Raw genomic sequence first — 288358 nt, 5'->3', positions numbered from 1 at the left:
ATGGATATATCTCAAAGTTTGCCTTGTAAGTTGCATTTGTAGAAGATACATTAACAATTAATAATCAAACTGCTTATTAAGTTTCCTCAATATTGAAAACAACCTTCCAAGTACAGATAGCAAACTCTATAGTGTAATGCCTGCTCTGGGAGTTTTCCATCTCTCTCTCTCTCTCTCTCTCTTTTTTTTTTTTTAAATAACATTACACTCAAAAGTTACCAAAATAGTCAGTCACTGGACATCTGGAAGACAAAACACATACAGGAAAGTACAGCCAATGGGAAAGATTAATGATAACAGGAAACATAAAATATGTCAAAACAAAGGTGGCAATAGACTCAACTACAGTGAGCCATTTTGACCATCAGTATAAGTTCCTGAAGAATCTTCCGAGACAAGTGAGGTGACGTCTGCTCTTCACTACCAGCAACCACACACACAAAGGGACTGGTGACCTTTTTAACCTTTCTTTGTTACTTTAACATAGCAATATTTTCTATATATTTAACCTAACTGTCCTCTAGTTTAAATAGTGTAGAGTTTAAAAGAATCAAGGGATTTAGTCATGTCAGTCACCCTGAAAACAGTTGGAGACCTTTATTGAGGGTCTTGTGTAATTGCCTTGTTGTGACTAGAAATTGAGATTTGCTTGAGGGGTGGGGCGGGGGAGAACTATAACTCTAGAATCACCCTGACAGCATTGTTGTAGTCCCCCAAAAAAGGAGAAACTTAACCATGGGGTCTATGAATAGAACAAAAACAAATGAGTAATTTTAAAAAAACACATTTTAATTTTTAAAATGTGTTTACAGACATTTACAGTCAAAACCAAACAAACTGAAGAATATAAAACAATTTAAAAATGCAAAATATATTATACCAAGCAATAGCTCCCAAAGGGTATAAAAGTAATGTCAGAGTTTATATCGGAATGATCCAAGACCTCTTCTAGGGGAAAAGTCACTAGGTAATTAAATAAATGAATTAGGCAACAATACAGTACTAACATATCATTGACAGTCAAAGTGGGGTGGTGGATTTAGGGTTGCCCTATGACTCAGGAACCCTGGAATGAAATCCATGCTAGGCCATGGAAACTCACTGGGGCTAGGAATGGTAAACCACTCCTTGAACATCTCGCATACCTTGAAAACTCTGTTTGGGTTGCCATAAGGCAGGAACAACTTGACAGCAAAGAACAACATGCAATTAAAAGGCTAGTTTTCAAGTCCTTCAAACCTATTCATCAGAATGGTTTTGCAAAATTGGGATGAGGCGAGGAGGAGAAACAGAGCTTGGTGATTCTGTTATCCTGTAGTCCCAGGCAGTCTGGGAAGCTAAAACTAAGTACAGACATAATGCAAAGCTCAATAATTAATAGAAAACTTTAAAAATGTGGTGCTTATGGACTTAGCAGTCATGAGACGTGAAAGTTATCGCACAAAGGAGGCTGCTATTTTGGTACAGTACAAGCTATGGACACATGAGGTAAAAGGGTAGGGGCTTGAGCTAGACTTTAGGCTTTCACCTACAAGTTTGTTTAAAATTGGCTTTCCTCAAGCCAGCTGCTAAAGGGCATTTTTCTGAGTGAGCCCTCTTTATGGATGTCTGAAACCCAATGTTCACCAAACTTTGAGGGATTGTAGAGGAAAGTCATGGGAAGCTTGTTTGTGATTTTTGGTGTCTCTAGCTGCCTGGAGGGCCATCCTTGTGGGCATTTTAATTCAGACATCCAAACCAAAAAATTCACCAAAACTTGTTGAGCTTGAAAAGAGAGTCAGGGGAAGCTTCCCTGCAAATTTGGTGCCTCTAGGTGCTTGGGGGACTGTTTTATACAATTTTGAAATAAAAAGCAAATTGATCAGGAAAAAAATCATAATTTGTGATTTGTCGAGAGCCCTGAGAATTCCCCTTTTCTCGCTGCCCATTGCTCCACCCCCTCCCAGTGATTCATTTCAACCCTTGATGAATCACGAGTTGAAATGAATCACTGGGAGGGGGTGGAGCAACGGGCAGCGAGAACAGGGGAATTCTCAGGGCTCTGAGAACCCCTGGGTTTTATTCCGAGTCAGCGGACCCCCTCAAAAAAGGGCGAGCAAGTTTCCACAGGAGAAGTGGGCTTGCAGCAGGGAAGCTGGAGACGCCGGAGAATTCAGACTGCAATCTGCTTTTTTCGGAGGAGTTTCCTTTCCTCAATTGCAATTGACTCGTGACGTCACCATGAGGAATTGGTGTGTAGCTGCCCGGAGAGGGGGAGAGAGGAAGATTTATGATCTGACTGCATGAACAGAAGTTGAACGGCTATTTTTATGGCAAGTAACAGACCAGATGTTTTGTTTCTCTCTGGGAATTTTGATTGTGGAGACAGATCTCTTAAGCGGCAGAGGATCTTGGCAAATGTTGGAGGTTTTTCTTACTACGACATAACTGCTCAGAACTGAGAAAGTGAAACTAACTGTCTTTTCCACCTTAACCCTTGGCTTTTTATAAATTAGAAGCTTGAGAATTTTGAATGGCTATGAACAGCACAAATCTATGGAACTTTACTTTGAGCCATAAAGGAGGATTATGAATCAGATAGTCACGTTTATGACCAAAGTGTTCTCTGTAAAACTCTGGATTTGTTCTGGCCAAGGAGTGAGGAGGGAAATCTGAGCAACTTTGTCTGTCTGACTCTTATGGGTTTTGGAAGAAAGTTTGAGGGCGAGAATCATCACTGGGATTTTAAAATGGAGGCTTATCTGATATGCTGTCTTTAGGAATTTCAATTTAATCTCATCAATCATCTCAAGGCTCAAGTTTCAGAACTGGAGACAGATATCAAAACAATACTTCTTGGCTTAGACACTAAGATAGAGATAGGAGAATCTTATGAACAACTACTATTGCCAGAGAGAGAGGGAGAGACCACTGTTCCTGAGAAGGAGATGGGAGATAAAACGATTGACTGCTTTGAACTAATCCGACGACTGCCTCCAGAGAGGGAGAGAGAGAAAATTTTTTTAAAAAAAAAAGCAGAATGAAATACTTAAAAATGAGGAAAGGAGGGGTGGGGACAAGGTGGGAAAGCACATGAATTTTATCCTGATGGAAAATAATGTTAAAGAGAAGGCATGGATGAATTTAGAGGCAGAAATTTATGATCGGAGATCAGATAGATCTGCGTTGCTCGAAAATCAAGATATTGATTATATTGAGAGGAAATTAGTAAATCGCATAGAAAATGCCTTAATGAAATTTCATAGATGGCATTTCAAAACTGGCAAAAGGGGAGCAAGAAATCAATCTTGGAAGTACGATACTGAAGTTGAGAAACAAAAATGAAAAGGGAGGAAGTAACCTGCAGATTAAATGATACAATTTCTTGGTTTTGAGAGATATATAGTCACACATAAAGCAATATGAATAATTACACTATGAGCAATTTTGGCTAGGTGGGAAGCTAAAGGGTAGATAAGAAAATGTAACTATGCATTTTACAAAGGTTAATGAAGAATAATAATATTAGATACTTTGGTTCTTATAGTACATATATAGAGATTAAATATGAGTGAATTACTATATTGATTATATAGACAAGATTAGATTTACAATGTCTTTTTACCTGTAAAAGTGGGGATCTTTGAGAAATGTATTGACCTGACCTAGAGCTTTTGTGTGAGGAGGTGTGTGTGGTTAAGCAATCTTTATGATGAAATTAGAATTGCTTATGATTATTGGATAGAGGGGTATGCAGGTGAAAGAATTTATAGACTCTATAGACGGCATGTTAAAAGCTAATAAAAAGAATATAAGAAATGAATTCCTAGATTCACAAGGCTATAAGCAATTAGAAATCCCTGATCTACACATGGAGCAAAGAAATATAACAAAAATGGGAAAGTTACTTGCTGAATGTCTTAAATGGTTGATAAATATAGGTAATGCTTAAGTTAGATTACATATTCTGATCACAATTGTTTAGAAGGTATTGATGATAAGTCAGAAACATGAAGATACTAAGTAACATATGAACTATAGTTGGTCTATGCAGTTAAGAGTGGCTTCAATTTAAGATCAATATAAGTTTAAGTTTATATACAGTGGTGCCTCGCATAGCGAGGTTAATCCGTTCCGGATTAACCTTCGCTATGCTGAAGCATCGTTAAACGGTACAGAAAAGCCCATTAGAACGCATTAAACATGGTTTAATGCGTTCCAAATGGGCCAAATACTCACAGTTCAACGAAGCTTCGTAATGGCCGGCAGCCATTTTCGCGCCCTCGCCTCGCTTAACGAGGGCGCGAAAACGCTGCGGGCGGCCATTTTAGGCCATTTCCCGGCTTCCGGCGGCCATTTTGGCCGCCGAACAGCTGATCGGCGGGGGTCGTTTTGCGAAGATCGGTAAGCGAAACGCTTACCGGTTTTCGCAAAGCGAATTTTTCCCTATGGGAACAACGTTGTGCGATCGCATTAGCGATCCGAAAAAATGGATCGCTATGCGATTTAATCGTTATACGGTGCGCTCGTTAAGCGAGGCACCACTGTATTAGACAATGTATGTATGTTAATCATTAGGGTTGATGTAGTCAGAATTATATATTAGACGGATATGGCCTAAATATGTTTAGTAGGGCAATATGGTTTATGTAGTCAGTTTTATATGTTAGATGGATATATGGAAAATATTCTCCCCGCATATGTTTCGTGTTTGCTTTGTATGTTTGTTTGTGTTTATTAATTTAAAAAAAGAGGGGGAAAAAGAAATGAATCACAATTTTTCTGATTCATGCCCATCTCTAGTCAGCACCGTTGGGTATCAGCTGAGGCTCACATTTCAGTCCAGGCTCACTGCTGACCGCTGGCAGGCCCTAGAGCAGTTGCTGCTCCTCTTGCTATTGCTAACTGTTCACTCCTCCTAGCCCAGGGTAGAAAACCAGCAAGCAATGCCACTGCCTGCTTACTCAACTAGCTTTTATCTCTGAGGAACAATGAAGATTAGGCATAGGTGGAAAGAGAGTAGGAAATTTAACTGAAGAAGAGAAGGATCCATCCACTTGGGACATCCTGCTGGAGGCAGTCTCCAAAACCTGAACCCACAGGTGCATTTGGTGGTGACATGGGAGAGGGCCTTCTCTGTTGTTGCTCCCAGACTCTGGAACTTTCTCCCACAGTAGGCCAAGCTGGCCCCATCTTTGCTGTCCTTCCACCAGTGGACGAAGATATTCCACTTCATTTCATTGAATGATTAGCTATCTACGTGGAGTTTTAAAATCAGGGTGATCAGTATTTTGTTTGATTTTAATCTGTTTTAATAATGTTTTTATTTAACCTTTTTAATGTAATGTATATTTCTTTTAATGAGGTGTCACCTTGGGACCTTTTATAGAGAAAGATGGGATAAAAATATTTTAAATATATAAAATATTCTAATGGGCTCGAGAGTTGGATTACTATCATTGAATATTATTTATCATAGTAAAGATTTCATTTGTTGCCCTAAATACTGAGTGTGCTTTTAATGGAACCCTCTCCATTCTTTAATATGGAGAAAGTATAGAGGGCTACCAGAGTTTTCTAACACTAGCAATAAAAAACCATTATATCCAGGGAGAGCCTAGGGTGTGTTTTCTCTATTTCTCTCTATCTTCTTGCCTGTGTGAGAAAGAGAGAGACAGAGAGATTAAGATCCTAAGACCACCCGCAAGCACAACTGTAACCTGAAAAGGAATTCTGAGAGAGAAAGGAAAGAACCAATTTTGCTTACTTAGGTGCAATATTTCATTTCAGTTCCCAATTTGGATTAGTTACTACTCCTATAATAGTAAAGAGCCCAATGAGGAGGCATCATCATAATCATCATAATGCCACCCAGAGTAGACATTTGGTCTAAATGGGCGGGGTAGAAGTACAATACAATCAATCAATCAATCAATATCAATCAATCATAATCATAATCATAATCATAGAAGAAGAAGAAGAAGAAGAAGAAGAACAACAACAACAACAACAACAGCAGCAGCAGCAGCAAAGGCATAAAACACTAAAAGCAAATGTGGCTGTACAAAGAAGTTGCAATAGTCACATTTTGCAGTGCTTTCTTTCGGTTGCTGCTGTGGCACAGGACAACAAGGGCTTTGTTCAACTTGATCATCAAATCAAAAAGACAAAAAAGAGAGTGAGAGAAAGAATGAAAGTTGGGAGGCAAGAGTAAACGGGTATGATCTGAATGCGTATTTGTGTTACATCTAATACAACCAGCATCAGAGAAGAACAAGATCAAATAAACGGTAAAACCTGACAAAGGGAAGAATAGATGGTATGTGGAGCCATCTGTTTTGGAGGACACCCAAGTCTGTCTGAATCTGCCGGGCCAAACTACCAGCTATTCTAAGATCTTCCATTCCAAGAGTGGCCTCATACACATCCACACAATCAGCTTCTCTCGCCATCACTTTGGCTGCAACTTTTTTGTGCAATTAAGTAATTTATTCCTTTCTTCATCCTCCTGATTCTAATGAATCCAAGCCACAAACAAGCCCCAGTTGCTCCTATTCAAGGAGTCTGATTGCATCTGGCAGTAATTGCTGAAAATCCTGAAGAGGAAACAGGGAAGGAAAGCATATTGTTTGTGGGGGTAATAGGTGAAGACCTGCCTCTCTTGACCTATAATACATTAGTGTCAGTGAACATTTGGCAGCCTTCAGATGATTAGCAATGAAGATGAATCAAGCAAAAAAAAGAGGGGGGGAGGTAGAAATCTGCCTCATCTGAATCGCCAGAACTGCATACATTTGCATGTTGATTAGCTGTTCCTTTGTCTGTGCTCCTAATTATTATGACACGTTATGTCTTCATCATGCAAGATTCTGATCTGTCTTGTTCAAAATGCATGTAGAAAAAAGTGCTGTTTATTGATTCAACATGTAACTTTAATTTTTATGTTTGCTTTAATTAAATACATATTTGATTCCCTTTGACTGGTGTCTCAGAAGGTTTTTTTTCCCCTTTACTATTCTTAATTTCATCCTGTTGACAAACAAACAGGTAACCTTTCTTTATTGTGTTCCCATCACTTGCTAAAGCAGATTCCCTCCCCATCGATGTTCTATCGTAATAGAATATGATTTTTTTAATTATTTAAGTAAAATCACAGATTCTCCTTATGGTTTACTGAAATAAATATCTGAGATATTAACATAATGGCAAGCAGAAAGAATTCTTAGTAACAAGACCAATCATTCTTAAAGTTTTCAGCTAAGATTGTAATACTGCTGCATGATTCATTGCTAGCAGGACTTCACAGACAACAATCTGCATGTCTTTAATTTCATGGGCAAAACATACAATTTGCTGTGGATTTTTTGTACTTCATTAGAATGTTCAGCATCTTTCATTCTCTGTTTCTGCTGAATGGGAGGAATAATTGTGCAGACTCTTAGCTGATCATATTGAGAAAGGAAACTTAATACCTAGATCCAGTGTCTAGAGTGATTTAAAACGGACCAGAAAAGTCCCTTTCCCAGTGATGTGGGGTTGGGAGGCACATCTGTTCCAGAGGTTCCAGCTGCACCAGAGAGAGTTCTGCAAGCATTGGTCTATCTACCTTAGCTTATGGTAAACTCCACAAATGTGATGTTCTGAAACAGCCCAGTGGTAGCCTTAGTGACATTGTAACCTTTACCTATTTGTCTTATTGATTTGCCTCTGATTCAGGCATCTCACCTATGGCACCCTGGGGCTTCACATTGTTAGCCCTTCCCAACATAGAAAGCAGTAAAGGCTAGAGATTTAATAAGAATAAAGAGCTGCTAAAGTGAGGTGAGGTTGTACTATCAGTCCTGCTCAAAAACCAGCTCATCAGACTCCAAGCCAGTGGGTGGGCACACATTCCCAATCCAACCCACTGAGATTTCATTAATTGTCAGTGAGGAGTCACACAAAGTTACATTGCTTGCCTGCTGCAGGCATAACAAGGCAACAAACTTTATCGACAATTGTGCTATTCATTCTTCCATTTTAAAAAAACCCTTAAAAATGCTCTCAGAATACTTTTAAAATGACCATGAGAGGTAAGTAGGAAAAGTTGATGTTATTCATGGTAACTACCATTTTCACTGATCATGTGCTGCTTCTAAAATGTAACTTAACTAGACTCATTTTCCAAATTCAATAAGTAACGTCTGGCCATAGCATCTATATGATTCTAGGAACTGAAGTTCAAAATAGGAATATTTCCAGGCCTTGCTCATTATATTCAAGCTCTGATGTTACTACAGAAAAAAATCAACTCACCAGTGGATTTTACTCAAAATCCGCTGGAGTGAATGGCAAAAGAAGCAAGCAGTAGAGAGCAAGGATGTCATAGGCACTCAAAAATGTTTTTGCCTAGGACAGATAGTATTCGATGGAGTTGAGACAATGTAAGTCAAACACTGTGAGATTTGTCACTCTGGTGCAAGAATGAAAAGATCAACACTTTCTGTTTTCCAAAAGCAACAGCAGCATGAGCAAAACATATTGGGGGTTTCTGTTAGAAAAAAATCTATTTTGTGCAAAGCACTCATATTTTGCATTTAAAAGCCTGCATTTGCACCCAATGCAAGCTTTTTGCACAGACTATATTTTTCACAAAAAGAAATGCAGAAGTGCAAAAAATGTGCAAAAGCTCTTGCAATCTCACTCGACAATACAATGAAAGAAATTAGTGAAAAGTTGACAGGGGGACAACTTGGGAACAGGAGAAGCTGAATTCTTCTTGGTGGCTAGTGGTGGTAGTGACTATCCACCACCCAGTGTCTCTCCTGAAACACAATTCATCCATACACATCTCCTTAGGATGATGGCACATTGAGTGCTAAGGTGAATTGTCGAAGGGATGGCGTGGGGCAAGGATTGTGGTGGCCAATAGAACTGCCTCTATTGTGAAATGGATAGCAGCAAAAAAAATTGCCTATCATTGCCCTTCTCAAATCTTCCAAATGTGTGTGGAAAATTCTTGATGAAGACCTATAGGTGCTGCCTCAGCCAAATGTGTCATATTCTGGACATGTGGTAAAGTTGCTATCTGTATCTGTCTATCTTCTTTTCTATCCTGCCAAGAGATTAGAAAAATGTGGATGTGCTCATGTACCTGATCAAGAATCCAGGGAAGGCTGTAAACATTAAGAATCCATCCTTCTCCTCTGTACATCCAAGATGGCTGCAGCCCTTCATATGTCATCGCAGTGCAACAGCCATCAGTTTGAGCCACAACAGCCTACAGTGAGAGACCAAGGGAGTTACAGTCCATAAATATCTGGAGGGCTATAAGCACGCATCTGGCCCCATACTAGGCAACGCAACATAAAGAGACCCACCTCATATTTTTCTCCAGTTTCTAACATCCACTATTAGACTGGAAAGCTTGCTCAAATTTGCCACCCAAGATCCAAATCTGATCCTCAGGTGTTTCTAGAGAGCCATTCTAGGTCTATTCCTGCGAAGTCTCTTCCCCTGGAGATTTAGCAAAGCAGCTTGAGGTGTGGCAATGGGGGAATTCACTGAGCGGCTGGCTTCCTTTTGTCTATAAAGATGGAGAAATCAATTAATCCTATCTCCTTTGAGGTGAAAACTGGTTCCGCTACTCTTCAACTGATGGTACTGTAATGGTTTGGTAGACGTAGTACCCAGCTCTCCTTCTAGATTTTGCACAGGAACTGTGCTGTCATTTTGCTTTTTCAATAAAGATATACAGCTGTTTCAATATAGATATATTTCCAGAACAGAAATGAAGTAGTAGGGGAGGCTTCACTTATCAGTTTCTGCCTCTCAGATAGCTAGCAAACTCGTTTAACAGCTGTTAATAAAAGAGAAGACAGCTAGTGCCCCTCCTGACCCAAACTCATCTTCCAGTTAAACAGTTATAAAAAGACACAATATTTCCCTTCATAACAGGGCTAGGCTCAAGGATGTGCTTCGCAGGAAAATACGTAGCAGCCCCCTAGGTGGCTTGCTAAGAAAGATCTTGTTGGATAGGAGTCTCCAAATAGTGGTAGGAGTAGAGCCAATACAAATATAACTGGGCCAAATGCCAAATTGGAGACCTATATTGTTGCTAGCAAGTCTCTAATTAAAAGGGATAGAGAATTGCCTATGGCTAATAACATATATTTTATTATGCATTCAGGATCTCCTAAGATAGAGGAAAATCCATTTTTGTTTTTTGTTTTTTAATCTATGTTTCCTAATCTTTTTAACATGAATATTATGTTGTCGCTTAAATGCTGGGTTTTTTACGTCATCCTCCATGAAGTAAATGACTCTTAAATGATAGTCACAAGCCATTTGGCCTTTGAAAATGCACAGACTTGTTTGGAGAGGGATCACTAATCCAACTAAGGCATTTTTAGAACAGAATCCTTCAAGCACTGACTTTATCTTTCTAAAGAAGCACTTAACTGCAAATCCTATATCCAAATACGGAGCCAAGCAGCACTCGGCTAAGCTTGTAGGCTGGGAGAGCAGAAGGTAGAATGCCTGCAGGCTGTATGACAGGGAAATTCAGTTGTAAAAACACCCTCACCTAATACTGAGCCACAATGCATGATGTCTGCATTGACATTATGTCTGAAAGACCTTTCCTCCACGGCACAGAATCTCAAGGCTTCAGGACTGTTCAGCAGGATACGTTCCGTTAATCACTGGTTCAAAATTGCCTTTATTTACATGTACATCACCAGTTTTTCTTGTCTGGCTTGTCTCTTCGTGTAGACTCTCCTTCTTGCTTCCCTGACATCTAAACTATTTGGGCAGAACCCAATCATTAGTTCTACCTTGAGTAGCCTTGTTGAATCAATGAGATTAACATAAGCATTGACTTAACAAATCTCAGTCATTCAGTGGGTGTGCCCCAGCTGGGATTGGCAACTGGATTTAGCCATAATTAACAAAAACAAAGCCTTGTGTTTTGAGACAATTTACACATACTAGTGAACTCCTACATCAGGACAAACAATTTGCTGCTCTCCAGATGTCATTAGACTGTGACTCCCAGCATCCTTTGCAATAATCTATGATGAATAGTCTGATCTTTGTTTGTTTGTCTGTTTGTTTCTTTATCAGACCAGTATTCCATCTTTCCTCCAGTGAGCTCAAAGCAGCTTATGTGGATCTCAATTCAAAGTGCTCATTTTAACCCATATACTGTAACCTGACACAATTCAAACCCCTAATACAGCAAGGTGTATATGAATCTACATAGTACCTGAAGTTATCATCAGAGAATTTTTCTTCTTCTTTATGTCCCTCTGAGAAATGGAGAGAGGGTGTTTCGGCATGGATTTTTTCTGTGGTACCCCCATACTTATGAAAGGCTTTCCCAAAGTAGGTTTCCCTGGCAACCACATAGCCATAATTTCAGTGCTAACTCTTCAACTCTGGACAGAAATATAGACATACTTTCCCAGCCATTTTGACATTCAAGTTTTGAATGGGAATGATTGTAAATAGTAGTAGCGATCATAGCAGTAACATGTAAGCCTTCAGCAGAAAGTTCTTCTCTTACCTTTTTTTTGTCCTTTGGCCAAGAGCGTAACAGTGAGAAAAATTAAAGAGCTAACACATTTTCCCATAAGTAAGTGGCAGACTAATTGTCCTGTCTCTAAAGTGGAAAGAATAAAATGCATAATGCTTTGTTATCTCTCTTGCGGAGACAGTGTCTTGGTTGGCAAGATAATTTATACATTGTAAAAGCAGGCACTAGTTATGTGTACCTTAAACAGATGCGTCATTTTCTTTTTCACTGGACCCCTCAAAGACGTCTGGAGAATGATTTAATATCTGCAAAGCAGGTGCTAACTCATGTTGATTAGCGATATCCATTTTTCTATGGTAGATATTCAAATGTACTTTTAAAATCTAGACATAGCATAGTCACGGTGGGTTGCTGTGACGAAGCACTGCATGACACGCATATTCCCTAGGTGATGTACCAGCGCTCACTGGGTGGTATCAGCATTGGCCCAAATCAGGAGGGAAAATCTTTGCACTTTGTTAGTCCTCTTGTCCGCATGCTATGTGATATATCTCTTTACGTACACTGAAATATCTGTTCTGCATTGGCTTTTGGAGCAATCAATCAAGGCAGATGCTTTTGGGGGGGGGAATTAAAATAACTCAAGAATGTTTAATGGAATCTTTCTTTGTTGGCAAGTTCTCTAATTCAAAAACACCTGGCAGCAGTTTGTAACATTTAAATCCCAAACTCCAGCCACAAATTGGGCTGTTTGAGGGGCACAGGCCCTACGATGAAGCAGAGTTAGGCAGTTGGCCCAAGAAGCAGAAGTTGGGCACAGTTACAGAAGAACAAACTAATAATAATCAGTTGTCCCAAGGTTGTTGTGTTTTTTTTAATTTATATGTTGGTGGAAGTACTGATGAGGTATTCTTCCTCATGTGTCACAAAACCCTCAAAAATACACACCTGGATTTGGGTGGGTGCAGTGGAGTCATTTGCTTTCCACCTCAGGTGAAAAAAAGCATCTTGGGATGGCTCCTGATTTGGACTGGAAATCTTATATCCAAATATGAAGCCAAGCAGCACAGCCTATAAAACACTCAAAAAAAAAAATCCTGGTGCTTTTTTTTCAGCATTCGGTGAAAACACCCTGAAAGCCCAATAGACTGGCAAATGTCTCTCAACTAGAGATGGGGACTAGAGATGGGGACCAATAAAAAAATGGCAATTCATTTTGATCCGTTATTCATCAAGGTTAACGAATCAACAAATATGAATATACAAACATTCTTCGACGAATCGACGGATCAATCTGTCGATTCATCTGCACTTTAAATGTCTATAACACTGGACCCCAATGACCTAGAGACACCAAGTTTGCAGAGAAGCATCCTCAGTCTACAACTCCTGAAATTTTGGTGAATATTGGATCATGGACCCCTGAGTTATATAGTCACAAAGAAGGCCCCCAGGACAGTTCCCCCCAGGTACTTAGAGAATTCAGAATCACAACAAAGCTTCCTATGTCTTTCCCCAACACGCCTGCCAACTTTGGTGAAGATTGGATATCGGGCATCCAGGTTATTCACCCACAAATTGTGTCCCCCCCAGGTGAGTTTGCGACACAGCACAGAAGCCCATTCTGCATACCGTCCGCCAATCAGCTGATCAGAAGCTGATAGGCAGTCACATACACACACACACACACACACACACACACAGAGCCACCCCAACAGCCTATGCGCACACCCCCTTCCTTTCCCTACCTTAGCCCCCACCCCACTCCCACCAACACCTCCTTACCTTAATAGCGGCTGCCAAGGTCTCTATTAGGCCTCTGCAGCCACCACATGTAAAAAAGGAGAATGGCTGCCCTTTGCAAAGATGGCAGCTGTGGCTTAATTTAGGGTAGGGAAGCTGCAGCTGCATCTTTGCAAAGGGCAGCCTGGATTCCCTTAAGGCAGGCTGAGGGAATCCAGGCTGCCCTTTGCAAAGATAGCAGCTGCAGCTTCATTACCCTAAATGAAGCTGCAGCCACCATCTTTGCAAAAGGCAGCCAGTCTCCATTTTTACATGCATGGCTGCAAGGCCAAAAGACCTTGGCAGCAGTTATTAAGGTAAGAGGCTGTCGGTGGGGATGGGGTGGGGTTTCATGGGGCCTAAGGTAGGGAAAGGAAGCGGTGGGGTAGGCTGTGGTATTGGGTGGCTGTGTGGGGTGGTGGCTGCCTTTCTGCCACCGATCAGATGATCGGCAGCCGGTAGGCAGAATGTGTTTGTTTTTGTTTTTTTTACTATGAAGGGCGAATAAAAACGGGTAAATATTCATCCCTTTGTATTTGTGGGGGTCTCTGGAAACCACAAATACGGATCGATAAATATTTAACAGATTGGCTATATTCGTCAGAAAAACAAATCCTTTTTTACATTCATCCCCATCTCTACTCTCAACCCTTCCCTGGCCATCTTTTCCAGACCTTTACATATCAAAACATCTTACTTTAAGGAAACAGAAAGGCATTGAGGGAACTCACTGATACACCAGATCTCTCCTTAGGTGAACTGTATACCAGATATTATGGTAGTCGAATAGACCAAATGGGTGGGATATAAATAAATAAATAAATAAATAAATAAATAAATAAATAAATAAATAAATAAATAAATAAATAAATAAATAAATAAATAAAATCTTTGGTAGGAAATACTACTCTCCATATCATTTCCAAGTCAGGAATAATAGGGAGGACACTCCTCTACAGGAGTGACAATCCCAACTCTTCTTGTTCCCATCCTTCTCCAGAACAGAGTGGACAAAAAACAAAGGAACCAGCAGGGAAGGCAACAGACCAATGGATACAGAATCTGAATTGTCCAAGCCAAGTAAGCTACGTGCGTATTCCATTTTGCAAAGGATAGTTCATTACTTTGAAATAATGTCCCTCTAAAACAGGTTTGGATTACTTTGAAGCTCTAGGAGTCATTTTCTATTACCACCTCAGACCCACAAAGACCACGCCAACCTCTTCCACTCATACAATGAAATTGACTTATTTTCCTCTCGTTTTTCTTTTCTCACCCACTGCCCCCCATTAGAATGAGGCCTTATTATAAATGAGAACCTTCTGGACACGTGATTCTCCCGCCTCTTTTAAAATAAAAGAATTGGGGAGTTTCGGGGGCTCTGGAGGCCGTGAAAAGTGGTGCTTGAATCCATTTTTTTAAAAATACGATATTCATATAGTGTTTTTAAATGTTACTTTACCTGCTGTAAGCTGCCTTGGGTTCTCTATGGGGAGAGAGGCAATAAATAAATAAATAAATAAATAAATAAATAAATAAATAAATAAATAAATAAATAAATAAATAAATAAATAAATAAATAAATAAGTAAGTAAGTAAGTAAGTAAGTAAGTAAGTAAGTAAGTAAATAAATAAATAAATAAATAAATAAATAAATAAATAAATAAATAAATAAATAAATAAATAAATAAATAAATAAATAAATAAATAAATAAATAAATGGCCCATAGGCTGTTGATTCCCACCTTTTTCCACTGAAGATATTCTGTTTTTGAGGCCCAGTTCAAGCCTGGAAAAGTTACTTTTAAAAAATATTTAGTTACAGTTATAGGAGCCTCGCCCGGTCATTTAGTATCTATTAATAGTTCCATTTTTAAAGTGGCCCTTTACTTTTTAGCCTTTCAAAAGTAACTAAAATAGCTACCTTTTTAAAAATACCAGAATGCAGGTGGCCTGTGGTATAAAATATGCTGTTCTCGATCTACCTTGCCATTGCCTCAGCATTCAAAACAGAGCAAGAGGTAGCAGCATAAGCCAGTACTAGAACCATATGATATTCCTCATCTGTCATTTACATAGGTAGTTGTGGTGGACGAGTAGAAGGAAGAATTGAGGCATTTCTTTATCCCTACCCCAACCCCCAAAGAAAAAATAGAAGTCATGATTCACTCACTGGACGATTTAAAACTGGACATTATTCTGGAAAACAGAAACAGAATGTACGGACAGGTTTGTCCAATTTTTGTGAAGAATTGGTGAGGGCTTATATATATTGCTTTCTCAGTGATCTTCTAGCTGCACAGTTTGAGATTTACACAGTTTTTCTAAGTGAGCATTCACAAACTCATTATAGTTATAAAATGCTAGCTGTAAAAGATTCAGTATTAGTAGAAGTTGCATAAAATCACAACTGTATCAGGTCAGTGGCTCTTCGTGGCTTTCTGAGGTGTTGCTTCTTCGCCATCTTCTCCTATCTCCCAGAAGAATAAGCTAATTCCATCTATGGAAAATTCAATCATTTTACCATAGCTGCAACTACCAAGGGAATCTAACAAGACTGGGCTGGAGGAAGATAAGTTAACTGGAGGTCTGGAAGCATATTTAGGGTATATGATCCCTTCCTCAAATATTGAAGAGGGGACACCATTTGTCTAATGTCATAGCTATAAGCCCACCACTATTTTATGTTCAACCTATATGTGTCTGTAAATAATCCTAATACCACAGAAATTCCATAAACTGACATCTAGTAGCAAACTGCAACTAGAAAAGGCCTAATGAATAAATTGAACTTAGATAGGTTTCGACTTACCAAATATCCATTTATTCAATGGATCTACACTAGTTGCAATTTACTAATGAATTTTGGGCACTGTTTACTATTTTTAATTTTATTTATCTTATTTATAGGCCACCTTTCTCCTGATAAGAGGACCCACTATGCCATTCCAAGGAAACCAAACCTTTGGTAAAATGCTTGCTCTTTTGCCATTCCTACTGCTTAAAGAAATGGAATATGGGAATATTAACATAATTATCTCTTTCTCTCTTTTTAAAAAAAGGCTATTTTAAACACATGCACCTCTATTTTTTTTTTTACTAGACTTGTGTAATATATCCTCACAGAACACTAATATTTAGCAGTATCACCAGTCCTACTGCTAGGAAATGTGTGGAAACTGCTTCAAGCAAAAGATTTGACATGGGATGAGCACTCTTCAGATCATAAAAATATTTTGCCTTTTACTAGAGATTTCTGTGGAGAAGTGTCAATATTTAGTGAAATAGTTATATTTTTACTGCCAAGGAAGGGGCGTGAGGGATTTTCTGCCCCATAAATTGAGTCATGGCTTGACTGGCCTGCAGCATTGTGCATCTTAGCTTGAGAGGGTTGTTGCTTTTCCTTGGGCAGCAAAATATTTCAGAATTTCCTGTCATCAAATGAAGTATTTTACCATCATTATGTCATCTTCCTTGAACAAATTCTACCTGTTGACATTCTGTTGCACATGCAGTTATAGGAGCTTTGCCAAGAAAACGAGGCAACCCTATAGGCTGCTGTAGGTTTTATCCCTTTTCTTTTTAACTGTAATCTCCACAGTCATTCTGGCTGATAAACAAATAGGGAGAAAGATGCAATGAGGTGTAAGAATAGATTTTCACAGGGCAGACAACTGAACATTTAATTTATTTACCTCTCCTAACAGATACCTAGGGTGACATTTATTAATAAACGACATTATCAGGTGTCGGATATGTAGCTCACAGAAATTAATTACCCAGCTCCTGGTAAAATCATAACAAGCCTGCAGTGCTGTATCGTTTGTGCTAATTGAAAATGAGATAAGTGCTGTGGGTGCAATTTGCATTCAATGCAGTGTATTAATTATCTTTGGTTCTCTTCATGACAAATATACCTGACTGAATCACTCTGCTAATTTGCCAGGTAATAGAGTTATAAGTGGATTCCCTCAGGTGACCAAGTAAAGACATCGGCCTTACTAGAACATCAAGACTTCAGTCTTTACTGGATAGTTCAGAGAAGTAAGCAAGAATCTCCATCATTCTTTCCGCTCATACTGAGTTCGAAGAGCACATTAGCAAATGGTTTCATTGCCCTGTTTTGTAGACTTTCGAATTTAAAGTTTAACATTTTTAAATAGAGCCTTAAAATGAAAGTCTGCTTAAAGGGTTGGGCTTGTAAATTCAAGAGGTCTGAATCTGTACAGCACATTTTTGGATGCAACGTATCCCTCATATTTAATGATAAAATAATAATAAAGGAAATTTTGTCATGTCATTCAAAATGCAGGGGAAGCTGCATTAGCCGCAAGACCAGTTCTGAAGCATATGTTGCGGTAGTACATAATTAATAATAATTATCTGCTATTTACTCAATTCTGACGCATGGTGACCCTTTCCAGGGTTTCCTAGGTAAAGACTACTAAGAAGTGGTTGCCCTCTGGGACTGTGCAGGTTGCCTATGACTACACGATGGCTCTTCTCCCTAGTGGAACAGTGGAGAATTGAATACTCAATCCCTACCTCCAATTCACTGAGCTATCCTGCTAGATAGTACCTTTCTTCAATTCTTTTTTAAAAAATCTCCAGCTTACATATGCGGGATATTGTGTTTCTGTATCCATGATTCAAAACACCAGGAAATGGTCCAATGTTGCTGTGATACATCATGCCTGATTTCACCAGCAGGAACAAGGATGACAAGCTTTACATAGCAAAGAGTAGCCTGAATGTTGACACCAGCAATGGTAGCAGCCAAGATGGTCTACAAGATACGTTCTTCTACTCACTACCATTCACAAAGTGACACTAAGCAAGGGACAATCCCAGAAACTGACTCCTTTTTTTCAGTTACATCTCACTCAAACTCAAAACAATGGTCAGGGCTGTTTTTCAACAAGTGTGAATGGTAATGAACACAAGAGGGTATCCTGTCCAGTGGTTCTCAACCTTGGGTCCCCAGATGTTCTTGAACTACAAGTCCTAGAAGTCTTTACCAGCAGCCGTGCTGGCCAGGATTTCTGGGAGTTGCAGTCCAAGAACATATGTTGACCCAAGGTTGGGAACCACTGCTGTAGACCATCTTGACTGCTGTCATCAGTGTTATCAACATGCAGGCTGTACTTTGCTATGTAAACTTGGCATTCGTTTTCCTCCTGACAACAGGGGCACAATATTGTGCAGTAATCAGGCCACTTCTTGCATTTTGAAGCACAATATCCCATATTCATAAACCAGAAGATTTTTTGAAAAAAATAATTTCCTGTCTTCTTAAAATGGAAGTTTAAGTATACATACACTACAAACAAATTCCAACAGAAACTTGCATCACATACAGTTACCCAATGCTAGAGGTTCACAGAAGATGAGCATATGATCTGTACTATGGTTCCTGGGAGAGGACAGAAGCAAGAACAGCTGGGATGTGACAGTAGTTCATCTGTGCCAAAATGGTGAAGCAAAGATTTGAGTGAGTGCAACACATACAATGGAGAAACATACCAATCAGGTAAACTTACGTTGCCATGCTTGTTCTGCAGAATGAAGATTAGAAAGCTATGTTTCAGTTTCTACATCCTTTCCTTGAGGTAGCAACCTGAGGAAGAAAAACTACAAGCACACTGATGCATGTTTTCCAAAACATGTCACCTTGCCATTTCAAATTTTTAAAAAGGACAGCTGGGAGTTAGCAAAGAGTGTCGTTGCAAACCAAGGTCAGAATCATCCATACTATGTGGAAGAAAGATGGTGAAGAAAGATAGGTGCAAAAATCAACTCATTTGAAATATGGTGTTGGGAGGAGATCCTTACCGATACCTCAAACATCCAGAAAGGCAGAAAAGTGGTTGTTCAATCAAGTCAAACCTGAACTCTCACTATAGCAAAAATGAGTAAACTGAGGCTATCCTACTGTGCACATATAATGAAAATACAGAAGTGATCAGAAAAGACAATGTTGCTGGGGAAAGAGGGGCAGTAAGAAGACAGGGAGACCTGGTGTGAGACAGATTGTCTCAGTAAAGAAAGCCACAGTGGTTAGTTTGTAAGAACTGGACAGAATTTACTGGGAAAAAACATTTTGCTAAGAACGGGCAGTAGGAAGAGAGACCACCCTAACAAGATATTTTGTTGGGTTTACAAGATATGAGCAGAGATGTTAATGATAGGACATTTTGGAGATCATAGAATCATAGAAAAGTGAAGTTGGAAGGGGCCTACAAGGCCTTCAAGTCCAACCCCCTGCTCAGTGCATGAATACAATCAAAGCATATCTGCCAGGTGATTATCTAAGTTTTTCGTGAATGCCTCCAGTGTCAGAGCACTCACCAACTCCCGAGATAACTGATTCCATCATCGTACTGCTCTAACAGTCAGGAAGTTGATTAATTGCTAGCCTGGGGTAGGTCATCCCCCTGATTCATGGTCTCGATCGGTCCCTGGAGACTGCTGCGGCACCAGGATCCTCCCACCTTCCATGGACCAGGGCTTTGGTGAAGAGGTTGCAGGCAGGCATGCAGGAGCAACTCCATCCTGCCTACAGTGACAGAGCTTACTGCATGGCCTGCCTGTGTGATCCTCGAATTAAGGGGGGCTTGGCAGCATGCACCTCAGACCTCGAGGAGTGGAGAACTGAGCTCTCCACTGAGGTCCACAGGGCGTTGGGGGCTCCACGCTTGCGTGGGGCAATGGGAACGTCAGGCCACAATGTACAGGGTGGTTTGCCCAAACCACAGGGAAGGACTTCACCTGGTGAAGGCTCCATTCACCACCAACATTACTGGAGCTCTGTGGTGACCTTGGCACTTGCCTCAGAGGAAAGACAGCTGGCTGAGGAGGATTCGGCAGAGATAATGGTGCGGGAGTATCTGGCTGAGCCCCCTCAGCCCCACCAGTCAGATCCCCTCCAATACTGGTCTAGGAAACTAGTCATATGGCCAGAGTTGTTCAATGTGGCCATGGACCTCCTTTCCATCCCCCCCACCAGCGTCCAGAGTGAGCGCATGTTTTCTCATCTCAGAGACATACTCCAACCATGCCATTCGTTACTGTAGAGAGCCTATTGTTCATAGGCTTGTTGGGCTTGCCCTCACTGAACCCAAAGAGGTAGGGTACCAATGACGGTCTCTCCCTTAACACACTGCCTGCTTGCACCCGCCTGCCTGACCACTTGCCCACCTACCCACCCTCCAGTCCTCCTGGGAAAAAAAGACCTGCCTATTGCCTGCCAGCCTGTAAACCTGCCCCTCAGTCAGAACTCCAGCTGCCAATTCCAGTCGCCTCCTCAGGACAGGTTCCAACCAATTCATGCCTGCCTGCCTGCTGGATCAAATCAGACCAGCAGGCTGAGAACTGTTGAACTCCTGCCCACCTACCTGCCTGCTGGATCAAGTCAGACCAACAGGCCAAGAAGTGTTGAACCCCTGCCTCCCTGCTTGCCTGCTGGGTGACGTAGCCCCGGTGGGCTGTTTGTTCCACCTTCTGCCTCCCTGACTGGGAGGAGAGAACTGCTGCCTGACATGGGTTAAACCACATCAGCCCTGCAATCTGAAGCTAGGTGATATGGTGATGGGGTGATGTGAAGACAGCCTTTGGTTGGGGCAGACCCAGGCCAGCCCTCTTGGCATCCAAGCCTAAACCCTCTCTTGGCACACCCAGAGCCTGTCCTGGCACCCCCAAACGTGACAAGAGTCCCAGCCAACACTCTCTTGGCACACGCAAAGCCTGTCCCCATCCCCAAATGTGGCAAGAGCGCCAGCTTCAGATTGCAGGGCTGATGTGGTTTAACCCATGTCAGGCAGCAGTTCTCTCCTCCCAGTCAGGGAGGCAGGCCTCTTGGCAGTTGGCACACCCAAAGCCGGTCTTGGCATCCCGAACATGCCAAGAGGGCCAGCCTGTCTCAGCCCCCCCAAAACCTCCGAGGGCTATCTTGATCATATCCGGGCAGTCTCAGCAGCCAAGTTGCAATCCCCCCCAGCTTTTTAGTTCTAAACAAGCATCTTTGTTTTGTCAGTAAGTCTAGTTAGACGTTGGTGGTGAGTGACAGGTGAGTATCTCAGACCCACCCAAAGCATGTCTTGGCGTTGCCCTATCACCCCATCACATGGTTTCAGATTGCAGAGCATCTGCTTCCGACAGCCCCGTGGCCCCGCGGATTAACTGCTGTTAGTAGCACCTTGGACCCTTTTATCCTGTTGGTGCTACTGGTTCCCCGAGAGCCAGTCTCTCCCCCCATGCCTGTTCAGGCATCCCCCATACCAAGATGGACAACAGCAACAACAAACAACAACACCTATAACATGCCCAGTGGCTCAGCAGCACTGTAGTTTAATCTGTCTACCTTGCTACCAACTTCCTCAGTGCCCAATGGGTCCACTCCAAAAGTCTACGTTGCTGACAACTTTCCAAGTCCTGCAGCTCCTTCCACTTCCAAAAGGCCTGCATGCTTATTCCAACTTCCTCAGGCTTGATTCTCAAATGCTGCTTGCTGACTTCAGCATCGTACCCTCCTTGGACATTCCTGTGCTGAGAGGGCCAGGTTCAGCCCCACCCAAACCTGACCAATGTGCTCCCTCCTCCTGAGATGTACTGTGTGTGACATGCCCCTCCCTATCTCCAAGATCAGTATCCACTGATTCATTTATTCTGAAAAAATCTCGGAAATGCATATTTATACGTATTTCAAGTTTAAAGTGCAGAGGAATTGATGGATCAATTCGTCAATTCATTGAAGAATAGTTGTATTCATTGATTCGTTAACCTTGATGAATATCAGATCAAAACGAATTGCTATTTTTTTATTCGTCCCCATCTCTAGAGACTACCTCTATAACATTTTGTAACGTCACCACACATAACAAAGAGCAGTTGTGCGAAGAATTGTGTCTTTGGGGGTTGGCCTAATTAACACATTAACTCAATATGGAATTCATCATATCAGATTCCCATGGGAAATATTATACTGTTTAAATGCCCCCTCCTGTGAGCAGAGCTGGAATTAAGCACATAACAATCAACCTTTGGTTTCCATGAGTTCTGCTGATTTTAAAAAGGAAAGGAAAGGAAGGGAACAGAATGGAATGGAACGAAACGGAATGGAATGGAATGGAAAGGAGGAATTTATACCAGAAATGTCATGCTGTCACTTGTTAAGAGTTATTTGATATTTAATCCTGTAATGTCTAGTGACATGATGTAGAGCTTGTGGCCATTAAAGAAAATATCACTGTAGACCCAAACAGCAGGACTAACACAGAGAGGGGGGGAGGAGAGAGAGAGGCCTGAGAGTAGTGATCTACATGTAGGTCTAAAAAAGGTAAAGAAAGGGAAAAGACACACAGACTATCTATTTATTGCCCCTCCGCCAACTTACCTCTGTGTATTTTACCCACTTACACTTAGACTAGATTAGGAACATGCTGTTCTACCTTCCGTTTTTTATTCTCACAATAAGCCTGTGTGACAAGTTGGGTTGGAAACTGATGTCTGGTCTAATGGCTGAACAGAAATTGCACTTGAAGACTTCATAGTTCTTATCAGCTGCTCTAACCACTACACTGCTCCACATATTTCTATTCATAACTGCACCCCATGTTCATCATTGCAATTGTATAAACAATCATTATTTTAAGTTTTTTTTAAAAAAATAAACACTAAAGTATTCTCAAGGACACATAGTGGTGGATATATCCCCAGATTTCCACCAAACAAAAGGGGGGGGGGGGAAGAACAGCTAATCTCATGCAAGAATTCTAAAGTATTTTATAGGCATAAAAGCTTTATTTTAAATGATTAAGTGTTTACAAAATGATCTTTAATTAATACTTGCATTATTTTATCCCCTTAACATGATTATTTGTAGAAGTTATCTCTGCTGTCTCTGTTCCCAAAAGAAGCCTGCTGTTGTTATAGCTTGGAATTTAATTATGTTTTGCATGAAATACCAATTAATTGACTATGTAGTACCAATAACAATTAAGAACACACAAAGATACTATATGGTCTCCGTATGTTAATTTTTCCTCTTTCCATGGTAGCATTTATTAGAAAGTCAGTCTACAAAACCAATACAGAATAAACGGTGACAATCCCCTGTGTTCACCAATGACACTCATGATGTTGAGGAGGATGACGATGATGGTGACAACAATAACAATGATGACAACAGTGTACACATAATTTCAAAGTGTTGCAAGTACTACATACATGGTATTAATTCTGGTCCTTGCAATGTGTTCAATTGCAGTCCTTACCAGGGGTGGGTGACCACGGTGGGGCCAAGGACCATTCTTCAGATGTGCTGGTAACCTGAATGCCACCTAACCTAATTTGCATTTTTTATTTTAAAAATTAGTGCTTTGATTACATACTGTAAAATGGTATTTTATCTTTAAAAAACATTGTCGCCTTCTAGTGGCCAAAGAAAACATTTTTTTCCTGAAATTTTGCAAAGTATGGAATCCTCAAAATATGGCAATCCCCCATAGAAAGGACTTTTTTTATATTGAGAGGACATGGAGGGTCGGGACCCAAGAGGGCTCAAGGGCCACAGTGGGGTTCATAGGCTGCTTGTAGGCTATATTTTGCCCACCTCTGTTGTAAAGTGAATATTCCTCATTGGCTAAGATATCTGAAAGGGACGTGGTGGCGCTGTGGGCTAAACCGCAGAAGCCTGTGCTGCAGGGTCAGAAGACCAGCAGTCGTAAGTTCGAATCCACACGACGGAATGAGCGCCCGTCGCCTGTCCCAGCTCCCGCCAACCTAGCGGTTCGAAAGCATGCAAATGCGAGTAGATAAATAGGTACCACCTCGGTGGGAAGGTAAACAGCATTCCGTGTCTAAATCACACTGGCCATGTGACCACGGAAAGATTGTCTTCGGACAAACGCTGGCTCTATGGCTTGAAGAGCGGGATGAGCGCCGCCCCCTAGAGTCGGACACGACTGGACAAAAATTGTCAAGGGGAACCTTTACCTTTACCTTTAAGATATCTGAGGACCACCTGAGTTAATACTAGGCTTGCTGAAGATATATGAAATTCAAAAACCCTCCCAGCCTTGGAATGCTGGGAATTATTGGAGCTACCTTTGCCTTGGCTTAACTTTCTTAACTGCGCCCTAGTCTGCAGGAAGTTTCAATATGCTCTAACTCATTTCCGTCTTCTCCTCATCCCACTTTTTGGATCTTTCGGCACAGCAAATTGTCCAGCAGATCCTTCTTGCAGTAGATCTCTGAAATGAGCCAGCACAAAGGGGGTTTGCTAACACAAGGGCAGTTGCAAAGACGGAGCTCCTATTAACTGTTCGGTTGATCTCAATAGGTAGGAAAATCTGATGAGCTATGCTTGCAAAGATCCCATTGAGAAAGCGAAAAGTGGAAGAGGATGGAACTCAAGGGAATATATTTACATTGCATCCAGGTTATACTATATTTGCCCTGTTGTTGCTGCTTTTGTTACCTGGCCTAACATTTCAAATCTTTGTAAGGTTAGCTGTGGTTGCAATACTTGTCTTAAAAGCTATCCCCAAAGAACTAAGGAAACAATACATTGACAAAAGGTCAGTTATATTGGTTCAAGAGGCTTTTGCGTTTGCCAAACCCACTACCACTGGTTTATCTGTGGAGTCTGGATTGTACTGCCTGACTGTACTAATATTTCTTTTATTGTAGATAGTTCGACTGAGACTCACAGGAAGTAGATTGCCTAAGATCATCCCATGAATTTGTGACTGATCTTTGTGGTTCATCCTAACTCAAAAAATTGCCCGTTGTAGTGGGTTTGGAATAAAGTCCTGCTGACAGAAGTGCCTTTGTGCTACCAGCTGATTTCAAAGATCTGCCAGCAGAAGGAGCTGCTGGCAAAATTGTTCTGGTGGCTAAAATCTGTTGGAGGAAAGAAAGATGGAAGGAAGGAACACGGCATGAGAGAGGAGGTGAGTTATGCCAAATCCAAACCTTCTCCAACCCAGGCATAGAGCTTATCTGTCAGCAGAAAATTAAACCAAGATGAGGATAATCATAAGTAATTTCTAACACTCCTAGTCTGGTAGGGATTTGGATTCGGCAGTTTTCCCTGTCCTAGTGTTGGCTCAAATGAGATTCAGCCATCTTGGTTAGTTATTGTTCTCTTAGTCTGTCTGTTTATCTGGGATGGGGACTTGCAAGTCGTGACTTGCTGTCAAGTAGGACTTAAGTCACACTGGCAACTGAACTCAGACTTGACACTGGCTTTTTTTAAAAAAAAAAGACTTGGACTCAACTTGCAACTTGGACCCATTTTTCCAAGTCATGTTTTCAACTCCCTATTACTTTAAAACATACTTATTATTTTAATGGAGACTGAACTTTCATCAGTCAGTCCGTTGGCCCACCTATTTTTTTCCTCAGGGTCTTGGCCCTTAAACAAAAGCAAAACCACTCCCCTTGTTTTCAGGTGGACCCTCCTGCATCATTCGTTCAACCCACTTCACTACCAGGCCTCCCTGACCCACATATCCCAGCATGCTTCCCAACATCCACTTCACCCCTTTTAGCATCCCCTTGCCAGAGCTTTCCGGATGAAGGGCCTACCTTCTTCCTCAACTCCTCATTGAGCCCCTTGGGGGTCAGGTAGGTCCTCTGAGCTGCTCTGGAGGGATAAAAAACTGGGGAATGAAAAAAGGGGGGACTGGTTGGGAGGAGGAGATGGAACTTAAAAGAATTAAATTTTAAAAAAACTTTTAAAAATTTAAAGCTTTTAAATAGGGACTTGGGACTCAGACTTGGTACCAGACTTGAGACTTGAGACTTAGACCCAAATACTTGCCAACCTCTATCTATCTATCTATCTATCTATCTATCTATCTATCTATCTATCTATCTATCTATCTATCTATCTATCTATCTATCTATCTATCTATCTATCTATCTATCTATCTATCTATCTATCTATCTATCTATCTATCTATCTATCTATCTATCTACCTGCCTGCCTGCCTGCCTGCCTGCCTGCCTACCTACCTACTTATCTATCTATCTATCTATCTATCTATCTATCTATCTATCTATCTATCTATCTATCTATCTATCTATCTATCTATCTATCTATCTATCTATCTGTCTGTCTGTCTGTCTGTCTGTCTGTCTGTCTGTCTGTCTGTCTGTCTGTCTGTCTGTCTGTCTGTCTGTCTGTCTACTACCACCTACTCAATGCAGGAATCAAAATAAAAAAGTATAACACATGGCCATTTGTGCCAGCAGAAGATACTTATGCCTAATCTTAACCCCTAATAGCCAACACATCCCTGAGTGAAGATGGGGAAATTACCTATTTTTGTATTCCATATTTTCCAAAATAATGCTACACCAATAGTTTTAGTACCTGGAGAACTGCTCTGTTTGTGCTGCTGTCAGTATGTTCACAATTGCATTTAGATGTTGGTCTTTAATATTCCAAAAAACCAAGAGCAAACCTGTAAAGTTCACTGGAACTGTATATCTTGTGATTTGATTCAAGACATTTACCCCAAATTTTGTATTTTTACAGATTTAGATAGCTATGGTTCATATAGATTAATTGTATCTTTGTAACCCACTTTCACTGCACTTATGTCAAGAAAAATGAAGTAGTAACAGTAATGATTTGGAGAAGGAGGCAGCAATGGGCTGGGATGAGTTCTAAGCAAGGTTGGGCAAAGATGTGTTGCAACCTGAATCAGAGCAGCTAGTGGTGCTCTTTCCCACTACCAGTTCAAGGCACATTAAATCCAAAGGCAGTCAAGTTATGTTCCCATCTCTCCTAGAGATGTAACATTTCTGAAAATTTCCATATTTTCCATGAAAAATAAGGGGAGAAAATTCTGGGGGGAAAAAAGGAAATTTTTGGAAATGTTATATCTCTAATCTCTTCAAATCCCTTCAAATTTGCTGCCTTTGCACAATAACCAAAATTTGCTGTCTAAGGCCATTGCTGTACTCTGCCTAATGGTACAGCCAACCCTGGTATTCCAAAGCAGTGTTAACACTGGCTGGGGAATTCCAAAAGCTGTAGTTCCAAAAAGTAGTTTTTCCCAGTTCTGATACAGTGGGGTCTCTACTTAAGAACTTAATCCATATTGGAAGGTAGTTCTCAAGTTGAAAAGTTCTTATGTTGAATCTGCATTTCCCATAGGAATGCATTGAAAACCATTTAATCCGTATCTGTTCTTTTCCGACCATAGAAACTACAGTGGAACCTCTACTTAAGAACTTAATCCGTTTTGGAATGGTGTTCTTAAGTTGAAACGTTCTTATGTTCAAGCAAAATTTCCCATAGGAATGGACTGAAAACCAATTAATCCGTTCTGGCTGTTTTTTTGTTATGTAGAGGTGCGTTCGTACATTGAAGCATTAGTTCCCATAGGAACTAATGCAAAGCTGGTTAATACGTACTCTACCACTAGGGGGAGAATTTTTTTTTAACCTAAGGTGACCTAAGGTTAAAAAAAGAGCAGGAAAGGTTTTTTTTTCCTGTTCTTATCTTGGATTTCTGTTCTCAAGTAGAAGCAAAATTTAGCAAATGGAGCTGTTCTTAAGTTGGATTGTTCTTAAGTAGGGACGTTCTTAAGTAGAGACCCTACTGTATCAGTTTGGGTGACGTTTAGGTCAAATTCACTAATGTTTAGCTTCTTTTTTTTTTTATTATCTTGCTAAAAGTGAATATAACTTGAAACTGTTGTAAGACACAGCTGAATATCTAAGCATGAGATGGTTATTTTCTTAGGCCAACTCATGGCTTATTGGTTAAACTTTGCAAGTGGAGGCCTTTGGAACTTGAACTGCTTCATGATTTGCTTATCCGTGACTCATTTTTTATCCCTCCATCAGTGTCTTCAGACTATCAGACACCTTAACTAGGCTGATTTAGATAAATCCAATTCAGCTCTTGGGATGGAGGATGTGGATTTATATTTCAGGGGACAAATAAAATAAAATAATATCTCTGATTCAAACTTGCAGACTTTGTTTGCATTTGGAAAGGAAAGCCCAACTGTCATGAAATGACATGATGGAACAGTGAGATGGGGGTGGGGTCTTGAAGAGAGGGAGCTGTTAACAAAAATCTTAACTTTGACTCCGAAACACATTTGTTAAATAGCCATCCTAATGGCATTATTGCAGCTAAAAACAGAGAGACTTGAAAATGCTGTACACATTATTACTCTCATTATCCACCAACTGTAAGAATGCTGCACTAAAACTAACTCAAAACACCTCGGGGAAGGTAATTGCTACTAATGGATCTGAAGTGTGTAAAATTGGGCATTATTACCCAGTCATCATATCCTTGAATCGCCAAAGCCGTAGGATATCACAGTTACTGGGCGCGCTCATCTCTCAATCATGGGAGAAATTTGAGGAAAGTGGCAAGCTCTCCTTCATTTTGCATTAGAAGGAAAATTCAACAACAACAGCGGAATATTAGACCAGCCTGTTTATGCCCTAGGGGTTTGCAGGGGGTCAGTGTTCAGCTTTTCAAAACTACCATTTCCCAAGCTTTGGGAAACATAAGAGTTGCATTTCCCCAACAAAGTATCTTATTTAAGAAAACTGCTTATCATACGTTTGTTTATAGGTACATGCCCACTGTCTGTGTGTGTGTATGTGTGTCTAACTAGGGACACAATGCACTAGAAAGTAGTCCGATGCAGCACAAGTCCTACAGAAATGAGGAACAGGTATAAAAGAGTGTGTCTCTTCTGTATCTCATTCATTTCAGTAGGTTGTCATTCAATCCAATGAAGTTTAGTCAGCTGCCATTCACTCAAACTACACTTCTACAGCCTCGGTTCATTCTAATGACACTTTTGCAAGACAACTTCCTAATGGATTGTTCTTTGGGTCCAATCGAACTGCAGAGGCTGTGTGCTGTGCTCTCATATGATGCAGTACTGCACCTATTAGGTTAATAATGACACTGTTGATTATGGAAGTGCATCTCAAAGACCGTGTCTCCCATGATAAGCCAGCTCAGGTATTAAGAACACCAAGAGAGGCCTTTCTTTTGGTCCCTCCACCTTCACAGGTGCACCTGATGGGGACACAGGAGAGGGCCTCCTCTGCAGCTGCTCCCGGACTTTAGAACTCCCATCTACAGGAGGCCAGACTGGCCTCATCCTTGCTGTCCTTCATAAAGCAGGCAAAGATCTTTCTTTTTGGGCAAGCTTTCCCTCAGTGACTACCTGAGTGTAATTTTAAGATGGATTGTTTTACATTACTGCTTTGACTGGGTTATTAGTCCTACTTGTGTTTACCATTCCTCGCAGTAGTATTTGTTTGTTCTTTTTAAAATATTTTTATACTTATTATTTTTAATTTTTATATTATCTTTTAATGATGTAAGCTGTCTTTTTATGCTACTTATTCTTAGCTTTAAATATTGTCTTTTAATGTTGTAAACCACCATTGTATACTCATTGTCTTCAGCTTTAAATATTGTCCTTCAAGAATGTAAGCTGCCTTGTGTCCTTTTTAAGGAGAAAGGTGTGGTAAAAATGTTTTAAATAAATAAATACAGTTAGCATCCACACACTGTCCTCCTTTCTCATCTCTAACATGTCTATCACTGTTTTTACTGTTTTGTGGCTGGTAGTACTGGACAAAATCCCTCTCCTTTCTTTCTTTTTAATATATATATTCCATTTTTTATACCATGACTTTATTGAGTAACCTTTCCAGAGCATCTGAATACCATGTGATCTATGTGTGGCACTGAGAATGCACATTGTGCAGGGCTATATATTGTCAGATGTACAATACATGTGGACTCATGAAGTTAAACACAGGCAACTGCACATAATACACAAGCACTTCAAATGTTTGTTTGTTTGTTTGTTTGTTTGTTTGTTTGTTTGTTTGTTTGTTTGTTTATTTATTTATTTATTTATTTATTTATTTATTTATTTATTTATTTATTTATTTATTTATTTATTTATTTATTTATTTATTTATTTATTTGGAAGAAGAAGAAGAATAAGAATTTTTGGGTTGAAGGACCTGGGAAGTTAGATGTGATTGTGTGTAATTGGAAGGATGCATTTTGAGCTATTGGTCAATGTTCTGATTGTGGAGCACAAACTAGTTGGACTTTAGGAAGCCAGCAAAAGCAAAGTTGGCTAGACTTATTTTTGTGCACATTGCAACTGTTGATAGACAGAGAGTCCACCAACTGCGAGATATTGAGGTAGATATTCTTAAACTTAAGAGATCATATCAAAGCAAAAATTAATATCCACAACACACACAAACAGATACTTTAGTGCAGTCATTCTCAATGGAAGCCATATGGTTCCCTGTGGTGGGACCCATGGTACGTTTGAAGGTGGTCAGAGACTGAAAACGATTGGTTGATTTTTGGGCTCTTTGGCATTGTTCTGAAGGTTGTTCTTCCTATCGTTTCACCAGTCTCTGTGGCTGGCATCTTCAGAGGACAGCACTCTGTGCTCTGGTGTAGTTGGCTAGGGAGTGCCAAAACAAGACTGGGAGTAGATTGTGATACTGTTCATAAACTCTTAATATTGAAAATAAGAGTAAAGCTGAAAAAGCACACTAAAAGAATTGTTAGTGTCAAAATATAATTTAATCAACACCTAATGAAATTAAATTCCACATAAAGTACAGATTTGTATTACTAAACACAATTTACTATGAACCAGAAGAACTGTGGATTGGAACCAAATTTATTAGGGAACAATGCGAAAACACAATTCTTGAAGTGAAAAGAAAAGAAAAACCAAGGTAGGTGAGGGAAACAAGACTTCAAATTGAAAAGGACAGGAAAGAAACAAAAGTAAAAGCTGACATAAATAGGGTCAGAACCCTGAATTCAATTTTTTAGTGGCTGTTACATAGAGACAAGGAAAACTATTACAATAAGCGGTGCAAAAAGAAAAGAGAACAACAAAAGATCAAATATTAAATGGACTGAATCTCTAAAGGAAGCCACAGGCTTGAGTTAACAAGAGCTGAGCAGGGCTCTTGAGGACAGGACACTATGAAGACCACTCATTCATGCGGTTGCCCTAAGTCAGACAATCTGGTGGCACGTAACAACAAAAACAAGTTTTGTGTTGTCTTCTGGAACCCAGTCACTCATCTGCTTTTATTGCATTCTCTCATTTGTCTGTGGCCCTTCATACCTACATGTGCTATCAGGAGGACAGGATTTGACCCCTTGTGTGTATTGGACTACATTGCTGGCCTTTTGCATCTCAAATTGACAACCGGTGTTGCTACAGATTTCACAGCTGGCTTGAGACGTTTTAACATCTGAGGCAAACTCGCCTGCAGAGTCTGCATACAGAAGAAGATTCAATTGGCAGCTGAAACTTGGTTGAACATTAGCAGTAGGATGACGTTCCTCTGTTACAGCTGAAGCAGCAGACAGAGAAAAAAGGGGCCTTAAAGTGTGCAGCACACTGAAGAGAAAGGGGAAAATGAGGGAAGACAACCAAGCCTCTCCTTCCGCCTGGCATCCGCTGCCTGAGCCAATTGCCTCCCTTTACCTCATGGCAGGGCAATCCCTGACAGACACGACACCTATTTTGAGATGAAACTGTAGGGCCCAAACTGGAGGTGGACACAAACTGAACTACAAACTGGGAAAAAAACATGAACTGGGCTGAGACGGTGGCAGCGAAGGACAAGGAGGACGTGGCAGGACCAGGTAGGGAGGCAACAGGGGCAGTGGGCCGCAAATGGGGTGGAGGTGTTAGGTCCCCATCCCCAAGGTATGAACCGGGGGAAAATGACCCACAGACTGGTTTATTTCTCTGATTCATGCCCATTTGTAGCCCAAACCAATGCTTTCAAATTTTAATAAATGAAGTCTCAATTAAAGATTAAAAAGAACTTTCTACCAAAAGTAAGACAGGATCTTTTATTAATTTTTGCTCCAAAAATGCTTTAGGGCTTATTTTCAGGGGATGTTTTATTTTACAGTCATGTCATCTTCTGGTTGCTACACAATGCTGCACAATGGTGGAGGGCAGAGTTTCACTTAAGTGGGGCTTATTTCGGGGGTAGGGCTTATATTACGAGCATCCCGAAAAATCATGCTAGGGCTTATTTTCAGGTTAGGTCTTATTTTTTGGAAAAACTGGGTAGCCTTAATTTGTTTGACAGTGGAACAGACTACCTTGAAAGATGGAGCATTCTGCTTCACTGGAGACTTTTTAAACTGAGGTTGAGGTCCATGTACCAGAGATGCTTTTGCTGTGGATTCTGCATTAGCAGGGGGTTGGACCTCATGACATTTGGCATTCTTTCCCTCTCTACAGTTTTTGGATTCTACGATGTAGTTTCCTAGAAGCCATCTATAAATGCAGATTTTCCTTTGCATCACATTAGGTACAGCATGTGCATTGTCTTGGCACATCCGGGGAGAAACAGGAATGCCTTGGGGGCAGAGCTAAGGATGGTGTGCATTGTAAGTTGGATGTCTCTGCTTTAAATGCTGCATCCAGATTCTTATTACTACTTGTTTGAGCATAGTAATGTGAGTGGCCCTAATCCAAGGTCCATGGTCAAGTGGGTTCCAGTGACGCTAAAATTACATTGCGCATAGGAAATTTTACAAGCCAGCTCAGTCCTTGTCCTCTATGGTGTCAGTCTGAGCTGATGACAAGATACAGACTGGTGGAAGACAAACAGGATAGTTTCAGGCAGGTCAAGGTGACAGTCGACTTAACGTATTCCATTATTAATGCAGACCTCAGTCATATGTAATAGATCCTGACATATTTTGGTGAGCAAGACCAGATGTGAATCAAGGTATGGATCTTGATTTATACCTAGTTACTTTCCTTAGCCAAGCACTTTGCTGAATTGCAGTGAATACACAGATTTATGTCTGTCACAATGGCAAAAGCAAACTCTTCCTGCGATGAGATACAGTCATGATTCTAACACCTGCGGCAACACAAAGCAGCTTGTGAGAAAACACTTGCAATGTGATACAAAAGACAAAGGACCAGGAATCATGGAAGTCAGAATGTCAACAGAGAAGCTGAGGACCATACAAAATATTTCATACATGGGAGGCTTTTTCATTTCCAGAATGGTGCTTCAATGAGGACTCCACCACTTCAGAAAGAAGAGGTCAAAATAAGGGTCAGAGAAGCATGTTTACCGGGGGGAAGTTGAAGGTAGCAGGAAACAAGGGACACTAGTATGAGATGGATTGGCTCCCTAAAGAAAATCACAGCCTTGGGTTTACAAGAGCTGAGCAGGGCTGTTGAGGACAGAACATTTTCAAAATCACTCATTCATGAGGTCGCCATAAGTCAGAGGTAACTTGACAGCATGTAACAACAACAGAAGTATGTTGGTTCTCTGGAAAACTAACAATAATGTTCTAGCTCCCTATAAAAACATGAGAAGCTACTTTCAGAAAGTAATTACCCCCTCCCTTACTTGGTGGAATCATCAAAATTCTGTACATTTACATGATCATATCTAGGTAGACATAACTTTTACTCTCCTTCTGGCAGGCTTCCCTTGACACTGGTTGTGAAATCAGATGCACACTGAGATGTGTAACCAAGCATGCCGAAGGAAGTCTGAGGAGAGGAATTCCTGCTCCATTCATTGGCCTTATAAATACAGATAACAGCAACATGATTTTAAGCAGTGTTTGGGAAAAGGGGGTTGACCATTGCCATTGATCAATAAAAGACTGAATAAGTAACCCATTATGCTACAATTTTGTTACTTTTGATGACAAAGTACTTTTCTCACTTTTTAATTACTTTTTTGATAATGCTCTTGAGACTAATAGCAAAATGATGTAAAGCTTGGAGACATCCTGTCAAATTGCTTCTAAAAATTCCCTTTAAAAGTAACTTTTAAAAATAACCAGAAGGCCTGGCACATTACACTTATAAAGTAACTTTAGTCTTACGCACTACTTTGTTTTTTAAAGGTACCAATGTAATGCATAAAAAATAAGTAGTGATAGCTCCATTACTAGTTAGATCTCATTACTTCTAAACTCTGGGAAAGACGCATGTAAAAAGTAATCACTCAAAGTAACCATTTCAAGGTTTAGAAATGTAGTCCACAATAGGAATTTTCCCCATCTCTCCATTTTGTTAGCCAAGTCGAAATTTCTGACTTGGTGTCTCTCACATGTGCCTGATAACTGCTTTGAAATGTAAGGTCTCTCTTCTGATTCTTGATGGAGCAGGTGTCAATGCATACAGAGGCAGGGTGTGAACTGTTCATGTCTCACTTTGCATTGAAGTCATGATCTCCATTCATTTTTCAAATGCCACCTGATTCTAACTAAGGCACGATGCGTCTTCTGCTTCTAAAGCCTTTTTTTTCTTCAAGTGATAGCACTATGGTGGGCAGGATGGCAGCGGGGAGGGCTGCAAGAGCATTTTTCAATGTTTGTCATTATTATAGGTTATATATACAGAAAGAGAAGTTAATTAAGCTTAAAAAAATCCATCACACATCAATGGATGCATTTTAATGAGTACAAAAAGTTGAGGTGTTTACTGCCAATTAAAGTTTTTTTACAAAAAAAAGCATTAATTAACACAGAAATTCAGAAGAAAGTTATGCCTTGTCAAAGAAAGGCCAGTATCGGCAGTGCCCACTTCGACTCCCATTCATATTCAGATAGCAATTACCACCAACCCTATATTTTCCATAATAATGAGGACAGGCTGTCATGCCTGTCAAACAAAAAATAAAACCTCAAACCCTGGTAGATTCAAAATACCTCAACCTGAAGCAGACATTTTTAAAAAAAATCCTTTAGGACACATCCTCTTTTAACCAGACCATTTACGCTTTGGGAAAGTTACACTGGGGACTACAACTCCCAATATCCCCAGCCTGCTGGAATATTCTAGAAGCTGTGGTCCAAGCAGTAACTCTTCCAAGCCCTGGAAAGGGTTGTTTTAAACACTGCATCAGCATAATGGTCCAGTTACATGGCACAGGTTATTCAAACTGGCCCAGAAGTGTGAGTGAGAGTATTACAAGATCTCAAGTAAAAAGCAAAGCAAAGCATGCTGTTTATATACCACCCATTAGCACTTAAAGCTGTCTGGGCAGTTTATAAATTAATTATGCAGAGTACACATTCCTTCCCCCCCCCCCGCAAGCTGGGTACTCAATTTGCCAACCTTGGAAGGATGGAGACTTGGTCAACCTTGAGCTAGCAACCTGAGCCTGTAGGGATCAAACTCAAGACCTGACCAGAGTCTTCACTGCAGTACTGCAGTTTAATCCCTGAACCACAAGGCTCCACATCACATCATTTCCAATTATCCTGGCTTTAATCCTTTCTAAATCACTTTTCCCCCAATGTGACACCTTCCAGATGTGTTGGCCTGCAACTCCCACCAACAGCTATGCTTGGGTGGGGATGATAGCGGTTGTAATCCAGAACATTTGGAAGGCAACAAGTTCAGGGAGACTGGTTTAGACAGAGACACCAAGAACTGAAAAGTGTGTTTGGTTGTTGGCTTCTTTGCTTAATAAAAGATTACTTGCATCTCATACAGTAGATCAGGAGAAGCTGTCACTATGGATCCCCACTGGAAGAGACTGGGACCCTACCCACATTTCTCCATAGTTCCAACAATCCACAGGGTTATTTGGCTTGGAGGCAAATGTGCCTTGATGTCCAAGATCACTATTTAGAGTGGCCATGGCTGAGATATGTGGGGCATAGGGAACAGATGTTGACAGATGTGGGAAGAAGCATGCCCATCTTTGTAAACATGCACCCTCCCATATTTTCCATAATAATGAGGACAGGCCGTCATGTCTGTCAAACAAAAACATCCCGGAGGCCCCAAAACATCCTGGAGGCCCCAAGAGGGCAACCAGACTGGGAAACCCATGGTCCTGCAGATGCTGTTGCCTTCCCATTTCCCATAAGTTTCAAGCAATGAGGGCCAAGAGGGAGGAATGAGGGTGCTTTGCTTCACCTGGAGCAGAAGGAGGAGAGAAAAGAATACATACATTCTTGGCTCTCATTTCCTCATCTGGACAGATGTGAATGTAATGTAGGCATGCTCTTTCCCCCACTTTACCAGTTAGCTTTTAAAACACCACTACATTTTTTGTTTTTTTATTTGGTTGGTGGTGTTGGTTTTGGTGTTCATTTTTGTCTCAGTATGCCTCCACAATAAGTATTGTATTTTTTTTTAAACTCAGTTACAGGAAGTCTTCATAAATTTACTGTCTAAGACTGCATGCCTCTCTCTCTCTCTCTCTCTCTCTCTGTGTGTGTGTGTGTGTGTGTGTGTGTGTGTGTTTTGCACATAGCCCCATGGCAACAATTTGCATATGAATGTGGGGGGAAGAGAATGAGGGTCAGGTGGATCAACCTTTAAATGCTGGAGTTACCTCGGGTGTTGCTTCTCCTCGGGGATATCATTACAGAAGCTCTATTGGAGTATTTTTACACATCAACATTTGCCACTAGTCCATATCATTTTCTAGTGTCTCCCCCCCACTCCCAAAAAACAACTGGTTTACCAGAGATAATAGTGGAACAATAGGAATGTCTATCGTACTTACACCTGGTAGAGAAACAGAGTCTTGTGGGAGAAGGATCTTCTGTCTCTGTCCCCCACCCGAGCCCAATTTGTTGTGTGACTTGTACAGAATTATGAAATGAAGCAAAGCAACACTGTGTGCCAGTGATTTTTTTTCTCTCTCTAGAACAAATAACACCAAACTGAATGCTAAAAAAAATACTTTTTTTTAAGCTAACAGGTCAATATTTATTTTCATCTTTAGTATCCAAGCAAGCTGTAGAACTTTCCATGGGAGGAAAAAAAAGGACACTGTAGCTGCAGCTATAGAAAGAAGCATACTTAACAACTACAAAGCTGCCAAGCTTAATTTCAACTCGGCACCTGGCTGGGGGAACCGCACCCAGCTCATCTACCTCTAAGGCTTGTCCTGCATTCAACTAGGTTTGCAGTGCCTCCATCATATCACTTCCAATTGCATAAAGAACATCTCACTTGTCTTTATGTAACACTAGCAGTCTATGAACTCCTTGGCTAGACCAGAGCTTGGAAATAATAGTTACAAGTACTGTACTATTGTCACCTGTAACTAGTGTCTTTTTGAATGATGACTAATGTAACTAGTAATTGCAACATTATTTTTAAGGTGTGATAGGCAACTTAGGTGTAATGAGTAACACATAGCTACTTTCAAAAGGAACTAAGGACAATGTGGGGGGAAGAGACATTTCAAGAGGCATTTTGATAAGAATTTTACTCCACTCCTCAGTGGAGTCCATTTTGGTTTTTGGTTTTTTTAAAATTCTCAGGTGCAGTATGAGAATTGAACACTAGAGGGAATGAGAGAGTATTATCCTTGCATTTTCAGGCTTGTTTTTGATGGTAATACAGTGTACTATTAATTGTGATATAACAATTGATTGTGCATGTCTAATAATAATAGCAACCTGGCTACTAATAATTTTTAAGATTTTAAAATGTTAAAAGTTTTTTAAATTGTTGTTAATCTTCATTTTAATATTGACTAACATTTAGTTGTCAATATTAAAACAAAGATTAACAACACGTTAAAAATATTTAAAACTCTTAGTGTGATGTAGTGGACAGAGTACTGGACTAGGACTCAGGCCTGGTTTTAAATTTCCTCTGAGCCATGGAAATTCACTGAGGGTGTGGAACTGGTAAAACCACTCCATAAATACTTACTGTAGCAGCCTCCTCATGCGTCACAAAGGAGCTATTACGTCACACTCACTCACACTTAATTCACGCTGCCACCAACCATTCCCTCAAATAATACTTCAGGCCAATGTATGATTTTAAAATAAAAGAACTTATGTTTATTGAGTACAACAAAAGGAATGGTAAATCACTTGAAGAAAAATAATAAGGCAATCACTATAATAAAGTAACACTCACACACACTCTCTCACAGACCCTCACTAGATAGCACAGTTCTTACTTTACAATATCTTCAAGCCCTAACCTCCCTAGCATAGCCCTATCTGGTCCCTAACCAGCCCTATCTCAAATCCCTATCTGAAGCACTCACACCATTCACTCCCCTTATATACACTAGCTCCACCCCTTATGTCCCACCTTCCGTCACGCTATTGGCAGATGACATACAGCTTCAGCAGTGACGGACAGGTGACGTCAATGTTACTGTAACACTTACCTTTGCAGCAGTTTGTTTAGAAACAGAAACAATTATTTGGGGACTGAGATGGAGGTGGGAAGATTGATAGCTACAGGTCAGGTATTTCCTGATCAATGGGAGAGGACTTTTACAGACTAAAATGATTGTCCTCTGCCACTGTTGGTACAGTTATTCCTACCTCTGGCATTCGAGGCAAGCCTCTGTCCCCTTCTCATAGAAAAGTGAAGTCGGAAGGGGCCTACAAGGCCATCAGGTCCAATCCCCTGCTCAGTGCAGGAATACGATCAAAGCATATCTGCCAGGTGATCATCTAAGTTTTTCTTGAATGCCTCCAGTGTTGGAGCGCTCACGAACTACCAAGATAACTGGTTCCACTGTCATACTGCTCTAACAGGATGTTTTTTTCCTGATATTCAACTGATATCTGGCTTCCTTTAACTTGAGCCCATTGTTGCATGTCCTGCACTCTGGGATGATCAAGAACAGATCCTGCCCCTCCTCTGTATGACAGCCTTTCAAATATTTGAAAAGTGCTATCATATTGCCCCCCCCCAGTCTTCTTTTCACATCAGACCATGTAAAGCGCTGCTCCAAACTGCATTTTTCCTGATTGCCCTATGTAGAGCCACGTCTTTCCTCATAACCACCATCTCCTCATTTGAGTGACAAAGGCCACTTCAGATTTTCCAAAACAGATACAAATCTTTAATTGTGTTTGCTTGTTTGCATTGTCTTTGTTGTTGTTGATACTTTTTCTTCTTTCCCTGACCTCCAAAGAAGCACAAAGTATTGGTATCTTTTTTGTGTGATTGAGACTCCTTTTCCCCCTCCTTCATCTTTTTTCCCTACTAACTGTAACTAGATAGTAACTGTAAGTAAAGATGTGTCTTTTCTACTTGAAATTATTCTAGAGTGATTTCATCTAGGCAGCTAGTTTGTGTAAGGAAACCAAAAGGGGGTTAATGAAACCGAGCTGATCTCTCCATGTTTTTAATTTGTCCTGCTGATGTTTTTTTTTTTTTAACCTCATCCTACTGGAAAGTAATAATCAATATTCCCCAACATTTCCAAGTACAGTGGCACCTTGCTTTACGATTGCCCTATTTAACAACAAAACCGCATTACGATGGGGGAATTTTGCTTTGTGATGATCGGTTCCCTGCTTCGGAAACCGATTCTTTGCAAAACGACGATTTTCCAACAGCTGATCATCGATTTCAAAATGGCCACTGGGTAAACAAAATGCCCCCCGCTGTTTTCTGGGACGGATTCCTCACTGCACAGGCAGCGAAAATTGCCATCCTATGGAGGATCTTCGCTGGACGGTGAGTTTACAGCCCTTTGGAACGCATTAAATCGGTTTTATACGTTTCAATGGGTTTTTTCTTTTCGCATTATGACATTTTCGTTCTACAGCGATTTCGCTGGAACGAATTAACATCGTAATGCGAGACACCACTGTATTGACATGAAAAAGAAACATGCACAAGAAAGATCTCTTCATTTATATCCTGCCTTTCCTCCAATTAGCTCTCCTCTCTATCACTGTCCAAGGTAGGACAGACAGAGAGAAAGTGACTGGCCCAAAATCAGATAGTTAGCTTCATCATGGCTTAATGCGGACTTGAGTCTGGATCTCCCAAGTCTTAGGTCCCAACTGTTATTAGAGATAGCCCGAAAGCAAATCAGTGTTGCAGAGATGTGCTTGAGGCAGTCTTTCTGTGTTTGTGAAACCACACTTCAAAGCAAATATTTCCACCAAGTTCTACCCGTGTCACTTGCGCGAGTCAGGAGGTGAGGCTGAGGAGCCTAACGCCGAGGGAGGCCCGGAAAGAAAATACAAGAAATTGGGCCTTCTCGGCGGTGGCTCCTCGCCTCTGGAATAACCTTCCCCCTGACATTCACGCGGCTCCCTCACTGGGTAGTTTTAAAAAACAACTAAAAACTTTGATGTACCGGCAGGCCTTCCCGTTTATCAACTCCTGATCCCCCTTCCTTCTTCTTCCTTAGTTCTGTCCCATCTTGTCATAACCTTTCCTTTGTATAATTATTTTAACTGTATTGTTGTTGTTTTATTGTTGTAAGCCGCCTAGAGTAATCTTAATTGATTAGATAGGCGGGATATAAATTAAATAAATAAAATAAATAAATAAATAAATAAAATAAATCCAGAACGCCAATCATCAGATAAAGCAGGCTCATTTGCATAACCCAAGGCGAAAGAAGCTCATGCTATGATGCTCAGATGCTTTCACTGGGTAAGGATTTCCCTCTTCCAGTCATCGGCTGTCTCTAAAACCTATTTCTGGCTTTATTCAAGCACTCCTACCACCATGCCACATTGACTCCTCTTCCACTAATAAGTGGAAAAACAGAATCCACTCGTCCTATTTAGGGGGATCTAAATTCAGCTTATATCAGTTGCTGTCTTTTCTTCAAGGCCTTTTTATCTTTTAACACAGAATGAAGGAGAACAGGTAGAGTGTTGAATGACTCCCTATTCTGAAGCCCTTTCAACCATAAAGTTCATGGCAAAGAAGCAGGTAATTCTGTGGAAGCAATGGGTGAACAATAGCTGACAACAAAACACACACGTACCTGCAGAAGAGTCCCAAAATGATTATTTACAATAGATTTCAAATGACTCAGACTCCCATTTAATAACTAGGAGCAGTGCTGGAGAGAGAACTAGACAGCTATCACTTCTTTTAATTGGAATATGTTGTTCCACACATTCCTGCACAGGGCTTTATGGGTGATCCCTTTTCTTTCCAAAACAATAATTCTGGTGTGTCCCTATCTTATTTCTGAAATGTTGGTGCAGCAACTGTAGCTGCTTGAACCTTACACCATCCAGAAATGTTGGTTCCTGGAAAGTTTTAAAGTGTTTCGGTAGCAACGTGACCAAGGGCACCAGAAGTGGGCAAGAGGCAGGAATTTCCTTCCTCCTCTTGCTGGTGACCCACCCAAAGCCCTTGCTTCTTTGTGGAACAAAGAGAACATAGAATCGTGCACAACACGCACCATAAATGGCAATTATTGATCTGCATGCTGGATGTTTGGGGGTTGCATTCTCTCTTCCGAACTTGCCTCTGAGGAACAGAAGTGTGCAAAATAATTTCTCAGAGATCATGGAAGAAACAAATTAAATTAATACAAATGAAGTGGTCACACGGGTTAAACTATTTCTGGGGTGAGAAGATCTGAGCCTCCAAATATTTGGGATTTCAGCTTCCAGAAACCACTAAATCCTGAGCCCAGTGATAAGCAGTTGTGAAAATTATAGTTCAAAACATCTGGAAGGCTAAAGGTTCCAAACCTCTGGATTACTGTTTACTGATATGAGGAGGTCTCAAGCTTCAGGCTGTCAGAAGGCCTTGACTCCATTCAGGATGTAAACATTATTAAGTGCTTAGATGAATTGATCTGTCATGTTGAGTTCTCCTCCCACACTGTTGTTGTTATTGTTTTTAATCTCAAGATCATTTTGTCTCCTCTTGATTCACTACTAAAAACAAGCTGATTTTGGCCTGCTGCAGTCCCTTGTCATTTCAAAATAATTGTGGTTGCAAGCCAGTGTGGTGAAATGGGCAGAGTTTTGGGTTTGAATCTCGTGTTCAATTACATGAATGCTAAGATGGCCTGAAGCAAAATTCACTGGAAACAAGGAATTCTGATTTAAAGTCCTCCTAGCTACCATCTTTAGAAGACTGACCCGGCCTAATTTGTCTAGAACTATGTGGCTGGAATCAGGGGGAGGACTTGCAAATTTCATTATGTGCCTTAATTTTCTCCCTCTGCCTCTAATTGAACCAGTCCTTGGGCCCAATCTGCTCAAGAGTCAGATCAGCAATCTCTAAGCCAAAACCTAGGACCAGGGAATTGGCCTTTGTGATGTCCTTCTGGATTCAAAAGCTTATCCATTTGCAATATTTTAGTGACCCCATAAAGATTTCATCCACCATTTTTCCTTCATTTTGCATGCATGCAGATGTGTGTATGTGAGAAAGTGAGATCAATTTTATCCCGAACAAACATTGTCTACATTATCTACATACCACACATACTTTCATAGTGTGTCACTGAGCCTTGGCATGAGTTGGGAATAGGTGGAGATGTGTGTCCAGGCTTCACATAAACAGAAATCATATCTTCTCTTCTTCCAAGGCTACTTGCCTTGAGATTTGTCTCCCACCTGGAGACTTAGAGAAGCATTACAACTATTCCTTGCAACTTCAGCCATGGAACCATAGTTCATATAGTACTCTTGGGTGCCTATCTTGGGTGGCTTAAAAAAAGTTAATGAAGGCTAATGATATCAATGGCTACTAGCCATGATGGCTGTGAACTAGTTGTAGGATCAGAAGTGTCATGTTTGTTAATAGCACTCTCTGGTAAGCAACAGGATATTACTGTTTTGATTACTACTCCTAGTTATGGTTATCCAGTGTATATTGGGTGGTCTAATATACATTGGATAACCATAACTAGGAGTAGTAAGGCCAGGTCTGTTTGCATGGATGCCATGCTGAGTTTTTTTTTTTCCTGGGCTTTCCTTTTGTCTCCTGACCACATGGCCTGGGGGTGGGGCCTAGGGGTGGGACTTCCTGCTGTAAAAGAGCATGTCCCAGGACCGCGCGCCTAATGGCGCGCGTAATTCTCAAATTTTGTATCTGGCCTTAATATGGTAAATAGAAAAGCCAATTAGATTTGCATAAGCCGGGGAGTTAGGAAGGTTTTAAGGATCAGATCATACTTTTGCAGTATTAAAGAGCAGGCCGGGTAGGTGGGGCTTGTCAGCCATGGAAGGCAGCCCATCTAGGAGAAGGAAAACTCCGATTTCAAACCTCCACTGCCTTGTGGCTATATCCACCAATGGAAAAGGCTTCAGGAGTTAACCTCGAGGCAAAATCCGGAGCTGGAGTCCCGAAGGCAGCTCGTGTCGTTCTGCCAACTCCTGCGATGCTGCTGGAACCAGTCGTATTGGCTCTTGCCTTTCCATTGGACCATTTCAGCAATGTGGAGAGGGGGGATCTGCTGCTTGGGTAACAGCCTATCCTCCATATTACCTTACCCGGGCTCCATGCTCTGGAGAGGACACTCCTCGATTCAGAGCATATTACCATAGTCTCTCGAGACTGAAGGATGCCTATGATGATTGGGTGGTCTCCATGGTAACAGGGTCCAGTACTTGCCAGGCCTTTGACCTAATCCATCAGGGCTCTCCTTAATTTTCTCACAACCTAATTTACCTCAGAAAGTTGCAATGGGGATGAAATGGAATTACTTCACATGTGCTGCCTTGAGCTCCCTGAAGAAAGACCCGGAAGATTCCGAAAGAAAGAAAGAAAGAAAGAAAGAAAGAAAGAAAGAAAGAAAGAAAGAAAGAAAGAAAGAAAGAAAGAAAGAAAGAAAGAAAGAAAGAAGGGGAATGAAATGGGATTAAATTGGAAGAAATAATAACATAAAGTATATAAAGCTTGATTGAAGATTTTAAATTTTAAACACATGCTCACAACAGGCCATGTAAGGAGCTGCTCCAAACTGTATTTTTCCTAATTGCCCTGTGTAGAGCCAAGTCTTTCCTCATAACCACCCTCTCCTCGTTTGAGTGACAAAGGTCACTTCAGATTTTCCAAAACGGATACAAATCTTTAATTTTAGATACTACATTTCCACAGAGTGTGCCAACAATGTGACACACAGAGAGATTGAGAGAGAGAGAATGAGAGAGAGCGCATGCTAGTATTGCAGTCAATACTGCTCTGAAATGGTGTGGAAGGTCACGAAGCCATCCCCAGAATGATGGCCACAAGACAGTCCAGAGGTTCCGTGTGCAGTGCCAGAAAAACTAAACCAAAACACACAAAAGGCTCACGTGAATACATGCAATGTGATGGGTGGAACTCCTAAAGGGGCCATTCACTGCTCCTGTTCGCTTATCTCAAACAGACAGCTCAGAGGCTGCCAAATATCAAAGCTTCGCTGTATTTCAAACCCATAAAATTTGCCCCAGAGCTTCAGAATAACCAGTTGCAAGTTACTTGTGATTAAATACTCTCTCTTTTTTCCATCAGCAAGAGTGTACATTATGATTTGATAAGAAGTAATTTCAGACCTTTTGTTGTATAACTGTAATTAATCTTTTACCTATTTGTATACTTTTTGGAGTTTGGTCTCATTAAGTGGTAGAGGAGAAATACCAAAAGATTCAAGTGCTAGCTCATGGTGTACCCCATACTGTTGCATATTTCTCTGTGTGTACTGAAGTTACTAAAAGCACAGATGGGAATAGTTACTTTTTAAAAAAATTACAACTTCCAGAATCATACAGCAAGCATGCCAAAAGTTAGTTTTTAAATACGTAACTATAGCAGTAACTCTTTAAGGGAAGCTTGGAACTATAACTGTAATGGATTATTTTTTTTTAAAAAAAAGTTAGTTTTCCAAGCTCTGCTAACGATTCAATTTGCAAAAACATGCACAATCTATAAAAGAGAACTCAAAATTCCACAAGAACTTCATATGTTATCTCAAAGGTTTATTCGTGGCTATGAAGAGATGCTTTATAGCAGTGGTTCTTAACCTTGGGTTACTTAGGTGTTTTTGAACTGCAACTCCCAGAAACCCCAGCCAGCACAACTGGTGGTGAAGGCTTCTGAGAGTTACAGTCCAAAAACACCTGGGTAACCACTGCTTTATAGCAACAGATACAAGCGTTATCTGCAGCAGAAGCAAATGAAGACACAGGGAATGCTTGACTGTGGCTAGATCAAACCAAGTCCAGTGCCACCTAATGATTCACCTTTATCATAACACCATCTTCATAAGAAGAGCCCTGCTGGATCAAGCCAAGGGCCCATCTAATCCAGCTTCCTGTATCTCACAGTGGCCCTATCAGATGGCTGTGGGAGCACATGAGACAACTAGATACCTGTCTCCTGATACCCCTCCCCTGCATTTGGCATTTTGAAGTACAGGTGTACCTCACTTTATGAAATTAATGCGCCTTCTGAGACATTACGTCATGCAGAAATTTCGTAAACTGACACGCGGATTGTGCTAGAAATGGAGACGGTGCTAGAAACCTCCAGGCACAATGCATCCTGGGGGAAACCCTTTCATACAGATGGGGGAGGGGAGAGAGAAAGAACGTAAACTGGGACATTATTTTCTATGGATTTCAGTTCGTAAACTGAAAATTACGTAAACTGAGGCTTACCTTCCTTTTAAACCTGGAGATTATATATCCCCATCATGGCTTATAACCTGTGATGGACTTTTCTTCCAGGAATCTGTCCAATCCCCTTTTAAAGGCATCTAGGCTAGATGCCATCATCACATCCTGTGGCAAGGAGTTCCACAGACTAGCAACACGCTGGGTAAAGAAATATTTTCTTTTGTCTGTTCTCACTCTCCCAGCACTCAATTGGAATGAGTGTCCCCTGGTTCTGGTATTGCGTGAGAGGGGGAAGAGCTTCCCTCTATCCACTTTATCCATTCCCTGCATAATTTTATATGTCCCAATCATGTCTCCCCTCAGGTGCCTTTTCTTTAGACTAAAGATCCTCAAACGCTGCAGCCTTTCCTCATAAGGGAGGTGCCGCAGCCCAGTCATCACTTTAGTCGCTCTCTTCTGCATCTTTTCCAGTTCCACTATGTCTTTTTTGAGGTGTTGTGACCAGAACTGTATGCAATATTCCAGGTGTGACCTTACCATCATTTTGTACAATGGCATTATAATGTTGGCTGTTTTATTTTCAATCCCCTTTTTAATGATACCTAGCATGGAATTGGCCTTCTTCACTGCACACAGCTCAGAACCCATCAGTAAAATTCTGTGATGGAGTCAGACCCGCCGTCCATCTCCATTCTACTGGATTCTACCTCTTCTTTGACATAGATGGCCATCCCACCTCGAACACGCTTCTCCCTGTTCCTCCTGTAGAGTTTATAGCCTTGGATTGTGATATCCCACTGGTTCTCCAAATTCCACCAGGTTTCTGTTATGGCCACTCTATCAATGTTATCCATAGCCACCAAATATTCCAGCTTCCCCATCTTTGCTCAGACGCTTTGGGCATTTGCATAAAAGCACACGCATATGGGGTTCCCCAAGAAGGGCTGCTTGATTGCTTCTTTTTTTCCACAGCTTGTCCTTCTAGTGAACAAACTATCACGTCCCATCCCAGTCCTGATTCCTACACTGTCATCACTTTGTGGTTCTCTACCCTCTCCACCCTCATTCCACAGGGATGAAGAGTCCCAAACCAGATGGTGCTCAGCTCCTGACAGCTTTCCCCTGGGATCCAGTTTAAAAGATGCTCTGCCACCTTTTTAATGTTACGCACCAGGATAGGTCATAATGACCTAGCAGAGGAATAATCCATCGCTACAGTCCATGGCCAGCTGGTACGGAAGGAAGAAGATGCAGTTTCCCAGTAAGAAAATGTAGAACTGCTTATGTTATGTACACACTACCAGAAGGTTCAGCAGAAAGGAGGTAGCCCCACTTTTGCTACTGAGATAAGATAAAGGTCCTTAGGGACTATCTTAAGATTTCCAGAGCTTGGAAGAGTACCTTTCTTTTTTTTTCTTTTTTTTTCAGCTGCAACTCCCAGCTTTGATGTTGTTATTTTCCCGTCAATCCCAGGCATTCTGTCAGTCCCAGGCACCTGCCATAGAAGTCAGGGTCCTCAGATGAGAATCTTACTCCTTATGATACAGATGCCTCAAGAATTTCGCTGCACAAAAATGACGGATGAGTCAAACAACGTATCCTTTTTACTTTCTGTATTATTGCAAAATTGCCCATGATAGTTTACTCATAACCCTGTCTTATCACTGGCCAGGGTGCCCTGGTTAAATCCTTTTAGGTCATGTCAATCCTAGACCTGGACATCTCATCAGCATCTTACAGCACTACAGCCAAGAATCCTCCATTTCTTCTAATTTTCCAGGCTCACAGTAGCATCCTATTGTAATTCCACAAAGCATATTTTCTCTGATCAACTCAACCCAGCTACCATATTGAACATCACTGGAAAAAGATCACCCTTATATAAATAGACATGCCTGCACCAAGATTGTGCTTCCTTGAGCCAACCCTACCATAAGTAGGGTTAACAGGTCTCAGGCCATCAAGTAAAGTCTTAAGCAACTGCTTTGCTTCTCTGGTTTTCTAGGCAGGGAAACAAATCTCAGGGCAAGTGACACTGGAGAAAGAGAAAGTGTGATTTTTGCCATGCACACCATCTCGTTCTTGGCTGGTGCCACAGCAAAGTGCCTCAGCATCAAGGTGTTTGCACGCGCCCTGTGCCTGAAGAACATCAGCATGCTAAAAAGTGAGAAGTGAAAGCAGGGAACTGGGGAGAAGAGAGTAGATACATGGAATTATGCCCCTTGGGCCTCTTAGAACAAACCATTGGATGAAGAGTCTTCTGACTGTTTCAGATCCAGATGACCCACTAAGCAATTCCATCACCCCAATCCTTGCCTGCCCTGCTTCTGTGACATCACAAGGACCCATTTTCCCATCTCCAATTTGGCACTGAAATAACAGAGAACCCAAATCATAAGAGGCAGTGAAGCAGCTGCCTCAGGCCACAGACGCTTGGTGTCAAGAAAAGGCAGCAAATAGTTATTTACCATGGAATAATTACGGTATATTTCTGTCACCAGGGATTTGAAAAGATGCTTGTGGGCTTTTCTGCCTCATTTGCCGAAATAATTTTGATTCACTGGGCTATTAATCACCTTGATTTGTGTAAGTGGAGAGGGGGAGGTACTGTTTGATGATCTGCCTCAGGTGGCAAAAGGTTTGTCTCTGTGCTTCCTTTCCCACACCAAGTCAAACTTTTGAGAGCCTTGTGAATGTGGTGGTCGCATGAGCCTGAATCAAGAAACATCAACGTATTGTCCAACTGAATGAACTCACAGGTTGTGGGCTGCATATTGGTTACGTTAAAGGAACATGTTATCCCTTCCCAATCTGCCTGTGAATAAGTATACAAATGCCCCACAGAAGTCCTTGCTACTTTTCTTTGGTGACAAAAAAAACATTAGGCAGACAGCATTAAAACAAAGGAACTCCCCCTCCTAACAAGAAACACACACGAGAAATGGCATTTCTGTCATTGTGCTGTGGAAACAGGTGACCTTTCCTCAGCACTTGTTCTTGAGTAACTTGTTCGGATCAAGCTGGGTCACAGTCATTTAAATACCGGTAGTTCAAGGGAAAAGTTGATTTCATCCAACAAAGAAGTTGCCTTCGTTACCACAGTCTCGTCCCTGTCTGAAGACACGGGTGTGCTGTGTTTATAGCCGGCTTCTTCTTCTTTTATTGTTATTATTATTATGCTTTTCAGGAGAAATGTCACCTTTCGAAAGCAAGCTGTTATCGTGTGCTTCCCAAGCCAAACACATGGCCTCTAAGGAGAGCATTTTATCTCTACATTTTAAGCTATTTGTGTTTCTCTTTCAAGGAGCTCCATGCCTTAAGGCATCTGAAAAAGAGTAGCTGCACAAGGAGGTACACTTATACCAGATGCATCAGGATAGGACATATTCAATGGAGCAAGAATAGGTAAAACATCAGACAATGCTCACCTCACCTTGTAACTTGCATCTTTAATGCATGCGGCTGCCCTCCCCATTTCCTTTGTTCCTTCGGTTGGGACCACACTCTCAAAGAATCAATGTGCCTAACAGCAAAATAAGCCACATGACAGGCTCAAGAGCAGCCAGCACAACTGTCTGTGATGCCTGCCAATGAACCAGATGCCGCCACATATTGGCATCTGGGGTCTGGAATGGCAACCACACTCTCTCCAGTTTGGCTGGGGATTCTGATCTCAACTGCAGAAGGAGACAAAAGAGAAAGACAGAAAGAGAAGAGGATAGGGGAAAGGAGAAAGCTCCTAAAGAGAATTTTATTGAAGGAAGACGTTGGGTAATAAGATATGCCATTTCCTTCTCATTCATTGATAAAAAATTGCAGTTGCACATGGAGAAAAGCACAAGGTTTTCTTTCAAGATGAGAAGCCCTTCTCCACCATATCTGATCTTGACAAGCTACATACATGGACTTAGTGGGTCAAATATATATGTTACAGAGAATGTATATTCCCTGCTATTATTTTATTTTCCTCCCCACAATGGGATTTCCTGAGATACAATGTATCTCAACTTTGAGTTTTGCAAGCTAAGCTCCTTTTTGACTTCCTATGACCAGTCACGGGACAGAGGATGCTAAATGGAAGACAATTAAGGGAGGAAGATCATATGTTGGGAGCAACAGGATCCTAAGTCCAGTGATTAGTCTGGGCTAAAAGTGACCCATTGAATTAATGGGAATTTGGTAAATCAGCACTCATGTGGCCACCATTGTTTCTACAGGTCTATAGTGGCTGGAACTCCCAACTGGGTAGCTTTCACCATTTGGGGCAGCACCTCTCCAAAGAATGTGATTCATGTCTCATCTAGCTGGACTCTAAAATAAGGTCATCTCCTGCTGATTTCCACAGAATGCAAGGAGAGGTGCTGAAATAGGGCTTCTTTGTGCAACCTTGTGTTTGCAATCCTAAATGCCTTCATTTACTTATGAGTAAGCATTCATGAGTTCCGGTGTGATGTAGTAGACAGAGTGATGGACTAGGAATCTGGAAAACTGGGTTGTAATCTCCACTCAGCCATGGAAGTTAACTGGGGGGGAATGGAACTAGTGAAGCCACTCCTTAAATATTTCACATTGAGATATTAAATATCTCACATTGAGATATTTAGGGTCGCTGTAAGCAGGTTCTGACTTGACACCACACAACACACAACCATGCATAGAACTGCACTGCTCTCCCTTATTTTTCAGGGAAATATACATATTTTTCCACAAATAACTACCTCTGAAATAGAAAAGAAATTTTATTTTGTCCTTAGCATGAAGTCCAAATACATGTAAAGAATGACTGGCTTTGCTTTCTCTTCATTTTCTTTTTCCGAGGCTCATTTTATTATTTATCTGATGATGACAGACTTTGCATTCATGGTATGGCTATTCTTCCATTTCAGGAAACATATAAAGAAAAATAGACAACATTGGAGGATGAAGGGTCTGTTTTCTACCACCTTCAGACTTAGCATGGGCTACAGACATACCCTTGTGGGCCACACATGGCCAACAGTTCATGTCATTCCCACCCCTAATATGAAGTAGTGTGACAAGTATGTTGGGGTCAGAGGCTCATATGCACAGCCAACCTTAGGTTGGGATTTCCCTGTCACACTTTATCTTCAGTGTATGGACTCCGCTCCTTCATTAATCAGTTAATTGGTGAGAAGTGAAGTACCTTGGTGTAGCCAATTTCTAGCCAATTCTAGCCAATTTCAAGAGACATGTAAATTTTAAATAATGAAGGAAGCATGAGAAAGAGCTATTTAAAAGTTACTACCTACAATTAGAAGCCAAATAAGAAGTTCTTCATTCACGGTTACCGTTAACACAGCAGTCAAGATACCCTTAGCTTAGACAACGAGCCACACTCCACTGAAGTCAGCTGTCTGAGGGTCAAACTAGACATATAGGGAAATGTGTGTTCTCTTTGATGTTAGGATTTCCTCAGAGTGTTTAAGTCTCTGTTTATTGCCAATGACCAATTACAAAATAAAGTACACTAAGTAAAAAGGTGTAAGTGGGCAAAAGCAAGTGACCGACAAGCAGACCCCTTTCATCACTCAAGGGAGCACTTTTTCTACATACAAGCTAAATAAATTCTCTAATTTGACCCACAGAAATTGCAATTAGAACTTCAAAATTTACTTTTTAAGATTACAGCTCTCAGAATCCCCCATTGTCAACTTTGATGAGTTCCCAAAAATCTCCCATTGTCTTTTCACTGAACCATCTCTTAACCTTCTTGAACTACCTTAGCTCCCATGAAGGTCCATTACCTGAAAATTATGGCCTGGTTTTGCCCAGTCCAGATAAAGGGTCATGCAGTTAGCACTAGTCATGGAAAGATCCTGGGAGATCTATCAAAGTTTGTCCAGTGCCATTTCATTTCCTATCCTCTCTTAGAATTTAACAACTTGACTATGTGGTGCCCTTTATTCAGATAATGAGAGGTATAGATAGTGGTGTTGTGAAGGCATCATACTCTCACACTATGTACCACAAAGTACTCTGCAAGACAATTTCAAAGTGCCTTATATATGATAAACAAAATAGCAAAGGGTTCAGAGTGGCTGCCTCTTGCCCTTGCTGTGCGAAACCTTGCCGAACAAAATGATCAACTAAACCTCTTCCTGTGTATTAGTGCCTATAATTCAATTAATTTGCCTTTCCATCATATTTGGGGGAAAGAGAATTGCTCAGAAGTTTGCACAGTGCCAAGGCAAGACTATCCAGGAAAGACGCTGCTTATTAACCCCCAGTCAAATTAGAAAGAGGTTGTGCATTGCCGTTTTTTTGAAAGAGACTCTGACCATCACGACATCTGTTGTTTTCTTGGCTGGCCCTTCTCTAATTCAGTTTTAGGCTTCCCTAGCCAGATCATTTGCCAGCTGGCCGGTGTGGTTTACTTCCCCCAGAAGGGCTTTTCCCAGATCAGCCAAACCTAGGATCTTGGGTTTACAGCTGCAGAAGAATCTGGGTGATTGTGCCCCCGCCTCCTCTCCATCTTTCTGCTGGTGCCCAGCAACAAGGCCAGATCCACCCTCCAGCATGAGAGTGTTAATCCTCATGGAGGACTTTGCTGGCCAAGAAGATGGAGGTCGAACTGTCTTTGGAGAACAATGGCCTGTGGTCCCCAACAGCTGGAGCACTGCCTTAAGCTGTCACCCATCCACAGAAGCTCAGGAGTATTATCTCTTCTGTTCTCATATTAGTTCTCACTGGCCCGGCAGCAAGGGCACGAGGAATGCAGTGCATCTGGAGCTAAATAATAAAACAGATTTACCACCGCTGCTGCCACCTCCAACCCTCCCCCCCATCCTCTCAGTTTATGTTTGTCCTTGGTTCTTGAAGAATGCAGCAGGTTTCTATGAGAACTGGTCTGCCATATTTATTAGAGTAAGGACGAGAAAAGTCTTTCAGTCCAAGAGCTGAATGGAATTTATGAGAGGTTTATGGTAGAGGCTTGTGTCAGGGATGGCAACTAACAAGAAAAGGATGGGACAAAGCATTCAGCCTATGTTGGCTTAGACCTCTTACTATGAGCAACTAAACCTCAGGAGAGGTCTCTTAGAAGGATAGAAAACATACCAAATTTGGCAAAGTACAAAATGGCAGTGTGATGGTGAAAGGGGCATGGACCTCTAAGGAGGCCCCAGGGACATGTTGGGAGCACCATATTATGCCCTAGAGTCTAAGGTTCCTCACGCCTGCATGAGGCAAAGTGAGGCATTGGCTTGAGGTGGGAGAAGCTGGGAGGGGCAGAGGTGTCAGTCCCCTGACTGTCACTCTTGGACTGCACTGTTGTTGCCATCTGCCACAAAACTTGTCCCGGGCTCTCTAAATTAGCTAGATGTATCAGGTGTACTGGAGGAGACATCCTGTCAAAACTGTTAAGATAAAATGGAACTACCCATCCCGTACATTTCTGTACATGGAAAGGGAGAGGACTCCACCTTCTCTTTTGCCTCGTACAGCAAAATAATGTGGGTCAGCTCTGGTATCTGTTTTGCCCTGTGAACAACTTTCCACTAGGTGCATCTCCCCAAATTGTGCTACAAGAGTCTTGTTGGTTGACCTCCAGATCAAATAATTTACCCAAAGGCAGACAGATCCTGGAGAAATTCCTCTTTCAGACTAGGGCTAGCAGCTGTGATGGCTGGAGGAGTCTGAGAATTGTAGGCCAAAAATGCAGCTTTCTCAATGTCAGTTGGCAGAGACATTCCCCTTAATCCATACTGCTGCAGAACTGGTTTGCTGATCGAGGCATTGAAATATCTTTGTCTCAGGTTCTAAGGCAGATTTTCACAGAGCTGTTTTCCAGAGTCATGGACAACAGGCATGCAGTTCTCTTTCACAGAGCAACACATGACCTCAGTGGAGGTTGGTGGCTTTGAGTAAATCCATCCCAGGTTTTAGGGTGAACATTAATGCTGCCCAAGCTGTTAAACCAATTATGGAGACAAGGTTCAGCCCCTTGAACAGCTCTTCTTAAGTTCATACTGCAATCCCAAAGGAGCCCACCACTCTTGTGAAATACGAGCCACCTAAACTGAGGACATGGCTTAAATCCTTAGCTTAGTTTCACCAAAGAGAAGGGTAATGCTTGCTCTGTTCAGCAGGCTTCACTATTCCTATGGCCTTACATGTATCAAACCAGAGGGTTGGAGGAGGCCTGGGTTGAAATCCTCACTTGGTAGTAATGAAGCAGTATGAGTAGTATGAGTAGAGGGACGTAGTGGCGCTGTGGGCTAAACCGCAGAAGCCTGTGCTGCAGGGTCAGAAGACCAGCAGTCGTAAGATCGAATCCACGCGACGGAGTGAGCTCCTGTCGCTTGTCCCAGCTCCCGCCAACCTAGCGGTTCGAAAGCATGCAAATGCAAGTAGATAAATAGGGACCACCTCGGTGGGAAGGTAACAGCGTTCCGTGTCTAAGTCGCACTGGCCATGTGACCACGGAAGATTGTCTTCGGACAAAACGCTGGCTCTATGGCTTGGAAACGGGGATGAGCACCGCCCCTAGAGTCGAACACGACTGGACAAAAATTGTCAAGGGAAACCTTTACCTAGGCATATGAGTAAAGACTGAGGGATCACAAACCAGCCAGAATGCAGAAGACCAGAATACATCCTTCACATAAAGAGAAATGAAAAATACAGATTGCTACAGGAAACTATTCAAGGTGCAGGAAGGAGCAAGAATCTGGGTGACTGTTGCAGATGCAGTGTAACATCACCGCTCAGAACTGCCAGATGCAAAGTCGAAATAGCCATAATGGCACCCAACCTCTAGTAGAAGAAGAAGGGAGGAGGAGAAGAGCAGAACATTTCAACACTATGCCAATTAGTGTCTCCTTTCCGATCTTGTCAAGCCCCATGTGTGAAATGCGGCAGAGTATAAAGTATTAAAATACTCAGAACTCTTAAGGAATGTATGACAGCTTCAGTTTTATCTTGGCACTCCCTTGCCTGCTTCATTTTGAACCCTATATACTGTACTTGGGAACTGTGAGAAAACAAGCATTAAACGCTTCTCATTTAGATTACAAGCATTTCCTGATTAAATACTCCTTGTCGTCTCCTTCTAAACAGCAGGGCTCAACTGATATTACAACTTCTTTTTATAAAGTATAAACGGCTACGAAAGTAAATAAGCGTTCACTTTATTACTTGAAATTGCTATCGTAAATCTCCCCCAAAAGAGGAAGCTGCTGTTTCTTCAGCTTCCCATTTGGTGTCCTTGAGAAAACAAATGACAGTACAATCACAAGAACTTGTAGTCATTAAATTTCCCATCCCTTTGCGTCTTATTTAGTCTAGGTCTCTTTTTTTCGGGAAGAACCTGTTGGCTGTTGTTATTTCAAAGTCTGTCACAGAGAATCTCTTCGTATGGGCATTTTAAAGATCTTACCATTTACAACTGGAGGGGTATCTGTGGGTGTGTTCTAGTATACTTTGATTCCACATTGTACTCTAATTACTCTGCATACACATCTGTAAGCTGGAAAGGAAATCGCACACTTACTTCCGATGCCTGGGTGGTGCAACAGTCAAGAGTCCTGGAGTGGGAATAGGAAGATCCAGACTCAAGCTCTGTCTAAATCATGGAGTTCTTCAGGCGATCCTGACCCTTTCACTGGCCTTCACCTATCCCTCAGTGCTGTTGTGACAATAAAGTGGGTTGGGTGAGCCATGTATTTATTTTATTTATTTATTCGATTTTTACCCCGCCCCTCTATGCCACCTCCACCTTACTAGAGCAGTGGTTCCCAACCTTGGGTAACCCAGGTATTCTTGAACTGCGTCTCCCATAAACCTTCACCACTAGCTGTGCTGGCTGGGGTTTCTGGGAGTTGCTGTCCAAGAATACCTGGGATATCCAAGGTTGGAAACCAAGGTACTACAGAAGCAAGGATAAGTTTAAGCTAGGTGGATTTTTTTTTCAGCCAGAACTCATGTGTGTTTAAAGAAATTGGAATCCCTGCTTAGGGTCCAGCAGTTTAGAAAGATCACCAGCTTGGGGGGGGGGTCTGAATCCTTTCACAAGACCTATCAAGATCTCTATATGTAACCACCTTTTGTTGAAAGCAGTTGCAGAATACCTCTGATTAGGACTGGGGGAGCTATGACTTCATGGTTGTAGGATCTAATCTTCTCTATTTATGTGTGATCCAAATGATTCTTCTCCAGGGCTATTATTAACTATAGCATGGAAAACATAAGGACAGCTGTTATATGTTATCCTTTCCATGTCTAACAGTTTGGGTGGATCAGGGTGGAGAAACTGCTACGGACAAGATATGATCCAGGAACTGGATTTTTTTGAGGTCATGAATGTGTAAGATCTGCATAAGCAGAAAGTGACTTAGCATTACATAACAAAAAGAAGTAGGGTTCGTTCTGTTTTGAAAATTACTTTCAGATCCATGGTTGCTGTGCAGAAATGGGGTGGCAAGCAGAGTTGTGTATACAATCCATTCACACCCAAAGAGTCAAATGAATTCTTCAAATCAAGAGGTTAGAGTCACCTTGGCATCCCATGTATTTGTTGCCTTCTTCATCCTCTTTGCATTTTCCAAGAAGCTCTTCTACCACCTCCACCAGCCCCCAGCTCATTTCATTCTGTCTTCTCAGAACCCTTCTGCTACTTCTCCTCCTATAGGCTCCTTTTTGCTGTCTTCTCTCTTAGACCAGAGTAGTTGAACCAATAGCATCCTCAAGCTCTTCTACATGATGCCTATGGTAGAGATGGGCAAATATCCCTTCAGATCTTTCTGCTCTATATAACTCCCATCAATCCTTATAAACACACCCAACGATGAAGGGTGATTAGAACTGTAATTAAAAAATGCTCAAAGGACCATCATTGCTCATTCCTGCCTTAGACCATTTCCTTCTATTTACAAACAATCTCATAGGAGTAAGTAAAACCTGTAGCAACATGGAATGTTCCTGATCCAGCCACCAACATTTTTCAAGACGCTCTGTAGATTCTTCCTTTTCCAACTTTTCCATCCTCAGTCCTTCAATAGTCTCAGCATTCCATGGCCACTGAGCATGCTTAATCCTTATTTGGAGGTTTTACTGTTCACCCTACCTTTAAGGAGGTTTTTTTTACTTTTACGTTTTTCTTACTTTTTTTAACTTTTGCAAGCTTGGAGATAGATAGATAGATAGATAGATAGATAGATAGATAGATAGATAGATAGATAGATAGATAGATAGATAGATAGATAGATAGATAGATAGATAGATAGATAGATAGACAGACAGACAGACAGACAGACAGACAGACAGACAGACAGACAGACAGACAGACAGACAGACAGACAGACAGACAGATACTAACTTTGGAGTGAATTGTACCTGTGTAGTAATAATGCACCAAGAGCATTTCCTGCAGGTGTTCTGTTCATGCTGAAGCAAAAGAGATCCCACCTCATGATTCAAGATTAGGTCTTTCCCAGTCTGGTATTCTCCAGACACATTGGGCTCAGAGCATGGAAAAGTTACACCTCACAGAATCCCCAACCACCATTTCTGGAGGATTCTGGGAGTTAGCTTCTTAAAAAGAGTAACTTTTCAGAGATGTGGTTGAACATTCAACTTCTATGCTGTAGAGATGATGAGAGAGGTAAGCCAATACAGCTGGTTCAGGAAGCCTGACTAAGGAGGCCTTGATGACAATGTCATTTGAGAGTGCATCTGTGTGTTTATAATTTTATAAAAGCTTCCTAAGGGCTATACTGCTCTTTCTCTGTCACCCTTGTAGAAGATTAAAATGTCTGTTTTCAAAAGTCCTTTTGGATATCACACTTGCCAGCATGCTTATTCTCTTCACTCTTCATTTGTTCTATTTGAGCCATATTTTCTTGTTCCTAATTGTTTCATATTATTTTATTACTATTTTATATCATGCATTTCTTTAGTAACTTTCGTTGTGTAAAAAATTTCAGACAAAATCCTAATAGTAATATAGGCCAGGATCCTATTGCTGATTTATCCTTGCATAAGGAAAATCTTGCAAGTCTTGATGTCAAATTGTTGCTCTCAAACAAGATGCTATTTGTGTTCATTGCCGAATGCCTGATTTCATAATGAGGTGCAGGGCCAGCAATATAGCCAGCACCTCGTTAACAAGCAGCAATTTGCTACAAAGACTGGTGTGATCTTTCTTATACGAGGATAACAGGATTTTGGCCAAAATAACAACAATATGAGGACAATGTCAAATTTTTAGAAAGCTAATGATCTTCTAGTAGCTTAAGGGATAAGACCAATGGTAACAGGCTGCTAACAGTAATGTCTACAATGTCACCCTAGGGGGATAGTCACCTTCAAAATGAGGGCACTGCTGGAAGGAAGCTCTTTATTTCTCTCAGCTTCAGAAATTTCCTCACCCCTCAGCACAGGAAGCTGTTTCTGCAGCTTACCTGAGGGGAGTTCCTGTTATGGAGCCATGGAATGATTTTGTTCAGATGAAGTTTTGGAGGATGATGTCATGTTGGACAGCCCACCATAGTAGTCATTCTACTGGTGACCTAGTTGTAGCCCACAGTGTTTTTACAGTCTTATGATTTGTGGGGTTTTTTTTCCATCACAAGAGAGAGAGACAGCAGGGGAAAACGGGAGCAGGACAATTTCAAAAGGAAAAAAGAACAGAGCCCCCAGATTTCCTTTGGTTAAATGAAGTCTTTTCCTTTTCCACTTTACATTAATGCCCAGTTCTGGTGTCTAGCAGATGTCGCCTGATCAGATGCACTTGGGGGAAAGACTCATAAAAATGTAAGGTTAACATATGAAGTCGGATGAGCAGCAACAGTTGTTGAAAAGCCCGAAAAGCCCTTTAGTACAGGAATTTGCCCTTTGCTCTCCGGATAAAGCTGAGGGAAAGAAAGAATAAGCAAGAGACAGATAATTGTGGATGAGCATCCCAGTGTACTGTATGAATGCTCAGATAGTTTGGGCAGCCAAACTGAATGGCTGTAGAAAGGACTGGCCGAATTCATGCAGGACAAGGCTGATGATGGCTACCAGACATGACTCAGGTACTTTTCCTCCAGTAGCGAAGACAGGATGACTTTTTATATAAGATGCTGCGGCTACAAGGGTTCAGCAAGCTTTTTTGCCTATATTCTAGCTGTGGATTTCCCACAAGTATCTGGTCTCTTGGTGGGATAATCTAATACAAGATCTCTCAAATCTAAGCACAATTATTCCAAAGTCTCTCTCCTCCTTAGGAGGGTTCACAAGAGTAAAAACACACATACAATCTGTCAGGCCATAGAACAAAAGAAAAATTTAAAAAGAGGACAAAATGTTGTGGCACTTTAAAGACTAACTGCTATATTTTAATATGAGGGTTTTTTTGAACAAGTGCACTTCCTCAGACAGCTCAAATTAAAATATAGTAATTAAGGTGCCATAATGTTTTTGTCTTTTTTATTCTTTATTTTCTTTCATATGCTAGCTCAGACTAACATGACTACCTCTTTTAAAACTTCTAAATGGTTTTTACAGAAAAAACAGGGAAGAAATGAATCTAGGAGCAGAAAAAATAACACCTTCATAACTTACAGCCTATGTACAGATGTAAATAAAATGTAATATTGAATTTTTGGGTCTATGTAGTTTCATTCTGTAGATATCAACCCACAAATGTTCCCAACGTAAACGAAAAAGGAGATAAAACAAATGAATGAAAATTGCCTTCATAAGAAGAAGCGTTTTAGTGAAAGGTTGGAATAGAATCTTTCTGTCTGACAGATTCTAGTCAGGCAGCATTTCACCCAGTAAAGCATCAAGCATCCGAAGCTCCACCAGTAACTGGAGAATTTACAAGCTCAGGAAAGCTGCACAGTTTGATTTACAGAGATTCTACAGGGGTAAGAGGATTGTAGAGCTTGATTTACCTGCCTGTACAGATCAAACCTAAAATGTTCTATACAAGTAATTGTGCAAGTGTGGCATTCTGAATCCTGTTCGACTATCATTCCCATCTTCCCTCACCATTGACTATGCCAGCTAGGATAGATGGAGTTTGTAGTCCAATAACATTGCAGACCAATGCATGTTCTCTCACACTGAAGAGTGGTAACTCAGCTTAAATAAAACAGCACCATTTATATTCATACATTTATTCAGCATCCTCTTTCCTTTGTCCATGTTAAATTACTAATGCCATCATTATCTGGCTGTGGGAAAAGACTTCCTGCCTTGGAGTGACTTTAAAGCATATAATTCACTTGAGGTTAAAGAGTGAGTGCACAAGGATGTTAAAGAGTGAGTGCACAACCAGTAAAGCATGGAGACAACAACAGTGGGACGACTCTCTAGCATCTTTCAACAGATGATGATAAACAACCATTTTGAAATTACGCTGCATGATACTGCAAAACAGTTTTTGTCCCCCCGCCAGGCTCACTTGAAGACACACATATTACATGTCAAGTCTTGCAGAAGCACCACAGTATTTTATTGAGCATATATGCCTTCAATAAGTTATTCGTTCCCCAAGTTCCCACCCACCTCAGCTATACTTCAGTTAGGGGGAAAGCATACTGACATTATAAAAAAGGAGGGGCGCTTTGCTGCTGGCATATACAATAAATGCTGGCATGTGCAATGGGCAGTTCATACTATTAACAATTTTTTTAAAAAAGTAAACACGAGGAGTGCTTTCTTGCTTACAGAAGTCCTCACAAAGGCCAGAGCTGATCACAAGCACAAGGTTTCTGTCGGACATGTCGATCCTGCATTGAATCTCTCCTCTTCATGCCTTCTCTATCTCGTGTGAAGTCGGAGTGTACAAATGTATGACATGATGATGCCACATTTCCAAAACATTATGACAAATGGGATGTTTCAGTGGCAGGCTTCTCATTCCAGCCTAAAAAGCAGTAAATTCAGTATAGACTATGATTTATTTTTCTAAGTGGAACAGCTGTCATTCGGGTGCAATTGTCCAAATCCATGCTTGAGAGATCCAAAGGTCTTTACAATAAGCCCCCAAAGGTCCTCTCAGGTGTCAAGAGGTCCCGACAGGCACGAGCAGAAGCCTTGCTGGATTGTTCACTTGGTCAGCTCAGCCCAATCGATTGGGGCAAAAAAAGGGTGAGATTTTATGTCTTCTACGCCAGCCATTCCAGCACCAAGACGTTCCACAGAATTGAACTGCAAAAGCTTAAGACAAAACAGAGTTCATAAGATGTACAGTTCAGGTAAATAAAACAGGGAGGGGCAGATACAACTGTTTTGATGTTGGATCTCCCATCAGCCTCAGCAAATACAGCCAATGTGTCAGGTTTGATAATAGTTCTAGTTCCAAGAAGGGGCAACTAATGGCCTTCTAGATGTTTCCACATTACAACTCCCATAATCCTCCACTGTTGGCTAAACTGGCTGGAGTGATAGGAGTCGTAGGCCAAATAATCTGGAGGGCCACCATCCACACTTGTTCATGGTGCTACAACATCTGGAAAGGTGACACGCTGTTCACTGCTAGAATGAAAATGCCAGATTGCATTTGATACAGCACACTGGCAAAGGATATTATGTCCTTCTTCAGCTAACAGCTACAGTTATAGCTTGCTCATATCTATATAGAATCATTTTCCATATGCTATGTCAACAGACTCAGGACTGGCATGAAGCATGGGTCTACGGAGATCCACAACCAATCTCAACTTCCTGGTAAGCATATACATTATGATCCCGGTATCAGCCAACATGTGCTTGTTGCATTCAGATTTAAATTGTTATACATATATATATCACCTAACTTAAATACATGCTTCAAAAGAAGCAGGGAACTGTCCAGCTAAGTCCTTAAAGAAAGTGTAGCAGATGACTGCCAACATTTATTAAAACTAAACAACTTGTTTACTTTACATTGGGGAAGAAGTCTACAGCATATTCAAAATATATATATATGAATATATATGTAGAAAAGAATGGCAGAATCTCTTCATATCTGCAGTGTCTGATGGAAAATGATTGCTTGAAAAGAAGTAACCAGCAAAGAGGCATGAAAATATTTACTAAGTATAAAGCACCCGAAGTTTACATTTTGCCATCTTATGAGACTTGTCGCATTCTAAATAAACAGTTCAAAAGAATAATTTCATTTCTGGGTTTCCTCTGAAGGACTGACTATAGTATAATGGAACTCCCCACCTCCAATTGTCATTTAGGAGTTCTCTGTATTTTTTTTTTTTAGGGTGCATGTCTTCAAATGCATACATCCAGTAATCAAAGTGAGAAATTTCCCGATAAAATGTATTCATTTGCACATCTTAAGTGGGCTCTGCCACTTAAAATCCCACTAACCTCCCTTGGCAAAGATAACTCAGACGGCAAAACAAGTCTCTTTTTGTGAATATACATGAGCCAGCATATAAGCAGACACTGTCACTCCTCCGTCCTCTGGAAAATTTAACAAGCGACAGCAGGTGGGGAAGTTAAGTGCAAAGAAATGTATGTTCTGAAGGTTTCCCCTCCTTTGCACGAAAAAGAACTTTAATCTCAGAAAGGAAATGCAGAATAAATTGTGCTCCATCTACAAGGTTCGAAAACACACGGGTTATTATGCTGGCTGGCACTCCCTTTGAAAAGTACCTTGTACACAGAGTGCCAGTTAAGACAGCCTTAAGAACGGCATGTAAATCTTTAGGCAATCAAAAATAAATAATACTGCGTTCTAAATTCTGGTGGATGTAATTGGGGGCATAGGGAGAAAGTCTATTTTTTTTCCAAAGAAAAATTGAGGTCACTGCTTTTGGAAACTGTGTCACGGGACACCTTTGGCATAGCTCTGCACACGGTTCCTCTCCTAGGCAGTCAGTGATGGGCTGACCCAAGTAACCTGTACGGGGGTGGAAGAGGAAAATCACAATGACAAATGGCTAGCCATGCCAAGACTCCCTTTTTCCTTTTCCTGACCAAGCTTCCTCACAAATGAATGGTAGTTTCCTTGGATAGACACACAACAGAAGGTTGATTTACTAGCCAGTGGGGCAGAACCTTTGACCGGTAAGTCAGCCACGTGCAGCAAGGCCTGGAACACTTCCTTTTTGACACCGGTGACTTTGAACTTCGGGTGGAGGGAAAGAGTAAATGGCCCAGCTTAAAATCTCAGAGGAGCCCAATGTTGCTATGTATTGCTTTCACAGTCATTTCTAAGATGCCAGTGGTAAAATTCCACTTCTCAGTCTCTTTGTTGTGGGGGAAGGAAAACTGCCAGTTTTTTATGAGGTTCTGTAAAACGGATGAAATTTTTGATCTTGATTGCACAGGAATACAAACTATTGCATTCCCTGTGCTAATGTTAATAGGTGTTTAGCCTCAGATAACCCATAGCAAAGGACCCACGATGGCAAATATTAGTATACTGGGCTATTTGTTGACTAGGTAATTCCTGGAGTTGTACTAATTCTTGTCCCCTACTTTAAAAAAAAGTTCTGCAAGGGCCTTCTTCAAGACCTAGCTGAGTGGTTATTATTCTTTGCATAGTTCTGCCTGCACAGTGGGAATGATCTCACTAGCAGTGGCAGATTGCTGCTAACTAAAATTTCAGAATGCATATGACTTATACGCAATAAGACAAAGTTGCATGGACCCTGAATTTGAAAAAAAGGAATCTTTAATGAGCAGCAATCTGGTGCTCTTGCTGGTGATATCATTCCCATTGCGCAGGCAAAATTTTGCAGAGATGGCCAACTCAAATTCCGTAGTAAACCTAGTTCTTTATTATATTTTCATGAGCACAGCTATAGACATCTGTTAGAATTCTCAGTAATTCCTTAATAACTTGCAAAGACAAATCACAATTTAAAACAAGAATCAGGAATTTCTGGCCCTCTGGCATTCTGACTACAAATCCCCGTGTTTTGTTTTGTTGGGGGTTTTTTATAACTGGCCGTGCTGGTTGGGGCTCCACTTTTGTCTGCTTAGACAAATAAAAGTGGCTAAATGTGACTTTAGGAATATCCAATGTGATGTAGTGGGTAGAGTGACAGACTAGGACTCTGAAAGCCTGCGTTGGAATCCCCACTCAGCCATGGAAGCTCACTGGGAGTGTGTAACTGTTAAAAATCACTCCTTAAATATTTCACCTACCTTCAAAGTCATATTAGGGTCGTTATGAGTCGATTCTGGCTTGACAGCACATAACATAACATTTGGGACTTGGGTGGTATTTATGGCTGTAGAACTTTGACAGACCACTCCATTAAGCATTAATTCCTCTAGATTATAGAGCACTGTCTGCTAGGTGTGTGAATTTCATATTTCTTGTACTACAAATCCCATCATTCTCCTATCTTGGAGTCCCACATGTAGAATCCAGACCTTACAGAAACTTAAATTGTGTTCCCCTGAAGAGAAGTCCTGTCTGATAGGTTTCATGCCTTGCATAGGCCTATCTTCCAGTTTGAAAAGGAAGCTTTCCATCAACCACTGAGCCATCTTCTTTTTCAAACAGGAAGTTAGGCCTATGCAAGGCATGAAGCCTGCCAGCTACACCTTCTCTCCAGGTCACACAATGTAGATGTCTGTAAGGCCTGGGTCCTGTAGGTGGGATCTCTAGAAATTATGGGATGTATAGTCCCAAATGCTACTGTTTGCTTCCATTTCATGGGATAAAGAACAAAAATTGAAGAATTTCTGTGCTGAGCAAATAGCGACACAAGGAATTTCACTAGGTTAATTCGTAGATCATTTGTTACAGTCTCAGATCTGCATCCAAACATACAGTGCTGGATTTATGCATAAGCTGAGTAATTTAAAGCTTAATGAAAGAGAGGGCCAAGTGCGATCTTCCAAATACAGTGGGGTCTCTACTTAAGAACTTAATCCGTATTGGAAGGTGGTTCTCAAGTGGAAAAGTTCTTATGTAGAATCTGCATTTCCCATAGGAATGCATTGAAAACCATTTAATCTGTATCTGCTCTTTTCCGTCCATAGAAACTAATGGGAAGCTGCTATTCCGCCTTCTACCACTAGACGGGGATATTTTTCTCCCCCCCCCCCTTAGGTCAGGGAACAGTGTTAAAAGCACTTCTGACGAAGCTAATTTTGAAGCAATGGACTGAAAACCAATTAATCTGTTCTGGCTGTTTTTTTGTTATGTAGAGGTGCGTTCGTACATTGAAGCATTAGTTCCCATAGGAACTAATGCAAAGCTGGTTAATACGTACTCTACCACTAGGGGGAGAACTTTTTTTTAACCTAAGATGACCTAAGGTTAAAAAAAGAACAGGATTTTTGTTCTCAAGTAGAAGCAAAATTTAGCAAATGGAGCTGTTCTTAAGTGGAATTGTTCTTAAGTAGGGACGTTCTTAAGTAGAGACCCCACTGTAGTATTGAGCTAGAACTCAGAGCTTCTTTTACCACTGGCTAAGAAAGTTACCATCTAATGAATCTGAGGAGCCTCTGGATACAAAACAGCAACAGCATCAGCAACATGAATATTAAAAATAACAAAAATATGTTTAAATAATATACATGTTAGGAAAGCTACAAGGCTTCTTAAACTGGATCAAGTGTAAAGCCTAAATTAGTGCAAAATCCAGCCCTATTTGTATTTGGATATATTTTAAACAGCATCTGAGAAAAGAAGGAGAAAGAGATGACATGTTAGGCAGAAGGTATAATGGCAAAAACCAATGTGACTGATTTGACACTATTCATGTAATTAATAAATATTGTTGTGGTTTTTTCTAAAGAAAGCAAACAGCAGCTGTAAGGTGGAGTGGGGTAAAGTGAAAAGAATGAAACATTAAACCTTTGCCCCAACTATGCTTGTGTGGTGGTTCAACCTCCCTTATTCGGCTTGGCTTCAAAGGGAATTTCCCTCTGACATCAATCTTGACTAATCTCAAAATATGGCTCCTGTTTTAAAAAGCGAGATAACATCCAGCCCTTCAAACAAGAATCTCTGTGAGCTTAGTACATAATCACATACATTCTTGAGGGACCTACCTGCTGCAAAAGTGATCTGGCCTCCTCTGAGATGTGATCTGGCAAGTTCAAACAGGTATGAGTATTTATTCCTGCTGGATGGCTCTCCACAAGAGTCTACAGCAAATCAGGAATAAATGGGATATATTGTTAAGGTATATAATGAAAGCAGATAAAGTTAACATACATTTCTGAACTCTCAATTACAGAGTTTTGTTCTGCTTTTTAAACCTATGGTCAGTATCGTATTGGATATTTATGCATATGAAGAAGGAATCATAGAAGGTGCTAGTTGTGTGAATTTGGTCTTCATTAGCCGAAATCTTCTTCCATGAATTACAACTACATAAGGGTGATGATATTATTGGCACACTCATGAACAATAGGACTGATTACACATGTCAGACAAGCCACAGGATGGAAGCAGGAACTCTTTAATTCTGGAAATCTCCTGCTGCTGACATCATCATCCTTACAGAGCTGTAAATAAGGGGACAGGATTTTGGCTGCAGACAGAGTATCCGTGCTTGTGTACGAAACTGATGGCTTAAGAATGCTAAAAGGTCACAGCATCTGTTGGTAATATCACCAATCATTGTAAATCTACAACACTAACATACTAAATAATAATATTTTTTTAAAAAAAACCTCTCAGGCTATTGGTGTGGATACTAAAGAAGGTGATTTGCCCTGTCCATAAAGTAACAAAACGTTTGGCAGTTACTGAAAGAGTTATGAGAAAAGGGATCTTGGGTGGCAGGAGCAGAGAGGACTGTGTAAAGAGAACTGAGGCACAATCCACCTCAAGTGGGATATCTCGCCTGATATTGTTCTCGCAGGCATACCCATCAAACCCAGGAGAACATGCCAGTGTCTAAGGATGATGAGAACTGTTGTTCATCCCCTGCCATCTCAAGGCGGAGACAGCACAGTATCAAAAAAGTATGTCCAGGGGAAAAGGCAAGGCTTCGAAAGCTTACTTTGTTGGACCAGAACTCGCCAGAACCTCTCCAGCCAACAAGGCTGGTGGGCAATGCTTGGATGGTAATCCTAAACAGTAGGTTTTTCAAGCTCTGGGATAATAGCAGGCATTATAAGAAGAAATGATTATATTTCCTTTTATCAGGGGGATGTATCCATCTTCGGCCAAACAAGCACTCAAAACGCAAAGCCTTCACATTGTTTCTATACACCTATGCCTTCTCTGCTTATCCAGGATTTTTGGAAGTCCCAAGACATACACAAGAGTTAAGACAAGAACTTTAAGAGTTCTGCTATGAATAACGAAGGGTTCCTTCACTTCAGCATATAACACCATGATCAGGCCCACAAGCCTATCCCCACTTTATCCCCAGCAATGTGAATTCATTGCTAAGCACATATTGCACCTAAATGCTTTATTTTCATAGGGGGTACACTGTTTTCATTTCTGGAAAATTTCTTGTGCTTCAGATGAAATCAGTATGACCTATATCTTCTTAATAGTGTCTGCATTAACCCAAATACTGCTCCTTTGTCACCTACAAAGCAAGATAAGGGAGCAGAATCAGTTACTCTTAATTTCCCTTCCCAGGTCGGGTTCTGTATGATGCAGCAAATTTTATCTTGCACCTTCATAAATAAAGGTACTGCTGCTTTTCTCTAGGTTTCTCACACATGCTGTCTGACTTTTGCTGAACAGTAATCAACGCTGCCTACCTTCCCAGTGAGGAGTTCAAAGAGAAGGGCACCCAGACTCCACCAGTCACAGGCCTCTGTTTCTTCAAAGACAACACCAACTTCTAAATCAGAGACATTTGCAATTAAAATTCAAGGACCAGGTAGACTCATATTTACAAGGAGACTGTAATGCTGATGGAGCAGATCTGGAGTTGTTATGCCCTTTATCCACCCTACTGTGGGCTGCCTTTCTTCCCCCCCCCCCCCACATCATGACAGACAAAATAATTTGCCTTTCAGTTTCAAGTAACAATTGGGACTGTTTCAAGGCTTAATATTTACTCTCCCTTAAACATACACATGCACACAATAACTGTCCTCTCCTTAATAATCATGGGGGCAAAGCTTCTCCTTCGCATTGGGTCAGTTCTCTTTGGAGCAACACAATTTGAACAGAGATGTATTCTTCCCATCATGCTGGAGGGCAGAACCTGGCCTTTGGAGCACATTTCAATGTGTCGTCTAGGTGCCTCTCTTAAGTGCACACATTGATGGTGAAAGGATAGGATTATGGAGCTCATTGAGTAGCCTTGAGAAAGTCATTATCTCTCCACAATGATGGGTGAAGTGGCTTTAGCAATATAGTGATGGGGTGTGTGTGTGTGTTTTGATGATCTCCTTCTGTTGTTGCCTACCCTGAGATTTCAGGATGGGGTATGCTACAAAACAAGGAGAAAGAAATGAAATCTCATGGGTGCTCAGTGGGGTTGCTGGCAGATCTTGTTCTGGGAATGATAAGAAATAGAATTTTTCTAGGGGCAGCTTGGAAACTGCTTGCGCTCTATGCAGTGAAAATGCTAGTGTGGGACAATGATTTCACAGTGGAAGCTTGCAGCTGCCAGGCTGTCTACATTATACCCACTCCCCTACTCCTGATGCCAACAGGTAAGACTCTGGACGCTGCTGTATGTCAGTAATATATTTAGAGTTCTGTAATTTTGCAGGAACTGCAAGAGTTCATGCATACTTTTACTGTGATTCTGTGAAGCTTAAATTGTATTACAGAGACACCGTACATTATTATTGTGTACTATTATTTCCAAAGGCGATAAATTTATCATTCCTTGGTTCATCTCTAAAGGGATTTTAATACATTTAAATCCTATTAGCAAGGCCTAACTACTTGTAATCTAATTAACTTATTAACTTAGTTAATGAACCAAAGATCCAGAGGAGCTCTGATCTTTGCTCATTCCTGCTCCACCATTTGTTCAACCGCCTAATACAGCTAACATTTGTACATGGAAAGCACTAAACATGGTTTGTTGCATTAACCATGACTGGAACTCTTTCTTCCACAAAACACTAGAACATGGTTAGTTTGCTGCCCTATGGCCTACCTCCAGAAACCACATAGAGGGGAACAAAAACGAGGGGAAAATTTACAGTAGACAAATTCAAAGTAACTAAGGCTGTAATGCAATGCACATTTACTTGTGAGAAAGACCTACTAGTTTGCGTGCAGAATAGGTGGATAGGCTAGAACATACCCAAGCCATAGCCTGTTCAATACAGATGCAATATTGAAAGTTTAACATGAGCCAAAACTTTCAAACTCATTTTAATTATGTTTTTAGTATGGATTGCTATTAGTCTTTAGGTAGTTAGGTCTAGTGCTCAATCATGGTTGACAATTATGTTTGTGTAGAACCTCTGGTAAATGGCTCTGAGCATGCAATGGAAGACGTAGCAGCATTCAGGCAAATGGGGGGAGCTGTTCTTTGACGCTGCCCTAGGAGTGTTCTGGACAAAAGGTAATTATGACTCACAACAAGCCACACTTCATTACTAAATGCCCCCAGACAAAGCCTTTCAAACTAGGAACATTTTGGAGTGGTGCCCTACTTAGAAGCCTCTTTTTATATATTCAGAAAAGAGAATGGCTTAAAAAATACGGTTCAAAGTTGTGTTGTTTGTGTTTGAGATGCATGAACACGAAAAAGCAAAATTCAAATATAAGGGCACAACTGAACAGTTGAATTAAATTGGAAGTCGGTTCGGGTTGTTTTAGAAATCAAAAGAACAGCAAATGGTTTTATGTTAGTGTGTGTGCATTCTTGTGGAAGCTGGCTTGTTCCAACCACCAGGAACAACATGGAGCCAGGGAGGGAGGGAGGGGGCACAGTCCCACGTTCTGGCAAGGGGGAGGTTCAAGGATGGGGCATCAACCCAGGGAGGAGAGGAAAGCGGAGTAGGTTCTCAGCAAGACACAAAGCCATCCTCACTCCATGGCAGACGAGGCAGCTTCGGGGCTCCTTCCACTGGTGCACCAGAGGAGGTCAAGGGAGCAAGAACAGGACTTTTTAGTACAACTGTAGGAGTGACAGCATCACAGCAGCAGCCTGTCCCCAGTCACCTCATGCTTTTTAATATTTAAAATTTCTATATAAGCTTTGAACTGGCATAGCACTAGAGTGAGGCAGCGATAAAATAAGATTGGATGTGGGGCGGGAGAGAGTGAAGACTGCAGTCCAAAACCCTTGTACTTGGCACCCATTTCAGCAAACCCCACACACTGTTTACTCTGGCACAGGCATTTACATGTGCCAAAAGAAGTTTTTAAAAAGTGTTATTTTTTTAAAAAAAACAACCCACTTTCCACCCCCCAAAATGCAGTTAGATGTAAATCATGTAGTTAGGTAATTTAAAATTGCTTTCAAACATGGTAAACCCAATGCAATAACAGAAGTATTACGACATGTAAGTTTCTTTATACAAACAAGATTTCAAAAAAGCCAAAATCAACACAAACCAGCAATAGAACAGTTAAGTGCACTAAGACAGTGTCTCAATGGGTAAAGGAGCAGCTGCACGGGACCAAGTCCCGTTGAATTTGGAGAGGCACAGGACTGCAGTGTAAACACCTAATCCTGTTTTTTATTCAGTAGAAAGCCTTGCTGAATTTAATAAGTCTGAGTTTCAAGTGACTCTGCACAGAACTGTAGCCTTCATCTGCTTTGGCTAAATGACCTTTCATTTCACTCTTCCAACTCTCAGTGTTTCTATGCTTGCTGGTTGACTGTTTCCACTTACAGAACTAAATGGAAGATATTTGCCTTAATCATGGAGAAAGCTGCCGGTAAACATTTGCTATATATTCTTTCCTTTACATTATTTCCTCTGCAACCCATTGATAGTAATAGGCTTGGTATATTGTCTGCACAGTCATCTTAACTCTTAAAGTGCATCACACGATAGATATTAGAAAACTATGAACTATGAAGTGCTTTCAAATGATGTACAACGCAACCAGCAAAATATAATCGTACATGGAGAAAAAGCTCTCTCTATTAGACACGGGCATGAACCATGGTTTGGTAGTTTGGCCCGCTTTGGTGCAGCTGCCACACAAATGTTCCATGCTTCCCTCCCCTACGCGACCACCCCCTCACTGACTGCAACACGCTTCCCTCCGCTGCCTTTTCTGCACGATCATTCACTCGGACAAGGAGGTAGAGCCAGGAGGCCTGCAGCGCTGCCGGTGAGTAGGCAACCATGTAGAGAAGGAGTGGGAGGGAAGCATTCTACAGCCAGTGAGTATGAGATCATGTGGAGGCGGTGGGGGGGGGGGAAGCACATGGTGCCCACAGAACACCTGGGTGGACACCACACCAAACCGAGCCAAACTGAAGTTCATGCCCATCTCTACTCCCTGTCCCAAAAAGAAGCTTTAATGTTGAGGTTAATCTAAACTTAAGTACGGGGTTCTTCCTCATGAAGCCATTTTATTCACATCAGCCGAATCATTTTACATAACAAACACACCCAGCCCATAAATTTAAGGGCTGCATCTAATCTGTGGTCCACAACTAGAGGAAACCCACTGAGTGAATGGGAATGATGTAACTGCCGTGGATATCCAATAATCCATGCTAATTAAGACTAGAACAGGAAGCCGCTTTATATTTAGTCAAATAGTTGGTACCACTATCTCAGCATTATCAGCTCTATCGAGTAGTTTTCAAAGAAGTAGCCATATTAACCTGTCTCAGCATGTTGGGAAACTATTTTTTAAAGATAATTTTTATTTATTTTATTTATTTATTTGATTTATACCCCGCCTATCTGGTCTACTCGATGATGAGAGAAAGACAACATATTGTGACACTTTAAAGACTAAGGGTTTTATTTCAGCGTGTGCAGTTTGATCTATGAAAGCTCACACTGAAACAAACTTGTCTTTGGTGCCACAATATTTTGCCCTCCTCTGGCTCTCACCTTTTTTTCTTTTTTAGTTCTGTGGCTCTGCAGGGTATCAGACAGGTTTCTTGCCTAACATTTCCTGGTGATTAAACCTAGAAGCTTTTTAACAAGAAGTGTGTTCTCTGTCAGCAAACAATGCAATACTCATTATTCCCTGATGAGTTTCTCCATCCCCAAACCCTGCTTAGGTCCTTTACTGGCCAATTCTGATACTACACCTTGGAAATATTTATAAAAATACAAAAGATAAAACTAAGGATGACTTCCCTTGCTAATTTAGGGTTGATTTTTAAAAATGGCTTCAAATCTGGGATGTTCCTGTCAAAACGCCTTTCAAAAAGACCTCTAAAAAGCTAATTTTGAAATTAACTTATTCCTGACAACTAAAATAATTAGTGATGAAATACTTATCACATCACTCTTAAGTCAGGCCATTTGTACATATTTCCCAGCTTTGTGCACTGAACATAGTGATCCTGCCACTGGGATTTGTGTGCTCATTTCTCCAAAACTAAAACATAACCTTTTCTTTTCCTGTTCCAGATTCTCTGCTTGCTATCCTTGATCCATGGAATGCCAAACTTAGAGCCATTCCTCCGCTTTGATTTTGGTTGAATGGCACCCTACACCAGCCTGACATCATAGCATTCTGAAATCCTAATAAGGCCATTGTGCTGGGACTTTTTCTGATTCCCAGTCATCTTTGGGCTTTGTCTCCAACTAGCTGTGCTTCTTCATGTCCTTCCATTATCCTGCACTGGAGAAACATGTTGGTACCTTATATTCCATTCACAATGCTAATCATTACAAGCTTTATAAGTAAAGCTTGTTCACAATATGGTCCTTCTATATGATTTTTTTTAAAAAGTTGAAGCCAGATATTTCTGATAATAATAAATGAAAACCTGAAACACAGGAAGAATTTCACTTACAACCACTCAGCATGCCTGCTTTGCTTTGCAAAGGAAAAGAAAAAAATTGTGCTCTAAAACAGAAATTTGTAGCAATGGTATGAGCCTCTTTCTTCCCACTTCCCATCAGCTACCTTCAAGATAGATTCGAAAACCCCCTCTGAAGGCATCTGATATATGGAAAGGACAAAGCTGCTTGATGCCCTGTTAAGAAATACAATGAAATATGGGCTCCCAATCTGCCCTTCACTCTGCCTCCTTATACATATATTTGCACACACCTCAGGTTGTCTGGCTTGACATAGAAGTGCATAATGGTTTCATTGGCTGAAATCCAGTAGTAAGTCTAAGCTAGAGAAAGCCCATTAAGTCATCAGAACTTATGGAGAAGCAGACTCACCTAATCCCACTGATTCAATGGGCCTACTCCAGTTGAGACTTACTGCTGGATTTCCACCACAAGTAAGATGTAGACTGAATTTTGCTTCTGATACCTTAACAAGCACTTATGAAGCAAGCTATTTTTTCTGTATTATGAGCCAGGGAGGACCAGTCTGTGAATAATTTTTAAAATAGGATGTGTTTTCATTTAATTGCTCACCCAACAAGAGAACAGTGTTGAACAGGGCACAGTGATGGTCAACATTCCAAACCAATGTGAAGGGGGTTGCAATGTTCACATGAAGCTCCTCTGCCTGTCAGAGCTTCCCCATTCGCATGGAGGGCAAATTTTATGCACACAGAACTCCTACCTTCATTGAAGCACTATACAGTATATAAAGACTGAAGTGCAGAATTTCCCCAACCTCTGCATATCTATATCTACTTTTCTACCTCTATTTTTATGTAAGTAAAATTCCTTTTTTACCTACAACATCTTTCTTCTATGCAATGTTAAAGACTGTGAGGCAGAATTCATATTAAAAATAAATACCTGGAGCAATGAAAGCTTGTTGCTAACCAGGAAGAAGCCTTGAAACAGTTTACGGCAACAGTGTTCTTCAAAAGCATTCAGTAGCTTTTGAAGGGGGGGGAGGCAAAGTCATAAAATGCTTAAAGCTCTGTGGGTGGTTTATCATTTTAATTATGCCAACTACAGATTGCACCCCCAGTGTGCTGGGTTTACTGACCACAGAAGGCTGGATGGATGAGCCATCTTTGAGCCAGATATCTGAGGCCACTGGGATCCAATTCACATCATAAGCAGAGTCTTGACTGCAGTACTACAGTTTAACCACTGTGCCACGAGGCTCCTAAGTTGACCTGATGGGTCAACTTATAAAGACTTGGGACATCAACGCCTGTTTTTTTAACTGCAGCTCCCTGAATGATCTAACCACAATGTCCACTGAGCCAGGAGTTACTGGGTAATGCAGTCCTTTAAAAAGTAACTTTCACAAGCTCTCATCAGAGCCTTTGAGTGGGCAATCACCTGGAGGAGGCAGAGAGCAGAAGAGCACTGCTGGTGGTGGTGAGTGGAAGATTGCCCAGAGGAGGCAGGGGGGAAAGCATGCAACACCCACAGGACATCTGTATGGGCACTGCACCAAACCAGGCCACTCCACACCGCCAAACCACAGTTCACGCCCATCTCTATATGCAACCTAGCAGCAAATATCGGGTATCTTGAAGTAAGTTAAGCCAAGTTGATCAGTCCTGGTTCCAGGTATTCTTTTTTTTATCCAGCTACCATCCTTGGATGGAAATGACTAGCCTCCTTACTTCTCTTATCCCATCACCTTAATACTGCAGCTTTATAAACTTGAGATTATTTGTGAGTTCGCACCAGCAGCAGCTTCTGCCGTTTGTCTTCTTTTACTGGCACGGACTCTTTTAATATCCAAGATCATAAAGTTGGCAAGGAAAAAAAAAAAGTAAGTCAATAACAGAAGGTGATCATTTGCATTTCAAAATTTATCTTTCTTGCTTTCCCCTCAATTAGACCAAAACATGTTGATTTAAAAGGTTTGTGTGTGTGTGTATGTGTGTGTTTGTTTCTTTTTTCAAACTTATTTATAGAGCAGAATAATGGCCCCCCTGCTAGCTTGGCATTTGCTAAAAATTTTCTGTCCCTGTAAATCAAATCTGTTACTGGAATTTTTCCCTCCGCTCTCCCTCCCTCCAAAGCCACCCTCCTCCCCTTTTCAAAATACCAAGGCACATTAACCAAGAGATAAAAAGATTGGTTGCTGATATTACAAAGCACAGGGCAGGTGGTTAATGTTTTTTTTAACACAAATATACGATAAAGATTCCCAGGGGACAAGGGGAGTAAAGGGATGTTTAAACAGAAGTGTGAAAAAAATCACATCATGAGATCAGAACAACTATGCCCTTTTAGCCAAACACTACCCACTTTGATACAAGTTTTTCTTCTCTTTTTTAAAGACAAAATTACTGTTTTGAAACAACAAAACCAAGTCAAGCAGAAAGGGCAACAAAGAGTCTTGTGGCACATAAAAAGTAGCATATTTATTTGAGTGCAAACTTTCATGAACTGCAGTGCCCTTCATCAGATGCATCCAGTTCTATTCTAAATTATACATATTGTGTACAAAAACCTAGGGCAGGAAACGACCCCAAGAGTTTATAATGCCATAAACTGTTTAATCTTGAAAGAGCTACATGATACGTCCGTTGTTATTCTGCAACAACTCACCACAGCTGTCTCTCTAGATGTGGAAGCAGTCTGGAGTTCTCCCTGGGCTGCGAATTCTCATAGCTTGCCATACATTACAAAACCTTATACAGAGTCAACTGGCTTAGTATGGTTGATATAAGGGCAAGGAAATGGATGGCCCTTCCAATTGTTAAGAAATGCCACTAAACCCTAACTAGCATAGCTGCCTGGAAGCAGCTCTCTAGGGTTTCATATGGGAACATCTTCAAGCAGCCTCATGGTACAGTGGTTAAAGTGCAGTACTGCAGTCAAAACTCTGCTGACAACCTGAGTTCAATACCAATAAGCTCAGGTAGCCAGCTCAGGTTTGACTTAGCTATCTATTCTTCCAAGGTCACTAAACTGACTACACAGCTCACTGGAGGTGGAGGTGGAGCAATGTGTAGTCTGCATAATTCAATTGTAAACCACTTAGAGAGTACCTTAAGTGCTGTGGGGCAATAAGTAGCACATTTTGCTTTAAGATCCTGTGGGATCTCCTGTGTGCAAAGGTAAGTAGAAATGCTACAACATCATCCCCATTACAACCATCATGGTCATCATCATATTTGATGGTGGTAAGCACAAACCGCAGTTTTAGCTTCATACTACGCAACACTTCCCTTCCCTTAATCTCTTTTTCCTTTATCTGCCCTTACCACCTCCGGGTATCTGATTACTTGCAATGGAACTACATCATTAGAAATAAGGAGCTGCCACTGAAAATGGTAGCGCTGCAAGGGCTGAAATCCTGTTGTTTACAATAGTTAAGTTGCACAGGAGTAGGCCCACTGAATCAGTGGGGATCTGGTGAGTCAACTCCTGAGTAAGTTCCATTGATTCAAATGAGTTTACCTGCAACTTACTCGAGTGCAGCAATTGGCAACTAAAGCAGGCCCATCGGAATCAATGGAACTTATGGAGTTGATTCACCAAATCCCCACTGATTCAATGGGTCTAATTTAGTGTAACTTACTATGGTAAGCAAAAGGGTTTTAGTTATTTAATTCTACCTTCCATGCTCTCTGCCCTTTCTCTTTGGCAGCACAACCAAATGGCATTGTTTGGAAAGGAAAAATTCAAAATGGAGCTCAATTTTTGACAGTAGCATTTCTTATAACAAATTGTTACACAGTCATGCCCCGCTTAACGATTACCCTGCATTATGACGAATCTGCTTCACGATGTTTTTGCAATTGCAATTGCGATCGCAAAACGATGTTTTAAATGGGGGAATTTCGCTGCACAATGATCGGTTCCCTGTTTCGGGAACCGATTCTTCGCATTATTACGGTCAAAACAGCTGATCATCGGGTTTTCAAAATGGCCACCGGGTGCTCAAAATGGCTCCCCACTATGCTTAGGGACGGATTCCTCACTGTACAGGCACCGAAAATGGCCGCCATATGGAGGATCTTCGCTGGACGGTGAGTTTTTAGCCCATTGGAATGCATTAACCAGGTTTTAATGTGTTTCAATGGGTTTTTTATTTTTGCTATACGACATTTTCATTCTACAGCGATTTCACTGGAACGAATTAACGTTGTTAAGCGAGGCACCACTGTATTATTAAGTGGATTAACCCCCCCCCCAAATATAATTATGGTATTTTGATTTTACTGTACAAATATTGTACAGACATTATAAAGGATGCTAGGATGAATTTGGGATTTGATTGCTTCCCTTCAAGTTTTATAAATTAAAAAAATCTGACGAATATGTGGGCAATAAGCATTTTCTTTGGACACGCACTGCATCAAGAGATCTCACTGATATCAGCTTAAACTTCACCAAGTAACCTCTCCTAGGAACTCAGCAATGCAACTTGTGTGTGATCATTTTAGCACACTCAACAACATGGGTTGCTGAAGGAACAGCTGAATGCAATTACAACAAAGCTCTTCTGCATCTAATGTTCACGCAACAGAGGGAAAAGCTAGGCCAAACTGACTAGAGAAATCAGTTAATAGTTGGTTGCCACCTACTGGCTAACTCTCAGAAATTACTTTTTAGACACAACCTGTTTTAGGGCCAAAATAGACCTTACAGGCAAATGCATGTTTTTGGTTTTGTTGTTGTTGTTGTTGTTGTTGTTGTTGTTTTGTTTTGCTTTGCTTTGCTTTGCTTTGCTTTGCTTTGCTTTGCTTTGCTTTGCTTTGCTTTGCTTTGTTTTGTTTCTTCCCAGCTAGACAGCAACTTGGTTTATGGAAAAGGAGCTTCAGGCATGAGTTTAACTCTTTCTCCATCTGGCATCCCAATTTACCTTTATCATCTTTTCCCCTGTAGTGTTACAAACCCTAAACCTAGAAAAGGCATTGAAGGAATCACCAGAGGTTGCAAGTTCGGTCTCTGGCATTTCCAAGAGGAACAGGAAAGACTTGTGCCTGAAACCCTGCAAAAAATGCTAATTCATTCTCAGCACCTGATTTCCCATTGGACAGGGTACTGCAACTGTAAACAGAGATTCTATTTAAATCAGCGCGTTTAACATCAACAAACCAAACTCTGTTTCAGTGTTTTCAAGTCAGCAGCCATCACAACACCCTGGCAGAGGCACCGATACCTGTTCTGCTGAAATGCTTGAAAATGTTCCAGTAACAATGGCCATACTGGCTGGGGGATATGAAGAATTGCAGTCAAAAAAAGTAAATTTTCCGGGCTCTCACTTATACTTTGGATAAATGTCACTAAAGGAAAACCTATCATATCTTCAATCTCACTCTGTGATCACTGCAAGAGAAGAGGATGGACCAGGCCCTCTTTTCCAGCATGTGAGTCAAGATGCAAAGTCATGTTTCCCTGAAAACACACTGACTGAAAATACCTCATTCCAGTGGAAAGCCCCTTTATGTGTTTAGAAAGCATGCGCTTGAGGATAAGGAGTTTCAGTTTTTCTAGAACTGACACCAAAGAAAGATGTTCTTCTCATTATAGGGGATTGGAATGCTAAAGTAGGGAGTCAAGAGATAAAAGGAACAACAAGTTTGGCCTTGGAGTTCAAAACAAAGCAGGGCAAAGGCTAATAGAGTTTTGTCAAGAGAACAAGCTGGTCATCTCAAAACACTCTTTTCCAACAACACAAGAGGTGACTGAACACACGGACATCATCAGATTATGTTCTCTGCAGCCAAAGATGGAGAAACTCTATACAGTCAGCAAAAACAAGACCTGGAGCTGACTGCGGCTCTGATCATCAGCTTCTCATAGCAAAATTCAAGCTTAGACTGAAGAAAGTAGGAAAAACCACTGAGCTAGTCAGGTATAATCTAAACCAAATCCCTTATGAATGCACAGTGGAAGTGAAGAACAGATTTAAAGAACTAGATTTGGTGGACAGAGTGCCTATGTGTACTCATAGAGGATTTGGTTTAGATTATACCTGAGTGGCCCAGTGGTTTTTCCTACTCTGTCCATTTTAGTTCACTGATGCCCAGGATGTCGATGTTTATTCTTGCCATCTCCTGTTTGACCACTTCCAGCTTCCCAATGTTCATAGATCTTACATTCCAGGTTCCTATGCAGTATTTTTCTTTGCAGCATTGGATTTTCCTTTCACTTCCAGGCACGTCCACAGCTGAGCGTCCTTTCGGCTTTGGCCCAACCACTTCATTAGCTCTGGAGCTACTTGTACTTGTCCTCCACTCTTCCTCAGTAGCATGTTGGACGCCTTCCGACCTGAGGGTCCCATCTTCCAGCGTCATATCTTTTAGCCTTTTGTTTCTGATCATGGGGCATTCTTGGCAAAGATACTGGAGTGGCATTGCCAGTCCCTACTCCAGGTGGATTGCGTTTAGTCGGAACTCTCCACTATGTCCTGTCTGTCTTGGGTGTCCCTGCACGGCATAGCCCATAGCTTTTCTGAGTTACTCAAGCCCCTTCGCCACAACAAGGCAGCAATCCATGAAGGGGGGCAAGAATACACAGAGGAATTATACCAGAAAGATCTGGATGTCCCGGACAACCCAGATAGTGTGGTTGCTGACCTTGAGCCAGAAATCCTGGAGAGTGAAATCAAGTGCACCTTAAAAAAAGCACAGCTACAACATGGCCAGTGGAGGTGATGGCATTCCAGTCGAACTATTTAAAAACTTAAAAGATGATGCTGTTAAAGTGCTACACTCAATATGCCAGCAAGTTTGGAGAAAGCAGTGGCTAGAGGTTTGGAAAAGATCAATCTACATCCCAATCCCAAAGAAGGGCAGTGCCAAAGAATGCTCCAACTATCATACAATTGCACTCATTTCACACACTAGCAAAGGTATGATCAAAATCCCACAAAGCAGGCTTCAGCAATATGTGGACCGAGAACTCCCAGAAGTACAAGCTGGATTTCAAAGGGGCAGAGGAACTAGAGACCAACTTGCTAACATGAGCTGGATTATGGAGAAAGCCAAAGAATTCCAGAAGAACATCTACTTCTGCTTCATTGACTATGCAAAACCCTTTGACTGTGTGGACCACAGCAAACTATGGCAAGTTCTTAAAGAAATGGGAGTGCCTGACCACCCTATCTATCTCCTGAGAAATCTATATGTGGGACAGGAAGCAACAGTTAAAACTGGATATGGAACAACTGATTGGTTGAAGATTGGTTGAAGATATATGCAGAATACATCATGCGAAAGGCCGGACTTGAGGAATCCCAAGCCGGAATTAAGACTGCCGGAAGAAATATCAACAACCTCCAATATGCAGATGATACCACTCTGATGGCAGAAAGTGGGGAAGAATTAAAGAATCCCTTAATGAGGATGAATGAGGAGAGCGCAAAAATGGTCTGAAGCTCAAAATAAAAAAATAAGATCATAGCCACTGGTCCCACTACCTCCTGGCAAATAGAAGGGGAAGATATGGAGGCAGTGATAGATTTTACCTTCTTGGGCTCCATGATCACTGCAGATGGAGACAGCAGCCACGAAATTCAAAGACGCCTGCTTCTTGGGAGGAAAGCAATGACAAACCTTAACAGCATCTTAAAAAGCAGACACATCACCTTGCCGACAAAGGTCTGCATAGTCAAAGCTATGGTTTTTCCAGTAGCGATGTATGGAAGTGACAGCTGGACCATAAGAGAGCTGACCGCCAAAGAATTGATGCTTTTGAGAGTCCCCTGAACTGCAAGGAGGATAAACCTATCAATTCTGAAGGAAATCAACCCTGAGTGCTCACTGGAAGGACAGATCCTGAAGCTGAAGCTCCAATACTTTGGCCACCTGATGAGAAGACTCCCTGGAAAAGCCCCTGATGTTGGGAAAGTGTGAAGGCAAGAGGAGAAGGGGACGACCGAGGGCGAGATGGTTGGACAGTGTCATCGAAGCTACCAACATGAATTTGACCCAACTCCGGGAGGCAGTGGAAGACAGGCAGGCCTGGGGGGCCCTGGTCCATGAGGTTACGAAGAGTCGGACACAACTTAACGACTAAACAACAACAGCAAACAGAAATGAACATCTGGTAAGGGTGAAGGGCACTGGACTGCAATGCCCATTACCCTTACCATACAATGTAGCCATGCAGTTTGAGATTTAGCCCGTGTCATTCAAATTTCTTCACAGTAAGGTGGGCAGAGATACATTTAAGCACTGAAAGTCTACAGATGAATCTGTGCTCTATGTTTGAATAACAGATCAAGAAAATAGGCTGCTTGCAGCAAGGTAAAGGTTCCCCTTGACATTTTAGTCAGTCGTGTTCGACTCTAGGGGGCGGTGCTCATCCCCGGTTGCCAGCGTTTGTCTGAAGACAGTTTCCATTGTCACGTGGCCAGCGCAGCTATACACGGAACGTTTACCTTCCCACCGAGATGGTACCTATTTATTTACTCGCATTCACATGCTTTCAAACTGCTAGGTTGGTGAAGAGCTGGGACAAAGCAATGGGAGCTCACTCCGTCGCGTGGATACAATCTTACGACTGCTGGTCTTCTGACCCTGCAGCACACAAAGGCTTCTGCGGTTTAGCCCGCAGCGCCACCGCGTCCTTTCCTTGCAGCAAAGGTGCATTTATATCTATATGGAACTATATCATGTTATGCTAGGCCCTGTCACTCCTTCACTTCAGGAAAAAAAAGTAAAGACCTGACTTTTTACTCAGGCTTTTCATATTCTTGCCCATTAAATTAACTTTTTGTTTTGTACCTGTAATTTTTGATGGTGCAAGATTTTATTAATTGTTTTGTTTGCCACCATCATGTATCTGAGTATAGAATTTATTAGATGTTCAAGTTGGGTGGGTTGTTGTTATTGTTTTTCCTTTTCTTGCTTAATATCTGATCTGTCGCTATTGAATTTGAGTTTATGTTTGTTGAGGCACTCATTGGACGCCACCCAGAGTAGCAGACTGGGCACTAGATGGGTGGTGTAAAAAGTGAATTAAAGAAATAACTAAACAAATTTCAGTAAAGAAGGGATGAACAGAAGGGCATTTCATTCTATGTATCAGGATTGCAGGAATCACTCCTATACACAAGGCACTGGCTTCTGGGTGAATTTGAAAGCATACGCTTTCATCTAGAAAGCTCTAAAGGCCCTGAAATCCTATTTGAAGGTACATTTTTACTCCTGTGAACCTGCCTGTTTGCTGAAGTTCCTCAAATATTAAATGGTCTTTTTTCTGTTGCCAGTGGAACACTCTGCCCAACGAAGAGTCTCCGATCATCTGGTGCTGCGGGCTAAACCGCAGAAGCCTGTTCTGCAGGGTCAGAAGACCAGCAGTCATAAGATCGAATCCACGTGACGGAGTGAGCGCCCGTCGCTTGTCCCAGCTCCCGCCAACCTAGCGGTTCAAAAGCATGCAAACGCAAGTAGATAAATAGGGACCACCTCGGTGGGAAGGTAACAGCATTCCGTGTCTAAGTCGCACTGGCCATGTGACCACGGAAGATTGTTTTCGGACAAATGCTGGCTCTATGGCTTGGAAACGGGGATGAGCACCGCCCCCTAGAGTCGAACATGACTGGACAAAAATTGTCAGGGGAACCTTTACCTTTTACTAGATCAGACATCGCAACTCTCCTGGGATGGAATGAGGAGCCACACCAGCCTCTACAACGAGGAACACATCTTTCCCCTGTTGCCAATAAACCTGGTGCTAATACTGCTGTCACTGCTGAAATTTGTGGCACTGGGAAAAAATGGCTAGGGAGGACCTACGGAGCCCATGAGTCACACAGCGCAGGGTGCTAGTCAACTCTGTAGAATTGTTAATGAGGAACATGAGACAGAGGGTGCTCTTGCACTCATCTCCTGCTAGAGGACTCCCATCAGTAACTGATTAGCTGCTGTGTGAACAGGATGTTAAGACTAGATAGGGTTTTGACCTCATCCAGTCTGGCTGTTCATGTTCTTAGGAGTAAGGTTAAAAACATTGCATTTATGAACATCTTTGCTCGTTGTATCTGCATGTGTGGGAATAATTACTGAGAGCTCGTCTCATGCAAATGACGGTGGGAGGTCATCTTGTGTTGTGATTACTTGATATGTGATCAATTTGATTTCAGTATCAGTTTTCTACTAAACTCTATTGATCCTATCTATCTATCAAGTTATATTCATTCTGTACCAGAGATTTTGTACACTGATGAAAATGGGAAAGGAAGACTATCCATTGGTTTAGAAAATGCTAATAGAGTGATGCAATTTTCTGCTAAAGGCTGGATATAAGAACATTAAAATAAATAGGATGCAGCGTGACACAAAAAATATCGAAGGCGATAAAGTTAAATCCTTAAAAAGTTACGGAGCTGAAGAAAAAGAAACAGCTGTACAAGGGATGGAGATGGGGATTTGTGTATTTTTGGTCTGTGTCAGATTTACATGTGTTAACTTGTAAGTCTGTTCAGTCTTGTTTCTGTATTTATCTTCAGGGGACCTTTTATAGCAACAAAATGTATATTTAAATATGTTTTTTTAAGGCATTTGGTCACAAAATACACATTTCAAAATACATTTTAACATAACACGCACATTTTAAAAAGCTTTTCAGCACTTTTGATGTTATTTGGAGCCAAATTCTGCACGGCGTTTTTTTTAATGTGGGTGTGGATTAGGTCAATTTATATACAAGAATTCATGAAGATGGATCTACTCAAGGAACACAAATTCATCCTCTTAGTTTAGCTGGACTTCCCAGCTGAGAGCAAAATGCCATTGCTGGATGCAGCCCATTACAAAAAACAAAACAAAACCTACCTCCAAAAAATGATAAGAGAAGAATAATTCATCTAAAAGAGAAAAGACCCAGATGCACCTCCCCAGTAGCAAAAGTTCTAGGTCCTATTCCACAGATCAATGAAATGAAGCTCAAATAATTGGAAAGGGGCACAGAGCTCCTCGAGAAGATCTCAGTGGAAGAGCAGAATCTATGATAAATTAGCAGAACCTCCCAATGATCAATCCTAATGAAGAAGCAATCAAGAAACTGGAAGAAGGCTGAAACTACAAAGGGAAACAAAAAAGGAACTAGAAAAGATAATCAAGTGTTAAAGACGCATCACGGGAGACCAAGACCATCCACACTCTTGTATCTCCAGTCACCATGTATGGGCGTGGGAAGTGGACAGTTCAGAAAGCTGACAGGAAAAAACATTTATTTGTTTGAAATGTGGTGCTGGGGGAGATCTTTGTGGGTACTGCCTGAAATCAAGTCAGAAATACCACTACAGGCCAAAAAAATGTTGAAATTGAGGCCGTTCTACTTTGAGTACATAATGAGAAGGCAGGATTTTCTGGAAAAGATAATAATGTTGGGAAAGGTAGAAGGCAGCAGGGAACAAGGAAGAACAAATATTAGGTGGGATGACTCCTTAAAGGAAGCCACGGGCTTGAACCTGCAGGAGCAGAGCAGGCCCGTTGAGGACAGGACATTTTAGAGATTGCTTATTCATAGGGTCGTCATGAGTTGGAAGTGACTTGATGGCACATAAGAACAATAACAACTGTACTGTTTCAGGTAGGAGTCTTTTCAGTCTCACATGGAGATGCTGAGAACATGACCTGTGGCCTTAGAACTGCACTCAGAAATTAATAAGGAGCCAGGGCAGAATGTTTGTATTACAGAAGCAACATCATGTGAGCAAAGACAGGCCATAAAGGCCTTTCCTCTGCTCCACCTTAGAAGGTATTAGAAAAGAACACAGAACAAAACTTTCTCTATGACTTTCAGCTCCAAGGAAGAAAGAACTGCTCGGCACCACTTCAAACTGCTGGCACCCAATTTACTGCTCATGTACTTCTAAGGGTGGCATGGGTTAGGGTGCTAGAGAAGAGGAAAACTGAAACCTCTCCAAGCTGATGTGTCTAAAAGAGTGGATTGCAATCCATGAACGCTCACATTGAAACAAATGAGTTAGTAGTGGGCACAATTGGTTGTTGTTGCTGGAACAGACTAACATAACTACTTCTTTGGAAACTCACCCAGCTAGGGGGACACAGAAACCCTCCTAACTGAGGGATCTAAATTGGATGAAAACTGGGCCACATTCTGGCCAGATGTGGTAAACTAGCACAAGTAGCCAACTCCGATGACTAAATACTATTATTCCCTGCATGAAATAAACCTGTATACTAGTAGGGATGTGACGACTATTCCAAAACCACAGACCTACACACTTCTAATTTGCAGTTTTTCTCTTCCTAACATTCCATGGCAAAAAAAAATAATCAACCACTGTGAGATTTTATGCTCCTGTATAGGAGTGAAAAAACAAGTGCATTTTTCACCAGCAGGACCATTAGCAAAACTTACTGTATTTTGCACAAAAAGAAAATTGCATTTTGCATCAAAAACTTTGTGATTTGTGTTTTAAAATATATTAAGTTTTATGCAAAATACAAGTCCTTGAAAACAATTTTCTTCTTTTTTCCAAATACAGTGTTTTGTGCAAGCATCTCCCCCAACTTTGGCAAATTTTAACATAGAAGTCCTCAACGCAAAATAATGCATAACAACTCACACAAAATTGCCCAACTGGGCTGGCTGGTCGGTGAGGGACTTATAAAACTTTTCACTCTCACCTGCAAGAATTAACTCAGAGAAGATTTACATCTCTGTATGACGCACTGGATGTTCAGTTTTCCATGACAAAAGGACTTTTTGTAGGAGGGCATGAGAGGCTTCCACCGGAAATGGTAAAATCTACCTTAGCGAGAGCTAGGGCCTTCATGTCACAAGAGCTAGAAGGGCAATGCACATCAACTCCCAGCTTGCCACAATGCCATCAATCCTAAAACAGTTGTTAAGAATCCACATGGTTCATTAAACTTCCCCTTGCTAAAATCCAACTGACCTGACATACCTATATAATTTAGTTTTTATTATATTGAGCTGGATCCAAGCTACGTCTGCTGATTTAACCTCTAATCCAGCAATCTTCAAGTAGGTACAAGGAACATACCAGAAGGGGATATGGTTTAGCTACACTCCATTCCCCACCTCCCATGTCACAGCTTCCACTTCTCTCCTTGCATGAAGAGTCATGATTTAACAGGAGAGCTTCCTCCATGCAGATCAGGAGCCCTATTGCAACGGAGGAGTCAGGGCTAGTACGCATCCTCACCTCGTGCATTCAGTTTACCTATGTTTCAAATGCCTGAATAGGGTTTTATTCCCTACAAATATCCCTTTGAGCTATGACTACCCTATCCCATTGAACTGAATGGGTCATAACTTCAGCCAATACAGCACGGACCCAATGTCCATCTTGAGAATGTTAAAAACCATGAAAATGCATTACCGGCACAATGTTTATTGGGACTACTTGCTTAAATACATCTGAATGCACTGTGAATGTACACCACTAAAACAGGGATATTTAAAGCCCCGAAACCTTTATGTCTTTTCATTGCCTTTCATTGCCATAGGCACAGGTGTTCCAATGCTATGGGATATTTCCTGTAACATTTTTTTTCATACATCTCAGATATACTACTGCATACATCTTAGATATACTGAGACTCTCTGCTAAGCAACATTCCCACATAAAGCATTAAAAATAATAATAATAAAATTAAATTAAAAGTGCCAGCAGATATTGAACAGCTTGTATTCCCAAGGAACAGAGGGTGAGATGGGATGAAAGCTCGAGGAGAAAATGAAAGCTGCTAATCTGTTTTCCAAGTGAAACATTTGAGGTGATTGCTCTAACCTGGGGCACAGTACATTTTCTCTATGGCATCGCTGTCACAGGAATCTTCAACCTCACTCCACCTGCTAAAATACGTTAGCTGAATGTGTCCTAAAAACAAAACGACAGGAGAAATCAAAACATTTTCCCCTTCCATTTTCTGCAGAAGTGAACTGTAATTACTCCTTTTGTAGCTAAAAACAGTATCATTAAGAATAATGGCATCATTAAGTACTAGAAGCTATTACTGGGGGTGAATTTGCTGCACTGATAATGAAGCTCTAGACAGGAAATGAAGATACTAATTACAAGATAAAACGCCTACTCAGTTAATTGGAAGCAACAGCGAATAAAAAGAAATGCATTTGCAGAAGTTCCTGACCTCGATCATTCAATAAGATGTTGTTTGGGTTCAAATCACGGCACACAATTCCTTCTCGATGCAAGGAATCCAGGGCTACCACCATTTCAGCTGCCCATTTTTGAACACAGCCCTCAGGGAGGTAAAACCTGGAGGTTAGCGCTAATCTCTCGTCGAGGTCCTGAAACATTTGGTGGATTTCATTCTCTCCTCTGACCCCCACATCTGATTCATTGTTTCCTGCTTTGTGCAATAAAGCCGGGATTGTTCCCTCTTTGCCAGAATCTTCAGCATGGTCAGAAAAGAGCAGCACAGCTTCATTGTCCACATCTAAACTATGTCCTTTAACACCAGGTTGCGTGTTAGATGTCAACTTTTCTTCCCTGCCAAATGCATCTAATGACGAAAACGCTGCTCCTCCAAACCCTTGGAACCCCATCCTATCCTTGCAACCCGTTGGGTCACTAGTCGTCATGTGGACTGCCCTAGTCCTTTCCCAGCTATCAGTGTGCTGCTCCTTTGGTTCTTTTCCACCTAAGGGGTGTCCCTTTTGCTCAAGCGTTCGGCATGGCTCTGCACTGTTATTCAACTGCAAGACATCCGGCGTTTCCAAAAGTTTGCTTTCCACAATGTCTCCGTGTGGCTCTGTCTGCTTTAGGGGCCTATCCACAGTAGGTTCTTTCACTGGCTCGGTTATGCCTGGAAGGTTCACCAAAAGGTCAGGCCTTCCATCATCAACGCTACTGACATCATCGAAGGCGACATCCTTAAAAGAGATCACTGGCACGGAATCGTTTGAGCCCCTGCTGATGGTATCCTGGGAAGCAGGGGTTATTTTGTTTTCTATGGCATCAAGCTCCTTATCCTGATCTGGCACAGACAAAAACTGCTTTAAAGATTCTGATTTTAAGCTGTAAAGTTTATCTCCAAAATCAAGCCCTTGAAGTTCACTGGTACTGTCTCTACTGTCAATTCTGAATAATTCCATGGGGCTTTTCTTAGATTTGCTGAGTGATTCTGATATCCTGGTAGGACTTGTTATTTCTGAATCAACATCATCAGCAAAAATATTTACTTCCTGAGAGGTGAACGCAGATTCCAAATTCCCACTGGCAACCATACTATGTCCCTGGAAACCTCCTTGGTCTTTGGTAAGGACAATGCCATTATCTGCTTTCAAGACAGGTTCTTCATTTAATGAACCAGGATCAACTTTTTCTTGACCATATTCATTGCATAATGTTAGATAACTTGTAGTGCATTCTTCCTCTGAACTGGTTCCAGAATCAATCCACCTAGGGGAACTTTCTTGACCATCTTCCTGGTTACTACTGCCATCTTGAGAACTTGGAGTAAGACTGCTCTGCAAGGGCAAAACCTTCAACATGTTGCCACTGTTGCTTCCTTTAGAGTCAATGCTACCACCAGCATCTTGAGGACTAGGAGTGGCCTGATGCAAATGTATTTTGGTAGAGCTTGGTCTTCGGGATTTTGGTGCTTCAAAGCTATCTTCAGGACTCCTGTTCAAGAACTTACTGATGTACGACCAAAGTTTGCCTCCTGCAACAGAGAAAAGAAAGTAACCAGGATTAGTTGTACTTCATATAATGCCTAACTATGATGAGAGAGAAAGGAGTGAATTTGCAAGTGAGGGCTATTACAGAAAGGGAAGTCAGTATCCCAGTTTTCTTCCAAACCTTTGATCCTACTTAATGATGAACTAGCACGATATCATCATGAGCCTTATGTTTCTCCATTTCCTGTTTCCAATACTGCACATTAAGAAGTTTATTGTTGTGTTAGTTTAGGCCTATCAAGTGCTTTGCTTTAAATAAACATAAATTAACTTTACATTGAGCAAAAAATAATAATTTAGGAAGCCTATTTATAACAAATTGATAGTAGTGAAAAATAAAAGGACCATTTGATCTTACAAAAGCAGTTACATGTATTTTTGAAAAGATTTTAAAAGTCCTATTTTATGCAGAGGTTAGTAATAAATCTATTCAGTTCACATTTTAATGGAAAGTTACCAGATTTGTAGTTTTTAATTCTACAGATGTACTAAAACACATATTACAATGATAACTGCACTTTTTCAGATGTTGTAATGAGAATCTGCAAATGTACTCCGAACTTTGTGTAATGGCAAAGTGAGCACAGAGGTTCATATTAGGCACTGGCAATAAGCTATCAGAAATTCAAAACTCAAAATACGAAGTGTGGTACTAGCTCCCACACTTTGTAATGGCCTCTTGCTAGAGATCTGATAAGCCTCCTCCCTCCAGAGTACTAAAAGGGAGCTGAAAACCACACTTTTTAGAGAAGCCTAAAAGATATTTAAGGGTATTGTCCCCCTCAGTTAGTGAATCCTTTGACCTTGGGCCACCTGAGGACTGTTGCCATCATTCTGTTTGATTTCGTGAAGTAACAAGAAGCTAAGCAAAATCAGCCTTGAGAGGCTTATTCTATTTGTTTGTGATTTTATTGTAATGTAATGGCCAGAGTAGTGATCCCACTGAGTCAGGTGGGATACAAATAAATAAAACAGAAATAAAAATGTGTACACAGAAATTTTGGGGTCCAACTAAAAAGCTCTAATATGAAAACAGGACAGAATGAACAGAATGCTAAAAAAAAACACAAGAAGCTAAGCAGAATCAGCCTTGACAGATTTGTCTCTCCTTGCTCTTAAAATTTTGTAAGGATTGGGATGGACAGGTTTTGTAAAAATGGCAAAAGAAGAAAGGGGATGTTAAAACACTGTGCACTGGGCGTGAGCAAAGTAAAGTGGACTGGAATACGACATTCTCAACCAGATAAGTACAACCTGTTTTATTCTGGAAATGGCAAGTGCACATTAAATGGTATTGCTCTAATAACTTGGTAACACATAATGCAAAGCGTGGGGAGCTATAATACAAAGTCTGACCAAATAATATCAATCAGACTTCACAGAGAGCCTATCAACATAATCACAATTCTAGTTTACCTTCCAACTACAGATGATAAAAAAGAAGTCAAAAGCTTTTTATTGAAGTGAGTTACTTGGAAGTCACTTAAACAGGCTATGAACTGGAGTTGGCAGAACCAAAGTGAACCGAAGAAAATGGGGTTTTCTCATCGACCCAGTCCTTTGAGAGTGTGGGGAAGAAGAGACAACCTCACACCTATGTCTGTACATATAAGTGGTGCCTCGCATAGCGATCGCTCCGTTGAGCGACGAAATCGCTTATTTATTTATTTATTTATTTATTTATTTATTTATTTATTTATTTATTTATTTATTTATTTAACTTATATGCCACTATCCGAAGGTCTCTGGGCGGCTTACAGCATTTAAAATACAATAAAAAGGCAAAATAAAAGGGCAAAATAATTAAAATGCAATTAAAATATATATTCTAAAAATTGCCATCAGACCTACAGCTGATATTATTTCAGTTAAAAGCCATTTGGAACAGGAAGGTTTTGACCTGGTGCCGAAACGTCATCAGCCTCGGCGCCAGACGAGTCTCAGTCGGGAGGGCATTCCATAGTCTGGGGGCAGCTGCCGAAAAGGCCCTTTCTCTACAAGCCCTCCCTCTTAGCGACTAACTTTTTGCGATCGCAAAAGCGATCGCTTTGCGATGGTCCCTATGGGTTTTTTTCGCTTTGCGATGATGGCAGGGAAGCAATCATAGTAAAGCAACCCTTTTTAAACAGCTGATCGGCGGTTTCAAAATGGCCGCCGGGAAAACAAAATGGCCACCCGCTGTTTTTCCTCGCTTTAGAGGAACCGAAAATGGCCGCCCCTTTGGATGATTTTTGCTTAAAGGTGAGTTTTTAAGCGCATAGGAACGCATTAATCGCGTTTTAATGTGTTTCTATGGGCTTTTTAATATCGCTTAGCGATGAAATCGCTTAGCAACGTTTTTCTGGAACGGATTAACGTCGCTAAGCGAGGCACCACTGTGCTCTATGCCCCTCGACTTCATGCTAGCTGCCCCAAATGCTCTTGATGTTGATCATTATTGAATAAAAATTATGTGATATATTTATTAATTGTACTGTGGTGCTTCTAATACAAAGCAAGAAAGATCCACCCTGTGCCATTCTCAATTACTATACAGTATAGGGATGGGAAGGTTGTACATCAAAGCAACCTGACAGGAAAAAAGTGACTTGTTTGAAATATGGCTTCAGAGGAGAGCTTTATGGATACCATGAACTGCCAGGAAGAAAATCTAATGGTCTCTTGATCAAATCACACCTGCATTCTCAATGCAAGCTAAAATAACTAAGTTGAACGTACCATGTGTTAAACTATCATACTTTGAGCATACTGTGAAAGTGCAACTCACAGGGAAAGACAACAGTGCTAAAAAAAGGAAGGAGGAAAAGAGGAATTTCTGGCATGAGATGGATTGACTCAATAAAGCAAACTGCAGTGTTGGGTATGCAAGATCTGAGCAGGGCTGTTAATGATAGCCCCTTTCGTAGGTTATAGACTAATAGGGTCACCATAATTCGGAAATAACCTAAGAGCCCATAGCAACAAACTTTTCATGTTTAATTTCTGAGGAATTTGAAAAAGTTCTTTTTGACTTCACTTCTAAGGGACGCTGGTAGTTATCATCCAGCAAAGTAACTATTCTAAGCTCTGAAATGGACAAGTGAACCACCTTGTCCCCATGTTGCTCTTTGCTCCTTTCAACTCAGCTCTTCCATACAGATCCTGGAATTGCTATAATCTAATTTTCTTTAGAAACACAGGAAGGTTTCTTATATCAGATCACACTACATCATCCATCCAGCTGGAATGGCCTAATCTTATTGTTGATGGCTGTCCAGCATCTCAGGAAGAGGCTTTCTCATCATCTGCTACCTCATCCTTTTAAATGGAGATACCAGGGATTGAACAAGGATCCTTCTGCACGTATGTAAAGCAATGACTCCACCAATGAGTTATGATGCCTCCTCCAGTACTCATACCTGACAGGAACAAGGCTCGTGTGTGTCCATTTGCTTCTGTCCAGTTATTTTTTACTCTTGCCTCTTAACACCCACCCGTTTCCTTTGATGGTGTCATCCCACCATTAAAATGAGTAGGGATTGTGTATTGTTGGGTTATTCTACCAGAGCATTTCCAAAGGTATAAAGTTTTTCGAAAAACTCTACACAATCACTTTTACAATAGTGAAAAGAAAGGAAATCCAATCTTCTCATTTGGTGTAATACACTGGTGCAAACAATGAAATATTGTGAATTATACCCTTACATGTAATATACCCTTATGTTGTTCTTTGAGGGTATAATAGAATGGCATTAAAGCTGAAATATGTAAAGACATGCTTTTTTTAAGAGTTGTGCATATTAAGAGAAGGAGAATAAACAACTCTATTCCCTTTTCCTCTCCTTTCCTTCCTTTTGAAATGCCCGATTTAGGTCACACAAGAGCAGTATTTCCATCTGGGTATATAATTATGTCTTTGCGAATGACACGTTAATAATCTTTTCCATCTTGCACCGCGATAGATAAGATCAAGTAAATGCATTAGCCAAAGCTAATAGAGTATTGGCCACCCATTACTATATAAAATTATTGGAGGGGGGGATGATTCAGTGCAAAGGAGTTTTCATAAGTTTGTAGCCTTGTCTCCTATTGGCCAAGTGTTAAAGCAGTGATGGAATGCTTCGACATGAATTACAATGACAATGGACTGCTTTATAAGGTTCATATCAAGAGCCTCCAGATGTTAACTGGAACACAATTCTCTTCAGCCCTAGAAAATATGGCCAGTGATTAGAATTATGGGAGTTGTAATCCACCAAGATATGGAGGGTCACAGATTTCCCACTACTCTGCTCACCATTCTGCACCAGGATTTACTGAAAACCGCATTTACTGAACACATTTGAAGTAAAGGCGTTAGCTAGTATTATCCTGCTGCCTCAAGGGTCAAACCAGATACTCAAGATCTTAAAATTGAAGAAATATATGACCTGATCAGGACAGCAGGGATAAAACTTTTTCTCTCTGTATTATTTTTTATCATTTGGATTTGTGATTGTATTTATTTTATTTTATTTTAATCCCATTGTTCTCTCCTAGTGGGGACCAAAAGCAAAATACAAAAACAATTAAATTCCACACTTAAAACCATACCAATTACAGTTTAAAACTCCACTATACAACTATTTTAAAACATTATTTAAAACTATAAATTAGCTCTTAAAAGACCTCCCCAACTCACTAAAAGGGTAAGATTTCAGGAGGAAAGGGGTCAGCTGCACCTCTCGAGAGAAGGAGTTCCATAATCTGGGAGCAATCACAGAAAAAGCTCTCTCTTGAGTCCTCTTCCAGACATACTCTTGAAAGTGGTAGAACCAAGAGAAGGCCGTATCCTGTGGATCTTAATGCTTGTGGGGGCTCGTACAGGGAGATACAGCCTTTCAGATAGCTTGGACCTGAGGGTGTAGTTGCCATTGGTCTGTAGGAAGAAATAACTAGATCGCTCATGTGGCATCCATTTCAGGGCAGAAGATAGTTTGGGCAGAAGGACTGGAAACATAAAAAATGCCATAGGTAAAAATGAGTTGTTTTCCAAGGCATTTCCTGTTCATTTCAGTGACCTGGACCCCAAGAAGACTGCTTAAACAATGTTTGTGGAGCATGTAACACAAATCCCAGTGCAGCCAAAGCTGAGGGGCCATTTTGGGACTTACCTCTGCCTATCCTTAGACTGGATATTTGACTAGATTTTACACACTGATCAACACACGTATCTGTGCACAGAGGCCAGAATCCTATGGATTATTACACCAGTGTGAGTACAATGGTATAAACTGTAGTGCTGATGGTTGTTAGTTAACAAATTGACACTTGTTACCTCAGGTTGTGTGTCAGCTGTTGGATCTGGTATGTGACAAGGGATACAAATCAGCGGCTAATTAACTAGTAGCAAATCCTAGCTGCAATTTACATCATTACACGTACTCTAGGATAACTAACCAACAAGATTCTGGACATTTAGTACTGTCAAAAGCAGTGGTGGAGGAACACGGTTATCTGTTTCATGCACTTGGAACAAAATCTATGCTTGGCAGCACATCTGACCCTTAAGACTTCAGTCCAGAAAGAAATAACATGACAAAAGCATTGTCCTGCGATAGCATTGCAGCCTGTTAACAGGAAACATCTTCGTTTTGAAGTTTCTTGAGCGCTTTCCAAATTGATATGAACTCCAGCTTGTTTACGCTTAAAAAGATTTGACACTTTCCAACAGCCACTTAAACTTTGATATCCATCAAAGCCACCTCCCCCTCCCCAACCTCCCTCAAGACTCTTTTTGAAGCATCTGTTTCCACCATTTCTGGCACTGATACCGCTAAGTAGTAGTGAGGCTTCAGACTCGCTTTTCCATCACATCATGTCTTGCCAAGTGCTTTCTGACAGAGCTAACAGATACTTTATGAATGTTCTCATCTCTAACAAGCCATTTAATATATCACGACCAAGAAAGCGGGGGATTTACTAGATTGATCTATGATGTTTAGATATGAAGGAGGAGATTCTCGCTGCTGATCCATATTCTGAACTAAAAAGGCCTGAAATCCAATTACAAGTTAAAATTTCTAAACATGATGTGCTGCAGTTAAGCACAGGGGAGAGACTGAGGAGAAAGGGTAGAAATGGGGGGGGGGGAATAGAGAATAACCTGCAGCTTTCATTCCAACTCTCCATCACACACATTGTCTCATTTTTCCAGATTATCATTCTGTTACTGAAGACTACACTGAAAGAATTTAAGACTGACCATGTCAAATACTTAAAAGACTCTCATACCGAGGAGGGGCAGGACCTGTTCTCGATCATCCAAGACTACAGGAGAAGTAATAATGGGGCTCAAGTTACAGGAAGCCAGTTTTTGGTAGAATATCAGGAAAAGCTTCCTAAGTGTCAGAGAATTATGAAAATGGAACCAATTACCTTGGGAGGTGGTGAGCACTCCAACACTGGAGGCATTCAAAAGAAAATTAGATGAACATCTGTCAGATATACTTTGATTCAGATTCCTGCTTTGAGCACAGGGTTGGACTCAATGGCCTGATAAGCCCTTTCCAACACCATTATTTTATGATTCTATTGGGAAGGCCTCAATCCAAACTGAAATAGCTGGAGAAACACTGTTGAACAATAAGCTAAAGAATTCGAAATAAAAAGAATCAAGGAAGCACAGAGGAAGAGAGAAGTGAAAAAAGGAAGGATGTAACAGTCCAACTGCCCAAAGAGTCCAAGACCAGCTAACAGGTCTCCACTGTTTCTGTATCTTTCAGGTTTGTATTGGGCCAGACAGCCACTTCCATGTCCATAAATTTTCTACTACTCCTCTCCCCATCTCACCATGGGGAATGGAAATGGTCATCTTCTAAAATGAAGGGCGAACTATATATCACTCCGAGTACCATAATAACCTGGCATTGTTACCTCAAGTAGTGGTTTTAGGTACAGCGGCACAAGTAGCAAGAGGCACCACTACACTAAACAACTGCTGTTCAGCAAGCTAGAACATTATATTCTGGAACTCCCTCCCACGGGAAGCTAGGCTGGCTCCACCTTTGCTGTTTATTAAATGGATTGTTGTGCTCTGTTGTTTTTAAATGTGTTTTTAGTATTGATTTTACATACCAGGTTTAATATAATTCTTTAGTTCTTTTTTTAAAAATATTGGTATACCTACTGTTTTACCTTTAAATATTGTCTTTGTAATGATGTAAGCTGCCTTGGGTCCATTTAAGGAGAAAGGCTGGTGTATGAACAAGCAAGCAAACAAAACAAAACAATAAATAAATAAATAAATAATCTATTGCTCATTTTTGTGGAGATAAAACTATGGCCTTTAGAGCAGGAAATGGGATTTTCTATCCCACACCCTAAATTTGGATACCTGAAAAAGGCCTCTTCACAACTGGAAATGCAAACACAGCAGGGAAGAAATTTCAAAGTTTTTTGCATTCTAGACTATGATGATACACTATTCACACAAGTTACCGAACCAGATGTGTAGTAATTTCTAATACCAGTGCCATAAAACAGAAGGTACAAACAATGAGCAATCCAAGCTTCAGAGCATACCCAATAACTACAGTGGCAGATAACAGTGTTTGCATCATCCGTTTTGCATGAATTCTGAGCTCCTTTTTTATTTTGTTTTATATATCTCTATATATTGAGAAACACAGACAGATCTGTCAGCAGCACTCTAATGTATATACAGCCTCTGTTCCATTCTTAACAAAAGGGGTAATTAATTGTAAGGAATATTTTAATGTTATTGAGGTGGGGGATAGCAAAAGGCAATTATTCTTTACCACCTGTTCCCCGAACATACCAGCAATTTCCTGGAGAGACTGAAGGTACAACTCTGGAGTGCTGCTTTGAACTCCAGTGCAAAGCCACTGGCTATTTTCTTTCTCTCTTTTTTAAAAACTCAATTAGCTACTGTGTAATTGTAGAAATGTAACAAAGGCTCTAGAATTGTAATTTTAAAGAGAAATGTTAAAGTGTTTTGAATTGATACAAGGTAAAGGTGTCACAAGTATTTGCAAAATGTCTCATTCTTTATTATACTGTATTCTGATTCTTGCCTTGCTAAGACTTCTACCCAAAGTTTCCTCCTACATTAGAGAAATTTCAGTTTCTTGTGGAAACAGGACACTAATCTTGTGTCCAGAGTTTCCTCTCCCATTTTTCACCTGTCGTTCTGTTCCAGGAAACTGGCAAATTTTGTGCAACTTGATAACCTTTCCAGAGAATCCTACACAGGAAAGATGCCATACTGTGCAGGAGTTTGTAACAGTCCTGTGCAGCTTACTGTTTCTTTAGCCCTTTTATGGTGAATCCTGTGCAAGAAAGTTTCCATTCTGGGCAAGAACTAATAAGTCTGCATGGCCATGAAATTTTCAAAAAATCCCATGAAATTCTCCTCAACATTTGGGGGTGGCATTGTGGGAACCTTACACAAAGAAATCTCTCTGCAGAGCTAACAATTTTTGCATGTTTGCATGTTTTTGTTCTCTGAGAGTATGAGGCTGAGAGATCACACCCCTTAATCACCAGAAGCCAGTCCATTCATCAAATATTCATTGGCTTTCCTTTCTTGCAAAACAGATCTTTAATTTCCAATTTTAGTCTAATTTAAATGGTCAAGACTCCTTCATGGATTGCTGCCTTGTCGTGGCGAAGGGGCTTGAGTAACTCAGAGAAGCTATGGGCTATGCCGTGCAGGGACACTCAAGACGGACAGGACATAGTGGAGAGTTCCGACTAAACGCAATCCACCTGGAGTAGGAAATGGCAAGCCACTCCAGTATCTTTGCCAAGAACGCCCCATGATCAGAAACAAAAGGCTAAAAGATATGACGCTGGAAGATGGGCCCCTCAGGTCGGAAGGCGTCCAACATGCTACTGAGGAAGAGTGGAGGGCAAGTACAAGTAGCTCCAGAGCTAATGAAGTGGTTGGGCCAAAGCCGAAAGGACGCTCAGCTGTGGACGTGCCTGGAAGTGAAAGGAAAGTCCGATGCTGCAAAGAAGAATACTGCATAGGAACCTGGAATGTAAGATCTATGAACGTTGGGAAGCTGGAGGTGGTCAAACAGGAGATGGCAAGAATAAACATCGACATCCTGGGCATCAGTGAACTAAAATGGACAGGAATGGGCGAATTCAGCTCAGATGATTATCATACCTACTATTGTGGGCAAGAATCCCGTAGAAGGAATGGAGTAGCCCTCATAGTCAACAAAAGAGTGGGAAAAGCTGTAATGGGATACAATCTCAAAAATGATAGAATGATGTCAATGCGAATCCAAGGCAGACCATTCAACATCACAATAATCCAAGTTTATGCACCAACCAGCATTGCTGAGGAGACTGAAATTGAACAATTCTATGAAGATTTACAACACCTTCTAGAACTGACACCAAAGAAAGATGTTCTTCTCATTCTAGGGGACTGGAATGCTAAAGTAGGGAGCCAAGAGATAAAAGGAACAACAGGGAAGTTTGGCCTTGGAGTTCAGAATGAAGCAGGACAAAGGCTAATAGAGTTTTGTCAAGAGAATAAGCTGGTCATCACAAACACTCTTTTCCAACAACACAAGAGGCGACTCTATACATGGAAATCACCAGATGGGCAACATCGAAATCAGATTGATTATATTCTCTGCAGCCAAAGATGGAGAAGCTCTATACAGTCAGCAAAAACAAGACCTGGAGCTGACTGCGGTTCTGATCATCAGCTTCTCATAGCAAAATTCAAGCTTAGACTGAAGAGATTAGGAAAAACCACTGGGCCACTCAGGTATAATCTAAACCAAATCCCTTATGAATACACAGTGGAAGTAAAGAACAGATTTAAGGAACTCGATTTGGTGGACAGAGTGCCTGAAGAACTCTGGATAGAGGCTCGTAACATTGTCCAGGAGGCAGCAACGAAAACCATCCCAAAGAAAAGGAAATGCAAGAAAGCAAAGTGGCTGTCCAACGAGGCCTTAGAAACAGCAGAGAGGAGAAGGGAAGCAAAATGCAAGGGAGATAGGGAAAGTTACAGAAACTTGAATGCAGACCTCCAAAGAATAGCAAGGAGAGACAAGAGGGCCTTCTTAAATGAACAATGCAAAGAAATAGAGGAAGATAACAGAAAAGGAAAGACCAGAGATCTGTTCAGGAAAATTGGACATATTAGAGGAACATTTTGCGCAAAGATGAACATGATAAAAGACAAAAATGGGAAGGACCTAACAGAAGCAGAAGACGTCAAGACGAGGTGGCAAGAATACACAGAGGAATTATATCAGAAAGATTTGGATATCCCGGACAACCCAGACAATGTAGTTGCTGACCTTGAGCCAGACATCCTGGAGAGTGAAGTCAAGTGGGCCTTAGAAAGCCTGGCTAACAACAAGGCCAGTGGAGGTGATGGCATTCCAGTTGAACTATTTAAAATCTTGAAAGATGATGCTGTTAAGGTGCTACATTCAATATGCCAGCAAGTTTGGAAAACTCAACAGTGGCCAGAGGATTGGAAAAGATCAGTCTACATCCCAATCCCAAAGAAAGGCAGTGCCAAAGAATGCTCCAACTACCGTACAATTGCACTCATTTCGCATGCTAGCAAGGTTATGCTCAAAATCCTCCAAGGTAGGCTTCAGCAGTATGTGGACCGAGAACTCCCAGAAGTACAAGCTGGATTCCGAAGAGGCAGAGGAACTCGAGACCAAATTGCTAACTTGCACTGGATTATGGAGAAAGCCAGAGAGTTCCAGAAAAATATCTACTTCTGCTTCATTGACTATGCGAAAGCCTTTGACTGTGTGGACCACAGCAAACTATGGCAAGTTCTTAAAGAAATGGGAGTGCCTGACCACTTTATCTGTCTCCTGAGAAACCTATATGTGGGACAGGAAGCAACAGTTAGAACTGGTCATGGAACAACTGAGTGGTTCAAAATTGGGAAAGGAGTACGACAAGGCTGTATATTGTCCCCCTGCTTATTTAACTTATATGCAGAATACATCATGCGGAAGGCTGGACTGGAAGAAACCCAAGCCGGAATTAAGATTGCCGGAAGAAATATCAACAACCTCCGATATGCAGATGATACCACTCTGATGGCAGAAAGTGAGGAGGAATTAAAGAACCTTGTAATGAGAGTGAAAGAGGAGAGTGCAAAAAACGGTCTGAAACTCAACATCAAAAAAACTAAGATCATGGCCACTGGTCCCATCACCTCCTGGGAAATAGAAGGGGAAGATATGGAGGCAGTGTCAAATTTTATCTTCCTGGGCTCCATGATCACTGCAGATGGAGACAGCAGCCCTGAAATTAAAAGGCGCCTTCTTCTTGGGAGGAAAGCGATGACAAATCTTGACAGCATCTTGAAAAGCAGAGACATCACCTTGCCAACAAAAGTCCGAATAGTCAAAGCTATGGTTTTTCCTGTCATGATGTATGGAAGTGAGAGCTGGACCATAAAGAAAGCAGACCGCCGAAGAACTGATGCCTTTGAATTGTGGTGCTGGAGGAGGCTCTTGAGAATCCCCTGGACTGCAAGGAGAACAAACCTATCAGTTCTAAAGGAAATCAACCCTGAATGCTCACTTGAAGGACAGATCCTGAAGCTGAGGCTCCAGTACTTTGGCCATCTCATGAGAAGAAAAGAGTCCTTGGAAAAAACCTTGATGTTAGGAAGGTGTGATGGCAAGAGGAGAAGGGGACGACCGAGGATGAGATGGCTGGACAGTGTCTGCGAAGCAACCAACATGAACCTGACACAACTCCGGGAGGCAGTAGAAGACAGGAGGGCCTGGCGTGCTCTGGTCCATGGGGTCACGAAGAGTCGGACACGACTAAACGACTAAACACACACACAAATGGTCAAGAAACCTCTGGCTAGGTTGTGCTACAACCGTGGGAGTCGTGATTCAAAAGTCACTCTTCTATATTGTAACTTCCAGAATCAACTAGTTAACACAGGCAATGTCATCTTAATGAATTCTGGGAACTGCAATGGTTGTTACTTGCCACTGTCCGTATTGTCCTGGAGTTCTGGACATTGCAGTCCAAAAAGCTAACTTTTCTAAGATCTGCCTGTACCCTCCCGAATGTCATTGAATTCTGACTGCTACCAGCCCAGGCAGCACAGTCAATGTTCACAGTGATTCTAACATCTGAAGGGCGCACAGGTTCCCCTACCCTTGGTCTTACTCATCCTGCCCTGTGTAGCGTTCAGCCCTGCCCTCACTTGTCCGTCACAGCTGAGCAGTGGAAAAGGAGCCAATGAGGGAACGGAAGGTGGTGCTAAAGGGGGAGGTGCTGGGATATAAAGGGGAGTGTATTGAGTACAAGGGAGATCTGTGAGTCTGTGAGAGGGTGAGCCAGAAAGTCAGTGAGAGTAGGGTTCTGTGTGTCAGTGAGTTCAGTGAGTGAGAGAAATTGATTAGCAACTTGTGATTTACCTATTATATATTACTGGTCAAATAAACAAGTTTAAGTTTCAAAGCAACACATGTCTCAGTAAATAATTGGTACTGAATTGATATTGGTGGCAGCAACTTGTGAAGAAGAGTGAGCACTTCCTGGAGGCCTGAGATAATAGAGGCTTCAGCGCGCTTGCTACACCCTGTCCTAACCCTTAGCAGTGACCCTTAGCAATGAACACAAAACATGAGTATCATTTTTATTTGATTAATGTTTAAATTCTGATAAACTATGGACCAACATGAAGAATGCTAGCTGCACTATAGGCAGAGCAGTCTTTCAGGTTGAATATTCAGAAAATGGCAGGAGAAGAAATAGAGACATGTTCTAAGGCATAGCTTCACAAAGCAGTTTTTTTGGACCACAATTCACAGAAACCTTTTGCTGTTTCAGTACCTCTGAATATGACACCCTGGGGCTAAAAGACGGCTGAAGTTTCCCCAAGTAGATTTCTAGAGGTAGCCAGATGCTTAGGCAGAGGATGCTGGACTACCTGGTTCCCTCTTCTGATCCGGCTTCTCTGAACAACTGATTTATTTAATTATAGCAAAAAGAATGTGACCCTTATTTCTTCCTTTGTCACAAGGAATCCATGGTGAAACTTCATTTTAATGCATGAGCAGGGCTTGTCCACATAGAGGTTAAATTTCTGTACAGGAAAGTGGTCAATAACTGTCCCCGAAAATCTTGTCCTGTACGCCAACATACATCTGGGTAGCACCTGGATATGGCCACCATTGTTGCAGTCAGATGGGTCTGGTGAAAAGAGTCCCAGTAACCACAGAAACGGCAGACAGCTGTTTCAGTGCTCACCCCCGTTCATGTTAGGTTTCTGTTATGTAAAAAAAGGCATGAGAGAGGCCACAGAAAAAGCAAAAATGTTCCCCGAAAGAAAAAACGGGACTTGTTACAAATCCAGCCTTAACCATTTACTCCAATTACTTCACTCTGCACCAAAACAGACATTATGCTATGAGAGAAGCTGTAACACTGCAGCAGAGCATATGTTTTGTGTGCAGACGTAATTTGTTAGTGTTTATTAGTAAACACTAATAAAATCAAAGCCCGATTCTTCCATGTAGGGCTAGGAAAGAATCCTCTCTGATCCTCTCTAGGAGAGGAGTTGCTAGTTGACAATACTGAGACAGAGGGATAAAAGTCTGACTCAGCACAAAGCAGCCCTCTTCTCTTCCTATGTTTTTATTCACTTAATTATGGGAACTAGAAATAAAGAAGCAAACAGTACTTTGGACAGCCCCTAATTCAGACAGGTTCCAAGGCGCAGGACAGCGAGAAGATTTGCCCCTCTGCGTGATACCCCTACTCCATAGCTGTTATCTGAATTAGGAGCAAATCTGCCCTTGTTGATAAGGGGACACAATCTGGATCAAAGTATGGAACAGGCAAAGATTTAAAGCCTCTCAATGCCATTTGAATTAAGGCTGTTATTTCCTTTTGAGAAAATATTTTGCACAATTACTAACTGCACAGAGGGTGAAGGATAATGTAGAAACATCAATCATTACCCCAATGAGAAATGAATTACAAGAACAACAACCTGAATATAACTCTGTGATGGCTGTCCAAAATCTCTTATTTTGTTGCCTTATGGAAACAGCCACTTTGTGGAAGAGTTCCCTTCTCGTGCTCAGTGTTTTGTTGCTAGAACAGGTTAGAGAAACTTCAACCACAGCAGAAAATGTGAAAAGCAGCAACCGCACAAAACGGTGAGTGCATGAGAGAAGAAGTCTGAAAACCAGGAGCTGAGTTGCGGCAGTCATGTTCTAAAATGCTCTGAAAACTCTGGCTCAAAAAGCAGTCTCCTCTAACATTTGGATGTCATTGAGTGAAAAGCCATTCCCCACATCCCCCACCCTGCCACTCCTGCGACGCTTCTGAATCGGCAGACCAACCTTCCGCGTGGTGCAGCACAAGGAAGACCGATTCCTCTGAGATGATGTACTTGTGCAGAGCCACCATGTTGGGCACACAGCGGGGAATGATGGTCTTTCTCTTCCTGCTGTACTCGCTACTTTTCCTCAGACCCTGACAGAGAACAAAAAGGTCAGTTGTACCCTCAGTTGCCTTTGGAGCATGCTGTGCTCTGTGCTTATCAACCAAACTAATCTATCCGAGTTACTCCAGGCTTCAGAGAAACCACTCATCTGCTGCTCTATGCCCCTCAGTCCCCCGAGGCCCTGCTGATGGCATCTGGCGCATATCCAGAGAACAGAAGATGGCACAAAGCTGCCATTAAAATCAATTACATGGGTCAATGTTTTCATTAGAATCTCTCGCAAACCAAGTCATCAGGATGACACTCAGTTATTTCCTGTGACCTTTTTTTTTTAAGAATTCTATAAGGGGGGTGGTGTTTTGCTTTAAATTTTAAAGTAAAATGTTAAATTCACCCACATTTCAGAGACAACATCACCTCCCCCTTTTAGGGGCTGGGATACGCAAATATTTCCATCTGACTGAGAGAGAAGCAGAGCAGTGACATGGTTTATTTCTTGTGATTATGATATCTGAAGGTGGCACACACAGAGAAGAGAGTTATGCGCAAAGCATCACGGCTGGCAGATATGCAAACAAATGTGTTTGGAAGTCGCTAGGGTCATAACCAGATCTTATGAAAGACACCAAGCTGCTGCTGAAAACAACAGCCCTACATCTTTTCCCTCCTGACAAAATCTAGCAGGACAAAAAATGCCAACAAGGTATTGCCACATCATGGATGTCTGTCCCTCCTGTTGCTTCACTAGGGACCTCAGACTACATGTTTTGAGGAAGGAGATTTTATCAAGAGAGACAGAGGCAGCCACCTATTCAGAAGAATATTTCATTAGAACATACAGTAATACTAGGCACAATAGGAAAAGTCCTTGTCATCACCTCATCTCTTCAATGAACTGTCCATTATATAGTGTAGTGGCTCTCGATCTAAGGTAACCCAGGAGTTCTTGGACTGCTAAATCCCAGAAACCCCAGCCAGCACAGGTGGTGGTGAAGGCTTCTGGGAACTGTAGTCTAAGAACACTTGGTTTACCCAACATTGAGAACCACTGATATAGAGGATAGTAACAGTATTCTGCCAAACAGGATTAGATTCCCTCTTCAAATCTCCAAGTCAAATATAAAAGGAGTTCATGGCAGAGAGAGCAGAGCTAGCAGACACACCAGTGTTCTCTTGCTACTTTAAATTTTGTTAGTTTTTCATAAAGTGCTGCATAAGCCCATTCTCACGACACTGAACACAGTTCTCTAGCTCCTGTGGCACTGTCTGGTGTTACTCTGGTAATGTCCCTGTACAGGAAATCATACTAGATAGGTATGAGGACTGGGCCACGGTCATTAGTCCAAGGTTCACAAGAGAGATGGCAACCAGATGCCATGTAGGCTATCAGGAGTGAAACAATGACCACATCCCAATAAGCTTATGTTATTTCATCAAGATTCAGTGGGATCAAGAAGCCCAGTTATAGGGCTTTTAGTCCTGAAGGATCCCATAGATAGCCTTGTTGGGTGCAATCAGCCCAAGGCTGAGAAGATTTCATTGACAAAACTGCCAGTATGTGTTAGTGATTGGGTGATTGGGTGGTTGGTGGAGGAAGAAAGTAGTGCCATATCAGTTCGCACAATATTTAGGAAAAATAGTAACTTACCTTCAATATAAACGTCTGTTGTGTTCTAGTATCCATCACAAGCAAAACCTAAATGGAACAACATCAGTTAAATGATTTGAAAGATAACAGAATTCTTTTTGCAAGTTTAGAAAAAAATGATTATTTTTTTTAAAAAGTGGAAACTGGGAACTTTAACAGAGACTATGTTTCCCTAAGCAAAGGCCTATTTGCTGCCATGAAAAAGGTTAAACTTTGTTTTTGTTGAGAGTTTATGAAGGTATTGTGATTTTAGGCCTACAGATAACATCTTGAAAGGCCACACAATAGGCCAGACGGACCCTAGCCATTATCAACTCAGTGGTCCAAGTAATTAAACAACTTTGAAACAATGAAACTTTCTACAAAGTCCTTCAAGAACTAAAAAATACCAGGAGTGCAAGAAACTCTACACAGAAGATGTCAGAAGACAAATTTAACTATAAAAGAGTATATTTTCATGGAAAAGATCAATGAAAACAAGTAAGATAAAAAGCAAATAAGTGTGGAAAGGACATATGTTGAAATCACTAATATTCTTTTTGAAAGGAACAAAGGAAATTGAAAAAGTGATGAAAAACTTCACTGCAGTTCTATTGAGGAATTGAATTTTGAGCAGGCAAATCCACTTAGCTCCTGAAGAATCACAGGGTCAACAAACTTCTTTAGAAAAAAAAAATAAACCAGAGCTACCCAAATGTGTTTCAAAAACTTTTCTCAGTAAAGAGTGATCTCTGCAGGTACACAGTAACGTACCTGCAGAGACCACTCCAAAGTCTTCTATCAGCAGCACAGCTATCTGTGAGTAAAACAAAAAAAATTAAGCTCTAACTTGCATCATAAATAACAGAAACCTTTAATGACTTCGAAACATTTTGAAATTCCGGGGAGGGGGGGGGAAATTGTATTTAAAAAAGAAAGACAAAAACAAGAGCCAACCTTAACTGCAGTTGTTATAAAGTATGATTTTTAGACACCATGCATTTTTGCTTCTCTCTGAAAAGCAGTATTCTTAATTTACCACCCAGAAAACTTTCACCTATATTTATCAAGCATTTTTAGAAGTTTGGGAAAGTAGGTCTACTATGTAGTAGATATTTTACCAAACTAGAAACTCTGTCTTACTCACTTCAACAGTAAAATAATGTATATTATTCGCAGTCACCCTATCTTCATATTTAATATAGTCGCACTGTTCTCTTACTCTGTGTTTAAACTGATACAGACATTCACACAGTTATAGGTGTGATACAAGAGTAAAACTAAATTTTTGAGAAAAAAGTGCCACATTAGTTTTTGACTTCATAGTTACAGGACAAACTTGTATTTTGTTTAGTTCGCACTTTTAGTATCTTCTTTTTCACAGTTTTGGTATCTTTTCACGGTGAACCTTTTTCACAGTGAGCATTTTCTGTTCTTATGAAACAAGTTCCTGAGTTCACACCAAATCTTCTGTTAGCTTGACCGTTACTTTAAATATATCTCTTGGCTGAGGAAGAGATAGAGAGACAATCAGTGCCTTTCCTTTCCTTTGGCCCCCATAAACATGGCCCTTGTAAATTGACTCCCTGGCCCTCACCAAACTCTTCCCCCAAGGAGTGGAGGGAGGAAATGACTTGCACTACATGCTCCTCACAAGATCACACTGAGAAATGTGGCTGCCCACCTAACAAGGAAGACTGGCTACCTCTATGAAGCATCATCGACATAAACCTATGGGCATTTCGCTATCTTCAAACAGCTCTACTGTGAAAATGCCCATGCATTAATTGCACGGATAGCAAAATAAAAAAATCTAGAAGTGCTTTTGCAAGTGTTGATTTTATGACATGAGGGTGGCAAATTTCCGATGAAGATATTACAAGGCTGAAAAATCAGGGCTGCTTAGAAACAGATGAGGAAGTAATGGAGTAAATCACAAAAAGAAAACTGAGCTGTGGTCTCCCTGTTTGGCCGCAAGGCACAAGGAAGAAAAGATGTGCTAAACTGAAACAGATAAAAATGGTTAGAAACTGATGCATCCATTTTCCCAGGGAGTTCATCTTATAGACCAAGTTTGTTTGCAGCTAGCAAGCGTTCACATTGAAACAGTAAATACAAGAACATATGTGATTTTTTTTTAAAATGTGCCCTTTGACTGTCAATTTCTCCCAAACAGGTGTTGGTTAAATGATTATAAATTGGCCCCTGGATACACCTCTTCAACTGAGCCGTACAGGACTGGAGATAATATAATTAGAGGGAAAACATCAGGCTGGTGAATGCTTTCCATCTGCTTGGCAATAATGTTTAGTTAACAATAGTCTTTAAAAAGAAGCACCTTCAACTTCCCTTCTTAAAGTTATTTATAGGGCCATTCTTAACACCCCAGCACTCCTGCTAACAAGAGCTTTAGCCACTTGGAAATTATTAGCCATACGGCTAATTCCAAAAAAGAAACGTCTGTACACAACATCTGCAGCTCTCCAAATTTACATGAAGCAACCTCATTTTAGAGTCATTTCTTAATGAATGGGCCTACGACTCTGGATTAATATTATCATTGCATACACAAAGATCATAAGGAGCCAAGCATTTTAAAAAAAATACCAACACTCGGCTAATCAGCAGCAAAGCTGTCAGCATAAAGGACAAAATAATCACTTCTTTAACCCTCAAGAGTACTCGATCATTTGCAGGCAAGAACACACCAATTTAGTAACACTGCTTATGGCTTTGCTCACCTTTCTAAAGACAAAAATCTAATTTGGACTAATTTGATATGATCGTCTTCCCAATCAAAAGCACCCAACACAGACTTTCATTTCAGGATAAAACAACTGCTGTAACCAAGCCGTCACGAAATAATTACCTTTGATAGCATATCATTATTGGGACGAATACAATTAAAACAATGCTCCCTTTAATTCTTCATATTTGCTAATCTACACCGAGCTAGTATGCAGTTCTTTCTTTTTGTACTACTTATTGTCTAAGCAGGAATCAGTCATGCGTTGACCACAAGCCAGACGTCAGGCCCATTTTCCACATCTTCTGTATTCCTATACATGACCTTGACTGCAGTTCATAGACCCTATTCTTATCAAAAAATGCAGGCACAAGTTTTCAGAAGTTTTGCCAACGTGCAGATGAAACACAATTCCTGTGATGTTGCAGTCTGATGTCATATTTTGTGACAAATGGGGAGACCACTAAAAACTCAGGGCATTAGTAGTGAGTGAACAACACTGTCACATCTTGTTAATTCCTCTAACAACTGTGGAAACACACAAAGAAGTTGTTGATGATGATTGATGATGATGTGCCACCAGGATTTTCCAGGTGGAGAATACTCAGAAGGGGTTTGTCATTCCCTTCTTCTGAGGGATTGTACAGCTTGCCCAAAGCTACACAGTCAGCTAGTTGTATGAGGCACAGTGGGGAATCAAACTCCCAACCTCTGGGTTCATAGCCAGATACCTAATCCACTGAGCTATCCAGTCAGTTAAGAAATATATAATGTCCCAAATCACATATATAATGTTCCAAAGCAGTATGAAAGCATTTTCTTATTACACATGCGTGTATTTGTAAGTTTAATCACAGATCCTAGGATTTTCATCAATTACAACAGAATGACAAAACACAGGAATGATGGAAATTAAAATGGTAGACCTAAAAAGCTATAGGTTTCACACTCCTGTCCAAGTGTGGAAACTTTAATCTCAAGTGCTTTCAGTTTCCTATTTATGAAGGAATTTTGGTACATTCATAAAGAAGGAGGAATCAAACCAGACTATCAGCCATGTGCACTGGCCAGATCCAGCTACTTCTAGCAGACAAAGGACAATAGTGTACCTGCCTGTCATCTACCTGGTAAAGATGAAGTACAATAAACAGGTCATCAAACACAAATTTGGAAGCACTCAAAGCTTTAGGCCTAGCTGAAAAAATCAGTCAATTTTTCATTTTCCCACAACCATTTTTCCCCAGGTTTTTCCTTCATGTTTATGAAACCTCTATAAATTTCGGAAAGCTCTTGCCCAAAACAATTCCATGTGATGATTTCTCACACATCCCTATAGTGAGATACAGCTCTTTCCCCAAACAGTCTCCACTTCAACTAGTCTCACCAGCTACCTGTTTTCCTCTCGCATCACACACTTGACAGAAGTGGCCCATGATGCCTTTGCAAAAGGTTTAAGAGAGAGAGAGAGAGAGAGAGAGAGAGAGAGAGAGAGAGAGAGAGAGAGAGAGAGAGAGATCTCAGTTTCTTTCCGCAGGAAAAAAAATCTTTAAGTCAGGCCGGGTAAGGATAATGGAAGTTGTTATCAAGGAGGTCATGAAGGTTGTCAAAGGCTGCTCCATTTAGCAGCTAGGATGGGTGCAGATGCAGTGGTAAACTTCTGTAGGAATGCCACTTTTGTATGGCCCATCATGAAATTTGGCTCATTTAAGATTTCATAGGTTGTCATGGACATATAGTCTTGTCAGTATCAGTGATCTGGTATAGCATTTAAATACAAGATGACAATTCCAAGAGATGGTGATTATCATAACTAATTGTGCAACCCTCTGCATGTTTACTAGGACTTAAGCTGACTATGCTCAGGGAAACCTACTCCCCACACTTAGGGTTGTAACCGAAATCTTCTCTACTTTTACTTAAAAACGTTACGATGAATCTTGAACAGTGACCCTTGCCGAATTTCCATTACTATTTGTGCCTTGCAGCTCATTATAGATTTGCATGTTTTCTGTGTATTTTCGGGACTAAAACAGCAACTCTAAACACACTTGCTTGATCAGAGTGGGATTTCCTTTTCATTAAATATGTATAAGATTCTGCTTGTAGAGCACAAAAACACTGATTTTATGTATATAATTTTGACCATTAATTTTACATGGTTTGCTGAAAAAGAGAGAAGGGACCACAGGAGAACAACAAAACAGCAGTCTTGAGTTACACTACAAGAAATAACCCCCACTCTTTGAAAGCGATAAACCAAAATGTAATACGCTCAGAATTTATGGCGAGATCTCTGCGAAATTTGCAGTGAATCAGCAGAGCTCATAATAGTTTAACAAAAGCAAATAAAACTAAGAATTAATGGCATCTAACCTGCAACCCTATATCCCGACTTGAGCTGGAAGATGACAAGTTGTTTGTGTGTTTAACAAAAACATCTGCAGACGCCTGTTAATTATTCCCATTATGAGGAAGTTGGTAAGGCAGGGGTCGCAGTCAATGGAGCACTCTCCCCATGTCACCACCACCAGTTAGCTCTCCCAAGATTTTGCATTCCTCACTTGCAAAATTAAGTAATTGGTTATATTTGGCAGACCCTTCTGCAGCTCCACTGACCATTTTAAGAGTTTTGCATCAGTTTCCCTGGCTCATGGTAATGCAGATGAACTTCAGCATTTGACTACATTATATGGTGTATATGGAGCAGTAGGTAGTTGTACTCATTCCACTACCAAATCAAACACTGGGCAGGAACAAGCTACCTAACCCCTCCCAAATCTACCACCTTCCATTTGCAAGTCTTCCATCAACTAAAAATGGAACAAATTAATCAAATTTTATTCTATTCAGCTCCTCATTCTTCTAACACTGACTTAGTTCCATCCGATTTCTGTAACCATGGGGGAGGAGGGAGGGAGTGTCTAAAGCAAAATAAATTTTTGTGTGTGATTTTCCTAAACAAGTGTTTCTGTTATGTTCTGTGCCATCAAGTTAGAACCAATGTACAGTGACCCTAATAGGGCTTTCAACATAAGTGAGATATTTAAGGAGAGCCTTTACCAGTTCTACTCCACCAGTGAGCTTCCACGACTGAGTGAAGGTTCATACCCAGGGTTTCTGAGTCCTAGTCCATGACTCTGTTCACTATACCACACTGGGTATTCCATAACTGTGTCCTGTCAAGTCAATTCTGCGTTATGGCAATCCTTTTCAGGACTTTCTAGGTGGAGCATATACTCAGAAGTGGTTTACCATTCTCCTCTTCTGAGGGGCAACCTGAGACTGTGCAGCTTGCCCAAGGCCACCCAGGCTGGCTCTTCTGGGATGCACTGGGAAGGTGAGACTGAACTTGTATCCTCTAGCTTCGCAGCCAGATACTCAACTCACTGAGCTATCCAGCCAGCGTATACATTCAAGTAGGGTTTTTTCCTACTGTACATAAATGTGCAATCTATTTCCCCTGGTATTGGGTGCCTTTGTGTGTGCTTTCTCCAATATGCACATTTTACTGCACACATACATATGTTTTTATCCTTTCATAAACACTTGTGTGCATTTTTACTTTTAAACTGCAGCATGATACACACTCAGAAAAGTGCAAATCCTGTGGTACAATCAGATTCCAACTCAGGCAAATATTAAGGAAGAACAGCTTTGATACGTTTGTATTACAGTGCCAGCCAAAGAAATCTCCCACAATTGCTCTTCTTCCAAGCTGAGATTCCAGAATCATAGCCACCCTGATTACCACTTCTGTTGTCTCTGGCAAACAGAAGTGACAATCCAGGTTTCAATTCATGATATGACTGGACAATATATAATTTCAATCTATCATTCAGGGGAGTGACATTAAAAGACCTCCAAAAAGTTATGTTAATGCAGCTGATTACTTACTGCTCTTTTAGCTGGATGATAAAAACAATGTAACATAATCTTTTTTTAAAAATATGCAGATATCCTCTGGTCTGTCTGATTTTTACCCTATCTTTCCCGGTAGCTCAAAGGACAGGCTCTCCATTTTTCCTCAGAACAATTTTGCAATACATTAGGCAGAGGGACAATAATCGACCTAAGATCATTTAGTGAATGTCACAGCTAAACAGGAAATTGCCTTAGCTTCTGAGTCGAGCTCTCTACTCACAAGTAGAGCATTCTAGCCAGAACTCCACACTTGTTCTCCATCTTCCAGAAGGACCAGATGTTCCTTCACCATACAGTGGCATTAAAACCTTTCTTCTAATACCAAGCTATCCATCTAGCTTGTCTTGAGTTAGCAGTTTCCATCAACACTATGATATATTTGTGATGGACGTACCCACAGTGAAGTACAACAGTGGAAACTAAGGATGACATCTGAAGACATTACCTGACAAGAAAACATTTCAGAACACTAAGGAGCACAATCACCTCAAGTGTTCAGCTACCCACCAGCCATTAGCTTCTGAGGCAACGAAGGAGGTGGGTCAGCACCTTCTCAATTGAGATATTCCTAGACTGCTAAATAGAGGACCAGGCTATATTCCTGAAGAGGCTGGATTTAGCCCAGTGGCCTCTGGTTGCCCCGGTTTGCTCTAATTGGTTCTGCACACACAAAAAAGAGAGTATCTTTCCACCAACTTCCCCACATTTTTAAACCTTCAGAAATGCTTTAAAGAGAAATATGCAGATCATGTTGAAAAAGCAGAACTAGAAAAACCCAGTCAGAGCCTTCAAAGGATTCTTTGTACTTTGACAGTAGTTTCAGTCTCCAAGTCAGCAGTATAAAAGCTCCAAAAATGCATGCAAATAAGGACAAATTATTATAAATTGAACAGCTAGTGAAGATTATGATATCTAAGATAGAAAGAACATACTAATTTCAGAGGAGGGCAGAGCTAATTTTTTAAAAAGAACAAGTCTTATTTTATATTTAAACCTCAAAAGTTAAGAATTAACACAAAAGTGATTCAAATATTACCACACAAAGAGATATTCTGGACAGAAATCAAAGAAATGCAGCAAATAGAATTTTACTCAGAAATCATTTCCACAGTAAAATGAATGGGGTTTACTCTCAGGTAAGTGTATATAGGATTTTAGCCTTAGTTCCATATAAAGGGTTTAAGATTATCCCTCTCCCCAAACGCTACCAAAATATTTAAAAAGAAATTTAAGACATTCTTTTGAATTGACGAAACAGTCTCATTTGCCAGAAAAAAATCTGCTTTTAAATATAAATAAAGTTCATTTTTAAAAAAAAACTAGAGAGAGAAAAAAGGAGCAGGAGAAGCTGGTAAATAACCATTATTTAGCCTAAAGAAAAGAGTTGATTTTAGAAACCTTTAAACACACAGAAATTAGCAACTGTTTCAGTATGCTAATTTTTTTAATTAAAAGATACTTCTGCAGCAAGAGCTCTTTCATATGCACTGCTGACTCTTCATCAAAAGCAAAGTTTCCAACTTAACACCAGCATAGCTGGTGGCAGCCTGAAGGGTTACCATCTGCCGCCCCCCCAAGTCACGGTGGCCACCTTCAGAACATATGCATCAAAGCGCCAAGATAAGAGAGGGAAGGAATACCGTAGAAGTCGGCAGAAGGGGAGTCAGAGGCCCAGAGGCAGGCAACAGGCAAGCCACCAGAAAGAGGGAATATGGCGAGCTATTAGTCACCTTATTCAACTCCCTGCCAAGGTCGCAAGGGACACGAGTAGGTGAACTCAGAGCCAGGAATAAATGCACCCGCCGCAGAGGGTTGTTCAACTAAACAGAGCCGTCCCACCAACGGCTTCGGGCCCCCTCCTCCACTACCAAACATCCCCAACCGGTGGTCTATTTTCAGAACACCTATTTTTAATTCTGACCCTCTCACTTCAAGTGAGAAATATTTCTTCTTGAGTTTGAAAGAATGTTGGACCCACCAGCAAAGGGAGGCTGCTTGTAGAAGCGAGCAAAAAGCGCCTTCCATGTAGGAGTAGACTGTGGACGGAAGCCAGAGCTTCGGAAAGTACCCTGCACTATTATGCTGGTTGAGGAGTTCTGGGAACCATAGAGCACAAAAAAAGTTACTTTTCCAAGCTCTTGGAGCAGCAGTTGCTTTGGCTCCTTTCCCCACATACAGCAAGTAGTACAACCATCCCACTGAAACCTTTTCTGCTGAGCTGCACGGGGACAGACGGAAGGACAGAGGCCCAAGTCTTACCAGCACCTCCTGACTTGTGTTTCAATTCACTTCAGTTTGTTTTGTTTTAAAATTTCACCAAGGAATTGGTGCAAATCGGGGGAGGGGGCATAGAAAAATTAGATGTATTTTCTCATGGACTTCTCATGACTGCATTTTCTCATTGGCTGAAGCAGTTTTGTATATGCTTTTCAGTTTTTTAAAAAGGTATACTTGGTTTTGCAATAGGTTTTTCCCTCCAAAATACAGTGGTGCCTCGCATAGCGATCGCTCCGTTTTACGGCGAAATCGCTTTGCGACGATGTTTTTGCGATTGCAAAAGCGATCGCTTTGCGATGTTCCCTATGGACTATTTTCACTTTGCGATGATCGCAGGGAAGCAATCATCACAAAGCCCCCATTTCGGCCAGCTGATTGGCGGTTTCAAAATGGCCGCCGGGTAAACAAAATGGCTGCCCGCTGTTTTCAGGCACGGATTCCTTGCTTTAGAGGCACCAAAAATGGCGGCGCTATGGAGGATCTTCGTTTAAAGGTGAGTTTTAAGCCCATAGGAACACATTAATGTGTTTTAATGCATTTCTATGGGCTTTTTATTTTCGCTTAGCGATGTTATCGCTTAGCAGTGATTTTTTCGGAATGAATTAACATCGCTAAGGGAGGCACCACTGTACACTGCAGGCCTCATAACTTCAGATTTCCAAAGCAGGATTGTCTTGCAGCATGACTTTTGGATCATGCAAAATTGAGAGCTGTCCATCATACCACATAATGGACCAGAATGGGGGACACGCTAAGGGTCAGGGGGTCATTTTCCAATTGTGGGGCCACACATACCATTCCATGCAAAACTCTTCTAAGCTGTTAGGCTATTGAAAATGTATATTCAGTTTTGCATATCTTTCTTCTCTGGGGGGGGGGGAAGCAGGAAAAAAGCTACTTCCATTTTTGGGAGAAAACATTTTTTTCTGCTAGAATAAGGTAGGCATCTGGAGGGACCCTATGGGAAGCATCACCAGTGAATACAACCAGGATGTCTGGTTTCCTGTGACTGGCCAAAGATGCCAGATTCTAATGAAGATCTTGAATGAAGAGATTAAAGGAAAGAAAAAAGAACGATATAGACTCCTTAAGTAATGCAATGTGTATGCTCCCTCAGAGAGTAAGCAGAAGGTTCCAACATCTGTACAGACAGAAAGTGGTAGAGGGAAGTCAAGTTTCCTATCTGGCATTAGGATTCCAAATGGATTATTTGGCATTACAGACTTACCACCTCACTCTAGATGCACTCTAGTTTCTGAGTGCCATTTTCCCACAATACTTATTGGCATCCTGCTGCATACCACAAAGTATGCAGGAAGCTGGGCAATTAAACATGCAATTTTAAAAGGTTAAATGCATACATTAAAAACAGCACACTAATAGTTGCATAACACACAAGGATATGACTGTAACTCTGTAATGAGGCAGAGAAGCATCTCCTGCTAAAAAGCAATGAGGTAAACACAGAGATTCAGCTCTTTCTCTCTTGATCTTTGATCTCTTCCTCTCTTTCTGTCCCCCCCCCCCCTTGTATGTGTGTGGGCATTTATGTGGAAAGCAAAAAATGAAGAAACGTAAGAGTTACTTTTACATCAGTTACTCAGTAACTTTTACATCAATGTAAAAATTACTGAAGGCGAAAGTATGTGCTATACGTGAGAAAATTTGAACCAGATCTTCCCATGTATTTTTTCTTTATTTTGTAACAGCCAATAGGGGCAGTGCTAATTTAGTTTGAGAAAGAGCTGGGCATGGCTGTTGCCACATCCCACATCTCGAATCTCATTGTCCTTTACACCACGAAGCTACTATTCAGTTTGGTGATCACAAGCAGCAAGTACAGGCACCATAAAGGAATCTTTTCCTGAAATTTATTCATCTGTTAGAAAATCTGGGAATCAGAAACAGACATAGTAATCAAATTATGAGCCCCAATATTATTTAAACAAAAATGGATGTGTTCCGTGAGAAGCACCAGCGTACATCAGAAATGGTCAGTTTATTCTTGCTGTTGCTTCCAAGACCACAGATTGAGAGTAGAAATGTACAGTATTCTTATCATACAACATAATACCTTTATACACTTTACTGCTGGATCATTGCTTTGAAATTAAACACATAAGAAATAATGCCCCCCCCCCAATTTACCAAGGGGCTAAATTTGTCATCCAGTGAGGGACTACAGACAGGTGAGGGGACCATGGTGACCACAATTTTGGAGGCTGCCAATCGTCTTCTACTCAGGAGGCGGTGCAGTTCAGTGTGATCTTACAATGGTGGCCCCAACCTATCAGGTAGGTCTGGGACAGGAGTCTCCTCCCACAAGCAGTCCGGATTGGTTGATTCAAATCCAATCTTCCTCTGCGAATTCATATGGGACGCTGGCCGAGAGCAGCCATTTGGTCCCCAAATCTTCTACTTGCCTCTGTGGCAGTTGGAAGCATATGAGGACTGATCAGGTCAGATGGGGATAGGGTCAGGCAGGTGCTTGACCCTCCATGGTGGATGCTCGTTAAGTGAGTGGGGTAGAGGGAGATTAAGTGAGCAGGGTTCAGCTCAGAAGATCATGAACTGGGTGCTGGAAGGGGTCACAAAGTGGCAGACACCCACATGGTTAACCCAATTTTCCAGTTACCTTGGTTATAACATCAGTCAGCAGATGGGTCAATTGATGTTGATCTGTCCTCCATGCTAGCACCAGTACTATTAGCAGCTGTTACCAATAAAGTTGTGGACTGTTGTACTTCCAGTGCTCATGTGTTGTGTTATTATTTCAAGTCTTGCCCAGGACTGTGGCCTGCCAGCCTGGGCAACAATAGTTATGCTAGATCAGACCAATATTACCTTCACACAATGGCTAACTAGTTCTGTACAGCAGCCCCCTAGCAAAATGTGTATTCTATCTGTCTCACATTCACCTGCAACTGTTGTTCAGAAACATGTGCTCTCTAATAGTAAAGGGGATGTACAGTCACTGATGTCCATATTCTCCATGAACCAGCACCCATTCTCCTTTTAAAGTTATCAGGGAATCAAGTTGAAACTCGAAGTTGTGCTGTCTGCAGTGGGGTTTGGAATGGGCAGAAGCCCCTTGTGTCGGCACAACTGCCCTTATACCAGCATTCACACAGATCTGCTGGCACAACTGAATCTGTTAACACAACTGCTGTACCAACTGAGGTCAGCTGGAAGAACAGCCAAAAAGGAGTAGAGAAGGGGAGGCTCTGTTATGCAAAGCCAAATCCCACTCTGCCTAGACTCACAGCCACTGGGCTAGCACAAACTTAGGCCAGGCTTAGGGCTGTCCTAAGTTCTTTCCAACATCCCTTTGCTAGGAGGGAGTTGGATTCAGCACAGTTTTACCTGGCTTAGTGTCAGCCAAGCCAGCCCTTAGCCATCTTGGCTAGCTAAGATTGAACCTCAACTTAGCAGTCTTCACTATATCCTGTGATACAGAATTCCTAGTTTGATGATGAGCCTATTCAACAAAGGCAGATTCAATTTAAAATGCAAATTTATTTTCTCTCATGCTGACAGTCACTCTCACACTTACAAACAAAACACACAGAGGTTTCAAACAGTGCTTGGAAAGTTCCTTGTTAAAATGAATGAATATAACAATGACATGCTGAAGCCATCTGTGAAAGGGACCCATGACCTTACTTGGTGAGGGATGTCTTCAACGTATCACTATATTTATTCTTCTTAAAAGGAACTTTCCAAGCTCTGATTTGGAACACTCTTGCCATATATAATAATATAGCAGAATTGTGATGATCAGAATAGAGCTGGTTTAGCCTAGGGTGGCCTCAGTGGGCCATTCCCGGCCAAACCCCGTTGCCTGATCTTCTGCAGCACAGATCACCTCTAGGCAGCAAAATGTACATTCATTGGCTGCAATTTAGCCCCCTCCCCGCTGCCAGCAAAACAGAGGAAGCGAGAAAGAGAATGCGCGCCTGGCAAGCCCTGTGTTTGCTGATCTTGGGTCCTTTCCTCTCTGTTTGCAAGGCTGGCCTCGAAGGCAGGGAGCATTGCCTTCACTTTGCTGACTGCCAGCGTTTCACCAACCAAGGAAGTCTAGTGTTGTCTTGTTATAACACAAATATTTCTGATCTGTGTTCCAACAATGGATGAATCCCACATATGGCCGCACCCCAAGACTTAACAGCTATCTGCAACATCCCTCCTGGTGAAGGATTAGAAGGTTAAGCAGTTCCTGGACGGTCCCATCGTCTTACAGATTTGCAAAGTATACACAGCTGAAAGCTATCATCAGCTGGTCAAATGGCTTGTGGAATCTAGGCTGTTTAATAAATATGCAATGAAAGAAACACCAAACTAGATCAGACCCTTATGAACAGATGTAAGCAGATGAAAAGGGGGGAAACATTGACTTACAAGCCTGCCCTCACGCCACTGAAGGAAATGGAACTAAATTGACTCAAATCTAAGTGCTCTGAAGTTCATAATTCAGGCAGCAGGATGCTACTGAAAGGTCTCTTAGTATTGCACGTTTAATGCATCACACATCACAAGAGAAAAAGAGAAATTACTAGTTATATTCAAGGCCACACACTGACTATATGACAGCAATTGACCATTCTTTTAAAACGTACATCCCACTCATACTGAAACATACACGCACTGCCTCTCAAGGAATCCCACCAAAGCTTGGTGAACTATGTGCCAAATGATGTTTGTCTTGATAACTCAAACAGCCTTTGCTTCATTAGTATACCACCCAAGTGTCATTAGATAAAGATACAAGTGACAGTATTAAAATAACAACCATTCTAACAGTAGCTATTCTTGTCTCAATTAGCTTAAAGAAACCCCATCTAGTTTGCTATTATTTGTTAGATTATATGGGGATTCACAGGAATTTCATCCAAGTTTCCAAACAAATATTTTTTTAAAAAAGGTCAGGCACAGTTTTCCTCCTAGTTTCCTCCATTAACATTTTAAATTCGAAAGAGGATGCAGTGGAGATGAATAGAAAAGAAACACCACTTCCAATTTCATTTTTATTCTCCTTGACTTACTTATAACATCCACACACTGATATCACAAGTAGAGATGGGCACGAACCACCGGTTCAGGTAACAGCCACACAGCTGATCCATGGTTCAGCGTCCGGCCCCTTCCAGCGGGTGCCCACTCAGAAGCAGTGCCCTGGCTTCCCTGCCTCCTCTGGGTGCTGCTTCTGAGTGGGTGACCACCTGAGGAGGCAGGGAACTGAACTGCGAATCAGCTATGCAGCTATTGGCCAAACCAGCACAATCTTCCAAACTGATAGTTCATGCCCATCTTTAGTCAAAAACCCCAGGTTTTCCTCAAGGTCCAGTCAGAAGGGTGAGAAGTTATTTTCTTCCTGCACTAGAATTGTGGCAGCTTTTTGCTATATGTATTTATTGAAAAATTCTACTTCTTACAGAAACGTTCAACAGATCTCACCACAACATGTTAAAAAAACCCACTAATGACAAATACGCACACTACAGATATAAACAGAAACATTTTTATAAGTGATAAGAGTAGCAGTTGAGACTTAATGGAGGTATCAGGAGTACAAAGACATCACCTCTTTGACAGGAACAGCAACAGGGTCTCCTCGAAAGGTGATATGAAACCAATACTGAGGAGACAAGCCAGGCCTCCCTAAGCTGTGAGTTGCACAAGATCCAAGTGTAGCCCTGAATTTGAGGTGTATAGGAAAGCCACTCCAACATATTTTAACGCAATGTTAAGGTGGCTTAAGATACTTTTGACCCAACTCCGGGAGGCAGTGGAAGACAGGATGGCCTGGCATGCTCTGATCCATGGGGTCATGAAGAGTCAGACACAACTAAATGACTAAACAACAAGATACTTAGGATACTTGCAATTCTGGATCCATAGATGGATGCTTTAAAGGTGGAATAAATTCTCCTGATGCTCAGTGATAAAAATTTTTGCAACAGGACATCAGTGCAAATTTAGGGACAACCCTATGTTCCAGAATCAAGGATCTCTTCTTCAGAACTATGTTAAAATCTCCAAGCAAATGAACAAATTCCAGCCTGATGCTTACCCGTATGCATGCTTATGCTAGACGCATTTTAAGAGCTCCAGTGGAAGCACTTATTACACTGGAAGACGCTGGCTCATGTCAGAAAATCACTTCCACATGAGCCAGTTTGACAAAGCAAACTCCACCCACTGAATTGCAGGCACAGGTTGCTTAACCACAGCTTGGAAAGTTGCTACTGCTGCTGTTTCATCATCATCTCAAGAAAAGAGATGGAAAAGCTAAAACCCTGTTGCTTATGTAGTGAGTTACAACTAGAGTAGGTTGAATGAATCAGTGGGAATTTAGTAAGTCAGTTCCTTTGTACGTTCCCTTGATTCAAATGGACCTACTCTAATTGCAACTTGCTATACTAAAGTAAATCACAACTGGAATATGCCCACATGGATCAATGGAACTTACAGAGGAACTGATTCGCCAAATCATCACTGATACAATGGGCCTACTCTAGTGAGACTTGCTATGCTAAGCAACAGGATTTCAGCCAAAATGTTGAAAAGACAAGCTTGAAATGGGTACGAATTTAATTTATTGCACGCTGCAGCCTTATCCAACACAGGGGCCAAAGAAAAGGCAATATTTAAAAGCTTGTTTGTCACCATTTGTGCTGACTTCTAACTAGAGGGTGCCATCTTACCTGTGCAACTGGCTACACTGTTTTTCATCCTGCATTCTTTCGAAGTTGTCATTCACCGGAGATGTCTGAAAACTTACTGTCACATATTTTATTTTATTTTAATTTTCAAGTACACAGTAATCAGAGCATTGATCTTATTTTATTTTATTTCATTTTATTTTATTTTAAACAGGGCCCTTCTCAGAGAATGGCACCAAACATGTGCCTTATTCTTTAGCTGAAATATATTTTGCATGACCTTACATGAATTGCTTAGATAAAAGCCTTTTCTTTCCCCCTTCTACTTTTGTTATTTTAAAGTGCAGATGCATTTGAGTCATTTTCCCCCTTTGTTTCATATCCTTAAGATCCGCAGCTTCAAAGACAGAATGTCAGCATGCAGTCGATTTATGACTGAACTCTTGAAGAGACACTGAAGAATTACCTTGTCAATCACCCCAAGGACTCTAAAGGCCTTCAGTTCCTCGGCAGGGCTCCTTAGGTTCCAAGAGGGCCTTGAACTTAGTGATCCTGGAGGCTAATGGAAGATATCAAAGATTACAACATCAATCAGGGTGGTACTTGAAGGAAGACTGCCTGCTGAAGCAAATGCCAGGCTGAAGGAAACTAAATTTACCATAAATCAGAGAGAGAGAGGAGATGAAAGAAGTTTGCTGTTTGTCCTTAATGCAAAAAAGAGAAGACGACGAAGAAGTTGAGAGTAAATAAATTGCATGGACACTGAAAATGGAAATACAGCAAAAAGGAATATTAATATTTTAAGAAATGTATTCACAAATGAGACAGTCTCCCATTTCTTTGTGCATGGAAGGCAGCTCAGGAATCGTACCACTCCCCACTTTGAGTCTAAAGGAGGAGAAGGAAAAATAGAGTCGTGAACATAGATGGCAGCTGTGCATAATATTCTGTGCAATTCAGTTGAAATATTCTATAAATCTGCTTTCCACAATACAACACCTCCTACATGTTGTTGGACTACAAATTCCGTAATATCTGACCACTCATTGACCTTGGACTGATGGTAGCTGCAAATCACCTAGCAGACACCAAGTTGGCAAAGGTTGCATTGAACTTTATTTTGAAAAGAAGCACAGCTAAGTGATTTCCAGAATGTTTGCAAATCAATGCCCCTCACCAACCACGCTTTCATGAACTGTCTGTATTATTCAAAAAAACTTGGCAACAAGACTGTTCCTCATAGCCTCACAATGTTCTCTTCACACAGTTCACACATGGCAACCAGGTGCGGTTTGGAAATTTGGGGTTACTTCTGCCATCAGCCTCAGCTAGCAAAGAGAAGGATCAGAAATTACGGGAGATGTAGTCCAAAACACCTGGAGGGCACAAAGTTGCCTATCTTTAGGCTGCTTGACAAGTGAAGGGTAGCAGTGAATAGCTGAAATCCTATTGGCATAAATTTCCACCACAGCATCGTCATCTGACAATGGGAATATTTACTTAAATTTAAAGCTTCCTATCCTCTACCTTTCCGGTTCCAGGGCTCCCTTCTGCCCTGGGAAAGCCTTTGGGAGCTGTAGGAGTACTCTTTAATCGCCAAAAATCGTCAAATTCCCACCAGCAGTTCCAATCCCGTCAGCAGAAATGAGGAGGCAAAGGATCTTTAGGTTAAATATTCCTGCTGTAGGGTGATGACATCATCCAGTTTATGCGGCATAAATTTACCCCACTAAGATTTCAGCCAATGTTCAGAACGAGGAGGGAAAAACTGAGATAATTCTCGCCTAGCTTTCCTATGAACTGGTTTGGCTATGATGGAGCAAGTGAAATAATTTCAGAAGTCTAGAGATTCAGAACATTGTTTTTAAGTCTGAAAATATACGAGGCATGTCACTAATGGCAAATAATCACAGTAATAAAGTCATAGCGAAAAATCCTTTTCACTCTGGAAATCAATTTACTTTTTTAAAATCGGGCTATCGCCGCCAACATACCTGATCTAACATTTCAAACTTTATATTAAAAATAAGGAGTGCGTTTTGTGAATAGAGCTAGACAAAACAATTTTCCATCGCTGAGGTCTGTGTTACTTTTTTTCCACCCACATGCATGTTTTACCTTCTGCCTCAGCCCACCAGAAGAGAAGAAAAAAAATATCAAAAGCCCTCCACAGCTTATATAAGACTCGTACTGCAGAAACGGCTTTTTCCCCCATGTCCACCCCCCATTCTTTTTAAAAAAGGTCTTGGCTCAAAAGTAAAAGGTAATTGCCATTCAGTTAGATTAATTTCCCCTTTTTTTTCTTATTCACAGCAAGTAGCTGCCTTGAACTTTTCTTAGGGTTCTTCAAAGTAAGATAAAAGACTCATTTGCCCTTTTTTGTCCTTCCATGATACAAATGTAGACAGACAGGAAGTGCGGAACTTTTAACATTGGTTTCAGAAGAGAAATCATCGGCAAGCACACACAGTTTTGTGTGACTGAAGCAAAAGACTTCCAAACTAAGAACAGGAAAGTCCTGGGGGTCTAATGTTTTTTTTTATTTTATTTGTTGTTGATTCTGGCCATTGCCAAGGAAGGTCAATGTCAAGATTCGTTAAAGATGTCTCAACGCCCACGTTCCAAGTAAAGTGGGAGGCGTGCCAGTCCCCCAAAAAATGTAAACAAGGGCTACCTTCAGAAAGACATGCCAAAGAGATGATCAGCTCAAAGATGGCATCATAATGAAAATGCAATTAATATTGTTAAAGTAACTGTGGTGGCTGCCTAGCAGTCACAGCATGGGATGGTTACTTTTTTCTATGTTTAGTTAGTTAGTTTTTCTATGTGGACTGCTACAAAAACAAGGACAAGTCTTAAACACCAATTAGTCTAAGTCGGCATAAGCTTTGGTGGACTGCAGCCCACTTATTTGGAAGCAGTTTTGGACTACAAGTACCAGAATCCCCTAATCAATATGGCTGACGTTTTGCAAAAAAAAAAAAGTCCAAGTTCTGCTACTGGCTGCTAAGCCAAATGTCAAGGTCTTGTTGTTGCTGCCATATGAAGTCCCCAATGAGTTGGGGCCTGGCTATCTGGAAGATTACTTTCCCTTATAAAGGCTTCTACAGTCTATAGGTCACTGGGCAAGGCCTTGCTGGTGATTCCTCGACTTCCCCATAACTGTCCTGGCACAACCCCAAAGCACCTTTCCCTTGGGCAGCCATCGCCCATTTGAATACCCTCTCCCTGCATTACTATTTAAGAGGCAGCAAGCAGGTAACACTTTAGTTGCCTGTTAGAACAAATCATCTTTTTACTAAGCCAGGCCAGGCTTTTAATGGCAGACTATGCTGGCAAGTTGGCAAATTACGTTTGAGAAACTGATTTTAAAGCGTTTTTAAAGTGCTTCTATTTTAATCATTTATACTGCAGTTATAAATATATCATTTTAGACAAAATGCGTGGTACATTGGGACTTCAGTTCCCCACTGTACATCCCAGAAAAGTCAGCCTGGATGACCTTTGGGCAAGGTGCGCAGCCTCAGGATGCCACCATAGCTGAGTGGGTTAGGTATCTTGCTGCAGAGCCAGAGATTAGGTGTTAGATTCTCCACTGTGCTTCCAGGGGAAAAAGCCAGCCTGAGTGGCTTTGGGCAAGCTGTACTCTTGCCAGGGAGAAGGGAATGGCAAACCACTTCTGAGCACTCTCTATCTAGAAAACACTGAAAAGGGTTGTCGTAAGTCAGAACTGAATTGATGGCACACAATTCTGATTATGTATATTGATTAAATACAGTGGGGTCTCGACTTACGAATGACCCTACTTGCGAACAATTCAACTTACGAACCCGTCCTATAAGGGAAATAAGGACTCGACATACGAACTTCCCTCGAGTTACGTACAGGAAAAAAAGTGCCCCCTCCCTCCCCTTAGAGGCTTCTGGAGGGGAAAAAAGGGTCAGAAACTTAAAAATAAATAAAAGAAAGTCACTTACCAGGCCTTGGTAGCCCCCAAACAGCAGGAAAAAGAGCAGGAAACAGCTAAAAGCCGACACCCAGAAGGGAGCCTGGCAGCCATTTTGTGATTTTCCCCTGCTCCTGCACCCTCCTCTCCCCGTCTATCAGCTGAAGAGGCTTGGGGAGGCTTGCTCAGCACCTAAAAAGCCTGCCTGTGTGTCTTTGTGCTGAAAAAATCAGCACAACATGCTTTAAAACATGATTTAAAATTGGCTTTGTTGAAAAAAAAAGATTTCTAAAGTGCTTTGCAAACTGTTCCCTGCCTTCCTCCTCGATTCCTGAACCTAAGGGGAAAAAAAGAAAAAATATCCCCCTCTAGTGGCAGAAGGAGGAATAGCAGCTTCCCATTAGTTTCTATGGACGGAAAAGAGCAGATACAGATTAAATGGTTTTCAATGCATTCCTATGGGAAATGCAGATTCGACCTAAGAACTTTTCGACCTAAGAACCACCTTCCAATACGGATTAAGTTCGTAAGTTGAGACCCCACTGTAAATAAAATAAACAAAGAGAAGATTATTATTATTCATAGATGACCACTTCGCCATCTTATGGAACAGGAGTTCTCAAACTTTCATAGTGCTCTGTCAAAGAACCTAGATGTCATGGAGATAAAAACCAATAAACTACTTTTCGTGGGAAGGACATTTACACTTTCACAGGTATTTTGTTATTATTGTTATCATTTACAGCAAGTCTTAAGGCTATTTAAAATTGCAGTAATTTTTGTAGTAAACTTGAATAAAGAAAAATAATATTAATCCTATGGAAATTCATGCCAAGGGAAATTTCTATTTAGCAACTTGTTTATGTACTTATTCTACCACTTCCACTGAAAAAGCATTCAAGGTAGACAAATACAACAATAATATTAAAATAATAATCTAGAACCGCAAGCTAGAAGGGACCCTATGGAGGTCAAGGAGGCAAGGAGGAATTGAACTCCCAACCCCTATCTAACCCACTGAGCTATGGGGGCATCCTGAGACTGTGCAGCTTGCTCAAGGCCACGCTAAGATAATGATGCAGCTACTGTAACTCTGATCTTTCTTTTCAAATCTTTTCGTTTTGGATTTATCATTGTTTAGTAATTTTTAATACTGCATTCCTTTTTCCAAAGCTAAAAATGAATTAATAAGTGGACCTCCATGAACCAAATAACGACAGGAAGAACACAATTGGCTTTTCCTGCTTGAAGTCTATGTTTTGTTCCATGTTTGTATACATTTCCATAGATGAAATAATTAATTCTCTTTCTGTTAATTTTAAGGAGATGAAAACAGCTGTAAAGGACACAAATATGGAGGCATTTATACTCACACAACCCAAGAGAATGTGAGCTATTTTTGGAAATATAGGACTACCTACCCCAGAAACAGCACCGTCTTCTGAAGAGGGTTTACAGTAGAGACTGGAAATTTTTTCTGCTCTCATCAGATATTCTGAAGTCTTCCTCTTTACTGCTTCACGACGGGTTGGACTTGACTCCCCTGTGTGTCATAAAAGAGTATTATTATTACAAGCCCAACAAAATTACCTAACTTCCTTTATTTCTTGGTCTCCCTGCATTTTCAGTTCAAGTCAGTGGTTTTTAAGCTATGTTTTTGAGCAAGCTGGAATCTACTGGAAGTTGATTGGGTACTCCCCAAGACAAGGATAAACAAAAGTAGCCAAAATGTCCTCAGCATGTCACCTATGCATTTGCAATTGTAGGGCAATAGAGTGTGTGTTTTAAGACAGTGGTGCTCAGCCAGTGATACACATATTGATGGAAGAACACAACTGCCATGTAGGCAGGATGCAGGATTTTCACAACAAAGAATTCACTCAGTCTCTATTCCTACACCCGTAAGAGTGATGTGGTGTCTTCAGATGACTTTATTTGCCATGTTTTTAACATTTGGTGATCTTTGGCCATGCCAACCGGTAACTCTGGAACGTCTGATGTTGCACCTAATTCTCTCTACTTTCTGCCCACCAACTCACCACAGATGATAAATACAATAAGAGGATTTCTGTAAACAAATACAGGTCCTTCTTGGGAAATGCCAGCTTTTTGTTCCTCACATAGTGGGACTCAGGGTCTTTGAATGAGTGACTTTCAAATGTAAGATGCAGATGGTTGAGAGTTACTGTTTCATGAGATATTCTTGGGTCACATGACGGCAATGCAAGGCTTGACCAAACAAAATTAGCATCTTCCTAGAACCGGGATCACACCCTAAAAGAGCAGCATATTCCTTTTAGATGGTACTACAGATATTAGCTGCTAATAACAATGTATCTTTTGCATATGAAATGGCTAACGTGCTACATAAGCCAAAGGAATGCTTCTGATTCTATTCCTACACAAACATCAAACACAAAATAAAGAAATTGTTAATAATTCTCCAGTGTTAAAATTCGTATTTCCAACACATATCACGAGATCTTCAATAGGCTGCATGGTCCTCCGTTACTTTTAAATACACCTTGGAACTGTTATGCTTTGAGGGCTCTTTTAGAGAAGAAAACACATTAGAAACACAAGTGTTAATGGCATTAAAGCTGTTAATTATTCTTTACAGCAAGACCATGCAAGGTCATCCCACTTCAAACAAAATGCTCATTTTCTATTTAGGTGTTTTGCCAGATACCAGCAGATATTTGTGTTTCGTTTGATAAAGATCAAAGTTTTCACCTAAATCAGTGAGATTTCTTAAAAAGCAGCAATGTCATTTTAAATGTTTAAAAAACTAACCTCCTCTGAAGAAAGATATAAAAAGTGTGGTAATGCTGATGACAGAGACCTTCAAATAAAAACCCTTCGAGATTCCCCATCCTTCTCCCCCCCTTTCTCTCTCCCTCTCTCTCTCTCTCCATTTGCTATACAGCAGCTGTGCCTCAGACAAATTCACATGAATGAAAATATTTAGGCGAGAAACCACCCCCTTAGCTTGTTTTCCATATGACTTTCCTGTAATTATTTTGTAAACTGTTCGCACAACAATATATAAAAACATCTGCAAAAACAGGTAATTAATGTGTCAAGCTAAACTAATGCATTTTTATGGTGGCCATGCTTCGTCAACTGTAATTATAACTCTTTTTAAGCAAATGATGATGTGTTTGTTGCAATGCGAAAGTGGTTATTTTGAGATGCTCTGTTCACCGTTACTGCAAACAGAATATTAAAAAAGAAAAGGGGGGAGCCAGACAGCCACTATGCAACATATTACAAGCTTCTAACCATTTCTAGCACTCATTTCCACCACGGAACCATCTTGCATGTTAAAGAATTTGTGTGTGTGTATGTGTGTGTGTGTGAAAGAGAGAAAGAGTTTTTTTTTAAATTATGTTGGCCCACAGGTTAAAATTCACTGTCTTTGAATAGAAAACAAAACACTAAGCAGAGAAAATACATTTCCTCTGCATCTACAAAGTATGCCTCATACAGAACTACTGCATTTGTTACATGACCATCAGGCTGCCTACAGCTGGTACATGCAATAACCTTATTCAAGTGTTCAGTACTTCTTCTACTTTAAACATATTAGGATAAGAGTGCCCAAGGCCCCTTCTCTCTGGCAGTGCTCTCCTCATGCAACAAGTTACAGTCTTAATAGAAGAGACTTCTTGACATAAAGGGCCTCTCTAAAAGTGTGGGAACCCTGGAAAATCAAGGTATGTAACCATATGAAGGGCCTTTGGGCATAGACGTCCACTCTTTCAGACAAGTCTCCATATGATGAGATGATAGAGGGTCTAAAATATTCCCCTCCTCACATGCCTACTCTCACTGAATTACCAAACCCCTGATGAGGGCTAGCGGACACTTTGGGTAAATAGAAAGGCAAGTGGACACTCTGAAACAAACCTGAAGAGATGCTACTTTGTCAGTAGGCATCTAAGGACATAGTTGATGGTGGCAATGTGCAACAGTGGCCTGAGGAGCTGGGTCTACGCTCCATTTTTATTTTTCCCAATACTCTCTCAGTGCTGCTCTGCCAGGGTATGATTACACTTAGCCACCTAGCACTACAATCATGTGTGTATATGTACAAATGACACTTACCATTTATAGTTATACAGCTATGAAAGATAAGATTTGCACCTAGGCTATTTACCTATTACTACATGTGCTTTCTGTGTAGGTTTTCATCAGATCTGAGGTCCTTCTTTATTATAGAGAAGATCAACATGCACTCATTTCGCTATATAATATAATAAATATTTAAACAGAGAATGTCATCAATACAATATGTTGATATGTTCAGTCCAGAATATTTCACCTATGGAAGAACTCTCGAAATTAAAACGATATGTAAATGATGTTTTGCTACAAAAATTTCAGTTATTTGTGGGTTTTAACATGCAAACTTTTTGCCCTTTAGCAGCTATTGTAAAATTAATGCTTTGCATCTTCATCCTGTCTATGGAAGTAAGGGATATTAATTTTTAAAACTACTTTTCAGCTAGCCAAAAAGCAATAAAGCACAATAATTGAAAACATGATGCAAACTGAATTTTACTTTATTTTTAATTTAATTTTTTTCTGCATGTGTCAACTCCTTTCCTTAGTAGGCTTCAACAGCAACTGAAACGATCAATTTGTTTTATCAATAAAGAACTCTGCTTGTTAATTTCAAAGCAGAAGCTTCAGGGCTCAACAATGGCAAGTGCGGGATGAGGCACCCTCCACATGGAAGTCATTTATTCAGGAGAGGCCATTTGAGGAAAGTAGAATTTGACCATCAATAAGTGTCAATAACATAATAAAGATTAGGAGCTTTGGTAGGCAGAAGTTGCTAGACCAAGAGAGAAAGAAATGGTCTGGTTACATGATCTAAAAAAATCACTTAGTCTCCCCACTGATATTCAGCATCATTCTGATGGTTTTTTAGAGAAAGCATTTGAATCACAGCATTGTTAATGGACCTTTGATGTTACAATTGCAGGTTCTCTCCCAAATGATGAGGTCAGAGTAGGTGCGCAGGTACTCCTCCATTGATTGGATTAAAGGAGTTGCTCCTGTGGTAACAGAAATATGCAAATGCTTGCCTGACTGCCCAGTAACCATGCAGCTAATTCAAGACTGGTCATCTTATTTTATCTATTTATTTGACTTAAATCCTGCCTTTCTCCCAGAATTGGCACTCAAGGCAACTAACAATTAAAAAAGAAAGAAAGACAAGACAAGTTTTCAAAAAATAAGAGATTAAAAGTGCAAAGTAAAACACACTGATAAAAGCAATCACAGCACCCAGCTAAATGACCCTTTCTACAACTTAATTATCAAATTATCTACATGAAAAGATCTTTGCCTGCTGGTGAAAAAAACAACATGGAGAAGGAAGACCCATCTCCATTGGCAAACAGTTCCAGAGCCTAGAAGAAGACATCTTCTGTTAAGACCCAAAAGGCAGGAAACATCTGTGGGTGTTTTGGACTCTCAATAACCCACTGGCTATGAGATTCTTCAAATTGCGGTCCAAAAAAAATGAATGGAGTCAAATCCTATCAAACAGGCTCCTGGGGTGAGCAGGACTAGAAGACAGTCTTCCATGAAAATCTCAAAGCCCAAGCAGGCTTGTATAGGAATGTGGCTTGTCTTGATGATTTCCAACCCATTAACAGAGCAAATGCTTTAGATACAACCTTGAACCCCTTATGTTTTGAACCATGATGCTTTATTATCTTGCACTGTGCAGCTCATGTCATGCATGGCCAGCAAACTCAAGTAATAACTTCAAGTAATGAGGCACTTCCCTGAGTTTCCTCTTCATTCTCACACGGCCAAAATATTGTTTCCTCTTTTATGACCCAGCCAAAGTCCAGACTCACATCTTTCTCACACAAAACAGAGTACCAATGAGTTCTTGCATCCCGGTATTAACTATTCTTTCTTTCTACTTCAACATCCCTCATGCTTGTGTTCAATGAGATTATTCCACAGAACCTGCCCAGATTTTTCCTTGTAATCCTTTCTGAGATCAATTTCTCTGCTCCACACAGGTACTTGTTTTATAATCCAGAATGCTCTATCCTTTTCTTTGGCTCCACTTTACAGGGATCTTTTCACCTTGTGTGTTCAGAGGGCAAGCTATAACCTTCAGTATCATGGCCATTCAGCTCCACACACAATGCAGCATAGCCTGAGAAAGCACTCTGCTTCCATTCTTTACATGATGTTTACAGTAGATGTAGCTTTAGACCTTCACATTGCTCTGAAGTGCTGTTTCAAAGACTACTTATGGTTCAGGCCAATGACGTGGGTGAAAAGGCTATCAATGGCTATTAGCCATGACAGCTATGTATTTTTTTAATCTACACACATGCTCCTTTTCTTCGAAAAAACTCAAGGTAGTGCATATGGTTCTTCTCCACCCTACTGCATTGTCACAATAACACCGTGACAGAGGTCAGGCTGAATAAGTGTGATTGGACCAAGGCCATCCAGTGTATTTCATGGCTGAATGGATATCTGAGCCCAGGTCTCCTAAAATGTTGTCCAACATCAGCAATGAGGAAGGTGTTATTCCACTACCTGTGGTCTTCCAAAAATCATCTGGTTGTCTACCATAGGAACAGAATATTGGTCTAGATCATAGGTTCCCAAACCTTTTTGCCCCATAGACCACTCGCCCACTTATTTGTTTTCCGTAGACCCCCTGCCTACCTATGTATGTGCTCAGTAATGAGAAATGACAAAACGTCATCAATCCCATTTACAACACACCAACATTTACCATAAAACTTTACCAATAATTTTACAAACTTACACATGAATGTAGCCCACCACAATACAGATAGTACATAGTACTTAATTAAATAATATTATGAAATATTATGTACACAGAATCTGTGTTCGGTGTAATTACGGATTGCCTAAATATTTATTATGATCCGCCTAATGGGATCTGCTCACGCAAATCCCCATTTACATCTCATGCACCCCCAGTTTTTTCTCTCTCTGACACTGACCCCCTGCAAGTCGAAATCGACCCCTGGGGGTCCATATAGACCACTCTGGGAACCTATGGTCTAGATAAAGCTTTAGTCTAACTCAGGAAGGCATGTTTTATGTTGAAGTGGGTCTTTTTCCAAATGACTCTAATTCTCACACATGCATGTTCCATAACAACACATAAGCCATACCACAGTTTCCACATCACTGGATAAAGGTTTGAGTAGAGTTCTTATCTTCCAGAGAGAAGCAGAATCTTTCCTTCATTTGTATGTTTCTCAAAACCCAACCTGGATTACTTTCCACAATCATCCTTCTTTAGGCTAGTATTTCAAGCCAGCTAAACTGGCAAGAGACTATTTTGTCTTCCTTTTGTAAGTTATGTGTTGTAAAAATCCGGGCTTTTGATTCATGGAGTGGAGCAGAGAGAGAGAAGCAACATTTTCCCAGTTCCAAGGGGGGAAATCCAAAATGATGCCAAAAGTACTCCATCTTTAAGCTTCAGCACTAGAAAAATAAGAGGAGGCTTTTTCCACAGCCATCTTCTCAGGCTGTTCCGATAAAACCCCAAAACAGCATGAAAGACAGAGTGAAGAGACTGAGAAGGATTCCAGTCCCTCTGCATTCTGTTCTGGAAGAGCTTTCAACTCCACTTTGAGACAAAGACAGAGAGATGGCCAAGAATCCAAGTGGCTTGAGAGGAAATTAATAGACAACAAAGAACTCAGCAGATGCATGATCCTGGAAAACCACCTGTAGCAGCTTGAATAATTAACATAGCTTAGATAGAGAGGCTGCAAGAAAAATATTTGCGTTTCACATTTTCCGAAAAGATGCTGAAGTGTCTGAACTCTTTTCTATTTTTGCGAATCAGCTTTTCATTACAAAAAGCAATGAGATAAAAATCAAAAACTCTTCTGCCTTTCTCTTCAGACAAAAGGGCCTTAACCTCTAAGAAATGGAAAGCAAACTGCTGCAAAGAAGGACAGGTGGTCTGCTAGGCACTCCCGCCAAACAGACCCAAATAGCAGACAGATATTAAATGTGTCGTGGGACATTCCCCAAAACACTCTGTAACAGGAGTAACAAACCTTCTAAATATTCTAGACCAGTAACTCCCAACCTTGGTTACCCAGATGTTCTTGAACTGCAACTCCCAGAAGCCTTCACCAATAGCTGTGCTAGCAAGGGCTTCTGTGAGCTGCAGTCCAAGAACATCTGGGGGCCCATAATTGGGAACCACTGCTCTAGACTATAACTCCTATGACCCAAGATCATTAGCCATCCTGGGTTGAGGCAGATGTAACCTATAGTCAAGAACATCTGGAGGGCACCAGGTTATCTATCTCTGCTGAATCCTTTCAAGATCTTGGGATTATGTGGCAGTTTTGATTTTTAACTTAAAACATTTCTCCCAACCTCTTCCATTCCAAGGCAGCTTACAAAATAAAAACAGACAACAACATTGATATGGACAAAGAAAGCCATCACTGTCATTAGAAAGAATTCTTTTAAGGTTCCTCTCTTGCCAGTGCACAGTGAAAGCAGGGAGGGTAACCTATTTGTGCAGCAGGCAGTTCATTTGAGGACTTTCCAGAAAGGGTCAATTAAGAAGGAGGCTGCTCACCAAAGCAGAGCACAATCAATGGGCCTGGAGGGGTGTGCCGACCTCAGACTGCTCTGCATGCTGATCAGAGACAGGACTGGCAGCATCCATTTTACAGAAGAGGCCAGGTCATGTCCTTCGCAGAAACTGGGGTCATAAAAATGCAGACAGGGTCAGTGTGGTTCTATGGCATCCAACGGAAGCCTAAAGTCAGCTGGAAGCTGCTTCTAGACCAGACAAGGGCATATCTATCTCTACAGATCCTACGTACCTGCAGCTCCCATGAGCCCAAAACATCTTAGTTAACAATAAAGAACTGCAGTCCAACATCTGGACACCCAACAACAGCTTGGGGGTACTCATTCCACCTTTGCTGAGACAATGGGCTGAACTAGATTCAGTGCAGAAAAACACCCTTGTTTCCATCTTTACAAAACTCTCCCTTGAAATATTCCAGAATCTGAACCAACTGTCTAGTGGCATTCGAGTTAGGAGGTAAGGTGTGGCATTATACCCAGAAGAGCCTCAAAAGAGGTCTAGAACAGAAGTGGAACAGAAGTGAGACGGTTCATTCTGCATATGGGAACCCAGGGTCACCAACTGGGTTGGGGTATAGGTTTCTCTGTTTGTGGCAGAAGTACCACAGCACAATTGATAACTATATCAGGTAAATTTCTCTCAACAGCAACATCAAGAGCACCTAGGACTCTGACAGCACTTGTCAGCTGATCCTTTCCTTCCAGAAACCCCACTGAATGAAGGCACAGGCAACCTGATGTTCCTGGCTAGTCTGCACTGGCACTGGTTACCAGTTGCATCCTGGTTTGAGTTCAAGGTGCTGGTGCTTCACTTATAAAGCCCTCCATGGTTTGGGACCATGTTATCATGATCCCAAACTGTTAGATCTTGCCGAGGTTATCTAACCACACCATCAGATCTCCCAGGCAATGCTCCCCTGGGTGGCCTCTCCAAAAGAGGCCAGAAAATCATCTACAAGAAGTCAGGCCTTCTGTGCCATGTCACCAACACTTTGGAACCAGCACCTGGATGAGCTGTGCCAGGGTCCCTTCCTCTCAACTTTAGGAGGCAGCTCTTCCAAGACGCCAATGCAACTCTACTTGGCCTTTTTGTTTGCCTTGCGCTCTGCCTTTTGTATGGAAATGATATGCCTTTTTGAAGGAATGATTTCATTTTTATATGGCATTATTCACATACATTTATGTTTGTTTTCATTTCACTTCATTGTATACCACCCAGAATAGTGTGTTGCACTAATGGGGCAGTATATAAATAAATAATTCTCTTGTAGACCCTCATCAGCATGGCCAATGTGAAGGCATTAGGGAACTGTCACCCAAAATATCAGAAGGACAGTAGGTTGTCTACCTAAACCAGTATTCCCAAGGCTATGAGACCTAGGCCTCAACCTCATCGCATTATGGGGTGCCATGGTTGTGTTGAGAACTGCTAGAGTTGACAAGAAAAAAACAATGACCCAAAAGGATCCTGATAGCATCCTGACGCCCCCTTGCTCAATTTCACTGGTTGCCACATACAAGAGGCAGCAGAAAATCCAGATCTTTAAATTAACCATTAGGAAGTATCAGAAAGGCCCTCACATCACCCCATAATCTTAGGGTTGGACCCATAATGCTTCTATGAATCCCTCAGGAGCAAGAATGCACATGTCAGTAGGAAATGAATCAACAATTGTAAATTGACACAGAGCTGGTTACCTAAGTCTGTAGCTACACTGACAAGCCGAATCAAAGTAATTTGGCTTTCTTGTGGTTTGATTAGCAGCCTGTTTCACGTCTCTCTTCAGATCAGGCGATCACATAGAGGCTGTGGATTGTTTTGGTGCCCATGTCCACATTGGCCCGTCAATGTGATGCAGTCTGATCTGTGCCATAGCTCGCAGTCCCCTTCCTTTGATTCTGCCCTCTGCCAATGCCTGGCTCTCCTTTTATGGTTTACTGTAAAGCAGGTGGCCTGCTTAGGGTGTTGCATGGGGTTAGAGAAAAGGAACAATTTTCCAAAATTCTCCATAATATACAAACACGTACACATACCGCAGTACCATTCGGCTGTACTGTAGTTTGTCAGAATTGTTCCTATTTCCTACTGTATTTCCCCGAAAATAAGACAGTGTCTTATATTAATTTTTACTCCAAAAAAACACATTAGGGCTTTATTTTCAGGGGATGTTTTTATTTTTTTCATGTATAACAATCTACATTTATTCAAATATAATCAAGTTATCTTCTGGTTGCTGCACAATGTTGGAGGCCAGGGTTTCACTTAACTAGGGTTTATTTTGAGGGTAGGGCTTATATTACAAGCATCCTGAAAAATCATACTAGGGCTTATTTTCAGGTTAGGTCTTATTTTTGGGAAAGCAGGGTACTGATGTTTATCTTTTATTTATCTGTTCAGAAGTTATTTGGAGTTAAACTAGTATATCAACGTAATGGGCGATCTACAGCTAAATTTGATAGTTTCTTTAAAAAAACACCTCAGGGGACTAGGGAGGAAGATTGCAGGGGTGAGTGCTCCTGCTGTTCAAAACATCAAGTCCAGTGTTGTAAGTCACCAGAATACCACCCACAGTCATACACCCCATCTTTTTGGAGATTAAAACAACTGATCTTTCCAGCTTTTTTTTAAAAAAAATAGAAAACCCCAGAGGCAGAGAGAAAAATCTCCGCATTGGAAGCAAATAAGGCTGGACTGATTCAAACTGGTCTTTGCATCATGTGATCAGTAAAAAGAAAAGAAAGGAAATTCATCCATTTTACAGATCTCTAAGAACATTTCCTGTTAAGCATGGTCAGGCTAGTAGAAAAGCTAGGAGGGACTAGTAAATCTTCAGATTTCTCTGCCCATCACAACCTCTTGTCACACAGGCACAAGAATTCTCTTTTAATCTAGCTCAGTATCCACTGAGAGTGGGAGAGACATGCACAGATTTATTCTCAGCCCCAGAATGTCTTTTGAGAACTGTGGAAGAGATAGGCCTAGGCAATGTATGGCAACTGAAGCAGAAAGTCCTAAGTTTTATTTCATATTTGCCTTGTTATCTAGAGCTTGTTTTTCAAAGACTATCCGCTCAGATGAGTAAGTCTAGAAGACTAGAAATGTTGCTGTAGCTGCAAAAGTGCATTGCCAATCCCCTGCAGTAAAGACAGATGTGTCATGTTTGAACCTGCAGTGGACACCTGCTTAGTAGAATGAAGGCAGATAGGAACCAGACTGGGCAAGAATCAGAGCTTGGAGATGTTATTTTTGGACTACAGTACTCAAAATCCCCACAGCCAGCATGGCCATTGGCCATGCCATTTGGTAGTCCGGAAAATGTTCTGTTTCGAAGCTCTGAGAGTGATGATACATGGCATACTGTAGCATGGATAACAAAAATTCCTCAGGTAACACTACTTCTTTCCTCTTCTCCAGAAAAACATATGTGGAGACAGTATATCTGTGAACACTAGATACTGGAGATAACCATCAAGTGAAGTCTGTAATGTAAAGCCCCTCCTTTTGAACATCCTATCTATCTACGTATCTATCTACGTATCTATCTATCTATCTACGTATCTATCTATCTATCTATCTATCTATCTATCTATCTATCTATCTATCTATCTATCTATCTATCTATCTATCTATCTATCTATCTATCTATCTATCTATCTATCTATCTGTCGGTCGGTCGGTCGGTCGGTCGGTCAGTCGGTCGGTCTAAAATATTTTTACCCCACCTTTCTCAAAAAGAACCCTAGAGTCACAAAGTGGATACAAAATACTGAAGAAAATGAAGCTGTACATATATCACCATATGTACGAACATGAATGGGGTTTTTCGAATTCCTGGATTTCCAGTCCTAGGAGTTGCCTAGAATGCCCAGGGCAGACTTCTGAGACTAGGAAATGAAAAGAAGATACAGTACTAAAAGAGTTGTCCATCTACAACCATTGCCTGCCTCATCACACATGCATCTGCTGAAGATGGAACACACACACCCTCAGTTTCACTATTTGCTGGGAATCCCGTTAGTGCACCATGGGAGGGTATGCTCGCAACCCACTGAAGGGGAGTCTCTGACTGGACTGCCCTCCCATAGGGTGCTAGGGTGATTCCCAGCATGCAGTGGAAGTGAGGAGATGTTTATCTCTTCTTTCCAGCCACTGCATGTAGAATGAAGCAGACATTGACAGTAAGAAAAGGTACCCTTTGCCTTTTCTTTTTCTGTTCTCCCAGTCCCATAAATCTGCCCGAGGAATTCTAGTCGACATCTGGGACTTAAAATCCTAGAATTCTGAAAAATCTACCTGTATGCTTGAAGATATTTCATATGGTTTCAGCAACAGCAAGGAGGTACTGTCTCACGCAAATACTTTAGCTGTCATGCTTTAGATTTCGTATCATTTCAGACAAATGAGGGGGACCATTATCCAGCCTTTCTTTACATGATGCCTTCAAAATGTGTTTGAATTGCAACAGACAACACCCCTCGCCAGAAGGACCAAAGGATGATGGTGGGCTGTCATCCAGCTCCATTTGGGGGGGGGGATGGGATGAGGAAGGGCATCACCACCATCCTGTGGCTTACGGCAAGGGTAGATTTTAAAGATGAAAAGAACGTGTTTGGTTTATTTCCAGGCCAAAACAGGGGTAGAGGAGGGAGAATTTAATCGGATAAGTCTTGATCTCTAGTCATTGCCACTGGATGCAGCTCTTTTACTTGGAGCCTCCTCAAGGAACAGAATTTGGGCCAAGAGGTTTCTTGTTCTGATGCCTTGGGAAGCCATCAGACAGCTGCTGCCCAGCCTCCAATAAGAGTGACTGGCATCAGTTCACTTTCACCCTGAAGTGACAGGCAGATCCATTTTCTCGGAAAGACTTGCAAGTGGGAAAAGCGACAAGAGAGAGCAAGCAAAAAAAAACACAACACTCAGCCCAACCAAGGATTTCAAATGCTCTGATAACTGTCCTTGGCCACGAGAGAGAAGTCCTGTACCTCAGAAGATCTGGCAGTCTTCATCAAGTTGGTCTCACGGCCAATAATTCTTGGTCAAAGTAAGCCCAGGATGAAGGCTGAAGCCAAATAGATAGGCCTGTTTCTTTTGAGTTTGGGTTTCTCTCAGTTGGGTTGTGCCAAGATTTTAGAAGCAGAAGGGACAATCCAGAAGAGTGATCCAAAGGGAAAAAGTGACACATGATTTCACTGATGGGCAATGCGTCCATGGGATGAATAAATTCTAACCAGAAGGGATCTTTACTAGTCAGGTTCTTGCATAGTTAGGCATTTTTGCCCAGGTATCTCTATCATTATGAAGACATTGTATTTTCCAATAAAATCTCAATATCCACACCTTAATCAGAAATCTAATGCATCTATTTCCCTAATTCTTAGTGAAATGTTATTCACAGATTAAATTTAAAATAAAGAAAACAACATGTCACATAATAACAGGACAAGACCACTAAATTAAAACTGCATGGAATAAATAAATGATAATAATAAAATGAAATTCTCTAATTACAGTAATTAAAATATTATAGATGAGCTTGAGGGACAAAGAGAATAAAATAGCCTAAGGAAAGAACAACTAGCTACTACAGATACATACATACATCAATCCAGAGACTGAGAAAAAGAGAAAAAATAAAGTTCATTAGTTCTGTATTTTATCAGATTGTGGTCAAAAGGCTGAAGGGTCTCCACACTTAAAAACGCAAACATCATGATATCATCATCATCATGTGCCATTAAGTCATTTCTGAGTCATCGTAACCCTTTTTGGGGTTTTCTAGATAGAGTGGTCTTCTGGGGGCACCCTGGGACTGTACAGCTTGCCCAAGGCCACACAGGCTGGCTCAACTCACAGGAGACACAATGGGGAATTGAACTCCCAACCTCTGGCTCCACAGCCAGATATCTAAACCACTGAGCTATGATGTCATAATATCATGACTTTAAAACTTCAGTTCCTAATTTGTACTTGCAAATTATCTGCATAATCCAGTCTCACAAACTGTAATCAATACACTACTGTTTGGTGCTCACTTAGGAGAGTTTAGAAAATGTGCTTCTACACAACTTTAGGACTTCAAGGCAGATTCAAAATGACAATGACACATGGCTTCAAGAGAGACTGTAAGAGTGCAAGATTCTTCTTGGATCAGACCAAAAAATCCAAAATTCTGCTCAGACAATGCATAACCATTTGCCTTAGAGGGGTCAGCATGAGTGCAGCAGCCCCCTTCCACGTGTATTTCTCAGATATACAGAAGCACGCTGCCTCCAATACTAGAGGTGATCTATATCCATCCTGACTAGTAGCTACTGACAGGCCCCATCAGTCATGACATTGTACAAGCCTCTTTTAAAGCCATCCAGGTTGGCAGCCAACACTACATTTTGGGATAGTAGATTCCAAAGTTCAGCTGAATGGATAGATCAGTGGACTAAAGCACCTGGTTAAAGACCCAAGGATTAGGTGTTCGATTCCTCACTGTGCCTCCTGGGAGAAAAGCCAGCCTGTGTAGCCTGGGGCACACTGCAAAGCCCCTGAGCACCCCCAGAATAAGGGAATGGGAAATCACTTCTGAGTACTTGTGCCTAGAAAACCCTCAGAAGAGCTGCGTGTCACAAGTACATCATTGTTTATAATTATGACTATGGATATCATTATTAAATTCCAGAGTTTTACTGTGTTCTGTATGAAGTAGACCTCTGTTGTGCTTTTTCTCTATTTTCTCCCTAATTGAGAGTCTCAAATAGTGTATTCCATAGGGGAATTGCCCCAGATTCTTGATCATTATGATTGCCGATTACTGCACATTGTCAAGCACTACGACATCATTTTTCAGATATATAGGCAAGAATTAACGTGGAAAAAAGTCCTTGCAATAATCAGCAACCCTATTCCCCAAATTCTTAGCATGTTCTTACAAGCAGCTCCAGACTGTATCTATCTAGTGTGGACAACAGATGTACATGCCTCTGGATATTTTCACACTAAAACTTGACCCATGTTCCATCCCTACTGGCTGTGCTGTCTAGGGAGTTACAATCCAAGAACCTCTGTAGGGCCACAATTACCTATTGCGGGTATACAGAGGTCTTGTGCAGACATTCGGAAGAGAGAAAAGAGAAGAGAAGATTAGCTTGAACCCATCTTGTCTTCATGTGGAAACAACATAATAGTTTGTGTGTATAACCCAAGGATGGGCAAATTATAGCTGGTCACTTCCAACTCTGGAGGGGAAGGCCCCTTCTGTTCTAACACAGGCCAGAAGGGACAGAAATTGCTTCTGGAAATTCAATTTGCCACCTCTGTGCTCAATGCTTTTTTTTTTTCTGGGGTGAGGGGGGACTATCATTCTCCACATGAAATGAGCAATGATGAAGGGACAGCTACAAGGCTCTTTCCTCACATGCTCAGTTTAAGTGTATTACAAACACCAGAATAAGGAGTTGTATAGTCTTCTCTATTACAATCCTCATTTCAGCAATAAAATGGTCAGAATAATGTATTCCTTGCTTTGTTCCATATGGTGTGGAATCTTTGTGGCTGCCTCACAGGACTAGTTGTAAGAAGAAGTGAGATAAGCACTGAGCTCCATTCACCCACATGTTAATGTGAGGCATGATTTTTTTAAAAAAAGCAAGGGCTCTGTGGCTTTTGTTTCATCCAATTGCACCACCTGCCGCTGCCTGCTGACCACCCATATAGCATAGCACATGCCACTGCTGTTGTCATCTCTGCTTTGCTGCCATCATTTTCTGCACTATTTTGTCCTGTCTTCTGATGCAAGTAAGCAGATAATGCTTCCAAGTTAGGGCATATCCAGATGGGGAAAGTTGGAGTTATCTGGCTTGCATTTAAAAGGTTCTAGAGCAATCAATTGTATTTATTTATTTATTGTATTTATATCCCGCCTATCTGGTCAAACGACCACTCGAGGCGGCTGCCAACATAAATAACCATATATAAAATATAGCAAAGTTTAAACTTCCCATTTAAGTGATCCTTCCATTTATACTGATCAGCATTTTTTCTCATGTGAGAATGGTCCAGAGCAGTCTTTGGATCACTCCAATTTGTCCCCATTTCGATTAATGATGGTCCCCTTCCTGACCCCTTCACCACCTTTTCTGTCATTCAGTGGGCCACAGCAACTTCCCTTGTTGCTGTTGAATAAAGTAAGTGACATAGTGAAACAGCAGTGCATCTGTCTAGCACAGTACACATAATACTACCAATGTATCTTCTTTATCAAGAAAAGTGCTGCATCAATAGGAAAATAGGAAAAAATTGAACAGTATATTACAATAAAATTTTAAAACAGTGTATTAAAACAGAATTTTATAATAAAATCGGGATGGTCCAGAGCATTTGCTTTCCAGGACTGCAATGCTGAGGGAGAAGTAGCCCAAGGGCCATGAAGCTGTCCACACACTCCTCCTCACCTCCACAACCAGCTCCAGTGGCACGCTCACCTCTTGACCTTCCACATACAGCTGCACCCTCCTGTCAGGTATTGTGCAATGGTGAGTGGGAGGGCCATCAATCATCATCGATCCTGATTCCCACAATAACATGTAAGCTTTTCTGCCTTGCCTTCTGTAGCTGATGAAGAGTGACAGGGAAGAAGTTCACAAATGCCAGAAAGTGTTGGAGCAAAGATGCTATAGACTGACTCCAGCACCATGGGCTGCAGCGGTGGAGAGAAGGTGTCTGCCGGTTTGACTAGTTGACCACTTCACAAGTTCTTACTGCTTCCAAAAACCATTACACTCTGCGTTCTGGCCTCTACCAAGGGCCAAACAGCACGTTACACACTCCTGTGTGCTGCCTTTAAAATCCCAGCAAGCCTCTCCAGTCAGAAAGAAGCCACTCTGCATGAGGGAAACCTGCAGTACAGAACTGAAGTGTCCTTCCCTTCTGTGGTTCCACCACCCTCCACAGCTTCTTCTGTAGTGAAGTTGTGGCAATATAGAGAATTACAGCAACTAACACACACACCTTTTACAGTTCTCACACATACTTGTGTATCACCTGCTGGTTGGGGCTCAAAGACACCCTTTCAACTACTATGCAGACTAGCTGCCTTTCAGGACCTCTAGAAAACAGGCGCCTTTCAATGCCACAACCCATCAAATACATCACTGGGTGGCCACCTCAGGTAACACTGTCCACAGCTCTATTTGGGTGCAAACTAATCATCTGCACAGGCTACAGAACAGAACAGTTAGGAGCACTTCAAATTGCACCCCAAAAAATGCAGCTTTAGTGCTTTGCCAAAAAGAAGTGGGACAGCTCTAGAAAGGGGCGAGATGGATCACTCTAAGTCAAAACACATGTGGTTTTGTGTGAAGGCGAAAAGGCTAGTGCGCCATGCTCGGTAGAACAGAAACCTGAAGAGAGCCAAAGTTGTGTGGAGGGAGTGTTGGTTGAGATAGAACCAAGTGACACGGCAATGAAAGGGTCTGTGGAGGTGTGTTTGGCAGAGGATAAGGGGGAGGAGCAGGACCTAATTGTGTGGGAGGAGGTTATAAGTATGGGGGGAAACGCGCAGGAATTCAGTATTGTGACTGGTGGGGAAGCGCCAGAGAAGAAGGAACGTGCGGTGCAAACTGAACTGAGTGGAGATTTTGGAGAGTGGCATGGACTGGCAAAGGACTTTCCTAATCTCCAGTTTGGAAGTGGGTTGCTGCCTGATTTGAAAGATTACTGCGCGAGAGGAGAAGGGCTTGAACCCTTAGAATGGACCGTGGTTGTGTACCCACGCAATCAGTGTGGGGGACAGAGGGTGATCCATCCCAGTCCCTCTTTTCCCCACCAGCCGTGCGAGGGGGACTGGGCGAGGCACCCCTGTTGTGGGACAGCTTGTGCCGTGAGGAGTACTCCACTGAGGCCGATAACGGACAGAGAGCAGTTTGGTCCGGTCCCTCTGTGAGGAGTGACTTAATAACTCCTGATGTTAAAGTTAAAAGTTACAGAATACTGCCTGAGTTAAGTTTGATGGATCCCTTTGAAACCGTTGAATTAAGTTTGTTGAATAATAAAAAGAAGAATGTTCAATCTTCAGAAATGCCTCTGACTATTTTTCCCGCCAAAACTCCGGGGCCGCCTGAGCACGAACAAGAACAGGATCACAATCTAAATAGCAATCCAAATAGCAAGATATATGCCCCTCTGGATGTGCCCTTAGGGCATGATTACACTAAGAAAAAAAAGTATTTAAATTCAGTATAGTATGTTTAAGTCAATGTTTTAAAAGGTGACTATATGCCACACATAAAAGCACTGATTATTTTGACAGGGAATCATTTTATTTTGATCGGAAGTGAGGTATTTAACTTTTCTGCCGGAGGTTCATTTGTTTCAACTCGGGTGTCAAATCTATTTATTTTGAATCATTTTGGCATGTGTGAACACCTCCGTTGGTGTAAATTGTTTCAGTGGTGTTCCTTCCATGCTCCCGCTGACCTAATGGGATGTCAGCATTTCAAAGAAAAAACCCTTTGACACAGCGATATCCCTCTCGCAAGCCTAGAAGTTGCTGGGCTTTGTCTCTGGTTAATTTCTCTTGCCTTCCCTCGTGTCAACACTGACTGCCTTTCTTGGACTACCAGGTGGGTGGCCGAGTGGGTGTCTCCTGAGAGGATCCATAGTAAGATCCCAGTTTGAAATAAGTTTTTTTTTTTTTAAGTCAAAAATATTTTTACAAATAACACCACCGGCAGCAGTGGCAAACCGCCATTGCAAGGGTAGGGCAGGCTAGTGCAAGACAAAGCCTCAATTGCAATGGTTTTAAAAGCCCATGTAGCCTCCTCAAATGATGAACACAACCTATAAATGGATTAAAAGTTTTCCTAAGAGGATGCACATACTAACCCAAATATCATGTGTCAACCATTTGACTTCATGCTGATTTCAAAATCCCCAATTCCAGCTACCAATTCATTTTCATAGTATAACCACACTCTTAGCATCAAGTAACAGGAAGCCCCCCCAACCTTGCCATTGATCCCAGCTGATATCAAATCCAACATGATATTAATTTCCCCCTTGTAATACAGGCATCATTGTCAACCTACAGACTAGAACATAACAGTTACGCAGGAAGTCAGGAGATGTAAAATGGAACAAGGAAGGGATGCTGAAATTTTTCCATTGCCATCACACCTCACTGTTTATATAACCTTGAGCTGGTCTTTATTTATCAGAATAATATATAATGTGCAACTTTTTCACCCCATGGAAAATTTTGAGTCTCTAAAAAAAAAGTTTCATAAAATTTATTAGTAATATATCGAACAATGAATGGATGCCCATTCACTTTAATCTGAAGTTTTAAAGAAGGGCTCCAAGTGATTATATTAGTAGCAGCAATAACATCAGAGATGCCCCAAATATCTTGGTAAAAGAAGGTTGAAGTCTATTTGCAAGTAACTGAGTTGACAAGCAGAACTAGCTCTTTTTTAACTGCAGAAATTTTTAAGATTCACAGAATGCTTTTCTTTAGGACTCTGCCACTGAATCTGCTGGCACTTAGTAAGTGATTAAAGTAATCAAAGGAAAGTGGGAGTGTGGGATTAGTTCAGTTACAAGGAGAGAATGAGGTGTCTGACAAATATAACAAACTGTTAAGAGCCAAGGCAAAAAAAATTGGACAACTTTCCTCCTGCTTCTTTGGGATTCTCAAAGTCTACTTACTTGGCGCCACCAAGTGGCAATAACCTGGATCTGCACTTTTATCTTCAGCTGAGATTGCTGACCCAGTTTTAACCACCACCTCAACACGTGCAATAATGCTGTCTGTTCCTAAAATCAGTTCAACGCCATAAAGTAGCTTCAAGAAACAGAAACAGGCTTTATATCTCTTTGGAGATTAGCGAAAGAGACTGAAATAACAAAGTAGGGTTGTGGAGGTGTCTAAAGATAGTTTTTCTCCCCAAAAGAAATCAACTAAAGAGGAGAGATTATGGACACTGGTAACACTGCAAGCTTTTAATTTAACTGTTAGGAATGCAACATTATTACTTGTAATTATATTAATACAAACTGTAATGGGATATTTTTCCAGCACCAACTTTACATCTCTTGCCCGGAATATTGTGCTCTTCTATTTTGCGTCAATTTGTTTAGGCTGCAAAACATTTTGGGACTTTTAAAATGAAAAGCAGTATAAAACCGTTCCTAAATAAGTAACTATTTGCTCTAAATTAAGATTCTGCATGAGTCCCACTTTTATTTATGAAACTACTAAAATTTCACTGATTTAATAATAATAAAAGAAATCAAGGTGTTTGGGTTTCAAGAAATGTTCAGGGAAAGAGGTTCTACTTACACCGAAGAAAAACAGACACTTTGTCTTGAAGCGCCCTCATGTGGACTTTAAACACCAAGAAGGCACTATTCACAGTCACATCATCATAAACCATGATTCTATAATCTCAGAGAACAAGTCGAGCATCCATTCTCCCAAGAGGTTGCATACCATGGGGTGTTTGAAATTTTCCCACCACTGTGGATCAATTAAAGCTTCATGGTGTTATCCCAAACAAACAAACTGTGTTTAATCTTAAGTGTGTTTCATTTGATGCAGTCAGCTTTGCATCCTAGCTTATAAAAATGGCTTACAGTCCTGGTCAAAAATATTGGCACCCTTGCAATTATGTCAGAAAATGCAACCCTTCTCTCAGAAAATTGTTGCAGTTGCAAATGTTGTGGTACTCACATGTTCATTTCTTTGGTTTTCAGTGAAACAACACAAAAAAAAACAGAGAAGAAGTCAAATCTGATACAATCCCACAGAGAAACCCCAAAATGCACTGGCCAAAATTACTGGCACCCTCAACTTAATATTTGGTAGCACCCCCTTTAGAAAAAATAACTGAAATCAATCGCTTCCTGTAACCATGAATGAGTTTCTTACACCTCTCTACTGGAATTTTGGACCACTCTTCTTCTGCAAACTGCTCCAGGGCCTTCAGATTTAAAGGATGCCTTCTCCCAACTGCTGTTCTGAGATCTCTCCACAGGTGTTCTGTGGTATTCAGATCTGGACTCACTGCTGGCCAATGCTTTGTAACCATTTCTGAGTGTGTTTTTGAAGTGTGTTTTGGGTCATTGTCCTGCTGGAAGACCCATAACCTCTGGTGGAGACATAGCTTTCTGACACTGGCCACTTCATTGCGCCCCAAAATTCTTTGGTAATATTCAAATTTCATGGTACCATTCACACAGTCAAGGCATCCAGTGCCAGAAGCAACAAAGCAACCCCAAAACCTCTTTGAACCTCCACCCTGTTGGACTGTAGGGACTGTGTTCTTTTCCTTGAATGCCTCATGTCTTTTTCTGTAAACAGTGCCATGATGTCCTTGACCAAAAAGCTCTCCTTTTGTCTCATCTGTCCACAGTACGTTCTCCCAGAAGAATTGTGGTTTTGTCACATATGTTTTGGCATACTCCAGTCTTGCTTTTTTATGCCTTTGTGTCAGCAGTGGTGTCCTCCTGGGTCTCCTACCATAGCGTCCCTTTTCATTCAGATGGCAACGGAGAGTGCGAGCTGACACTGTTGTACCCTGTGTCTGCAGATCAGCTTGAATTTGTTGGGAAGTTAATCTGGGTTCTGTACCACCATTCGAACAACCCTTTGTTGTAATTTTTCAGTAATTTTGCTCTTCCGTCCACATCCAGGGAGGTTAGCTACAGTGCCATGGGCTGTAAACCTCTTGATGATATTGCGCACAGTGGACACAGGAACATTAAGATCTCTGGAGATGGACTTGTAGCCTTGAGATCCTTAAAGGAGCATTACATGTTTAACAAGCAATTATTTCTTACAATCTAGACAGGGTGCCAATAATTTTGGCCAGTGCATTTTTATGTTTCTGTGTGGGATTGTATCAGATTTGACTTTTCCTCTCTTTTTTGTGTTGTTCCAATGCAAACCGAGTACCAAAAGATTTGCAACTGCAACAATTTTCTGAGAGAAGGGTTGTGTTTTCTGTTCAAATTGCAAGGGAGCTAATATTTTTGGCAATGACTGTATGTCAAACAAACTACTTTCTGCATCTCTTTGAAAACTGTTGAAAGTTTATTTGAACAAGAGCTGTAGGTGAGGTGAGAGAAAATAGCTCCTTATTACAATCATCATCTGAGGTCTGTGAAGATTCTCAGTCATCCAGGTGAGGTCCTGATATTTTGATAACCAAGATGTATTGATTTGATGATGTACACATTTTTGACTGAGAAGATAGCCAGTTTGAGAGAGGGGTTGTGTGCATCTACTTGTGCATACAGAAAATCCCTCACTCAACAGGGATGGAGGCCTTTGATATAATCTGTCTCCTATTTATCATGCTGGGACCACACTCACCAGAAAGGCCACTGTTAATGACTGTTAAGGACAATGGGTGGAGAAGGAATGCAGAAGTGGGATTTTCACTCACCCTCCCCCCTGTCCTTTGTCCAACGAGCCTATTCAGACCAAGGGAAAGTGAAAGCAACGTGGAGTCTCCTACCAACTCTCCTCAGACTGAAGAAGCTACTTGGATGAGTAGCAAAATGTTTCAACCTAATAAAAAAGAAGTCCAGTTTCCATGACTCAACTTCCAGATCATCTAAGATCCTGCTGAATTTCCCACAAGGAAAAGAGGTTTGATTAGCGGGACATTTCAATTATGGAATTCCCTCACAAGGAAAGCCAGACTGGCCCCAGAAATAAGCTTCACTTTTTTTTCCTGAGTGGGACTAAAATCTTTTTTTTAATTTTCCATGCTTTTTGTCAAGATTGGCAACATGAACCACTCTTCTTGGTTGTCAAAGTTTGGGTTTTCAGGCCTATTGTTTAACTTTGTTTCAGTTCTTTATGTGCCTTAGGGCTATCGTTAGCCGCCTCAGCCTTTTTTAAAAAAAAAAATTAATGAATTAATGCATGACTGTGAATGTCTCTATGGAGCCACTTAAGTTGCACTCAGAGATTTACAGCAGTTGCAAATGAACTAGTAGACCAAAATTTCAGCTAGAGTGGCTCCCAACCTCAGGTTCCCAGATGTTTTTGGACTACAGCTCTCAGAAATCCTTGCCAACCCAGCAAGTGATGAGGGCTTCTGAGAGTTTTAGTCCAGGAACATTTGTGGACCCAAGATTGGGAACCACTGAACTAGATGATGCATACATTTCAGATTTGTGAGATAACAATGATTGAATAAGCCCTACATTTGCTAACAGGAGCAAGACCAAGACTCTTAAGGTAACCTTTAAAAAAGCTTCGGCTCACAGCCTGAAACTGTTACTGTTGGGGTGATCACAACTCGCAGACATCCCATCCTATCCCAGCCAGTATGGCCACTGGTCACGGTGGCTAAGCGGTTCTGCGAATTTTGCAGTTTAAATAAATTTTCCAAACTCTGTTTCAGATGCTGAAAAAAAAATGGAGCAGCAGGATCATACCTTGAACCCCTTCCAGGAGGAGGTCAACTCCTTTCCTATAAAAGCCGTACGCCGCCTCATAATCTTCTTCCTCTTCCTTCTTCAAGGCTAGCTTGATCAGTTCCCCTGCTTTGTCTAAGTAATCTCGCCGTCCAAGCCTGGCCTTTAAGCTCCCTGTAAAGAGACCACGGCTTTCTCTCTCGCCATCAGGTTTGCTCCATTCATGGTCCGAAAGGGCAGAGGCCTGTGACGGAAGTTCAGCAGGAAAGCTGAGGCCAAGGGCTCTACTGGGAGAATTCTGGTTAGATGCCATTCCATCATCCAACTCGGCAGGAGAGTCCACATCCACAGTCAAAGAAATCAGGTCACTGTCACTGGAGAAACCTGAAAGGAAACAAGAGAAGGGAGTGAGGAAGAATTTAAGGGCTCACCTAGCCCAATCTTCTCCTTTGAGGTGGTGTCTTTTACCTCAGGATGAGCAACATGCAGACTCTCAGGGGCATTTTTGAAGCACTCTGTCCCTCATACCTCAAAAGAAATTTTGTTTTTTAAATTGCCCAGAAAGCTTCCTTGTCCATTCTGGGGGAGGAATTCTGCCACATTACAAATCCCCCCAGCTGCTACCTTCCAGCTCTGCAGTTTTACAATGATGATGATCCCTCACCTCACAAAAGAAATTTAAATTAAAAAAACTTTTGCCACCAGAGGGCACAAGAGGACTTTTTCAGTTTAAAGAACATTTTTTTCTTAGTGAACTCATTTTTAAGTTAACAAAAGCAATCTGTGTTTTTTTAAAAAAGCATTTAAAATTATATATGCCAATTTTGGCTGCCACCCCTCCCCCCAAATGCAACCTTTGAGTTCTCAAATAATGTTTAACAATTTTCCTCAGCCCTGCTGTGCTTGCCCATCCTCATCTTACACAATAGATGGTCAACATGTGGCCGATCCACCTGTCTTTACAGGCTTCCAGAGCTTCCTTCTAGAGGTGAAAAAATACACCTATCACACTGAAAAAGGAGAATTACTGTCCTGGAAGCCTCCAATGTGCTTCACTGTTCAACACAATTCACTGCTACAACAGGCAGCCTGAGAGCACCTTATTTTATTTTTTAAAAGTTTAATATTTATTTATTTATTTATTTATTTATTTATTTATTTATTTATTTATTTATTTATTTATTTATTTATTTATTTATTTATTTTATATCTCGCCTATCTAGTCCCTCAGGACCACTCTAGGCGGCTTACAACAGACATATAACAATATAATTAAAACAATTTTAAATAAGGGGAAAAACATTAAACAAGATGGGGCAAATGCTAGGAGAGAAGAAAAAGGGAAAATCAGGAATTAGCTGAGGGGAAGGCCTGCCAAAACATCAGTGTTTTTAGTCGATTTTTGAAAATACCCAGCAAGGGAGCCGCACGAATGTCAGGGGGAAGGTTATTCCAGAGGCAAGGAGCCACCGCCGAGAAGGCCCGATTTCCTGTCTTTTCTTTCCGGGCCTCCCTTGGCGTTAGGCTCCTCAGCCTCACCTCCTAGTTTTGGTTTCATTGAGGGGGGTGGCCCATAGTAGGGCCCAGGGGTAAAAAATTGACACACACACCCCAGACACACCAAAATTCTTCTCCCCTTTCTTATTCCTAAAGCAAACTAGCAGCTGTTATTCAGTATTGATTTAGTACTGTTGCTACCAATTCACTATGACAACCTTGTAATTTTTTAGAAGTAACCCATGACTTTATTTATTTATTATTATTTATACATCATGCCCTCTTTTATCATAATCTCCAATATAAGGATGATAATACTGAAATACATTCAGAATCTTTGTAAGGATGACTGAGACAGCATATATAAGATACCTTAAATTCTCTAAAAAACTAGTGCTTCCCAACTTTGGGTCCTCAGATGCTCTCGGACTACAACTCCCAAAAATCCTAAACAGCACAGCTAGTGGTGAAAGCATCTGGAATTTTTAGTCCAATAACATCTGGGGAGCCAAGGTTGGGAATCATTCTTCTAAACCAGTGGTCCCCAACCTTGGGCCTCCAGATGTTCTTAGACTACAACTCCCAGAAGCCTTCACCACCACCTCTGCTGGCCAGGATTTCTGGGAGTTGAAGTCCAAGAACATCTGGAGGCACAAGATTGGGGACCACTGTTCTAAACAACTTTATATTATTAAGATGTTTGGATAGTCAATACTGGGGATATTCCACAATCCACAGATCTTCAAACAAAGAAGATTTCAACAAGCAGCAAATCCAAGAGCAGCACTTTTATATACCTACCACGAAAAGAAATGCCCTCCCCATTATTTTTTTCATTACTGTTTGCATTTTCGCTCGTGATGGTTGCCTCAACCTCCCTCTCTACCGAAGCTTCTTCAGGTTCCCATGCCAGGACCACCATGCAACAGGAGAAGTCAAGGTTTCAGAATCTGAAGTACTTTGGCACCTAAATATAATTTCCACCTGAGTATTTGTCAGTCACAAAACAAGCTCCCAGCGATATGCTCACAGTCAAAAGAAACTCTGCTACATATAGTCCAGTTCAAGGCATCCACTCAACTCAAAAGCAGCAAGTTAAAACACTGAAAAATAAATATACAAGGTTCTCTCAGTTCAATCTTACCTCCATATTCTGACTGGCTAATCATCACATCCTCAAGGACAGCAACATCCTTGCGTGCTTTAAAAAAAGTAGAAGAGAATTTAATGAGTTTTATAAGTGAAAATAAGTAAAACCTGCTAAGAATACAGCAATTACGTGCAGGCCAGTATTTTAAGTATCTCCAGTATTACTAAAGAAAAGCAGGATTTGGGACTCTTATGTGCAACATGAACGAAGTCCTGGGTAAGCACGCAAGTATTTATGGATCTGACAGTTACAGCCGAAATGCTAATGCTGCCATCTAGAGGGCATAAAGATGAGGAGTTACATTTATGAAAAAAGGGGGGAAAGCCATGTTGTGTTTGCATACAATCCAAAAGCAAGGGTGGGCAATACCTTTATTAGGTATCCACTAAATATCCCACAAAAAGTCATTAGATGTTAAGTTCCTCAGAGTTCTGCAACACTCATTTTGGACCTTCTTATAAATAAGAATGACTAGCACCTATACTGTGTTTCCCTAAAAATAAGATAGGGCCTTATATTAATTTTTGCTCCAGAAAATGTAGTAGGGCTTATTTTCAGGGGATGTTTTCTTTTTTTCATGTACAACAATCTGCATTTCTTTAAATACAGTCATGTCATCTTCTTCTGGTTGCTGTACAGTGGTGGAGGGCAGGGATTCACTGAACTAGGGCTTATTTTGGGGGTAGGGCTTATATTACGAGCATCCTGAAAAATCATACTAGGGCTTATTTTCAGGTTAGGTCTTATTCTCGGGGAAACAGGGTATTTGGCCATGTTTATGTTTCTTCTGCACCATTCCCAGTTCTGTAATGCCCAGCTTGAGGAAGAGTCCTGCAAAACTCAAAATCTAGCTACTGTTTGTGAGATCTTAGTGGTCTAATAAAGGTATCACCCACCCTTATTTCCAGATGAGGTATATGTATGAATTTCTGGAGCCTCCCGGCTTTCTACTCTGTCACCTGGGCAGTGGACAAGCTCACAAAAGACAACAAGGCAGAAGCCAACCTTCAGAACTGGAGATGGATAAGCTGTCTGTCAAGGAATCCAGCAATGGTTCTGCAGGACCAATCAATTCAGACCCATCATGCACCTCTCCATCCTTAAGAAAGAGAAAGACATTAACACAACTTTAGCAGGTATTTGTTGTGAATCAGTGCATTTCCAGTTCCCCTGGGGAAAGCTAGAACAAAAGGGACCAAACCATAAAGACATAGCATGTGATCTCTGATTCTACACTCCAAGACTCTCTATTCTTCCAGAATACGACTAATATCATAATGCAAATACTGTCATCCTGCTAACTGCAGCTACACTGGTGAGGACTTGTGTCCAGCAAAGAGATGGAATGTATAATGAATATCTCAAGCCATGACACTCAACTGCAACCCAAAATGGAACATATTGCACTTCTCTATAAGCAATATTCTAAACTGATATTTATCTTTTGCAGAATTTTATTCTAGAAAAATTTACTTTAAAACAGTTGTATATTCTTAAACTCCACTTCCATAAAATGTGACATCTAGTCCACATGCATGAGACCTTTCTTTGCAAGCAACACTGGTGTATTACCACTGATATTGCTGCAGAAATAGTCTGTCAGAGGTCCCCAACCCCTGGTCCACAGCCCGGTGCCGGTCCATGGCCTGAGCTGGACTGGGCTGCAGACCTCCCAACCCCACAGCCCATTTGTGCCTGCACCGGCGCTCCAGCATGCTCCATGCAAGCACCGTGCCACTGTTTGTGCATGCGCATGAGCGTGAGCACACCCAGGCAAACACTGTGCCGTAGTTTGCACATGGGCACGGGTGTGCGCGTGCTAGTGCGCATGAGCACGGGGGGTGCCTCGCCTTCTCCAGCTGGTCCGTGGACCGAAAAAGGTTGGGGACCACTGGTCTATGTGATATGCATGTGCCAGCATCTCCTGCCCCAATAAAGAGCATGGAAGAAAACAATGTTTTATTAGTATCCAAATCAATTTCATGTGTCATTGTTCCGCTCCTGTTCTGCAGCAGCAGTAAAATGCAACATAAGGGAATAGAAGACCTTTTTAAGGATTCTTGCCTCCCACCAGCCAGGAAAAATTGGGAAGGAGATCAGAACAAAAGCCAGAAAAAGGAAGCAGAACTCTGGACACCAGAATCACAGACAGAGATACAGATAGTGACAGAGATGGAGGGGGTCATCTTATCAGTACCTCTATGCAAGCCTGCTTGGGTACCTCCCTGTATGTCACCTGGAGCTCAATATGGGGAAAAAGTAGACATGGAGAAGCATGCAATGCAACCCTAACAATGGGTTTGATGCAGAGGTTGAAAAACTTAACTTTCTTGTCTGCAGTTCCTATAATCCCCCAGGGAACTGTGAAAGCTGTGCTCTTAAGAAAAATAACTTTTCCAAGATCTAAATGGAACCCTTGGAGTCCCTTGAGAGCCAGCTCAATATGCACTCTTAAGATGGAAAATCGCAGGTTAGCTGTGATTTGTCTGCAGCTAGACTACCAGGCCCCCTCTCTCTTTAGGCTTGAAAGTGATACAGTACATTTGTAGTAGGATGGGCAGATGTACAAACAGAAACAATGCTTTCCTATGTAAAGTAAGCTGTTACTCTAAGGTGTAATATCCACACCCAGCTTTAATTATCCACGTACGGTCATGCTGCTCTTGGCACATTGTTCTCTTCTTGTAACTCCTTCCATTTACTTACATAGCAAGGAGAAGGACTTGTACTATTAATAGCATATATATCACCTCAATAATTTAACATAACATCACACTGTCCCAGGCAGCTGACACATCTCAGTGGACTGGGAGCATCCTGCTGCAGAACCAAGAGTGCATCCCAAGGAGATGGGTCAGATGTGACCCCCTGGAGCACTGGTAGCTGATGATGTTACATGCCCAGCCAGTTGTGGAGCCTTCAGCAACCTTGAGCATGGTTCCAGAGAGCCATCAGATGGACATGGCATTATTATTATTATTATTATTTAATTAATTAATTTATATCCCGCCTATCTAGTCACGGTGGACTACTCTAGGCGGCCAACAGCAGAGATAAAATACAATAAAATAAAACAACATAATTACCACAACAATTAAAAGTAGGGAAACAATAAAGGAGAGAAGAAAATCAAAAGCTATCTGGTGAGAAGGCCTGCCGAAACATCCAAGTCTTTAATAAGTTCTTAAAGGTGCCCAGCAAGGGAGCTCCGCGAATACCAGGAGGTAAGTTATTCCAAAGGCGAGGAGCCACCGCCGAGAAGGCCCTATTTCTTGTTTTCTCTTTTCGGGCCTCCCTCGGCGTTAGGCTCCTCAGCCTCACCTCCTGGCTCGCCCGTGTGACTCGGGTAGAACTTGGTGGGAGTAGGCGTTCCGCCAAGTATCGAGGCCCTAAACCGTTTAGGGCTTTATACGTAAGCGTTAGCACTTTAAAGTCGATGCGGAACCTGATGGGCAGCCAATGCAGTGCGGCCAGAGTGGGCGAAATATGTTGGAATTTTTTCACTCCACTGAGTAATCTGGCTGCCGCATTCTGCACCACCTGTAATTTCCACAGCAACCTCAAAGGAAGCCCCACGTAGAGCGCATTACAGTGGTCTAATCTTGAGATTACGAGCGCGTGTACTAAGATGGTGAGCGCCCCCACATCCAGGTAGGGCCGCAGCTGGGCTATCCGCCTAAGATGAAAAAAGGCGGTGCGGACCACCGACGCCACCTGTGACTCCATGGAGAGCACCGGGTCCAGATGGATCCCCAAGCTGTGGACACCATCCTTTGCAGGGATAGTCACCCCCCCAAAGGAGAGGGAGTTTCCCAAATCCCCAACTGTGGGAGGGCCCACCCTCAGTACTTCCGTCTTGTCCAGGTTCAGCCTCAGCCCGTTCTCCTGCATCCATTCCAGTACAGTCCCCAGGCAGCGCTGAAGACACAGGACGGCTTCTCCTGCAGTTGGCAAAAAGGAGATGTAGAGCTGCGTGTCGTCCGCGTACTGGTGACACGAAGCACCACACCCCCTGATGACCCCACCCAGCGGCCTCATATAGATGTTAAATAGCATTGGGGAGATAATCGACCCCTGTGGAACCCCGCAATTGAGGCTCCACGGGGCCGAGACTCTCTCCCCAAGCTGAACTCTCTGGGGGCGGTCCTCCAAGAAGGAACGGAGCCAGGACAGTGCCAGGCCACCTATTCCCAACTCGGAGAGCCTCCCCAGGAGGATACCGTGGTCAATGGTATCAAAGGCCGCTGAGATGTTGAGGAGGACCAACAGGGACACTTTGCCCCTATCGGCCTCCCTCAATAGGTCATCACACAGGGCGACCAAAGCCGTTTATGTGCCGTGGTGCGGCCTGAAGCCCGACTGGAATGGATCCAGGGCATCTGTTTCATCCAGGAGCGCCTGAAGCTGGTCGGCCACCACCCTCTCGACTACCTTGCTAAGGAAAGAAACATTGGCGACGGGCCTATAGTTGCCAATTTTGTCCGCCGCCAAACTAGGTTTCTTCCTGATGGGCCTAATGAGTGTGTCCTTCAGGGCAGATGGAAATCTGCCCTCAAGGAGAGACCCATTTATTATAGCTGTGGCCCACTCCATTGTTAGCGGCCTGTTTAGCGACAATTCCGGATAGCAACGTTAATCCTGGTACGGATTAATGTCGCTATGCGGGGCACCACTGTATTGCAAATCTAGATCTAGTGAGAGGAGTGCATGGCAGGCTTTTCTAATTCACCTCCCTGGGAGGCTAATCATCCGCAACTGCATCTGTGGATGGGGAATTCAAAGATGGCCTGGGTGGCTTAAGAGCCTTGAGTATTTCCTAATCATTCATAGTTAACAACGTAGCACTACTAAGAACAAGGACTTCACTCCTGTTGCCAAGTGGGATCATTTAAGGGAAATAGATTGGCTCAGAAGTATTAACCTTAAAGAAATCTTCAAGCTGTTTGCTGTTAAAGAGCGCCGGGATGTTGGCAGAAAACTGAAGCAAATCTTCTGCGCACTGTCTTCTCTCTTCAATCACACTCTCTTCAAATCGCCCTGAAACATGAAAAGATCAACAGTCTGAGAAATAATTATGCCTTTTTATCTCCATCTTCTTGTATTTAAAAAAAACTACCAAGAAGAAAAGACATCCGTCTACTAAGTAGATCGCTTCGGGAGACAGCGGCAAGCTTCCCATTCCCCGTTCTCAAATGTCCCCAGAATCTTGTGTTCTGCGGTCGCTCAAGTGATACAATCTGGCAGCCACTCATGGAATCCAAGGCTCTGTCCTTTTTTTTTTAAGGATGGGTGAAGCCATGCTCTTGTTTAGCCAAGAGACAGTAACATATGTCCATCAAATCCCAGAAATTAAATAAGGAAAGGCTTGTCATCGGCAAATATCTATGCTGAACACAGCTACAAGCTTGATCCTACATAGAACACAACATCAGCTATTCAGTTAATTCAAAACAGAGCCTTAGATCTGTGCTTTGCATGGCATAAACTGCAGCAATACCCACACATGTTGCTTTGTATCCTTCTTGGAGCCCTTCATCTTCTCTATTACTAAAATGTGGCCCACAAAGACTATTTCCAAATTGGAATTTGGCTCCTGGGCCAAGAAAGGGATCCCCCACCCCACCCCACCGCAGAGAAACTTCAGTTTCAGATCCATAAGTGTAAAACCTTCCAAGCAAAAGCATCTCAACTGGGAAGTAAGACAACAGGGCCCAGTTGTTGTAACTGTTCAATCCATTTCAACGAGGCTCAAATCCTCAAACCTATGGAGACGATTACACTAAATTAGGGGCAGGCAACTGCCCCTCACATGCTCCCCACATGCTCACCACTAGGTTTCAGATTCTGGGCCCAAAAAAGGCTAAATGTGCTCTATGGAGTCATGATTACTAGCCATTTTTTCCCATCCCTGATCTCATTTAGTGACCACTTTCAGTTCTGAACAAAAAAACCAGTTGTTGTTATGTGCTGTCGAGATGCATCTGACTTATGGTGTCCCTTATGGGGTTTTCAAGGTATGTGAGATATTTCAGGAGCGGTTTTACCGTTTTCCCCTCTCCCCACCACCCGTGAGTTTCCATGGCCAAACAGGGATTTCAATCCAGATCTCCTGACTCCTAATCTCCATTACACCACACTGGCTCTCAGCAAGATCTCCCTGGGCCTTAAAACAGACAAGGGAAGGGATGGTCAAAGGGTCAGCCAGGCCCCATCAAGTCTCACTACCAATTAGACTTTATAGGGGGACTCACAGAGAGAGAGAGAGAGAGAGAGAGAGAGAGAGAGAGAGAGAGATTCCTGAGCTTCCCAGCATGCCCCAGCACCCTCCCAACCACCACATGGAGCCACCAGGCTAGGAGAAGGGGGCCACTCAGACTGCCATCCTCGGACCCGCAGGCCACTGCACCAACAGTAACAGGGGCTTGGTAAGCCTGACTCACCTTTCTCAAGCCACTTCTTGGAGACGAATACCAACATAGTGTTTATTAAATATGTATTTATTTTATTTAAATATTTACTTATTTATTGGAAAAGAAATTGTGTTTAACCAAAACCGTGCTGCTCGGACTTGTGCAATTCAAAGAGGAAGTGTATTTTGGAGCATACGTTACTTCCCTCTAGCATTCTAGCCAGTCAGCCATGACTTCTTTCGAGACACAGGGTTCCCCTGCCACCCTCCTTTTCTTTTCTTATATTTGTCCCTATTCTGCCCTCCTACCCATACGGTCATTCATTTTTTCAAGCTCATACAGCATCCTCAATTCTTACTTGGCTGCTTTCTGCAAGTTTTCCCCAGTACTCCCCACCACTACCATGGACATTCATACTTCTGAAAAACTGCAGTTCCCTTGGGCCGGGTGATATCTCCTTTTTGGGTATGGGTGGTGCTACCTTGGCTTCATAAGCAACAGTACTTGGAGCTATAGTTTGGGCCCCTTGACCCACCAGATGGTTTGGGCTTCCATTTCCAGAAGTCCCAACTGGCACGCTGTTACAGTGATGCCTTGTAAGTCGAATGCTTCAAGCAACGAAAAACTCACAAGACGAAACGTTTTGCACTTTTTTTGGTGACTCGCAAGATGAATTTTTCTATAGCCGCGCTTCGCAAGATGAATTTTTTTTCCTTTTGGGGGGATTGGGTTTGTTTTAAATTGCACAACCGTTAGTACTGCGCATCACAAGATGAAAATTTTGCAATACGACACGACTCGTGGAACAAATTAATTTCGTCTTGCGAGGCATCACTGTATAGGCAGGGATTGTAAGAATGACAAAATGAATACATATGTTATTAGAGGTTGAGATAATCTGGACAAGAAGATTGCAGAAAGTTTGTATTGTGAAAATGTATGTTAAGGTTATAGCCTGTGTGTGTGAGAGAAAGACATGGTTAAGTCATTACTTTCTAAGCAATAATTTAAATTGTGATTCAGATCAAATACAGCCTGGTGCTGATCATAAGAAGAAAGCAGTTTGCATGTACATAAGTTTACAGCAGACTTTATAAGAAGCTATGGGATCAGGACCATACCTCACTCTTATTGTTGATTTTTCCTGTCAAACACAGCATACTATGACTTCTAATGGCTTAAGAAAATAATAATACCCAAGTACCATGTCTGAAACCATACAGATTCTTCCAATGAGGTTTTGAGTTAGAAATGTGGTTAAAAGACATAGTTATGGGGGAGGGGGAGTTTAGACTAAAGTACAGCCACAATCAGCCACAGACTTTTTCGTTGATACTTTCCCCTCCTCCCATCCCACATGTAAATTGTCCTCTCCCAACCATTTTCGGAATTAAACACCACTAGCATTACATCTATACTGCAGTTTCACTCACCACTGTTATTTGACCCATAGTTACTGTCATTTGCAAACAATCTTATAACCACAGCTGGAAATGGGAGTTTGGAGCTAACCATGGTTAGTGAAGACACACATGTAATGAAGGAACATACTCAAACTATGGGCCTGCAAGCAATCCTGCGATTTTCCTGACATCGTGGCCATACTGTGTTTCCCCGAAAATAAGATAGGGCCTTATATTAATTTTTGCTCCAAAAAACGCATTAGGGCTTATTTTCAGGGGATGTTTTATTTTGCAGTCATGTCATCATCTTCTGATTGCTGCACAATGCTGCACAATGGTGGAGGGCAGGGTTTCACTTAACTAGGGCTTGTTTTTTGGGTAGGGCTTATATTACGAGCATCCTGAAAAACCATACTAGGGCTTTTTTTCAGATTAGGTCTTATTTTCGGGGAAACAGGGTACATTTAGGAAATTAAAAAAGAAGACATCAAATTATTCCTATACTGAACGTCCAGGAGTGAGCGTAGATTTGTAGATCTTTTAATGTATGGTTTATGACTGTATGCATCTACAGTAATCATTAAATGTTAGTACATGTTTCAAACAGGGGGAGGCTTAATGGGGGGGTTCAACATCAATTATTCAATTTTATGCCTGAACATAATACTAAAAAAACACATACAGAAACGTGCATGCACACACACACACACACACACACAGAATCTTACTGCAGTTACTGAGGATTTTTTAAATCAAAGCCAAAGTTCTGTTAACATAGTACAGAACTCTGAATATTCATAGATTTGTTCATCCATCAGCTACACTCGCATATCTTTAACAATTAAAAAATGCTTACCAAATACTATTGCTTTAGCAAAAGGAGGAAACAATTCTGTATGTCTGAATAAGTGTTTATGAATCTGCCAGAGTTCTTTGTGCAATTTCTTAAAGTCACTGTATCTCTTCCAAACGACTATCTGAAGCAAAAACAAAACAGAAAACAAACACACCCATGAGGCAATTATGACCGCTGATTGAGCATTTACTAAGTGTGGCAGAAATCAACACAGTAGCTTAGTGGGAGAGACTTTGATGTTACATAAAAATCTTTAGCTAAAGCAATAAAATCTAGCCTGACTTTTGCAGTTGACAGCTTCCTTGTGCACCAAATGTTCCCTGAAAGGGAACAATTAACAATTAAGCTGGATAACAATTAAACTGGGCAAAACTTGCTTGGGAACCAGCCCTAGGAAAATTTTACTCTGAGGTGCAATGGAACAAAATACCGTCCTCCATTCCATTTGAATCAATTTCTGTTGAATTCACAGAACTAAGACTTAAACTAGCACCTTGGTGGAATCTAGGCCAAATGAAAATGTCAAAACACAACATTATCATATTCCTCCCCTGCAGGAGATATGGCAAATACAGGGAATCAGTTCATTGCATGTGGCTAGAATGTCTCAAGGTGAACAAATGCTAGCAAGACACTGTATACTTAATTTGATTTAATGTATAATAGGCCAAAAAAATTGAATATGACACTGACTTCACATTATTCTCTTTATTCATTGGCACAAATAAAAATTTATTGTATAAACATTTAATTTCATTGTTAGCAGTAGCTATAAAGGCCATTTCACAAGATGGGAAGATTTCAATGTACATCTGGATACAGATACTACGACAGTGATGGCGAACCTATGGCACACGTGCCACAGCTGGCACACAGAGCCCTCTCTGTGGGCACATGAGCCATAAGTCGCCATAGAGAAATACTTACCTGTCCTCCAAACCTGGATTTTGGCACTCCCCTCTGCTGGAGCAATGGTCCAGCAGAGGGGTGCAATGGTGACCATTCCCGGTCTAACCCAGTGGGGGATTGGAGGACCAGTAAGTATTTCTTTGTTAATACTGCTCATAGGAAAAAAAAAACAACAGCAAGCATTTAACCCTTGCAGTGTAGGAGTAGTTGTTTTTTCTAAACTGAAACCTCAGCATTCAGGTTTTAATTGCAATATTGGCACTTTGAAATAAATAAGTTGATTTTGTGTTGCAGTTTGGGTACTCGGGCTCAAAAAGGCTCACCATCACTGTACTACGGGTATCAGTGACTTTAGAGAAATTAGTAAAGAAAAATGAGAAAAAGATCTTTGTGTAGAGATGATTTCTATAAGACATGATGCCCTTTTATATATGTTATGACTTCTTTAGAACAGATGCCTGGATTACAAGGAAAATATCAAAAGTTTCGGAAATACGCTTTATAGAACAATGCTACAAAAATCTTGTTAGAGATAAAAGCAAAACATGAAACTGAACCCAGTTTAATAATATCTGTTCATTTCTTTTATTTTTGATTTTAAAATATTCTCTCTCATGCATTTCTCTCTATTTTGTATTTCATGCTATTTTCATGTGATGCTGTACAATTCATAAAATATAGAAACTGAAGAGAAATCCATTAAGCAGCAGTAAGTGGCTAGTACAGCACATCAACTTCTTAAAGCATTATTTTTGCTGATGGATGGATATGTAATGGAGGGGAAAGGCTGCTAACATTCAAGTGTACACAAACTTTAAAATGGTTTAGGTAAGACTGCAGAAAAATTAATCTGCCACAGCGGGTTTTATGCTAACTGCTAATTTTTTCCAGGTAAGCAGATTCTTGCTTACAAAATGATGGGAGTCATAGCCTGCTTTCAGCCCAACTGTTACCCAGTTCTATGGAAGATTTCTGGAATATCGTGTTTTTTGTCTCTGCTCTCTGGCAACTTGCGCGCAGATTTGTGTAAATCACACTGCCTGATTCAGGAGGTGCACTAGATCTAGACTGGGAAAGTCATCATCCTCTGAATATGAATGAACTACGACTTTCACCACTGATCTGTCCGGCTGGGGGAGATGAGAAGTGGAGGCGAACAGAGACAAAGGAAGGATATGCTTCTCTAGCCCAGCAGCAGATAACTGAGTCCTCACACTGTGAACTACCTTTTTGTGTAAAGGTTTAATTTTAGACCTTGGAAGTTTAATAATATCTGCTGAAGTCGACAAAAAGGATCTTTTGTAGAACACTATAAAAATGACTCTAACACTGCATAAAATAGATGCAGATTAATCATATCTCTGCTGGATAAATTCCAATGTGCATCACCACTTTCTCGAGAAGTTCCAAGCTTGGAAAAATTCCCTTTTTAGACAGCAAGTCCCAATATTTTCCAGCAAGCTTGACCCTTGGGAGTTGCTGTCCCTGAGAAATAACTTTTCTAAACTCTCTGTTTACCTCCTTTGGGTTTCCTTTTGGAGGAATGGTTGAGACCTGGCAAATCCTGCAATATTTGAATTTATACATAGATATTACAGCATAGCTGGAGGCAAATAACTTGAGCATTCCTAGCAAGGCAGCAGATCCATTCCTGTTATATCAATTCCCCAGAAAGAGAGCTGCAGTATCCTAAGATGCTTTGGCCATCACCTAATCCTCTCTTGTCCCCCTTCCCCAGACACCTTTGTAGCCATCTGAGAAAATGCAAAAGGATTTATAGGGGAGGAGAGGAAGTGGGCATGCACATTCCAGCTAACAGCTAGAAGCCCTCTTCAGATCTCCACATTAAATACAAAGCCCATACATAAAAGTATATTTTGGGTATGGTTCCCATGGGTCCACATATTCCCCCCAACTCACACACTTCAATCTCCTCCCATTAGCTGAGCAGGTAAAACGTTTTCATAGCCCCTCCGTACATTGCAGGGCTCCAACTGATGGTTTCCTACCAAGAAAACAAAAAAGATCCATGTTTTGCTATTTACCTGTAATTCCCCTAACAAAACATGTGGCTGACGGGGTTTGGTTACTAACCATTGTATTGATTGATAATACAATATTCAAAAGCAGAAAGATGCGCCCAGAGTAATTCCAGCTTTCTTGTTGAAAAGGAAATCAAAGCAAATACTATGATTTTAAAGCACTTCTAATTTTTTACATTTTTTTACCCTACTATACATAACTTCAGCCACAGTTTAACCAAAACTGCACCATTTGCTCTCTGGCTACCACCACCGATGCACACATGCATGTGCATCCTAATTTTCCTAGTTTTGAATAACAGATATTCCATACGGACAAACAGCAAATTATTTTCCAGCAGATGTCACAAACATTTCATTTGGCACCCTCCATCTGGGCCAAAGTGTGTTTTTATGTACAGACTCTGGTTTCCCAAAGTACAGTCATAGCCAAAAATATTGACTCCCTTGCAATTCTAACAGAAAATGCAACCCTTCTCTCAGAAAATTGTTGCAGTTGCAAATGTTTTGGTACTCACATGTTCGTTTCTTTGGTTGCATTGGAACAACACCAAAAAAAAAAAAATCAGAGAGGAAAAGTTAAATCTGAATAATTCCACACAGAAACATAAAAATGCACTGGCCAAAATTATTGGCACCCTGTATAGATTGTAAGAAATAATTGCTTGTTAAGCATGTGATGCTTCTTTAATTTGTATTTAGACTCACCTGTCGCAAGTAAGAGATGTTGGCAATATAGTAATCACACTTGCAACCAGTTAAGATGGAGAAAAGTTGACTCAACCTTTGTGTTATATGTGAAAATGAACATGGAGGAAAAAATGAAGTGTAAAGAATGGTCTTTGGATTTGAGAGAAAAATTGTGGAAAAACATTCATGGTTACAGGAAGCGATTGATTTCAGTTATTTTTTCCAAAGGGGGTGCTACCAAATATTAACTTGAGGGTGCCAATAATTTTGGCCAGTGCATTTTTCAGTTTCTGTGTGGAAATATATAAGATTTGAGTTTCCTCTGTTTTTTGTTTTCTTCCAACGCAAACCAAAGAAAGCAACATGTGAGTACCAAAACATGGTCATGATTTAAGTATGTTTTATGCCTAAAGTCAAGTATGTTTTATGCCTAAAATCTAATTTGAGCAACTACAGAAAACACTAATACAGTGGTGCCTAGCTTTACAATTGCCCTGCATTATGACAAATCTGCTTAACGATGATCTTTTGCAATCGCAATTGCGATCGCAAAACGATGGTCTAAATAGGGGGATTTCGCTTTGCGATGATCGGTTCCCCACTTCAGGAACCAATTCTTCGCAAAACGACGTTTTTAGAACAGCTGATTGGCGGTTTCAAAATGGCCACCGGGTAATTAAAATGGCTCCCCGCTGTGTTTAGGGACGGATTCCTAACTATACAGGCAGTGAAAATGGCCACCGTATGGAGGATCTTCTCTGGGCAGTGAGTTTTATCCCATTGGAACGCACTGAACGGGTTTCAATGCATTTCACTGAGGTTTTTTTCGCTTTACAATGTTTTCGCTTAACAGCGATTTTCCTGGAACGGATTATCGTCATTAAGCGAGGCACCACTGTATTACACAAGTAATAAAATGATGGCATGACTGCTGCTGTTGTTTTAAGAGCATAGACGGTCTTGTTACTATTTCTGATAGAATAGCACAGAGGGGGAATTCTGCTTGAAGCTGATCAGGCCTGTGCAATGTTCAATCCATCAAGCCAAATGCAATTTTATCCAACAGACATCACTACTCATCAAGTGCACAATGAACTATGGATTTTGCAACTGGACTTGATCACAATTTACTACAGTGCTTCATCCATAAATGGGAGAAAATTTTCCAATGCATTGGATTGTCAGGTCAGCTGCTTTCAATTCCCTCAATTTTCAGGGCAAAAGTCAGAGAACAGGGGAGCGGGACTGTGATGTCACTGGGCATGGATCTTTATAATATCACGCAGACCAGACTCTTCAGAAACAATTCCAAATTTGACTGTGTAACGGACAAGCCATGCAGAGACTCGATTTATTTAAAGACCAACATGTGAATTCCATCAGCAGAAGAGCATGCAAGATAATGAAAAAGACAAGAATACTTCTCAGCCCGGCTAAATGGCATCTCCAGTAGCCATGACAATGAACCCCCAAATACAGAGTTGCCAAGTGGGCAGCATCCCACTCCCAACACCTGAAACCTGGACCCCAAAACCCTAAAATCTGACAAACCTAAAAATGTGGGAGAAAACAATACTGATCAATTTGTCCAGCCAGGCAAAAGACTTAGTGTGCTTAGATTGGATTTCAATCCCCATGTGTTCATCTTTTATACTGGTAAAATCAGGTTGTCAAGACTCTTTTTCAGTCAGACTCAAACAACATGCCAGGTAGGCGCAACATGATTTTCTTTTGAAAAATCTGAGTCTGAATCCCTGCATATTCATGCATGTTTGTAGACCTCAACTACTACTGGTACCTCTTGTTTTCTTTACCGACTCCCCTTATTTAATGCTTGCAAAACGCAGAGTTACAATGTGGTCTTCTCCACAATGAATTTGGGAAGACCAACGAGATGAAACATTTTAGTTTTACTTGGTGTTTTCTAAGAATATGTCCAAATCAACAAATTTCTAAACAAAAGGGTAAGGATTTAGGATTTTTTAGGATTTTTAAAAACCTGGATCGAAGGGAAGCAAAAGTAACAGGTTTATTCATACTTGTAAGAGACTTATCTATCACCTAGCAGGCCACAATATACAGTAGATTTTTTTAGCCTTGAACAGCTTGTATAGATCACATTTGGGCAGATCAAGAGTCAAAATTATTTGGAAAGGTAAACAATAAAGAATGGAATCTATTATGCCACCTGTATCACCAACAAATCATTCACTGGCAATGGAACAGGAACAGGAAGAAGAGAGATGAGAAGAAATGAAGAGAAAGACACAGAAGCACAAAAATGGCAAAGAAAAGGGCACATCTAGACTTTCAGCCCATGAGATCAGAACATCTCATCTATACAGGAAGACAATGATTTCACACGCTTAACCTGGAAGCAAGAGCCACCAAAATCAGCAAGTTGAGCTTTGAAGTAACAAGCACAGAAGAGAGACAGACAACAAAATTTAGAAAACAAGACATACACACAGACATACAGAGACATCTCAGTCTACACGCAGCCCTCAAGGTCCTCAGTCACACCTCTGAATCCCATGACAATTCAGCTCCTCCACCCACTAATATCGTTTCATGAAAAGGGGCCCTTATGTTCTCTAAAGGAGCAACTTCACCATGCTTTCATTACTTGTTTTACGCTGGTGGAGGTTCAAGAGCAGAAGTGACATTTGATCACCTCTGATTTTGAAAAAGCTCCTCTGGGTCTAAAAAAAATCCAGGGAGATCAACAACGTGACACAATTGTCTCCTGAGCCCCCAAAGGACTTGAGGGGCCTTTTTAAGCAAAGGAAGGAAGGAAGGAAGGAAGGAAGGAAGGAAGGAAGGAAGGAAGGAAGGAAGGAAGGAAGGAAGGAAGGAAGGAAGGAAGGAAGGAAGGAAGGAAGGAAGGAAGGAAGGAAGGAAGGAAGGGTCAGAGCAGAAGAGGCCCCAAGCATCTATCCTACCACTCACCTGCTGTTACTAATCCTTTTGGCTGTTCCTACCAACTCTTCCTTCACCTTGACTTCTTATATCAGGTCCAGGCATTGACTTCATTTGCCAAAACAGCTCTCTGCGTAAAGAGAAACTGTTTTTTCCCTCACACAAACATCTCCAGCAAAAGGCTTGCGTGTGAGGAGTATGTCAAGATATATTCAGAGAATCTATTGGGCTGTTCCTCACACTTCACTGGGCACATCAGACATGTGAGAGGATGCGCACACACAAACAGAGAACAGCAAAAGCGGAATAGTTTATTCCATTCATTGCTCAGGGATCCCAATCTATTTCTTTATTTAAATAAATTTATTATTATTAATTTATTTGTGTGAGTGGTTGAGCACGCACGCACACATACAACAGAACAAGAATTGTTTATTCCATTTACTGCCTAGGGATCCAGATCTGTATGTATGTAGGTATGAAGTAGGTAGGTAGGTATTTGTTTGTTTGTTTGTTTGTTTGTTTGTTTGTTTGTTTGTTTGATCCATGCCTGGAACATCCTTCCTGTCTTCCCCATCTTCAACAGTACCTGATGGGACAATCACCCCATCAAAGCTCATTACTCCTATGAGGTTTTCCAGAGCTGCATATCTTAGCTTCAAGCATCCTATATCACTTGCTATCAGTTTTTCCTCCCTGACGTCTTCTTTAGGGAAGGACCCATATCCCATCAGTAAAAGTACATAATTTTCACAAAGCTGGTCCCAGATTCAGTCCTTGTCACATCTAGTTAATTTTGAAAATCAAGCAACAGGAAAGAACTTTGTTTGAAACCCTGGACAGTCACTGACAATCAGAGCAGACAACACTGGCCTGGATGTAAAAAATGACTGGTCTGGTAGTAACATAGCTTCACATATTCCTATCTTTGGTTCTCCTTTATCAAATCTTATTTCCCAGCCTTGTTTTCTACCCTGGCCATCTCAATAAATAACTTTTATGGTCTATATCATGGATGAGCATGGTGTGGGCCTCCAGATGTTGTTGGGCTATAAATTCCATCAGCCTCAAACAGTCAATGCTGAGGAATTCCAAAAGGTGCAGTCCACAATTGGGAAGAACTTATTTTTGCTCTTCCCTGGTCTATATAGTAGCTGAAGCCCGTGTGGTATGGTGTACAGTGTGACACAACGGGATTCAGGAGACCTGAGTTTAAATCTCCATTCAGTCACTGGAGTTTGTGTGGAATCCATGCAGGAAATGACTGTAATGGTGAGGAGGTTTAGTGTGGTACCCAGCAATATTCTTCTCTGTGCTTGCTGTTGAAGGTATCATTGGATGCTGACAGAGATCAGAGGATACTAATAGTTTTTTGTGTGAAGGCTTCATCTACTGGAAGGTGATAGAATCCAGTCTCATCTGGCCAGGTGACTGAAGGTCACCTGGGAAAGCCAAGAGTTATTTACTCATTATTCTGGGGTGAAAAGTTCAAAACAATAAGGAGAACCTTATTGTCTGCACAGTCCTAGCAGGTGCTATGCTTTGACATCCAATTCTGCTGTCCTTTGATGTCTTTGTTATCAGCTTTCTAATTAGAGAGATGCTCTGCTATCATTTTGCCAGTTAGTGAAATGTAAGCACCCAAAGAGTTGGCTATATAGAGATGTGCTTAATGAGGAGGTGCATGGCTTGAAATGGTGTATAAAGCCAGGTATTCTGGCTGTTTCTGAGACTCTGTGTAGACCAAATTTCCAGAAGATGTTGCTCAACTACTGATTCCAGGGTTCATGTGCCTGGCAAGCAGGAAAGGTGTGAGGTTTCTCTCTACTGCTTCACTCCTTATACTTCCCATTATTGTCTCTTTAATAAAGGTTGTGTCTTTCCTTCCACTGGTTGGTTCATTGTCATTGGATCCCAAAGAACACCTTGTCAACCTTGCCAAGACAGATGACAATGGCAAAACCACTTCTTAAATATCTTACATAAGTTGATTTCGAAACCTTTATTGGCATATAAACGGACAACAACAAAACATAGGTACAAGCCAAGCGATGATCAGAGTAAACATAAAATAGGTGATACACTCAACAAATAGTATCATAGGTAATGGGTTAAATTGGAAATTTCCAAAAGATATCTTGCAACGGCAGATGTAATCCGCGGGCAAGAATCATTCAGGAAAAAGGATAGGGAGTTGGGCAAAAGAGAAAGCCACGGTTCGAGAAACAGCTTTCTCAGAGATGAATGCGCCGGGCAATGAAATAAAATATGGTCCAGGGAATCTGGGAGGGTATGACAGAAAAAGCAGAGCCTATTTGCACGGGGGATCTTAGCGAATCGGCCTGCATGAACCGCCGAAGGGAAGATATTGAGGCGAGCTAACATAAATGCTCTTCTCTGACCAGGGTTGGTCAGTGAAGAGAAATAGTTAGAAGGGCGTCCTAGGGAAGGAGGAAGACTGAAAAAAAGGGGAGAACAAGTGGGGTTTAAGTCAGCTGAAAGTGACTCAAACTCAAGCTGTCAAAGTTTGTGTTTGATCAAGGAATGGGCCTGTTGTAATCCCAGGTCGAAAAGGGATTCTAAGTCCAGTCCTAGGGATAGAAGTTTGGAGTCAATCAGTTTAAACCAATTCGAAGTGTAGGAGTCACTAAGAAGGTCAAAGAGAAGAGAATTGGAATTAGAGTGGAGATGAATACGGAGCCAGTATTTGAAAGTGGAGACCCAGGCAAGAGTAGAAGGAAGGTGGGTTCCCAATTCAAGTACCATGGTGGAGAGGCGAATCATATTGGGAACACCTAAGATCTTTCTAAAGAAGACAGCGGCAATGGAGTCAATGCCTCTATCCAGATGGGGACGCCATAAAAAAGGTGGGATAGGAGTTTGCACTGGAAAATATGCAAGGCTGCTGGGACAAACTGGTTGCCCGAGAAGTAGTGGAATTTAGAAATTGCATTGAGTTGGGATGTTGATGTGGAAATGACCGATTTTTTGTGTGAGGCCCAGTTTAGTTTGAAATGGAAAGTGAGCCCGAGGTATTTAAAGGTTGGCACTTGTTGGTAGGATTGTGTACCAACTGTCCAAGTGGATAGAGGGCTAGATTTAGAAAAAAACAACTATTTTAGTTTTGGAAGAATTTATGCTAAGATCGTTGATGGAGCAGTAGTCTTGAAATTTGGCTAGAAGAAGACGCAGCCCGGCTTTGGAGAGGGACAGCAAGACTGCATCGTCAGCATAGAGGAGAACTGAGAGAGGGGCACCGTTAAGAGAGGGGGAAGAGTTAGTAGCTTTACATAAGAAAGGAGGGAGATCTGCAAGGAATAAGTTGAACAGTAACGGGGCTAATATACACCCTTGACGGACACCCCTGTTAACTTGAAATCTATCAGTTAGTGTATTGGAGTTTGGGAGGCGAATCTGACATGTGTTTGAAGAGTGGAGACGCCTAAGCAGAAAGAGTAGTCGAGGATCAATGCCCCATTGAGATAGTTTGTCCCATAAGAGGGATCTGTTAACAGAGTCGAAGGCACCTTGAAGGTCAACAAAAGCAGCAAACAAACTAGATTTGTGATGAATGGAATATTTTTCAACTAAATGGGATAAAAGTAAAACGAGATCAAGAGTAGAGGCTCCAGAGCGGAAGCCAATTTGCTCTTTCCCCGGAAGATTAATGGAAGAAGCCCAGGCAGAAAGTTTGGCTAGAAGAGATTTTGAATAAAGTTTGCCAATAAAAGATAGAAGGCTAATTGGGCGGTAGTTGCTAGGGAGAGAGGGATCACCTTTTTTGAATATTGGAATCAGAGTGGAGATTAACCAAGAGTTAGGAAGGATGCCAGAGTGGTTAACTAAGGTGAAAAAGTTAGCCAAGGAATGAGACCACCAGTGGGGGTTACTGGTCAGAATCTCAGTGAGGACTTGATCAGGGCCTGGGGCCTTACCAGACTTCAGTGAGCTGATTAAATCCAGTATTTCCTCAGAAGTAACAGGAGGCCAGTCGGGGAGGGCCTGGAACGAGGGATCGGAAGGGGGGTTGGGGTTTGGGGAGAAGAAAATTGTGGAGAAGTGGGCTATCCATTCCTCCGAGGGGATAGAAGAAGAAGGGTCCGAAGAAGAGAAAGTGGTGGAAGAAGATACCAAAGACCAGAAGGCTTTGTAGTTGTGTGATAGAATTGCCTGGAGCAGATCAGACCACTTGCGTTGAGCAAAGAAATGTTTTTTTGAGTCTAAAAGTAATGTGCAGGACTTTCTGACAGTAAGGTAGTGTTGTAGAGACGCTGGGGTAGGGTTAAGGCGGAAAGAGTGGAAAAGAGATCTAACATGTTTCTTGGCCTGCCAACAGTCGGAGTCGAACCATGAAGTGGCACGGTTATGGGATGGGGAATTAGTTGGACTACTAAGGGAAGTAATTAAGGAATCCACAAGAGTATTATAGGAGGTGATAGCTGTGGCGATAGAGTCAGTTGTAGCAATGGTAAGGTTAAGATTGGAGATCTCTGGCAGTAAAGTCCAGGAGAAGAATTCAGCTTCTGTTTGAGAAGTCCATATAAGGCGACAAGAGGGTTGTGAAGGGGGAATTTGGGGGGAGGAGGGGGAAGAAGGGAAGGTTAGGGACAAAAGAAGAGGCAGGTGGTCACTGTCAGCACGAACACCAACAGAGAAGTCCGAGAGAAAGGGGAAAAGAGCTGGGGAAGCGATGGCGTAATCGATTACGCTTGGACCTCTAATGGAGAGGTGGGTGTATTCACCAGGGATGTCCTTACCCCATGTGCCATTAAGAATGGCAATGTGAAGATTGAGACAGAGGTTAATTAAGAAGGTAGCATGAGGTGTGATAATCTTGTCTCTGGAAGACCTTGGGCGATTGAGCCAGGGGGGAGATGACTCATCAAACTCCAGATTTATGTGTTTGGCTAGGACAGAGTTATTGGGTCCTAACCGGGTATTAAGGTCCCCCAGGATCAAAATGTAGGCAGATGGATTAGCTTCCAGATTAAGGTTGACAAGGTTCTCTACCTCCACCCAGGTGCTATTCAAAGAGGAGGATGGAGGTGGGAAGTAAAGATTAAGTAGTAGGATTTTATGTTGACCGTACTGGAGGAGGAAGATTTGAATATAGAGTGAGGGGGAAGGGATGGAGGCGAGGGTGAATAAGGAGGAGGGTTTAAGGAAACAACAGAGACCCGCGGAGGGGCGCCCTCTTGTTTTAGATTTAACAGCCGGGATATGATAAGTAAGGAAACTCGGAATGGATGGAGGATTTAATAACCAGGTCTCCTGTAAGAGAATAATGTCGTAGCTAGAGAGAAACTTTAGCAGGTCTTTGTCCAAAGCTTTTTTTCCTCCAGCCACCTATATTCCATGAGATTAATTGGAGAGAGGGATGGGGAGAGGGGGGGGTCATCTTACATAAGTTAAAAATCCTACTAGGGTTGCCATACGTCAGATGTGATCTGGCACACAACAATAGTCTCTATATGGCACCAAACATTTTATTTCCCATTTCTTCAACAAGCAGGCAGACACATCTGACTACTCTATCTTTTCTCCTTCTTTCTCTGTCACTCAATCTAAGTATTAGCTGCCATATTTTATTGTTACCTATACAAATGCACACACAATGGGAAGGGGAAAGGAGTAGGCAAAGAAAGGCTGCCGTTCTTCTTACGTCCGACTTATGCTGACCCTATGAATGAGCAACATCCAAAATGTCCAGTCCTCAGCATCCCTTCTCAGTTCTTGTAAACTGTGGCTTCCTCTGCAGATCTTCTTCTTTCCCTGCTGCCTTCCACTTTTCCCAACATTATTGTCCTTTCCAGAGAATCCTGCCTTCTCATAATGTGCCCAAAGTAGGGCAACCTCAGTTTCATCATGTTTGTCTCCAGAGACAGTTCAGGCTTGATTTAATCTAGGACCTACATTCCAGGGTATCCACAAAGCACTCCTCCAGTACCATATTTCAATCAAACCATTGTTGTCCTATCAGCTTTCTTAGCTCTCCAGCTTTGACACCCATACATGATGACTGGATATACAAGAATGTGGATGGTCTTGCTTTCCAGTGACACATCCTTACACTTGATGATCTTTTCTAATTCCTTCATTGCTGCCCTTCCAAGTCTCAATCTCCTTCTGATTTCCTGGCTATAATCTCCACCTAGATTGATGATTCTACTGAGATACACAAAATCTTTAACAATTTCAATTTACTCATTATCAATATTAAAGTTGAGTAATTATTCTGTAGTCATGATTTTCATCTTCTTAATGTTCAACTGTAGTTCTGTTTAGCATTTCTTCTTTCTCTTTCACTAAATATTGTTTCAAACCATTGGTGCTTTCTGCCAGTAAGAGGGCATCATCTGCATACAGTATCTTAGATTATTGATGTTTCTTCTACCAATTTTCACTCCTCTTTTTTCTGAATCTAGTCCAGCTTTCTGTGTGATATGTTTTATGTACAGAATGAACAGGTAAGAGAATAAAATGCACCCTTTGTCTGACACTTTTGCCTATAGAACTGAATGTCTCCTTCTGATCAGATCTGCCCACCCTGTAAAATCTTCACAGGCCGGGTGGTTGAGAGTCTTGACCCCAAGAAAGACCCGAAAAATTATGACGGAAATCGGGCCTTCTCGGCAGTTGCCCCGCAACTGTGGAACACTCTCCCGCATGAAATTTGCTTGGCCCCTTCACTGTGAACCTTTAAAAAACTATTAAAAACATAGCTTTTTAGACAGGCCTTCCTAGAATTGAATATATCCCGATAGAAAAGTGTCTTTAACAATTAACATCCAACCTATCGCCATGTTTTTCATTCTATTTTATTATGTTCTATCATGTGGTTTTTAATATAATTTGTTTGCACTTTTTATATTGCATTTGGTTGTTGTCGATTATCCTTGTTGTCATGTTATTGTTTTATCCTATTTGTACCCCGCCCAAAGTGACCTTGCCAGCCAGATGGGCGATATAAAAATCAAATAAGCAAACAAATAAATAAATCATAGACTCATAGGGGACGTGGTGTCGCTGCGGGCTAAACCGCAGAAGCCTGTGCTGCAGGGTCAGAAGACCAAGCAGTCGTAAGATCGAATTCACGCGACGGAGTGAGCGCCCGTTGCTTGTCCTAGCTCCCGCCAACCTAGCAGTTCGAAAGCATGCAAATGCAAGTAGATAAATAGGGACCACCTCGGTGAGAAGGTAACAGCGTTCCATGTCTAAGTCGCACTGGCCATGTGACCACGGAAGATTGTCTTCGGACAAACGCTGGCTCTATGGCTTGGAAACGGGGATGAGCACCGCCCCCTAGAATCGAACACGACTGGACAAAAATTGTCAAGGGGAACCTTTACCTTTACCTTTTTAGACTCATAGAAAAGTGAAGTTGGAAGGGGCCTACAAGGCCATCAAGTCCAATCCCCTGCTCAGTGCAGGAATACAATCAAAGCATATCTTCCAGGTGGTTTTCTAAGTTTTTCTTGAATGCCTCCAGTGTTGAAGCACTCACCAACTCCAGAGGCAACTGGTTCCATGGTCATTAGGATATTTTTCCTGATATTCTACCAAAATCTGGCTTCTTTTAACTTGAGCCCATTGTTGCATGTCCTGCATTCTTGGATGATTGAGAACAGATCTTGTCCCTCCTCTGTATGACAGCCTTTCAAATATTTGGAAAGCGCTATCATATCACCCCTCAGTCTTCTTTTCTCAAGGCTAAACATGGCCAATTCTTTCAGCCTTTCCTCATAAGGCTTGGTTTCCAGATCCCTGAACATCCTTATCAGAAATCAAGAATTCTAGAAGGACATAGTCACTCTCGCCTAGAGTTCCCCATACTCCCCCACTAAGTCATCTCTGTTAGTCAGAATCAAGTCAAGGATAGTAAATCCTCTAGTTTCTTTCTCCACTTTTGTAGAAGAAAATTATTAGCCACACAAGCCAGGAATTTCTTGGAAGGGCCATACTTGGCAGAATTTGCCTCCCAACATATATCTGGATAATTGAAATCTCCCATCACTACTATGTCATGTCTTTTTGAAACCCCTGCACAGTGGTGCATTGCTTAACGATTGCCCCGCATTATGACAAATCCGCTTTACGACTATCTTTTTGCGATCACAATTGCGATCACAAAACAATGGTCTAAATGGGGGAATTTCGCTAAGCGCTAACCCTGCTTCGGGAACCAATTTTCACTTTACGACGATCAAAAACAGCTGATCGTCAGGTTTTCAAAATGGCCACCAGGTGCTTAAAATGGCTCCCCGCTATGCTTAGGGACGGATTCCTCACTATACAGGCAGTGAAAATGGCCGCCATATGGAAGATCTTCACTGCACTGTGAGTTTTTACCCCATTGGAACACATTGAACGGGTTTCAATGCGTTTCAATGGGGTTTTTAATTTCGATTTACGATGTTTTCGCTTAATGGCGATTTTCCTGGAATGGATTATCATCGTTAAGTGAGGCACCACTGCAATTTGTTTTTCAAAAGTTTCATCCGCTTCCTCTCTCTTATTGGGCAGTCAGTAGTAGAATTCAACTAGATTGATCCATATCCTCTCGATGGGACAGCCAATCTCTTCCTCCTGTATTTCTGTGCAGGAATGTGTATTTTTGACATACACTGCAACTCCACCTCCCTTTTTAGTCTCTCTCGGTTTATATCCCTCAATCATTGTATTCCAGTCATGGGAGTCATCCCACCAAGTTCCAGTAATTCCTACAAAGTCATATTTACCCTCCTGAATTAAAATTTCCAGTTCTTCTTGTTTTCCATACTCCTGGCATTCGTATACAGACACTGGATGTTGTATGAATATGTGGCCTGTTTGTCTTTGTACATTTTATGAATATTATGATGATGATGATTATTGTTATGATTATTATTGTGATTATTATTGTTAATGTTATTATTGTTGCCCTTTTGATCAGTTTGATCCATTCCTCTTATTGTGTATAAGGCTTCATCTACCCTTAATTCTATGCTTGCATCTTCCTCCCCCTTCGAATTCAGTTTAAAGCCCTCCTGATGAAGTTCTTCATGATGTGGGCAAACACACTCTTCCCAGTGCTTGTTAGATACAAGCCATAGGAAACCATTCTGTCTCTCCATATTTTTTCCTAATGTAGCTTCTTATCTGCAGTACAGGTTGTGCAGCAGGACAATCAATTGCTCATCCTTTTCGGAATGGTTTCTTGCTCCATGTAAGGTAAAAGCCTCTGTTGCAACACCTTGAGCATCACTTTGCTTGCATGAGAAATTAGACCAATGGTCCTATATTTACAGCGCTCCTTGGCATCTCATTTCTTGGGAACTGGAATGTATGCTGAACATTTCCAGTCTGTGGACCACTGTTCTGTTTTCCATATTTGTGGCTTGAAATAATTTTATCAGTATCCCATCTACCCCTAGCAATTTATTTCTTCCCAGCAGCTTTCACTTGATTTTCTAGAACTCTGTGCACTTCATCATAGGAAGAACCTATGATTCTTTAAAGGAGTCTTTTTAGACTTTTATCTCTTCTGAATAGGTCTTCAGTATATTATTCCCATCTTATCTTTATTTTCTTCTGGTCAAATAGTGTGCTTTCCTATTAGTCTTTCAGCATTCCTAATCTAGGAATTTCTAATTAAGAAATTTCCCTTTGATTTCTTGGATCTACTAGAAGAGGTATCTTGTTTTTCCTCTTTTGTTGTTCTCTGTTGCTTTGCACTAACTATTGCAATAATTCTCTTTGTTTCTATGTGGCAATTCATTGCAAAGCTGCATTGAACTTCTGTCACTTTTTCGCCTGTCCTCAACAATTTTAAATATGTCTTCTATCATCCATCTAGATTTCTCTCTTCTTTTTACAACAGGAATTGTCTTTTTGCATTCTTCCTTAATGATATTTGAGTAATTTGCAATTTAGTAATGCAAATTTGTTCTTTATGTGGACTTTAAATTCATCAGGAATATTGTTTACATTATTTTTAGCACTACAATTCTTTTAGTGTTCTTTTTCACCTTTACTCTACTGTTGGACATTAACAGTGCATGATCACTACCATTATCTGCTCCTGGTCTTATTCTGGCAGAGAATGTACAGCTTCTTTATCTCCTGCTTCCAATTACATAGTCTGTTTTGTTGCCATATTAACCATCTGGTGATGATCACATGTAAAGTTTTCTTTTTAGTTGCCTGAAGCATGTACAGTATTTGCAATAAACAGATTGTTGGCTTCGCAGAACCCTATCCCTCATTCTCCTGTGTTGTTTCTGTCCTTCAGACCAAATTTTCCAACATTTGGTTCTGCTTTGCGTCCTATTTTTACATTCCAGTCACTTATGATTATAAGTATGTCTTGTTTTGGTGTGTGATCAATTTCCTCCTAGATGCTTACCTAAAATTTCACATTCATCTTCTTCAACATCTGTAGTTGGAGTATAAACTTGAATGATAGTAATGTTGACACGTTTTCCAGAGAGTATGATTTATATTGTTTAGTCAGAACTTACATTGTAGCCCTTATGCCTGTGCTACATCTTCCCTTTGTATTAGAGCCGCTCCATTTCCTCTGATTTCATCATTTCCAGAGTAAGACATTTTCTAGTTGTCTGACTGAAAATATCCCAATCCAGTCCACTTTAGTTCACTAACATCAAGCAATGTTTATACATTCCATTTCTTGCTTTATTGCTTTCACTTTACCTTCATCTATACTTCTCATTTTCATGTTCCAACTGTATGTGTTCCCTTTCACTTCTATTCACATCAGTCACTAGATGTCCTTTCAGCTTTAATCTAGTTGCATCATTAATGACAATGCTATTCATACTTCTCCTTTGCTACTGCAGAAAAAGTCTACTGCAAATAATAAGCAGAGTCCACTAGCTATAGCAGATATATAACAATCATAAAATCATGGAGTCGGAAGTAGCCTCTCTCTTTCTTTCTCTCTGTCTCTGACCAGAATCCCTAGATATGGTTTGCTAACAAAAGACCTCCTGAGTCATAAGAGACAAGGCAGGATCAAGACATCCATCAATTTAATTTAAATGATATTAAGTAAGTACTATGCAGGGCTAATACTTTTTTACATCCTTCTGCTCTGCCAATCTGTTTGCTAAAACACAATGAACAGTAGCAGAAGTTCTGCAAGACAACAGCACTAAAGCAGCATATACATCCGATCCAAATGACAACTGTCAGTTATCACCATTTATCATTAGAGATGCCTGCCTGGCCTGTTTCATAATACAAAAAGCCAAACAAGACACATACATAGGGTTGTGCCATATTTATGAAGAGAATTACAATCCAAATATTTAAACACCTAGCAAAAGAGCAAATCACACAAGGACACGAACAAAAGCATCTTCATAAACACAAATGCATTACCTCTTGGACATCCTCTGGATTTTTTCGGGAAACAATCTGAAAAACAAAACAAACAGATACTTTGTCAGTAGCTGAATTCATTCCCTTTTTTAGAGGGAAGGAGCCAACAATTAATGGACAATCTATATTCTTAAGGCCACATGTGGCTTTCATACTCATTTCCATGCAGCCTCAGTCAACTTTTGAAAGCCCTCTGCTAGTTCAGGCTTTTGAGGATCATTGTGGCACAGCGTTTAAACTGCAGTACCGCAGCTAACACTCTGCTCATGACTTGGGTTCAATCTCAGGTAGCCAGCTCAAGGTTCACTCAGACTGCCATCCTTCTGAGGTCACTAAATTGAGTACCCAGCTTGTTGATGTGGGGCAATGTGTGGCTTGCATAATTAAATTGTTAACCACCCTGGGAGCACAGGACGTTGCCTTACACTGAGCCACACCATTGGTCCCATGAGCCCAGTTCTGCCAACTCTAAATAGCAGTGATTCTCCACAGGTTCAGTCAGCATGTTCCTAGCCCTGCTTGCAGATACCCTATACAGTGGTGCCTCGCAAGACGAATGCCTCACGGGATGAAAAACCCATAAGACGAATGGTTTTTGCGATCGCTGTGGTGCCTCGTAAGACGGCTTCTTCTATGGTCATGCTTCACAAGATGAGTTTTTCCCCGCAAGACCGATGCCACGCAAGATGAAAAAAATTCATTCGTCTTGCGAGGTTCCCATAGGAATGCATTGCAATGCATTCCTATGGGAAACCACTTTTCGCAAGACGTAAATTTCACAAGACAGCACTACTCGCTGAACGAATTACTTTCGTCTTGCAAGGCACCACTGTATTTTCAAGGGGGGGGTTTCATCCCAACATTAAGGAGGCTCCAACTGTGAATCATTTCAAGGTCTATGCTGGAATAAGCTCCCATTAAAACGTGAACCCAAGAAATGTCTTTGCTCCATCCAGATTTGCAACCATGGCATCATCCCCACTGCCATATTCATCAGGATAGTTCTCACATGCTGAAAGGCAGCAATGAATCTTGTAGCATGTTATGTGAATAACATGCATTCAAAAGGTGTGAGAAAACATATTCTGTAACATATGCAGGAGCCTGTTAGAACCTTCCGTAGCCTGAGAAACAGATGGCGGACACTTCCCACTAGCCATGTTTGTTTCACTTCAGTGTGCAAATTACATCTGGTCCTCTCCTGATTCTAAATAATCCAACCAGAAATAAATGGGAATATTGAAAAATATTTGTTTAATGTAGTAAAAAGAAATACAATAAATCAGGTGAGCAACCCTTTTTAAAGAAACATGTTAAATGTCTGGAGCAGATATAAAAAGAAATTATGTCCCTTTACTTCACCACTAAAATTAGTCACCAAAATAGAAAATTTCTGAGCAAACTTGAAGGGTTTAGCTGATTTGATTAAGGATAAAAGAGCTGCCAGACTGAAGGATTGGATGATTAAAATGAGATTGAAGGATCAGATTATAGTTAAACTTCAAACTAATAAACTATCACGGTATAATTATAACCAGTTAGATAGTTGGACAAATTAATGGATGAAGACTAATGGCAAATGTAGAGAATGTACTAAATATGAACAATTTCTATCATCACATGAAGACATACAGAAAGATGCTTTGAGGAAGGGAGTAGTAAGTAGAATTTATAACCTAATTTTGGAGCAAGAGGAAAAAGAGGCTAAAATAAAAGGTTTGAAATCAATTTGAGAACATGATTTAAAGACAGAAATTAAAACAGAGGATTGTACAAAAATTTGGAAATGTCTGTAAGAATAAAGGAATTTTTTAAAAAAAATTAGTTTAAGGTGGTACGTGACTCCAATGAAATTGAACATAATAAATTCAGACTATTGTAAGACCTGTTGGAAATGTGATGAAGAAACTGGCACGTACAGTGGTGCCTCACAAGACGGGTGCTCCGTTTAATGACAAATCCGCATTATGATGAGGTTTTTGCAATCGCAAAGGCGATCGCAAAACAACATTTTGAATGGGGGACTTTCACTGCGCGATGATCAGTTCCCTGTTTCGGGAACCGATTTTCACTTCCCGACGATCAAAACAGCTGATCGTCGGGTTTTCAAAATGGCCACCGGGTGCTCAAAATGGCTCCCCGCTATGTTTAGGAGCCATTTTTTGCTGCTCAGGCACCCGAAAATGGCTGCCCCTATGGAGGATCTTCGCTGGACGGTGAGTTCTTAGCTGATTGGAACGCATTAACCAGGTTTTAATGCGTTTCAATGGCTTTAGGACGTTTTCGTATTTAGGACGTTTTCGTTCTACAGTGATTTCACTGGAACGAATTAACATTGTAATGCAAGGCACCACTATATTATCATATGTGGTGGGAGTATAAATTGATTCAGAAATTTTGGAAATTGATTTTTAAGGAAATATGTGATATATTTGGAAAAGATATCGAACGTAATTCTAAAATTGCTTTGCTGTCAATTTTTAATGATAGAACTTGATTATTGCTCAAAAGAATTGATGTCTAATTTATGACAAGTGCTAGAATATTGATAGTAGATTATGGGAAGATAAAAATGATATTAAATTAGAAGATTGGTATAACGAAGCATGGAACATTGCATTAAATGATAAATTGACTACTGAACTTAAGATGAAAAGAGGGGAAATAAGTTTAAATATTTTTATGCTATTTTGGGTAGATTTCTTGTATTTGTATTGGTGAAAGGAAAGGGGAAAGCCTCTAAGTAATAATCAATACAATTTTGGAAAGGAGGTTCATAATAAAAGTATTGCTCCAAAGGGTCCCATGGGTATGGGGGAGCACTGTGTTTAGATTGTATTATTATGTATTTTTTATTCTTGTATTTGTTTTGAAAATTTTAAAAAATAATAATAAATAATCCAACCAAGTTACCCTTGTCTTAATTACAACATGTTTAGACACCTGTAATCTATTCTACATAAGGCTGTCCCTCAAGAGTATCTGGAAGTTTCAGTGGGTACAAAATGCAGCATCTAGGTAGTGAAGCATGACATGATACCATGATCATATCGTTCCAATAATAAAAGATCCATATTAACAGCCAATTGTTATCTGTATTAACAAGATGATTGTTTCAGCTTTAAAGTTCTACTTACGACCATTTTGAAAATATCTCTGCTTACACAAGCCAGACAAGTACAGACATGAGGAAAGGGCTTTTTCCCCAGTGTTGTTCCCACATTCTGCAAGGTATTTGTCCTGTAGCTATGACTGCTTCCTATTCACTTTGCATTCAGGTTCAAAGCAGATTTCTTTTCCTGGAAGATCTTTAAAAGCAAATGAACTTGGGTGTCATCAGCACCCCAGTGGCACCAGACCACAAAATTCTGGGCAGCCTCTTTCAGGTTTTTTATGTATATGTGAAATAGTATGGAGAATCATGGAGCCCTGAGACACTCCACAGGCTAATGGTCAAGATGTTGAACAGGAGTTGCCCGCCACCACTACCCTTCAGAAAGTGACACCACACAAGGGAAAATCCCAGAAACTGACTTCTTTTTTCATCAGCTAACCACTTCTCACTATGTAAAGCGCAGTGTCCTTTTTCCTGCTAGCAATGCAGGCACACTATTCTGCAGCAATATTGGGCCATTTCGTGACTTTTTGAATCATGGGTACAGAAGCACAATATCCCACATTCATAAACTGGAGGTTTTTTAGAAGAATTGAATAATGTATATATAGAGCTTTTTCCTCAAGTCTGTTTTCACTTTCCATATCTAATTCTCTTTACTCCTTCCCCGGTCACCACTTCAGGCTTATGATTAATTCACTGGACTGTCATAGGAATTCATAGCTATGGTCTTCTTATCTACCACCCTTCTAGGTAAGCCTCCTTTATTATCATTTGGGAGAAAGGTACTGTGGTTCATTTGTCTCCACACTGAAACAGCACAACTTTGATTATTTCAAGCCAACACATTCGCGCAACTGCTGAAATAGTAAGTGGGAAGGGGGAGGGGGGATTCTGGACTGTGGAGGTGTACCTCAGGCTGACCTCAGCTTGTAATGACCCTATTAATGAGTGATCTCCAAAATGGACTGTCTTCAACAGCCCTCCTCAACTCTTGTGGCAATCTATCTCATAATTGCTCTTCTTCTTCTCCTGCTGCCTTCTACCTTTCCCAGTACAGTACTGTATTATTGTCTTTTCCAGAAAATGTTATCTTCTCATGATTTGCTGAAAGTAGGAAAGCCTTCAGGTTTCATTCGTTCTAGGACCCTCTTGTTCATCTTTCTGGCAATCCAGGGTATCTCCTCCAGAAGAAGAGCTACAAAAGAAATATCTCCTTCTGTCAGATTCACCAGAAGCCAGTGCCCTTGAAGAAGTCTGAAAAGGCTAAGCAATAACATGTTGGGCTTTTAATTTGGAATAAATACTACAACTTTGGCATCCTGGGACTAACAGCTTTTCTGGATATACTAGTTCCTTTTCATTATTATTCATTTTTTTCATGGCAGCATAGTGATCTCGCAGTTTGGGTTTCCTTTGGTGTTTTATGAAAAGAATTACAAATGAATTCTCTACTGCACAACTTTAAAAACGCAAGGAGAATCAGAACATGGAATATATTGATGATTTTGTAATGATGTTCTAAGTCTTCTTTTGAAGTAAAGACTAAAAATGGACTGGAACCTCAGTTCGGAGGTTCATGTCGGTTTGTAAGCATGGAAATGCCCCAGCAGGAGGAAGGCTTTGCCTGTCCCTCCGCCTGGTCTGAGTGTTTGATCAGCCAAGGAAGCAGGGCAGGGAAGCCCATCCTCCTGCCAGGGACTGGCTCAACAGCCAAAGAGAAGGAAGAGAGGAGCGCACGCCAGCTGGTGACTGGGGGATCCAGGCAGGGAGATAAGGAAAGGGAACACATGATATTTATGGTGCCATGCTTAAGAAACGGAACAAATCTCTCAACTGAGATTTGTGCCCATCTCTGGTAAAGACTGCAAGAAGTCTCATAGCACCTCAAAAACTACCAGATTTATATTGGCATAAGCTTTTGTACACTGCGGTCTATTCCATCAGTTGTATAAAGCACGTTTCTATAAATGTGTCATTTATACATTTAAAATATTTTACCCCACCTTTCTCTTTATAAAGGACTTGGGGCAGCTTACATCTTTAAAAGGCAACGTTTAAAAGCTAAAAACATCCAAGTATAAAAATATTCAAAAGATCAAGCAAAGTTAATATGGTAAACAAAATCAATATAAAAATGGATTCAAAACAAAAGCCCATCTCAGATAGCCAATTCCTCAGGAAAAGTTAAGAGAAAGGTCTTTGCTTGCGAAGGAGAGCAAAGATGGGTCCGCCTAGTCTCCTGTTGGAAAGAGTTCCAGAATTGGGTGAAGGCCCTCTCCCGTGTCCCCACCAAATGCATCTGTGAAGGTAGCGGGAACAAGAGAAAGGCCTCTCCTGATTATCTTAACCTCTGAGCAGGCCCATAAAGGGAGAAGTAGTGCTTGAGATAGCTTGGACCCTTAAAATGCAATAAATATAGACATCTGTTTCCCTATAACTTCTCTACTTACATTCCTACCCCTTCAAAGATGGCATATATACCTATCATTCAGGATAACACATTTAATGTCTGATGAAGTAGCCTGTAGTCCATGAAAGCTCATGCCATAACAAATCTGTTATTGTATTCTCAAAGGCTTTTCACGGCCAGGATCCGATGGTTGCTGTAGGTTTTTCGGGATGTTTGGCCGTGTTCTGGAGGTTTTTCTTCCTCACATTTCACCAGTCTCTGGTGAATCTGATGGAAGGAGATGCCGGCCACAGAGACTGGCGAAACCTTAGGAAGAAAAACCTTAAGAACACGGCCAAATAGCCCGAAAAACCTACAACAACCAAATCTGTTATTCTTTAAAGTGTTAGAAAATGGTGTTGTTCCTGCTGCAACAAATCACTATGGCTACCCTTTCTGGAAACAGTTACATTTTGACTTTGTACCAAAAAAGCACACCCCTCTGCCGCATTTAATAGCAACTTTGAAAGAACAAAGTATTCTTACAAAATGGCCAAGGATAATCCATGCTTTGCACCTCCAACTTCCTTTTCCTCTTCTGAGCTGTAACTCCAGATAAAATATAACCTCTTGTTTCTCTTTGCCAGCTATAAACTGAGCACTAGTTCTTGAAAGCTCACCATCTCTCTGCCTACAATGATAAGGACTCTCCCTTTTCTTCTAACCTCCTGTAATGCATAAATAAATAAAATAAATAAATACTTAGATTGCTAATATATTCCTGCAAGCAGAACGACTGTACGTTATAAATCCCCAACCCTACTAACGAATACTCCTCATTACATTCAATTTTATTTACCCCAGATAAGTATACTAGAGTGGTAGAATATACCAGATGGGTGGGATATAAATCGAACAAATAAAATAAAATAAAATAAAATAAAATAAAATAAAATAAAATTAAATAAATAAATAAATAAATAAATAAATAAATAAATAAATAAATAAATAAATAATGGATTGCAGTGCCATTTCTATCAGTATTCCTTTCTCTCTCCTCTGAAGATAGTCCTATGAGCCCACACTGCTGTCTAAACACACACAAAGGGGAAATCTGAGATAAGGAGAAATACTTCCCCTCTCGCTATAACAGTGGTTCCCAATCTTTTTCAAGCCGTGACCCCCTTTATTAACCTGGGATGCACACCCCGCCATATTTGCATAAAAAAGCTTTTTTAATAGAGTAAAGTCATCCTTTATGTGAAAGCAGAGGCTTCTTTCTCCCTCCCTACCAGAGTTCACTTCTCATACAGACACATAAACGCTGACTTTAACACCCCACTCTGATATTCACTCTGATATTAACCAAGAGCTACAACACATAGAACATGACCCACAAACCCCCAGAAAACACTTCACTACCCCCTTGGAGGTCATGATCCCCAGACTGGGAAATGTTGCTCTATAGGATCAGATTTGAGATAGAGGAGATGCTGCACTTACTCACACCCTAATGGTATCAGAATTCAATTAATGCTCTCTCCTTCTTATATAGCAACATTCCTGAATCTAACACCCTCCAAATATATTCAACTTCAAGTCTAACACCCTTAGGAAACTTAGGAAAATAGATGGGGAGAAATGTTGTGGCACCTTTAAAGACTAATTGCTATATTTTAATGTAAGCTTTAAACTGAGATTTAAATAGATGAAGTTATTGTCAATCCAATATATCTGGCAAATTCTAAATTTGATATAGGTGCTACACCCTACAGAAAATAGTACAGGCTACAGAAAAACCTTTGACTGTGTAAATCATTAGAAACTATGGGTTGTTTTGAAATAAATGGGTGTGCCTCAACACTTAGTGGTCCTAATGTATTGCCGACAAGAAGTTACTCTTAGGACAGACTATGGAGAGGCAGGGTGGTTTCTTATAGGCAAAGGTGTTAGACAAGGATGCATTTTAGCCCCTTACCTGTTCAGTCTATATGCAGAACCTATAATATGGAAAGCCAAACTAGATTCAGATGAAGGAGAACTGAATATTGGTGGAAGAAACATCAAGAGATGATACCATTTTAGTAGCAGGAAACGGCAATGACCTGAAAGAGCTTTCAGGGAAAGTTAAAGAACGTGTCAAAGCAGGACTGCAGCTGAACATTAAGATAAAAATCATGACTGCAGAAGAACTACACAACCTTAGTGTTGACAATGAAGCACTGAAATAAAGAATTTGTACGCCTGGGTTCAATCATCAATCAAAATTAAAACTGCGGCCAAGAAATCTGAAGAAGACTAAGATGAGGAAGGGCAGCACTGAAGGAATCAGAAAAGGTCATCAAGTATAAGGATGTGTCATTGGAGACCAAGACCAGGATCATCCACACTCAAGTATTTCTGACCACCAAGTATGGTGTGAAAGCTGGACAGTTAAGAAAGCTGGCAGGAAAATAATTGATTCATTTGCAATATGGTGCTGAAGGAGAGCTTTGTAGATACCCTCAACCGCTACAATGAGTCCTAGATCAAATCTCTGGAGGTAAAACTGTTGAAAGTGAGGCTGTCCGAGCATATTATGAGAAAGCAGGATTCTCTGTGAAAGAGGATAATGCTGGGAAAGGGGAAAGGCAGCGGGAAAAGAAGACCAAATACACGAAATTGACTGACTCCCTAGGCTTTAGTGTACAAGACCTGAGCAGGGTAGCTGAGGACAGACATTTTGAAGATCACTCATTCATAGGATCACCATAAGTCGGAAACAACTTGACCACATGTACACATATCGATTTTTTGCAACAAAGAAACAGTCTTGATATTGTTATGTTTCAGTGTTTCCATAGCCCTTTGCCTTAAACATACAGCAACAAACAGATGCCTCAAAGACATGATTAAATATTATGGTTACATAATATAGCCATATCTCAGAGAACAAAATGTTCAAATGATCCAGGAGGACAAGATGTTCAAATCATTGGAGTAAGGTGAAATTAAAAACCAAACCTCTGATGAGAATGATGGGATCTGACCATGGATCTTAAGACCAGCATAAACCTTTAGCTCTGTGGCAAAAAAGCACATGCTCCTCATGTGAAAACAGGCCCAGAGGTCCAATCTCTGCCACTTTTGCCTTTGAAAAACGAGAAAAGGTAAGGATTGTCCTCTGAAAGCTGTCAACTACAACTCCCAGCAACCCTCGCTACTGGCTGTGCTGTGCCGGGGCTCATGGGAGTTGCAGTCCCAGTCCCGCAGCACCTGGAGGGCCACACGGTCCACTGTCCAGCCTCCTTTGAAGGATCGCAGGTAACCCCGATGCACCCACTACCAATCGAGGCAACTTCCGAGGAGCACAGATCAACGCCAGGAAGGGGAGGATCATCATCATCATCATCATCATCATCGCCTTCCTCTGAAGGGACTTGAGGGAGGATTAATCGCAGAAACCCAGCCAGAATGGGATCCTGTCCCCCAGGAGGGGGAGGGGGAGGGGGGATCCAGGGCCCTGATTTTGGCTCATGATCGCCCAGGGGACGAGAGCCCTCCTCGCTCTTTTCCAGCCCACACAACGCGATCACTTACCCTCGCGGTGACCTTATAGAGGGTATACCCTCGAGGATGGCGCTTGGGCTCGGTGACCGTGTAGAATCGGGCCACCTCGCCGCCTCGTTCCCGCGGGGAGATCATCCTGGCGGCGGCGGCGGCGGCGACTTGCAGCCTAGCCCTTGGCTGCCGGTTGGCGCTGCGGGGGCCGCCCGTTGCTTCCCCGGCGCCGCCTCTCTTCTAGAGCCGTCAGTCGATCCACGCCCGGGTCAGGCCCGAACCAGAAGCGGAAGCAACTCGGAAGGAAGGAGGAGAACAGCAATCCTACGGAGCGATCGGCCGCCGAGATCTTGGGGGGGGGGGGGTGACGCTGGTTTCAGGCGAGGATGATGGACGCACTCGCCTCCCCCCCCCCCCGCTCCGCATCCGGACAGCCTCTTCCCCTGCCCGATTCCTCCTCCAGCAAGCCTAGGCGGGTTCTTGGATGCTCCCAGCCGGCTGGAGTCCCCCTAGGAATGCCTTAGAAACAGCCAGAAGTGTACTACAATAAATGCGCGGGAAATATAAAACATCGTGGTGGCCTTCTTGGGCATAAGAAAACGTATTGTATGAATGCGTTTGCGTGAACCTCTTAAGAATATCGGCCGACATACCCTTGTTAGGACAGAGCTTAAATCCGGAAAAAGGGGACGCGTGAAGGTTTGTAATGTCTGAAGCCTGTGTTCTAAGCCAAAAGCCAACCTAAGGACGTTTCCTCCGGAATATATTCCACTGACTTCAATAGGGCTTACTCCCAAACAAGTCTACATGTATGCAGGGACCTTTATGCAGCACTTCCTACTGCTGCCAATATTTCCCCGTCCCCTTTTACAACAATCATCCTGCGAAAACCAGTATTTTCCTGGGGCCTGGGGGGGGGGGGGAGGAAAAGAGAATGATAGGTTTGTCTTCAGGCCGCCAAATTCACCGAGGAGGTATCATTTGAATCAGGGATTTGGTGGCTCAGATCTGTAACCATTAACCACAAACGTTCCAGATTTACTAGTTAATAAAATAGATTCTGCCTCCCCCTTAGAACATTTTTACAGTATTCCATTTTTATTTTCCACATGCCATTGTTAAGGCCTGCTGTTGAAAATTTAATGCCAAGATTAAGCTTGATGAACCTTAAATAGTTAACACAGACCAAATTCTGCTATATGTTCTTTTAATAAGATAACGTTATTCAAATGATTGTCTGCTTTGTAGTACCCTACTCTGCTATTGGAAAGTCTCAAAAATGGGTTATAATTGTGATGACAAAGCATCCCCTTCCCTGATGTTTTTGAGTTTCGAAAGATATGACACTATATTTGAAGGGTTGTGGAGCGTGGTTGTTTTTTGGGTTACAGAGGGTAGAAGCTGAAGTGATGATCTAAATGCATGTTTACCCTTGAGAAAAGAAGACTGAGGGGGCGATATGATAGCACTTTTCAAATACTGTATTTGAAAGGCTGTCATATGGAGGAGGGGCAGGATCTGTTCTCGATCATCCCAGAGTGCAGGACACGCAACAATGAGCTCAATTTAAAGGAAGCCAGATTTCGGTTGAATATCAGGAAAAACTTCCTAACTGTTAGAGCAGTACAACAGTGGAACCAGTTACCTCAGGAGTTGGTGAGTGCTCCAACACTGGAGACATTCAAGAAAAACTCAGATAATCACCTGGCAGATATGCTTTGATTGTATTCCTGCGCTGATCAGGGGGTTGGACTTGATGGCCTTGTAGGCCCCTTCCGACTTCAATTTTCAATGATTCTATGACAAGAGAGAAGATTCTGACTAAGCATGATGAGGAAATTACTGAATGAGGAAATTACTGAGCCCCTTGAAACTTGAATGGTAGACTCAGTAGGTGGTAGTCTCTCTTTCACTGGGACTTTGTAAACAGGTTGGATGCCCCCATCTCTTAGGGAAGCTTTTGCTGTCGATTTTCTGGATCTGCAGGGAGATAGACTAGATCTGAAAGGGATCCATTCAGACCTCTAGTAGGAATTCTTTGTCCACCCAGCAAAAGCAAGTGAAAAATGGGGAAGTGGCAGAGCTATCCAAAGCAAGGAGGCGCAGAAAAACAAAAGTTTGACTCTGGCCGCATCTTCTGCTGATTTCAGTCCCACCCATTGCCGCCATGTAGTTTCTGATAGTATAATCCCAAGCAAATGCAGCCCTTGACAGAAAAGAGTTGACCACCCATTTGAGGTCTTGGCTCCTAGCATCCCAAGAGAGTACTAGAGAATACTATACCAAAAAGGATACCCAGTGTGGGATAGTAGACAGAGTAACAGACTGGGATTCGGGAAACCTGGTGTTGAATCCATACTCAGCCATGGAAACTCAGGGGGGCAGGGAGGCTGGTACTAGTAAAATGACTCCTTGATCATCTTGCTTATCTTTAAAGCCCTAATTAGGTTGCTATAAGTTGGTTCCAACTTGATGGCACACAACACACAAGGACGAAGGCTGCTTTTTAAAAGCCTTCTTCAGATATTTCCTCCATATGTTCAGCCAACATTATGCATAAAACACTAGCAGGTACATGTCCTGTATCAACAAGAGAGTGTGAATGACAGCAGAAAGAAGCACAGATCACTATCAGTGAAGCCTTCCACGTAACTTTAAACCCTTCATGATCAAGGTCCCAGGAATTTTGAAAAGCTTCACACATACAATTATTTATATGCATGAAGGAATTCATGCCTTGTATTCAGATACATATACAACACCATCTTCTTATACAAAAGACTGACAAGTACCTTGTGGGGTATAGTGCCCCCTGCATTCAATTAACTAGTGTTTTGTGTGAACTGTATTATGTACCGCAACACAAGAATCCTGTAAAATGTGGAGTGCTTCTATAGCAGACTGTGAAAAATGAAAGTTCACAAATCAATCTGTTTTCCAAAGTTAGCAGTATTTATACACATGAGGAAGCCAAGGATTATAACCAGTAAGGTCAGAGAAAAATTAATGCCTGTTTCAGAGGCCATGCACAAAGTAGTGTTGGTGATAACACAAATCTTCTAGCTTTTGCAACTTAATTGACACCTGCAGTGAGATAAAACCCAGTATCTCAATTCAATCCACACAGTAAATTACATCATTTCTAGTCCATTTCTTCTTTGCACTTCCACTATTTTACCAATGTTTTTCATGTCCTTGCTCAGGAAGGAAGGCAAAATAGTCTCTCATGAATATCAATTATGTTTGCAAGGACAAAATGAGCCATTCCTCTTTTAATCAAAAAGTGATTTTGAATTGATGCTTTCCTGTGGATATTTTTAAACTGACAGACCATTTATTTATTTATTTATTTATTTTTATTTATTTATTGGACTTATGTACCGCCCCATAGCGCTACAAGCACTCTCCGGGCAGTTTACAGTTTTAATTATACAGGCTACACATTGCCCCCCCAGCAAGCTGGGTACTCATTTTACCGACCTCGGAAGGATGGAAGGCTGAGTCAACCTTGAGCCGGCTACCTGGGATTTGAACCCCAGGTCGTGAGCACAGTTTTTTAGCTGCAGTACAGCAATTTAACCACATTTAGGAGGATATTTCAGGCCAAACTGTTACAGATCAAATACAGAACCCACAGCCATACAGGCACTCTGAGCAGCTGTTGAATAATTAAATAGCCCATGCCAGAAAATGCAAGTATACTTCTATAGATTTGTGGTAACTATAGATATACATTATTAGATTGCTAGGGTACTGTGTATTTAAATCCATGCATTCATTTGTTTGTCAAAGCCTATGTGCTCATTTTTAAAGCAACATGCTTATTTAGTTCATTTTTTGCTAATACAGTATATAGTTAAAATTTACCTTGGAAGTTAACTAACCATAAGACAACTTCTTGATGATAGACTTGCATTAATGAATACAAACAAAAGTTGCCGTTTCATAGATACAACTGTGAAGCAAAATCCAACCATTTGCCACTTTTTAACCTTTCAATATGTGTATCTATGACTAAGAAAAACAGGCAAGAATCATTTGCTATGATTTGAACAGCTGTTTAATTTTGTAAGTCAGTGTATAAAGATGCAGCTGACTAATTTCCCACTACCAGTTGAAATACTGTTGTATAGTTATACAAACAGTGTACCCTTTATATTTATTTATTTATTGAATTTATATCCCACACCATCTGGCAGCCATGTCATTCTGGGCAGCTAACAGCAATATCAGCAACAATATTAAAACTCGATAAAAAAATAAACAAATACATAAGAGACCTTTGGGTAGTGTGGGCGGCATATAAAGAGACCTTTGGGTAGTGTGGGCAGCATATAAATTAAATAAATAAATTAAATAAATAATAATCAAATAAGGTTACTGTAATTAAAACAGGTGGCAATGAAGGTGGTAAAAAGGGTGATGGAGAGGATGGCAGAAAGGATGGTAAAAAGGGAGGCCGAGATCTTAATGGTCCCCAGGAAAGACCCAGGTTTTCAATGCTCTTTTGAACCCATCCAGTGAGGGTGCCGGGCAGATCTCAATAGGCAGGTTGTTCCATAGGTGGGTGGGGGGCTGCCGAGGTCAGATTTCTTGTTCTTTCCCTATGGGCTTCCTTCGGGGTCAAGGCCCTCAACCACCCTGCCTGTGAAGATCTGGCTGGGAGCAGGCATTCTGATAGGTACCGAGTTCCTAAATCATTTAGGGCTTTGAATGTTCTCATCATAATTTTGAAGTCAAAGCGGAAACGACCTGGCAGCCAATGAAGGGTGGCCAGAGTGGGGGAGATGTGCTGGAATTTCTTCACCCCAATTATATGTGAACTGCTGTAAGTTAAAAATAACTCTGCACACATTATCTGTAGCATGCCAAGTCATGTGACTCAGCATGCAAGAAATAATTTCTACAGAGATTTCTTAATTTATGCAATTTGTGTAAATTACTTTTAATTACATTTGTGCAAATTATTTGTGTAAATTATTGTTTATGTAACTGCACAACAGGATTTCAGTCACCGAGCAGTCAAGTATTGCAGAAGAATGCATATGCACAACTCTTTAAAATTCCCCTTATTTCAGATTGTGACATCATAACAGTGGAACAACAATGGTTCCAAAATTCTAGGCGCAGCAGCCTGTCCTGCCATGAATTTCACCACATTTCCCCACTGGTAATTCTGATACGGTTTTGAGAGTATTCCACTCTCTTTACTCACTGCTAAGTGGCACATTTTAAAGCTAGAAATATGTGTGGAGTGGTCATATGGTTATAAGGTTTGTTGTGTGTGATGTAGAATATATTTAGCTGTTACACTGCCACGTTTATGTTCACCTGGAAAAAAATCCCACTATGCATCAGTGCTACTCACGCTTAGGTATGTGTATATAGGATTCCAACATGAGTAACCTTATTCAAAAACTCTAATTCAATTGAACAAATGCCCAGGCCTACACAGAACTGTAGTCTTGATCTGTTTGTTATGGCTTAGAGTTTGTATCTTCATCAATCTACATTTTTACATTTACATTTAATGTGTTATATAGCAGCTTATTGCACAGATTGCATTGAACTTGTTTAAGCTGTAAGACAATGGTGGTATATTTGCCTATAATGAATCACAAATACTGCGATAGGCACAGGGTGAACACCTATGGTTTTTTATAGTAGAAACATATGTTTGTCACATAAGGCAGTAATTAATTGAAAACTAATTATTCATGTTATTATAACTGGTCTACTTCCTGTGCAAACCTCAATGAAATGGTGTGGAAATAAATTCCCACTATTTTCAGCAAAGTATTGCACTGGAAAACATCCCAGTGGCTTGTTTTCCCATACTACCCAGATGTAGAGAAATTACTATTTAGATTTCCACCCCATCCTACAAATGTATTATTACAGATATAATAACACAGTGCATTAAAATAAGCTGCAAGTAGTTAATTTAGAGATAATAATTGCCACCATGTGCTGTCCAGTAGATTTCGAATCATGGCAACCCTTTCTGGGTCTTCTGTGTAGGGAATACTCAGAAGTGGTTAACAGCCCCTTCTTCCAGAAGTACTCTGAGAATGTACAGCTTGCCAAGGCTACACAGGCTGGATTTTCTTCCAGGAACTACAATGAGGAACCATACTCTCAAATTCTGGCTCCACAGTCAGGTACCCTACTCACAGTGCTAAATTTATAAAAGCAAGCCAAAAATCATCATCCTAGCTGCCAAATGTTTTAGAAGAGCCCTAATGTTCATCCTGTTTCTAAATCTATTGGGGAAATAATCCTGGTATAGTATTTGTCTATTTATCAACAACGACAACACGTGATCCTGTGACGCCGCTACACATCTACCTTGTGGATGGATGTTTGTGGTGAATTTGTACCTGCAAATAATTCAAATGAACTCTTTGTCAAAGGCACAACAGGATCCGGTTTGACACGATTGTATCAGATAATAAGCATATACGCAGGACATGTTTGAATCGGTCCCAAACCATGATTTATTTATTGGTAGCTGCTCGCAAGCTGCAGAACTTCCTGCTGAGGCAGGCTTATTTGGCTGCTTCCCTGCTCTCTTTCAGGCACTTATTGATGGATATGCTGCACTCTTCTATTGTTGCATGTAATTACTATTTTTCATTGACATGTTTTTAAATGGTTTTCTAATTGTATCCTGTTTTTATGACAATCAATTTAATTCTATTTTAATATTTGTGCAGAGGACAGGGACACAGGTGCCCCTGTTGGTGCCCTGGGACCCACACAACTCACCCAGCCTTCCTATGAACTAATTTCAGAATCTCCTGTAAAAGATGCTAAAGTAGAACTTACCATGTATATAGTTCCCAGGAAAGTGTGTTCATGTCAGCCATGGAATTGGAGAGCACCCAGTAAGGGAGAGAGGGTAGTTACTTTACTTCTAGCGCATGGCAGATATATAGGCCGTCTTGCTGCCAAAAACATGAGAAAAAGGAGCCACCACAGAAGGGAAAAGCCCTGCTGGGTCCAGAGAAAAAGTAAGAATCAGAAACAGATCTTGGGCAAGAAAGGCGGGGTGGCTCAGGAGAGACAGGAAAACATAAAATTGAACTATTACAAACAGAAAAAAAAAGAGCAGAGGGCCCTTAGTGAACCCCAAGAGAAAGAAGACCTAGAGAAAGGAGAATGGGGTAATATTCAGGTGTAGTGTTCAGGGACTTACTGGGCTGAGGGTTCCTTCTGGTGAAAAACCAGACTCTCAGGGGAGTGAGATTCCATTTATAAAGAAGAACCCTGAACAGGAGTACTGGTCCAGCTGAGAGTCCCCAAAGGAAAAGCATTAACACCCCAAGACTCCCTACCAGCTTGTCATACTAGGGAAGCAGGAGAAATGGGAAATCCTAACCCCACACAGAGCTGACACTGGTGCAAGAAGAGACATCAGGAGCACCAGCACCTAGAGAAAAGAATACCAGGAACCAGGATTATTCTAATTCCCCACAGGGGAATCACCTCTGTGTTTGCCCTCATTGCAGGGATACCACCCCTCCCTCTCAGGGGTTGGCAGAAGACAATGAAGCCCTGAGCTCAGGACTCTTTATTACGCAAGAGTCTAGTGGTGAAAACTAAACTCCCAGGACTGACTTTGGAAAACAGAACCAGAGGTAAGAGATAATACTAAAGGGCCTTGATCCAGTGTCGGGAACTAGGCCCAAGGAAGGCAGATTGGTGGCCAAACTGGTTGGTGTTTACCCCCTTCCAAATTCAATAAACTTAAGTTTGAACCTGTTGGTCTGAAGTTTATGGATTTGAGGATGGAAGACGGATCACCCGATAGCCAAATCAGGGTTGGCCAGGCTCACGATAATGAGAATTCATTTTTATTCTTCTTGTTATTAAATATACTGTGAAGCACCTTGGAAGAAAGGCAGGTAGAAACCAAAAAGACAAAACTCAGTAGAATAAAAAAAGCATTTCCTGGACAAGGACTGCATGCCTTTTCTAAAAGATAGGCAACAAAGAACCCTGGGAGAATAAGGCGACTGCCCCAGGGAACAAATTGGGCATGTCAGGGAGGAGCAGCAAATAGCTTTATAAGGTAAATATAGATGAAGACAGGATTCCACAGTGTATCTTGGTAAGTGCTGCTTTTTCTATCAGTCTTGGAAATACTAATTTTAAAAAGCAGGAGTTAGGTAGACTTTTTAGGTGGCTAGTAAAGAGAGCAGGAATAATTTAACAGCAGTCACTTTCTTTTTAAGAGTTAAGCCCAGATTATCTGCAATCCATTTTGACTGTGGAGGTAAGAAAGCTAAGAACTTTAATTTCCAGCAATATCCAGAGATCTGAATGTGTGCATATACACTCTGAAAGACTATGATGCAATTTCACCTGTATGTGTTTATCCATAATTTCTGCCCAGCACTGAAACCATTGCACAGCTTCAGTTGCTAAATGTGCAACTGAGCACACAAATGTTTATTCAGCAAGCGGCTGCAGGAAAGCACCACCGCTGGCCAGGTAAAACTGCCTGTACAATTGGTCTTATATGTGAAGTAACAGGATTTTTGCCAAAGGTTGCATGTTCACCTTATACAGACAAAAACAGAGCTAACTGCAATATGACACTATTGTGTGGGTGTATCCCTTGCTATGCTCAATAGGCTCCTTCCTTTCAAACGTCCACAAGATGACACCCATTTTTTTTCATAACAGAAAGATATGGTTTCTGCATCAGACCTCCGTAGTCACTCAGCAACACTAAGTCAATCACTATTTCTCAGTCTAGCCTACCTCACGGAGATGCATATTACCTTTGAGGAAGGTAAAGTGCTGTTTTTAACCTATAATGCCCTAAATGATCTGGATCCAAGCTATATCAAAGACCATATTTCCCACTATGAGCCGGCTGGGGTGTTAAGATCATCAGGAGAGGCCTTTCTTTCAGTTCCACCACTTTCACAGGTGCGTCTGATGGGGACGCAGGAGATGGGGACTGCTGCTCCCAGACTTTGGAACTTCTTGCCACAGGAGGCCAGATTGGCCCCATCTTTGCTGTCCTCCCAGAAGCAGGCAAAGACTTTTCTCTTCAGGCAAGCCTTCCCTCAGTTAATCTAGTGTAATCTGTGTGTGATCTTTAAACAAATTGTTATACATTATTGCTTTGACTGGGTTTTTAGCACTCCTTGTATTTTCCATTTCTCATTGTAAGCTTCTTCTCGTATACTTATTGATCTTTGCCTTAATATTGCCTGTTAATGTTGCAAGATGCCTCCTTATTCATTGTTCTTGGCTTTAAATATTGTCTTTTAATGATACATTGACCATTGTGTACTCATCGTTTTCAACTTTAAATACTGTCTTTCATTGTTTGTAAGCCACCTTGGGTCCTTTTCAATGAGAAAGGCGGAGTAAAAATATCTTAAATAAATAAATAAAAACGAAGTGGCAAGTGAAGCAAACATAGACCTGTGATGTACCATGATGTTATAAATAAGTCTTTATTTAAAATATTTCTGTCCCATCCTTTACCAAAATCGGTCGGACAGCCGTTTATGCAGTTTGCCAGCGATGCTGGAGATGGTCTGCACTCCAAGATGTAGGCAGCAACAAGGTTCTGGTCATGCTCAGGTCCCAGGTCTGCCATCCAGATCCCAAAGCGGGGAGAAGGGGAGACACGGAGGCATGGATATTTGCCTCCCAATGGCTCCGCGCCCATAAAGCAGGCAGCTGGCCTAGAAAGGCTTCGCCATCCCTGGCCTTCCACACGGGGGGGGGGGGGGTCTTCTTCCAGCGCCTCACTGAAGATTGCGGCTCAGGTACTGCAGAAACATGTTGCCGAGCTGGGGCAGATCCTCCTCGCCTTCTCCCGGGTGCATTTTGGCATAGCTGAGGAACTGCCTTCGGAGGCGGCTGAGCTCGGCCAGGCTGACGGGCCTGTGGAGCCGCAAGCCCGGAGGCGCCTCTTGGCCGCTGCCGCCGCCGCCTCCGGCCGCCAGTCCTTCCACGGCCACGGGGACGAACTGCCCCGGCTGGACGCCCCCCCTCTGCGCCGCCATGAGGGCGGCCAGCACGTCCTGGGTGAGGCGGTCGAGCTGATGGAGGAAGCCGGCGGCCTGAAGGGGCTGGGAGCGCGTCGACCGGTTGGGAGGCGGCGGGCGGCGCTCGAAGAGGGCGGCGCGGATCTCCGCCAAGGGCAGCGCCGCGGCCGGGTCCTCGGGCGCCGCGAAGAGCGGCCAGTCCCAGCGGTTCCCGGCGTCCGGAGGCTCCAGAGGTGGCCGGTCCGGGCGGGCGGCGCCTCCCGGGCAAAAGAGCAGGCAGTGCGGCGTCCCCGCGTGCTTGCTGAGGCAGTAGAGCTCGTAGCGGAAGCTCTTGAGCTCGCCGCCCGCCTCCACGATCACCACGTCCCGCCGGTTCAGCAGCCGCTCCGTCTCCGCCCGCAGCGCCGACCGGCCACCCTCGAAGAAATCCGCCTCGGAGACAACGAAGACCCGCCGCCCAGCGCCGTCACCGCCTTCGTCGGCGCTCAGGGCCGCCCTCAGCTCCTCGGCGCGCCGGCTCTTGCCGCTGCCCGGCAGGCCGCACACCAGCACCAGCGGCATGGCGCGTTTCGCCTCACCGCGAAGGCGGGGAGAGGAGCAGGCCCGTCGCCACCGTCCCTCTCTTTGCTCTCGGCCAACTTCCTCCCTCCCCCAAGATGAAGAGGGAGGCGTTTCCTGTCCCTTAACAAACATGGCTTCCTAAAAAATAAAAAAGAATAAAAAGTGTTCTTCGGCCTCCCTATTTCGTTCTGACCCGGTCTTTCAGGCGGTGTTCTGCCCATAGAGGTTGGAAAAAAAAAAGAAGCAACACGCTTAGTTACCTAGACGTGGGACTTCCGACTTCGCGTTCTGAAAACGAAGTGGACGAGACGCCGAAGCCCCGCTCGATTCCTGGGCTTTCGCCCTTTAAGAGGAAGACGTTAGAGTTCGAGCCAAGCAGCGCTGGCTGAGGAGTAAGTAATTAACCGCTACGGAGAGAAATCCGTCCCAGATTTTCGCAGGTATCGCAATTTTGGCAGTCAAAGTTTGAGTGAGTCTATAGTACCCATATACCTCCCATAAACTACAAGTCCCGTGAGGCATCGCAGACGCTAGGGTGAGGACTACGGGAGCGAGGCGGAGGAGTTGTAATCATCCTCCAGTCCTCGGCTGGAGAGCGAGCGAGCGAGGTGAGCTTTTGTGGAGGGGAACCAGGGGGTCCTGCGCCCATGAGCGGCGGACCTGCCAGGAGCCCCGGCTGAGACCCAAGGCCGGTGTCCCGCCGGGAGGTAATACAGGCGAAGGCATTGGCTTTAGGATGGGGTGGGCAGCTGTGGCCCTCCAGATGTTGCCGGCCCAAAGAGCCAGCAATAGTGAGCCTTGGGGAGGGGGTGTGCGTGCGTTGCCCACCTCTGGCCTGTCATGGGCGGGAATGGCAGGACCACGTCCTCCGGCCGTTACAGGCGGGTGCCAGAGGAATTTTATTTATTCATTCATTTTAAAAAAGTATCCCGCCTTTCTTCTTAAAAAGAACCCAAGGCGGAACTCTTAACTGTAGCCTTCGCCCATCGCACCGGTAGGAGAACTTGGAAAGTTACTTTCTGTTGGCGATTGTCTTGTCTAAACAACCCTTCCTCGTTACTCTAAAAGAGAGCCTGGAAGAGCCGGTACAGTATTGTTTTGCTGTTTGGCTTCTTTTAGTTTCGGTTTCTTCAAGGAAAAAAAACACGCCTTCGGTTGGTAAGAGAATAGGAAAAACTTGAGGGAGAAATGTCAAGATGAGTTGGAAGCCGCTTACTCATTACAGCAAGAGTTGAAGGACAGCTCCTCATGTTCCTTGCCATTGGTTGTGTTGCTTAGCCATGGGAGTGACAGTCCAACACAACCAACAGCCAAAATTGGTCCGGCTTGCATTAAAAATTATTGAAAAGTTACACTGGTTATGCTGCTTTTGAAAGGACACATTGTCTTACTGTCGTTACAAAAGAAAGCAATTTGTTTGAGCTCACTGCGTTGTTTGTAATTCCTTGTTTCTAACCTCTGCTAAGCAGTACGAGTGCTTCTGAATTCAGTGACGTTTACTTTCCTGGAAAGTCTGGATAGCTCAGTAGTTTAGGTATCTGGCTGTGGAGCTAGATGTTTGTGGAGTTTAGTTCCCCACTGTGCCACCTGAGAGTAAAGCCGGCTGGTGGAACCTTGGACAAACTACACAATCCCAGAGCAGGCCCAGGAGGAGGAGATTGTAAACCACCTCTGAATGCTACAAATCTTAAAAGCCACGGAATGGGTTTGTAGTGAATCAGAATTGACTTGACAGCTTGTTGTTATTATTCTTATTAGTGTTTTATAACTGTGCACAGTTTTGTACTGCTGTCTGATTCATCCTCCAGGAACTCTGGAGGATGAGTCCATTAACAGCCAGCGGGTATAGCAATTAAATGCAGGAGGCCTATATTTGTAGCCTTTCCGATATTTGAGGACTGCAGCTTCCTTAATCCCTCACCGCTGCTCTCCTGGTTAGGACTGAAGGACCACAGTCCTCTGTACCTAGTTAAATGGGGTCGCCATGCTCATCAGAGCTGGACAAAGGGAGGACCTCCAGATGTTGATGGACTATATAAGCCCCATCAACTCTGGTCAACATTACCAAAGGTGAGGAATATTGGAAGTTGCAAGCCAGCAGCATCTGGAGACCTTCATTTTGCCCTCCCTGATATAGATATCATTTCTCAAAGTGCTCAGCTGCTGGGAAATAAGCTGATGGGGACATCTCCACTTCTCAGACTCAACTCCTTGATGATCAGAAGGATTTGTGTTTGTTTGCTTTTTGAAAAATAAAATTTCCCAAAAGTAAAAGTTGAGTAATAATAAGGTTTCCCCTTCATGGAGTGCTGCCTTGTCGTGGCGAAGGGGCTTGAGTAACTCAGAGAAGCTATGGGCTATGCCGTGCAGGGATACCCCAGACGGACAGGACATAGTGAAGAGTTCCGACTAAACGCAATCCATCTGGAGTAGGAACTGGCAATGCCACTCCAGTATCTTTGCCAAGAATGCCCCATGATCAGAAACAAAAGGCTAAAGGATATGACGCTGGAAGATGGGCCCCTCAGGTTGGAAGGCGTCCAACATGCTACTGAGGAAGAGCAGAGGACAAGTACAAGTAGCTCCAGAGCTAATGAAGTGGTTGGGCCAAAGCCGAAAGGATGCTCAGCTGTGTACGTGCCTGGAAGTGAAAGGAAAGTCCAATGCTGCAAAGAAAAATACTGCATAGGAACCTGGAATGTAAGATCTATGAACGTTGGGAAGCTGGATGTGGTCAAACAGGAGATGGCAAGAATAAACATCGACATCCTGGGCACCAGTGAACTAAAATGGACAGGAATGGGCGAATTCAGCTCAGATGATTATCATATCTACTATTGTGGGCAAGAATCCTGTAGAAGGAATGGAGTAGCCTTCATAGTCAACAAAAGAGTGGGAAAAGCTGTAATGGGATACAATCTCAAAAATGATAGAATGATGTCAATACGAATCCAAGGCAGACCATTCAACATCACAATAATCCAAGTTTATGCACCAACTACCATTGCTGAGGAGACTGAAATTGAACAATTTTATGAAAATTTACAACACCTTCTAGAACTGACACCAAAGAAATATGTTCTTCTCATTCTAGGGGACTGGAATGCTAAAGTAGGGAGCCAAGAGATAAAAGGTATAACAGGGAAGTTTGGCCTTGGAGTTCAGAACGAAGCAGGGCAAAGGCTAATAGAGTTTTGTCAAGAGAACAAGCTCACAAACACTCTTTTCCAACAACACAAGAGGCGACTCTATACATGGAAATCACCAGATGGGCAATATCGAAATCAGATTGATTATGTTCTCTGCATCCAAAGATGGAGAAGCTCTATACAGTCAGCAAAAACAAGACCTGGAGCTGATTGTGGCTCTGATCATCAGCTTCTCATAGCAAAATTCAAGCTTAAACTGAAGAGAGTAGGAAAAACCACTAGGCTCCTCAGGTATAATGTAAACCAAATCCCTTATGAATACACAGTGGAAGTAAAGAACAGATTTAAGGAACTCGATTTGGTGGACAGAGTGCCTGAAGAACTTTGGATAGAGGCTCGTAACATTGTAAAGGAGGCAGCAACAAAAACCATCCCAAAGAAAAGGAAATGCAAGAAAGCAAAGTGGCTGTCCAACAAGGCTTTACAAATAGCAGAGAAGAGAAGGGAAACAAAATCCAAGGGAGATAGGGAAAGTTACAGAAAATTGAATGCAGACTTCCAAAGAATAGCAAGGAGAGACAAGAGGGCCTTCTTAAATGAACAATGCAAAGAAATAGAGGAAAATAACAGAAAAGGAAAAACCAGAGATCTGTTCAGGAAAACTGGAGATATTAGAGGAACATTTCGTGCAAAGATGAACATGATAAAAGACAAAAATGGGAGGGACCTAACAGAAGCAGAAGACATCAAGAAGAGGTGGCAAGAATACACAGAGAAATTATATCAGAAAGAGTTGGACATCCTGGACAACCCAGACAATGTCGTTGCTGACCTTGAGCCAGACATCCTGGAGAGTGAAGTCAAGTGGGCCTTAGAAAGCCTGGCTAACAATAAGGCCAGTGGAGGTGATGACATTCCATTTGAACTATTTAAAATCTTAAAAGATGATGCTGTTAAGGTGCTACATTCAATATGCCAGCAAGTTTGGAAAACGCAACAGTGGCCAGAGGATTGGAAAAGATCAGTCTACATCCCAATCCCCAAGAAAGGCAGTGCCGAAGAATGCTCCAACTACCGTACAATTGCACTCATTTCACACGCTAACAAGGTTATGCTCAAAATCCTACAAGGAAGGCTTCAGCAGTATGTGGACCGAGAACTCCCAGAAGTACAAGCTAGATTCCGAAGGGGCAGAGGAACTCGAGACCAAATTGCTAACATGCGCTGGATTATGGAGAAAGCCAGAGAGTTCCAGAAAAACATCTACTTCTGCTTCATTGACTATGCAAAAGCCTTTGACTGTGTGGACCACAGCAAACTATAGCAAGTCCTTAAAGAAATGGGAGTGCCTGACCACCTTGTCTATCTCCTGAGAAACCTATATGTAGGACAGGAAGCAACAGTTAGAACAGGATATGGAACAACTGACTGGTTCAAAATTGGGAAAGGAGTACGACAAGGCTGTATATTGTCCCCCGGCTTATTTAACTTATATGCAGAAGACATCATGCGGAAGGCTGTACTGGAGGAATCCCAAGCCGGAATTAAGATTGCCGGAAGAAATATCAACAATCTCAGATATGCAGATGATACCACTCTGCTGGCAGAAAGTGAGGAGGAATTAAAGAACCTTGTAATGAGGGTGAAAGAGGAGAGTGCAAAAAATGGCCTGAAACTGAACATCAAAAAAACTAAGATAATGGCCACTGGTCCCATCATCTCCTGGCAAATAGAAGGGGAAGATATGGAGGCAGTGACAGATTTTACTTTCTTGGGCTCCATGGTCACTGCAGATGGAGACAGCAGCCCCGAAATTAAAAGACGGCTGCTTCTGGGGATGAAAGCAATGACAAACCTTGACAGCATCTTAAAAAGCAGAGACATCACCTTGCCAACAAAAGTCCGAATAGTCAAAGCTATGGTTTTCCCTGTTGTGATGTATGGATGTGAGAGCTGGACCATAAAGAAAGCAGACCACCAAAGAATTGATGCCTTTGAATTGTGGTGCTGGAGGAGGCTCTTGAGAGTCCCCTGGACTGCAAGGAGAACAAACCTATCCATTTTGAAGGAAATCAACCCTGAGTGCTCACTAGAAGGACAGATCCTGAAGCTGAGGCTCCAGTACTTTGGCCATCTGATGAGAAGAAAAGACTCCTTGGAAAAGACCTTGATGCTAGGAAAGTGTGACGGCAAGAGGAGAAGGGGACGACCGAGGATGAGATGGCTGGACAGTGTCTGCGAAGCAACCAACATGAAATTGACAGACCTCCAGGAGGCAGTGGAAGATAGGAGGGCCTGGCGTGCTCTGGTCCATGGGGTCACGAAGAGTCGGACACGACTAAACGACTAAACAACAACAAAGGTTTAATAGGATCAACTACAAAGAAATCAGCAAGTTTTCAATTGTGTTAAAGTTTATCACCAGACTGAATGATAAACTAACAAATGAAGATTGCTGGAAAGTTCACTGGTTTAGGTATCTGGCTGCAGAAGTAGAGGCTGGGAATTTGATTCCCCACTGTGCATCTCTGACAGGGGTTGAACTCAATGATCCATAGGGTCTCTTCTAGTTGTGCAGTTCTGTTGTTGTTGTTAAAAGGGCATGAGTGGAGAAGCATTTTTCTGAACAATGTGAGAAACCTTTAGTCTTGGCAATGTAGTCCACATTATGTTAAAGAAGCCACCAGAAGAGAACATACTCATTGGATCTCATAATGGCTGGAAGCCTGTTGGTTAGCATTGTAAGCTGCAACTAGAGTAGGCCCTATTTGAATCAATAGAGCTTATGAAGGAGTTGGCTCACCAAATTCCTGCTGATTCAGTTGGCCTTATTTAGTATGATTTACGTCATTGTTTAGTCATTTAGTCATATCCGACTCTTCATGACCCCATGGACCAGAGCACGCCAGGCCCTCCTATCTTCCACTGCCTCCCGGAGTTGTGTCAAATTCATGTTGGTTGCTTCAGTGACATTGTCCAACCATCTCATCCTCTGTCGTCCCCTTCTCCTCTTGCCTTCACACTTTCCCAACATCAAGGTCTTTTCCAAGGAGTCTTCTCTTCTCATGAGATGGCCAAAGTATTGGAGCCTCAGCTTCAGGATCTGTCCTTCCAGTGAGCACTCAGGGTTGATTTCCTTTAGAATTGATAGGTTTGTTCTCTTTGCAGTCCAGGGGACTCTCAAGAGTCTCCTCCAGCACCACAATTCAAAGGCATCAATTCTTCGGCAGTCAGTTTTCTTTATGGTCCAGCTCTACACTTCCATACATGATTTACAGTACTATGCTGGATCATCACCATCTTACTTGAAAATCCCCCTCCCCTTTTCTCACAGTGGCCAACTAGATGCCTGTTGGAAGCCCACAAGCAAAATATGAAGGTTACAGACTCCATACAAGTGATCCCAAAAACTCTGGGCCACCCAGAGTCGCCTGGTCTGGAGGGGATCTGGTGGGTCAAGCGGATGACGTTGGGGTCAGACAGTCCGACAAGTAACGTGGTCCCAAACCACGGAGCACTTTATACATTAGAGTTAAAACCTTGAACCTGATACAGGACACAATGGGTAACTAGTGCAGGCAAACCAGAACTGGAGTGATATCCTCAAATTTTCTCAGACCAGTCACCAGTGTCTCCACTGCATTTCTGGACCCGCTGTAATTTCTGGGTCAGGTTCAAGGGGAGTCCCACAAGCAGAGCATTGAAATAGTTGCTCCAGGTGTGTATCTAGAGTGGCTCTTCACCATTAGTTCCTGAGTCACAGAAGCCCAACAGAACATCTTCCTGCAGTTTACAGGGCTGCAGAGTTCTTGTTTTCTTTAACATGAACCGTACACATAAAACAAAAGTAAAGCTAGAACAATCTATGGGTTCTTTCACTGGCTTGTCATGTCCTGATGTGTTCAGAAGGTGTTTTGTTCAGCTGCTCCCATTTGCAGTAGAAATGATCAGTCAGCTAAGTGATTTTAGCTTGTGAAATCTGGAAGAATCTAGTGTGGCCTTGTGTTCTAACCCAGGAGCCCTCTTCCCCCCTTCAAAATATGGGCACCAAACAATGAAAGGCAACAGGATCAGTTTTTGCCTCCCTTTTTAACCTATACATGTTCAGGGGATGGTGCATATGTTATACATGCATGTTACCCAAATACCTTGATTACATGGAACTCCAGATACGTCGACTTGTACAACTGTATAGTTGTACTGTACAGCGGTATCCAAACTTTCTGAAAACATGGTAGTCCCTAAGTTGAACAGGTAAATATTATATCTTCCCACTCTTCCCATGTTAGGATAAGTATGTTTTGAAGGTGTAAATGAGAATATTGTAGTCTCTCTTTGTATTAATAAGCTACTGGTTTGGACCCTTGCCCATCTTGGCTAATTGGAAGATCTGCCAGGGGGGTTCACACCTGGGTCGAGGAGGCAGTGAACGCCTCTTTGAGAGAGGCTACCTACCACCTTGAATGAGGCGGTAATTTGGCCACTCCTAAAAAAGCCTAACCTGGACCCAAGGCTGGTGGTTAACTACCGACCAGATGCAAACCTCCCTTATTTGGGCAAAGTGTTGGAGCGGGCAGTGGCCGGGCAACTCCAGGCGCTGCTGGATGAAACGGATTTTCTGGATCCATTTCAATCGGGTTTCAGGCTGGGTTTTGGTACGGAGACTGCCTTGGTCACCATTTACGATGAGCTTTGCTGGGAGAGAGACAGGGGGAGTGTGACCCTGTTGATACTCCTGGACCTCTCAGCGGCTTTTGACACCATTGACCATGGTGTCTTTCTGGATAGGCTGGCTGGGTTGGGAGTTGGGGGCACTGCTTTATGGTGGTTCCGCTCCTTCCTGGCTGACTGTGTCCAGAGGGTGGTGCTGGGCGACAGTTGCTCTGCCCCATGGGGTTTATGTCATGGAGTTCCTCAGGGCTCGATACTGTCCCCCATGCTGTTTAGCATCTACATGGAACCACTGGGAGAGGTCATCAGCAGGTTTGGGCTGAGGAGTCAGCAAAATGCTGATGACACTCAGCTGTACCTCTTGTTTTCCACCAATCCAGGTGAGGCGGTTTCTGTGCTGAACTCATATCTGGACCTGATAATGTACTGGATGAGGGTTAATACATTGAAACTCAATCCAGACAAGACGGAAGTGCTATTAGAGAGTGCTTCGCTGGACAGGCTGGGGAGCCATTTCCCTCCGCTAATGGAGTTGCACTCCCCCCCAAGGGAGAGGGTCCACAGCCTGGACCCCAGTCTAACTCTGGAAGCCCAGGTGGACTTGGTGGCCAGGGGCGCCTTCCTTCAGCTGCGGAAATTATACCAGCCCTACCTGGACAAGCGGAGTCTCATGACTGTTACACATGCACTGGTAACATCTCACATAGATTATTACAACGCGGTCTACATGGGGCTGCCTTTGAAAATGGTCTGGCGACTGCAAGTGGTCCAGAATCGAACTGCGCAGCTGGTGAGCGGTGGGGCCACTAGGGGACATATCAAGCTAATTCTGTTTAAATTACATTTTAAATTACATTGGCTACTAGTTAAATTGTTGTAAGCCGCACAGAGACCTTTGGGTAGTGTGGGCGGCATACAAGTTTAATTAATTAATTTATAAAGGGTCCATTTACTTCCTATGTGCACAACAGAAGCTTCTGCTACTTTAACCTGAACATCACATAGGAACATTGTGCTTCATCTGTTCCAAACAGGATATTGGCCCCATTTATTAGTATGCTTCCTGCTTCAATTGTTAGTTATCTTTCCAACCCTTTGAGAAACAACTATTTTTAAGAAAATTCTTCTCAGACTATCTTTAGAAATTATTTAAAAAAACACAAAAACCCATGATTAAGAGGTGTTTGCAGAATGTTACCTGCAGTTTGCTGGCAAGTATTACATCAAGACCAGGCTAGATGAGATTTTACATGGCTGTCATGGAAATAAAACTGATGTGCATGTTTATGTTTGTAGAAAGCCATGAGGATGCACAGCCTGAGATGGGGAAGGGGACACCTATGTGATAGTCCTGGTGCAAACAGAATGTCTCCCCTACAGTTTTAAATGACAGCCAACAGATGTCTGACACCTTAAAGACCAACAGGTTTTATCTGGCACATATTTTTTAAAAAATCAAAAACAGAAATAGTAGTAGTAGTAGTAGGCATCCTTCAGTCTCAAGAGACTATGGTAGCATGCTCTGAATAGAGGACTTGGAACAGCGCCTAGTGTGGCTGAGAAGGCCAATTTATAATCTCTTCCACACTGAAGACAAATGCAACCTGTACCCTGTCCAGCTCCCTGATTTTGCTGGTTTCGGGACTGCCTCTGTGCCTCGGCCTGCTGGACAAGGGTCTCTTCAAATTGGGAGAGGTCATGATGCACCGCCTGCCTCCAGGCTGAAGGCTCCGATCTCAGGGTTTCCCATCTGTTGAGATGGTAATAGAGGGAGGTGAGTCCACGCCCTGGCCCATGACTTGTGCTTTCTTAAGGCTGATTGTTAATCCAAAATCTTGGCAGGTCTTACTAAAACGATTCATAAGTTGGAGCTCTTCAGCAGAATGGGCAACAATGGCTGCATCATCTGCGAAGAGGAAGTCCCACATGCAATTCAGCTGGACTTTGGTCTTCGCTGTCAATCTAGAGAAATTAAAGAGCTTTCCATCTGATCTAGTCCGGAGATAGACACCATTTGTTGCATTTCCAGTATGATGGCAAAAAAGATCCCAAACAGAGTCAGTGTGAGGACAGAGCTCTGTTTTACTCCGCTTCAGATGTCAAAGGGATCTGATGTTGAGCCATCAAAAACTACAGTGCCTTTCATTCCCTCATGAAAGGACCTGATGATGTTAAGGAGTCGAGGTGGACATCCAATCTTTGGAAGTATTTTAAAAATACCTGCTAACCAAATCAAAGGCCTTTGGACGATCTATGAAGGCCTCAAAGAGTGGCTGTTTTTGTTCCCTGCATTTCTCCTGCAACTGTCTGAGGGAAAATACCATGTCAATAGTGGATCTATTAGCTCGAAATCCACACTGCGCTTCTGGATAGACTGTGTTTTCAAGCATGTGGAGCCTCTTCAGCACGACACGGGCAAGCAGCTTCCCTACAATGCTGAGAAGAGAGATGCCACAGTAATTACTGCAATCATCCCTGTCACCTTTGTTCTTATACAATGTGACGATGTTTGCATCCTTCATGTCCTGTGGTACTGCACCTTCCCTCCAGCAAAGACTTCATACAGTTCGGTGGTGATGATCTCCTTACAGCATTTCAGCACTTTAACAGGGATGTAATCCCTTGCCAGAGGGAATCCAAGGCCGCTTTTATTTCTGCTAAAGTTGATTTACTGTCTCAACTCTTCCAAAACAGGCAGGCACTCAATGTTATTTAATGCCTCTTCAGTTACTACATTCCCTCTAGAATATAGCTCAGAATAGTGCTGCACCCAGCGTTTCATCTGCTGTGCTTGGTCCTGGATGATCACACCTGTAGCAGACTTCAAAGGAGCAGATTTCTTCTGTATTGGACCTAAAGCCTGCTTGATGCCGTCATACATTCCCTTGATGTTACCTGTGTCTGCTGCTATCTGTATCTGAGAACAGAGTTGAAGCCAATAATCATTAGAACATCTCCTGGCAGTCTGTTGGACTTTGCTACAAGTAACTCAAAGAACCTTCAAGTTGTACTCACTAGGACACACTTTGTATGCTGCTAGAGATCTTTTCTTCGATGGCTGGGATCAACTCCTCCGAATTGGCTTCAAACCGTAGGCCGCCTTTTTGGTCTTCTTGCCAAATGTGTACAAGGCGGTGTTATACACAGTGTTTTGAAATGTTCCCATCGTTCATGTGCATTAGCATCAGCCGAGCCTGGGAGGGTTTCCTCAAGCGCTTGGGCAAATTCCTCCACTTTTCTTTGATCACGCGTCTTGCTGATGTCAATACCTGGTCTTCCTTCCTTTTTCATGTGATACAATCTCTTTGTTTGCAGTTTTACTCTACTACACACCAGGGAGTGATCAGTATACAATCAGCACTCTGGTAACTGCATGTGATCGTAATACTAGGAAGGCTAGAACGTCTATTGAGGATCAAATTGAGCTGATGCCAATGCTTGGATCTTGGATGTCTCCAGGAAACTGTGTGTTGAAGCTTTGTATTAAAGAACGTGTTGCTGACACAAAGACTATAATAACAGCAAAACTCCAGCAAGCGTTGTCCATTTTCGTTCATCTTCCCAGTGCCAAAACAACCTAGACAAGTGGGCCAAGAATTGTGATCAGCGCCAATTCTAGCGTTAAAGTGTCCGAGATTGAACAACTCTCTCCAGGTTTTTTTTTTTTTATAGTAGCTGCCAAATCGTCATCGAATTTATCTTTGACTTCTATTGTAGACGACAGTGTTGGTGCATATGCACTAATGAGGGTAACTGGTCCCGCTTATAAGTGGAACTGCAGAGACAGGGATCTTTCACTGCCCACAGTAGGTGGAACAATGGATCTCAGCAGAGTACTTCTGACCGCAAAGCGGACACCATATTCCCTGGTCTCATTCAACGGTTTTCCCTGCCAGAAGAATGAGAATTTTTTTTTCTTTGACAGATCCCGAGTCTGGCAATTTCGCCTCTTGCAGGGCAACAATGTCCATCTGCAGCCTACTCAGCTCCATGTCAGTGACAGTTGTCTTGTGCGTGTCATCTATTTCCTGCAGGTTGTCAGAAAAGCCAGCTGTCATTGTCTGAACATTCCAGGTGCCCAGCTTTAGGGCAGAGGTTTTCTTATGATTATTGCATGGTGCAGGGTTATCTATCTGCTTGTCGGCTTTCATCCCAAACCCCACACACCCCGTGAGGTTAACAGACCGTGGTGAAGCAGCACCTTACTGGCTGGGGGCTGCCCAGCTTAAGATGAGCAGTAGCTACCTAGTGAGGTGCAGTGACCTCTCCCACTGTCAGAAGTATTGTGGCAGTTTTAAGACTAGCAGGTTTATTTCAGTGTGCATTTTCATGGATTATAGTGTACAGCCTCAGACGTATAGTGTAACAATACTGAGGCCGGAGATTTACATACACAGTGTCCAGCATCGTCAGAAGCAGCTACAGTTCCAAGGATTTGGTTGCAGTTCATGAAAGTTTAGGTTAAATAAAAGTTGTTCTTCTTTAAAATGCCAGGAGACTCTTAGGTGACTTTATAGCAACAGGCTACTTACATAGCTATTGTCTGTATAACATTTTTGTTGGGCTTTTAACTAACAAAAGCACACTGAATATACATTGATTGTGTTCTTGCAATTAACTTCACGTGTAATTTGACTCTGAAATGAGCTTAGATGCAAAATGTGTGTAGTGTGTAAATCAGTGAGAAATATTTGCCTTCTAGGTTTCCCCCACCTCTAAGTTTCCTGGCAACATCACTCTGTTGCAAATGAAAATACCACTTGTGCAATTTTCTAAGACAAATCCTCCTTGCAAATAGAGTGACAGAGTAGGACTCTGGAGAACAGGATTTGAATCCCCATTTAGCCACATAAGCTTACTGGGGGAGTGGAACTAGTAAAACCACTCCTTAAATATCTCACTTACCTTTAAAAGCTATATTACAGTCAATATAACTTGGTTCCAACATGAGAGCACAGAACACACATATGGTATCAGCTGGTGGAGCTTGTTCGCAATCTGGACCTTCTCTCTTATTGAATAATGTATTTAACCCATTGCAGATGCAGTCAGCTAAAGTTAGAGGTACATGTTTAGATGTCTTACTGCATCAAACAGAAACAAAGCTTTTTTCCTGTTGTTTTATTTTTAGATATCCCATGCTGTCCCGCCATGTACAGAGGCTGGGCAGAGATCAAATTTTTCGCTGGAATCTCACCCAAAGACTTCTTTGGAATAGACATGCTTTTCAATGTATGAAGAAAACTGAGTACTGTTCTTGGATTTTTTACCCTCACTTGAACCCTCTGGATTGTCCAGTGAATTGGAGTGGGTGTCCAAAGTTACTGCTTCCCCTGTTCTGGAACTGGCAGCTACCCAGCCTTGTGCAAAATTGTTCAATTCACCTCTGTTCTGCTAAAATGAAATCTGAGGACGATGAGCCATCTTTAAAACGGACACGACATAGTAGTGATCAGGACATTTGTTGCAGTCCTAAAGATACACCATGTACCTCTCCTTCAGATGAAACACCACCATCTCCTTCTCAGGATAAAGAAAAAAATACTCAAAAACCAAAAGGTACTTTATCATTTGTTCTTAATGTTAAGCTGTGTGTATATGTGCACCAGTGTTAGATAATGGATGGAGTGATTGACTTAGGAGACCTGGGTTCAAATCCCTGCTCAGCCATAGAAACTACAAAATGGAAATACTAAAGCTACTGTAACATATATCTTGGAAGCCCTAATTGGGGCTGTGTAAGGCAGACATGACTTGACATGACATAACAAGGACATGTTATTCAAAGAAGAAAGTGAGTGTGATTGATGCTGTTGTATCAACCAGGCCACGAGATAAGATGACTTACGACATCCTTTCAAACTCTAATCAGGGTTTGGAAGAAGTTACTTTTTTGGACTAAAGCTAGCATGACCACTGCATGGGAAATTCTGGAAGTCCAAAAAAATAACTTTTCCCACCTTTGATTCTGTGAAAATCTGTTTAGACTCAGACTGGGAAGATTTTGCATCATTGGCCATGAAACTTTCTGGATGATGATGGAGAGAACGAACATCTCTGAGCCTAAAATATATAATTCTCTCCTTAATTGTGAAAATAAAAGGAAATAACTTAGAAACAGCAACATGTGGTAAGGTGAAGAATAGCAGACTTTATCTTTGAGCCTTATTCTGAAAAGATGCGTCTGGTAACTATGATTATTACATTTGGTAATAAGAAACCTCAACTGATATTTAAACCATTGGTATGGGTTTCCAGCATGTGTATATATTTTATTTAGGTTTCTTAAGTCATTAGCAAATGTAATTATGCTGTCATCTTCTTCACAACTACCAGGCCCAAGAAGATACAAGCAGCAACTGGTTATCTAACAGCACTTTGCTGCTGCACTTTATATCAGTGCACTTGCATGATTAAAACTTAGCAATAAGTTTCTGAGCGAAGTTTCCAGATTGGCTTGTCATAAGATAAAAGAATAAGATAGTTCAAATAATAATGGAAGTTGGCATCTGCAAGAGATTTCTGAGAAGATGTAGGTACAGTACCATCATTAGGGTGGCTGTTTCTTTAGTCAATGAACACTCATCTGACACCTGAAGGAACAGTAACTGGAGAACAATCCCTGATGCAGTTCTTGAGACTAAATATTCAATTTTGCAGGTTGTCAGTAAAATAAATAAGTCCTTTAAGTAGAACTGAAACTGTCAGATGAAAAAGACTAAGGCATACTAACCCACATGTTTCGGCTTTTGTGTTTCATCAGGTTTAATCAAAAGGCACTGGGAATACTTTTGTCAGCAGAGCAAAAAAATGAAGGTCCTTGAAGAGGAGAAGCAGATCTTTCAGGATAGTAAGGACTCACAGGAAAAGTTTGATTTTACTGTGATGTCATACAATATCCTTTCCCAGGACTTGTTAGAAGACAACTCTCATCTGTACAAACACTGCCAACACCATATACTTGCTTGGAAGTATCGCTTTCCCAACATTCTTGCAGACATCAAACGGTTTGATGCAGATGTAAGTCAAAAGCTACTGGCTAGCTATCAGTAGAAAAGCAATAAGATACAGAACAACACAAAGTCAAAGTGCATCTAGGGCAGTACTTCCTAACCTTGGGGCCCCAAATGTTCTTGGACTACAATTCCGAGAAATCCTGGTCAGCATAGTTAGTGGTGAGGGCTTCTTAGAATTTTAGTCCAAGAACAAGTGGGGATTGGGAACTTCTGATCTAGGATAATCTCACATATTACATTTGTGTGTATTGAATATATACCTCTCTCTGTTTCTTCAAATCCTCAAAATCAACTTTTCTACCTAGTGTTCAGCTTTTAATTGTAAAATGTAGTCGCTGTTTACTTTTCAGTAAATATGCATAGAATTTTACTGTTAAGCATCCTATAGAGAATGCTAAGTTGGCATTTTATGCTGTTTTACTGAAAATCAGTGAAACTTGGAAATGCTTCAGTTGGCAAGTTCTGCCACATCTATGTAATTAGTGAATACAGTGGTGCCCCGCATTACGACGACCATGCACTATAGCGATCGCAAAACAATGGTTCCTATGGGGTTTTTTCGCTTTACATCAATTAGGTCCTTGCTTCACAAACCGTTTGTTCGCAAAATGATGTTTCCAGCTCCGCAGAATGGCTTCCCTCCCTTCGCAAAATGGGTGTTTTCCGGACAGAAGCTTCACAACACAGGGATTTTAAACAGCTGATCGGCAGTTCTCTATGGGCGATCTTCGCTGGATGACAAGGTATTTCCCCATTGGAACGCATTAACCGGTTTTCAATGCATTCCAATGGGGATTTTTTTTTCCACATGATGATGATTTCGCTGTACAGCGATTTTGACAGAATGGATTATCGTCGTCATGTGGGGCACCACTGTATGTAATTTTGGCATCAAAAGTATACACACAAAAAATTGTAGGGTCACAGATCAGTTTTAAAGTATTAGCAAAATGATGTTTGGCAATACTATGGATACTGTGGTTGTTCATCGGCTCTTTCTCCCCCTACCTCACCCCTACAGATACTTTGTTTGCAAGAGGTGCAAGAAGACCAGTATGGAATAGAGATCAAGCCAAGTTTGGAAGCCTTAGGTATAACACATCCATTATAAGTTTTTGTTTGCATCACTTACTGTGAATAAAGGCAGAAGGCCAAACCAGACAGCCATGTGTTTGACAAATGTACTGTGTATATTGGCTCATTCGGGTATAAAACAAGCCAAGGTTCTTTTTATGTCAGAAAGAATGTGTAGAGTACTCTTGTCATGCTTACTTCCTTGTGCCCCAAAGTGAGGCGGGTTGGGGGGGGGGAATGCAGCAGCCGTAGGTAAGGACCTCTCCCACCTACTACTCTGTTTCTGTTGGTGTTACAAATAGACACTTCCTCTGCTCCGTGGTAGTGTCCCTCTAAAACTGCAGATGGAAGGCAGTTAAATCTAGCTGTAGCTTTCCAGGTTGTTAGCTCTTTGGTGGAATGCGAAATTTAGACCAAAGTTCATAGGTGAGCAGATTTTGTGGAATACTGAAAATCAGTATCCTTGATCTGCTTTTCTAGGGTACACTTGAACTGTCTTGAGTTCATGAGTGTGTAGGAAATCCATGGAGAGACCTAAGAGATGCAGTTTAGTGGGAAAGATTTTTAGCCAGGAACTAGTGTAGATGTCTGTCTTTCTGGAGAAAATGTAAATATCCTGCTGAAGTGTCAGCGTGTAACACTTTGATCCAGTATCTAAAGGTACGCAGCCAGGCAGTACATTCCATTGAAGAGATATCAGCCTCAAGTCGTAAACCTGCTGCGGAGACACATCTTGGCATTCCAAAGATATACCTTAAAAGTTGCAATGACACTCTCAATGTTTCAATGAAAGCCTAGGATCCAGATTGGATTTCCATATAATAGTTGAGACAAGATCTTGGCCTTGAATACCAGAATGGCAGCAGATGTAAATTGCCCCCCAACTTGGTAAAGAAGAAACAGGAAATGGCCTTGATAGTATTCTGAGCTGCCTGTATAGCAAACTGTCTATGGGGTGCCCAGGAGAAGTTATGGGGACACCAGATGCCCAAGTATTTAAACTGTTTAACTTGATCAATGTGGTGACCATTGATTATCCACTTTTTTAGTGCTACTTGCCTGTTAAAGACCGTGATTTTTTTATTGATATTTAAGGTCAGCTGATTGTTCTTGCAGTAGTCCATGAATAGTTGCATTAAACATTTGAGGCCAATTTCCAATAATGACAGCAGGATAGCGTCATCTGCATACAAAAGTAGGGGGCATTTGGTCTCTGCCAAACTCAGAGGATGAAAATCTGGTGCAAAGCAACTCTGAATCATGACATTTAAATAAAGATTAGATAACGTGGGAGCCACTGTACAGCCTTGACGGTCCTCTCTGGAGGCAGAGACGGGTTTTGTTAGGTTTCTTTCTATCCCACATCTTACACAGAGAGTGGTACATTGGTAGAGGCTTTTGATAAGATAGAGTAGTCTCTTATCAATGGAAGTATGAGACAGCTTTATCCATAAATTGTCTCTTGGTACAGAATCAAAGGCAGATTTTAGATCTAGAAATGCGATAATCCATTGCCATGAGAGATCATGTATTTCTCAGATAGATGGTTGAAGAGAATGCAATGATCTGTTGTGGATCTGCCTATCATCAGAGAAGAAAAATGCTGTTCCCAGATATCTGCTGGGATATTACAACACAGTAAGTTTGAAGAGGGACCTAGGGCATCGGTCGCAAGAGCCCAGAAGAGTTTGAAATTTCTATTTAGTGCGGATTCTATCAGTGCATTCCGTCTCTCCTGGGCTGCTTGGCCAAGTTTCTTTGTTCTGCACAGAGAACACGAAAGGACATTCTTGCCTGTGCTTTATAATATTTAATGTTTTACAGCTGAATCTACTTAATTTTAAATTGTTTTAAATCATTCTTGAAATTTTAAATGTATTTTATTGGGTCAGTGACCGCAAAATAAATACTGTACTACTACCCGAAAATAAGCTCTAACCTGAAAATAAGCCCAAGTAGGATTTTTCAGGATACTCGTAATTTAAGCCCTACACCAAAAATAAGCCCCTAGTTAAGTGAAACCCCACCCTCCACCATTGTGCAGCAACCAGAACATGACAAGACTGTATTTGAATAAATGTAGATTGTTGTACATTAAAAAAAAACATTGCCTGAAAATAAGCCCTAACACTTTTTTTGGACCAAAATTAATATAAGACCCTGTCTTATTTTGGGGGGAAACAGGGTACTACTAATGCTGTTGCTTCCTCTGCTCCATAAGGCATATAAACCAGCAACTGTCTGTTAGGCAGAGGATCATTCATTTTACTTAGAATATGAAGAAGAAAGTTGCCAAAATGAGCTGAAACTCAGAAGGAAGAGGGGCATCATTATGGTAGCAAAGAAAACCAGAGCCCTGAAGGTACAATAGGGATGTGTACATTGTCAGAGCTCGGGTCATCAGACGGAACAAATAACCCCCAAGTATTTTGGTTCTATATTGCTCAATTCTTTTGATAGCTGAACTGTATATGTGTTATGGTACCTGAGCTGGCCAAAACAAAAGTTCTGAGGACATTACTGGAGAAGAGGTGGGTCTTCTCAATGAGCATCTGCAAAGAAATGGGTTCAGTAAGGAGTCCCGTGGTGCAGTGGTAAACAGCAGTACTGCGGCCGAAACTGCTCACAACCCGGGTTCAATCCCACGTAGCCAGCTTGAGGTTCATACAGCTTTCCATCCTTCTGAGGTCAGTATTTTCTGTGGTTTGATGAGCTCTGCTCCAGAGAATCAGGGCAGTCTTACAGAACTAAAATCCCTTACTTAACTTGTTTATTTGCTTTGTTCCTCCAGGCTATCATTGTGAGTACAAGATGAGGACTGGCAGAAAACCAGATGGCTGTGCTACCTGCTTCAAGACGTCCAAGTTTAATCTTCTCTCCTCAAACCCTGTGGAATTCTTCCGTCGCAACATCCCACTCTTGGACAGAGATAATGTGGGCCTGGTCTTGCTTCTCCAGCCTCGATTTTCCTGCAAGGCTACCACAGCCATCTGTGTGGCCAATACGCACCTGCTGTATAATCCAAGGCGGGGGGACATAAAACTCACACAGCTGGCTATGCTGCTGGCAGAAGTTACCAATGTGTCTGTTCGGAAAGATGGGCGTTTCTGTCCCTTGGTCATATGTGGTGACTTCAATTCTGTTCCCCACTCTCCGCTGTACAATTTCTTAAGGGAAGGAAAGCTCAATTACGAAGGACTAGCAATTGGGAAAGTAGGTACCCATTTGTAAAACTGGTGGGGTTTTTTGAAAAAAAATATTGGTAGACAACATGAAAGTGACGAATTTGCAATTATGCTCATGCAGAGATATTCTGCATGGCCCAAAACCTTTGGTGTGTATGGCAGTGCCTTTCAAAACTGCATTCTGGTGAAATTGTGGAGTGCTAAATATTTCCTAATGTGATGATTGGTAAGGACAGGCCAGCATCCCCATAAAATAGTTCCAATTATTAATCTTCTGCAGGGTGCTGTTATAAGGGAGGGTACATTCTGAGGCCCACTTGCAGTAACTATGAATTGAGGGTGTAGCCAATGGACCTTCCTAAACTGAAGCACTCTAGAACATGCCTCAGTCCACTGTGATGTGTGAAGCTTCCATATCAAATATTCAGGAGTTTCAAAGCAAATGAGATGATGCTAGAAAACCGTTCTCTGGAAGCGAAAAAGTATGAAAACCCTTGATGTAGTGGACAGAGTGTTGGAGCTCAAACACAACCCTTTGTGCTCTGTCTGGAAGAATGAATAGAATAGTATACAGAGAAATAATTAGATTTATGAGGTAGACCAATGCCAGAAAATTAGCTGTAGCAAAGAGAGACAGAGAGAGCAAAAACTGGTGGCACCCTTACAGTTTATCTGATTTTTATTGTGACAAGAGGAGAAGGGAGTCACACTCTCCGTTCTTTGTGTATGAACACACGTGAGGGGCTACACAGTCTGCTCAACCCCCAGCGTGCCCATCTATGTGTTTATCCACAGTGCAAAGGGACTCTACATGCAGACAGTTGTATGTACATGGACCTTCTCCATGCGAGGGGAGCTATCAGGTTTTCCTGTAGTGGAAAAAGAAATTCTGAACAGATGGTACTTATTCTGAGGCTTCTGTTTTCTGTAGTGTGAGAAGGACATTCTGAACAGACAGATCATCCCTCCTTGCTTCCAACAGTCAGGAACTTTAATCAATCAGATGATGCCAGAGTTCAGTCAAGAGGAGGGGGAAGAAGCCTACATTATTCAGATTTTATAGGCAGCTTCCAGAAAAATAAAAAGAGAAAGGGAACATTTCCAGAAAGAAAAGGATCCAGGAGTCTCCCTGACATGACTTACACCTTCCAGCAAAGATAGGCTGGATGTCCTTCTTTCACTACAGAAAAAGAATATATCATGGTATGTACCAATCTTCCTTTTTTTTCTGTAGTGGAGCAGGACATCCTGAACAGATGGACTTATTAAAGCCTCAAGTCATTAAAATGTCTAGCTATATCTGATAGGATCACAACCTAAGCTGCTACATGTTGCAGCAATCATGGTGGAAAGGTGAGATGACACAAGCTGAAGATGGCCTGAGAACTAAGTCTCTGCAGAGTGAAGGCATAAACTGAAAACTGCAAACCGGCAAAACCGATTCAGTCTGGATTGTCTTCCTCCTCTTTGGGGAGCTCTGGCATGATCTGGTTAACCAGTTCCTACCTATCAAAGCAAATAGGAAGGACAACCTGTCCAGGCTGCTGCTCTCTCACGATAACAAACAGATATCTCAGGGTAATTATCAGTGTTACTTTCCACCCTGGTGTGGAGCAGCTCTACACAAAAACACAAACAGCAGGACGGATGGACACACAGCCCTTTCATGTGGCAGCGTCTAGCCATTGTGTATCGGTCAGGCAAGGGCTACCCTGTAACCTCCATCACATGTTCTTTCACTATTCAGGGGAATTGGATGGAACTGCTCACCACTGTGGGCTTTTGAAATGGCAGTCTGTTTCTTTAGTAGCCCAGAATAAACAGGGAATGTGGTTAGAAGAATTATATTGTCAAGAGAGTTAGCATTAACATGAAGCCTAAAGATGGCATAACACTGTGCTCACTATAGTCATGGTCCTGAATGATATTAGAGTGAACTCAATACTGAACCCATTACAGAAATGTGTGTACGTATTCTTTTTGCTTAAGGTATCTGGCCAGGAACAGTCTCCAAGGGGCAACAGAACCCTTACTATTCCTATTTGGCCTCAAAGCCTTGGCATTTCTCAGGACTGTATGTATGAGGAACAACAGAAGCAACTGGAAAAAGAAAGAGGTAAATTATTGTACTGAAACTTGGATTGGCTTCCTGAAAATGTGACTTGGTTTCAGACATGTTGACAATGAAACATGAGAGGCTGACAACTAAAAACATAAATTAACTAAGAATGCATCAGCACTTGAAAGATTTTTAGGTTTTTGCAGAAGTATTGAAAGTGAGTTCAAGTCGCATCAACGGAGAATAAAGATCATAGTTTTTATGGCCAAGCAACTGCCAATCAGTTCATGTGCAGGTTTTGGTAGACAAGGAACAGCCATAGTACAGCGGGGGTTCTCCTGTGCAAGAGAGGATTTGTACATATGTGGTACACATCCTGGTTCTCCTTTGCAAGTAGAACAGGGGAGAGAATCCTCTGGCACTGGGGCCAAATCCTGGTGCTCCAATGTTGCCCTTTAGGTTTCTCTAGATGATTCAGCCATTCCTGATGACTGTTATTCTGTAGTTTCCCTGATTTCACATGAGGTTTTTTTTTTATCCCCATATTAAATCATCGAATTGCTTCTGCTAAAGTTTAATTAACAGCTTTAGCAGAGGCTAAAGAGAGGCTGATGACTAAACATAGCTTTACAGTTATGGTTTTGATCCTAATTTAATTTCTTCTGAGTTTGAATTTGATCTTTGAGCTGAAAAAGGTCCCCCATCCTTGGGGAAGATGTTTCCAGGCTATTATCTCTCATAATCAGGGCTGTATCACATCTGGATCCAGCAAAAACAAACAATGTCTGCCTGGACCCTGAACAGTGGCTGTGAGCTAAGAGTGGATGATGTTGGGACAGATGAACAAAGAGTTTGATGTAGTTTAAGGCAGATTCTTCTATTCCTGTCTTTTGAGTAAACTGTTCTGGGTCTCCCTTATTCCAGAGAAAGAGGAAATTAAAGAAGAAGGTTTGAAAAATTCAGAGGAGATCTTAATAGTAGAAAAAAGGTAAATTCTTACAATTATGTGTTTTTGTTAACTTGCTATACTAAGGAAGCAGAACTCTTAACTGTACCTAAAAATTGTGGCAGTTTTATTTTTTCTAATGTAATGTGATACATGTATTCTAAGCTGAATTGTAGTTCAGTTTTAACATGCTCAGGCTGTTGTACTCCCCTCTCCTCCTTCATTTATTTATTTATTTTATTTTATTTATATCCCGCCTATCTAGTCAGCTCAGGACCACTCTAGGACCATTTTAGCCAGTAAGGAGTTCCATATTTGCTACTATTTCTAATGAATTGCAGGTTCTATCCCATGGAAGGACAACTGTGGCTTTCTAGACATTTTGGTCAATTGTCCCAGCCAATAATCACTGGATCGCTGGAATTTTAGGCCACTACTGCTGTACTACGGTCTATCCAAACAAGTCTTTGAATGGGAGTTCTAAGTTGACTTACTCAGATAGGCCGTTATTGAAACTAACCACTGTTAATCCAGGTTCAGTTGTAATGACATACTTAGAGCCACCCTAGAAGAAGAGAAGGCAGGGGTGAGCACACAAGCCTTCCACATTATACAAAACTGTGGCTTAACATTAGATATGTTATAATCACTCTGAGTGAACATTTGAAACAGTATAGATTTGTAAATATGATCTCATCTGTCATCTTGTATGAGTTATGCCATTCTTTCTCAACCACTGTGTCCCTTTTTAGGTTGCCCACAGATTTACACCACAGTTTTCGATTATCTTCAGTTTATTCACATTATTTGCCTGAGAGTGGAGTTCCAGAAATAACAACTTGCCACTCAAGAAGTGCGGTGACTGTGGATTACATCTTCTATTCTGCAACAGAGGACAGTGAGAACAAGGAACCAGGTGATGAAATGAATAGCAAATATTTGACTGAATTTGGCTTATTCTTTCTCAGCCTGCAGGAGGGTTACCAGTAATCCAGCAAATTAGATATCCTTGAAAGTAGATGTGTGTGATGTCTATGACCACGTGTAGCTTCCACATTTTTAATTACTGCAGAATAGAGAAGGATGGGAATTGATTTGGATGCTCGCTCTTCCTTGATTTTCAGTGCTGACTGAGAAAACAAGTGATGCCCCAGTATTAGCTTTCATGCTGACTTCCTGAATCTTACCAGTAGGTTATTACCACTCATTTGGTAACCAGAATCACTAATTAATGAGCTGCTGTTGCCATGTGGCTCTTGCATTATCAGTTGCAGAGCTGGCACCTCATTCATTAGCTGCAGTTTGCTGCTGTGACTTATGGGATTTCATTTATGCACGTGAAAATTGCCAGTAAGATTCTGACAAATGATTTGCAAATCACTGACATGTACCCCTACCAGAAATACCAAAGTTTCAAGGAAGGCATATTTAGTTGGAGGATGGTGGACATATTTAGAATAAAAATAATTATTTATTAATATGGGGTGACATATTTAGAATAACATTTTTTCTTATTTTGTTTCTTTGAAAACAAAAAAATAATGTATTGTATTCTCGAAGGCTTTCACGGCCAGGATCCGATGGTTGTTGTGGGTTTTCCGGGCCGTTTGGCTGTGTTCTTAAGGTTTTTCTTCCTAACATTTCGCCAGTCTCTGTGGCCGGCATCTTCAGAGGACAGGAATCAGAACTCTGTCTGTGTGTGGGCAGCCCCTTCAGCCCAGTTATAGCAAATTTCTACATGGAACATTTTGAAAAACAGGCCCTGGCTTCAGCACCCCTTGAACCCACAGTCTGGCTCCAATATGTGGATGACACCTTCACAATTTGGAACCATGGTGAAGAAAAACTGGAAGAATTTCTAAACCATCTCAACAGCATCCACCCAAATATACAATTCACCATGGAAAAAGAAATAGAGGGCCAACCCCCTTTCTTAGATGTCATGGTCATACGCAAAACTGACCTATTGGGACACAAGGTCTACAGAAAACCCACACACAGTGACCGGTACCTACACAAAACTTCAACCACCGCCCATAGCAAAAAAAAGAAAGACAATCAAAACACTGGTAGACTGTGCAAATCAAAACTGTGAAGCTCACTTTCTCAGCACTGAACTCAACCATCTGAATTGGGCCTTACAGGCAAATGGCTACTCCAAAAATGAAATCAAAAGAGCCATCAAACCAAGAAATCAACACCAAACTGAAGAGGAAAAACAGCCACCCACAAATAAAATATTTCTGCCATACATCAAAGGGGTCACGGACTGCATGGGGAAACTTTTGAAAAAACACAACCTACAAACAGTATTCAGACCCATCACAAAAATACAACAAATGTTACGGTCAGCAAAGGACAAAAGAGACCCCCTCACCACTGCAGGAGTATACTGGATACCTTGCAGTTGTGGACAGGTTTATACTGAAACCACAAAACACAGCATTCACACCAGAATCAAAGAAGAGAGGGACACTGCAGACTAAAACAACCAGAAAAATTGGCAGTAGCTGAACATTGCCCTAAAACAAGTTAGACATGAAATTCTGTTTCAAAATACTGAACTACTGGACAACACCAGCAATCATTATGTTAGACTGCACAAGGAAGCCATTGAAATAGGCAAATACCAGCAGAGATTCAACAAAAAAGAACAAGGTTTAAAACTCAACAAAGCCTGACTCCCAGCACTGAAAAATACAGCCTGCAAAAGGTCAATGAACTCTACCCAGCCACAAGGACCGGGGATCACTACACTCAAAAGACCGGCTAACAACACCCATCAATCACAGTGACAGATCATCTCTCCCACTTAGCACAACAATACACCCACAACAAAAACATGCTGATCACCATAATCACCCAATCTCCTGAAAAGGAGAAAAGCTGATCTCACAGCTATAAATACTCAACTATCCAACAAACTGCAACAGAGCACAGAGAGAGAGTTCTGACTCATGTCCTCTGAAGATGCTGGCCACAGAGACTGGTGAAACGTTAGGAAGAAAAACCTTAAGAACACTGCCAAACAGCCTGGAAAACCCACAACAACAATAATGTATTTCTTGAGATTTTTATATTTCTTGAAAGAGGACAAGGATTTTAAAGGTTTTAAGAAATCAGTAACTGTTTTCAGGCAGCACCCAGGAAACGCCATGTTTGTTTCATGATCTTTCTTAAGCTCTGCTCCTTGCACTCTTCTGTTCTAGTGTTGCCAACTCATTAAAATTAAATTAACCTGGCTTGCTTATATGTATGTGCCATAAGCTTGAACCTTTTCAGTGTATGGAGAGAACCCATGTAAAATTTTGTAATCTAAGCTGCTATTGCAACCAGTGAAATAGGGATCCAAAGAGGTAAGGAGAGGCAGTTTCCAGTTCTTTTGTGTTTTATTTTGATGCAGTTTTAAGTGTTAGACTTGAATGCACCATTGTTATTTTAACTTTCAATGATTTGTTCCAGATAAAGGGTGACATGGTTGAACTCTAATGATGATGACAGTGCTACCTTTCTGTCTAGTACTAGTAGTTCCTTCAGTAAGTCACCAGATGGCATCAGAATGTTATAATACGCCTTCAAACAGATTTTCTTTAAGGATATAGGAGTAATTAGACTACATTAAGGAAAACTTAAGATTAAACTACACCAGGAAAATTGGTGATAAATAGGTGAAAAGTATAAGAAGCAAGGAGAGCACAACTTTTACCCATGCTGTTGTGATGAAACTCTCTCAGTGGCCAAAGACCAGCCATGTTCCTCCAACACGAGAGAAAGCTGTCTCTTTCTCTCATGCTTTCTCTCTCATATTAAGGAAGCTTACAATAACTGAGCTATAAATTAGGAAAGCCCAGTCTTCATCTCATTTTTTCTTTGAACTCACACATAAGCCTGAGCAACCCGGAGAATCTGATAGCCCAATCTCTCCACCCTCTTCTGCAGTGTGAAGGGATAACAACACTGACGTCCTGCAATGCTCCATATGTTCTGTGACTGTGATTTTCATTATCCCTAGCTATTAACCATGTTTGCTGTGACAGATGGATACTGGGATTTCACTGGCATGGGAAGGATCTGTTCTGCCTTACATTGCAGCAAGGAGTATTACAGCTAGAGTGTGTAAATGAACCTTTTGTGTACACTGAAAAGTACAATATACAGTAAGCTTGTTATGTTGGGTCAAAGTTTCTTCCACTAGAGAGAGGTGCCTGACCATCAAACCTGCCTATGAGTGCACTGCAATAAATCCAGATCCTCACACCTTCACCATTCTGCTGTAGTTGCACTAGCTTATACAGAGCAAAAGCTGGATCTACAATTACAGTACTTGCATATTGTCTCCAAGCACTTCTGAAAGCCACTTTTTTCTCTTACAGGAACCAAGCCTGTTTTTGATGGAGGCCTCAGTCTTCTTGGCAGATTATCGCTGGTGACTGAGCAAGATCTGTGGGCAGTCAATGGGCTTCCCAATGAAACCAGCTCTTCTGACCATCTCCCTCTCCTGGCTAAGTTTAGGCTGGAAGAATAACACCCTGATCATTAAAATGGGTCATGTCTGCCCTCCCCTCCCCGGGCTCCTTTCACTTCTACAACAGGAAAGGACTGGCAAAGGCATGCCTCCTTGGAGGATTTTAAAAACTATTTTGTAAATTATTAGCAGCACTTGGATGAAGAAGTGAACTAGTTTTACATTGGGATTTTTTTTTAATAATGAAAAGTATTTGTGCTGTATTTTTTTACGAAGTTTATTTGCTTTTTACAAAGATGCCATAAAGTGTTTTTAAACATATAAACAGTGATCCAATTTGTATTCATTCTTTAGTCTGATAGACTTTCTTTCAATCGTTATTGTGGGTTTTCTGGGCTGTTTGGCTGTGTTCTTAAGGTTTTTCTTCCTAACATTTCGCCAGTCTCTGTGTTGAAGCTCTGCTGGTGTTTGTGGATTTCAGTGGCTTCCCTGTGCAGTCTAACATAATGATTGCTGGTGTTGTCCAGTATTTCAGTATTTAGAATTTCATGTCCAGCTTGTTTTAGGGCATGTCCAGCTACTGCCGATCCTTTCTTTCATTCCTTTGTGGAAATTTTTTTATTTTTTTTTTTTTTCAGTACTGTATTGGGTCCAAATGGCTATTTGGACATTCTTTTGAAAGAGATGAGTGTCAGTATATTTTACTTCCTTTTTTCCCAGTAGCTCAATGAGATGGACAACAGAATCTGGCCTTTCATTTTCAGCCCTCTGTTTGGATTTGAACATGAATTTCTGATACCCCAATCTAGTACTGCTTTCCCCATGTTCCCCAAATATCTGATTATCTTGCCACCAGACAGCCCTGTATTTAAGCACTAGCACGATTGCCATGGATGGCCAGAGATTTAATGTTATCAAAATCATGGAATTTTGTGTAGGCAAAACAAAGAGAGAAATGAACATTTCTTTCTTTTATTCATTGCATTTATATCCTGCCTTTCTTCTAGTGAGCTCAAGGTGGCATAAATGGCTCTCTTCCTCCCCAGGAAGGGTCAGAACTGGGAAACAGAGCAACCAGACCACAATCAGTCTTACAATATGAGACACATAATATTTGCAAGACACCTACGACTATGTTGCTTACCCTTTGTAATGAACAGACATGCTTCTATTCTGTTTGATAGGCAGAATTTTACAAGGCCGGCTTCCAGTTTCACATTTTGCACTTGCAGGTTTGAAATGACCCTGTGAGCATCTCTACAGAGGAGGGCCATTGTTTAATGGCAGGCAGCTATATATACGGAAGACCCCAGGATCAGTCCTTGGCATCCTCATTAAAATTCACATCTGAAACTGCATTATAATGGATGATACCATTGATCTATTTCACTCTGGCGGCAGTAGCTTTCCAGGGAGGTTTCTGAAAACTTTTAGATCACGGGTGGGTCATTTGCAGCCTTTTAGATGTTAATAGGTTGTAACTCCCATAATTCTACACCACAACTTTTCTGTCTAGAGCTGATGGAAATTGTAACCCATCATCTATAGCAGTGGTTTCCAACCTTGGAGACTGCAGGTATTGGACGACAATTCCCAGAAAACCTGACCAGCACAAGTAGTGATGAAGGCTTCTGGGAATTGCGGTCCAAGAACCACCTGGGTTACCTGAAGTTGGGAACCACTGATCTAGAGGGCTACTAGTTTTCCACCACTGTTTTGAGACAAATAACGTGATGGAGTTAATCCGAGGGCTTTTCCGATCCCTTTAACAAAAATTATGTTTCTAATGGGCTTTGGCTATCAGCTTAAAAAGAGGCTAATTAAATATCAAGAGACAGGAACCCCTGGGAAGTAGGCAGAGACCCACAGTCCTTTCTAACTTTTTGGCTGCCATAATAGCTAAGAGAAACAGAATAAAGTGTACTAATCAACATATACTGTAAAGTATATGCAAGTTGCAAAATTCTCTTTTCTGTGTGAGTGCTGCAGTACCGGGATTTCTCTGAAAATACAAAACCTTATACAAAAGCCAAGACACAACATGATTTTTAGTTCTGTTCTTAGCAAGCAGGACTTTAAAGGGCACAAGAATGGGAGGGCGCACAGGCTCACCACTTCACCACTTCCTTTGGAATGAACCTCCTGAATTCCCTGTTCGTCTGCTGCTGCTGCTGCTGCTCCTCTTATTCATCTAAACTTCATGAACTAATAAAACAATTTTGGAGCAGAGCTTTGTAAATACCCTGGACTGCCAGAAAAACAAACAAGTGGGTCCTAGATCAAGTCTGAACTATATCTGGAGGGAAAATGATGAAACTGAGGCTGTTCTACTTTGTGCACATCATGAGAAGTCAGGAATCTCTGGAAAAAGATGAAAATGCTAGTAAAGGTGGAAGGCAGGAGAAAAACAGGAAGACCAAATATGAGATGGAATGACTCCCTAAAGCAGGGGTCCCCAATCCCCGGACCGTGGACTGGTCCCAGTCTGTGACCTTGCCAGGACCAAGCCGTGGAGACAAATCTCCCTCCCGCACACGCAGGTGCATGCATGCCCTCCCACACACACACAGCCCCTCCCATGGCCCCTCCCATGCACACACAGCCCCTCCCATGGCCCTTCCCATGCACACACAGCCCCTCCCAGGGCCCCTCCCCTGCACACACAGACTCACACACAGCTTCTCCCATGTACACATGCTAAACCGGTCCATGGAGGCAAAAAGGTTGGGGACCACTGCCCTAAAGGAACAACAGGCTTAAGTTTGCAAGAGCTGAGCAGGGGTGCTGAGGACTGGACATTTTGGAGGTCACTCCTGGACATTTTGGAGGAGTCTCTAGGGCAGCCCCCCAAGATATACTTCAATTATTATTATTTTAAATGACCCATATCGTCTTCTAGTGTCTTGAGAGTTTGGGAAGCAATTTTGCTTTGTTTTAGGCCCCCATTGTACCTGCCCCCTATCCCCAAACTATAATTTTTAAAAATGGCCACTGGGCAGCATGAAGAGGTGTTTCAGGTTTTTTTAAAGCCTGTTTAATTGTAGATTTTGCAAGCGGGTAGAGTGCAGAGTTCCTGCAGCCTTCTATGATCCAAAGGGTGTGTGGGACCGTTCAGTCTCTGTAAGGTGCTCATCTTCGTTGTAAAAATATATTTAGCAGTAAGGAACAGTAGAGGCATTGCAAACGCCACCGGTTGAACTCAAAGAAGCCAGAATTATTCTGGGTTAAGTTTCCTTGTGTAGCCCCTACAGTTCTTAGCTCCTGCCTATATGACTGATTTATGCCAAATAGAATAACCATGTAAAAAAAGAAAAGTGATTATAAATTAATGTGTCTAGTTTATGCAGATCACAGAATCTGGAACAGGAGGGTTGGTGCAACATCAGAGACAGAAAACAAATATATCTGTTGTTTTGCATCACGAGAGACTGTTGTTTGTGTGTTTGTGCATACGAGTAAACACATACAGAGCATGTCACTCCTTTGCAAAAACTGTTCTGCATTTATCCTGAACCTGTAAATGGAGTGACTGTAAATCTGCTTAGTGTCAGTTGTCTGCAAAAGAGAAATGAAATACAGATGAACTGTTTTGACCTGAGCTTGAAAGATTGAGGTGCCTGTTTAAATCCTATACTTCAGAGGAACTGCTGATGCCTTTTGGAACAGCTTCCTCTGATTAATGCCTATTTGAGCACTATTTGAGTACTGGCAGAAGTGGATTGATAATAATAGGCAGAGACAAGGCAGTCGAAGGAAGGTATGGTAGCATGCACACCGTCTCTGCCTAGTGACCTATTCCATGTGGCAGCTTAGAAACAGAAAAACACTGGCCTGAAATCCATCAGAAGCTACCTTATTCTAACAACTGTTCTCTCATCTGGCCTCACATAGATGGTCCAGAGCTGGAAAATTACTAGATGCACTAATGGGTAATCAAGTCCAGTCCTCTGCCAAAGTAAGAAATCCACAGCAGCCCTGACAAATGACCCTCCGTTTCTATTGGAAATTGCTGGCTTAAAACCTCCAGCTTTGCAGTGGATAAAAAAATCCAGACAGGGGCCTATAGAGAAGACTATTATAATTACAAGTCTCCCTCAAATATACCACCCCTTATTGTACAGTTAGTTCACTTAAATTTACCTCATCTGACAATATAGTCTCAATGGATTCAGCCAGAGACTCTGGTGTTGAGAAAGAATAAAAAATGTTTCTATTTTACTCACAACTCTTTATAGATATCAAATTGACAAACACATTCACTTGTTATATAGTGTGAGATCTTAACTCATTAGCATCAATATTTGACGGCAAGAGGAGAAGGGGACGACAGAGGATGAGATGGCTGGACAGTGTCTGCGAAGCAACCAACATGAATTTGACACAACTCCGGGAGGCAGTGGAGGATAGGAGGGCCTGACGTGCTCTGGTCCATGGGGTCACGAAGAGTCGGACACGACTAAACGACTAAAATGAACGAATCATTATTTGACTAACTGGCTGGTTACATAAACATTTCACTCAGAGTCTAATTGCTGACTTCATAACTGTAACACTTCATAATGCATACAGAACACTGCAATTGCTAACTAATACAGAATCCTGACTGAGTAAAAGGCAGGAAAAGGAATCTGAGGTAGAGAGGGAACAATTGGCTATTAGTGTGTGATGGGCATTCAAACAAATGACCCTCCCATTTAAACCTTTCAAAGACATCATGTGAAAGTATAATGCCAACAGTTTCAAAAACCACCAATGAAACCTCACAAACCCTCAAATTCCATGGCTCCCAAGCAGCACGAGCAGGCAGTAGTGTAAGCGAGCCTCTGTGAGCTGCTGGCCAAGCCACTGCACTCTGCAGCTTCCTCAGGTCAGGGAAATAGTCACACAATGGAAGGCAAGCAGGGAGAGAGAAAACTTAGCACACACAGGTGGCTTCTGGATCAGGATTGGGGCAAACTCATTCCAAAATATCAGGGAACCCTCCACCCCACCAGCTGGTCACAAGTTACCTTGATTGCCCTTATCTCATAAGAGTTCTTGGTAGGATTCTGGCCCATATCGATTTTTTTAAAAAATCACAGAAGGCTATATTTTTTAAAAAAAAAAAGTCTTCCAAGACATTTTATTAAAGGTCCATGCGCCACTAAACATACAAATAATGAGAAAAGCAAAAAAAGCATGCATGTTTCTTATCCAGAACAGAACAGCATTTGATAAAGTGATGGCAATAGACACCTAGTCATCGAAATCACAGTTTTTCAGATTTAAAAAAATTGTAGGTCTGTGTTGCAATAGGATTTGGGTTCACCTATACATAAGGGAAACAACACAACACCTGGATACAAAATAATTCACCCATAGTAGAAAAGCGTTCAGCTATGGAAGGGATCTGGAATGAAGGGCAAAACACAAGGATAGCTTTTTCCTGCATCGCTCCCCTTAGTCTCAAGAGAAATAAGGAAAAGAGGAGTACAGACGGATTGTGCCCCAAGTGCTTCCAACGAGCCAGAGCAGTAGTTCCCTACTTTGATTTCCCAGATGTTCTAGGACTACGACTCCTAGCAATCCTGGCCAGCACAGCTAGTGGCAAAGGCTTCTGAGAGTTGTAGTCCAAGAACATCTGGGGACAACTTGACTGGAGACAGACAGTGAAATACTTTAGAAACAGAAGAAACTCAAGCGATTTCTGAACAGCTCTTGGGGTTTTGTGATACAGTCCATTTACAAAAGGAAAGAAATCCAAATTTTAAGCGGGAGGATGACTTAAAATCACTGCAATCAGAAAAAGGTCACATTCATTGGCATTCAATAGGTGCTGAACACTCACCTTGAAACAAAACAAAAAACTCTCCTTGTTTAAATTTTCAAAATGACTTTGAATTATCCAAAGCTTGAAAATGTTGCTTTTTTTGGACTACAGGTCCCAGAATCCACAGGAAGCAGCCAGCTATATTGTGTGGAAAAGGACAGAGGCAGGTCTGTGTTGCAATAGGATTGGAACACCATTAGTTCCAATTCTCATTGCTAGCCTTGGTTTCAGGTTGCATATGTCCTGGCACAAATCATGGTTCACTTGTTAACCAGACACTATAATGATGCTTTGAACTTGGCCAGTGGACTCTACCATGATTCTGGCATTCAATGCAAGGGTTGAATCGAAACCTGTGGGCAGAGGGTGCAGGCAAGCACCGCCCCTTCTGTCCTGACTGTTACATGTGGAGAGCTAAATCTGAAGAGCAGTCTATCCATGGGTAACTCCACATGATCAGGAGCCCTGGTTTTTCAGGGCTTCCGATGGTACGGAGAGCACCCACAGATACAGAATGCTCTTTTCAGGTTTAGCTCTCCGCATGGGAAGAGCTCAGACAGAGGGTGCCGCATTAGCCTGCTTCTGCTCTTGTGTGTGTGTGTGTGTGTGTGTGTGTGTGTGTGTGTGTGTGTGTGTGTGAGAGAGAGAGAGAGAGAGAGAGAGAGAGAGAGAGAGAGGGAGAGAGAGTGAGAGAGAGAGAGTGATGTACTGTCATGTCAGTTCTGACTTATGGCCACCCCAGTAGGGTTTCTGAGGTATGAGAGATATTGAAGGAATAGTTTTACCAGTTTCATCCTGAGGTGAATTTCCTGGAATGAGCAGGGATTTGAACCCAGGTCTCCTGAGTCCTTGTCCCACTACGCTGGCACACCGGTGACTATTTTGTCTAAACACACTGGTCTTAATATCAGGCTGGACATCTGATCTAATACAAGATGACACCATTGATGGGGAGTGTCAATCCTTTTGAAAATGATAATGATGATAATGATGATCAAGGAGAAGAAGAGTACATTCTTAAGGGAAGCCCATAAATTCTGACACTGTTTTTTAAAAGGTTCAGCACATAATTTTACTGTTACTACAATACATGAGTACAAAACAATGCTGTCTAGTTCTTCAGCATGATCCAACGTTCACTTGGGCTCTACGAAAACATGAGGGGTCAGTGGCCGGTTCTTCTCTACTCTAGGGAACACTCTCCAAGCATAATGGGGGATCCCCGTTATGTATGTGGAGCATTTCCATGATGCACAGAAAAGACATGGCTTGTACCTCCCCACTCAGAGCTCCACATAAACCTCAAGGCCCAAGGAATCCACACTAGAACCCATGGATCATTCCACTTGTGCTTCAAGACCATAGCCTGTGAAGGTTAAAAGCCTTTGATGAATATTTTTAATGGTTTTTCATTTTTTTAAAGTTTTTCATTGTTTTTTAAATAATTGTCAGTCATTTTACAGACAAGCCGTTAACCTCAACAGCATTCCTGGCGTTAAGATTTCAGTGCTTTGAAGAAGACACTTGCATATCATGATACTTGTAATCTTTCATCCTACACATGAACAGATGGGAAATAAGGCGTTAAGGGTTAGGGTAGGATGAATCAATGCTCTGCTACCAGAAAGGCTGGGATCACAGTACAAATCCATTACAAAATTAAAACACTGTCAGTTTTGCATATCTGTTTGTAAAGATTTTTGAGGTAATATTGATATTCTGAAGGGGGGGGGAAACAAGCCCTCTTGCGTTAACTTCTGGGTTGCTGTTTTTATTGCTGAATGTCCCACTAAGCACTGGAGGAGACCCAGCCTGCCAGTCAAAAATCTCTTAGGCTGAGCTCCATTAAAACCAACACCATTTTAATAAATCCCCTTTTTTTTCAATGGGGCTTGTACAAGGCAGGTTCCAGATGAATTCTGCCTTTCTTGGACTTGACATAGCACACCCCAGATATTTCAAAATCCACGAAGAAATATACTTTCATTGTTGCCACTCCTAAATCCTACAGACTTTACACAATGTTCCAAAGCTAATGCAAAATAGCCACTACAAAAACCATGATATCAATCCGAATGAAAACCAAGCCACACAATCAGTTCCCATCTTAGACACAATAGAGAATAAAAAACCATTATTATAGGCAAAGACTTTTTATATATATAACTTCTGTTTTCCTTGATTCCACTTCATGAATTGAAAAAAAATTAAAAATCAAAAATTTCACCACAATCACAGCCGGGATTCCTAATTTCTAGATGAAAACATAATGTTAAATCCTTAACGTTCATAATAAATATTTGCAGTTCCCTTTTCCCCTCCATCTTTGTCCACAGATCACAGGGTAAAGTGCAGTAAGAAGCACCTTGGAAGCCAACTGGTTCGGCTTCGAATCTTCTCAGATACGTAGCTGGTAACCGACTTCATTCAGTGTAGAGAGTTCGCTCACTTTCTTGTCCAGCGCAGCCGGCCTGGAGTCAAAATGGGGTGAGGGAAACAAAGGTTAAAGGTCAAGATCAATCCATAGGAATCCTCAAAAGCAAAACCACATGCTAAAAATATGTCTGTATGATTAATTCTCCTCTAGCTGGTAAATGCTGAATCAGTGCTATTAATATTCTAGACGATTCTGAAATAGCCAAACTATATGATCAAAACACCAAGGTTGCAAGCCAAGCCACATGATCTAAACCCCTCAGGAGGTCTAAACTCCTAAGGCCAGATGTGTAGGAGCTGGGAAAGGGAGAGACAGATATACAAAGCATTAGATTAAACCCACAATAAACCACTTGACCACAAGCTGAGGGGTTTAGTTCAGTTTGGGGTATCATTGTTGCAACCTAGGGGTATCATTGTTGCAACCTCCTCTCTTTTCACACACATTGCTACCGGTATTTGCGGATTTTCCCAAAAGTAATATTTTCTGGGGAGACAAAAGACTGCAAATGGCTTTTCACCTGCATTTATATGACAGGCCTACCAAAAAAATCCTTATTCCCCAACAGACCCAGCAAACACTTGGAAGATATACCTCGGCTAGTAGATGACTGCCATATGGCCGAAAACCAAGCACAGAATTCTAGCTCCAGTCCTCTGAAGATGCCGGCCACAGAGACTGGTGAAACGTTAGGAAGAACATGGCCAAAGAGCCAAAAAAACCCACAACAACCATTTTTATGAAATTTGACAGCAGCATGGGGGCCACATGGCCAAGGGGTTAGAGCTAAACAGGGTAATTTGCATTATTACTGTTATGATTGCTGCTGTTGTCTGTTATTTTTATTATTATCAAAGCAACGGACATGTGCAATAAAGGTTGCTATACAAGAGTTTGTTGTTAACAAAAATTGAGTTTAACTGTAAAGAAATGCATCTTCAATGACAAAAGCCCCCTTGCACCCTCTAGTGGCCAGAAATATATTTTTAAATTAACACTTCTTCTTCGTGGCCTCTGTGAATACACACATATGGGTTTAGTCTGCGCCTGCGCTGACATTCTCGGAGCATTCTAGAGCTAAAAGTAACAATTTTATGGTGTGATCCCCCATGAGGCACAAGCTCCTCCCACCCAAGATTCCCCTCAGTTCCTTTTTTCCGCCGTGCTGTAAAGTTCTACAGAGCATAGAGCTATTTCCACAGGGGTTTCCCCCCTTATCTTATTGATCAATTCCCTCTAAATTGGATTCTTTCCCTTCTCAATTATCTAATCTACGATCCCCCCGTGAGTTGTTTTCTTTTCACTTGCCAGCTATTTGGCTTACCCCTCCCCCCCCCCGCACACACACACGCTTCAACTGTTTGCTTCTTTCTCCTTTCCCGCCTTTTTCGGCCTACTCATTTTGACTCTCAGGCACATTAATGATTTTCTGCCTGAGTAAGCTACATCTTACCCAGATAGGTGCAGGCCGCAGTAGGGGACCCGACAATGCCAAGGAGTCCTTAAAATCTAAGTCTACATCAACAGAGGAATCCTCGCCGGAGGCTAGCAAATTTGCCTCTGAGGAGACGACGTGCCAGCTCTACCTGCACAGACTCTGGGATCGCCTGATAGCCTCTGCTCCAACTGGCCATTCAGTGACTGCGCTACCGTCCAGTCCGGCCATGGCCCTTTTAGCCCTACATGAGGGCGGGCATTTGACGTTCCTGAGTTGGAGCTTAAGTCTCTCTATCTCATGAGGAGAAGAGAGTGAAAAGGAGGCATGTCTCACCACACCCTCTCTATGAGCAACCATGAGAGAGACTGGTGATGGATGATTGTTTCAAGGGGCTTGTTCAAGGGACCCTGCAGGAGTTAGGGCTCTGTTGCCCTGTCCCTAGGAGAAGAAGGGCCTCCTGTTGCCCCGGTCACCTTCCCTGACTGTCAGTGATTCCTCCTGACATGGGAAGCGCCTCTGTGTGTGAGTGCCGCACACCAACCCTCCTTCGCGCGCCTGCTCATGTAGCTGCGACTTCTGGAGGGAGCTGCACACCGAGGCTGTAGATGTGCCAGCAACATATGGTAAGGCTTGGGTTTTCCCTTTGGGGATGCAATGGGCCCCTTCAGCTCCTGCGGCTAGCCCTGCATGTCAGTGCTTTGCCTGTCTGGGGTAACGCCCTTGGGTGTTTGGTGTATTGGGCCTGATTTATCAGAGGCCTTGTTCACGTGGCTGCTATTTCCAAAACCAGGTGCTGAGGCGAAAGCTTTCTGGCAGCACTTGACAGCCCTAGTTTGCCTCTGAAAGGGGGGGCTGCAACAACTCCCACCACTACCCCTGCTAGTCGGTGATATTCCTGCCTGGGGCAGCACCTGCAGGTGGCTGTTAATTTGGCACAAAACAGCCCTCTGTATCAATGGGCTCGCTCACAAAGTAGCCTGCGGCCCTGTCTCAGCTGCCAGTGCCCGCATAGGCTCATAAGGAAAGGACTCACAAGAGTCCACCCGAGAACCCTGCCGCTGTCAGGTAAGTCTGGATAATTTTCCTCAGGTAGGTCCTGTCACACTGACAAGGTTGCGTAGGACCAGTCCCTTTTGTTTGGGATAGGAGCTATGAGCTCTCGGCCACCATCACCATCCCGCTCTACCTGGCATCATTCTGAGCCATGGGCTATGGAGTGCTTTATGCCTCCACATGCACTTTACAGATGTAGTGCTCCCTCGAACTCGCCTCCGTCATCATAATGTTTGGAGCCTTGATAAAACCTGCTGTTAACCCATTCAGGTTTGAGACTCACATGAGTCGCTGGGGGGTGGAAGAGTTTCCAACCAATCTTCCTACACCCCTCTCAGTTGTCACAGATGGTCACACTCCTTTACTGTCAACAGATGAGTTCTTTGGTCAGCGTTGTTATTTGTTTTTGGTCGCCGTGTAGCCACGTACTCCTCTGCCATGAGGGCTTATCACCACTTATGGAGTTTGGTTCTGCCCACCCTGCAGGTAGCTCATGTGCACGCTTACACTTCAGGCCTTCCGCATCACTGGGAGGCACTGTTGCAGGTGCATCACAAACACACTGCTGCTCGATACGCCTGAAAACCAGTGTCTAAGCAACTGACAGGTTAGGGCCTGCCATTTGTTGGTGTATGGCTTTTTAGCCAGAAAAAGATTGTTATTCTTGATAACCTGTTCAGGATCTAGAAGGTGACACATTCATTGTGCTGTAACATCTGCAAGAGCCTGAAGATGTTCCCATCAGCCTATGGCGTTCCGGGAACGTTAAACGCCTCAACCCCAAAGTTACCAGCCGCCACCCCTAGACATGTGGGGAGGCAGTGCCTTGACCGGCAGAACTGCTGGTAGGACTGCAAACTGAGCAGGCTCTTTACTTCTCTGTTGTTAACCAGTCAGTCCGTTTGACTTCTTTCTATCGTAGCTACCAGCTTTGCCACTATCTTCGATGTACATTGAACCCATTAGGATCGACCTCAACATGGAAAAGATTTTTGTTCTTTTTCTCTACCATATAACACTTTGGCAGGAAAAGATGCTTTCCAAATTCCAATCCATCTCGTGTCAAGGCCCATTATGATCGAGCACGACCGGTCCTGGCTTCAAATCTGCCAATTCTGGACATAAGCTCGGATCTCACTCCTTGAACTAATCTCCCTCCAATATGATGCGATCCATTATCATCCTCTGTCACCTTCAGTGTGCTTCTTTTCATTCGCGCAGCTCACTTCTCAGTTCACCGCATCCCGTCTATTGGGAATGGAGGAACCGCCTTTTCCAGACCCAGCCATCACTTAGCTGAGCACTTACACTAACTATGCTGAAGCTAATAAAGGATGCTTGCACCAAGCCACTTCCTATTAAAGATCTAGGAAGAATGTATTACAGGTACAAGGTACGAGGAAATGACATAGAAATTTTGGGATGACTCCAGTCCCATTTCTATCATCGTAGAACAAATTTATCCAAAACGAGAAATGATTTCCCTGAACCCTACTAATAAGAATACGGAAACATTGATGTCTTTGGCAGGGAGACTTATTCCCTTCATTCACTTCTGCTCCATGTGGCCAACTATCAATCACAATAGGCGCCTACCTGGAGCAATTTTGGTCTCAAATTCTACCTCTCTTGAAATCCATTAAAACAGAGCTTAGAAATTCTTGCTCTGAGACCACGACTCTAGCAAAGCAACACAGGATTGCTGCTTGACATGCAAAGGGCTTCAACTACTGTCACATCCTTAGTATCTATAGAAGGCTCACCTAGTCACGAACCACTGGCTCATCAAGGACACATAGGACAGAATTGAATGTCTTCCATTACATGGTACCAGTCTCTTCAGTCTTAGACCGGTGACACTAGAAATATTATTATTATTTACACAGAATAGGAAAACAGCTAAATTATATATGGGCCGACAGCCCTTTCATCCCTCTTTCAGTTCTACCCATAGTCCTTTCAACCATATCTGGAGTTTCAGCCTCCCAGACATTTCGGTTCATACAAGAATGTCACCACATCTCTCAAGGTTACGTTATATAATTGTCTTTGTTCCCCTTTGAGTAACGTTAGACTCACTCTTTTTGTCTATATCCTCCAGGAAGAGACCTCTGCCTCCTGGGCAAACATGTCATAATCCAAGTTCCTACATCTGGCTTATGCATGGCTTCTACTTCTATGCTATTATATACATAGAAAGGACGGAGGCATCCGTCCCATCCTTGGTCTCAGAAATCTTTTCATGTGTATTCTACCGCAAGTTTCAGATTCCAGCCTCAACACTATTATCTAATCAGTAATTCCTAAGGTTTCACTGCCATTCAATTTTTCAACATTTGCAAGGTCTTTCAGATGGTACAGGATATCAGTTTGATAATAACCTTCCCCTGCGAGATATGGACATCTACCTGTACTGGTACTATAGCGTATGTTTTTCTTTAAAAAAATAATAATAATAATAATAATTATTACTAGCAATCATCTCCCCAAATTCATGGCCTCCACGGCTTCAGTGCTAAAGCAATCCAGACTCAGCCTCCAACCACTCCAATAGTGGTATCTTTTCCTTTTGACCAACTGCAGGATCCCTAATCCAAGTAACTGCAAGTTCGGTTCTATCACCATTGGAAAGTATCGACCTTCAATGGATTCACTGGGGTCCGTACGCCGACTACAGGTTTTATTGCTCCTGTGCAGGTGCGGACGGAAACACTGTTGGGGACATATTCATATGGCAGTGGACAGGGAATTTGCCATAACTCTTCCCTCCGATACATTTCATTCTACGGAGAATCTTCCATCACCATCATTCCTAATCAAATGCGATCCAAATACCTCCTTGAGGTACTTGGTCCTAGTTCGCCTGTCTCAGATCGATATAGACAGACACATGTCAGTTCCCTCTGGTTCCTCACCTCCTAACTTCCATGAACTAGGCAACCTGGGAAATACTCCCACTTTGGCATCAGTGCTCGATCGAGCTCAAAAACCATGAACTCGATGTCGATGTGTAAATAAATAAATCTTTATTAAATATACTGAAACAAAGAACTACCTTACCAACTTTCTTAGAAACTGTTGCCTACTTGGCTTTCTGTTTATGCTTTAAAATGTTATAATCTGCTATTGTTGCACATTAACCAGATTATTCTGGTAGGTAGGACTTTTGTCTCACTCTAGGGTGAAACATCTTTTCACAGGACTCAGTACCATCCATCCTCCATGTAAACACATTGTTCCTCAATGGTCTATAGATTTCTAAATTCACTCATGTGCCCGCCATTCGAGCCCATTTTCTCTTCAAATGCCAAATTACTTACTTTGAACAGCCTTCCTAGTGGCTGTCATATCTGCCAAGGGAACGCGCGAAATAGCTGGATTGTGATTTGATCCACCTGTTATTCAATTTTCCTGATAAAGTGACTTCCTACTTTAATGTCTCATTCCTGACGTATTCGACTAATTTTCATGTTTATCTATGCTTCATCTTACCATCATTCTTCAGATCACCATCATCTCCTTTAAAGCACATGCTCCACAATATTTATGTAAGATGCTCACCAGCATTTTCTCTGGACACTACCAGAGCTTCTAAACAGATGACAAGCTCTTTTGATGCTTTCATTCTTTTCATTTCAAAAGTCTAGTTTCTTCCTATCCATCTCTAGATCGATGGTCCAGGCTGTATCTATGGCTTGCCAGCAGTCAGACGAGTCACCGTCTAATTAGCTTTAGCCTCGCTCCACGGAGTGCTGTCTACCTCGGCTGCATTCAGAGTACAATCGAGACTCTCGACATCTACCGTGCACCAATATGATCCATGCCATCTACCTTTGCAGAGCAATACTGGCTACACGTAGGTACATGCAATACCACTAGATTTGGCAGAAATGTGATGCCATCCTTCCTACCGTGACGTCCCACCTGCCAATAAGTAAGCTTGCCAGTCACCCATATGTGTGTATTCACAGAGGCCACGAAGAAGAAAGAAAGGTTACTTACCTGTAACCATGGTTCTTCGAGTGGACCTCTGTGAATTCACACTACCCACCCATCCTCCCCTCTGTCGTCACGGGTATCTTATTGTTGTATAACTCTCATGCCCGGCAGACAAATTGCAGGAACTGAGGGGAATCTTGGGTGGGAGGAGCTTGTGCCTCATGGGGGATCACACCATAAAATTGTTACTTTTAGCTCTAGAATGCTCCGAGAATGTCAGCGCAGGCGCAGACTAAACCCATATGTGTGAATTCACAGAGGTCCACTCGAAGAACCATGGTTACAGGTAAGTAACCTTTCTTTTTTAAATGGAGTATAGGAAGCTCAAGGATTGTTTGGGTCCTTCAGAACAGAGTTAATTGCCCCTGTGCCACCTTGAGGGTGTGAAAGAGCTTTCTCAGCATATAGGGCAAACATATTTTATATATGAATTGCACATATATATCCATGCATGGACTCACACACATGTATTGCTCCTCCCGTCCTAAAGATGCTTTATTTAAAAGTAGCATCTGATTTAACAAGTGCCCTGTGCTGGATTGAGGGGGGCGGAACTCAGAAATTAGCTTCACAATTATATGCATGTCTCAATTAAAAAAAAAAAGTACAATTGAGTTCAATGAGACTTGCTTCCAAGAAAATGCTTTTATATATAGTGATACTTTTTAAATAGGTACTGATCAGATTAATGTTGGCAATTTTTCAAGTTAATGTGAGCTGTTGCCCAATGCTTAAGTAAACAAACCATGACCAGTTCCCCTGGCCACTTGGGATCTCCTGTACTACTAAAACCTGATAAAAATGTGTTGATGCTTTCCCAGCCAGATTGCAATTAGAGAAAACAACCACCATATATTCCATATTGCCTCTGCACAAACCCAATCAAAACAGGAACACTCTTTGCTCTTAAACTAAAAAAAAAAACCAAGGATTTTCAAAACTTCACTTGGTATCAAATGTGAAGATAATCGATTTTGTTAAGTGACATTTTCCAAACAGCTACAGCTGCAGGCTGCTGTTACTTCCAGTTCTTGAGACTGAAAATAGAAGACGATTGCCTTGTTTCATAACCATGAAATCAGGGAGTCAAACTAGTACATGAACTAAAAGCCAAACAATCGCAGCCGACCTGTGCACAAGAAGCTTTCTGTATGCTCTCCATCAACTTTCCCAGCTTCTAACGTAATTGGTGTTGCAGGCACTGAAACGCAGACAATTTTGGTTGCCATACTGAAAAGCCTCCCTCTGGCTTTGGCAATGAATGAAATATTATTAATGAAATAACATGGAATAACAATACAATAATAAACAAAAACTGCCTTGCTCATATGTCACTAGCTCTATGCAGATGGTTGCATTCAGGGTGCCCTGAACATAACCTGCAGGATCCCATACTTCAGAGACAATCTCTACATTGTGAAGTGTTCAGATGATCTTGCCCGATGCAATGAAAGAGCACGAGGGAACAATCAAGCTGTATTTATCCCCTGCCTCCAACACACTTAGCAGCCAAGCACCCTACTGTTCACGTTTTCAGAATCTGTCAGAAGGGTCTCTGTGTGCACTCTAATACATATCCATGGAGGGCAGGACCTTCAACCAGTTGGGCTCCCACCACCCCTACCCCGTTGGGGAAAAACTCACTATGGATGTATATGAGAATACCCAGACATATCAGAGTTTGGCTCGTGGGCTAGAAAGGGCTGGGTTAACATTTGCAGCACCGCAACAACCTAATGACCGAAATCCTGTCCGGTAGATTCTTCTTGCGCAACAAAAATGTGTGCTCATTGTCAGTGACAGCTTGCTACTGATTAAAGACTTCCTTTTTCAACTTCATATTCACATGACTTCATCTCACTCTGTGCCAGCCATGCACACCATGAAACTGAAAAAGGGAGTTTTTAATCTGCAGCAATCTGCTGCTAACCACAGAGCTCTTCCCACTGTGTAGGCAGTACTGTGCAAGAAGATTTTGGCTAACATATTCCCCAAACATATGGAGTATCATCCAAAACTGTTCATCTTCAGTGATGTCACACCTACTTGGTGTGACTATGTGTCACACCCAAGGAGAAGGTATACAAGCACTGGATCAAGTAGAAAGGCTAAACTGATTAAACTGCCCACCTGCCTTTTCTTCAACATGCTGACAAAAGAGAGCTGATGTCCCCACCTTGATTAGTGCCCCCAAAGTATTTTAGAAGGACCCAAGGAATCAATCATCCAGCAGAGAAGTGAAGTTCCATGTTTCAGCCCCTACTTGGCAACTAAAGTATTCCAGATTCTGCACCTCACGTCTCCTGTTAAAGCAGGGGTGGTAAATTACAGGCTTGGGATCACACAGCCCCCATTGATTTTTCCATACATTCCTGGCACCACCAAAGCACCTCCTTCATACGTCCAGAATGAATTTTCTGCTCTTGATTTCAGAAGCAGCAGTTCTGCACTCAAAGGCCCAGCCTCTCCAGCTCCAAAACAAACAAACATAAACCCAAAGTGGGTATCCCCTCATTTTCTGACTCCATAGTGGTCCAGCCAGAATATGGCCTGGGGACAGAACATTCTGGATCATCAGAACTTGCCCACCTTTGAGTTAAGACTAGGAAAGACCTCTGCCAGGAGTCTTTGAGACTGCTGCCACCGCCAGGGAAGATCATTCTGGAAACAATGACCCAACTGGTAGACTTGACACAATGCTGCCCTTGCATTTGTTATACATACACACACTCCTACAAACCTAAACATTTGAAAGGAGTTCCAGAGAGAAGTAAAAGATAAAATGAATTTGGGCCCTGAGAGGGGTTTACATAACCTGCTGACAAAAAAAGCAGCGACTTAGAACAGCTTGTCACTAAGAAGCTGAAGCTTCCCTCAGAGCAAACGACAAACTGCTTATTCAGCCTTCACCTGCCAAATTATGCAGCTTGGGGAAGAGGGCAGGGAAAATGCTGAGTGAGGGCCTGCCACTTGATCTGCATTAATTAGCTTGCCAAAATAAAAAATTCATGAATGATGAGGGGAAGCAATCTTTGCAGATTTGAGTTTGGTGTGTATGTGTGTGTGTGGGGGTGAAACAAAGAAGTCAAAGCCACAACTTTCCAAGGAATTTTGCTAAACTGATCCCACAGAATTTAAAGGATATGGAAAACAAATTAGTCTTCAGAAATTCAAGGGTTATAAAACCATGTTGCCTCCCCCCCCGCATGAAAATGGCCAGCAGTCTTGATAAGACAACTTTTAAATTTATTTGTTTCTTCATTCATTAATCACAGTTTAAGACTACCAAACATTTTTGGGTGATATAAAATAAATCAACAATATAAAAAAGGAACAATGAAACAAGCAACTGACAACTGCACCTAATAAAATATAGATAAAACCAGGAGCAAATTAAATTGGGTTAAATTGAATTGACCTCCTCTACTAGAGCAGATGCATTGGCCAGAATCCTCTTCGCTGGTTACATCAGCGTAAGCACAACGGTGTAACCGGCAAAGGTGAATTGCTAAAGCCATTGTTTGTATCCCTTGTCACACAGCAGGGGCATGAGTTGATGCACAACAAGGGATACATACATCCACTTGTTACCTAGCAGCACTTCATCACTGCTAACTTAAAAAGGGACCTGTTCTACACCCAAATATAGCTGGACGTCTCAGTGGTTTAGGAGCCAGTGGTTGAGAATTAGATTCCCCACTGCGTCTCCTGTGAGTACATCCAGCCCGTGTGGCCTTAGGCAAGCTGCTCAGTCGCAGGGTGTCCCCAGAAAAAGAAAATGATAAATCACTTCTGAATACTCTATAGCAGGGAAATCCTGAAAATGGACACCATACATCAGAACTGATCTGATTCTGCTCATGATTATTCAGCTGGCTGGATAACTTAGTGGTTTAGGTATCTGGCTGCAGAGCCAAATTGTTTGGAGTTTAATTCCCCACTGTATATCCCTGGAGAAGAGCCACCCTATGTAGCCTTGGGCAAGCTGCAGTGTTTCAGGACACACCTACAGGAAGGGAACAGTCAAACTTTTCTAAGTATCCCCTACCTAGGGGACCACTCCCAAAAACAGAGCAGTGGATGTTTGATCAATTGCAATACAGCAATTCTTTTGCTCCTAAGACTTATTCTACTTCCTGAAAATGACTTAAATCTTTAAACAGAATTCATATTAATGCTGAAAAGATAAAACTAAGCATTCTCTTCTAGAGAGTCAGCCATCAAAACCATTCAGTGAACATCCTACAAAAATGCTATGGATTTAAACGGCATTTAAGCATTTGCAGCTCATAAAAATAGGACTGGCTGGATAGCTCCATAAACTGGAGCACCAGAAGTCAGGAATTTAATTCTCCAGTGTGCCTTGTAGGAGGAACAGCCAGCCTGTGTAACGTTGAGTAAACTACAAAGTCTCAAAGAGCTCTCAAAGGAAGGGACTGGTAAACCATTTCTGAGTACTTTCTACCTAGAAAACCCTGGAAAGGGCTGTTCAATCAGAATTGACTTGATGGCATGGAATTACAGTGGTACCTCGGTTTACGAATGCCTCGGTTAACATAATTTTCATTTTACAAAGGAACTCCATTGAAAATAATGCCTCAGTATATGTTTTTTTTCCACAGGACGAAGGAAGTTTCCCCAGGATGCATTGTGCCTGGTGGTTTGTAGCACCGCCCCCATTCCTATGGCAATCCACATTTTGGTTTATGAATTTTTCAAATTACGTAACGTCCCGGAGAGTGCATTAAATTCATAAACCAAGGTACTACTGTATTATTATCATGAAGGACAGAGGGCAAAAGAGTTATCTTCGTCAAATGGATTCCTCCCACCACCCAGACATTTGTGTCATCCTAGCAACTGTGGAAACGGCCACCAAAACACAAAGATTAAAATATCCTCTAAGGAAGGTGTGATGAGGCAGGGAGGGGTTTGCATGGAAATGTGCAACCTGCTACCAACTATAATTATCCAAACACTACATAAGGGCAGGAACCCCGACCAAGAGACCATCCCAAGAAAGTGGTGATGCAGCTATAGTATGAATACATCGCACAGAAAATAGAAACTTGTAGTTAATTCAGCAGCTGCTATGAATACTTTAGTAAGTATATTTAGTAACGGAAGGCAGTGAAATCTTTAGCTCTTGAGAGAAAACACTGAGAGCCCCTTTTAAGAGAGCTCCCTGTGAAAATATCCCTCTTCAAATATAATTATTTTGTCTTGTAGATAACGTTATATTTCATCATGGTTGTTTTCTTGCTATAATTCAGGGCTGGGGATTCAAGTCACAGGACTCGCTATCAAATCAGACAAGGCACACCAATGACTTGACTCAGATCTGACTTTTTTTTCAGTGACACAGACTCAACTCCTGACTCAGAACCAGCACATCCACCCCTCCCTTTTTTTTCTGGGGGAAAAATATGTTCAAGTAGAGACTCGAACTTGGGACCTGAGGCTCAGGATTTGGTACCAAAGACTTGGTCTTGGACTTGGGGCTCAGGCCCAAAAACCTGCCAACAACCCTGCTATAGTTTAAGTATTTTCACACAAAGCTGTGGGTGGTAAAAGTCTGGTGAATCTTAGACGGAAAAGCCAAGTATTTGAATTGGGTTTCACATGTTTTAAAACCATTTTTAAAGGTGAGTGTACAATGTCACATGGAAATGCAGATTGCGTTGACAGGGAATTATGTTATTTTGATTTTAAAAATCAGGTATTTTATTCTTCCACCAGAGGGATGTTTACTTTTAACCCAGATGTCAAATTGATTCATCTTGAATCATTTTGGCATGTGTGAATGCTTCTCTCAGTGTAAATTGCGTCTGTGGCATTTGCCACTCACTGGTGTGCCTTTCATGCTCCCTCTCCTCTATGCCTCCTCTTTGTGTGTGTGTGTGTGTGTGTGTGTCTGTGTGTCTGTGTCCCTCCTTCACAAGTCCTTCACAGAATGACAGCCATGACAAAAAGTAAGGAAAGGGAAAGGGGTGGGGGTATAATTCATCAAAACGAGAAGACACTGAAGTGATCTGAAGTGCTGTATGAGGAGAAGCAATGTCTCCCATGTGAATGAATGGATCATTCATGTGCAAGATAGGATAGATTGCACCAAAGACAAGAGCCTTTTAAAATACGATCCAGTTCAAATTCCCCTGTCTATTCACGCCCCGAGAAAGAGACTGACTCCAAATCAGCCAGTGTGTTTTGTGGCTCAGTGGGGAACTGAACATAGACCTCCCAAGACTCAGACTAGCACCATACTAACAGTCTCCGTAAGTAGCATTTTTGATACCTCGAGCAAGGAGCACCATCTATCACCTACTCTACCCTGGGGCATGGCTGTGCCCCTCTACTCCATGCCAAGAAAAAGGAGAAGCAGGATGTGCTGCTTTCCCAATGTTAAAGAGAAAAATGTATACTTTCAAAACAAGGAAAATTAAACAGAGCTAGGAGGCATTACCATTTATCTTCCTAACACGATGAAGTAGGCTGACTTCTAGATTTTAGTGCCCTTTAAATTTTGGCGTTCTTAACAAAACCCCACTGTGCTGCCCTTCCTAAATACAGCCCTGATCTGGAGGACAGGAAGATACACATGAATTGCAAGCAGCAGATCTGTTGATCCCAGGTCACATCTGAAGGAATATAACAACAACAATCTTGTTCATGCTAAGGTGTTCAGTGCCTAGATGGAAAGTCAACCTACACACCAAGATGAGGTACACCATGGTAAAAAAAAAAAAAGGTCAGGAAATCAAAGCAATCAGCAAAATCAATCAATAGCAACACGTGGGATGTGGTGGCGCTGTGGGCTAAACCGCAGAAGCCTGTGCTGCAGGGTCAGAAGACCAAGCAGTCGTAAGATCGAATCCACGTGACGGAGTGAGCGCCCGTCGCTTGTCCCAGCTCCTCGCCAACCTAGCAGTTCGAAAGCATGTAAATGCAAGTAGATAAATAGGGACCACCTCGGTGGGAAGGTAACAGCGTTCTGTGTCTAAGTCGCACTGGCCATGTGACCACGGAAGATTGTCTTCGAACAAAACGCTGGCTCTATGGCTTGGAAACAGGGATGAGCACCGCCCCCTAGAGTCGAACACGACTGGACAAAAATTGTCAAGGGGAACCTTTACCTTTACCTTTAAGCTAGCTTCAATTGAAGCTCATTCCACTCTTGTTGATGTTTACCTCAACTGCCAATACATGACCTAATTAACAGTGCAGGGCTCAGGCTAACGATACTTACGATTTGTCTCTTCGGCAGGCCCGCCTCTGAGGGCTGGTTTGTCTTCTTCGTGGGGACAAAGACTTCCCTCGTGATCTCTGCTTGACTGGGGAATGGGCACTTGCAGGCTTCAAAATCTGCAAGAGAGACATGGACTAGTTAAGAAACGTCTCCCTTGGCATTGATTGCTTTTCAGGTAAGGGATAAAAATGTATGAAAAGTTTAAATTTTATAAAACTCCCCTGTGATTCAGTGTCTTTGCAGGGCTTCCTCTCCATTTTTGTGCAGAGAGGAACAGAGGAAACTTTTATAAACCAAGTCAGGCTATTGGCCCGCCTGCCTCAGTATTTTGTACAACAGGGCTGGGAAACGTGACTGCAGCTCCCACAGTAACTCACTATTAGCTGTGCTGGCTAAGGCTAGAGAGAGTTGTAGTCAAATAATATCCAGGTGGCTCTACGTTCTCCACTGCAGCAGCCAACCAGAAATTATGGTGAGGGTGTTTCTCACACCACATAGAAACACCTAGGATTAAACTCAGGTCCTTCTGAGTACAAAGCATATGATTTGGCAGTAATGGATCATATTATATTATTTAATATCTATATTATATTATATTATATTATATTATATTATATTATATTATATTATATTATATTATATTATATTATATTATATTATATTATAAATTAGCATTATTTGTTTTTAATTTATATCAGTGGTTCTTAACGTGGGCGATAATGCCCCCCAGGGGGCGATTTCATTTTTCAGGGGGGCGATAGAATTAAAAGGGGCGGTGTGGGGGCGCTGGAGCAGAAGGGGGCGGTAAGGGAGCTCTGGAGCAAGCCAAACCTGTTAAGATGGCTGCAGCCTTTTTACAGTGTGCATGAATATATATTTTCCTCCAATCTTAATTTAGTTTCAGAGTTTTCATCTTGAAATTTTTAGTTCCTGCATTGTGGTTTGTTTTTGTGCCCTTTTTATATTTCTTTTTGCGTCTTAAAATTCGCTTGCAACTAAATCATTAAATGTTTTGGGGGCATTTCATTTTCTTAGAATTGAATTTTGTTTTCAGGGGTCATTGGATTTAAGTGTCATAAATAAATAAATAAATAAATAAATAAATAAATAAATAAATAAATAAATAAATAAATAAATAAATAAATAAATAAATAAATAAATAAATAAATAAATAAATAAGAAAGATACCATCACCGCGGGGAGGGGGGGCGGTGATAACTTCCTCAATGGCTCAAGGGGGCGTTTCTTTCAAAAAGGTTAAAAACCACTGATTTATATTGTTAGCTACCTTGGATCCTGTACTAGAAAAAAATTAAGAAAACATCAGAATCCAAAGTCAGAATAGCCAGCATGACATTCAATATCCGGTAGGAGAGGAAGAAGAAGAAAATAAATTAAATTAAAATAAATTAGGTGCCATCTGTGGGGGTACTTGAAATATATCTGCTTCTTTCTCTTTCTTTCTTTCTTTCTTTCTTTCTTTCTTTCTTTCTTTCTTTCTTTCTTTCTTTCTTTCTTTCTTTCTTTCTTTCTTTCTTTCTTTCTTTCTTTCTTTCCTTCCTTCTTTCTTTCTTTCTTTCCTTCTTTCCTTCCTTCCTTCCTTCCTTCCTTCCTTCCTTCCTTCCCTCCCTCCCTCCTTCCTTCCTTCCTTTCTCTCTTGCCTGTGAATAAGGGCATTTTGTATCCTTCTGTGGACTGGGTTTGTTTCTCTCCCATGCACATCTGTAGGTGTGTATGCAGGTGTGAATGTTTAGTTGTGTTCCTTTTGACTGACCATATTCATGTCCAAAGGACTAAAGGCTAAGGTGCAGAGAATTGAGATAAAGAGTGTGATTCTAAGGCACTTTTGCTAATGTCATTTCACCAGGATTGCCCACACCGTAATTGCCAAGGCCAAAGAAGTTTAAGAGTGTGATCCCTGACCCTCTTTATTTGAAAGTAAATTTTGCTCTAAAGCTGGAAGCTGGAAAGAACCCTTCATGAAGCAAAGGGGAAGTGAAACCGCCTGGGGCAGCTCTAGAAGGAAAAGAGTGGCAAGCAGGGTGAAGGATACCCACTTCGCCCTAATTGCTGGCAGATGGTCAGAAACCTTTGAAATCCTATTTGTCACGTATTACGTCAATGCTGCCACTGGGCAGGCTGTCCCAGGTGACTGATTCTGTTTATTATTTCGTTTATTTAGTTTATAATTCTTCTCCACAACCAATTACAATTAATGGAAATGGTGTCAAAGTGTTCTGTCAGTTCTGGCAATGGCTCAAATGTTTTGCACTAAACTGCCAGTTTTGCTCAGAAATGGCTATTTCTCAATCAACCTGAACAATTTGTGCAAATTGACACAAACAAGGATGACTATAGCTTTCATTTAAAATATTAAGCAATAGAAGCACGGGTTGCGTCTTTCATAACTACCTGCTAGACCATCCTTCTATGCTTGCTCAAGGGAAAAGATACTAGAGATATTTTACACTAACGAGATAGCACTTGGAAATGGCTCTTTGTTTCACACCTGGCTAGAGGCAAAAAATCTTGTGTGGCTTTAATCATCATCACCATCTTAGCACTGCATTGCTGGAAGAGACCTTATGGATCACTGAGTCCCGCCCCTGTCAAGGAGGCTGAGTGGGGAATCAGACGCTCAATTTATATACCTAAACCACTGAGCTATCTAGCAGTTAAAATTCCTGAGCTCTCTCATCATGTCAGGTCAAGCTAGATCAATGAGAACAAGGATTTGAGCAAATGTTCTTTCCATCTCTACAAATTATTCATGAATCCAAGACAGCTTTAACTGCTACAGTTAGGTCAAAACAAGCAATCTATTCTGAAAAATGTCTAAGGATTTTTATTTCATTTCTTCTTCCTATTATTATTATTATTATTATTATTATTATTATTATTATTATTATTATTATTATTATTATTATTATTATTATTATTATTATTATTAGCATTAGCATTAGCATTAGCATTAGCATTAGCATTAGCATTAGCATTAGCATTAGCATTAGCATTAGCATTATTAGCATTATTAGCATTATTAGCATTCATCTTTAAAAGTCTTAAGTTCTAATGAAAATATACAGTTAATAGCTAATAGAAACAATAACATAGCATCAAAAAATACCTACCCATAAGAACAAAATGCTGGCTGGATAGCTCAGTCGTTTAGATATCCGGCTGCGGAACCACATGTTGGAAGTTCAATTATCTACTGTGCCTCCCGTGAGAAGAGCCAGCCTGTGTGGCCTTGGACAAGTTGCACAGTCCCAGGATGCCCCCAGTAGAAGGGGATGGTAAACCACTCCTGAGTATGCTCTACCTAGAAAACCCTGTCATCCTCTGTTTCCAGCTTCCAGTGCGGGCAGGATCCCTGGATTCCTTTATCTGCCTCCTCCAGCAGCCAATCACTCAGACAAGGAGGTGGGACAGAGCTTCTCCCTGCATAGCCAGTGAGTGGCCAGCTGCCAGAGGAGGTGGGGAAGGGAAGCCTGGGCTCCTGGACTGGAAGCCGGCGACAGAGAATGACTTGGATGGCGCACCGAGGCTTGTGAGTGGGGCAGATGGCTAGGGGAGAGAGGGGAAACGTGGCACCTGTGGTGTCGCACGTATGAATTATGAATTGAGATGACGCTCTTTGTGCTCATCTCCAATATTGACTTAACATTTAGCAATTAATTGAATGGGGTTCCATAATGGATCTACTAGAAGGAATCAGGAGTTGGATTTCGGACATAGTAATCTTGTTGTGTTATTAATGATCTTGCATGAAACCAGCTGAAACACATGAAAATGTGCTTTCCTCAAAACTTTCTCAAGCAACCAAACTTCTTGAGTTCACCCAAGCAGATTATACTACACGTAGGGAGAGGGCTCTTGCTTTCCTGCTTTGTATGCATACATTCTGCCTCCAGGTGGCACTTACCTTCATCCTCATATCCCTGGCATATTTTTCCAACTCCTTCCTTATCTCCGACCGCATCATCTTTGACACATTGAGCACCAACTGCTTCCACTCAATGGGCTGAAAGCTGTGCGGCTCATGGGGGACATACAATCCGATTTTCACTTTCTTTACAGAGTGTAAGTACTTTTTATAAGACTCTTCAAATTCAAAGATGAGGTCACTCAGATTCCGGTAGATCAATGGTTTGTCCATCAGCTCCGATCTTCGGCTCATGCCCAGTGACCCATATCGGCCATTGAAATAAATTCCAAGCACCACATGATGAAAATTGTTCCCTGAGAAATGGGATTTAAAGCTGATTGGGAATCGTTCCACAGAAGGCTGCCCATTGGTTAAGTATCTGACAAGGCTCGCGTTAAGGCACCAAAGACTCTCAATGAAGGGAAATGCTTCCCGCATCCCATACAACTTTCATACATTTTGTCTTACACTGAATGATACTCGTTTTTGTGACCCACCTTTTATTTTCTAGTCTAAGTGGGCGTGTTTTTCTAACCTCTCAGGCAGAGATGGGATGGCCATGTGTCCTTCTTTACAGAGGGCAGTTCTCTCTTTGAAAGACTCTCCAGTCCAAGTCAAATTTAAAGATAAAGAACCATAAGGTCTTGAGATTGTCCATCAACACCTGGATGGCAGACTGAGCAGGAACACAGGTCAGTAGGTCATAGTCTTTTCCATTATGGTCATTGGTATTGAAAGCCAATGGGGTGGTAAGGCTGTTGGACTAAGACATGAGAGATCCAAGTTCTAGCAACTAGCTTCCAATTTGGACTTAGCTTGTTGTGTGCCACTGAGTGGAGGGAGCAATGAGGCCTAGCGTGGGAGTGGCATCCACTCTTCTTTTTCAAGGGAGCGGATGTCATTATTCCTTTAATGTTGATAATGACCTGATGAAAGGCAAGGTGTTAATTTTGAGGGCAACTGCAGACCTACACAAAAATTAAACACAGATAGCCTTAGGTACTGAAAGTATCATCTGCCACATCCAGTCTGGATGGGGAGCAGGGACCCACAGAGTCTTGATCAAGCACACCAAAGAGTAAACAAAGAACTTAGAACAGCTTTGTCCAAATATTTGGGTGTGGTTTTGCCTCATTGAGATACTATTTTTAAATTGTTGAGAAGTGATGGGGCGCTTTGTTAGAACAAGAGAATTACATTTATATTTCAGCCCGGGGGCAAGACTCAGGACCATATTTTTCAGTTTTGGTGAGGTCAGGGAGCTAAGTTCTATATGTGTTCCTTTGCTGTACTGTAGAAGAAATATGGATAGGCCAGGCTCGGATGGTGAGCTTCCATGAGTACCCTTTGGTAAGTAAATATAAATAAATATCAATGTTAAAATAAATAGACATAATTAATAATAAATATATAAGAGCAGGTCACCAGACTACCACCGTGGGTAAGAAGGTTCAGGGTCTCATTTATACCAGTAACTTTAAGGCCTACTTGATCACAACTGCCTGTAAAGCATACGGTTTCAGAAGGAAACTTCCCGCAAAGGCTTCATGGGTAAGGAAACCTGGGTAGCATTGGGATGGGTTCATAGCAAGGCTGCAGGCAGGGAGCACACTCTGAAGACAGAAAGAACAGCTTCTGTCAGAGTTTCCATAGAATAGGATGCCCCACCATAGAGGATGGTTTGGTTAAATAACCATATAATAAAGTTGTGGCCATTAGTTCATATCATCCCTGTGCCTTGCCTAGACAGAAATAAACACTTTTTCAAGGAGACAAACGGATGAAAAAGTGAGATAAATGAAACAAAGTTCAGAAAAACTGAAAAAGTAACCAATGAAACAGACTGATTAGTTCACGCTACTTATAAATTAATAATAAAATCATCATGTGCCATCAAGTCAATTCTGACTTACACGACCCTTTTCAGGGCTTTTTAAGTAGAGAATACTCAGAGGTGATTTACCATTCCCCTCTTCTAGGGGTGCCCTGGGACTGCATGGCTTGCCCAAGGCCACACAGGCTAGCTCTACTTGTAGGAGGCAGAGTGGGGAATCAAACTCCCAGTCTCTAGCTCTGCCTAAATGATTGATCTATCAAGCCAGTTACTTATTAAATTAGGCATTTGCAAAGAGCAGATCAGCCATCAGAGCAAAGATCCATAGCTCTACACCTTTTTCATACTATCTTTCAATTCAAACTTCCCAGGGCAATATACCAGGACCAGTGAAGTCTAACTAGAATGAATATGATGATCTTGAAACAAAAATGACCTTTTGTCATTTAGCTCTTAAGTAGCTACTGCTGCAGTTTGGGTTTGCACTGAGATGAGTAAATGTACAACCAAAATCACAAGAACTCTTTCTTCTTCCATATAATTAATTCTAAAATCTGCCTCACCTTCTGTTCGTATCTATCAAAATTTTCATGCAATGAACAGCTCTGTTGCAATTGTTCCTTGCAGAACAAAAGAGATTAAGACCATCTGACTCCAAGCAGTTCCTTGAAAAGCCTACACGCATGTGCCCTGCGGCCATCTGGCCCCTATGTCACGTTTGTCAAGCCATCAGGTCTCCAAGACATTGCAATTTGATCTCATTAACTTCTAACTAGGAGAAAAAGATCCTCTGGAGGCAGGTTGTGCATACTATCACATACCCAGAAACAATAACCAGAGATGGTGAGTTTCTGGCATCTGAAGCTTTGACACCAGATGAAGACACCCCCTTTTTTCTGGTGGTACTTCTGTACATATATTCAGCAGGCCAATTTACTGTGACTATTATTTATTGCATAAGTATTTGGCTTCTGCCTACCAGGGCTTCCAAAGCAATTTACAATAGAATACAATTATTAAAAACAGATTAAAATTTTACTTAAAAAGCAGATCCCAAACTTTCTCTAAAAGCCAGTTTTAAAAATCTGTCCTAAATTTCAAAGGCCCTACAGAATAAAATAGTTTTAGTTGCTAGTCAGAAGCTCAGCAGAGATGAAAAGCCAACCTAACTTCCCTTGGGAGGGGGTTCCATTTTGAGGGTGCTGCCACAGAGAAAGATCTGTCTCCAGTAGCCGCCAACCTAGAGCATGGTTACACTACGGAAATATCAGCTGAGGGGGCTACGTGGACGTTTAGAATTGTTTCATTTGAGGCTTTGTCCTGTGTCTACCTGCCTTCATACTGGCTACCTCTCACAGCCACTAGCCACTGTTGCTGTGGTGTTAATTCTTTTTTTAATTTCTTGGAATCTGAAACAGCCAGAAAAAGAACAACAGAAAAAATGAAATAAAATGAGGCTGAAACTGACTAGGCTTGTGAAGGAGGGAGAAACACCGAGGGGAGAGGAAGGAGGGAGAAACACACACACCAGGCTGGGGCTGAAACTGACCAGACATTTTGACTAGATCTGCACTTCTAGGCTTGTGAAGGAGGGGGCACCCAGAGGGATGGAGAAAGAGAAGGAGCGCCGAAAGCACAGCAGCGAGTGGCAAACACCACAGACACAATGTACACCGAGAGAGGCATTCACGCATGCCAACCAATTCAAAATAAATCAATCTGACATCCAAGTTAAAATAAGCAACTCCCTGGTGGAAGAGTAAAGAATCTTGCTTCCAATCGAAATAACACATTTCCCTTTCAAAACAATATACATTTCCAATTACTGTATATTGTCCAATCACCTTTTTAAAAAATGATTTAAAACACACTAAATCCAATTCAAAGCCTTTTAGGATAGTTGGATGCAAAGCAGAGCCTATGCTGAGGTACTGCAGATTTTTTTAAAATTCAGTCATCCCACCTCTTTTTTTCTGCTTTGAGTCATAAGTTATTTTTGCTTTTAAGTGCTGCAAATGCTACAAAAACGTTTTTTTAATATTTCAAGCCTTTATGTAAATTACTCAGGGGAGACTGAAAATTGTTGTTCTCATGGAGGGGAAGCCTGTGTGGAAGAACTGACCACTGTGTCCTGCGCCAGCCATGCAGAGAAGAAATTGCAATTTTTGAAAGTACTAGTTCACTCTATTTTCCTCAATTGTTTCTCAAGAGCTACCAATGATTGGTTTTTAAAAACCCAGCCCTAATATTAATGTATGAAGAGTTCATGTGGTTGATAGAATGATGGTGGGGTTGATAGTGTGTTGATAGAATAGTTCATAGAATGATGGAATAGGACTCAAGAGATCCAACTTCAAATTTCTACTGGGCCATTGAAACTCAGTTTGGGATGTCAACGATAAAACCACTCCTTAAATATCCCACTTCCCTTGATAACCCTATGAGAATTGCTGAAAGCCAGGTGTGACTTGACAGCATATAACAATAGTAGTGCATAGGGTTTTCCCCCCTCTTATGATTAAAGGTAGCTGGATAGCTCAGTGGTTTAGATTTCTGGCTTCAGAGTCAGAGGCTGGGAATTCAATTCCACACTGTAGCTCCTAAGAGAAGCGCCAGCCTATGTGCCCTTGGGCAAACTGCACAGTCCCAGGGTGGCCCCTTAAGAAGGGGATGGTAAACCACTTCTGAATATTCTCCACCTAAAAAATCCTGGAAAGGGTCACCATAGGTTTGAGTGGACTTGATAGCACACAATTATTTTTATGAGTAAGTAAACAAGGTCCTGTGTTCTAGGAGAAACCGTTGTTATTGAGATTACACAATATACTTACCATTTGTGCATTACCATACCTTGATCTTCAGGATTTTAGGTCACATCCTCTTTCTCTAACTTGAGTCCCGATATGAGCCCATTTATAGTTATCAGTACATTCAAGACATCATTAAGCATTTTATCTTTTCGGAATCCTCTTGAGTTTCATAAATCAAAATGCCTTTACCATCTCCTTCCACTTTTTGTTTTCTGTTACTCTTCTCTGCTCCTGGTGTATAACAAACGGTTTATGTCTCCAAAATATGTTGAGATGTTGAGATGTTTATGTCTCCAAAATATGTTGAGATGTTTATGTCTCCAAAATATGTTGAGATGCTCCCAAACCTAAACAGAATGCCTGTCCTGTTCTCTTTGTACACATCACTTGTAATTTCTGGCAGTAAAACTGAGTACAGTGGTGTACTCGCTAGACGATAACAATCTGTTCCCCTGAAATCGCTGTTTAGCGAAATTATTGTTTAATGCATTCCAATGGGGAAGAATCGTCGTTGTCTAGCGAAGATCGGCCATAGGAAAGCCTCTTTGCGAACTGCCGATCGGCTGTTTAAATTGCTGTCTTGCGAAGCTTGAGTCCCGAAAACATCTGTTTGCGAGTGCGGAGGGAGCTATCAAAATCGTCGTCTAGCAAAAATCGGTTTGCGAAGCAGGGACCAAACATTTTCCAGCGAAATTCCCCCATAGGAATCACTGTTTTGCTAATCGCTAGAATGATCGCAAAAAGCCAATGTCTACCGAAAAAACTGTCATGCGGGGTAACTGTCTAGCGAGGCACCACTGTATACATATCTCTTTCCACTTGGGTTTTTGGTTTGTTTCTGATTTGGGGCAGTCCTTTGTCCTTTTCCCATGGATAGCTACCACCACATAGAAGGTACTGACTGTTTTTGTTTGTTTGTTTGTTTTTCATTTAACACTTATTCTTGCTGTCGAGCTGTTTTGTATTGTCTCTCCTTTACAGGTCAATTTGCTGTCCCTTAGCAGCCAGGATTGACAAAAAGCTGAACTTGTATCTGGATACTGACTACCAATTTCTGCCTGTCTCTTTAAAAGTTCTACTTTTTCAGCTGTCATGATTTGGCTAAACGTTTGTGATTCTTTCTGGATCTCTAGGATGGAAACAAATGTTCAAGGAATTTTGGAAGTGACCCAAAGAAAGCTGCTATTTTCTGTTTCTCTCTTCAAAATTCTCCTGCTGTTCTCAAGCGCTGCTCAGATTCCATGAACCAAGTCAAGTGGGCCTAGAACAATTTTCCCTCTGTCACATTTATTTAAAGAAAATATCTACAACGATAGGATGAGACCACCTCCTTTTCTTGCAGGGGCCAGTTTTAATCCTGCTACATTTCTTTAGAAGTATTTACACATCAGAGTATCTGGTTATCACTCATAAGAGAAATTCGATGTCTTCAGTCTTTTTCTTTAAATTCAGTTCATTCTTCAGTTTGTAACTGGAGGGTCTCTTGTTACAATACCAAGTGGTTTTTCTCGTCTGCATCTAAATAGCCCCTATTGTGCCATTTCTGCTTCCAGCTGGATCAGTGGCATCTTTAGGTGCTCTGCCACAGTTCCTAACCTCTTTCTTTCCCAAATGTGCTAAGACCCTTCCCTTTTAGGAAGTGTTCTGAACACTTAGGGTATCCAGTGCAGTGTGGTGGATAGAGTGATGGACTAAGATTCTGGAGACCAGGATTCGAATCCTCACTTGGCCATGGAAACTCACTAGGGAGACAGAACTGGAAAAGGTACTCCTTAACTATCTCACTTACCACAAAAGCCTTGTTAGGGTTGCTATAAGTCAGTTGCAACTTGATGGCACACACATAGACACTCAGCCCCAATCTAATCCCATTGTTATGGGCTGCTCAAACACCAATTATCTGCTAACTTCTGCTGCTCATGAATTTGTTCATTTTTGGAATCCGTTCAGAATCTATTAGCAGAGGAAGCCACAGCCAAGGTGACTGGTGGATTCAGCCCTGAATTATTAGCAAAGCAGGTTTCCCTTTATGGAAAAGCAAAGCAAAATGTTGCCTCTGTCTTCTCCTAGCAAGAAGGAAATGTGAGAAAGAAGGAAATGACATCAGAAACCCTGAGACTATGAGTCTAGAAGGAAGGAAGGTCAGCATTGGTCAAAGCAGCTAAAGAAGAATCTAGGAAACTTGAGAAGGTCCTTTGTCTATTCCTCTCCATGCAAAGATATGCATCCTGTCCAGAGGAAGCTGAACTGCAATCAGTCCCCTCCAACACAACACACAGGAAGCTGGCTAGATCCATTGGAAAAGCTCAGATCAGGTAACTTGCATAACCTCTTCTGTTTGCTGAGAGTTTAATATCCACAGGGCTCCATCAACTAACATTGTCCTAGCCTTGCAATGTACTGCCTGCAGGAAAGGAGTGCTATAAGTCCTAATTCAGTAGACATACTAAGAGAGATTAGAGAGTGGTTTTAAAAAAAACTTGCAAAAATTAGCACTGCAATCTGTCAAGCAGTCTGATCAAAATGACATCTCCCTAATCTGCTCCACACTGTGGAAAGTTCCCTGATTTGAAAGACAGGCACAGTCTACAGCGGCTTCAATTCAAACCCATCCTGAACACAGGGAACTGCTTGCGACTTCACCAGTGGCTGCCTTATTTCTACAGATGGAAAGAGATTTATCAGAAAGTTTAACTGTGGTCTTGACATTCAGAAAGGGAGAAGCTGTCAATACTTTGCTGGCTCCAAATCACTATTGTAAGTAGCTAGTGGCCTGGCCACTCATGATAAAATTTCCCTTTAGGCAGTAAAATAAAGGTGTATTTATGTTTAAAAAGGAAGAAAATGTTCAAGCCACCTTTTAGGCAGGTAATACGCATCATATGACTAGTATAAGTAAATGGGGATAGAAACATTGTAATGATAGTAGTAAAAGTTGTAGTTCTGATTATGATTACTTCTTAATCTCATCCTTCCTCCATGGTGTTCACTTTATGGCACATACTGGAGATACCATGGTGTTACCTCTCTGCTAATTCTCAAGGCTAAGCGGGAAATTCAATGTGTTTTATGGATCATATAATGAAAGAGATGCAGAAGAAATATTTGTATGATGAGTTAGAACTCTCTGCAGTGAACATTGCTTTATGCTCGCTTCCACTCGGTGACATTTTCCATTTTATTGCCCATTCATCTAGTCTACATAGATTCTTTTGGAAGTGCTTCAAAGTCATGCATGTTTTCACAACCCTAAATCATATGAAATAATTTGCAGTAATATTTGTGACAAAGCAATTTATATTAAAGATGTTACATTTATTGAAACAATTGATATTAAAGATATAAAATATCTCATTTCGTTATCTGTTTTGCTTTTACAAAGAGTCCTTTTAAAAACACCACTGACTTATAGAGAACCTTTATTTCAACACGCGTATAGAAAAGGAATCTACCTTGCAACAATCCAATGAACTCACCTGAAATTCTTGGGCGGGGGGTATAAGAAGTCTACGTAATCTGATTTACCCTTTCTTCCATTGTCAAAGCTGTGATGGCAGAACGTATAGACAAAAGGATACATCCCAAGGATAACTGCTTCAAGGCATTTGATAGGTAAAGATTCCCTGGTCATTTCTCTTGCAGATTCCATTAGCCTAGGAGGGCAAGACAAGATAAAATAGAATATCTTATTTATAAAACATTTGGGCCAGGAATGATTTTGCCTCAAAGTTCTTATGACATCGGTCACAGAGCAAATCTGCGTTGCCCACAAAGACACTTATTTATAGGCAGTTTTTAAGGAGGGAAACAAAGAGAATAAACTTTTTTGTTGCTGCTGCTCTTCCCTCAATCGAGCACTGAATGCCTTCAAATCTGCACAAATTACAAAAGAGTTTTTGGTGTGTGGAGCAACTATTCACAAGTTCCTACAAGATACATATTGTAGCTTGTAGTTCTAAGGCTCTTCCAGGCACACCATTTGTTCTGCCTGACTTCACCTCCCTTTTTGTCATTTGGTTATGGAAGAGCATAGGATTCACTGGAATTTAGGTCCTATTAGCTATCTTGCACTGAGATGCTTCGCCATGACCACTGGGGGCTTATTGCTCTGTGCAGATTGTGCCTCCCTCCTTGAACATCATAAGGAGCCAGATCTGTACTGGAACTTGTCAGTCTATGGCACACTTCCTCAGCGTGCTTTCTTGCCTGCTGCTTCCCCTCCCCCCCAATGGTGCAATAGCACTAACATGCCTAGGAAACATTGCACTAAAATCCATCCTCCAGTACAAAATGGTTCGAATGCAACCCAAGGGTTTGGGGAGTGAGAAGCAGGTGCAGAAACAGCGGAGATGGGGGGCAAAGCTAGTACAAAGCATGAGAAAAGGATGGTCATTGGAAAAAAATCTAGGAGCCAGAATCCTATTAGTATTGCACAGTATCAATCCAACTTCATGCAAATAGAGTGCATAATCTTGTGAGCTGCCTATTTCATTCTTGGGCATTCTCAGGTTGCACAATTGGTTGTGCACCCACCTGCACACCTAGGCACATGGCAGATGGCTTGCAGAATGCAAAAACCACTTGTGTTAATGTCTTCACATATATATCGTGTTCTTCCAGAAATAAGACAGGGTCTTATATTAATTTTTTCTTTTAAAAAATGCATTCGGGCTTATTTTCAGAGGAGGTTCCCCCCATGTACAACAATCTAAAGGTAAAGGTAAAGGTTCCCCTTGACAATTTTTGTCCAGTTGTGTTCGACTCTAGGGGGCGGTGCTCATCCCCATTTCCAAGCCATAGAGCCAGCTTTTGTCTGAAGACAATCTTCCATGGTCACATGGCCAGTGCGACTTAGACACGGAATGCTGTTACCTTCCCACCGTGGTGGTACCTATTTGTCTACTTGCATTTTTACATGCTTTCAAACTGCTAGGTTGGCGGGAGCTGGGACAAGCGACGGGAGCTCACTCTGTCACGTGGATTCGATCTTACAGCTGAAGATCTACAGACCTTACAGCACAGAGGCTTCTGCGGTTTAACCTGCAGCGCCACCACAATAATCTACATTTATTCAAATGCAGCCATGTCATCTTCTTCTGGTTGCTGCACATGGTAGAGGGCGGGGTTTCACTTAACTGGGGCTTATTCTTGGAGTAGGGCTTATATTACGAGCATCCTGAAAAATCATGCTAGGGTTATTTTCAGGTTAGGTCCTATTTTTGGGAAAATGCTAGTATGCTGAAATCCTGTTCATTAGCATACTAAGTTGTACCAGAGCAGGCCTATTGCACCAGTGGGGATTTGGTGAGTCAACGCCTTCATAAGTCCCATTGAGTCAAATGGGCCTACTCTAGTTACAACTTACTATGCTAAAGTAAGTCACAATCAAGGTAGGCCCAAACAAATCAACAGAACTTACAGAGGAGTTGACTCACCAAATCTACATTGATTCCATGGACCTAATCTGATGCAATTTAGTACACTAAGCAGTAGAATTTCAGCTCAAATTTTGAAATGTTAGCATAATTTATCTTGTAAGTATATGATTAGCAGAATACACCTTCCCCTTTTGGAAATAAATCACATCCACACTTCTAATTCCAACAAAATTAAAGAGCAAATATTTCTTAGAGAAATACTTTGATATGCTACTGCTGCTGCTGCTGCTGCTGCTGCTGCTACTACTACTACTATAAATAAATAAATAAATAAATAAATAAATAAATAAATAAATAAATAAATAAATAAATAAATAATAGGAATCCTTGGGCTAACTAACTACGGTAGAGATGCATGGCTACCACCTCACCTCTTAAAAATTTAGTCAGGATGTTTCCTGTGTCTTCTCTCAGAAAGAATCAAGAAAGAAATGTAAAAAGGATGGAAGGAACATCAGCACCCCTAAAAGTATCAGTCTAGGTTGAAGGAAGATCAGTATAGGTCAGAGCAGATAAAATACAATCACCTTTTTCTAATGACCTTTCACACGTTTGCAAAACTCCAGAGCTTAGGAAAGCTCCTCCCTTTCCCTCCCCACTGTCTCTTTCCCTCTCCTTTTTATTACAACTCATAGAATTCCTAGACAGCACGATCACTGGAAATGCTTCTTGGGAAATGCTGGGAATTCTGGGAGTTAAAGAAACCTGAATGGCACATCCCCGCTCTTCATGCGCTTCTCCACAACATCCGAAAAAGGCCCGGCTGCATCCTCTCTTGCTCCTCTCCTCCCACCCAACTGCTTACAGTCACAACTCCAAGTCTACCAAGGATCTCATTCTGAGCACAGCTGCTGCAGGCCCTGCTTAACGCGTTCACAACCATTCCTATTCATAGATCAGAGTTCTCGCTTAGGAAAGGCACCAGCGAAGGCACAGAGACACCCAGCCTGCTGTCCGTGCGAAGAGGAGCTGGCACAGACACCCTCAGCAAACAGCACTGAATGTGCTTCCTACAGAAGTCTCCCAGCTTTCCGCCTGCAACTGCTTCGTCAAGGGTTCAAAAGCAGGCTGGGGGGGGGGGAGAGGATGGACACTTACTTCAGAGCTGTGACATCTTGTACTGTTAAATGTTACTGAGTATTCTAAAATATGGCTGCGCTGGAGGGCACTAACTTTTGAACTTTAAGAAGAACCCTCAGTTCTCCCATTATGTTCTGAAATAGAAATAACCAGTCTGTAACAAAAAGGGATAGCAGAGTGTTGGGACCACCTCAAACTGGAGCAGCAGCATTATGTCTGTAATGATTCCTTAAATAATCACTTTTCTCTAAGTAGAAAATAAGCATGGCAAAGATAAAGCTGGGCAAAAACATCACACTCCAAAGTACATGTAACTGGAAAGGGGGGACCCTCATAATCTTCCCCATCTCTATCTCCATTTCTTCCACATTTTAATTTTAAAGTGGAAGATACTTGGGGCAGGGACCTATCGGATGATAATCTTATAATTGATAAAGTCTGACGCACACTGTTAATGGCACATATGGTCTGGGTGAAGGATGTGTTTCCATTTTTGCAGCAGCACCTACAAATTACAGGCACATGTTTCCTCTACACTGTGAACAGCTATGACTCTGCCCGGGCCATACATGTGCTTGCAACTGCATGGGGAAACATTAGTGTAAACCAGTCTGGAAAGGGATTCAGCTAGCTCCTTTTTTCCCTCCCACGCTGAGCTACAAGAACCACAGAGCTATCTATATGTCCCTTTGTGAGGATATACAGACAACATCTGTGGCATCTCTGGCCTAATCAGCTTTGGAGATTAGCAACAGATATAATGCCTGCCTCTCCACTGCATGTTATTGTTTACCTGAGAGGTGGAAGATCAAGCCTCTTGTATTATCCCAGTTGAAGGAAACAGAGGCAAGCTGTCAATCAGCTTTCTGAGCTGATCCAGGCATACCCTGGGAAGGCAGGATAAGTAGCGAGTGACCTTTTAACTCTCCACAGGGAGGACCTGAACCTCATGGCTCGAGAACTCCTGACACCATCTCCAAAGCAGGAAGCGATGGCTGCGCAAAGCTGTGAGTGACAATTCATGAGCTACCCTGGAAAAGGAACATCAGCTTCTCTTTACAGAACGTTTCAAGGTAATTATCCCAGATGGCCTCCCAGCCGCCCAAGAAAACAACCCTTACGGTGGGTAGCATATTAACAACTCCATTGCCTGATGCTCCTCGTAAGATGCGCTGTGCAAAAGGGCAGCAACTCATCCTGGTTTTGGTAGAATATCCATTCCAGTTTAATGCAGTTTCCATTTTCAGTGCATGAACTCCCTCGTCTTGACCCTTCAGCACATTGAGGGGTTATTAAATTCAATACACGAAGCACTTCCTAGCTCAACAAAAGCAGATGCATCCTGGTGAGTCATAAGTTGCCACGCCAGAAGCTGCCTAAAGGGCTTATTTTACTGAAGTCAGATACCAACCCAGGCCTTAAACTCTTGGAGAAACATGGAAGTGCAACAGATTAGAAGTAACACAACCACCTGCAGTGAGTTATCCTTTTTTGGAGGGTGAAAAAAAAATGTTACATTCCAAAAGAATGTTTACAATTTAGGTTTTAATGGCAGATTGTATACTACTTCCTTATGAAGCCTACAGGGTTTTTTTTATCAAGCAACACAAAACATAAGGAGAGTAGTGCTTTGCACTAAGGTAGCAGTAAGTAAGCAAGCAAGCAAGCAAGCAAGCAAGCAAGCAAGCAAGCAAGCAAGCAAGCAAGCAAGCAAGCAAGCAAGCAAGCAAGCAAATAAATAAATAAATAAATAAATAAATAAATAAATAAATAAATAAATAAATAAATAAATAAATGCAATGGATTACTTTTCAACATTGGAATAATAAGTTACTCTCCTCTATCACCACCACCACCATCCCCTCAAAAAAAAGAGAGAGAATTTTGTTGGAAAGGATAAACTAAACAGTCTACCAAGCTTTACCAAGATTTCAGGCAATCTGCTAAAGATAAAGACAATTCTTCCAGATCTATAATCAGACTTCTAATCAATACAATAAAGCACCTAACTGCCTCACATATATATGGTAGCAAGACTCAGACATAATGGTAGACAATCACTATAACAAACATAGCTGGAGCAACCATATAACAATTAATTGCCCTGATTTGCATACTGTGTTGGTTAATTTGTGAAATATGTGGGCTATTTTGCATAGCATGCAAATCATGCTGCCCAGATTTGGACAATTGGATTATAGCAACCCTATTAATTTTGCAGTTATCGTAAATATAAACACTGCAGAGAATCTCCCTCAGTGCCACTACCACTAAATCAGATCAAGCGTGGGTGATATTGGTAGACCTGGAGAGCCAATGTGGTTGAAAACCCACCCACCGACCCAATTGCAAGCAGTAAAGTTTGTTCTAACTTTTGTTTCTGCATCTCCTTTCATTGTGGGTGGGTGAGGAACCCCCTTCACCTACATAGACTGAAAAACCACTGCTCCTGGAAACCTCCAAGAGTAGGGAAAAAAACTTTTCCTTTGCCAAACATAATTCACACTGAGAAATATTGGGGGGCCTCTGAGCACAAGTCAGGAAGAACATCTTTAGCATCTCAGTAAAGCCGCTTCCTTAGTGCTTTTTTGTGTGGGAGGTTTACAAAAATGGTCCCGGGGGGGGCGAGCGTTCTCTGCAGTTCGCAGGCTACAAAGTAGTACTCACCCCTGTATTAGATGCTAAATAAGCCCTTCCAGGAGAAAGGTGGAAGGAGAAAGCCACTCATTTGGGCACTGCAGCTGAATTTATTAAAAATGTAGGGATGAAGAAACTGCAGAAATTTGCAGGGGGGCGGAGAAGAGCCTGGGCAATGAGTTGCTAAATAAATTAGCATTGACCAGCTGACTAGTGTCAGTGCCACTAAGTTTGCAACAGGAAAAGGAACTTGCTAAAGGTTTGATGTGTTCCAGGGAAGGCAGGTTATGCAATGCATTTAGCAAGAAACAAGCAAATTTGCATTGAACGTGCTGTGATGTTCTCAGTATTTTTTTTCTCAGCTTTAATAATCCTCCATCCATCCCCCCCCCCCCCCGGAACAACAGTGCTGTCTCTCTACCCACACCCCAAGGTCCCTGGTTCAGTTTCGATTTGCCTCCAGCAAGGGTGCAAGAGATTCTCATCCACAACCTTTGAGAACTTCTGTCAGTGAATGGCATCCATACTACTGTCAGTGAGGGGCTAAAAATCCTGTTGCGTAGCTGCACAAACATAACTTGGATGTGACACTTGTAGTAGCTACAGTTGCACCAAGGCAAAAGTGCTATCCACAAAGCACTTGTGACAACACATTGCACACTCAGTTAAAACGGGACCCACACAACTGATTGTGAAGACCTTGTTGCTGGAGAAGAATGCCAAGCACATCTCCAGTGGTGTGCCCTTATATTATGCCTTGACAACCAGGATTCCAGCCAGGGTCAGGCATGACTCTTGATTCTCAGTGTGAAGGAACTGAAAAATAGGGGAATATGGAACACAGAATACATTTGGAACCTTCAGGTTTCTCTCTCAGTGCCTGGGAAAAGCTGGCTGAAAATGCGGGGGGGGGGGCATATCTCTTGCATCGTAAAGTCCTCAAGGCCACGTCAGTTTCTTATCTGGCACTGCACTGATTGGATGATTTCTATTGTGTGAAGGAAGAGGGGCAGAAAGTGGTTTTGTTTTTGTGAACATTTGAGGGAACTTGAAACCTGATTGGCAGACCATCTGGGAGGCTCGAGAATGTGATGTTTAATGTATTTAAAAGGTGCTCAGAAGTTACTTTAGTTAGCTTAGCTGACCCCTCAGGAGATGCTATGTTCAGCTGCCATCCTGGAATGATGCACTCTCCTTCAGAACTATATTGGTGCTACATTAATGTGTGTGTATTATGTAAATTAGCTAGTTTTGTTATTTTCTGGTGTGCTTCTCTCAATTGTTTCAGCCTTTGTCTCAAATTATCCCTTTTGCTCCAAGTGCTTTTTGAAATCATTTTGAACATTAGGGACCCTTTAATCTTTTTTCACTATCTATAATAAAAGATAAAAATGTTGGGATCAGAGAGTCTGTGGTACTAAAACCAGGTCTTGCTTTGGCCAGCTACAGGCAGCCATGCTATTTTTATGGATGTGGTGGCAGTTCTACCTTGCAAGGTGGGCATAGTGATTCTGAGTAGATTTTTCAAACTCCATGGTTTTGAGGAGCTTGAGAGGGACCCTCATCAGAATAACAGAGAGCAATTGTCTAGATTTTTGTAATGCACTGCAATGCACCCATGTATCAGAACATTAGAACATAAGAAGAATCATGATAAATGAGATTAAAACCCCACCTGTTCCTGCATTCTCTTCACCCAGTTGCCCATTAGTCACCTATGGGAAGGCTGTTTAGCAGAACATAAGTATAAAGATACTGTCTGACTTACATCCCATAGTAGCTGTTATTTGAATGCCTATTGTCTCTGGAACTGGAAGAAACACTTAGGACTAGTAACCACTGACAGCACTTTCCACCAAGAATTTATCCAATTCTCTTTTTTGAAGTCCTCCAGGATGGTGAGCATTGCTACACTGCTTGTGGTAGCAAATTCCAAAGTTTTACTATGTGAAGGTGAAGAAGTAATTCCTTTTATGCCTTTTACTCAGAAGAGTGGATTAAATTAGACATTATCAGGAACATGCATTTCTTGCAAGGAACCTATTTCTCCTCCCACAATGGGATTTCATCGGAGTTTCATGCTTCAGCAATCTGATCTGTAAATTAAGCTCCAGTGACCAATCACAAAGTGCACTGGAAGGCAAGCTAAGAAGTGAAGAAAGCATATGCCGTGACATACAGACATCTTTCACCACTTGACAGAGGATCTCTTCAAAAAACATGCTAAGTGTAGTCTGGGAGGTATTATTCATAAGGCTGACTAGGCTGAAGGCCTCACAAGGGACTAGGGGTCCGTCAATTGGCCAGGGTCAGGATTAGAGATGGGAAGGTCTGGGGAAAATGGGGGGAAATGGGGGGGGTTCCGTTGTTTTTTTTCAAAGCTATTTTTTTTCCAGAAAAACTGAAAAAATATGGAGTGTGGAATATGTTCTTTTACAATGATAAATAATATGTCTATGACATGGTATTCAAACCATATAAGATGAAGACATTAATGAAAGACTTCTGAGACTTTATGTATTTCAGTTCTCAGGCTGTCAGCTGTCACGGCATGAAAAATTGAAGTCCCTGAGGGGTTCTCAAAATACCTGAAAGCCAAGGAGCTTGGCCATGGGTTAATACGGCCCTGAGTGTAACTTGACTCCACAATGAGACATCCAAGAAAATCTTCTTGTCCATCAGTTCTACGCTGCTTTACCCATGCATCAAATTCATCTTGAATCCTTCCTTTAAAAAGAAACCATGGCTCCAATACAGCAGCGGGGGTGCCTGATGTGTCCAAATAACCCAAAGAGAGATCCCGTTACTTACCCACTTAAAGGTCTTGATTTCCTAATTTCAAAGAATTGAGTTCCTGTGTGATTGTATCTGGATTTTATTAGTTCAGGCAAAGTAACTGACAGAGAAAGTGGAGAACCCCGGGCAAGGTTCACAGAAATTACTAGATCATAAATTCTTCTAGAAATGTAAGCCAATGCTATTAAGTCTATTCACAGAAGTCAAGTACCCTATGTGTGTGTGAGAGAAAATAATTTCATGTCATAGAATTAGAAGATTATCTTTGAGAAAGACTTCACTAATCAGATACTGGAACCCAACAGAACCCAGTTCGATTATCATTTTTGAAAACTCAGATCCATTTGACCATAACTGCAACAATGTAAAACTAAGTGTAAATAAGAGACTTTATGGAGGATTTTATTTATGGTAAAGCAGTACAGGAACAGTGTGTGAAATCTAGCATTGGGCCAGTGTTAATTCCTATAGGCAATCATGCTTTTTCCTTCATTGTTAACACCTCTTCACCTTAACTCAGACATAAGCATGATGGAACTAGTGTCCCAGTTCAAACATGAGTGCGAAACCATGTTCTAGTCACATCTGGAGAACCAGAACCCTCAATCAACAGCTTAGAATGTTATGTTTTAAAATGAATTTGTTGTGTTGCTTATTACTTCTCTGCAGTCCCGTTGCTCTTATTATAGAACCAACTGTGCAAGTAATTTGTTGCATTATTAATACAGTGCATTGTAAAAACTAGGTCAGAAAATATGGAGAAACACTCGCTGGCTCTCTCTAGTGAACAATTCTGATATTGCCTCAGAAATATTTACAAAAATCTGAACGACAAAATAATGCTTCCCTTTTTATTTACAGTTGAGGAGAATGGCATAAAATTGCCAGTGGGAGTCTTTTAAAATGCTTCCAAAAATACTTTGAAATGCCCTTGAAAAATGGACATTTTAAAGTAACTAGGTCTTAACTCTTTGCATAGGTTTTACACCTAAAAGATAACTCCATAACTGCCAGTTGTGTTGTGTTACCCCATAGGTAACTGGTTATGAGGAGTTAACTGGCTACTTTCGGTCTCTTCCCTCAATTTTGTATAGAACCAGTCTAGGTAAAGAACCACCAGAGTTCCAGTTCGGAGCATCCAGATGTTGTTGGGCTCCAGTTCCCATCACTACTGGTCAACCTGGCCAAGGATCAGTTAAGATAGAGGTTGGAGTCCATCCACACTGGGGGGGGGGGAATGTTCTTCATCCCTATTGTAGGAAAGTGAGGTTTTCTCAGACACTGGACTGGCCCCGTAATCCAAGCTACCCACTGGGACAACCTACACAAAAAGGACAATGTTTTCTTGTTTGGGCAAAGACTTTAGCTGTGCAGAGGGATTCTCTCCTTCCTTACAGAGCGCTCAGGACAGCTTCCTGCCTGAACCTGGTGAGTTTCAGTATGTTGCTTGGTCTTGATCCTTGGCTTTGTTTCCTTGTCTCCCACCTCCTGATCCTGTCTCTCTCTCCATGCATTTCCCTCCAGGACACCTATAGCACCGGTGCATCGTCCATAAGCCAATAGTCTAACCAAGAACTTAAATCACAGTGAACCCCTTTCCCAAAGTATTCAAAGATTAAAGTGCTCTTTTGTGGGAAGGTCTGAGTTCATCAGGCAAGGATTATGCTGTTTTGACTTGGAAAGACTTGGGTTATTCATAGTGGTTGAATTATTCATGTCTGTAGTGTGCTTTCTGCCAAAGCTGCTAGTCTCCGGAGGTCCTTCATCTATGTTCTGACAAGTGGTGGTTAAAAAAAAAAAAAAACACCTTAAGAATCTGTCAGAAGCCACTGATAGGATTCATTGTTCCCAACATGTTCCCAGGGACTCATGCTGTAACAAAAAAGATGTTATCCATGTTGAGACCCTGCCGGATACCACCTGTGGTCAACACAATGGTTTGTATTACTACTTTCCATCATTCTCTGAAGTAGGATGGCAGCTTAATAGCCTGGCTGAAGCAAAATTGGAACATCTGTTTGCAGTGTAGACACAAGAACTGGAAGGGGGGAATACATCAAAAATGAGACAAAGTATTTATTAGTTCTTTGGTTATGGTGCTGAGTTAACAGTACTCAAAACTCCCAGTTGCCCTAGCAATATTACCTACCTACCTACCTACCTACCAACCAACCACAAGATTACTTGTGAGTTGGACAAGCTGTGAGAAAGAAAGAAGTCTTCAGTTGCCAAACATCTCCATTGATGTCATGACACTTCTGTAGGCAGAATTTATACAACAGGATTCTGGACACTATAACTGAAAGACTGGTAAAGCATAGAAGCCAACAATGGATAAAGCTACTGTGACAGGTGCAGTCAAGGGTAAAAGCAGAGTTTGGAAGTGACCAGTTACAAATAACATACAGTGATGCCTTGACTTACGAACGTCCCTACCTACAACCTTTTTGAGTTACGACCTGCTCTGGCCGCAAAATTTTGCTTCGACTTGGGGCCGGAGCTTCCAGTTACAAACAGAAAAAGGCAGGGGGAAAAAGCGGGAAATTCTAATTTCTAACTGTAAGTCGTGACAAGGCTGCTTCTTTGTAGCTTTTTCGCACCAGCAGTTAGAGTGTGTGTGATCAGAGAAGGCTGCCTGGTAAGGTAAGGTGCTGTTTTCTGGGTGTTTTTGCAGCATGGTTTTGGGCTGGGGGGGTTATGTTTTTGTGCTGTGATCGGTCTAGGGGGGTTGTTTGTTTGTTTTGTCCCCCCCCCCATTTCCAATGGGTCTTGGGGTTTTTTTGTTGCTTTTTGGAGTGCCTTTTCCCATTTCTGATGGGTCTTGGGGGGGTTGGTTGCTTTTTGGTGTGTTTTTTTTCCATTTCTGATGGGTCCTGGGAGGGTTGTTTGTTTCATTGGTTTTCCCCCATTTCCGATGGGTCTTGGGGGGTTTGTTTGCTTTTTTGCTTTCTCCCCCATTTCTGATGGGTCTTGGGGGGTTTGGTTGCTTTTTGGAGTGTTTTTTCCCATTTCCGATGGGTCTTGGGAGGGTTGATTGTTTTTTTTTTGGGTTCCCCATTTCTGATGGGTCTTGGGTGAGTTGGTTGCTTTTTGAAGTTTTTTTCCCCATTTCCAATGGGTCTTGGGGGTTTGTTTGTTTGGGGGGTTTCTCCCCCATTTCGGATGGGTCCTGAGAGTTTGTTTGTTTTGGGGGGGTTCCTCCATTTCCGATGGATCTTGGGTGGTTTGGTTGCTTTTGGGATTTTTCCCCATTTCCTAAGGGTCTTGCATGCTTCCCTTGCTTTTTCCTTTGTTCTCTTTGCATTTCCGAACTGCCCCTTTGTTCTCTCTGCATTTCTGACCTGGTCCCTTTGTTCTCTCTGCATTTCTGACCTGGTCCCTTTGTTCTCTCTGCATTTCTGATGTGCTCCATTTGTTTTCTGTGTATTTCCTATGGGTCTTGCACGCTTGATTGCTTTTCTTCCTCCCCCCTTCAGCCAGAAGGGATTAATCGCATTTCCAATGAGTCTTGCAGTGCTTTTGTGTGTGTGTGATTTTTTTTCTTCGGCCGGAATAGATTAACTGCATTTCAATGCATTTCATTCGGAAATGGTGCTTCGACTTACGGCCATTTTGACTTACACCCATCTTCCGGAACCAATTAAGTTCATAAGTCGAGGCACCACTGTAATCATCTGTAATAAGTTACTGTTTGGGAGAAAGTGTAACAGTTACAAAAATAATGTAATAAGTACTTACAATGTTATAATATAAAAGTAACAAGTAGTGTTTTCTAGTTACCTTTAAATGTTATTTTGAAAATCACTTTTAGGTAATTTAAACACTTTTTCTGGTCTTATGACATTTTCTCATCAGAGTTTGTTAGATAGATTTTGTTTGTTTGTTTTACCATTTGTGTTTTTGTAAATAATTATGAAATGTGGTATCAGAATTGTCCATGAGGAGCAATCAGGAATTATTTCTCTGTGTTTTTCTGGTCTGCTGGTAGGGACTATGCAATACATTAATAGTAAACAATACAAAGAATTACCTGCATGATGGGGCAGCAATAACAATAAGAGCAAATTAGCTACTGCAACACAGTGGCAAGAACACTACTGATTAGTTACACTGGCATAAATGCAATGGCAGAAATCAAAGCAACAAATTGCCATTAGTTAACAAGTCACTATTTGTATCCCTAAACTCACATCACATCACATGACTGTTTCAGAATAAAGCAGTGACTCACCAACTAGCTGCAAATCACCTCTGTGATTTACACCCCTGCACTTACACGAGCATAAATATTCATTAGTAATGCTAAAGTCTAAAGTCCTTTCAGAATATAATGTTTCAAGATCTGGGCAAAAGACAGGATTCACTCACATGCACACAGGGGGAGGTGAGCAAACACCTACACAAAAAAAAAATCAGCAGGAGGCCAACATAGGAAAGGCCCTGACCCTCCACCTCCAGAAACGAGGCAGTCATGAGTGGGCCAAGGGGGTAGCATCCCCAGATCCATTCTAGACCAGCTTCTACTAAGGTGGTAGCTTTCCAAAAGTCTGTGGAAAACGCTCATTGAGACCATGTGAGCGTATTCATACCTATGTCTTCCACCAGTGTAATCTGTCACCACAGAGGCCTGTAAACCCTCCTCCTGTTGACCTTGCAACTCAGCCAGGTTCACACAAAACATTTCTATGGATAGGCATTCAACCTCTCTCTTCAATTATCTACTCCTCAGTGTCAAATAATGCTAATTATGGGGCCCTAAAGATCGAGAGAAGGCGCCCTGGTTGAATAGCCTCATAAATCTCCACAAACGCTTGACAGGGCAGCCTAAGCACTTTTCTTCTCACTCATTTTCTGTCCTCATAACAGTAAATTTTTCATTCATTTCTATCCTCCTACAGTATTGGTAAATTATCCCTTCCTTTACCTCATCCATCCATCCATTCATTAGCAGCTCAACGGATGACTATAGCACAGCAATCTCCTGACTTCTGGTTGGTTTCCATGGGGGGTGGGGGAAGAGGAGGAAGGCTGAAAAAGTAAAGTAAAGGATACTGGAGCATCTTCATGTAATTCTGTATTGCCTGAAGCCATTCTGGGATCGTCATGGAAGCCCTGTAGTTTGGCACGGATGGAACAGAAGGCTGCACAAAAGGGGAAAGAGAAAGACAAGGGCTGAAAGATGTCATGGCTTCAACATAGGCAGCCAAAACAAGGTTATTCAAGCAACAGAGCAGGGGAAAGGAGAGGAGAAACAAAGCTGAATCCAATGGCCACACAAAGTCTCATCGTCTGCTTATTTGGAATGAAGTCTCACCAAGCTCAGTAGGACTTCTTCCTAAGGCAAATGTGCAAAGCCGAGCTGCAAACGTTGCAAAACACGCATTCGGTGCCTTGCAAGAATGCCGCCAACTTCTCAAAGGTCAGCTTTTGTCTTCCTTCTAACTTTGTGTCAGCTCGAGGAACCGTTCAGAGTCTGGCATCACAAGCCCAGACAGAAGCCTGTTTCCCATCTTTTTCCATGCCTCTCTCACCCCACTCCTCCTCTGAAATATTTCACGCAGCTGTTTCATGCAAGAGTAGAAGGGAGCTCATTATGCTATCCGATGTCTCTGCCGGCAATTGACAAATGGACACAGGCGCATGAAACGGGATGCACGAAACAGCTGAACCACTGACATATGGGGCAGGAGGCAGCTGTCAGGATACCAAGTGACTGAAGTACCAGCAAGCTTCCCAGACTTCTCTGGCATGACAATCTCGGGTAAAAGAGAAGCGCTGCTTATTTAAGAGCTGTCTATCTGAACCCTTAGGTGAAAATAGTAGCCAGCTACAGTTTGAGAGTGACAGAGAGGAATCTGGACAAGGCCTCCCTGACTTAAAAAACTGATAGTTGCTTCCTAAAATTGCGATGGCTTTCCCATCTCTTTAATACAGTGCAGGTCTATTCCAAATCATAATAAGCAAGAATTAAGCATCATAATACATACAATAAATAAACATTAATAATAAGCAGTGGATTAATACATTTTCCAGCACATGGACTCCTCAGGCCAGCCTCCATAGCCATGCTTCCAAGAAAAAACAAAGCCGTGAAAATGCGGGAAATTGCTTAATTGACTAACTGATTAAGAAGTGAGTGAACAAGCTTTTGAAAAAGACGATCAGCTCAGATCTCCACACGCACAGCAAAGGTACAAAAAGGGAAGGGAAGTCATTGCAATGGTCTTATCCTATGGAAATGTGCTTGTATGAGAGCAGCAGGAACAGCAAGAAAGGTTCTCTCAGAAGACCTGTTGACACTTCTAAGGGAAGGAGTCTGCCCATGCTTTGGACACATGACTCACTGGAACAAATGACAGTACTGGGGAGGGCAGCAGAAAAAAGAGGAACACTGGATATAAAATGGATTGATCCAATAAGGGAAGTCACAGCCTTGGGTTAGGAATACCTGAGCAGAACCAGTTAATGACAGGACTTTTTGGAGGTTACGAAGTCCAAGGGTCACGGTAAGTCAGAAGCAATTTGACAGAACATAACCACACAGGGATTTCCTGCCAGGTTCCAAATACCTTAGGTCTCTCCAGCCTAGGGACATGCATGTGGTATGGAATGCATGGATTACAATTCTCATCATCCTCAGCCATATGGATGGGGAAACTGAAATTGCAGCCTGGAAGGTTTCCATTTCGGAAAGACTGATATATGCTTTAGCAAGGGTGGGCAACTCAGAGAGGTCCAAGGGCTTCCCCAATTCCTTAGTATGGGGGGGGGACGGGGACTACAGGGCAGATTGAAAAACTTCACCACTTTTTTATGCCTCTAGGGCTTCCTTTTTTGAAAACCAGAAGTGGCCAGATTTCAGTTTGGGAGAAAAGAGACTTTCCCAGCTTAAAGCAGTGACATGGGGGGGGGACATGGGAGAGTGGCTTTCTTGGGGTTTAAAAAAAAGATTGGAAGGTTGTGCAGCCCTGGGGGGGCTGCTTGTGGTCCATGATTCACAAGTTGCCCTAACATGCAACCTCAATACAAGGCTTGAGGTCTATGGCCAGCTGAGAAGGCGTCAGAGCAAAGCTGCAGTAGGTAACCTTAAACGTCAGCCAGGCAACATCCTTACAGCTGCTACAAGATTAGGATGATTAATTAGGAAATCTTCTCCAAAGCTCCCCAGCATTTAGAGATCTTGCAGATGTAACAGGTGGCTGGAAGCAGGGCTGCTCTCCCTGGAGTGGCCCGTGGGGGCGGCTCTTGTCGCCCGCTGTTTCATCAATCAGCATAGATAGTCTAGCCGCAGGTCACATGGTACAGAATTAGAATTCAGAGTGGAAACCAGACAGAGGGCAAAAAGGAGGAGCATCTGCTCCGACTGCTTGCAGTGGCGACGGCCGTGTCGGGATGTTCACTGAAAGCCAAACCCTTTCTCCTTTCTGCCCAAGAGGAACTCTGTGTATGCTTTGCCAGGGACACCCCAATAAGCAAATCATCTGCAACTGCAGATTCTATGCCGATGACACACAGCAGATTTCCAGACACAGAAATTTAGCACTTACTTTAATAAGTCCATTCATAAAGATTCATTTCCATCCAGCAACTGAAAAATTAAAATGGAAGGACTGGAAAGGAGGAGGTGGCCTTTCTAGAATCACCGAATCATGGCACTTATGGACTTCCAAGGTCATCTAATCCAAGGCCATCCTCTATCCAGAAAATCTGCTACTGAAACACTTGCAAGGGGGGGATCATGCGCCCCTAGCTTAAATTCTTCCAGTGAAGGACACTCTACCATGTTTGCAGAGATCCAACTTTTATCTGAACAATATTAAACTGGCGGAGCCTCCTAATGATGCAAATGAGTATGTGCTTCCACATCCAGGGTTGCCAACTTTGTTTGTCTGGTTGATTGGTTGGTTGGTTAGTTGGTTGGTTGGTTCTTTGTTTGTTTGTTTGTTTATAGCAACTCTCCCTTGCTCTTCAGAAGGAAAGACTTCCCAAATCAAATAAATAATAATAATAATATTAAAACAGTCAATTTATCATTAATAAATCCTACTGCTCATGCAGTACTATTCAATTAAAATGCTGTCTAAACAGAAAGGTTTTTGCCTGGCGCCGAAAAGCCAAAAGTGTTGGAGCCAGGCGGAGCTCTATAGGGAGGGCGTTCCAAAGTTGGGGAACAACAGCTGAGATTTCGACATGCCATCCCCCTCACCTCTTTCAGGGATGGCACCTTCGAAGGGCCTCCTGGCCTGATCTTAGAGGACGGGCAGGGCAGGCTCATATGGAAGGAAGGCAGCCCTTTACTACTTCAACTGTTGGCGGAAGCATAAAAGGGAGGGCATCCACCTGACCTCCTGAGGGAGAGCATTACCACAACCTAGGAGGAACTACAGTGAAGGCCTTCTCTTATGCTCCTTCTTATGACTGTGCTGGCAATGGGATTGAGAGGAGGGCCTTCTCTGATGATCTTAAGAGCTGAGAGGGCTTCTATGGGGAGATATGGTCCTTTAGGAAGCCTAGATCCAAGCCGGATATTGCTTTTTAGGTAATGATCAGCACTTTGAATTGGGAAACGGACCGGTGGCCAGTGCAGTTGTAGCAGGGGTGTTATATGCTCCCTATAGCTGGCCCCAGTCAATAGTCTATCTGTCTGCAGAATTTTGAACATTATTCAAACAGCCTGTTATTGCCAGTCACTGATTGGAGATGAGAGTAAAAGCAACTTGCAAGCTATATATGGTCGTCATCTTCAACCTGGGAGACCAAAGCTTTCCATTCTTGCCTCACAGGGTTCTGAACATCCACACAACCTGGACATCATCTATTTAATTATCTCCTTTTGTTTAACAAGGTAGAGACACAGAACAGGTCTCACTTTGGTCCCACCACTCCTCATAGTGAGGGATGATCCTACAATCCTACAAGACCTAGAGGGCCATGCATTACCTGCCCCCATCCTAATGATTTTCTGTGCTAATTTTGGAAGCATGCGGGTGAAGAGGCAGCAGAACATCCTAGGAACCAGAAAGAAGGGTTCAGATGCTTCCTTTGTCCTGGGCATGCAGCTTGAATGCATTACTTTCAGGGTCTAGTAAAAACAGAGACTGTCCAAAATACATACAGACAAATTTTCATATATCATAAGATTAACATTCATTAGGATAAAGTTCAGGGAGTGGAATTAGGGTACTGATTGTGCTGGAACTTTTTAAAAACGCAAATGATACATGGACCAACCCTACCTACAGTTGCCTCCAGCAGCTGATTTCAGCTGTCATGAAAAGACAATAAACAGCTAGCCAATATCATCATCATGTTTCAGTGCCGGGAAGGAAGAAGGGTCCTTGTGAGACTGCCAAGGGAACTGGTCTTCTCCTTGAAGATCATGGATCTTGACACTGGGGCAGGAGTATCATTTATTGCTTCTGCTCCAGCAGTGAAATCTTGTGGGCCAGCCCTCGCCAATAAGTGTACTTCAACCATCTGTCAAGGTGACTAAACTTTAAGATCCAAAACGCACTTTTATTATCTACAGTCCATCTGGCACTGAACACCTATTTCCAGATTTATGATTACACAGTGAAAACTGATTTTGATTTTTTCCCTCTCGCACTGGATGTACATGTTGGCCCCTTCATGTTCTTTGGGTTCAAGCCTCCAAGGCCTGTTAATACATAGCCTGACCTAGTACAGGGCAGCTGCAAATGCTCAGTACTTGAGACAGGTTCCATTCTTGGGGTCCGGTCAGAATAGAAGAAAATAAGAATTCAATTCATCCGGTTAGTAGATGGGCATCAGAGTTGGGAAAACTGGTTTTTCAGACTACACTTCCCCAAATCTTACAGCCATCATAGCCACTAGCCATGCCGGCTAAGTGATCCTGGGAGTGGTTAGGACAGATTTCCAATTCCCACCCAATCCAAAATGCACTTTCGATTCAATACACCTCTCCAGTAGTGCTATCTGCCCTTACTAAAGGACAGCTGTTGTCCACCTGTGATTTTTATGGCAGCGCAAGAGCTGCTAGCCGAGAACTGCAAACTTTCACCACTCTGCTTGCAGGCAGACAACAAAAGTTGACATTTCCAAAGGTGCGGAAAGTGATTTCTCACTCTAAAAAAGCACTTAGTATGGAAATTCCCAGATGACAGTGTCACGGGTACCACCTTCAGCCTCAACTGTGATCTGGAATTACAAGTATTTCCCTTAGGGGATAAAATATGAGCAGCTGTTGGGCTACATTTATAGATGCTCAAATGGGCCTACTAAAGTAAGTGAAACCACAGCTGGACCTATTTAACTCCTGGGTGCTCTACAACGTTTTTGTTTTGTTTCCACTTGCTTTTTAATAAGTAGCCTACCAGTTCTGAGGGCTCTGCGGGGGGGGGGATGGAAATGTGTGGGGCAGCTGGCAAAGTATTATGAAATGGATGAGGCCAAGTGAACAGCTCACTGATTGCTTTAAAAGACTATTGTATAGGAATACAATGCATTACTAGTTATTACTTTTCTTGCAAAAGTTGTAGAGTTAACCTCTGCACCTTGAAACCATCGAGTCTGGAAAGCAGGAACAATCGATCACACACCAAAAGGTGCTGCTTATATACTGCCATATTGTGCTTAAAGGGACGACAGAAGACGAGATGGTTGGACAGTGTCACCGAAGCGACCAACATGAATTTGACCCAACTCTGGGAGGCAGCGGAAGACAGGAGGGCCTGGCGTGCTCTGGTCCATGGGGCCACGAACAGATGGACACGACTTAACGACTAAACAGCAAAACTAATGCTTAAAGCACTCTATGGGTGGTTCACAAGTTAATTATGCAGGCTACACATCCCTGCCCCCACCCCCCCACCCCCGCGAGCTGGGTACTCATGGATAGACTCATAAATGCCAGCAAAAATACCCTTCTCAAAGCTGGCTGTCTTCAGTGGGTTGGACTACAACTCCCATCACCCCAGTGGTCTTGCTGGCTGGGGGATGATGCCCTTTGTAGTCCCATCGGCACAGCTGGCAAATATGTGGGGAAAGCTGGGTTAGTGGGTTTGGGCCCCTCTAAAGCCCAGAACAAGGGCACCCAAGTGGGAAGCAACTGGTGCCACTTACTTTTGCCAGGTAGGCAGCGTTCCTTATGGTCTCCACCATCTCCCTGCCGGAAGGATGTATCTTGGCCACGTGACCCCACATCCTCTCCCAGGTGTGCCCATCGATGGGGAAGCCACTCTTGTTGACGAGGAAAACCACCCCTCCATCTTTGTCTTCCTCTTCCGAACCACCATTGTTCACGGTACTGACGGGCCGGGCGTGGGAGCTCCTCGAGCGGCCCCCTTTGTCTCCTTTGGGGTGGGGGTTGCGGGAAGGATTGGCACGGGACCCCGTCATGGTGAGCCCACAAGGAGGAGGAGCAGCCAGTCCAGAGCCCAGCGGGAAAAGGCAAACCGTTCAACACCCCAAGGAGGCAGCCCTCCCGGCCATCCCAGCCGCAGCCTGCCTCCAGCCCAAGGGATCAGACGGACATGGAAGTGGCTGCTCTCTAACAGCGCCGCCGACACACACCAAAGGCAGGTTTCTCCTCTTCCTCCTCGCCTTCCTGCAGGCAGAACCTAGAAAGACAGCAGAGAGGGTGAGAGGCAGCACGTGTTGCCCGGTGTCAGCCGGAGAAGGTTAGCATCATCACACTGGCGCTAGACAAAACATCCCCTTTCCCACCAGCTCTCCGGGGGGGGGGGGGGCTCCAAGAACAGGAGGAGGTGACATAAGGAAACAATTCTGACTACACACACAAAACAGACCCTGTTGTTGTATGCCGGAAATGGCAAACAATAGAACAGCAGCAATCAAAGCTGGCGCTCAGCCTATTCACCTGTCAAACAAAAGAAGGATGCTCTCCCTCTCCCTCCCAGCCACTCCGTCCCTCTTCTTGAGCAAAACAACCCCCCGTGGCCGCCTCTCAGACAAGGGGCGACAGGAGCCAGGGAAGGAGTCTTCCTCTCCGCCCCCCCCCCAAAAATTCAGGAAAGGCAACCTTTGAAGGGAACTGTCACACACAAAAGGGATCGGGAAGGAGCCTGCTGTTGGGGGCTGCATCCTTCACATTAATCCATCCTGTCAGGCAGATGGGCGGGGGAAGGGATTCCGCTAGATCTCTGCCTGCTTTGGGAGACCCGGTGTCTTGGGCACTTAAGAGCCTGGATGGGATCGGACAGGTAAAAAAAACACCTATGCACACAAGGTGTCTCTCTGTGTGTGAGGGGGAGAGAGGGAGAGCTAGGGAAACGCGCGAGGACCGATCGTCTGCACACATCGCGTTCCTCGCCCTGGACTCCGCTCGGTGCAGCCCGACCAGGCAGGCATGCGGCAAACAGCTCGGGACTGGTGCAAGTCCAGCCAACGGATGGAGGCGAGCCCACACCGATCGCCCCGATCCACGGCGGCCCGTGAGAGCGCGGGGCGATGGCGGGGCCCCGGGTGGAACGTGCGCGCCTGGGGAAATGCAGCCGGGAGGTCGCGCTGCCCAAGATCACGATCCCCCCCTTCTTAAACAGACAGTTCCCCCCGGGGGACCCCACCCATGCCCTGCTCCCCCACTGGCCGCCGCCGCCGCCGCCACCAGCATCCTACCTGGCCGCGGTGGGATTCATTGCACCGGAGCCTCTCCGGGCGGCTGCGGCTGATGCTGCTGTTGCAGCCGAGTCGGTCGCCTTTGCTTCAGTCCATGTTCCATGATCAAGTGTTACTCTCTGACATGTAACCATGTTACCCGGCAGCCGCCGACGTTCCGAATGTCCCTATTGGACGCCGCAACAAAGAAGGGCGGTCCTGCGAGGGGTGGGAAGAGGCTCGGAGAGGCGGGGCGGGCCTCTGATTGGCTCCGGCTTCTCCAGTCGAGCAAGGCCAGCCCGGGAAATCTGATCACTGGTCTCGATCTTTTTTCTTCTTCTTCTTCTTCCAAGACCCCACTGCTAGGAAGGGTCTTGTAAGTCAACCCTGACTATAGTCAGGGTTGGAGATCATAATCTATAAAAGTTATCTTACCACAGCTTGTATGGATGATGCATTGTATATTAATAGTAAATCAGTTCTCTGAAGCCATCTCTGTTTATTGCTCCAATGTGACTTGTATCCCTCTCTTATTTGTGACTGAGTCTTCCTCAATTTACTGTCTGATTTCATTGCTTGATGATGATGATTTGGAATCATTCATATAATTCTAAAATAATCGCGCAGATAATTATATTTATATCACAAGAATTTGAAGAAGGAAAAAAACAACCTTACTCATCAACACCTGTTGTTATGTGCTGTGAAGTCAATTCTAACGGATGGCAACCTTATGAATTAATTCATAAGATTTAAAAAGTCCTATCAGTAACAGACCTGTTCTGGTTTTGAAGGCTCTGGACGGTGGCTGCCATTACCGAGTTTGGCAAGTTGAAAAGCAAGACTGCCCTTAAATATTAAGGAGGCAAAAATTGTCTCTACAGAAGAATTGACTAACTTCAGTGTTGGGAATGAAGACACTGAAATGGTTAAAAGATTTTCCATATCTTGGGTTAATCATCAATCTCTGTGGGGACTGCAGCCAAACAACAGAAGAGGGAGACTTGGAAGGGCAGCAATGATGGAGCTAAATATCATCTAGTGCAGTGGTTCTTAACCTTTTTGAAAGAAACGCCCCCTTGAGCCATTGAGGAAGTTATCATCGCCCCCCCTCCCCGTGGCGATGATATCTTATTTATTTATTTATTTATTTATTTATTTATTTATTTATTTATTTATTTATTTATTTATTTAAAACACTTAAATCCAATGACCCCTGAAAACAAAATTAAATTCCAAGAAAATGAAATGCCCCCCAAAAAGTAACATTTAATGATTTAGTTGCAAGTGAATTTTAAGACGCAAAAGAAATATAAAAAGGGCATAAAAACAAATGCAAGAACTAAAAATTTCAAGACAAAAAGTCTGAAACTAAATTAAAATTGGAGGAAAATATATATTCATGCACACCCTAAAAAGGCTGCAGCCATCTTCACAGGTTTGGCTTGCTCCAGCGCCCCCACGCCGCCCCTTTTCATTCTACCGCCCCCCTGAAAAATGAAATCGCCCACTGGGGGGCATTATCGCCCAGGTTAAGAACCACTGATCTAGTGAACGGATGTGTTACTTACTACAGACTAAGGCAAAGACGATCTATGTTATGATGTTCTTAATTAATATGTACAGATGTTAAAGTTGGGCAGTAGAGAAAACTGACAGTTAAAAAATTATTCATTTGAAATGGGGTGCTGGAGGATTACCAGAAAGACAAATAAGTGGGTGCTAGATCAAATAAAGTGTAAACTCTCTGCAGGTATAAGAAAAGATTAAACTGAGACTGTCATGCTTTGGGCACATCACAAGAAACCAAGATGCAAGGGAAAAGATGGTATTGCCACCGTTAGGACTGATTATGGAAAGAGATAATTGTTTCCTATATAAGCAAAGGTGCCAGATAAAGGGGTGCATTTTATCTCCCTATCTGTTCAATCTATTTGCAGAATATATCACACAGAAAGCTGAACTAGATTCAGAAGGAGAACTGAAAATTGTTGGGAAAAACATCAATAATGAATTAAGATATGCAGATAACAGCATCTTAGTGGCAGAAAGCAGTAATGACTTGAAATGATTTTTAGTGAACGTTGAAGAAGAAAGTGACAAAGCAGGATTGCAGTTGAATATTAAGATGAAAATCATGACTACAAAAGAACTACACAACTTTAATGTTGACAACAACTAAACTGAAAGATTCTCGATACCTTGGATATCAAATGGAGATCATAGCCAGGAAATCAGAGAAGACTGAAACTCAGAAGGTCAATGATGAAAGAATTAGAAATGTTGATCAAGTGTAAGAATGAGTCACTGAATATCAAGACCAATATCATCTACATTCTTGTATTCCCAGTTACTATGTACAGATATTAAAGCTGCAGTGAAAGTTGAAAAGAACACTGTGAAGAAGAACATTGAGAACTGAAGGAGAACTTTGCAGGTGAAGCAAAGTGTGCTCCTTATATATTACATAAAGCATTTTCTGGGAGGTTTGCACTTTAATTATGCAGACTACATATTGCCCCCTCCCCATGAGCTGGCTCCTTTACCGACCTCAGAAAGATGGAAGGTTGAGTCAACTTCAAGCCACCTACCTCAATCCTCTGGGGTTGAATGCAGATTGTTAACAGAATTTTCTCTGCAGGACTGCCGTTTAACCACTGTGACATGAGACTCCTTAGATATCCTGGAATGCCAAAAAGACAAACAAGTAGGGCCTACACCAAATCAAGCCTGGACTATCTATGGAATCAAAGATGATGAAACCGAGGCTGTCCTACATTGGGCATACTGTATAACAAAAAGGCAGAATTCTCTGGAAAAGACAATAATGCAGGGAAAAGTTCAGGGCAGCAAGAAAAGAAGGAAATCAAATACAAGATAGATGGACTCCGTAAAGTAATCAACGGACTTGGGTTTTCAAGAGCTGGTCAGGGCTGTTGAGGGCAGGACATTTCAAAGATTGCTCATTCATTGGATCTCTATAATGTGTAGCCTGTATAATTAAATTGTAAACCGCCCGGAGAGTGCTTGTAGCACTATGGGGCGGTATATAAGTCCAATAAATAAATAAATAAATAAATAAATAAATAAGTTGGAGGTGACATGATGGCACAAAACAATAACAAACAAGCACATGTTCAGATAGTGAACACTGGCTCCTCTGATGGAGGTGGGGAGCAGGATAGTCCCTTTCCACCAGCCAAGTTGCATGTGGTTCATCTGGATCCCGCCACTGCAAAATGCAGGAGGTGGTCCGCTCTCTGTGCAGTTATCAAGTGTGACCCGTGTCCACTTGCTCTATTATTTTAGATGAACGCTGTGGGTTGTCGTTATCATGGAATGTGACCAACACTTTCTCATTACTATAATTGTTCCAAGGTTGGGATATGACACTGAAAAGGTATGCTACAGAGGAGTCGAAGTAAGTTCTGGCTCAAATGTATGTTTCAAATTTGGGGAATTTAATCACTTTCAGTGCAATTACAAGTAAAGGCTAGAGCACAGGCAGTCATCAGGAAAGTCCTCAGATCAGCAGAGTTCTAACATGGAAAGCCAGTGCATTCATCCATTAAACAAAACCAAATGAAGAAACAGTTTTCATCTGTTGGGGCAGGTCTTTTGTAAAGATAATGAGTCTTAATTTCCTATTGAAAACCGAGCCGCCGCCCCCCCCCCAAATTCTTTATGCTATAACAAGGATGACTCACAACTATATACAGTGCTAGGAAATCTATTTCTGATTTAGATACTGTGGAGATGGCAGCTTAGCTCAGCGGAAACATGTAAGAGTGACACAGTTGGCAGATGATAACATAATAATAATTAAAAAATGCCACATTGCTTGAATTCCAGGGGCCTTGGTTTAACAACAAAACTGTGTACAATTGTGTCTATGCTTGTTTCCTTAGAAGTAAGTCCCACTGAGTTCAACGGGGGTTTATCCTTGGAAAGTACATTTAAATTACAGCCTGACATTGCAATTCTGCACATGTCTAATTAGAAGTAAGCTGTCTGGAGTTAATTATGGGACTTATTCCCAAGTGAGTGGTATACATTTACAGCTGTAATCAGTGCAGAAATATTAATTCTAATTATCATTGAAGTTTTCCTTTAGCATGGCGAAGGGAGTATGTGCCAGGAAAACAGAGAGCAATACTGTTAGGGGGCTAGACTCTGTCAAATATCTAGATTCCTAACAAAGTTGCACCTAGTAAGAAAATACAGGCAGTGGCCAAAGTGAAGACACCTGGTTGAGGTGCATCCATTCTCTCAAGAAGGAACAGTTGTATCAGCGAAAGACTAGAGAAACTCATGAAGGTCAGCTACTGGGTCAAAGCTGATATTCATAGGGATCTTTCATAAACTATGATAGTGATATGCAAGCTTAACTCTTGTTAATAGTGCACAGATGGAGTGCAATGGTAAACTACTTTTGGATATTTCTTACCCTGAAATCCCTAGGATGAAATAATGAAAAAAGAGATAGTGCCGGAAGATGAGGCTCGCAGGACAGAAGGTACTGAATCAGATGCTGAAGAAAAAGAAAGGATAAGTCTCTACAATGAGACAATCCAAAATGAGATGCATCAGGACTAAAACATAAATAGAAACCAGACCATCTTTCTGTCTTTGAGTTTCCCCGCCTCCAACCTTTTTGAAGTTTTTCCTAGATGTGATGTCCCAGAGAAACATATACTTATTCAAATACCCTGTTCATTTGCATAGTTTGTGGCAACCAGATCCCTCTGGATGCAATTGGAAACTTGACCACAAAAGTGGCTCCAGGCTATACAAACAGCCCTGAGGAAGACTTCTGTGTGGTATATAAAAATAACTTTAAAAATGTGAAATCTTAAAGAGAAAACAAGGGCTTTTGTTTTGCTCTTAACATGCTCATAGTATTCATTATTTGAGGTCATTTTACATCCTCATCCTCCCCTGCCATCTGGGTTAGATAAAAAGGGAATTTGAGGTCTAACTGATATCCACTGATCCTTATAATGGGACTTTCGTAAACCTCAGATTATGCCACAATCCATCAGACAGAAAGAAAAGCAAATGCAAGTGGGCTACTTTGTAGGCATTTGGAAGATTAGCAGCCATATTTTAAGAGTATAGTGTTGTCAGATCAGCCATGTGGATGTTATGTGTTCTGTTCCTTCAAAAGAAAAAAAAATCCCACACTATTACAAATGGTTGCGTTATTTTGCACAAATGACATTGCTGATCCCTTCTTATCCCTAGAAGTAACAAGGTAGAGGCAGCAATGTCACATGCAAAGCATTACTGAAATGCTGCTCACCCAGGAAAATAGACGACACTGGCCAAACCGAACAGGCAACCCTTCCTTCCTTGGCTGACCTGGTGAGGGCAGAGAATTGTGGTGTGGTGGGGAAGTTAGAGAGCTGGGGTACAGGGTCTAAGAATCTGTCTATGGTGATGTCCCAGGCTTTGGACTCAAGTCTTTTAAATAGTACCATTAATTATGACTTTTTTAAAAGTTCTGGAGCAAGGTACGGAATCTACTTTTGAGCCTAGTAGTATGTTGATCGGGAAACATGTTAGCATGTCCCTGACTGAGGTGGGCTGAAAATGCAGGCCTCTGTTTTTAGCCCCTGCATTGTTTCCTTTGAAAGACAAAAAATCTCTCCCTCACCCAAGTCATTAACAGGCCCATTTTATGTTAATGTTGGTCTGTAGCAGGCTAAAGCAATATCCAGAGGAGATCGTGAACCCCCCCACCTTCATCAGCAATCATCTCAGTAAGAATTCCTCTTGCTGAACCCTGCAATGAGCCCAAGCTCCAGGGAGACCATGGAGGTATTGTTTCAGGAGCTTGAGTCAACCAGTTGTGTGGGTTTGCCCTGCCTGCACCATGTGTGGTTCCAGGAGAAAGAAGCATTCAGGAAAAAATCACAGCTAACAAAGATGCTTCTCAATGATGTGAAATTTGCTGGAGCTTAAGGATTTTTCAGCCCCATTAACGCTTGGCCTCTGTAGGAGCAGCTGTCAGCAAACGAAACACAAAGATTCCTAACAAAATGTTTCCAGGTTTTTTGCCAGCACCTCTATTCCTGGAACTGAAAAGACCGCTGACTGCAGAAGGCAGTTCAGCTTGGTCTGTAGTTCAGTTTTTGAAGCAAGGGATGGAAGCCATGACTGAGCTCTTGGTAGACTTTGGTATACAGACAGCATGTTCCGTGTCTCACCAATGCTGTGTTTGCATCCCTCAGGGGTCTCGCACCCTCTATTTTTTCTGGGGGGAAAGGTGAACTATCTCCAGGACAAGCTTCCAGGCATGGCGATCCACCTTTTAAATAAGTTACAAGGACTGCTTGCACCATATAAATCCCAAAATATGGATTAAAAAAAAACAATAAGGGGACTTCTAGCTACTTCCATTTCCTTCCTTCCTTCAAGCCATCTGAGGCAGTAAATTGGTTCCTTCACCTGCCAAAGAGCACTTGAGTCATTATAACACGACTTTCCATACTGTTAATTGAGCCATTATAACACGACTTTCCATACTGTTAATTGAGCATTATTGCATCAACTTTAACAGTATGTACACATGAACTCTAATGTTGACAATAAAGCAATTGGAATAGTCAGAGATTTTGTATACTTGGGGTCAGTCATCAATCCTAATAAAGACTGTAGCCAAGAAATCAGAAGAAGATTGAGACTAGGAAGAGCAGCAATGAATTAGAAAGGTAAGCAAGTGTAAGGAAATATCAAGGAGTCCAAAACCAAGATCATCCACACTCTTGTATTTCTGACTACCAATTTTGCTGTTTTGCTTAGATATATATTGAAATTCATTATGTTGAACAGAACAGTGGATAAAACACATGAAATCTAATAATCTATACTCACAAAACATGTGGTTGGACCACATGTTTTGTGAGTATATAAACCCACATCCATGTGGTTGGATGTGGGTTTGTTTCCTTGTGTCTGTCTGTCTCTGATATTATAGCTTAAGGACCAAGAAATCTAGGCATCTGAAACTTGGCATACATATTAAGGAGGAATATGCTTCTCCCTCATTTGTTTTACTTATTTTTCAAATAGGCTGACATCCTCTTGCAAAGTTCTGTGAGGGTAATTCGAAGCTGCACACTTGGTAGCCCTCATTCTTCGGTAAACGTTCTTGGTCCACCTCTGTGCGTCGTCTTTTGTAGGGTGTTATGAGCAACTGGCCTATCTTTTCTCACTTGTTTATTAAGAAAAGGGTCCTTACCTTTTCGTCATATTCAGGCCTTCCCTCCAGCTGATATTTGATTTTTATTTTTCCTTTATTTATTTCTTCTGTCTTTGCATTATATCTGTTATTGTGTTATCTATGTAATATTTTGTGTTATTTTATTGTTTTATGTTATATTGGAAGCCGCCTAGAGTGGTCTTATAGACCAGATGGGCGGGGTACAAATCAAATCAAATCAAATCAAATCAAATCAAATCAAATCAATCAATCAATCAATCAATCAATCAATCAATCAATAGCCCTCATTGCACCAAAGCAAAAGTACTACAGTAGGACCCTCTTATCCAAGGGATCAGTATCTGCTGATACACTTATCCACGGTGTGAAAATATTAGGCATATTAAAAGAAGAATCCCAAATATCTAAATATGAAGTTCCTAAAACAATCTACAAGAGGGAGCCAGTTACCATGCTTATGTATACTGCAGGGGTCAGGGAACTTTTTTACCTTTTACCCCCCAAAAATTTATATGTGCCAACATTACCCCCTTGATTCGAAAGGAAGGAAATCATACATTATTTGAATTAAAAATATTATTGAATCTACACAGGCTGTGTACCGAACTAGCAGGATGCACCAAATTTGATAAAGATGTGCATTATTTTTTCTGGAACACATTGCACTCCAGCCATGGTGTGGTATAGGGAGTAGTAAGGTGTTTTGTAATTGGTTCAATGAGAGGTAAATATGGACTTAATTGGCATGTCGGCATGTCCAGGCATTCAACCTCGTGCATTCAACCTCCAGTCTGCAATGGCTAGATTTCACCTGCTGCTTCCCATCTGATCTACCCCCTCCTCATTAAGGCGAAAGTTGACTGAACAAGTGAATGTTCAGCAAAAAACCTTTCATCACCACGCTTTGCTCTCAAAGCATTTTGTAAACATTCACTTAATTTGACCCAGCTATTAATGTGTGTGCCGGATGGTAAAGTGAGTCAGAATTCTAAAGCTTGCTTGCTGTAACAGTGTTGCTGCTGCTGAAACTCAAACTGGCAGGGAAGGATGTGGGCAGATCCTTTTATAACAACGGAAGTTAATCAATCTGAATTGCTAGCCAACAGATGTCTTACAACAGATACATGTACACTTGGTTTACTGCAAGTTTGCTTTCTGCTTGGGGCTTGATGCAGGAACCACAGGAGCGTACTCATGCTTCAGAGCTCACTGCAGGGACCACAACACCCCGGATTTCTTTGTGTCGTGCTGATGGGAGATTCTGGGACTTGTTGTCCAAAAAAAAAAAAAAAAAAAAAGTTTCAAACTCTGGGGGTGGAAAATTCTGTGGACAGTGCATACAGCACCATCTCTGGATTAACTGCATAAGTTGTTACAAAGAAACACTGCCACCTGCTGCTTGAATCCTTCCTTTTTCTTTTGCCTCAGTATGAAGCATCTGGGAAACGCTAAACCTGTCCAAAATCAGCTTGCCAACGAGTATCATTTATAAGGTCAGATCTGGTATCTGTTATTCAGAACCTGGCTATTGATGCTGCATATCAGAAATGATACCCAGAATGACAGTGCCTTTCTTTATCAAAGCACCCTCTGATTTTGAAAAAATATGTTAATTCCATGCCAAGCAGCTTCATCTCTGAAAGGAAATGATTTAATTTACTTCCGTCTTCTTCTACAAAGGCTGGAGCTAGAATGGGCATTTCCGATCAGCTTTGTGCCTGCAAAATTTTGAATTATCCACAATCCACTTGCTTTGGGAAGCCAAAGATACACAAGAGAGCCTGCACTCTCCAGAGCAGTGGCACTTTTGCTGAGAATTCTAGAAGGCACTTTCAACTCAGAGTAAAAATTAGGCAGATGAGCAATAGTACAATTGTTCTGTCACAGAGCAATTTTTCCCCCAGGGAGAAACAATACTAGGAAGATACTGTAATCTAAGAAATGCCTACAGTAAATCCATGAATGTTGAGCTTTTGTCCCATGGATCTGAGAAGATGTCATTGTAGCAGAGAACTTGGCTGTAGACGATACATAGATTTTGTGGTATGTCCTGGGGAAAGTGGAAGCATGTAGATATTTGTAATGACAAAGAGGGTTTCAGTGTAACATAATACGTATCTCTCCATACATAGCTATTCTGTTGCATAACTCTTCTATCCCCTGAACACTAAAATGTCCAGTCCTCAACAGACCTTTTCAGCTCTTGCAAACTCAACACTGTGGCTTCTTTTAGGGAGTCAATTCATCTCATATTTCGTATTCCATTTTTCCTGCTGCCTTCAACTTCTCCTAGCATTATTGGTTTTTTTTTTCCAGTGACTCTTGTCTTCTCATGATGTGTCTAAAGTATCACAGCCTCAATGTCATCATTTTTGCTTCCAGAGAAAGTTCAGACTTGATTTATGCATTTGTGATTTCAGCCACTTGTTATTTTTTTCTAGCATTCTAGGGCATCTGCAAAATTTTCCTCCTGTACCACATCTCAAAGGAATCAAATCCATGTTGTATGCAAATACTTTATTTGCAGCCATTATTATTATTTTGTTATGCTTTGTGGTTTTTGAAAGAATCCTCAACCTTGCTCAGTCTTCAAAGGAAACAGCTGTGTCACGCTTCTTCATAACAAAGCAAAATTAAAAGTGTTGTATAGTATTTTAACACAAACAGAAACTTTGTGGCATTAGCTTCCAAGAATTACTACCCCCTTCTTTGTATGCACAGAGCACAGAACTCAAGCA

General features: G+C 41.8%; 4 protein-coding genes and 1 non-coding gene across 10 annotated transcripts; 2 read left to right on the top strand and 3 right to left on the bottom strand.

The window, feature by feature from the left end:
* The first annotated feature begins 16478 nt into the window (after nt 1-16478).
* LOC144586211 (U5 spliceosomal RNA) lies at nt 16479-16593 on the top strand. The gene has a single exon (XR_013540945.1). It is a non-coding gene; the product is annotated as a U5 spliceosomal RNA (small nuclear RNA).
* Nucleotides 16594-59757: 43164 nt separating this feature from the next.
* RPS6KC1 (ribosomal protein S6 kinase C1) lies at nt 59758-186731 on the bottom strand. 3 transcript variants are annotated; one of them, XM_020794629.3, is made up of 16 exons: nt 186191-186729; nt 177105-177140; nt 159163-159283; nt 155415-155530; nt 151499-151592; nt 150488-150544; nt 147868-148230; nt 125207-125328; nt 120306-120398; nt 104255-104302; nt 102503-102635; nt 86588-88126; nt 86227-86316; nt 67293-67375; nt 65616-65711; nt 59758-60818 (listed from the first exon to the last, which is right to left on the bottom strand). In XM_020794629.3, exons 1-16 carry the CDS (start codon nt 186293-186295, stop codon nt 60708-60710), a joined length of 3207 nt encoding a protein of 1068 aa, XP_020650288.3. In that variant the 5' UTR covers nt 186296-186729; the 3' UTR covers nt 59758-60707. The 3 variants fall into 3 exon arrangements, with proteins under 3 accessions (XP_020650288.3, XP_020650289.3, XP_078239071.1); XM_020794630.3 differs by lacking the exon at nt 86227-86316 and having other exon boundaries at nt 186191-186731; XM_078382945.1 differs by lacking the exon at nt 159163-159283 and having other exon boundaries at nt 186191-186308.
* An 8872-nt stretch (nt 186732-195603) lies between these two features.
* KTI12 (KTI12 chromatin associated homolog) lies at nt 195604-196860 on the bottom strand. The gene has a single exon (XM_020794643.3). The coding sequence runs from the start codon at nt 196858-196860 to the stop codon at nt 195925-195927; it is 936 nt and encodes a 311-aa protein (XP_020650302.3). The 3' UTR covers nt 195604-195924.
* A 123-nt stretch (nt 196861-196983) lies between these two features.
* ANGEL2 (angel homolog 2) lies at nt 196984-223618 on the top strand. 3 transcript variants are annotated; one of them, XM_072990122.2, is made up of 9 exons: nt 196984-197120; nt 209680-210107; nt 211312-211568; nt 212586-212655; nt 215430-215851; nt 217813-217939; nt 218807-218870; nt 219581-219744; nt 223202-223618. In XM_072990122.2, exons 2-9 carry the CDS (start codon nt 209687-209689, stop codon nt 223351-223353), a joined length of 1677 nt encoding a protein of 558 aa, XP_072846223.2. In that variant the 5' UTR covers nt 196984-197120; nt 209680-209686; the 3' UTR covers nt 223354-223618. The 3 variants fall into 3 exon arrangements, with proteins under 3 accessions (XP_072846223.2, XP_078239072.1, XP_078239073.1); XM_078382946.1 differs by lacking the exon at nt 196984-197120 and adding an exon at nt 197238-197336; XM_078382947.1 differs by lacking the exon at nt 196984-197120 and adding an exon at nt 205319-205338.
* Nucleotides 223619-230671: 7053 nt separating this feature from the next.
* Nucleotides 230672-278593, bottom strand: VASH2 (vasohibin 2). 2 transcript variants are annotated; one of them, XM_020794644.3, is made up of 8 exons: nt 278417-278592; nt 276902-277398; nt 270851-270939; nt 265814-265870; nt 257426-257500; nt 249201-249582; nt 245276-245391; nt 230672-231573 (listed from the first exon to the last, which is right to left on the bottom strand). In XM_020794644.3, the coding sequence occupies exons 2-8, from the start codon at nt 277175-277177 to the stop codon at nt 231501-231503; spliced, it is 1068 nt and encodes a 355-aa protein (XP_020650303.1). In that variant the 5' UTR covers nt 277178-277398; nt 278417-278592; the 3' UTR covers nt 230672-231500. The 2 variants fall into 2 exon arrangements, with proteins under 2 accessions (XP_020650303.1, XP_072846210.1); XM_072990109.2 differs by lacking the exon at nt 230672-231573 and having other exon boundaries at nt 245198-245391; nt 278417-278593.
* Nucleotides 278594-288358: the final 9765 nt, after the last annotated feature.

Source organism: Pogona vitticeps, chromosome 1 (assembly GCF_051106095.1).
Source record: "Pogona vitticeps strain Pit_001003342236 chromosome 1, PviZW2.1, whole genome shotgun sequence".
NCBI lineage: Eukaryota > Metazoa > Chordata > Lepidosauria > Squamata > Agamidae > Pogona > Pogona vitticeps.
Note: the sequence above shows the minus strand (reverse complement) of the source record. Positions and strands in the feature narration are given on the sequence as shown.

Bases quoted from the DNA above. Each gene is read 5' to 3' on its own strand.
- VASH2 (XM_020794644.3), bottom strand. From the start codon at position 277,177: ATGACGGGGTCCCGTGCCAATCCTTCCCGCAACCCCCACCCCAAAGGA. The intron at 257,501-265,813 runs GTAAGTAACGGG...TTGCCCTCCTAG, and splicing joins AAATCAAGACCTTTAAGTGG to GCTAATGGAATCTGCAAGAG. The intron at 249,583-257,425 runs GTATCCTTTTGT...GAGCCTTGTCAG, and splicing joins GAAGCAGTTATCCTTGGGAT to ATACTTAACCAATGGGCAGC.
- RPS6KC1 (XM_020794629.3), bottom strand. From the start codon at position 186,295: ATGATCTCCCCGCGGGAACGAGGCGGCGAGGTGGCCCGATTCTACACG. The intron at 177,141-186,190 runs GTAAGTGATCGC...TTTGTTTTTCAG, and splicing joins TCTATAAGGTCACCGCGAGG to ATTGTTTCCCGAAAAAATCC. The intron at 155,531-159,162 runs GTAAGCATTTTT...TTCATGTTTCAG, and splicing joins TGCTAAAGCAATAGTATTTG to GGCGATTTGAAGAGAGTGTG.
- ANGEL2 (XM_072990122.2), top strand. From the start codon at position 209,687: ATGCTGTCCCGCCATGTACAGAGGCTGGGCAGAGATCAAATTTTTCGC. The intron at 211,569-212,585 runs GTAAGTCAAAAG...TCACCCCTACAG, and splicing joins TCAAACGGTTTGATGCAGAT to ATACTTTGTTTGCAAGAGGT. The intron at 219,745-223,201 runs GTGATGAAATGA...TTTCTCTTACAG, and splicing joins CAGTGAGAACAAGGAACCAG to GAACCAAGCCTGTTTTTGAT.
- KTI12 (XM_020794643.3), bottom strand. From the start codon at position 196,860: ATGTTTGTTAAGGGACAGGAAACGCCTCCCTCTTCATCTTGGGGGAGG.